Source organism: Strongylocentrotus purpuratus, unplaced genomic scaffold (assembly GCF_000002235.5).
Source record: "Strongylocentrotus purpuratus isolate Spur 01 unplaced genomic scaffold, Spur_5.0 spur5_scaffold_12, whole genome shotgun sequence".
Lineage (NCBI taxonomy): Eukaryota > Metazoa > Echinodermata > Echinoidea > Camarodonta > Strongylocentrotidae > Strongylocentrotus > Strongylocentrotus purpuratus.
Genome location: NW_022145597.1, coordinates 30,001,297 through 30,289,654, shown reverse-complemented (window position 1 = coordinate 30,289,654; position 288,358 = coordinate 30,001,297). Strand labels below are relative to the sequence as shown.

Genomic DNA, 288,358 nt, shown 5'->3' with positions numbered 1-288,358 from the left:
GCTTTTCGCAGGTTTTTCCTGCCTTGGAGACCCCCCTAAATACGGAAAAATGCTCAATGTACCCCCCTAAATTCGGAATAATTTCTCAGGAGTCCAAAGAGAGAAAAAATGAAAAACACCCCATTTTTAAAGAAATCTCCGGGTGAAAAGTCAAATACAACCCTTTTTTTTACAATTCTCGGGCCGGACTTTGTCGCACGAAAAGTACCCCTTTACCGGACATTTTGGTAACACGCATGCGGTCATTCCGACCCCGGAGTGGGGGGGGGGGGGTTCCTACCCCTCTTCATCTTCACTTCTTCTTCGTATCTTCCCTTCGTCGTCTGCTTCATCTTTTTCTTCTTCTTCTTCTTCTTTTTCTTCTTCTTCTTCTTCTTCTTCTTCTTCTTCTTCTTCTTCTTCCCCTCCTCCTCCTCCCCCTCTTCCGTTTTTTTTTCGCCACCTGTTTTTCTTTCTTCTTATACAGTTTTTTTTTACTTTGTATTGTGCTCTCTCTTCTATGCCCTATCATTTTTTAATATTTTTTCTATTCCTTCTCTTGTTCTTCTCCTTTTTTCTTTTATCATTTATGAATATTATGATAAATCTTTTAAGATATCTATCATTCCTCTTTTTATAATACCTTATTTCCAAATTGTCAATTATTTTCAGCATCACTCGCCACGTTCAATGCATCCAGGATCCAGGACACGAAACATGTCGACCCTAAACAGATTCGGCCCCCGCGACTTTCGGCTCGCCAACGGTTCTAATCCTAGGGTGATCACACTGCCTGTGCACACAGTCTGCCCCATGCACACACAACAACACAACAGCAGTCAGTTGGTAGAAATAGCCATTTTCGTAAATTTATTTAAAAGAAACTGAACAATATTTTAATTTTTTTTTATTTCATATATCTTTCAAGCATACCTTTAACTACAATTCTGTGTAGTTTCATTGTTATAGGCATGTGGGAAATATGTTAAATTATTAATTTAATTTTTATCGTGGGAGATTCCGAAGCAAAAGACGAGAGAGAAAACATTCAGGAAGAGGCCCGAATACATAGAGACAAGCGCGTAGGCAGGGGGTAGGGGGGGGGTTTAAACCCCCCCTCAGTTTTTTTGTTATGTGTATGTTTTATGTATGTTTTTTTGGAACCCCCCCCCCCCCCCCCTTTTGAGATTTTTTTTTATAATTAAAAAAAAAAAAAAAAAAAAAAAAAAAAAGGCCAATGACTGACCTAAAAAAGGTGACCTTACCCCCCCCCCCCCAACGGGACAAAATGTCAAAGTTTCGAGACCCCCCCCAAAATGTCCTCTTAACCCCCCCCCCCCCCCCCCCCCCCCCCCCCCGCGCATTCAACGGCTGGCTGAGTCGATGCGATATTTTTTTTGGACTCTAGAAAAAGAAAAAGAAAATGTGTACGCTTACCCCCCCCCCCCGCTTATTCAGCGGCCGGCTGAGTCGTTGCGAATTTTTGGGCCCGATTTTAACCCCCCCCCCCCCCTTGAAAAAAATCCTGTGTACGCCACTGCATAGAGATATCCTGAAGGTGGGCTTCCACGATAGTTATTACAATCTTACCGTCAAACTCGTCATGGGATTTAAATGGGCCTTGCAATTTTGCAATAACAGTGGATTCTTGATGTCAATGGATGACGATGTCATGGTTGATATTGTGACCCTGCATGGTCAACGACCTCGACGCTTGACCCCCGAACGATCACTCTCAATTCGTGCTGGGAGCTAAGGGAGAGGGGTTCAGTCCACATCGTAACTTAAAGAAGCACAGAGCCTAGCAGTCTTTAAGAGAGCTCTAAAAGAAAATCTCACATGATACGGTGTTCTTCTGCATGGTTGATTTTTATCATTATCTATAATGATTCAGTTTTTATCATGTTACTTGACTCCATTTTACAATGCTTACAATTATCATTAATTAACTGTTGTTCTTTTGTGCAATATTATATTCAGTTAATATATTCCTATATTTTGGTTTAATTTATTTTCATAGTTGATTTTATCATTATCTCTTCAGTTTTTGAAATGTTACTTTACTCCATTACCATACAATCCTTACAATTATCATTAATGAACTGTTGTTCTTTTGTGTAATATTATATTCAGTTAATGTATTCCCATGTTTTTGTTTAACTTATTTTCATAGTTGATTTTATCATTATTTATAATGATTCAGTTTTTGTCATGTTGCTTGACTTCATTACCATACAATGCTTACAATTATCATCAATGAACAGTTGTTCTTTGTGTAATACTATATTCAGTTAATGTATTTACATGTTTTTGTTTAACTTATTTTCATAGTTGATTCCATCATTATCTATTATGATTCAGTTTTGTCATGTTACTTGACTCCATTATCATACAATGCCTATATAATAGATCGGGCACATTCAATGATGATACTGAAAACCGTATACATGTTCTGTTCATTTCATGACACATAGGAGATACAGAAGATTTGATCTTCCTTTTTTAAAATTTGGATTTGAAGTTATAATAGTGCAGCTACTGTGTTGTAATATAGGCCAGTAATTCAGTTTCCAGATTATTGTGTATGGATGTATTACAAAAACATACATAGGAAGCTTGTAAACATCAGCCTGCTTATGTGGAAAAAATTAACTGATGCTAGACACTACACAAAGAGAGTGGCTTCAAATGTACCTATTATTACCATAAATTTTACACCTGTCCTCAATTATTGTTTTAGGTGGTGGTCCAACTCTCCTGAATTTCAGGTGTTATGTGTTTGTTTTTAAAACCACTTGTACTATTTCTACAGGTTTGGAGAAATAATATTTCCAGGTGATGGTATTTTTATTCATATTTAGCATGAGCAGGTGTCCATGAGGACTTATTTCTCCACAAAAAAGAACCTGTTAAATAAAGTTTTAAAATCCGAATTTCAATGGTCAAGTTTCATCATTTCACGGCAAATTGTAATGCACAGGCGCGGATCCAGAGGGGGGGCCGAGCGGGCTTTGCCCCACCCCCCCCCCCCCGCAAAAAAAAGGAGAGAGAGAGAAGGCAAAGAAGGGAAAGGGAAAGAGGAGAGAAGGGGAAAAAAGAAGAGGAAGAAGAAAAGAAAAGAGGGAAGAAGGAGATCGGGGGGGGGGGGCAAAAGGACTTGCCTCCCAGGCTGTTGCCTCTCCCCCCCCCCCAATCAAAAAATAAGAGAGAAGGAAGGAAAGGGAAAGAAAAAAGGAAAAGAGGAAGAAAAGAAAAGAAGGGGGTAATCAGTTGCAATTTTCCCGCCATCAAGTTGTGGATCGGGGGGGGGGGGGTAAAAGGCCCTCGCCTCCCCCCCCCCCCGTCCCCGCTAAAAAAAAAGAGAGAGAAGGAAGAAAAGAAGGGGAGATCAGTTGCGGTTAATCCCGCCATCAATGTGTGGAGCGGGGTGGGGCCAAAATGACCATGCCCCCCCCCAACCCCCAGCAAACCTAAAAGAGAAAGAGAAGGAAGGGAAGAGAAAGGAAAAGAGGAGAGAAACGAAAAGGAAAAAAGAGAATGAAGAAAGGTAAGGGATATGAGTTGCAATTTTCCCGCCAACAAGGTGTAGATCGGGGGGGGGGGAGCACTGGCGTACTGATAGGGGAGGGGGGGGGGGCTTTGGGGAATTCAAATTTAAACGTGGCTTATTTCTAATTGTATAACGGTGGTTTACAAATAATGCTGAAATGACATCATTTTCCGAGATGTTTCCTCACTTTTAAGTAAATTATTCTTTTTTATGCGTTTGTTGGAAAATGACAAATTCCTAAATTTACAGCCAGGCAAGAAAGTGCTTCTTGATATACCTACATTTCAGGGCCCGCAGAACGGCGGGGATCGGGATCCTCGAGCCCCCCACTTTAAAAAAAAAAAGTATATTACATTATAATGAGGTATCAAAATATGCTCATCTGCAATGATTATATGCCTAAAACCCCGAGGGCTCTGCCCTCTGGATTCCACCTAGGGCCCTAAGGCGGGCCCTTAGTGCTCATATGACGGTAATTTAATGCCTAAAACCCTTGAGCTTTCGGGGGCTCCGCCCCCTGAACCCCACGCCAATTAGTGACCTGCCAGTGTCACAATTAGGTAGTGAGCGGTGGGGTGGTCCCCCAAAAAACGCCGACCAAAAAAAGAGAGGAGTGAAAAGGAAGAGGACGTAGGAAGAATAGGGAGTAGACGAAGAACATTTTTGAAATTCAGACAAGGATTAAGAGTCGAGAACGGTACAACAAATCGTCTCCTTTCTCTAATAATTTAATAAAACGTCAAAGCTTCCGCGCTTCGCGCAGGAGGGGGTGGAACTGAATTCAGACAAGGATTAAGAGTCGAGAACGGTACAACGAATAGTCTTCTTTTTCTAATGATTTAATGAAACGTAAAAGCTTCCGCGCTTTGCGCGGAAGGGGGGAAACTGAATTAAGACGAGGATTAAAAGTCATCACGGTACAACGAATCGTCTTCTTTCGCTAATGATTTAATGAAACGTAAAAGCTTTCGCGCAGGAGTGGGGAGGGTGGAACTGAATTCAGACGCGGATTTAAAGTCATAACGGTACAACGAATCTTCTTCTTTCTCTAATGATTTAATGAAACGTAAAAGCTACCGCGCTTGGCGCGGGAGGGGGAAACTAAATTCAGACGAGGATTATTTTCGAGAGCAGTACAACGAATGATAATGATAATGATTATGATAATAAGTTAGAATAAACTACAATATCTATACATTTAATCGTTTTAATGAATTATGAGGAGAAATGCAATGTATTTGGTATCTTCCATCTACATGTAGGCTATATTCAAATGTGTGTACCATTGTAAGGTGATTACAGAATTAGTTTTAAACTAGAAATTTGATTTGTCATGGGGACGAATTAGGTGGTCTGTGTTCACTTATGATAGATTTCAGAATGGGAGAAGTTATATAGACATGTAAACAATGAAGATCATGATAGTAAAGGTGATGATGATGATGATAACGATAATGTTAATGATGATGATGATAATGATCATGATCATGATCATGTTGATGGTGATCATGATCATGATGATGTTGATGATGATCATCATCAGACCATGAAGAGTATTTTCATTTCCATCTCAATTTTGTCGACGCTTCCATTTAGGTCGCAGTAATGGCCCTAGAGTTGATTCTCAAAAGTCGTTGGGATAATTTTTGAGGTAAAATTATATGATATGCAGTATAGAATTACATGTACGAACACGATTCCTTGAAAATGAACCATGAATATTTTATGCGAGAAATATAATATCAGTTATGCTTTACAGCCATTTTTATACCAGGATGTTTATCGATCAGTGACAAAATCTGATACATACTGGGGTACCGGGTACATAAGGCCTAAAACAAAAAGATGTCATGTTGCCCTTTGCGACCAACCCCAAAATCTTGAAATCTACAGTCAGCTTTTTAAAAAAGTTTTTTTTTTACCGTTTTTTAGAGAATAAAAATATTAAAGCATTCAAAACTGAAAAATATCAGCCCAAAGAGGGAGAAGAAGAAAAGTTTTTAAAAAAAATTCTGACAGGCCGTCCCATGTTTTGGCTACGGGACAATATGACAACCTTTTTTTTTAGGCCTTGTGTGTAACATTTTTCTTCTCTTTATGTGTATATTGTGCCCTTTGATATCCTCACAATTTACAAAATCGGATACTTTGGACATAATTTTCAAACCTATCACCAATGTGCCCCCCCCCCCTCTCCCCTCAATCAAACTACTCTGGTGCTGCCCCTGTAAAGCCATTCTCTGTATGTTTGGCTGACAAGGGTTGTGAAGCTTGGCTTAGGTTATTATTTAAATCCATGTATATCAATGAGTGTGCCTTAATACGCAGAAGGATATTAAGAAGGAGGAGGAAGGAGTGTGTTAAACGTATGTAGAAGTAGTAGTGGTGTAATGGTGCTGATGTTGATAATAATAATAGTAGTAAAAGTAATAATTAGAAGCAGAAGAAGAAGAAGAAGAAGAAGAAGAAGAAGAAGAAGAAGAAGAAGGAGGAGGATTAGGAATAGGAGGACGTTTATGATGCCATTGATTCTCTGGGTTCCTTTTCACCCCAGTAGGTTGTTGTTCTCTTATCTACCTGTCCGGTCTGTTCACGATCACGATTTTTACAAATACGGCGCCTCTAATTTTAACGTACGCCGCTTTGCAGTATGCAATCCCTGATTTTAAAGGCAGTATCTGCTAGTGAACAAGGTCATGTAAAATAGAGTATTGAATTAAAAATTTCGATTACATTTTTCCAGCCAGATGTTCTGTGATAGCTTTCCCAAAAGATAATCAAAAAAGTAATGAAATAATAAGTCGATTTGAAAACACCATACGGCCTGCTTTTGCAGTTGATCTTGCCATTGCCCAACCTTCAAAATGTATGAGCGTATAATTGTTTTAATCTATATTGTTACGGAGGTTATTTGTTTGCACGAAAAACAAATTTCTAGTTTTGTGTCAGAAAATAATTTCCTCTTTACATGCAAAAACTAATGGTCTTCAGGGTTACACTAATCAATATTGAGAGAGAAAGAATGGGAGAGGGAGAAGGAACATGAGAGTCAGAAAGAGAGACACAGAGAAAGGTTTGGCGAGAGAGAGAGGGAGGGAGAGGAAGAGAGAGAGACACACACACCAGGCGCGGATCCAGGATTTCTTAGGGGGGGGGGGCCCAAATTTGAAATTATGCGAGCCAAATATTGGTACGTTATGGTGACCAACAGTGACGTAATGCGGGGGGGGGGGGGGCGAGTTCCCCCTCCCAGGCTTTGATGTTTCATTATATTATTAGAGAAAGAAGACGATTCGTTGTACCGTTCTCGAAAATAATTTTCGTCTGAATTTAGTTTTTCTCCTCCCGCGCGAAGCGCGGAAAATTTTACGACTTATTAAATTATTAGAGAAAGAAGACGATTCGTTGGACAGTTCTCGACTCTTAATCCTTGTCTAAATTCAGCCCCCCTCCCCCTCCTGCGCGAAACTTTGACGTTTCATTAAACTATTAAAGAAAGAAGACGATTCGTTGCACCTTTCTCGAAAATAATTTTCGTTTGAATTTAGTTTTTCCCTCCCGCGCGAAGCGCGGAAAATTTTACGATTTATTAAATTATTAGAGAAAGAAGACGATTCGTTGTACTGTTCTCGACTCCTAATCCTTGTCTAAATTCAGGTTCCCCCCCTCCCGCGCAAAGCGCGGAAGCTTTGACGTTTTATTTAACTATTAAAGGAAGAAGACGATTCGTTGTACCTTTCTCGAAAATAATTTTCGTTTGAATTTAGTTTTTCCCTCCCGCGCGAAGCGCGGAAAATTTTACGATTTATTAAATTATTAGAGAAAGAAGACGATTCGTTGTACAGTTCTCGACTCTTAATCCTTGTCTAAATTCAGCCCCCCTCCCCCTCCTGCGCGAAACTTTGACGTTTCATTAAACTATTAAAGAAAGAAGACGATTCGTTGCACCTTTCTCGAAAATAATTTTCGTTTGAATTTAGTTTTTCCCTCCCGCGCGAAGCGCGGAAAATTTTACGATTTATTAAATTATTAGAGAAAGAAGACGATTCGTTGTACTGTTCTCGACTCCTAATCCTTGTCTAAATTCAGCCCCCCCTCCCCTCCTGCGCGAAGCGCGGAAGCTTTGACGTTTTATTTAACTATTAAAGGAAGAAGACGATTCGTTGTACCTTTCTCGAAAATAATTTTCGTTTGAATTTAGTTTTTCCCTCCCGCGCGAAGCGCGGAAAATTTTACGATTTATTAAATTATTAGAGAAAGAAGACGATTCGTTGTACAGTTCTCGACTCTTAATCCTTGTCTAAATTCAGTCCCCCCTCCCCCTCCTGCGCGAAGCGCGGAAGCTTTGACGTTTTATTAAACTATTAAAGGAAGAAGACGATTCGTTGTACCTTTCTCGAAAATAATTCTCGTTTGAATTTAGTTTTTCCCTCCCGCGCGAAGCGCGGAAAATTTTACGATTTATTAAATTATTAGAGAAAGAAGACGATTCGTTGTACTGTTCTCGACTCCTAATCCTTGTCTAAATTCAGGTTCCCCCCCTCCCGCGCAAAGCGCGGAAGCTTTGACGTTTTATTTAACTATTAAAGGAAGAAGACGATTCGTTGTACCTTTCTCGAAAATAATTTTCGTTTGAATTTAGTTTTTCCCTCCCGCGCGAAGCGCGGAAAATTTTACGATTTATTAAATTATTAGAGAAAGAAGACGATTCGTTGTACAGTTCTCGACTCTTAATCCTTGTCTAAATTCAGTCCCCCCTCCCCCTCCTGCGCGAAGCGCGGAAGCTTTGACGTTTTATTAAACTATTAAAGGAAGAAGACGATTCGTTGTACCTTTCTCGAAAATAATTCTCGTTTGAATTTAGTTTTTCCCTCCCGCGCGAAGCGCGGAAAATTTTACGATTTATTAAATTATTAGAGAAAGAAGACGATTCGTTGTACTGTTCTCGACTCCTAATCCTTGTCTAAATTCAGGTTCCCCCCCTCCCGCGCAAAGCGCGGAAGCTTTTAATCTTCATTTAATCATTAGAGAAGAAGACGATTCATTGTACCGTTCTCGAAAATAATCCTCATCGGAATTTAGTTCCCCCTCCATCCCGCGCGAAGCGCATAAGCTTTCACGTTTCATTAAATAATTAAAGATTCGTATTACCGTTCTCGCCTCTGAATCTGAATCCTCGTCTCAATTCAGCCCCCCCCCCCTCTCCCCTCCTGCGCGAGAAAGAAAACGATGCGTTGTACCGTTCTCTATACTCTTAATCCTTGTCTGAATTTCAAAGAGGTGGGGTCGAGGCGACGGAGCCGGCCCCCGGAAGCCCAGCGGTTTAGGCGTTTAATTAAGGTTTATTTTCCAACAAACACATACAAACGTATAATTTACTAAAAAGTGAGGAAAAATTTCGGAAATTATGTCATTTCAGCATTATTTGTAATACACCGTTGTGGAATCAGAAATAAACCACGTTTGAATTTGATTTCCCCCAAGCCCCCCCCCCCCCCTCTATCAGTACGCCAGTATCTCCTCTTTTCCTTTCCCTTTCCTTCCTTCTCTCTTATTTTTTTTTGATTGGGGGGGGGGGGGGGGTTAACAGCCTGGGAGGCAAGGCCCTTTCGGCCCCCCCCCCCCGATTTCCTTCTTCCCCCTTTACTTTTCTTCTTCCTCTTCTTTCTTTCCCTTTTCCCTTTCTCCCTTCTTTTCCTTCTTCTCTCTTTTTTTTTTTTTTTTTTTTTGCGTGGGGGGGAGGGCCAAGGCCCGCTCGGCCCCCCCCTGGATCCGCGCCTGACACACACACACACACACACAGAAGGAGAACCCGAGAGAGAGAGAGCATTATGGAGAGAGAGAGAGAGAGAGAGAGAAAGAAAGAGAGAGAGAGAGAGAAAGAGCCATATGCCTCATCGTTACCTATAACTTGTTTGAAGAGCGGATATCACAATACAATTACAATCCCGCTCGGAGTGTTCAGCCAATTACTTGTATCACATAAAATTATGTCCTAGAGCATAAAGGCCTTAGGTTAGTACCCCAGTCCCAATGATGAGAATAACATCAAACAATGTCACACCGATAGAGGCCTTAGGTCTTCTAGTACCCCAGTCCCACCGATGAGAACAACATCAAACAATATCACACCGATAACATGGAGCATAAAAAGACCTTAGGTCTCCTAGTACCCCAGTCCCACTGATGAGAACAACATCAAACAATATCACACCGATAACATGGAGCATAAAAAGACCTTAGGTCTCCTAGTAATGTTTTAAATGAACTTATACCTCGCTTAGTTATGCGGACATTTGGACCATTTTTTAAAACTCGCGATAGCATCGGAAGGGGTGTGCATGAAAGAAAAGGCGGGATATCCATACTACTACCATGTACTACTACAACATGGGTCAACTTCATCATTGCTTTATACCTTGGTTCCTGGTAGTATATTTCTAAGAATTTTTGCGCTTAATGCTACGGTCACAAAGGTTCGTACGAACGATAAGGGTTAGGGGGTTTAACCCCCCCTTGCAAATGTGATGTGCATAAACGCCATTATGTGTCCAGACTTTGGGGGTCAACCCTCCCCCCCCCCCCCCCCCCCCGTGAACGCAGGCGCGCAATTGACGCTGACGCGTCTGTAAATCACCCCCAGGGGAGGTGGAGCGTTTTCCAAAGTGGAGGGGGGGCACCGACAAAAAGGGAACTTTCTGGAAAAAAGGGGCTTTTACAAAGGGAAATCTCATAGCGAAAACTATATACCATTTTTTAGACATTGGTATATACCCCTACATTGTGATTACATTATCAGGGATGATTCCAATATTTGTTTCTTTGTATGCACCATACATGATATTGCTTAAGCATCCTACTTTACAGTAGGAGGCGAGCTAGGAAAAACATTTAAGATTTGTGCGAAAAGTTACATCTTATTAAGAGGAAAAAATCCAATCCTGATGGGGTTAGAAGCAAATTCTCATGGTTGAAGATTGACAAAAAGCCTTTGATAAATAACCTAATGGTACCATCTATAAATGCGAGCGAGTGTAGCGAGCGAGCTTTTGGGGGGAAATTGTTTAATGATGTGAGGAAATTGGGACACTTATCGAAACGGATAAGACACTTATTAGTAAAGAAAAGAGGCACTCACCAGGGATGGTAAAGGCACTTATGGGAATAGGATGTGAGCATTTGTCGACAGAAAAGGGGCACCCATCAGATTTTGATAGGGAATTTTATAAGAGGTGATAAGGGGCATTTATGGAAAAAGGGATAGTTCCCTTATTAGAAAGGAAAAGGGGTACGTATCATTATTAAAAGGGAAATTATCAGAGGTGAAATGGGGTACTTATCGCACCTGAAAAGGGGCACTAACCAGATATGAAAAAGGGCATATAAGAATGAAAAGAGGCACTTATAATAAAGAAAAATGTGCATTAGTTGAAAGAAAAAGGGGCACCGTTCAGATTTTAATAAGGGCATTTATTGGAGGTATTAAACTAAACAGGGCACTTATCAGAAATGAAAAAGGGTAATTGTGAGAAGGGGGAAGGGGCACTAAAAAGAAAATAGGAACAGTTTTTAGAAAGGAAAAGGGGCACGTGTGAAAATAAGAGGGGCAGTTATTAGAGGTGAAAATGGACAATCATCAGAGATGAAAAAAGCACTTATTAGGAGGGGAAGGTCACTTGTCAAAGGACAACGAGTATCTCTCAGATTTGTATAGGGGCAATTATTGAAGCTGAAGGGGGCTCTTACCTGAAGTGAAAAGGAGTAACTTCAGAGATGAAAAGGGGCATGCAGTTGAGAAGGTGGAAGAGGCTCTTTTTCTTGTTAGGAATTAGGAAAAGAGACACTTATTAGAAAGGAAAAGGGGCACCTGTGAAAATATAAGGTCGATTATCCGACTTTAAAAGGGAGTAGTTATTAAAAGGAGTATGGGGCACTTCTTACAAAGAAAAAGGAGCACTTGTCAAAGTAAAAGAAGCACCTGTCCGATTTTAACAGGGCAATTATTAGAGTACCTGAAAAGGGGCACTTACTAAAGATTAAAAAGGGAACTTGAGAATGGGAAATGGACACTTATTGCAAAGGAAAATACGAACTTGTCGAAGGAAAAGGGGCATGTGTCAAAAGAGGGGGGGGGGGGGGGATTTATCAGAGGTGAAAAGGGAAGGGGCACTTTTACAAATTAATAGGGTCACTTATCGAAATAAATGGGGCACTTTTCCTATGTAGGACAGGGGCACTTTTGGGGTACTTGAAAAAAATGGGGGCACTGTGCCCTACTGGATGGCAGTATATGCAGGGCCGTAGCCAGAGTTTGATGTTTGGGGGGGGGGCACGTACATGTAATCGATCGACGTCCTAGGGAGGGGTCTAAAAAAAATGGGGGGGGGGGGGGGGGCACGTGCCCCCCCCCCTGGCTACGTGCCTGAGTATATGATCTTTCAAATGAAAGGAGGCAATGTTCGGATTAATCCAAATGGAATGTAGTATGTAGTACGACCGACTTCTACTCGATCGGCGAGTCACAAGACTGGAAGGTCCTAAATATTTCGCGATATTTAAGTACAAGTAAATTTGAACACAACACAAGATTCAGAGCAATTGGTTCCGAGAAGATATTGAACACAATAATTATTGGTAATTTTTTTTTGCTCTAGCTTGCAGTTGATTATGAGAGCGGAAATTAGCGCAGCGAACGTGAACATACATACACATACACGACAACCACCACGTATCGACAAACATGTTCAGTACTTTGTCATTATCAGATCACTACATAATTATAGACCAGTTTTGGGAACGCCCCCACATCTAAAAGCTATTTTTTTTTGCCTTCCTTGAAAGATAATACTGATTTAGAACTTCCCTAAAAAAAAAAGGGAGGGAGGGGGGGCTTGACCACGTCTTTAAGTGGGAAAATAACGACTATTAATTGTTGAATCGACTTAAGTGCTACCAAGTCAGTAAGTAGGCCTAATAGTCTGAATTCCAGACCATTGTACCAAATGGTTGTACGTTTTGTACTGCGCAAAGATTCAATCAGTTTAATTTTGGCCATTACAAGAAGTGGGTTATTGATGTAGACAAAATGCTCATGTACCCTTTACAGCTCTTTTTATGTATGTTATTACCAAAGAAGGAAAACAAAAAGCCAGTCAGTCACTCAATAGTGTCTGACAGTGAAGTCTAGCAAGTAAATAGGTTTCCTTGTATAATTTGAATATTAGGACACTGCTAACTTTTAAAATTATAGGACATACAAAAGTCATGACATATTCATAATTCCTGCAAAGTTCTACAGAATTTGATGTTGGCTGCAAAAGGGACATCAGGGGCAGATCTAGCTTTTTGCTAAGGGGGGGGGGGGTTGACCCAGTGGCGGATCCAGGATTTTCCAAAAATCGCGCCGTTTTACTGTTTTACTTTTTTTTTTTCTTTTTTACTTTCTTCTTTTCCTCCCTTTTTCCCACTTGGCCGCCCAAGGAGGGGGGGGGGGGGCGTTTAAACCGCCGAACCCCCCTCCCCTAGATTCGACATTAGACATAGTATCTTTAAGGTTTAAAATTCAGTCTATACTCTTTGCACGCGGTTTTATTGTATTAGTTGTGAAATTCTACGGAAGCGTTAAAGTGCCATTCTACTTGACGACATGACGAGATATTTCATCTTGTCAAGTCGACTTAATATCCATATCATGTCGACATGTAAAGATATTTAACCTACCATGTCGACTTATCAACTTTTATTAGTCGACATGGCGAAATAAATTATCTTGCCAAGTCGACTTCACAAAAAGTTCATGTCGTCATGGCGACATAAGTTATCTTACCAAGTCGACTTCTAAAAAAAAAAAAGTCGTCATGGCGACATATATTATCTTACCAAGTCGACTACCCAAAAAGTAATGTCGACATGGCGAAATAAATTATCTTGCCAAGTCGACTTCACAAAAACTTCATGTCGTCATGGCGACATGTATTATCTTGCCAAGTCGACTTCACAAAAAAGTTCATCTCGTAATAGCGACATAAATTATCTCACCAAGTCGACTTCCCAAAAAGTATATGTCGTCATGGCGAGGTATGTAGTGTGACGACTATTTCATGCAGCGCGCGTATATGGCAAGCCCTTTGTGTAAAAACCAGATAAACTCTGTTTTTCTCAGATAAACTCAGTTCATCAATGATAAACTCAGTTTATCAACAGATAAACAGAGTTTATCAATGATAAACTCAGTTTATCAACTGATAAACTGAGTTTTTCTGATAAACTCAGTTTATCAACTGATAAACTCTGTTTATCTGTTGATAAACTGAGTTTATCATTGATAAACACAGTTTTTCTGATAAACTGAGTTTCTCTGAGAAACATGCCTGAATGCGACGCTAAAGTCAGCTGCTATCTTCGCATCGCAAATATCTATTTCAGAAAAGGAAAAGATGCTCTGCAGCACCAGGAATACAAGAGCTGCCAAGGGTACGTTATATGTGTTAAAGGTACCATTGGTACCATTTGCTCAGTGGCCAAAATAAAACAAAAGGTTAAATTCCAACGGCATTTGGAAGACAACACTAACTTAGAACTTCCCTCAAAACGAAAGGGCTTGAAAATCGCTTTTAGTGGGAAAATAACGACCATTAGTTGTCGAATCGACTAAGTGATTGCAATCACCTAAGTAATAGTCTTATTTTCGGACCCTTTTACCGAATGGTCGTACGTTCTGTGCTGCACAGAGATTCAATCAGTTTAATTTTGGCCATTACAAGTAGTGAGTTATTGATGTAGACAAAAGCTCATGTACCTGTTACAGCTCTTTTTATGTTTGTTTTTACCAAAGAAAAAAGTTGTCAGTCAGTCACTCAATAGTGTCTGAGAGTGAAGTCTAGAAGGTAAACGGGTTTCCTTGCATAATTTGAATACTAGGACACTGCTTATGTTTACATTTCTCACATACATGACATATTCATAATTCCTGCAAAGTTCTACAGTATTTGATGTTGGCTGCAAAAGGGCCCTGGTCTACAAATAGCACACAATATTGCTACAGAAATTGCTTCAGGTTTACTTTTTGAAAGGCTCCTCAGACTTCCAGCGTATAAAGGAAAGTTTTGCTTTGCACTCATTTATTATTTGTTAATATTGTATCTCTAGATACATGGATGAATGTAGTACTACTCTGAATGAAGCAAAGCAAAGATGTACAGGTGCGGATTCAAGCTTCAAAGTAAATGTCACTGACCTGGAGAAAGACGTCCAGTACCAAAAAGATGTCGTCTAGAAATGTTTATCAAAGGCCAAAAAACACTGTTTTTCTCAGATAAACTCAGTTCATCAATGATAAACTCAGTTTATCAACAGATAAACAGAGTTTATCAATGATAAACTCAGTCTTTCAACTGATAAACTCTGTTTATCTGATAAACTCTGTTTATCTGTTGATAAACTGAGTTTCTCTGAGAAAAACAGAGTTTATCTGGTTTTTACACAAAGGGCTTGCCATATACGCGCGCTGCATGAAATAGTCGTCACACTTCATATCTCGCCATGACGACATATACTTTTTGGGAAGTCGACTTGGTGAGATAATTTATGTCGCTATTACGAGATGAACTTTTTTGTGAAGTCGACTTGGCAAGATAATACATGTCGCCATGACGACATGAAGTTTTTGTGAAGTCGACTTGGCAAGATAATTTATTTCGCCATGTCGACATTACTTTTTGGGTAGTCGACTTGGTAAGATAATATATGTCGCCATGACGACATGTATTTTTTTAGAAGTCGACATGGTAAGATAACTTATGTCGCCATGACGACATGAACTTTTTGTGAAGTCGACTTGGCAAGATAATTTATTTCGCCATGTCGACTAATAAAAGTTGATAAGTCGACATGGTAGGTTAAATATCTTTACATGTCGACATGATATGGATATTAAGTCGACTTGACAAGATGAAATATCTCGTCATGTCGTCAAGTAGAATGGCACTTTAACGCTTCCGTAAAATTCCATATACGCTTGCGTGTAAATTAAAAAATACGCCGCCCGTTCTGCTCGTTTGAGAAGTTTGACCAATAAGCGTTCTCATCCAAAGCGCGCGACGACACACCTTCTGTGAAGTACCGCATTAAACCATCTGCGATCAAAAGGTTTCGTACGCTCTCCCCAAACAGACGTCATGCATTCTCTCCACGGTTTATCCCCTAGCGCTCCAGCCTACATCAACAAGGCTTTCGTTCTGGTGATCGTCGCCGCGTCTCTTGTTGTAAACTCCTCCGGTGTTCTGTTGCCGTCGGATCTCGGTGACGGCACGACGCCCAACTTGAAAGCAATCTTTCTCGGTCGTTGTTATGATTGCGAATATTGCTCTGAAGAACAGGCAGGGTGAGTGCATTATATTCCAATCGATGGAACTTTCAATTTTGAATATAACGATTATACTAAAGCTACCGAACTGGTATGTTTTTTGTAAAATTTCATTTTACATATTGATTGATTAAAAAATTGGCTGATTGATTGATTGATTGCTTGATTGATTGCTTGATTGATTGATTGGTAGGTTACTTGATTCATTGATTGGATTGAGTGTAAGGTGGTTGATTGCATTGACTGACCGATTAACTGATTGACTGATTATATTCGCCAAGTATATAATGTACATGAAAATCTCGAAAAAAAATGTCAGAAGTATCCATTGTCGTATACTTTTGGATGACCCTAGCCTCTTGTCGATGGCCCTGGCGTTGTTGGAGTTTCTCTGGCTCGCTTCGCTCGCCAGAGAAACCGGCGCCTTTTCTCTGGCATGCTTCGCTCGCCAGAATTTACGGACTCCAACAGCGCCAGGGCAATCGACAAGAGGCTAAGATGACCCTGATAGCTAGTAAATAGATTATTTCCAATAGGGTCCAAATCTTAATTTCATCTAGTCATTTTTATTACTGCATCCTTAAGCTTCGTTACACATGGTGTAAAAATCAATGTTTTCTTTCTTGTGTTCATGTCTAATCAATAGATTATTCACTCTCTTTTTTTGGACGATATATTCTTTATTTAATAGTTGAGGTAAAAAATACTAAGTTCACTGACACGTTTCAATGAGAAAATAAGGAATCGTTACAGTTACTAACGTATCACGGTTACTTTGCATTCGACCACTGCTCTTCATCGTATATATAAATGATTTAGTAAAATGTATAAAAACCTGTAAGTTCAGTTGTATGCTGATGATACTGTTTTATATTTCTCACATCCTTCTATAGATAGAATTGAATTATCTTTGAACTCAGACCTAGAAAATATGTATTACTGGATGTGCCAAAACAAATTAAGTGTCAACTGTCAAAAAACAGTTTGTATGCTCATTGGAAGCAACCACTTGATATCTAAAAAGAATGTCCTCCGAGTTTCATTGAATGACATCTCCATAGATCAAGTTCATCATGTCAAGTACCTTGGCGTCTTAGTTGATGAAAAGTTAAACTGGAATTTACATATAGACAATATGTTGAAGAAAATTGGTCAAAGGGTAGGCTTTCTAGGAAGACTAAGGCGATTTCTAAGTGAATCGGTACTGAAATTAATATATAGCTCACTGATCCTTCCGTATTTTGATGATGGTGATGTTATTTACAGTGCAGCTTTCAGGCAATATACAGATCGCCTTCAACAATTGCAAAATAGGGCAGGCCGTATTATACTTCAAATAAAACCCGAATCTTATGTCTCTGTTTTGGAAATGCATAACGCTCTTAATTGGAAACTCTTGGATAAAAGAAGAAATCATCATTCCCTTGTTCTTATGTATAAAATTATGAATAATCTAACCCCCGAGTATTTAAGAAATGAATTTGAGTTGAGAACCCATTCCTACCCTTCCCGAATTGGAGCTCAAATAAAATTACCCAAACCGAGAACAAATTACCTCAAAAGATCATTCAAGTATAGAAACGCAAAGGCCTACAACACACTTCCTCCTCATATCAAATCGTCCCCTCATAAAGTTGGAATATTTTTTGTTTTACCCCAATTTATGGAATTATTTAAAAAATGATTTAAAAATAATAGATCTAGATAATAGTATACATTCTCAGATTTTATTGAATAATAATTAGCCAATGTGTGTTTTGCGTGACTGCTAAAGCATGTGAATGCTACTATGCTTATCAACCAGGGGACCTACACCCTTAAATCATAAATGACAGTAATGAGGATTAATGCCCAACAAAAGGGCAATAGCACATCGACACGGTTTTGATCCTGGGGCCTCACAGTTACGAGGCCATTCACTATGAAGATGATAGACAAAGAAAGCGGACAAAATATACAGTTCCTCATGTAGACAAAGGAACTTCCCTTCACTGCTATCATGTAAAAATGTGTAGAACAGATGATTATGCATGTGACACCTGTTCTACACAGTTTTACATAATAGCAGTGAAGGGATGTCCCTTTGTCTACCTGAGGAACTGTATATTTTATCCGCTTTCATTGTCTGTCATGTTCATAGTGTAAACGGAGCTATATGGAGATAAATTAATAACGATTAAAAAAAACTTGCTGTAGTTCGGGGCCAATCATAATCATATGGGGGGGGGGGGGTCGCCGGGGATAGAGGGGAAATTGCTCCTCAGTAATGTTATTGAATTATTAACTTTTTACCCCATGGGGCATGAAACTACGATGCCGCCCCCTACCCCCCCCCCCTGACGATGCGATGGACCAAAGCACGTGATAGGTCGAAGACATTCCAGGAGAAGGACAATTTACATGAACAACACAATCATTTATTAAGGAATGCAAAGTTCCAAAAATACCGAAATACAAAATACACAAGACAAAGAAGATGAAAATAAACAAGATCAAGGATTATAGCAAATCATGACGAAATAAGGGAGTTTACAGATATCACATGGTACAAATGACCCCAAATATCCACAGATCTTTCACACATGAAGAAGTTCCACTTTGAGCATCTTAGAATAATAACTGCCAAAGTCCTAGATGTGCTTCATGAATACCTTTTGTTTGACCTCTTGAAAAGAATACTTCCACCTGCGTATCATAGAATGTACCGTTGGAGCATAAATGAATAATGTTACATAACTTTCATGAGCGCATATCCTGTATTCATCTATGTTTTACCATTTTGGTACAAATGACCTTCATCTGCCCATGCGCAGATTGTATCTGTGAACTGGCTTGTATAGATAGGACAGAAAGGGTTTTTTTTAAAGAAAAAAAGAATGGCAACGAAAAGGAGAGAAGCAAAACAAATAAATCATGGAGAATAAAAAGATTTAAATTACGTCGCTCATAATCTTCTGAGCCCTAAAACTATAAGTTAACAAGAGGCCCACGAGATTTCGATCTCCCTGGCCGTCAGTTTCATGAACCCTCAGAAAAGGTGACCGAAGGGAAAATATTGTCGGTCTCGTGGGATATAAATATCCAAATTCAAAATTGTTCGAGTTTTTGAGACACCTTCAGCTGGAGTTTTTTTTACAAAGATCCTCGTAACAGCCTGTCAGAGGACTATATAAGGGACTTTTAGATTTGCACGACGACGGATCGTGGACTGCCACGTGTGACATCCTTTTAAAGGGACTTGGTAACATTGTTCAGATGAGAGATAGTGGTTCTAAGGTAGTGAGTTCAATGCTAGATGTACAATTAAAGATAACCTGAAAATTCGAGTGAAAACGGACCATTATTCATGGTACAAATTGGGAAAAACTGATCTGATCGATTCCTTAAAGGTAATACAAAGTTTTGGGAAATTTTGAAAATTGGGTGGATAGTGATTCTTTACAATTTTGATATGGATGCCCCTGTGGATGTAATATAAGCACTCTTTGTGGCCAATGTCTCTTTGTGGCCAAGCCTTGAACCATAATGCATGGCCCTACAGAGGAATTTTTCCTGTTAGGGGCCTGGGGGAAATGCAATGAATTTTTGACAATTTATTGCATTTTCTTCGTTTTGGGGGGTTTGTGGGGGCGGCCGCGTACCCTAGCAACCACTGCGTACAGTCATGATTCAGGGGCTTAGCAATAGCCTCGTTACTGTGAGGCCCCAGGATAAAAATCGTGTTGATCAGCTATATTAGTGCCCTTTTGTGAGGCATTAATCCTCATTACTGTCAATTATGACTTAAGGACGTAGGTTCCCTAGCTGATTAGCATAGTAGCATACATATGATTTAGCAGTCACGCAAAACAAACACTCGTAAATAAATATTCAATAAAATCTGAGAATGTATGCCATTATCTAGATCTATTAGAAATAAATAAATTTTTAAAATCCTTCCCTAAACTGGGGTAAAAATAATTATTCCACCATTATCGTCCCTATTTTCACGAATACAATTTGCGTGCAGATTTTCCTCACTACCGTCACTTCGTGAAAACAGGAACGTTATGACCAACAGTGTATATTATTACAATTTAATTACATTTTAGGTGAATGGAATTCGTCACAAAGCAATAAAATGGCTCTACATTCCATTCTAGACATTTAAGTGTTGACAGATTTTGTATAGCCTGTTTTATGTCTTCTTTTCATGGAAAAACGGTTTGGAAAATTCAAAAATGGTTGGGAGAATTTACTGTTAATCACTGTTAGAGGGTGTCATACATCGGCTTCTTCAAAGGAAACCATAGATATCTTCGTGGTTTGAGAATTTTTTTGTTTGAGATTTTTTGCATGTCAAAGGGTTAGTACATTAGAAGGAATATTATAGTAAGTAACATTTTATACAAAAATTAAGCAATTTTTTCATCAACCTTCAACAATGTTACCAAGTCACTAAGGCAATGTGACGTCCTTTTAAGGCACTGGCAGTGCCCGGCAGTTCCTTAAAAAGACGTAACATTGCCTTAAAAGGATGTCACACGTGGTAGTCTCGTCGTGCAAATCTAAAAGTCCCTATTAGAGGAACCTGTCTATAAAGACCACCTTGTGCTTCATTTGAGTGAACTTAATGAGCAGGTTGAGATTCGCATTTTAAGCAATGTCTTTCAAATTTAATGTTCTATATTCCCGCACAGGTTGTACAACTGTTCGGGTCTGTGGGACGCCTTTAGTTCGAGTTTTTCCTACCAGGAGCCTTGTAACAGCGTGCCAGAGGACTTCGATGACTTTGTCAGCATGGCCTTCGTCCCTCTCGCCGATAACCAGGTTCGTCCTCCACATGTCATAGTTACCATGGTATCAGCATGTCCTTTACCCATACCCCAACCTCGCCTATCCATCTCTCTCTCTCTTTCACTTCTTTGCTACCCCTACCCCATCTCTCTCTCTCTCTCTCTCTCTCTCTCTCTCTCTCTTTCTCTCTCTCCTCTCTCTCTTTCTCTCTCTCTCTCTCTCTCTCTTTCTCTTTCTCTCTCTCTCTCTCTCTCCCTCTCTCTCTCTCTCTCTCTCTCGCTCTATCTACCTCCGTGCCCCTCTCTAGTACAGCTCTTTTTCTTTTTCTTTACCTTTCTTTTCATTTCTCTTTCCCATTTCGATGAGGTGTACCTGACTCCCCCGGAACAACGTCGTCTATGATAATGATTCAAATAAATGCAAAAGAAAAGAAAGACGAAGAGAACAAAAAACGGGAACAATATTGTATCAACTATGAATTTCAAACGAAATAAAAGTAGCCGGCAATATTAATCCGTCTCTGACCAAAGATAACAACAGACATTTTGAAGAAGAAAAAAAGAAATTTATCATTCTCATGATTTGTATTCTATTTGTTTCAGACACTATTCTATTCAGGAATGTATAGCATTGCAATGGCCATCGGCAGGCAGTCCTCCGATTTCACCAACATCGAACTCACGATGCTTGGTGGGCTTGTGGACGGGATGACCTTCTGCGGCATGGTCGACGCTCCGGGGATAAATTACGACGCTTGTCCGACGTTCGGCAGTTGTGAAAACGATGTAGATGCATTGTGGAAAGAGTCGTCACAATATGTAAGCATAATAAAAATGACTCTATTGCGCACGTTAAATTTGTGCATCCCAAGGGATGTGCAGGGTGCCTACAAAGAAACATTACTATACCCTAATATAACCAAGCTGACCCTACCGGGTAACCATTTTCTACACCTTGGTGAAGAGTGGCAAACTTTTGTTTCAGCAAAGGACGTTGTGCTGCAGCTGGGGCTAGCTCGAGCTGCATAATTATCACAGTTATGATCCACATTACTATGTTGATCCACTAGAACACGACAACATTTTTATCACTATATCCTCTTTATTTTTGAAGATCTTACAAAACAATAAGCATTCTTTGAGCCTGGTATTGCTAATACAATTAAGATATATTTCAAAACTTATCCTACATGCAACTGAGTGATTCACAGCGCAACTAGATGCGTATCCGGGATTATCAGGGGCATGGGCGTATACAGTGCGTCCCCCCAAAAAAACTATACACTTTTGAAATGGCTGCCAAATAAAAAAATATATAGTTCAGAGGGAAAAGTTTTATATGTACGGAAAGCTCATAAACGTAACTTTCATATGACACCAAAAAGTCTGAAAATAATTCATGCTTGGGTGAGCACCGCTCACTTTTGTAAAGGGTATGACAATTAGGTTGCGCAGGAAATTAGCCTTCCAATTTGTGAGAGGCAATTCCTTTGGAGCTTACAAAATTGAGGGTGATATGATACATTCATGATGTTTGTTTGTTTGAAACATGGAAATTACAACATGTACCATCACCTACCCTGACTCCAATAAACACACCACTGAATCTACCAGGGAAAGTTACGATCCGGGTAGTACAATACAAAATGCAATTCCCGTTCACTCATGCATAAAAGTGTGGCTTAATAAACCATGAAATTCACTCAGCAAATCATGAATGTATCATATCACCCTCAATTTTGTAAGCTCCAAAGGATTTACCTCTCAAAAATTGGAAGGCTAATTCCCCTGCGCAACCTAATTTTCATACCCTTTACAAAAGTGAGCAGTGCTCACCCAAGCATGAATTATTTTCGGACCTTTTGGTGTCATATGAAAGTTACGTTTATGAGCTTTCCGTACAATTATAAAACTTTTCCCTCAGAATCATATATCTTTTTATTTGGCAGCCATTTCAAAAGTGCATAGTTTTTTTGGGGACGCACTGTATAGGAGGTGGTTTCGGGAGTGAAGTCTGCAGCTCCCGTGAATTTGTAATTTAAAAAATCTCACTTTAATTTTGATTACATCCCAACTTGATTTTATGTTTCAGTTTGCTGGCCAAGCGAGTGGTGAGGTCACTGTTATACTGGATGGGAGCAGAGCAGACGGGGCGTATCGACCAAAAAGGTAAAGATGGTGAATAGCGACAAGGTCAAAAGGTCACATCCAATCAAGTCACAAATTAGATCTTAATGCCCGCCCCCCCCCCCCACTCAGTGTTATTTAGGGTACGCATATGCTTGTTCCCTCTTTTTGAAAACACCCCCTATCTGAGGACTGCCAACGTTTCCGAACCCCCCTTTCGCGGGCTTTTCACGGGCTTTTCCTGCCTTGGAGACCCCCCTAAATCATGACAAATGCTCAATGTACCCCCCTAAATTCGGAATAATTTCTCAGGAGTCCAAAGAGATGAGAGAAAAAAAGAAAAAACACCCCCTTTTTAAAGAAATCTCCGGGTGAAAACTTAATACACCCCTTTTTATTTTACAATTCTCGGGCCGGACTTTGTCGCGCGAAGAGTACCCCTTTACCGGACATTTTGGTAACACGCATGGGGTCCGTCCGTTCTCGGAGTGGGGGTGTGGGGGGGGGGGGGCGGTTCTAAATGAGCTAGTTTCGGATCTGGCGAAACATTCGTTTTTTACATTCTCTCTGAGAATAATGTTCAAAGCATATTTCCTGATCATTTTCCTATTAGACCTACGGAGTTTCTGTATATAAAACGTGATGCCTAATTTAAACCTTTTTATAGAACGCTTATGTATAACGGTGACATAGCAAATTAGAAACATCTTATCCATGCTTTTAATTCATGATGTTCAAGAAAGAAATATTAACTATTTTAACATGACTCTCTTTTGTTTATTATCATGATTATTTAAGTATTAGTTTCTTACTTTGGAAAAAGACCAGCAAAAAAAAGTATAATAAATCAAATAACCTTATTTTTCAGCTTCTTTCGGCCCCAGGAGGTGGCCAATCTTGACCCAGCTAAAGTGACGTCACTGACGGCTTACGTTGTCCATAGCCTTAACGGAGACGTGACGTAAGGATACATAGGTCACATGACTTATTTTTAGACTTCACTGTTGCTCATAACTGATTTAGATGATTTTCTTTTGTTGCTTCTTCTCACCTCTTTTCATGTAATGATTATGTTGTGTATCAACCTGATTAAAGCTGAGCTGTTTGGAAGAACTCCATTTAGGAGTAGGGTGTTACATAAACCCCACCTTTTTAGTGGAAGTAATAGTCAAAATAGGCTGAAGCAAATTTTGGATAACGACTTGTCCTCATTTTCTGAATTTTATTTGTTGTTTTGAACCACTTATACATTTCATTGTTTTTAATCCTGTATATGCCATTGTTTTACAAATTTTCATGGTCTAATTTTGAATGTTGGATATGCCTGATTTAAAATATATTTTGTAAAAAAAAAAAACGATATCCTGGACTATTATTCTCCATTTTCATGCGATTCCGGAACGCCTAATTTACATCAATTTGGTGTTAAAAGATGAATGAACCTTGCAAAAAAGTAATGAAAACTTCAGAGCGGGATTTTTGTTTATTGCGAAATAATCCGGAAATTTCCAGGGGGTGTATGATCCCGAAGTATTTTAACTCTCACTTAATACAAAACGATTTGGATAGTCTCTGTAGTCTTATTAAATTTCTTTTCTTCTCTATTCACAGAGAAAAGTGTGTGACAGGTTCATTGTTGCAATTACAAGAAGACGTAGCGACAAAGGGAATTAAATTTGAATGCATTGACGATCCAAGGTAAGCTGGTTCTCTTCCTCTTTGTCTGTCTACTCTGCCCCCCTCTCTCCCGGCCCTCTCTCTCTCTATTTCTGTCCATCTCTCTCTATAATTTATATATCTTTTATTTTCTCCTTTTCTATCTTTCAATCTTACTTTCGAATGTAATCTTCTATTCATTTTTATATATATATGTTTTCCCCTTACAAAGGTAAAACTTAAAAAACATGATAAACCTTGGATCACCCGTGGTATTTTAAAATCTTTTCAGAGAAAGCAAAAGTTATATTGTCGTTATATGAAGAAGGGTTACACTCGTACGCGAAAAAAATACGTTGAATATAAGAACATATTCACAAGTATCATTCGCCGAAGCAAAAAGATTTATTATGAAAACCTATTTAAAAAATTGAGAGGTGATATGAAAAAAACCTGGTCTCAAATAAACAATTTATTTGGTAAAAGAAACAAAACATTACCTTCTTACATGTATTACAATCAGGATAAGATACTTAGTAAAGCATCTATTGTTGAAGCATTTAATAGGTATTTTGTTAATATTGGAAAGATTACACAAGAAAAGATACCAACTTCTTCCTCTCACTTTCTGGATTATTTATCAAACCGTGTACCAAGTTCACTGTTCTTTAATCCGACTTCCAATACTGAAATAATCAATGTTCTCTCATCCATGAAAACATCTGCTGCACCAGGTTCGGACTCTATTGCTGCACGTGTCATTAAGGAATGCATTCATACAATTGTTGATCCTCTTTGTTATATCTTCAATGAATCAATGTCACAAGGTATTGTCCCTGATAATCTCAAGACCGCTAAGGTAATTCCAATATACAAAAAGGGTGACAAACATGACATTGTTAATTACAGACCAATTGCTCTATTACCTTTTTTTTCAAAAATGTTAGAAAGGATAATCTACGACAGCCTGTATAATTTTTTTGCACTAAACAATATTTTGATACCCCAACAATTTGGATTTCGAAAGAATTTTTCTACTGATCTTGGCGTACTGAACTTGGTTAATACTATATCACATGAAATAGATGTTGGTAATTATTTCCTTAGTGTATTTATGGACCTGTCAAAAGCATTTGACACCATTGATCACCACATCTTGTTAAAAAAATTAGAATTTTATGGAATTAGAGGGGTTCCACTTCAGTGGTTCGTCAGTTACTTGTTACATAGAAATCAATATGTGGTGATCGATGGTGTCAAAATTTCAACAAATGGATGTATCCTGTGGAATTCCTCAGGGATCTGTGTTAGGGCCCCTCCTTTTTCTCGTCTACATAAATGATATAGTTAAATGTTCTTCAATTCTAAACTTCTCTTTGTTTGCTGATGATACCACTGTTTCATTATCACATAAAGAAATTGACAATCTTATATCATCAGCAAACAATGAACTAGACAAATTAAATAAATGGTATGCTTGCAATAATTGTTTTTAAATTTTGACAAAACTAGGTATATTATTTTTCGTGCGAGAGGAAGGAGGGTTCCGTCAAATCTGTCAAACCTCATTATTGGTGGAAATGTCATAGAAAAGGTCGATAATATGCAGTTTTTAGGTGTAATTTTGAATGAATATCTTTCTTGGAAGCCACATCTTAGCTCAATTTGTACAAAAATATCAAGATCTATTGGTGTTCTTTCTAAATTAAGACTTTTTGTGCCCCAGTCTATTCTGACGACTCTTTACAATAGCATTATACTCCCTCATTTCAATTACTGTAATACTGTCTGGGGTCACACCTTTAAAACCCATTTAGATAAATTATGCATTTTACAAAAGAAAGCAATACGAATTATCTTTAATGCTCCCTTCAATAGTCATACAAAACCCTTATTTTCACAATCAAATATATTACCGTTAAAGGACCTGATAACCTTGAATTCTCTTGTGTTTATGTATAAACTTCAAAATCTTGCCTCCTCTCCTTAGCGATATCTTTGTTTTGAATTCCTCAATTCATTCTTACCGAACTCACCAAAGTAATTTAATACACTTACCTCAGGTTCGTTCTTCCGTCGCCGAAAATTCATTTATAATTTATTTTCCTAAGTTATGGAACAAACTCCCCAACAATATCAAAAACAGCTCGACTCTTTCCAGATTAAAAAAGCTAAGCAGGGAAATCTTACCTTCTTTATATGTTCGCTTTCATTTGTACTGCCCTCTTGTAGTCATGTAGATACAGTTTTTTGCTGCTGCTGCAGAAGTGTACTTCTCTTTTTTTTCCTTGTTTATATTAATGCCGTTCGATGTTGATATTTTTTGGTATAATTAATGTTTATCTTTTTATGTATTGGTGGCCCCTTTTTATAAGCTCTGCTTTCTCCGGGGTTACCAAACCATCATTGCGTTATTCTAATTCTTGATGTAACTTATTTTGATTGTATATATATTTTGATGGTTGAACAATAAATGAAATTGAAATTGAAATTGAATTGAATTGAAAATTGAATTGAATATATTTCTTTTTTTTATTCTACTCCATGAGTCAAATATCTCTATATCTTTTCTCGATCCTTTCCATTCTTCCTACCCCCCCCCCCCCCCCCACTCAGTGTTATTTAGGGAACGCGTATGCTCGTTCCCTCTTTTTGAAAGCACCCCCTATCTGAGGACTGCCAATATGTCCGAACCCCCCTTTCACGGGCTTTTCGCAGGTTTTTCCTGCCTTGGAGACCCCCCTAAATACGGAAAAATGCTCAATGTACCCCCCTAAATTCGGAATAATTTCTCAGGAGTCCAAAGAGAGAAAAAATGAAAAACACCCCATTTTTAAAGAAATCTCCGGGTGAAAAGTCAAATACAACCCTTTTTTTTTACAATTCTCGGGCCGGACTTTGTCGCACGAAAAGTACCCCTTTACCGGACATTTTGGTAACACGCATGCGGTCATTCCGACCCCGGAGTGGGGGGGGGGGGGGTTCCTACCCCTCTTCATCTTCACTTCTTCTTCGTATCTTCCCTTCGTCGTCTGCTTCATCTTTTTCTTCTTCTTCTTCTTCTTTTTCTTTTTCTTCTTCTTCTTCTTCTTCTTCTTCTTCTTCTTCCCCTCCTCCTCCTCCCCCTCTTCCGTTTTTTTTTTCGCCACCTGTTTTTCTTTCTTCTTATACAGTTTTTTTTACTTTGTATTGTGCTCTCTCTTCTATGCCCTATCATTTTTTAATATTTTTTCTATTCCTTCTTTTGTTCTTCTCCTTTTTTCTTTTATCATTTATGAATATTATGATAAATCTTTTAAGATATCTATCATTCCTCTTTTTATAATACCTTATTTCCAAATTGTCAATTATTTTCAGCATCACTCGCCACGTTCAATGCATCCAGGATCCAGGACACGAAACATGTCGACCCTAAACAGATTCGGCCCCCGCGACTTTCGGCTCGCCAACGGTTCTAATCCTAGGGTGATCACACTGCCTGTGCACACAGTCTGCCCCATGCACACACAACAACACAACAGCAGTCAGTTGGTAGAAATAGCAATTTTCGTAAATTTATTTAAAAGAAACTGAACAATATTTTAATTTTTTTTTATTTCATATATCTTTCAAGCATACCTTTAACTACAATTCTGTGTAGTTTCATTGTTATAGGCATGTGGGAAATATGTTAAATTATTAATTTAATTTTTATCGTGGGAGATTCCGAAGCAAAAGACGAGAGAGAAAACATTCAGGAAGAGACCCGAATACATAGAGACAAGCGCGTAGGCAGGGGGTAGGGGGGGGGGGTTGGGTTTAAAACCCCCCCCCTCAGTTTTTTTGTTATGTGTATGTTTTATGTATGTTTTTTTGAACCCCCCCCCCCCCCCCTTTTGAGATTTTTTTTTTATAATTTAAAAAAAAAAAAAAAAAAAAAAAAAAAAAAAGGCCAATGACTGACCTAAAAAGGTGACCTTACCCCCCCCAACGGGACAAAATGTCAAAGTTTCGAGACCCCCAAAAAAATGTCCTCTTAACCCCCCCCCCCCCCCCCCCCCCCCCCCCCCCCCCCCCGCGCATTCAACGGCTGGCTGAGTCGATGCGATATTTTTTTTGGACTCAAGAAAAAGAAAATGTGTACGCTTACCCCCCCCCCCCCCCGCTTATTCAGCGGCCGGCTGAGTCGTTGCGAATTTTTGGGCCCGATTTTAACCCCCCCCCCCCCCCCTTGAAAAAAATCCTGTGTACGCCACTGCATAGAGATATCCTGAAGGTGGGCTTCCACGATAGTTATTACAATCTTACCGTCAAACTCGTCATGGGATTTAAATGGGCCTTGCAATTTTGCAATAACAGTGGATTCTTGATGTCAATGGATGACGATGTCATGGTTGATATTGTGACCCTGCATGGTCAACGACCTCGACGCTTGACCCCCTAACGATCACTCTCAATTCGTGCTGGGAGCTAAGGGAGAGGGGTTCAGTCCACATCGTAACTTAAAGAAGCACAGAGCCTAGCAGTCTTTAAGAGAGCTCTAAAAGAAAATCTCACATGATACGGTGTTCTTCTGCATGGTTGATTTTTATCATTATCTATAATGATTCAGTTTTTATCATGTTACTTGACTCCATTTTACAATGCTTACAATTATCATTAATTAACTGTTGTTCTTTTGTGCAATATTATATTCAGTTAATATATTCCTATATTTTGGTTTAATTTATTTTCATAGTTGATTTTATCATTATCTCTTAAGTTTTTGAAATGTTACTTTACTCCATTACCATACAATGCTTACAATTATCATTCATGAACTGTTGTTCTTTTGTGTAATATTATATTCAGTTAATGTATTCCCATGTTTTTGTTTAACTTATTTTCATAGTTGATTTTATCATTATTTATTATGATTCAGTTTTTGTCATGTTGCTTGACTTCATTACCATACAATGCTTACAATTATCATCAATGAACAGTTGTTCTTTGTGTAATACTATATTCAGTTAATGTATTTACATGTTTTTGTTTAACTTATTTTCATAGTTGATTCCATCATTATCTATTATGATTCAGTTTTGTCATGTTACTTGACTCCATTATCATACAATGCCTATATAATAGATCGGGCACATTCAATGATGATACTGAAAACCGTATACATGTTCTGTTCATTTCATGACACATAGGAGATACAGAAGATTTGATCTTCCTTTTTTTAAATTTGGATTTGAAGTTATAATAGTGCAGCTACTGTGTTGCAATATAGGCCAGTAATTCAGTTTCCAGATTATTGTGTATGGATGTATTACAAAAACATACATAGGAAGCTTGTAAACATCAGCCTGCTTATGTGGAAAAAATTAACTGATGCTAGACACTACACAAAGAGAGTGGCTTCAAATGTACCTATTATTACCATAAATTTTACACCTGTCCTCAATTATTGTTTTAGGTGGTGGTCCAACTCTCCTGAATTTCAGGTGTTATGTGTTTGTTTTTAAAACCACTTGTACTATTTCTACAGGTTTGGAGAAATAATATTACCAGGTGATGGTATTTTTATTCATATTTAGCATGAGCAGGTGTCCATGAGGACTTATTTCTCCACAAAAAAGAACCTGTTAAATAAAGTTTTAAAATCCGAATTTCAATGGCCAAGTTTCATCATTTCACGGCAAATTGTAATGCACAGGCGCGGATCCAGAGGGGGGGCCGAGCGGGCTTTGCCCCACCCCCCCCCCCCGCAAAAAAAAGGAGAGAGAGAGAAGGCAAAGAAGGGAAAGGGAAAGAGGAGAGAAGGGGAAAAAAGAAGAGGAAGAAGAAAAGAAAAGAGGGAAGAAGGAGATCGGGGGGGGGGGGCAAAAGGACTTGCCTCCCAGGCTGTTGCCTCTCCCCCCCCCCCAATCAAAAAATAAGAGAGAAGGAAGGAAAGGGAAAGAAAAAGGAAAAGAGGAAGAAAAGAAAAGAAGGGGGTAATCAGTTGCAATTTTCCCGCCATCAAGTTGTGGATCAGGGGGGGGGGGTAAAAGGCCCTCGCCTCCCCCCCCCCCCCCCCCCCGTCCCCGCTAAAAAAAAAGAGAGAGAAGGAAGAAAAGAAGGGGAGATCAGTTGCGGTTAATCCCGCCATCAATGTGTGGAGCGGGGTGGGGGCCAAAATGACCATGCCCCCCCCCCCAACCCCCAGCAAACCTAAAAGAGAAAGAGAAGGAAGGGAAGGGAAAGGAAAAGAGGAGAGAAACGAAAAGGAAAAAAGAGAATGAAGAAAGGTAAGGGATATGAGTTGCAATTTTCCCGCCAACAAGGTGTAGATCGGGGGGGGGAGCACTGGCGTACTGATAGGGGAGGGGGGGGGGGGCTTTGGGGAATTCAAATTTAAACGTGGCTTATTTCTAATTGCATAACGGTGGTTTACAAATAATGCTGAAATGACATCATTTTCCGAGATTTTTCCTCACTTTTAAGTAAATTATTCTTTTTTATGCGTTTGTTGGAAAATGACAAATTCCTAAATTTACAGCCAGGCAAGAAAGTGCTTCTTGATATACCTACATTTCAGGGCCCGCAGAACGGCGGGGATCGGGATCCTCGAGCCCCCCACTTTAAAAAAAAAAAGTATATTACATTATAATGAGGTATCAAAATATGCTCATCTGCAATGATTATATGCCTAAAACCCCGAGGGCTCTGCCCTCTGGATTCCACCTAGGGCCCTAAGGCGGGCCCTTAGTGCTCATATGACGGTAATTTAATGCCTAAAACCCTTGAGCTTTCGGGGGCTCCGCCCCCTGAACCCCACGCCAATTAGTGACCTGCCAGTGTCACAATTAGGTAGTGAGCGGTGGGGTGGTCCCCCAAAAAACGCCGACCAAAAAAAGAGAGGAGTAAAAAGGAAGAGGACGTAGGAAGAATAGGGAGTAGACGAAGAACATTTTTGAAATTCAGACAAGGATTAAGAGTCGAGAACGGTACAACAAATCGTCTCCTTTCTCTAATAATTTAATAAAACGTCAAAGCTTCCGCGCTTCGCGCAGGAGGGGGTGGAACTGAATTCAGACAAGGATTAAGAGTCGAGAACGGTACAACGAATAGTCTTCTTTTTCTAATGATTTAATGAAACGTAAAAGCTTCCGCGCTTTGCGCGGAAGGGGGAAACTGAATTAAGACGAGGATTAAAAGTCATCACGGTACAACGAATCGTCTTCTTTCGCTAATGATTTAATGAAACGTAAAAGCTTTCGCGCAGGAGTGGGGAGGGTGGAACTGAATTCAGACCCGGATTTAAAGTCATAACGGTACAACGAATCTTCTTCTTTCTCTAATGATTTAATGAAACGTAAAAGCTACCGCGCTTGGCGCGGGAGGGGGAAACTAAATTCAGACGAGGATTATTTTCGAGAGCAGTACAACGAATGATAATGATAATGATTATGATAATAAGTTAGAATAAACTACAATATCTATGCATTTAATCGTTTTAATGAACTATGAGGAGAAATGCAATGTATTTGTTATCTTCCATCTAGGCTATATTCAAATGTGTGTACCATTGTAAGGTGATTACAGAATTAGTTTTAAACTAGAAATTTGATTTGTCATGGGGACGAATTAGGTGGTCTGTGTTCACTTATGATATATTTTACCCGTATCTTGAAATGGCTAAAATACAATGGACTGTTTTTAAATGCAAATAAAACCAAAACAATACTATTTGGTTCCAAAAGAAAAATTCAAAATAATAATATTTGTATTCGTTACAGTGACAATGAACTCGACTCAGTCGAAAGTATGAAATATCTAGGTGTAACACTAGACAAAAGCTTAACATGGTCGTTACATGTAAAAGAAGTTGTTAAGAAAGTATCGGGTACGATTGCCTGCATTAGACGTATACGCAATTATATTTCCCGTAAGAATCTTATTACATTATACTATTCTCTTATCCTACCGCATTTAAACTACTGTAATTCAGTATGGGGAAATACTTCGAAACAAAATCTAACAAAGTTGCAAAAATTACAAAATAGATATGCACGATTAGTTCTTCGTGCCGAATATTTTACACCCCAAAATGTTTTAATGAGTAAATTGAAATGGCGGTCATTAGAGGAAAGAATTAAATATCAGAAATGCATCTTGATTTTTAAAATCATAAACGACCTATCACCACCATATCTTAATCCATGTATAAGTAAAAGACCGATATTATATTCTACTCGTTATGCTTTAAACAGTCCACTATTTATTCCAAAGTGTAAAACAAATTTTAAAACGAAAACCTTAGCGGTTTCAGGAGCTAAAATATACAATAAATTACCCTATCATATTAAAAATTGTAAGTCGCTGCAAAGTTTTAAAAAGAATGTCAAAACCTTTCAGTTTCCCTTGTAAACATATTTTCACGTTAATTTGACCTTTATTTATTACATTTCATTCATCTAGTTTTTTCAATTTGATAGTTGTATTTTTTTCTTCTTATAATTTATTGTTAATGCGTGTTTTTCGTTACCCATGTTTAATTATTGTATATACCATGTATATTTTACCTTTGTATGTATGTTTTGAATTCATGTTATTATTGTACATGTTTTTTATGTGAATACAGGGCTCTCTGGGAGAGCAGGCTCAGAAATGAACTTGAATGAGACCACCCTGTTAAAATAAAACTATAATAAAAAAAAAAATAAAAAATAAATTTCAGAATGGGAGAAGTTATATAGACATGTAAACAATGATGATCATGATAGTAAAGGTGATGATGATGATGATAACGATAATGTTAATGATGATGATGATAATGATCATGATCATGATCATGTTGATGGTGATCATGATCATGATGATGTTGATGATGATCATCATCAGACCATGAAGAGTATTTTCATTTCCATCTCAATTTTGTCGACGCTTCCATTTAGGTCGCAGTAATGGCCCTAGAGTTGATTCTCAAAAGTCGTTGGGATAATTTTTGAGGTAAAATTATATGATATGCAGTATAGAATTACATGTACGAACACGATTCCTTGAAAATGAACCATGAATATTTTATGCGAGAAATATAATATCAGTTATGCTTTACAGCCATTTTTATACCAGGATGTTTATCGATCAGTGACAAAATCTGATACATACTGGGGTACCGGGTACATAAGGCCTAAAACAAAAAGATGTCATGTTGCCCTTTGCGACCAACCCCAAAATCTTGAAATCTACAGTCAGCTTTTTAAAAAGTTTTTTTTTTACCGTTTTTTAGAGAATAAAAATATTAAAGCATTCAAAACTGAAAAATATCAGCCCAAAGAGGGAGAAGAAGAAAAGTTTAAAAAAAAATTCTGACAGGCCGTCCCATGTTTTGGCTACGGGACAATATGACAACCTTTTTTTTTAGGCCTTGTGTGTAACATTTTTCTTCTCTTTATGTGTATATTGTGCCCTTTGATATCCTCACAATTTACAAAATCGGATACTTTGGACATAATTTTCAAACCTATCACCAATGTGCCCCCCCCCTCTCCCCTCAATCAAACTACTCTGGTGCTGCCCCTGTAAAGCCATTCTCTGTATGTTTGGCTGACAAGGGTTGTGAAGCTTGGCTTAGGTTATTATTTAAATCCATGTATATCAATGAGTGTGCCTTAATACGCAGAAGGATATTAAGAAGGAGGAGGAAGGAGTGTGTTAAACGTATGTAGAAGTAGTAGTGGTGTAATGGTGCTGATGTTGATAATAATAATAGTAGTAAAAGTAATAATTAGAAGCAGAAGAAGAAGAAGAAGAAGAAGAAGAAGAAGACTAGAAATGCAATCGTGTCACAACGATGTGCGTGCAATGACGCCATGTTTCTACATGTCAAACGAAGGAGCTACTCTCGGACTATCCAGAGCAATATGTAAGAAGTCTGTAGCTTCTGTGATAGTGGAGATAGTTAGGGCGAAAGAAAGGTCACCAAAACGGCCCGAAACTGAAAAAATGGTGCCTGGACGGTCACGCATGAGGGTTTCCGGAGAACGAAGAATTCAGTGACCTTGAAGGAATGCTAAAGACTACGCCTACGAATTTTGAAGGGAATTGGAGTAGAATAAAGGATCTAGAAAGGGCTCGCAAGCACTGCGTGCAAAACCAATAGGACTTGGTGCATGATGAACATGTTGCGACGCGTGCTTTGGCACGAACGGCCGCCCATACTAACACAACCAAATAACAGTCTTAAAAAATGACGTCATGGCCGAAACGTGTTATAATAGGGCGGAAACTCGGCGGAATTCGTATAGTGACCCTTGTTCAAATGCGATTTACTCACAATTTTCTGCGTGAACATATACCATACTTAGTATCATTCGAAAGGGCACTTCAGTGCGGTCAGTTTGAAACCATTGACATCTGCGCAAAACGTACTGCAGGCATCAAACGCGCTATTACGTAAAGCATAGTAAATTCATCATTTTTGGCGATAACTTGGCGAAGAGGGCATTACAATTGACTAAACTTAACAGACAGTTGTCACGTATATGGATACATGTGTCTGCCAAGTTTCATTGATGTAGGTATAAAGATCGCCGGTTTAGAGCAAGTTGAAGTTATTTCTCAATTTTCTTGAAAATGGCGAATTTGGAGGGCAATTTTCTCAAATTTGGTCACTAATAGGGTACATGATTTTGTATATGGCTGGAAAGGGCATATCTTCAAGTATCTAAATCCAAAAAAGGGTACGGGTTTGCCAAGCCATTATGGAGATACGGCCACAGAGAGAAAGCCAATTCCCAGAACTTTAGAGGGCGCTATTTATGTTGTGCAAAGCAATTGGAGCGTGAAATTTGGCATGGCTATGTGCAATTATGAGATAAAGATACTGTGAGATTTAAATACAAAACGAAATTTATATGAGAAAGTTATGGCAGTTTTAGATTATTAAGGGGTCAATTTTTCAAGAATTTGAGAGACTTTTGACGGAGTCGGTTTCAGATTTGAATTTTGGGTACGAAGATGGCATTTTGAAGGGCAGGTTATACATCGCAGATGAAAGAACATCTCTTAGACTATTTAGAGGAATTTGTTAAAAGTTTGTAAGATCTAGGATAGTGGAGATAGGAAGGAAGAAAGAAAGGCCTTAAAATGGACCAGAAACGGACAAAATGGCGCCTGGACGGTTATGCATGAGTGATTTCGAAAATCGAAGAATGTAGTGACCTTGAAGAGATGTTAGAGACTATGCCTATGAAATTTGAATGGAAAAGGACATGAGGAAAGCACCTAACTAGGAATAACAAGCACTACGTGCAAAACGAATGGGATTTTTGGACGATAAGGAAAACAAGGAAAAGGAGGAGAATATTAATGGGGCAGAATGTGAACGAAAACAAGGCAATGACGAAGGTCGTCATTGCAATTAATAACGTGAACGAAAACAAGGCAATGACGAAGGGTCGTCATTGCAACTAGAAATGCAATCGTGTCACAACGATGTGCGTGCAATGACGCCATGTTTCTACGTATCACACGAAAGAGCTTCTCTCGGACTATCCAGAGCAATTTGTTCGAAGTCTGTAGCTTCTGTGATATGGGAGATAGGTAGGGCGAAAGAAAGGCCTCAAGAGTGACCTTGATGGCATGGTAATGACTACGCCTACGAAGTTTGTAAGAAATTGGGATAGGGGAAAAAACCTAGAAAGAGTTACTAAACACTGCGTGCAAAAACCAAGGGGATTTAATTGGTGCATGTTCGTCATTGCAATAAACATCGTTCTGGGGGCCAAAAGCGTGAACCCGATATGCCCCATAGACAATGCGTGTAATGAATGGGCGGAAAACGTACAGGATCTGTATTATGACCGGAGTTAAATTGTTTTTTCTCTTTCTCTTAATGTCTCTTTATAGGCCGTATTTGGTATCATTAGAAAGAGAATTTCATGGTTGTTATTGTAAACTACTCTCTTTTTATCTATGATAATCCTACCAAAACATGTGATGTAAAATAGATTTATAGAACAAAATGGCGTCTTGAATGGCCCCCATGACCAATTTCAAAAATCCGGCCAAGAGGTGCCCTGCGTATTGGAACTCGGCATGCCACTGCAAATTTTCAAGGAAAAAAAAGGACATTTAGGGGGCGAAAAGCAGTCTGAAAAAAAGACGTCTTAGCCGATACGTGTTAGATTCGGGCGGAATTCGTGTAGTGACCTTTGTTAAAATGCGATTTACTCACAATTTTCTGTGTGAACATATACTGTACTTGGTATCATGCGAAAGGGCACTTCATTGCGGTCAGTTTGACACTATTGTTATCTCCGCCAAATGTATTGCACGCATTTAACGCGCTATAACGTATTGCATAGTAAATTCATCATTTTTGGCGATAACTTTGCGACAAGAGCATTACAACTTATTAAACTTGACAGACAGTTGTCACGTATATGGATACATATGTGTGCCAAGTTTCATTGATGTAGGTATAAAGATCGTCATTTTAGAGCAAGTTTGAGTTATTTTGGAATTTTCTTGAAAATAGCGAAATTGGAGGGCATTTTTCTCAAAGTCGGTCAGTGTTAGGATATATAATTTTGTATATGGCTGGAAAGGGCATATCTTCAAGTATCTAAATCCAAAAAAGGGTACGGATTTGCCAAGCCATAATGGAGATACGGCCACAGAAAGAAAGCCAATTACCAGAACTTTAGAGGGCGCTATTTATGTTTTGCATAGCCATTGGAGCGTGAAATTTGGCATGGCTATGTGCAATTATGAGATAAAGATACTGTGAGATTTAAATACAAAACAGAATTCATATGAGAAAGTTATGGCAGTTTTAGATTATTTAGGGGTCAATTTTTCAAGAACTTGAGAGATTTTTGACGGAGTCGGTTTCAGATTTCAATTTTGAGTACGAAGATGGCATTTTGAAGGTCAAGTTATACGTCGCAGATAAAAGAAAATCTCTTAGACTATCTAGAGGAATTTGTTAGAAGTTTGTAGGATCTAGGATAGTGGAGATGGGAAGGAAGAAAGAAAGGCCTTAAAATGGACCAGAAACGGACAAAATGGCGCCTGGACGGTTATGCATGAGTGATTTCGAAAATCGAAGAAAGTAGTGACCTGGATGAGATGCTAGAGATGATGCCTACGAAATTTGAAAGGAAATGGACATGGGGAAAGCACCTAACTAGGAATAACAAGCACTACGTGCAAAACGAATGCGATTTCCTGACGATACTAAGAAGAATATTTATGGGGCAGAATGTGAACGAAAACAAGGCAATGACGAAGGTCGTCATTGCAACTAGAAATGCAATCGTGTCACAACGATGTGCGTGCAATGACGCCATGTTTCTACGTGTGAAACGAAAGAGCCCTATCCAGAGCAATTTGTACGAAGTCTGTTCTGTGATATTGGAGATAGGTAGGGCGAAAGAAAGGCCTCAACAGTGACCTTGATGGGATGGTATTGACTATGCCTACGAAGTTTGAAAGAAATTGGGATAGGGGAAAGGACGTAGAAAGGGCTCGCAAGCACTGCGTGCAAAAACCAAGGGGATTTGGTGCATGTTCGTCATTGCAATCAAGATCGTTCTGGGGGTCAAAAGCGTGAACCCGATATGCCCCATAGACAATGCGTGTAATGCATGAGCGGAAAACGTACAGGATCTGTATTATGACCGGAGTTAAATTGTTTTTTCTCTCTCTCTTTATGTCATTTTATGGGCCGTATTTGGTATTATTAGAAAGAGAATTTCATGATTGTTATTGTAAACCACTCTCTTTTTTTCTATGATAATCCTATCGAAACACGTGATGTAAAATAGATTTATAGGACAAAATGGCGTCTTAAATGGCCCCATTGACCAATTTTAAAAATCCGGCCATGAGGTGCCCTGGGTATTGCAACTCGGCATGTCACTGCAAATTTTCAAGGAAAAAAAAGGACGTTTAAGGGGCAAAAAGCAGTCTGAAAAAATGACGTCATAGCCGATACGTGTTAGATTCGGGCGGAAACTCGGCGGAATTCGTGTAGTGACCTTTGTTCAAATGCGATTTATTCACAATTTTCTGTGTGAACATATACTATACTTGGTATCATTCGAAAGGGCATTTCATTGCGGTCAGTTTGACACCATTGTTATCTTCGCGCAATGTATTGCACACATTAAACGCGCTATTACGTAATGCATAGTAAATTCATCATTTTTGGCGATAATTTTGCGCTGACATTTTCGAAATTTACTAAACTTGACAGACAGTTGTCACGTATATGGATACATATGTCTGCCAAGTTTCATTGATGTAGGTATAACGATCGCCATTTTAGAGCAAGTTGAAGTTATTTCTCAATTTTCTTGAAAATGGCGAATTTGGAGGGCATTTTTCGCAAAGTCGGTCAGTGTTAGGGTATATAATTTTGTATATGGCTGGAAAGGGCATATCTTCAAGTATCTAAATCCAAAAAAGGGTACGGATTTGCCAAGCCATAATGGAGATACGGCCACAGAGAGAAAGCCAATTCCCAGAACTTTAGAGGGCGCTATTTATGTTTTGCAAAGCCATTGGGGCGTGAAATTTGGCAGGGCTATGTGCAATTATGAAATTAAGATACTGTAAGATTTAAATGCAAAACGGAATTTATATGAGAAAGTTATGGCAGTTTTAGATTATTTAGGGGTCAATTTCTCAAGAATTTGAGAGATTTTTGACGGAGTCGGTTTCAGATTTGAATTATGAGTACGAAGATGGCATTTTGAAGGTCAGGTTATCCGTCGCAGATTAAAGAACACCTCTTAGACTATCTAGAGGAATTTGTTAGAAGTTTGTAGGATCTAGGATAGTGGAGATAGGAAGGAAGATAGAAAGGCCTTAAAATGGACCAGAAACGGACAAAATGGCGCTTGGACGGTTATGCATGAGTGATTTCGAGAATCGAAGAATGTAGTGACCTTGATGACATGTAAGAGGCTATGCCTATGAAATTTGAAAGGAAAAGGACATGAGAAAAGCACCTAACTAGGAATAACAAGCACTACGTGCAAAACGAATGGGATTCCGGACGACAAGAAGAAGAAGAGGAAGAGGAAGAGGAAGAAGAAGTAAGAATATTAATAAGAAGAATGTGAACGAAAACAAGGCAATGACGAAGGTCGTCATTGCAAAGAAGAAGAAGAAGAAGGAGGAGGATTAGGAATAGGAGGACGTTTATGATGACATTGATTCTCTGGGTTCCTTTTCACCCCAGTAGGTTGTTGTTCTCTTATCTACCTGTCCGGTCTGTTCACGATCACGATTTTTACAAATACGGCGCCTCTAATTTTAACGTACGCCGCTTTGCAGTATGCAATCCCTGATTTTAAAGGCAGTATCTGCTAGTGAACAAGATCATGTAAAATAGAGTATTGAATTAAAAATTTCGATTACATTTTTCCAGCCAGATGTTCTGTGATAGCTTTCCCAAAAGATAATCAAAAAAGTAAAGAAAGAATAAGTCGATTTGAAAACACCATACGGCCTGCTTTTGCAGTTGATCTTGCCATTGCCCTTGATCTTGCCATTACCCGACCTTCAAAATGTATGAGCGTATAATACAAATTTCTAGTTTTGTGTCAGAAAATAATTTCCTCTTTTCATGCAAAAAGTAATGGTCTTCAGGGTTACACTAATCAATATGGAGAGAGAAAGAGTGGGAGATGGAGAAGGAACATGAGAGTCAGAAAGAGAGACACAGAGAAAGGTTTGGCGAGAGAGAGAGGGAGAGAGAGGAAGAGAGAGAGACACACACACACACAGAAGGAGAACCCGAGAGAGAGAAGGAGAGAGAGAGAGAGAGAGGGGGGGGGGGGGGGAAACTGCGATTACGATGAGCGTTTCAAATCGCTCATTCTGCCTTCAAAATTAAGCATAAACTTACCCGAAGAGAGACATGCCTACATGGTACACCGGACCAAACAATCTGTCGTGAGTCTCATGACAATTCCCTACATTTATCTGTCAAGACATTGTGAGACCGAATGACCACATGCTGGTAGTATCCATAGGCGTAGCCAGGAGGTGGAAGGGGGCCTGCCCCCTTCCCCTGTTTATCCGTTTGAGAACAAATTAACTCGATCATTCACGACAATAGCACATAATTTCTGCTATTCAATGTTGATGTTACAAGGTGTATAACTGGCACTGTTACTTTACTACATTGCGAAAATTGATAAGATTAGAGATATTAAATTTACATCAAGGACAATGGTTACTTTATTTTTTCTTGGAACACAAATATATTTGAGATACAAATGCAACGTCAAGAAAGAGACAAAACCGGGAAAAGGTAAGGAACATTTTGCCAAACATATAGAGAAGGAGATGAAGAAAGACATACAAAAGGAAAACAAAGCAAAACAGGAAACCAATAAAGAAAGGTAAATAAAGACATGCACAAAGCTTTGTGATCAGAGGCGGCGCTCCAGGGGCACAATTCCCCAAAAGTGCCCCTTTTTACATTTGAAAAGTGCACCATTTTCACTTTGACAAGTACCCTTTTCCTTTGTAAGAAGTGCCCCTTTTTTCCTCTGATAATTATGTGCCCCTTTTTAAAAGAGCCCCTTTTCTTTATCTTAAATTTCCCTTTGGCCTCTGATTAGAGCCCCTTTTATTTTGATTCGTGTTTCCTTTAACTTTTTAATGATTACTCCCTTTCCCTTTTATTTCAGCCCATTCACCTTTTCATGAATAGTCCTTTTCACGTCTGATAAATGCCTCTATCAAAATCTGGCCCTTTTTCAATCTCATCAGTGCCTTTTCTTTCATTTTAGGTAAGTGCCCCTTTTCAGCTTCGGGGTTTACTTTGACAAGCGCTCCTTTTCTTTTCTAATAATTGCCTCTTTTCCCTTCTGAAAATTACCCCTTTTCCTTTCCCCAGAACATACGCCCCTACAGAGCGACTGAGAGCGATGTTTTCATTATACTCCCCCCCCCCCCCCCAGCTCGCTTGCATTTATAATTGGTATAATAATGTTACTTATAAAACTAAGTTTCAGTCTTTCATGATAAGATTGTGCTTGAATTAAAACCCATCAGGATTTTTTTCTTTCTCATACATTATTTCGCAAAGCTACGTCCCAATTTTCCCCTTATAGCCCGTCTGTACTAGTTTGACCAGGAGGGAATAGACCACCCAGCAAGGTCACTGACAGGTGGCTATCTCATCAACTCAGCTCTCCATTAACAAAAGAAAATAGGATCAGTATGGGGGACCAGTGGTCACCGATTGGGCATCGTTTGCTATGTAGAGGGAGCAAGTAGCTACAAGTATACTACAGTGGGGCTCTAATATTCAGACCATCACAACCAACTGGAAAGGATGATGCTTTATTAAGCAGTATCATGGACCATGTAAAACTGAGAAACAATATGAAATCATCCCTGATAACGTAATCACAATTATTACAATAGGGGTATAAACCAAATGTCTTAAAACTGTGTATATCCGTTTTGATCAGTGTTTCCCTTTGTAGGTGCCACTTATAGTCCAGGAAGTGCCCTTTATTTTTGGTGCCCCTTCCCCACTTAAGAAGACGCTCCGCAACCCCTGTTTGTGCTTATTAATAAAAAGAAAAAAGCAGACATAAAGGAGAGTTGACCAGATGCATGGACGCGTTTGGAAGATAAAGAAATCTCTTACAAAATAAACAGAGACGGCAGTATATCCGGGGGTGGGGGAAGATTGGGTTTTTCCCCCAATATTTGACCAGGGGGGGGGGGGTGGCCTATGTAATCAGAGGTCTATTCGCTTTTCATAAGGACCGCTATTCATAAGGTAGAACCTGCAGGTCCGCTATTCATGATGGGAGAAGAGGGTCACTATTCATAAAGAAATAAGGACCGTTAATCATAAGGACCGCTATTCATAATACGAAATCGGGGTCGCTATTTATACAACGAGAAGAGGGTCGCTATTTATAATTAAAATTTGTGGTCACTACTCGTAAGTACCGCTATTCATAATACGAAATGAGGGTCGCTATTTATACAACGAGAAGAGGGTCGCTATTTATAATTAAAATTTTGGGTCAATACTCATAAGTACCGCTATTCATAATACGAAATGAGGGTCTCTATTCATAATAGGAGTAGAGAGTCGCTATTCATATTGTATTGGTATTAGTTGTGAAATTCCATAATGCGCTTGCGTGTAAATTAAAAACAAGACGCCGCCCGTCCTGCTCGTTTGAGAAGCTTGACCACTAAGCGTTCTCATTTAATGCGCGCGACGAATCACCTTCTGTGAAGTACATTAAACCATCTGCGATCAAAAGGTTTCGTACGCTCTCCCCAAACAGACGTCATGCATTCCCTCTACGGTTTATCCCCTAGCGCTCCAGCCTACATCAACAAGGCTTTCGTTCTGGTGATCGTCGCCGCGTCTCTTGTTGTAAACTCCTCTGGTCGTCTGTTGCCTTTCGGCGATACGGACGATGATGATGCTGGTAGTCGCGTTCGGCGAGCGGACGGAAACAACATGACCACGGAATTGCCGTTGAATCTCGGTGACGGCACGACGGCCAACTTGAAAGCAATCTTTCTCGGTCGTTGTTATGATTGCGAATATTGCTCTGAAGAACAGGCAGGGTGAGTGCATCATATTCCAATCGATGGAAGTTTCAATTTTGAAGAAAACGATTTTACTAAAGCTACCGAACTGTAGAATTTTTTGTAGAATTTCATTTTACATAGTGATTGATACAAAAATTGGCTGATTGATTTGTAGGTTACTTGATTCATTGATTAGATTGAGTGTTAGGTGGTTGGAGGCGCGTACGCAGGGGGTGTGTTTGGGGGGTGAACCCCCCCCCCCTTAGGTATTTTTCATGTGTATAAACCCCCCTAAAAAACCAAACCCCCCCCCCCCCCCCTTTTTGGTTTTTTTTTTTTTTTTTTTTTTTTTTTTTTTAAATAATAAAAAAATAATAATAATAATAATAAAAAATTATTCCCATGGCTGACCTAAAAAAGGTGACCTTAACCTCCCCCCCAACGGAGCAAAATGTCAAATTTTCAAATTTCGAGACAAAAAAAAAAAAAAAGTGTCCTCGAAAAATGTCAAAAGTATCCACTATCGAATATATACGACAGTGGATACTTTTGACATGGATGACCCTAGCCTCTTGTCGATGGCCCTGGCGTTGTTGGAGTTTCTGAAAAACCGACGCCTTTTCTCTGGCTTGCTTCGCTCGCCAGAATTTACGGACTCCAACAACGCCAGGGCCATCGACAAGAGGCTAAGATGACCCCTGATAGCTAGTAAATAGATTATTTCCAATAGGGTCCAAATCTTGATTTCATTTAGTCATTTTTATTACTGCATCCTTAAGCTTCGTTACACATGGTGTAAAAATCAATGTTGTCTTTCTTGTGTTCATGTCTAATCAATAGATTATTCACTCTTTTTTTGGACAATATATTCTTTATTTAATAGTTGAGCTAAAAGATACTTAGTTCACTGACACGTTTCAATGAGAAAATAAGGAATCGTTAATCGTTACAGTTACTAACGTATCATGGTTATTTTACATTCGACCATTCAAGTCAATTAGAATACGTTCGCAAATCCAGAAAAAAAGATCTCTATAAGGAATACAAAAGACTATGTTAATTATCATTTTAGGTCGATTTGTTTTAAGTCCTTACCATGGTGTTTAAGTAGCTCGACTCTAACCTAAATTAATTAATCACACGCTTAACCTTCTCTGTCATCCATAAAGTCATATTTTTTATGATCACCTTACAAACAACATTACTTTATAGTTTACGACTTTTAGGGGAAGAGAAAAAACCCGATCTACTGGTAGTTGAGGTGGTGAAGAATTACTAGTCCAGTTTATCCATAGAACATGGATATGATGATGGTGGTGAAAAGATAGCGTAGGGTGGTGGAGAATTGATATTCAATTTATCCGTTGAGAATGTACATTGCGCTGAGGAGGTGGAAAGTTAGCGTAGGGTGTTGAAAATTAATATTCCAGTTTATACATATAGAATGTAAATGCTGCTGGGGTGGTGACAACACTGTTAACAAAGTTGGGCAGATGTTACTGGGTAAATCGATGTTGGGCAAATTTTGTCCAACAATTGGGTTATTTTCTCCCAACCATTTACTATATGAAGTTACCTCATGAAACGCAAAAAAAAAAGTTGGGCAGATGTTACTGGGTAAATCGATGTTGGGCAATTGTCGTCCAACAATTGGGTTATTTTCTCCCAACCATTTACTACATGTATTTACCCAATTACATGTTCAATATAAGTTGGGCAGATGTAACTGGGCAAACGTAAGTCGGGCAACATTATTAATCAACACTAGGGTTATATTATTAGAGGTGTCATGGTCGAGTTGATATGTCACACGACTGTGGATCATAAGGTCCGTGGTTCGAGTCCCGTCAAAGTTCGGTACTCTTATTTTTCGATCTTTTGTCTGTCTGGTGTTGGTCTTGATCGTTGGTTTAAGTGGGGTATAGCGATCGTTGTTCCGCTTTGAGACTTGAATTGCTAAATTAACATAAGTATTCAAGTAAGGACATTGCTTCACTTAATGCTGGCTGCTGGGACAACAGCACCACAGCGCCTAGAAACAATGTATTAGGCGCGTTAATGTGATCTATTATTATTATTATTATTATTATTATAAAAAGAGCAATATGTAGTTTGATAATCGCAACTGTTTTTCCAAAACAAAAAATCTAGCCAGGGTCAATTTCAATAAGCCCACCATCGTTCTTCCTGCTGTAAGACTTGAATTGCTTAACACCATTACACAAGTATCAAACATAGTGAGATAAGTATGTGAATGAGGTATCTCAAGGAAACCGGACAAAACATACAAATGGATCTAAAGTTCTGATTTTAAAAAAAAAAATCAATTATGGCCTTCGAATAGGGGATCGCCAGAAAGCGAAACTAATACTGAATTCCTAGCAAAGAAAAGGCGATACGGAATATTAAGAATGTGATGAAATTTAAGCCCTAAATATATTTTCTTTTAAAAGAGTCTTCGGAAAACTTCTTCCCCCCCCCCCTCTCTCTCTCTCTCTTCTTCCACCTTTTTTTTATCACTACTAATGTTCAAAGCCTAAGAAACGCTTGTTCTATGCTCATTGCACTACTCATTGCATTATGCAATGAGCATTATGTAAAACTTCTCAAGAGAAATTTTTGGATAATATCACACGAAACCCTTGCTCTGAAAAAGCTTCTTTCTCCCCCAATGTGAGTAGAGACGATTTAGAAAAAGAAAGTTCAAACAAATTTAGTGACACTGGCACAAACGAGAAGGATCATTCTCTTCATTAATTTGCCTATTGGAATATGAAATTAGAGTTTATTTTCTTTTATTTGTGCTAAGTTCATTATCATTGCCTTCAAATAAACTATTTGCGTTTAGGATGAATGAGCGGTGTCTAAGATAGAGAGGTTTTCCAAAAAATTATGTGCTATAGACGAGAAGGTTCATTCCTTCATTTTTACATTCAAAATTTTAAGTTTAATTTTTCCTGATTCATGCTAGGTATAAAGTTTATTCGAACAATATTGCCTCCAAATTAAATATTTACTTATAAGCTGTTCGATGGTTTGTCTGGTAACCTTTTCCCCGTTTCTAGCAAACAAATCGAAGACAAGGTCACTAAAGTCTTAAGGGACAATCCAAAATGGGGGGGGGGCGGAGCCATGGTGTATGTAACATAATGTAATAATAATAAACAACAAATGCTCCTTTTTGATAATAACAGGAGTTTTCTGCCTTGAGAATAAAGAGAAGTGCTCATTCTTGAAAAGACCAGACCAGTCCAATGTCTCATTCAAGCAGGAAATACGCATACCAAACCTTTATCCGGATGATCAGGGAAGATCAATTCGGTCATATATTTTTTTATTTCACTTTCTCAGGAAATTGATAATGAATTGGTATATCTGTGATTCATTTTTGTTTGCTGCAATTAAACTGTTTACCTATGTAGTCACTATAGTTACAGAGAGTCTGTGAGAGGATAGTTATTACGTTTGATCATGTGCGACATATAGGGTTGGCCGGGTCAACCATAGCAACGTAATGTTCGATTTTGTTGCGCGTCATTTCTTCGTTGTCAGCCGATCATCGTCATCGTCATCAAAATTATCCGGTCCAGTGGTGTACCTACCGGATGGTCACATGCGCATGCCACCCGCTCTCCCATCGAATGGCGAAAAAATAACTTAAGAAAGGGATAAGTGAGAGGGAGGGTAGGAAAAGTGATTCGACTCCCTTCCTAAACTGCCGTTGTTCATTCGCATTTCATTCATCGAGTACGACCGGTGCCTCCGCCCCCACCCCCCTTAACCCGCGTTACTCATAATCCCACAGAACTGTTATTATTTATGGTTTTAGATATCCTTCAATCTCTATTAGATTCAAATAATTTTTGTTTATTAGCCAACTAAACTCAAAACAACAATTTCCCTCTGCTATTGTCCTACATGATATAAGCAATAAACAAATCACACAAGAAAGAAAAAAAATAGTAAATGTATATCTTAACATTGTTATATTCCATATTATCGTGACTTCACGCCCGGTAAAATACAATATTTGTTCATTTTTCTCACAATTGCGTGCGAATAAGTCACACCTTTAAGCGTGGGAGGTTCGAGTTATTCCAAACAAACGTGCTTAATCAAACATCACGTTTACCAAGCACTACAGGGTAGACCAAGAACAATGGGACTCAATATGTAAATTTACATTTTATGATATGATTTCAAAATATATGCAATACGTTGTTTAATTCATGTCAACACAAACTGGCATTTTTTCTTTTATTGAAAATCATGGATAGGAGTGTTTATATAACAATGATGTAGTTAGGATCTGACCATACTATTTCTTTCTTCCCTTAGTTATTTTGGGGTAATTACAAGAGGGGCAAATGCCCCTTGTGCTTCACCCGCCCCTTTCTACGCCATTGTAATATTTTGTTCTGTTTCTTTATGCAAGCTTGCTGCACAATGTCTACATGCAGTTTTTGTTTGAAGGAGGCCTAGTTGACTAAATTCTTTTTCTCTCTCTCTCTCTCTCTCTCTCTCTCTCTCTCTCTCTCCCTCCTCTCTCTCTCTCTCTCTCTCTCTCTCTCTTTCTCCCCTCCCTCTTCCCCATTTTTTTGTTTACTATGCCATATTTTATTTTTCCTGTTTGTGTGTCTCCGTTTGTTTCTTTCCCCGGCTCTTCCCTCGCTTCCCGAGTCTTGCTTTTGATGACATCATAATTTGGATTCGGGATGTAATGACAATTACTTCGTTGAATTGAATTGGTTTTAAGTTTTATTCTTTCTCATTGATGGTAAACAATAAGCAAACAGAACTGTACAGTACATACATTCAAATACCAGAAGGACGCGAAAACCCGGAAGCAAATGCTTGTGCTTGGAATTCCCATTACACTTAAAGACAAGTTACTGTCAAACCTGAGAAGATGCGTTTGAATATATTGCGTGAGCCTTCTGTTTACGATGATACCACCACAGACTTAAGATTTCATTGTACTAAACTACAATCTTAATTTACAAAAACACTATAGGTAGCATATATATATATATATTAGAATTTGCTGACAAAACTGGAATATATCTAATCAAACTACATGAAAAGTATACTGATATTATACAAAACAGGGTTTGTTATTGTTTGCAAAATGGTTTTATTATACCCTCATAATCAAGTCTTTGAGGCTGGATGTCTTGTTATTGCGTTTTTGTTTTTTGTTTTTTTTGTTTAACACAATCGCAATTGCTTATGAGAAATCAACCTAAGGCATTATCAGTAGCCTTGTACGTCACATTTTAAAATGTGTGAACATCACAATGAGTTACATAATACGAACACGATATCCATTAGCGCGTATTGGAATTACCCGTAAGTTGATTATTTCTCGGAAATTTGTATTTGTTCGTTTTTGTTAAAACATGGGATGTCATGGCATAGTATTTCAGGTCACCCTGCGGCTGGTATGTATTTCTTATCTTTTTGATATAGTTTTAGTACGTTATGACACACTTGCATAACACAGCACAGAATTGATGTATCATTACCTTTGCGATATGTCAGCAATAATGAACATGCAAACAAAAAGTAGGCCTATATGTGAAACCTTGTAACTTGTAATACTATACACTAACCTAGAAACAGTACATCATTATCAGGTATTGTTTTACAATGCGAGATTCAATTCGCAATAAAACTGAAGATCTACCAGCAGAATTTCCCTTAAAAAAATAAGGTCGTTGCGACTCTCTATTGCTTGAAGTAAAACTTAATACAAGATAAACACAATGATAAATATTAATTTGACGAGCTCTTAGTATCGACAAAATCACAGTAGCATTATTACATTACAATGTAAGAAACGAAGTCATTTATTCCTTTGATGACTGCATTGTATTTGATTTCCATACTGCCTTATTCAATGCCCGAAACGTATCCATATCATGATGTTATTAACTTGTCTTGAATTTCTTATTGGTATTCCCATGGACTAGGTCCATGGGAATACCAACCCCAAAAGTCTTGCTTTAGTGGTTTTCGCCTCGTTCTATTTTCTGATTTGTTTATTGTACAAATCTACGTGTTTTTACCATATTGTACAGAATAATGGGAAGGAAATAAATGTGAGTTTCAATCAATATGTCCCGCCTTTATTCGATGTTAGCATTTGTTTTTGTGAGTGACTTCTGAATTGCCAATTTTTTATTGTTTTAAATGGACTTGTTTTTTGTCATGAAACATTTCTCTTTTCCTTACTACCGGCATCCATTGTACCATTAATCTGATAAACAAAACTATCCAATTTAATTAAACATGATAATGACTGTTTGACATCATGTTTTTAATGCATATAGTCACGTTCATATTTTTAGTTATAGAACTACTATAATGTACAATTATTTATAACCTTATTTCATGTTTTCTTGTATTTTACTGTAGATATGACAATAGTAAAGTCTATACACGGACTTTTGCCATGTTATTTTTTTTAAACGATAAAGCCGAAATTGAATTTGTAATAATTGTTTAAGAATTCTATCGAGTAGGCTACCCACTTAACGCATTGGTAGTAAGTGGCAAATGTTTTTTTTTTTTTTTTTTTTTTTTTTAAAGAAATACGAATGGAAACGAAAAGGAGAGAAGAAAAACAAATAAATCATGGAGAATAAAAGACTTAAATGACGTCGCTCATAATCTTGTGAGCCCTAAAACTAAGTTAACAGGAGGCCCACGAGATTTCGATCTCCCTGGCCGTCAGTTTCATGAACCCTCAGAAAAGGTGACCGAAGGGAAAATTTTCGGTCTCGTGGGTTATATAAATATCCAAATTAAAAGATTGTTCGAGTTTTTGAGACACGTTCAGATGGATGTTTTTCTTACCAAAATCGTCTTAACACCCTGTCAGAGGACTATAAATATTAAGGACTTTTAGATCTGCACCACGAGAGCGTGGACTGCCACGTGTGACATCTTTTTAAGGCAATGTGACGTCCTTTTAAGGCACTGGCAGTGTCCGGCAGTTCCTTAAAAGGACGTCACATTGCCTTAAAAGGATGTCACACGTGGCAGTCCACGTTCTCGTCGTGTAAATCTAAAAGTCCCTATTGGAGGAACCTGTCTATACATAAAGACCACTTTGTGCTTCATTTGAGTGAACTTAATAAGCAGGTTGAGATTTGCATTTTAAGCTATGTCTTTCAAATTTAAAGAGAAGGTTAAGTTCTGGGAAGAGGTGAAAAATAATTTGTGAGCGTTATCATTCTATGCAAGTGTGAAAGAACATCAGATAAGACATGTTCCATGAAAAGCATGGCTCTTCAAATGCCTTCATATTCTAAATATGTCATGTAACATCGTAAAACTCCGGGGTACGATGTTTACGCCACGTGTTCGTGTAGTCCCATACATCTTTCTGTGTACAGTGCTTGTAACTTTGCCAAGACTTGGCCAAATTTCTGGAATCATTTTCATGATTCCAGAACCTTGCAATACACACAAATTCTTATATGCTAGATGATCAACCGTTTCTGGTCGATTCCACACCGTTTCTTTCACAATGCAATCGCATGACCAGAACTCAACTTCATCTTTAATGTTCTATTCCCGCACAGGTTGTACAACTGTTCGGGTCTGTGGGACGCCTTTAGTTCGAGTTTTTCCTACCAGAAGCCTTGTAACAGCGTGCCAGAGGACTTCGATGACTATGCTAACATGGCCTTCGTTCCCCTCACCAATGACCAGGTTCGTCCTCCACGTGTCATTAGGGACTTTTAGATTTACACGACGAGAGCGTGGACTGCCGCGTGTGACATTGTGTTAAGGCACTGTGCCGTGCCCAGCAGTGCCTTAAAAGGATGTCACACGTGGCGGTCCACGTTCTCGTCGTGTAAATCTAAAAGTCCCTATAGTTACCATGGTATCTGCATGTCCTTTACCCATACCCCAACCTCGCCTATCGATCTCTCTTTCTCTTTCACTTCTTTGCTATCTTTATCTCTGTCTCTGTCTCTATATGTCTTTCTCTGTCTGTTTACCCCCCTACCCCCTTTCTCTCTCTCTCTCTCTCTCTCGCTCTCTCTCTCTCTCTCTCTCTCCCTCCCCTCTCTCTCTATACCTCTCTCTCTCTCCCTCTCCCCTCTCTCTCTCTCTCTCTCGCCCTATCTATCACCGTGCCCCTCTCTATCACAGCTCTTTACCTTTTTTTCATTTCTCTTTCCCATTTCCCTGACTCTCAAAATAGTGAGATTGCAACGGGTTCAAAACACCTGTGCAAGGCTGATTTGTGGTTGTTCTAAATTCACACGGATCACCCCAATTTTAGGAAATCTACATTGGTTACCAGTACGCCAGAGAATAACATTCAAAATCTTGCTGATTGTATATAAAGCACTTCTTGGTCAAGTTCCCACTTATATCAAAGAACTGTTGAATTTCAAACCTAATCAACACAATCGCAACTAGCGCAGTTCCCGAAATACTTTGTTGCTACAGATCCAATCTATCAAATCAAAAATAACGCTAGGTGATCGAGCATTTGCTTGTGCAGCCCCAAAACTCTGGAATAACTTGCCATTTGAAGTCAGGAAATCACCATCTGTAAACGTCTTTAAGTAAAAACTGAAAACACATCTTTTTAATCAACTGTACCGTAAATCTAAGCATATCAGGAGCTCTTGTAGCGCAGTAGAATATATACCTAATGTTGGATAGTTTCTGCGCTCTATAAATGTACTATTATTATTTCGATGAGGTGTACCTGACGCCTCCGTAACTACGTCGTCTATGATAATGATTCAAATCAATGCAAAAGAAAAGAAAGACGAAGAGAAGAAAAAAAAACGGGAACAATATTTTTGTACCAACCATGAATTTCAAATGAAATAAAAGTAGCCGGCAATATTAATCCGCCTCTGACAAAAGATAACAACAGACATTTTGAAGAGAAAAAAAAATATTTATCATTCTCATGATTTGTATTCTATTTGTTTCAGACACTATTCTATTCAGGAATGTATAGCATGGCAATGGCGATCGGAAGACAGTCCTCCGATTTCACCAACATCGAACTCACGATGCTTGGCGGGCTTGTAAACGGCATTACCTTCTGCGGCATGGTCGACGCTCCGGGGATAAATTACGACGCTTGTCCGATGTTCGGCAGTTGTGAAAACGATACGCAAGATGCATTTTGGAAAAAGTCGTCACAACGTGTAAGCCGTAATAAAAATGACTCTATTGCGCACGTTAAATTTGTGCATCCCCAGTGATGTTCAGTGTGCCTACAAAGAAACATTACTATACCCTAATATAACCAAGCTGACCCTACCGGGTAACCATTTTCTTCACCTTGGTGAAGAGTGGCAAACTTTTGTTTCAGCAAAGGACGTTGTGCTGCAGCTGGGGCTAGCTCGAGCTGCATAATTATCTCAGTTATGATCCACATTACTATGTCGATCCACTAGAACACGACAACATTTTTATCATTAAACCCTCTTTTTATTTAAAGATCTTAAAAAACAATAAGCCTTCTTTGAGCCTGGTATTGCTAATACAATAAAATATTGATATATATTTCACAACTTATCCTACATGCAACTGTGTGAGTCGAACACAGCTAGATGCGTATCCAGGATTATCAGGGGCATGGGCGTATATAGGAGGTGGTTTCGGGAGTGAAGTCTGCAGCTCCCGTGAATTTGTAATTTAAAAAATCTCACTTCAATTTTGATCACATCCCAACTTGATTTTATGTTTCAGTTTGCTGGCCAAGCGAGTGGTGACGTCACTGTTATACTGGATGGGAGCAGAGCAGACGGGGCGTATCGACCAACAAGGTAAAGATGGTGAATAGCGACAAGGTCAATAGGTCATATCCAATCAACTCACAAATTACATCTAAATGAGCTAGTTTCGGATCTGGCGAAATACTAATGATCGTTTTTTTACATTCTATCTGAGAATAATGTTCAAAGAATATTTCCTGATCATTTTCCTATTAGACCTACGGAGTTTCTGCATATTAAACGTGATGCCTAATTTAAACCTTTTTTTTTAATTTTTATAGAAGGCTTATTTCTTTTTTTTCTTTTGAAAATATCTGTTCAAAATTGCATTCATATTGACCCGAAGTTAAGGTCAATACAATTACACAGGGAATAGACCATTTTCGTAATATAATCAAGTTTGATGCTCATGATCTTTGTTAAAAGCCTCGCTACAAATAATTTTATTCGCATTCTTAATATTGGAATACAATTATTTATAAAAGGTGAATGAAATAATTTGTACCATGCAACACACTAAAGATTTATGCATTTGATTTGATTACTTGTCGAGCAATTTCTATTGACTGAATCTCTATAATGGAATACAAGAATAAAAGGGCACTCAAGAGTACAGTTTGGAATCTGGACGATTAAATGTTGATCTCCACCACATTAACGCAATGCGACACCCCCTGCTTACTCGCTGCCAGTGCCAGCCAAACATGGCTTGAACAAATTATCGCATCACGTTCTGTCACTATGACTGACAAGAAAGCGGACACAATATACAGTTCCTTAGGTAGACAAAGGAACACCCCCTTTACTGCTATTATGTAAAAATGTGTAGAACAGGTGTCACTTGCATATTCACCTTTTTACATAATAGCAGTGAATAGATAGATGTTCCTTTGTCTACCTGAGGAACTGTATATTTTGTCCGCTTTCTTTGTCTGTCATGGACATAGTGGGTGTGCGGTACGTATTATGAATATTTATGACTAGCGCATGACGTGTACGTTTCTTTTGAGACAATCACAATATTAATGTGGCGCTTGGATGGCTGGTCTACGTATGAGTTCGTTGAAAACGCCAGCTTCAGTGGCTTGAATCAAGTGTATGGAATATAAAAAAACGGCCAGATTCTGGAAAAAGTACCTTGCTAAACGCCCGCCCCCCCCCCCCACACCGAGAACGGACGGACCCCATGCGTGTTACCAAAATGTCCGGTAAAGGGGTACTTTTCGTGCGACAAAGTCCGGCCCGAGAATTGTAAAAAAAGGGGTGTATTAACTTTTCACCCGGAGATTTCTTTAAAAAGGGGGTGTTTTTTCTTTTTTTTCTCTCATCTCTTTGGACTCCTGAGAAATTATTCCGAATTTAGGGGGGTACATTGAGCATTTTTCATGATTTAGGGGGGGGGGGTCTCCGAGGCAGGAAAAGCCCGCGAAAGGGGGGTTCGAAAATGTTGGCAGTCCTCAGATAGGGGGTGCTTTCAAAAAGAGGGAACAAGCATAATTATGCGTAACCTAAATAACACTGAGTGGGGGGAGGGGGGGGGGGGGCGGGGCCAAACGTTGGACATGAACATTTCTTTTTATCCCCATGCCATTGGAATTTAACCTTTTCATTTTTTGGCCTGCAAATGGGACATATTACTTTTAGAGGCGCATCACAGCATAATGTTTCGATTTATTAAACTTTACAGATTAGCCCCTTACATCGTCAATGGAATGGCAACATTAATGATAATAATGATAATAATAATGATAATTTAGGTTACGCATAAGGGAGAACGCATAATTATGCTTGTTCACTCTTTTTGAAAGCACCCCCTATCTGAGGACTGCCAACATTTCCGAACCCCCCTTTCGCGGACAATAATAACATTAATGATAACAATACTGATAATAGTAATGATAATAATAATGATAATGGCAATAATGCTAATAATAATGATAATGGTAAGAGATAATAATGCATCAGTCACTAGCACTGTAGTGAGAGTGCCATCATTCAAAAATAAGGAATGTATATAAGGAGTTCACATATTTTGTTTGGCAATAAGGGCGTACGATCTAATTACCATCACAGAGCCAATGTGAGTAGGTACCGCAACTGAAATGACTACTCAGGTGTAACGATCACATAGCGAATTAGAAACAGCTTATCCGTGCATTTAATTCATGATGTTCAAGAAAGAAATATTAACTGTTTTAACATGACTCTCTTTTGTTGTTTTTTGCCCCAAAACAGTATCTCCTTAAGGAGTATGATGACTCTGGACGCAAATGAAATATTACATTTTTCTTCTCTCTCTCCCCCCCCCCCCCCTCTCTCTCTCTCTCTCTCCCTCTCTCGTTTCCTTCTACCTTCTACTTAATTCTCTTTATCGTTGATGATGTATTAATTTGTTTATTATCATGATTATTTAAGTATTAGTATGTTACTTTGGAAAAAGACCACCAAGAAAACTAAAATAAATCAAATTACATTATTTTTTTTTAGCTTCTTTCGGCTCCAGGAGGTGGCCAATCTTGACCCAGCTAAAGTGACGTCACTGACGGCTTACGTTGTCCATAACCTTAACGGAGACGTGACGTAAGGATACATAGGTCACATGACTTATTTTTTAGACTTCACTGTTGCTCATAACTGATTTAGATGATTTTCTTTTGTTGCTTCTTCTCACCTCTTTTCATGTAATGATTATGTTGTGTATCAACCTTATTTAAGCTGAGCTGTTTGGAAGAACTCCATTTAGGAGTAGGGTGTTACATAAACCCCACCTTTTTAGTGGAATTAATAGTAGTCAAAATAGGCTGCAGCAAATTTTGGATAAAGACTTGTCCTCATTTTCTGAATTTTATTTGTTGTTTTTAACCTCTTATACATTTCATTGTTTTTAATCCTGTATATGCCATTGTTTTACAAATTTTCATGTTCTAATTTTGAATGTTGGATATGCCTGATTCAAAGACATATTTAAAACACATTTTGTAAACGACATCCTGGACTATTATTCTCCATTTTCATGCGATTCCGGAACGCCTAATTTACATCAATTTGGTGTTAAAAGATGAATGAACCTTGCAAAAAAGTAATGAAAACTTCAGAGCGGGATTTTTGTTTATTGCGAAATAATCCGGAGATATTTTAACTCTCACTTAATACAAAACGGTTTGGATAGTCTCTGTAGTCTTATTACATTTCTTTTGTTCTCTATTCACAGAGAAAAATGTGTTACAGGTTCATTGTTGGAATTACAAGAAGACATAACGGCAAAGAGAATTACATTTGAATGCATTGACGATCCAAGGTAAGCTGGTTCTCTTCCTCTTTGTCTGTTTACTCTGCATGCCCCCTTCTCTCCCGGCCCTCTCCTCTCTATTTCTGTCCATCTCTCTCTATAATTTATATATCTTTTATTTTCTCCTTTTCTATCTTTCAATCTTACTTTCGAATGTAATCTTCTATTCATTGTTTTGTATATATTTATTTTTCATGCTACTCCATGAGTCAAATATCTATATATCTTTTAGAGGGTAGGGTACATACATGTATTTCTCGACCCTTTCCATTCTTCCTATCCCTCTTCATCTTCACTTCTTCTTCGTATCTTCTCCTCCCAAGCGGGTAGCCAAGATTTTATTTTAGTAGGGGCGGTAGTGAACACGCAAAGCGTGCGAATCATACAGAGCGCGCATAGCGCGCTCCCTAGGGGAGTGGGTGCAGGGAGGGGGGGGGGGGGAGTTTCATTAGATTACTAGAGAAAGAAGGCGATTCGTTGTACCGTCCTCGACTCTTAATCCTTGTCTAAATTCAGTTTCTATTGACGTTTCATTAAATTATTAGAAGACGATTCATTGTACCGTTCTCGACTCGTAATCCTTGTTTGAATCAAGTTCCCCTTCCTCCGCGCGTAGCGCGAAAGCTCTGAAGTTTCGTTAAACTATTAAAGAAAGAAGACGATTCGTTGTACCATTCTCGACTCTTAATCCTTATCTGAATTCAGTTTTTCCCCGCCCCTCACGCGCGAAGCGCGGAAGCCTTGACGTTTCATTAAATTATTAGAGAAAGAAGTCGATTCGTTGTACCGTTCTCGACTCTTAATCCTTTTTCTACCTACGTCCTCTTCCTTTCTTCTTTCTCTCTCTCTTTTTTTTTTTAGCCGGCGTTTTTTGGGGGGCGACCGCCCCCATCGCCCCCTGGCTACGCGCCTGTCCCCTCCTCGTCTTCTTCTTCTTCTTCTTCTTCTTCTTCTTCTTCTTCTTCTCCTTCTTCTTCTTCCCCTCCTCCTCCTCCTCCCCCTCTTCCGTTTTTTTCGCCACCTGTTTTTCTGTCTACTTATATAGTCTTATTTACTTTGTATTGTGCTCTCTCTTCTATGTCCTATCATTTTTTAATATTTTTTCTCTTCCTTCTTTTGTTCTCCTTTTTTTCTGTTATCATTTATGAATATTATGATAAATCTTTTCAAATCTTTATCATTCCTCTTTTTATAATACCTTATTCCCAAATTGTCAATTAATTTCAGCATCACTCGCCACGTTCAATGCATCCAGGATCCAGGACACGATACATGTCGACCCTACACAGACTCGGCCCCCGCGACTTTCGGCTCGCCAACGGTTATAATCCTAACTTTTCAACTTATATCATTCCTTTCTGTTAATTGATAAGTGAAAATAGGGGAGGGGTGAATGATAATTTAGAGTGTTTTTAGGGCTGAATCTAGAAAATTAGACTGTATTTTGAATTTGTGTAGTCTATTTTATTGATTGATTGATTCAAATTTTATTCCATTTATTGTTTGTACAACAAAGAACATAGTTGACAAAGTAAGTTCAAAATTATGAAATAAAACAGGAACCTGTATTGGAAAGCACAGCTTGTTTTTGTAGGTTCCCAAGAATAGATATAATATGAATATTATTGTCATTAATCATTTTTAAAGTGTCTTAATAATCATAGTAAAATAGATATAATGTATAATAACATAATTTCATTCGAAAACTTCATTCACATGCTACATAAATATTTTGTTTTACAAAACATAAGCATAACAATTATTACAAATATGGAGAAGAAAATAATTGAAAGATACAATGGAAGCAATATATGCATTACTCACTACTTCAAATAAGATTGCATTCATTTTCTAAATTTGTATCGTTCTTTGAATGATTAAGTCTTCATTGGAAAAGTCTCCTTTTTTCCTTCTTCTCCTTTTCTTCTCTTTCTTCTTCTTAATTATCCTCCTCCTCCCCTATACTTTTCTTTTCTGATATTCAGTTCAGTTGCTCCCAAACATAACATTTTCGATGAAGGCAAATGAAAACTCTTTCTCTTCTGTTAATAATTCTTTTATTACACGCTCCAGTTCCTATTACAAACTATGATGCCATATCAATATGCCTATATGCTAAATCAGCGTTGAAACTAAATTTATAATAAATTATCAACAAAGTGCAAATAAAAAGTATTTATCGATTAGCACCTTCGCTTGATGTCTTCCGAAAATGTCTAAAAACTCTCCTTTTTGACCATGATCAACAATAGATTCTTTGATAACTTTTATATAAAGCGCTGTGAAACAACAGTTAGTTTGTAAGAGCGCTGTAGAAATGACTTTATTGTATTGTATTGTATTGTATCTTTCTTTAATAATCAGAATATTCTCAGGATTCTAGATGTAGAATAAGAAACAAATTATGCATGGAAATAAGCCTTTCTTACGATGCAATCATCAATATGCCAAATCAGTGACGAGAATATATTTCTACTTCAAAGAGAGGTTTATCAAATAATAGGCTGGTGCATTACCTCCGACTGATGATAACAAAACTGAAAAGAGCAGGAAATGGCTTTGCAGATATGAAGTCGATGTAATGCATTTACAATATTCATGTATAAAGTTTATAAAGTAAATTATTTTGGTTAAATGTTTTATACGGTAGAATGATCTTTCTACTTCATGTTATGTGTTCGAGTTTGTCGTGAAGATTAGATTCAATCTATATGTTTACTTTAATTGTATCGTATTTTGATATTGTGTTTTGCCGAACAACTTGGCAAAGATCGAATTTGCATAATAGTAACGCTTTAGCCAATGTCTTCCTTCTAATGTTTGATTTGATTCAATAATGTTATATAATGTAATTCAACTTTCACCTTTGATAAACATGGTGTCTTTAGGGGCAGGCCCCTTCCCTATATTTCCCTATTGGCCAGCAAAATATGATGGAGGGACATAATTATATACCCTCCTTACCGAGTTCGGTATATTCTTCGCTTGGCATAAATAGCACACAGTCGGATGCATTTTCAGAATAGTGCCTAATACAAATTTGATATTTCACTATATTTTCCCACAACAAACTGCCTTTATTGAAATAATATTGCGGTGTCGTTATTCAAACCAACATTTGAGAACACACAATCTAACCTTTCTGTAATTCTTTCAAATTGAATATGTTTAAGCAAATTATATATCACGATGTATACGATGAGTGAGTGTTTTCACGTTTGTCGTACCAGTTTCTGTCTACATAAAGTATCTAAAACCATATAGGAAGCAAAATTTCAAGGTGTACGATATTCTAATTAGATTACCCGAAACTATACGGTATGGTATGGTATTTTTTCTCTAAATCAAGCAATACATCAACATGGAAAAGTACATATAAAATCAAAGAATATTGTGAATGGCTGGATGGCCAACTCAGCTTTGTTAATAAGACAAAACTGTTCTTCTTTGGGGTCCAGAAATTTAAATGAAAGTGAACTTACAATAAAAACAAAATAAAGCAATTCTACTTATAGTCGTAAACTGTTGAAGACATCCAGAAAACACATCTAAAATTGTGATTAACCCACCCCACCTCCCAGGCGCGGATCCAGGATTTCTTAGGGGAGGGGGGCCCATTTTTTTTTTTTTTTTTTTTTTGCTCCCGAAAATGTGAAAAACGCGCCGGCCAAAAATTCGCTCAGGGGGGGGGGTAGTGAGCACTTTTTTTTTTTTATCCTCAAAAAAAAATTTCAATTTGCACCCCCCCCCCCCCTTGAGCGCCAGGGGGGGGGGGGCAACCCCCAAAAAGGTAAAAATCACGTGATTTTACATGATTTTTTTTCTCAAGGGGGGGGGCGGGCCCCCCGGCCCCCCCCCCCCCTGGATCCGCCACTGCCACCTCATTTCCAACTACACTGTTGGTCATAATGGTGGAATAATTATTTTTGCGCCAGTTTAGGGAAGAATTTATTTTTTTAAATATTTCTTATAGATCTAGATAATGGCATACATTCTCAGATTTTATTGAATATTAATTTGCGAGTGTTTGTTTTGCGTGACTGCTAAATCATATGTGTGCTACTATGCTAATCAGCTAGGGAATCTACGTCCTTAAATCATAATTGACAGTAATGAGGATTAATGCCTCACAAAAGGGCACTAATATAGCTGATCGACACGAGTTTTATCATGGGGCCTCACAGTAACGAGGTCATTGCTAAGCCCCAGAATCATGACTGTACGCAGTGTTTGCTAGGGTACGCGGCCCCTTCCACAAATCCCCCAAAACGAAGAAAATGCAATAAATTGTCAAAAATTCATTGCATTTTCCCCCGGCAAAGCAAACTTGAGTTCTTATATTCAGATGTTAGCAAAACAAAATTAAGTTATTTGACAATTTAATATCTAAAGGTAGGTCATTGTATTGACACAGTCCTTGGTATAAAGAAGACGGATATCTATCAATATACCCTGATCTGTTAAATAATGGATTGAAACGTAATATAGGTCAAGCCAAGCCATATTATGTATAAATAAGAAATAGTTTATAAGAGGGTAAAATATTGTTTAACTGTTCAACTATGACAAATTTTGAATGTGGGAGACGAGTTCGGTCAAAAAAAATGTCGACAAGGAAGGTACCTTTATCTTTTCAAAATAAATTGTGGACAAGGGTAATAAAGAAAGGTTCTCAACTTCTTTATTCCCATGCACAAACTTCTTAGTGAAGACCCCTTGCATTACATTTTTTTTTATAGCTTTGATGAGCTTTTAATTTGTATAGATGACTCGATTTTTAATCAATAAACATTCCAAAGGACATTTTGCAATTACGAGTCAGACCCCCCCCCCCCCCCCCCCCCCCCCTCGATGCCGGTATTTACAAAGGCCGTTCTTCAGCATGGCCGTGCAAATAAAAAGCAATCACAATTTTACAAAGAAATGAAATGAAATACATAGGCTAAATTGTAAATTTAACATAATGAAAGTGATATTTATGATTGATAAAATGACATCTGATGAATTGGATGGATTAGGAACAATATAGGTGTTGTAAATGGAATTTATGTTGTAAATTAAATAGGAATTATGTGGTGCAAAGATGCCCCCTTGCTTCTTCAGTCAATGAAAAATTGTTTCCCCTCTAGAGGGATTCCCATTGTATTGTTTCCCCTCTAGAGGGATTCCCATTGTACTGTTTCCCGCCTTTTTTGGGGGTATCTCTATTGAATTCTTTGCATGAGTGGATTTCTTTTGTGTGATTGCTAGCATTGGTGCATGCTATAGCAGGCAGGCAGCCATTCTAAGCTATGTTATAGGACTGCAAGCACTTGTACATTTGGCCTGCTGTAGGAGGAAATGTGATCAGACTTTGTTTAAAGTCTGCTGTATTTCTACGAGCTGTGGATATGATACATGGTAGCATGCATACGGTCACTGTTGTTTAGCGTTTTGGCTAGTATTGGCCGAGGCTGTTTAACGAAGAGAAACAATAAAGTACAGACTCTACTTCACTGACTCCGGATGCATTATTTGGTCGTCATGATCTCGAACCCTTTCATATATGCTTCCTATAGGAATATTGGTCGTCAGAACAAAATCCTCGCCGAAATGGTTTCAGACTTTCAAGGAGGATGTAATGGAGAGAGAGAGAGAGAGGGTGGGGGTGGAGTGTAGGGGTGGAGGAATGATGAACGGAGAGAAACTAAGAACAGGAGCGGGGAGAGAGGGAGAGCGAGAGAGAGGAGATATCAGTGTAGGGGGTAGCCTATCTGATATGCGTCGGGCTTTATGGCAATATACTAATCGCGTTATGGAGACTGACATAGCCGCGCCGATGTCAGTCTCTGTTCGTCGATGGTCTGATCAAGAAGCTCAGAGACAGTCAGCTAGGATGCATGATGAATGGCCGCTACTCCGGTGTCATTGTGTTTGCAGACGATGTCGCCTTGATCAGCAACACACCATCACAGCTGCAAGAGATGATCACAGCAACCCAAGCTTACACAAGAAAGTGGTGCTACAAAATCAATCCCGCCAAGAGTGCAGTTGTGGTGATGAATGCTCGTAAGTCGGACAATGGACAATGAGTGACCTCACTATATCCCGTAAAGACTCTCACGTTCATCTTGGGATCACAAAGTCATCATCTCAGACTGATTCGACTGATTGCATCATCTCAAAGGGTCTTAATGCCTTTTACGCCCTCTGCGGTGCAGGGGCCCATACGCTAGGTCTTGTCCCTCTCCTCTCAGTACGCCTTTGGAACATCTACTGCATCTCCAAAATGCTCTACGGAACATCTATCTTACACCTCAATAAGTCGATGTTATCCAAATTAAACCGTACACAGACCCATCTATTCAAGCGTATCCTAGGCATTCTTGTCACAGCTGCTGATGAGAGTGTATCCCTCTTAACAGCCTCATACCAATCAGCCAACTAATTGGCCAAGAAAAGCTACTGCTGCTTGGTCAACTACTGGACCTCGACTCAACCAGATTCTAATGGCGGACCTTTCTTCATGCCCTCAGCATCGGCACTCCCTCAGTAAAAGGCCTGAAAGGTATCCTGGCTATGTACAAGCTCCTAACCATTCAGGACCTAATTACAAACCCATTCCCTACGTCTCCTGGATACGCAGAGTTAAGAACTTAATCTCTGTTGCATTCGAGGAAGCTATACAGGAAGGAGCTGCCACCAAGTCGTCCCTCGCATTATGGAATGGAAACTCCATCAACCCAAGGAACCTCTACCCCAAAGACCCACCATCAACAATAATCAGACAGGCACTGACCATAAGAGCACAGCTCCTCACTTCAACCTACCGAACCCGAACCCGTCTCACCAAGATTAAGAAAGCAACCAACACAAAGTGCCCTCTCTGCAATCTTGAGGAGGATACCGTAGTTCAGGATGTGGCTGCCTGCTCGACTACTGTCAAGCTACTGGAAGACCTTATCGACAGAGCCAGTAGAGTCCTGCATAATGTCCTCGACTCTGTACCAAATAAACCATTGCTCAACCGCCAGGAACCCTCCCATCTGACTTGCGCATTCTCTTGCCATTATGATCCTTCCCTCCACTGTCAATGATTCAGTTTTAAAGATGACACTTCACTATCTTTACAAAATGCATGCCCATCGTCTGCACTCCATACCCTCCAAGTTGGGAGGATGCCCTCATAATAGACTTTGAAAGTAACTTCTGGTCAAGAAAGGTGAAAGAGTCCATTATGGATTAAGCCATCACTAAACAGGGGTTCTGGGTACCTATACAGTACCGAAGCTGTGACATCATAATTTTTTTTAATTTTTTTTTTAGAATTTCTCAAGTTTTACTTCATTTTCCGAAAGAGCATCAAAAATAATGTACATCTGTCACTAAACAGGGACTCTGGGTACATATTGTCACCGATCTTCGGTCCAGTGATCGCAGGACACGCAGTGCAGCGAAGAAAACGTGTGACTCAGATTGATCACTTAGCTTGAGAAAGTCCACAGGAGTGGATGAAAGCTTGCATGTTTGTAAGCCTATAACATAGGCCATCTACTGTCTGAGAGGCGAGCAATAAATTCAACTCATCGTTGTTGTTTTTTTGTTGTAATGGCAATCAGCCAAGAACTGAATATTATCACCAACGCCTTTCTTTTAATATTAATATCTTTCTTTCTCCTTGTTCTCTCTTGTTTAAATAGCGTGGCAGCAGCGACCGAATTTAATGGAGGTGGATCGTATCTTCGTCTGTAAAAAGGCTTTAGGAGGGAGGACACTTTTTATAATTTGAGTGGCTGATTTGGAATATCGACAGTATTTCAATTTTTCACCATTTGATGTCATTGTGATCAACGTAGGCCTACTACCAAATGAAACCAATTTAACAACAGTGATAGACCAACAGAGGACGCAGAACAGATATGCAAGATTAGTCCTTAATGCAAACTATCTAACCCCAAAAGACATCCTTTTAAGCACTCTTCAATGGCAAAGTGTTGAAAATAGAATCAACTTCCACTATTGCATTTTCGTCTACAAAATACTCAATAATCTAGCCCCATATTATTTAGAACCTTTTGCTTGTAAACGTCCAGTTTACTGTGTTACTCGTCATTCTACCTCAAATCCCTTATTTATCCCGAAACCCAAGACTGAATTTAAAAAACGATCTTTAAAAAACGATATTATACTGATTATAATTAGTTTTGTTTGTTTTGTTTGTTTGTAGTTGTAGTAGTTTTATTTCTTACCTTTTATACTTTTGATTTTATGTCTGTTCTTTATGGCATGTGTATTTGTATTTGTATTTTGTATTGTATTAATAATATCTTAAATGTTTAATATTTCAGGCCTTATGTTCGTTTTGATCTAGTTTTTAAGTAGTTTTAGTTCTCTTATGGTATGTTGTTTATATAATGACTTTGTTTTCTACAATGTATTCTATTTTTTGTAAATCTTTGTATGTACAGGGCTCTTTTGTAAATCAGGCCTCTGGCACTGAAAAGACTACCTTGTTTTTAAATAAAACTGAATAAAAAATAAATAAATAACACGTTAACGCATGGCTGGTTTATGATACATGGACGGGATCTCTCTGAAAATACGATTGTCAATTAGCCAGCATACTAATGGACCCTTCTCTTCGATTATCAGTGGAATTAACCAGTCAACACGATGAGATATATAAAGAGACAGCTTATTATTTATGTGTTCTGCATTGCTGCTACTACTACCATCTACCATTACATATGCTCTAAGTCTTATCGAGTAGAAAAAGTCACCAAAGGTAGATTACCATCAAGAGCTGGTTTTTCAAATGGGAAAAACAGAAATGTCAACACTGTTGGATATAATGTCACGGCACAAAATATGAAACCCGGACATGAACAAAATCCGGCTCCATTGCGCGGATGGATGAAAAATGTACACTGGGAACCAGGAGCCGAAATGGATATATATAAATTTTTAATCAATCCTGTCGATAAGTGCAATGCTGGAAAAGATAATATCACATTACTTGTCTTAGTCAAATCAGCACCAGGTCATACTGAACGCAGGAATGCCACCAGACAGACGTACATCGGTGGGGCCACAAAAAATAATGTGTCCACGAGGTTGCTTTTTATCGTGGGAGATTCCGAAGCACAAGACGAGAGAGAAAACATTCAGGAAGAGGCCCGAAGACATAGAGATATCCTGAAGGTGGGCTTCCACGATAGTTATTACAAACTTACCGTCAAGCTCGTCATGGGATTTAAATGGGCCTTGCAATTTTGCAATAACAGTGAATTTTTTATGTCAATGGATGACGATGTCATGGTTGATATTGTGACCCTGGTCAACGACCTCGACGCTTTACCCCCGAACGATCACTCTCAATTCGTGCTTGGAGCTAAGGGAGAGGGGTTCAGTCCACATCGTAACGTAAATAGTAAATAGTATAGCATCAGTTAATTCTTTCCACATAAGCAGGCTGATGTTTACAAGCTTCCTATGTATGTTTTTGTAATACATCCATACACAATAATCTGGTAACTGAATTACTGGCCTATATTACAACACGGTAGCTGCACTATTATAACTTCAAATCCAAATTTTAAAAAATGAAACATCAACTCTTCTATATCTCCTATGAGTCATGAAATAAACCAAACATGTACGTTTCCCGTATCATCATTGTTTGTGTCCGATCTATTACAAAACCCAAGGATTCAAACTTCATAGAACTAAATTTACTCATTAAATCATCAGTAAACATCAAGTATAATACACTGATCAACATGTTTATGCAAAAACACTGTAGGTGAATAATTCAACATATTACATTTGTTTTTCAAGATATCTGGGAAACGATACATGTAATTCATAAAATTGTAATAAACACATTGAATGAAACTAAGATGAAAGATAAACAATACATTACAAGTTTTCCTCATAAGTCATTAACAACGCAAAATGTGTAGATAGTTATATCTTTAATCTAATTTATCAATTTAAATCGGGCATTTAAATTTGCTTTCTCTTTCCGGGGAGCCATCTTTTGCACTCAGAATATTGCAGTGGCAGATTACATTATATTGATTACATTGTTTCATTGTTATATTCCTTGAAAGTGCCGAATAAATAATAAATAAATAAACAAATATTTCTGAACTTTAATTTGAAGAAGAAAAAAGTTGTTACATCAACCATCAGAGACTATACATATTCTGATATAATCTGCTTTTTAGTCTATTTTATAGTCTATTCTTTATTTTCATCTTGTATTTTACCTTAAGGTTCTATTTTTTTCCTATTTGATATTCTACTCAATTTTGTACTTTATTTTTCTTTATATTTTACTTTATATTTTAAAATCTATATTCTAACGATATCAATGGCAGCGAGACGTACTGCAAACTTGGGACTGATTCGGATCAATTGCTACTCTGTATAGCATGTACGTCCATGGTATAAGACGGGGCCAAGAATTCTATTTTTCAAAGTCTCCTTCAAACATTTTCCAAGCTTCCTCCATTTGCTGCGCTGATAGCTCAATCTCTAAATAATCCTGCTCTGTTTTTGCGGGTGGCGATCTTTAAACCATATAGGTCGGTGAACAATTCTGATGCTTAACTTGTCCAAGAGTATACCACAATAAACATCTTCTAATGATATTCTCGCTGGGTATCTTCTGGATATCAGATATAGTTTTTCGACTACTTGATGTGACATAACATACCCATGCCCGAATGGAAATGGAGGCCATGTCTTACCAGGGTAGAAGTCCTCTGGTATGCACTACACAAAGAGAGTGGCTTCAAGTGTACCTATTATTACCATACATGTTGCACCCGTCCTCAATAATGTTTCAGGTGGTGGTCCAACTCTCCTGAATTTCAGGTGTTATGTGTTTAACAAAAAGAACTTGTTAAATAAAGTTTTAAAATCCGAATTCCAATGGCCAAGTTTCATCATTTCACGGCAAATTGTAATGCATGATAATGCTTGCTTGGGGATCACATTATATTTTAAACGATAATGATAATGATTATGATAATAAGTTAGAATAAACTACAATATCTGTGCATTTAATCGTTTTAGTGAATAATGAGGAGAAATGCAATGTATTTGGTATCTTCCATTATAGGCTATATTCAAATGTGTGTACCATTGTAAGGTGATTACAGAATTAGTTTTAAATAATAATGAACGTTATTTGTATAGCGCATATCACTAACACAAAGAAAATCCCTATGTGCTTAGAAAAGAAGGGAATAGAGATAGGGCGGAATATAAATGAACATCTATGCCTGCAACATGAAAATAATTAATTACAAACAACAATAATGATAAGCAATTCCTATATAGCTATTGTAATAGATAGATACATACATACATAATACACTGCAAAATGAGCACCTAAGTTTATTCCTCAGCACTACATCCTAACTTATGGATCCTGCTGAGTATCGTCATAGAAGTAGAAGTAGAAGTGTACATTCAGGTAATACAAAGTTTTTAATAAAAATTCAATGAAAATTCAATTAAATATGTACGTGACACAATAACCAAAGAAGTCAAAACACAAAGTAGGTTGGTCCATCCCAAAAACATAATCACAAGAGAGGAAAAGACAGATATTGTGTACAAGATTACGTGCACAGATTGTAATGATTCATAATGTTGGGGAAACTGGCAGAACTCTCAATGAGCGTCTAAAAGAACACAAAAGAGCCCTCAGATTGAGCAACCCATCCCATTCAGCATTAGCTGAACCAGGCGCGGATCCAGGGGGGCCGAGCTGGCAGTCCTTTTTATATACATATCATTTTCATATCTTTCTTATTCAAATTATATCGTAAAATGTCTGGAAAAAAATCTAATCATGTCAATCCAATATCTGAATAATGGTTTCCATCTACAGGTTTGTTCATCCAATAATTTGCTTATCCAAGACGAATACAAAGAATTTATTTTCGATTCAATGTCTATCATAATTTTCAAGACCACCATCTAACTGTTTATTTATACAGACATTTCTTTTCACTCTTTCTCTTTTTGAACTCCAAAGAAAAGCATAATTTACTACTTTTATTCAATGATTTAATAACAAAAATAGGAGCAGGTATAGTTGCCGTATAGACAATTTGTGAAACGATTAAGGCTTTAATAACAACCTTTTCACCATAAAACGTTAATATCCTCTGTTTCTAAGCTTTCAATATATTTTGAATTTTTTCGATTTTGTCATCCCAAATTAAACGTTCATTTTCCCTTTTATTTTTCCCAACATATATTCCTAAATATTCTGTATTGATCTTCATTATTTTAGTCTTATCCCAATTTACTTGAGGACCTGCCACTGTTCCAAAATTTCTGACCTCTTCCATAACCTTATTTAATGATTTTGAACTATTTACAAAAATGGTTGTGTCATCTGCGAATTGAGACACTTTTACTTCGGACAATACATAAATCAATTCCTTTTATATCTTCGTTTTGTCGGATCTTACACGCTAGAAATTCTGCTACAATAACGAAAAGTAAAGAAGACAATGGACATCCCTGTGCTGCACGCGATTAAATATAATCTGTTCACTTGGCTTTCCATAGTCAGAAACAATGGCGCTCCTTTTGAGCGAACTATCCTATTTTCTCAAGCCACAAGTTTCGTAAAGTTTCTTAAAGTATGGTTATTATATCATGTTTAAACTGGTTCTTGAAGGTTTAGGATCGAGGTCTACTGCCTGATGATTTCGTGTAAGTTCAATGCTCTTATTTTTATCATAATCAATAGTCTGGACAGAATTCGATACGTTTTGTGTGCAAATGGTCATAAGCGTGATTGAGTAGTTCTGACAGCTACAGCATACACTGTACGGTACACTATGTCTACATAAATTACAGCATGTTTTGTATTCTGGGAAACATCGTCAGATATTTGGAAGTTTAGCTATTATAGTCAAAATTACCTTTGCTAGTTAAAGTTTGTGTTATAGTATTGAATGAATATTCTTATATTGTTGTGTCAGTCAATTAGAGGGCTTTTCTAACAGTTCCGGTTCTAATGATTGAAAGGATTATTTAATTTTGCTGAAACCTGAAGTTATGAGCACAGCTTTTCCATTATCTGTTTCTAGTGGTGATGCCTATATCTATTTGCAATCTATCAAATTATGTTTGCAGTTATAGGAGACAAGCGACAGAGATTCATGGGTTACAATCCGATTACGTCAGATAGATAGCTTGGAAGTGCACAAGTCTGTAAGTTCATTTTGTTGAATAGACATGTAAGGACAGGATAAGTCTACATAATTTTAGACTGGGAAACTGCCTTTGTAAGAATGTTGTATGATATACAATGCTTTGTTCCTAAGTATGGCAAGCCGTTTGCAGACCTCTAAAATGGTCAGGTTTTGTATAGGTACAGTCATTACTAAATATTGTTGCAGTAATTCTCATTATAACTTGAGCATTATTCCATAAATCTTGAAACTGAGAATCTATTGTTTGTTGTGATTTTAAGGTGCATCTGGTAGAAACTTTGAACATAAAGGGATTCACCTATTAAAGTAAATGTACGTTAGTATTTTATGTACTTACCTGTTTGGATTATGATTGATTCATAAGTCTGAATCTGCCTAGTTGGACTGTTGAGAACATAGTTTGTTCTATTATGATCTTTTACATGTATAATTGATGCGATGTTATCATTCATTGTATTTTACAGTTTTACCACATTCAAGACGTTATGCCGAAGTAAGGCTTGAATAAAGACTAGAGTACAACCTTTCAACTCAATCGTCTTCAAGATTACTTTATTCCGTTGTGAGGTTAGCTACTGGATAGGAGTGTGTGTTAGAGCACCCCGAGGACAGCATAGTAAAAAGACTTAAACGACTTCAACCAGACTACGCAAGGACCCATCATGTCAACGACATCGGAACATCCGCTTCAAGAAAAGGACTCTAGCGAGACGCCTTCACCCTCTACCCAAAGTGCCAATTACGAGACCAAAAGCGTGGCTTCGCGACGGTCTCAATCTAGTAAACATTCTTCTGTTGTCTCAGAGGCACTGCGTGCCCGTGCCAACGCTGAGGCAAGTAAGGTAAGGTTAGAGTTCGCACGTAAAGAAGCCGAACTACAGAAACAAAGGGCTGCTCAGGATGCCGAGCTTTTTGTATTGGGAGCAGAAAGAGATGCTGCTATGGCCGAAGTACAAGTCTCGGTTTTTGAAGAAGGACTTGAAGACTTCGGGGAGTCTGTGAAGAGTGTGGATTTAGTTCTTCCACAAAAGGACTCTAGGGAACGTGTGGAAGAATTTTTGTTATCTTGTGATGCAATTAAGAATGTAGATGGTAATGTTCAAGCAAATATTAACAAAATCTCCCACAAGACACACCCTATTTCCTCCCAACATCCCGAAGAAATGGTAATGGATCAAGAAGGTGAAATGCAAACAGAATGTAATACATCCCCTAATGTTGTTCCTACTTGCTCCCCTCTGCCTCTTGAAATGGAAAATGGTCAAAAGGGATCAAAGGTTGTAGATAATGCCTCTAATGTAGTTCTTACTACTCCTTCACATGTAGAAACTGTAGTTGGAATTTCTGATTTAAGTAACATGTTGCTGAAGAAAGAATTGATAACTAGTGGCTTGAGAAAATTTAATGATCATGCATTTAGTTACAGGTCTTGGAAAGCCTCTCTCAAACAAGTAACCACAGAGCTTAAGTTGAAGCCCTTTCAAGAGATGGATTTGATAATTAGGTGGTTGGGCAAGGAGTCTTCCCAGTTGGTCTCAGCTATCTATGACATACATGTTGATAAGCCAAAGATTGGTCTTGATAGAATGTGGGAACTCTTAGACAGGAAGTATGGGTCCCCAGAGGCAATTGAACAGGATCTTCATCAAAGGATTGAAGACTTTCCCAAACTAACACAAAAGGACTATGAAAAGCTAGAGCAGTATGGTCATTTGCTCTTAGAGATTGAGTATGCCAAAGATAATGGAAATTTCCCAGGGTTGTTGCATTTGGACTCGGCAAGAGGGTTACATGGATTGGTCCAGAAGCTGCCACATAGCCTCCAAGAGAGATGGGTAATGGAGGGCTCTCGGTACAAGGAGAGGAACCATGTGACCTTCCCGCCTTTCAAGGTCTTCAGCGAGTTTGTCCGCTATCAGGCAAAGATTCGGAATGACCCTAGCTTCATAATGCCTCGTGACACAAAGCAACAGGATGTTACAAGAAGAATGGTCAGTGTCAGAGCTACGGATGTAAAGACTGTTAGTTCTACAGCATCAAAGGTCTTTTGCCCCATTCACAAGAAGAATCACTCAATCTTAGAGTGCAAGGCATTTCTTGCGAAAACAGTTCCTGACAAGAAGACTGTCCTCAAACAATACCAACTTTGTTATAGGTGCTGTTTTCCAGGACACGCAGCACGAGAGTGTAAAGCTGAGGTTAAATGCGACTCGTGTGGTAGCCAACGCCACCAAACAATTCTACACTATGAGTATCGCAATGACTCACCAAAGAGTTCGCAGAAAGCTGTAGACACCCCTCCATCCCAAATTACCAATGCATGCTCCAAAGTGCAGGGTACAAGATGCATCGGTAGCAGATCTTGTGCGAAGATTGTTCCTGTCTTCGTCAGGTCAAAGAGGGATCAGAAGGTTGTCAAGACGTACGCCATCATAGATGATCAAAGCAACAAGACCATAGCTACATCGCAACTTTTAGACAAGTTTGATATTGACTATGGTAGGGTAAGTTACACTCTACGCACTTGCAGTGGAGAAGTGTCAGCTCAAGGAAGGTATGCTGATGAATTTGTGGTAGAGGATCTAAATGGCACTGTCTGTTTGAGTTTGCCAACGGTCACTGAGTGTGCTTACATCCCTGATTTCAAAGATGATATTCCAACACCTGAGATAGTTCAAGCATATGATCATCTAAAAGGCATTGAGATTCCAGAGATTGATCATGAATGCACAGCAACTCTTTTGATAGGAAGGGACGTGATGGAAGCACACCATGTCCTAGATCAAAGGATTGGGCCTCCTAACTCGCCGTTCGCACAAAGGCTGAAGCTTGGCTGGGTTATCATTGGTGACGTATGCCTTCAAGGGATTCATCGGAGTGACAAGCACTCGAATAGGATTTCCCTGTTGCGTACTCAGGTGCTCTCTACAGGACGGCCTACATACCTGGAACCCTGTCCAAATGAGTTCCAAATGAAACACTTGTTTGACAATGAGGACGATACCATGAGTCTGGCTATAGAGGAGCAACGGTTTGTAGATCTTATGGTGGAAGAGGCAGGCCTAAAGAATGGAAAATGGACAGCTCCGTTGCCCTTCAAGCAGCCGAGAGATCGTCTGCCTAACAATCGTCAACAAGCTTTCAAAAGAGCGCAGATTCTCAAAGCGAGCATGGAAAAGAATCACCTCAAAAGAGAGCACATGACCACATTCATGGCAAAGGTCTTATCTGAAGGCCACGCGGAGGTGGCTCCCTCTCTGCAAGAAAACGAAGAGTGCTGGTACCTGCCAATGTTTGGGGTGTATCACCCAAGAAAGAAAGACAAAATCAGAGGCGTCTTTGATTCTTCGGCGGAGTTCATGGGACACTCTTTGAACAAGGTTCTGTTGAAAGGTCCAGACCTTACCAACGATTTGGTTGGGGTGTTGATGAGGTTTCGGCAAGGACCGGTTGCAGTCTGCGGGGACATTGAGTCGATGTTCTACTGTTTTTCAGTATCCGAAGAACACAGGAATTTTCTCAGATTCTTCTGGCACGAAGACAATGATTTTGCCAAACCCCTCACGGAGTATCGTATGCTGAAGCATGTGTTTGGCAACACTCCATCTCCAGCTGTAGCGAATTATGGTCTGAGGGACCTAACCAGTGACGCTGAACCAGACGTTAGGGACTTTGTTCACAACAATTTCTATGTGGATGATGGACTCGCTGCATGTGATGACAGCAACACAGCTGTTTCACTCATGGAACGAACACGAGCCAAGCTAAAGGAGAAAGCTGGTATTCGCCTGCACAAAATTGCATCCAACTCTCAAGTAGTACTCGATGCCTTTGAGCCAGAGGAGGTTCAGAAGGATATTAGGAACCTCACGCTGAGTGATGGGGCCCCTACACAAAGGAGTTTGGGTGTTCAGTGGAATTTGAAGGACGACACCTTCATTTTCCAAATCGAGTTAGCGGCAAGACCCTACACAAAACGAGGAGTTCTGTCTATGATCAATGGCGTGTTTGATCCTCTGGGTTTCCTTGCCCCGGTCATGGTACAAGCAAGAGTCCTGTTCAGAGAAATGACTACTCACCAGGTGGATTGGGATGACAAGCTCCCTGAAATGTACAAGTCCGTCTGGGAGTCTTGGACCTCTGGGCTATCTGAGCTGCAATCAGTGTCAGTTCCTCGCAACTACCCCATCTGCCTAGAGAATGGTGTCTTGAATGTCTATTGTGATGCATCCGAAGTCGCGGTTGCTGCCGTCGCATACTTGATAGATGTGGACCAAGAGAAACCCAGTGCGAGTTTTGTCTTTGGAAAGTCGAAGCTAGCTCCAAGATTAGGTCACACCATACCAAGACTGGAGCTCTGCGCTGCAGTCTTAGGAACAGAAATAGCCAGAATTGTGTGTAGAGAGTTGAATATTCAGGCTTCGACTGTGGTTTTTCACTCCGACAGTAGGATTGTTCTTGGGTATTTGAATAACACAGTCAGAAGATTCCATACCTATATAGCGAACCGGGTTCACAAGGTTCTTAGTTTCTCCCAACCCTCACAATGGAGGTATGTGCCTACATCCAATAACCCTGCTGACTTTGGTACCCGTCCGGTTTCAGCTCGGTCTCTGAAAGACTCTCCATGGCTTATTGGTCCGCAGAAGCCAGCTACTCAAGAAGTAGAGGATCCTGTATCGGAATTCCCACTGGTAGATCCCGACCGAGATGAAGAAATAAGACATGATGTGAAAATCCAGGTCACAAAAACCAATTTGGAGTTGCGAAGACTTGTTTCACGGTTTGAAAAGTTCTCAACATGGAACAGCCTAGTTAGAGCTTTCGGTCTACTTGTACACATTGCTTGTTCGTTCAGCTCTAGGAGCGGCAACGGTCGGTGCCATGGCTGGCACGTTTGTGGTGCTACAGACGTAGAGCTCGTACGTCGTGTCAAGACAATGATAGTGAAGGAAGTACAGGAGCAGTTCTTTCACGAAGAATATGAATGTCTCAGAGAGGGTGTGCCTCTACCCTCTAACTCCACTATCCGGGACTTATCACCCATCCTGAATCAAGACGGTTTGATATGCGTTGGTGGGCGCTTGAGGAAGTCCTCGCTTCCAGTGGTGATGAAGCATCCGGTGCTGATACCAGGAAAGAGTCACATTGCCAAACTTCTTGTACTACACTATCACAATAATGGGCATTCTGGCAGACAGTTGACAGAAGGTGCTTTGCGGGACGCGGGCTTTTGGATAACTGGGGGCAAGAGAGTTATATCGTCTGTTATCCATCGTTGTGTGAACTGCCGTAAACTCAGAGGTAAGACCGCGCTCCAACGCATGGCTGATCTTCCCCAGGAGCGTCTGAAGGCTGGACCTCCTTTTTCACAGGTTGGCGTAGACTGTTTCGGGCCTTGGGAAGTGGTCACCAGAAAGACCAGAGGAGGTGCTGCTCAAAGCAAGAGGTGGGGAATGATATTCTCCTGTCTCACTTCTAGGGCTATTCATATCGAAGTTCTTGAGGAAATGAGCACTTCGTCATGCATCAACGCACTTCGACGATTTATGGCTGTACGAGGCAAGGTTGAGACTTTTTGGTCCGATAGAGGATCAAACTTTGTGGGAGTGTTGAACGACAAGGTGTTTCATACTTATCTGGAGAGGAACGACACCGAATGGAAGCTAAATCCTCCCCATGCCCCTCACATGGGAGGAGTCTGGGAGAGAATGATTGGTTTGTTCAAGGGAATTCTTAATGGTATCTTACTCGAGGCAAAACAGAGGGACCTTACACACGAGACTTTGGCCACCTTCATGATGGAAGCTATGGCTATTGTCAATGCTCGACCTCTCGTCCCATTGAGCTCTGATCCAGAAGACACTTCCTTCCTCTCACCATCTATGCTTTTGACTCAGAAGCATGGGAGCATAGAAGAGGTACTTGTCGAAGATTGCACCCGTAACATGTACAAGGCTCAATGGAAAAGAGTGCAAATTCTAGCCGACCGGTTTTGGAAACAGTGGAGACTGCGCTACCTGCAAAGTCTTCAGCAGAGGCGCAAATGGATAAGCACGGAAAGGAATGTCAAGAAAGGTGACATAGTGTTGTTGAGAGACAAGGAGGTCAAAAGAAACCTTTGGCCTTTGGGCATCATTGAGAGTGTTAGTCCTGGAGATGATGGTTTGGTTCGTCAAGTGCAAGTTCGTCTGCCCTCGACTGGAAAAACCTTTTGCAGACCGATTCATGAGTTGATTTTGTTGGTCGAGGCGGAATAGATACCTGTTCTCACTCCAATCTTGGCATGCTTGGACTTAAGTTATTTGTGGAAAATCTTGTACAATTTTACAGTTTATGGGCGGTGATATTTTAGCAATTATTGCTCTGTCAGTTTTAACGTCTATTGGACGTTGGGGGGAGTGTGCTGCACGCGATTAAATATAATCTGTTCACTTGGCTTTCCATAGTCAGAAACAATGGCGCTCCTTTTGAGCGAACTATCCTATTTTCTCAAGCCACAAGTTTCGTAAAGTTTCTTAAAGTATGGTTATTATATCATGTTTAAACTGGTTCTTGAAGGTTTAGGATCGAGGTCTACTGCCTGATGATTTCGTGTAAGTTCAATGCTCTTATTTTTATCATAATCAATAGTCTGGACAGAATTCGATACGTTTTGTGTGCAAATGGTCATAAGCGTGATTGAGTAGTTCTGACAGCTACAGCATACACTGTACGGTACACTATGTCTACATAAATTACAGCATGTTTTGTATTCTGGGAAACATCGTCAGATATTTGGAAGTTTAGCTATTATAGTCAAAATTACCTTTGCTAGTTAAAGTTTGTGTTATAGTATTGAATGAATATTCTTATATTGTTGTGTCAGTCAATTAGAGGGCTTTTCTAACAGTTCCGGTTCTAATGATTGAAAGGATTATTTAATTTTGCTGAAACCTGAAGTTATGAGCACAGCTTTTCCATTATCTGTTTCTAGTGGTGATGCCTATATCTATTTGCAATCTATCAAATTATGTTTGCAGTTATAGGAGACAAGCGACAGAGATTCATGGGTTACAATCCGATTACGTCAGATAGATAGCTTGGAAGTGCACAAGTCTGTAAGTTCATTTTGTTGAATAGACATGTAAGGACAGGATATAAGTCTACATAATTTTAGACTGGGAAACTGCCTTTGTAAGAATGTTGTATGATATACAATGCTTTGTTCCTAAGTATGGCAAGCCGTTTGCAGACCTCTAAAATGGTCAGGTTTTGTATAGGTACAGTCATTACTAAATATTGTTGCAGTAATTCTCATTATAACTTGAGCATTATTCCATAAATCTTGAAACTGAGAATCTATTGTTTGTTGTGATTTTAAGGTGCATCTGGTAGAAACTTTGAACATAAAGGGATTCACCTATTAAAGTAAATGTACGTTAGTATTTTATGTACTTACCTGTTTGGATTATGATTGATTCATAAGTCTGAATCTGCCTAGTTGGACTGTTGAGAACATAGTTTGTTCTATTATGATCTTTTACATGTATAATTGATGCGATGTTATCATTCATTGTATTTTACAGTTTTACCACATTCACGACGTTATGCCGAAGTAAGGCTTGAATAAAGACTAGAGTACAACCTTTCAACTCAATCGTCTTCAAGATTACTTTATTCCGTTGTGAGGTTAGCTACTGGATAGGAGTGTGTGTTAGAGCACCCCGAGGACAGCATAATCCCTGTCTTACCCCTTATTCAATAGAGAAAGACTTTGACATCCATCCGTAATTCATCACCTTTCCCTTTGCATTACTATACAAAGTTTGAACCCATTTGATAAAACCTTCCTTAAATTGAAACTTCTTTAAAGCGCGTAGTAAAAATGAGTGGCTAACATTATCGTATGCTTTTTTGAAATCTAGAAACATAATAATACAAGGCAACATCTTATCTAAACAATAATCAATAACATCCTGACATTTGCTGTTGCTGACCTTTTTTTTTAATAAAGCCAGTTTGATCTGTGAAAATGATACCACCTAATAACATTTTGTAATCGTTTTGATAAAAACATAATGCACATGAATTTAGTCTACGTTTAAGAGGGATATAAGTCTCCAATTATCTAAAATTCTTTTATTTCCCTTTTTAAACAACAATGTTAAAACAGCTTGCCTTTGAATTGGTGACAAACACTGTTTATCGTACCCGTATTTCAAACAATCTATTATTAAATATTTTACCTCTGACCAAAAACATTTGTAGAACTCTACACTCAAGCCGTCGCTTCCAGGTGCTTTGTTATTATGCATAGAAGACAGTGCCTCAGCACATTCCTTTTCCGTAAGGTCACCTTCACAGCTTAGTGCATGCCTCATTTTCTTTTAAAGTTGTCAACTGAACATTACGAACAAAATTGTCAATATATTCTTCTTTTTCGGTATTAACTTTTTTACTATACAAATCTTTGTAATAATGATAAATTTCGAATAATATCTTCTCCTGTTTAACAAGTTTCTTTCCTGACTTTTCTATACAATCAATTTTCTTTTTTATACCATTTCTTTTTTCAAGCTGCAAGAAATAACGGGTTGATTTTTCCCGTTCTTCTAACCATTTTCTCCTGGAAAGGATGGAGGCTCCTTTACATTTTTCAATTAAAAAATTATCAACCTGATTTTGAACATCTTTCAACTCTTGCATATTTTCTTCAGTGGAATTCCTATATTCTTCCTTTTGCAATGAACGGTATTTCTTTTCTAAATCGTCATTAATCACTTTTTTCTTTTTACTAATTTCTTTTGAATATTTCATTGAAAATTATTTAATTTTCACTTTTAGTTCTATATATGCCGGTGTTGTAATCCTCGGTGATTTGAATCGCATGGACATTTCCCAAATCCTCAGTGGATGTCACATGAAACAAGTTGTCCGAACCCCGACAAGAGGTAACGCGATCTTGGACCAAATCATAAGCAATCTCGATCTCTTTTACCAAGAACCATCTTTGTTATCCCCCATTGGCCTTGCCGACCACAACATTGTAATCTGGCTACCCAAAGAAGTCAATAATAGACCATGCAATAAGGCTAAAAAACGGATTGTCCGACCAATGAAAGACTCGGACATAAGAGCTTTTGGTGAGTGGATAACTCACAACGACTGGCGAGATGTTCTTGCCGAGTCTCAGCCGCAAGCCATGTGCGATCACTTCTACCAAACGCTGCAATCAAAGGTGGATGTGCACTTCCCAACAATGTCAATTAAACTCCATCCGACTGACAAGCCTTGGATAACGCCCCGTACGAAAGAGCTTATTAACCAAAGACAAATAGTATTCAGCAACAACTCTCAAGGAGCTTGGAAATCTCTATACGCAATCAAGTCCTTCGCGAAATCTCTAGAGCAAAACGCTTTTTCTATCGTGATCGTATCCAAAATCTTAAAGGAAACCGAACCCCAAGTAATAACTTTACTTATTCTGAGAGATTTTTTATATTATTGCCCATACATCAACAAGATTCCCCACCAAAGGTTATGCGAGAGGAATAAAGCCAAAATAAAGTACAGTTTCTCAACACGACATGGGTATCGCCATTTTCTTGATAATGTGACGTACTATGCGAAGTCGTTTATCAAGTAATGTATTCAAATTTATGGATGCTTCTTTCCCAGACGTGTGTGGTGATGAAGCATTTCGTTCACCTGCTATTATCCTTTGTACTATAATTGCCAGAACGCAAATTGCATAAATAAGTTAGTTCTCTTCTGGGGTGAAGGTTTCTCACAAATGAAATAGATTTGTCAACTGCTATAGTGTAGTATTTATAAATGAATTTTGTTACAATTGTGCCCCTATTATTTATTTTCACCTAATTTAATTTCTATCATCTCAGTAATTTTTTTTTTATTGAAAAGTAAAGGTTTCGTTATTGATTTAAAAATTCTTTCCAACTAAAGCTTGGTGCATGATACATGTACAACTTCAACAGGTACGTCACATTTTCAAGAAAATGGCTGCGCCCATATCATGCTGAAAGGCATCACATCATGCCAGGAATATCTTCATTATATATATCTTGTACATTTTCGTAAGGAATATTGTACATCAAAGGGCAGGAATACATCTCATTTTTCAGAATACCTACACTTATTCTTTGGGTTTAGGTTTCCTTTAAGAGCGATAACCCCTTATCTTGGTACAAGAACATTAAAGTCATGTCTGGTCATTCAAATTCGCAAGCAGACATAATCCGAGTTCCGACTGTTGAAGACAATGACCCAGTGAAAATAGCTACCGCCATTAATGAATTCTTTGCAAATGTTAACGCTGATATCCCCGAACTACATTTGAGAGACCTACCATCGTACCTGCCAGCCCAAACACCGCCCCCACATGTTCAACCGTGGGAAGTCATGAGTGAATTGAAGAAGATCAAGCCTGGCAAGTCAAGCGGCCCTGACGGCATTCCTGGACGCCTCGTTCGGGAATTTGCTTGCGAACTCTCAATTCCCCTGTCAGGGATACTAAATGCATCCTATCAACATAACAAGGTCCCAACCCAATGGAAACAGGCAATAATTGTCCCCATCCCTAAAGGTCCTACATCTGCAACTTTGGATAAACTGATCGAGGCCTATATCCCTCACCGACCACTTTTCCATTAAAATTGCTGAGTTGTTTATAACCAAGCTTCTGTTACGCGACATTAACCCTCATTTGGACAAACACCAATATGGAAGCAGACCGAGCCTCTCAACTACCATTTGCATCGTCGACCTAATCAACTACCTTGCTAAATCAGCTGAGGCACCAAGAACTGCCACTACCGTAGTATGCACCGACTTCAGCAAGGCATTCGATCGGGTCAACCACACTATCGCGATTAAGAAGCTTATTGATCTTGGTGCCCGCCATTCGATTCTTCCTTGGATCTGCGATTTTCTGACCGACCGCCAAACCTGTGTTCGTTACCATGGTTCACTTTCGCCCTGGAAGAAGATTCATGCTGGCGTCCCACAAGGCACACGCCTAGGTCCTGTTGTATTCTTGGCCCTTATTGATGATGTAATGCGTGATTCTTCATCAACGAGTCACTGGAAGTACGTCGACGACATGACTTGTCCATTGCCGCCTCGCACGATGCACGCAACCAGCCACGTGATATCTCCCGTTCACTATCCACTCTTTCAGACTAGAAGATTGGTGCCAGAACAATTACGTTAAACCCAACACCAAGAAGTGTTCAATCATGCGATTGTCCTTCAGTAAAGTCCAACTACCCCCACTAGGAGTACTTATTGATAATGTCCCCCTGAACGAGGTTAGCAGTGTGAAAATCCTTGGAGTAACCATTGAAGACACCTTGAAGTGGAATGTACAGGTTTCGGATACGGTTTCTCGTGCTAACCGCCGCATTTTCATGTTAAGATCCCTGAAAGCCTTCTATCCCCCCACCAACGACCTCGTTACAGTTTACATAGGATTTGTAAGACCACTCCTCGAATATGCCTGCCCTGCCTGGAACGGAGCATTGACTATCGCCCAGTCCAACAAGATCGAAAATGTTCAAAAACGGGCATTAAGAATTATACTAGGTAGATATTACATATCCTATTCAAATGCCCTATCAATGACCAAGCTTCAAACTCTCCATGCTCGCCGAGAAGAGCTATGTCTCAAGTTTGCCCTGAAAGCACTAAAATCCGACCAATCAGACTGGTTTAAACTGAACGCCAGCACCAGAAACACACGGAAATCACGTATCTGTATAGAACCTAAGTCCAAAACAGAACGTTACAGGAAAAGCCCAGTCCCATATCTCACCATGCAGGTTACTCAACAACGCATAAATTCCCCTGATTCCTGCCCGATTCCACACCTCTTATTCAAATCGTATGCCTTTTGTTGCTTTTAATACTGCTCAACTTTATACCCATCAACTCATAAAGATTAGTGCATGTAATCCACATTGTAATGAATGGATACACTTGTGTTTTTAACTGTCAAACTGATTAATTAGTGAATATATTTTTTATAGTTACGCACGTTCCCATGTACATTCTATGTCTTTACATATTTAAAGTTTTTACGCATATATTATATTATTGTCTTAGTAATGCATGATTGGTAAATTGTACTCTTTTTCTCTGTAAGGGAAACTTTGTATTTTACTTTGTAATTTCTTTCTAATCGCCTTTTCCTTGTCTTACTTTCATCATCATTCCGCTTCTCCATGTCTTCACAGTTCCAACTGTTCCATTCTTCTCAGATTCCACTCCCTCCCTATCTCCCTCTCCCTCTCCCATCTTCCGCATGTCTTCCTGTTTTTCTTTCTAACTTAACTCTCTCTCTCTACATCGTTCTCTCCCTAACCTTTTCTCTCCCTTTCGGTAATTGTTTAATCATGTTTCTATGATAAATCCTTATATGTTGTGTAGCTTTATAGACATTCAATGTGCATTACGGTTCGAAGTTAAACAAATCGTCAGTACTTACTTGTTATAACTCCATTAATCAGCCTCAATTTATATTTAAAATATGAATATTCCTCACTTAACAATGATTACAGAAAAAAAGTAACGCCGAATCTATTTTATTTGTTTCATCAATTTGTTTGTAAGTAGGGAATATGTAATTAGTTATGATCTAACCGACTGTGTATTATGTGTACTTGTCCATATTATCTAAGTTTGTTGAAATGATTTTTAATACATGTAAAACTTGCAATGTAATTTAGCTTTCGGGCTACCATTTTGAAGTTGTCTAATAAAAAACCATTCTACTACTATACGATATGATTTCTCTCATGATTTTTTCTCGCTTTGTCAGTATTCTTGTAACTATAACGAATGCACGTCTTAGTTCACTTACTTCTTCCGAGCTTTCGTTGTTGCTTTCTGTTTTCTTTTTTGCACATTTCTGTTGTTTTTCTGTCGTGTTTTTGTTTTGGGTGGGGTTGGGTTTTCAGCTGACATGGCTGAATACTCACTGTCGTCATAGCTCGAGGCATCGAAGATGGTACAAAGGGAATGAGGTAGCTTATGACTCCATCTCTTAAAACTCCTTGTATTGGTATGATTAGTTAATTATTGAGCGTTCTGTGCATGCTGCGCTGGCGCGCATCCGGTATATTGATCGATATCGATCGATATCGAGTAATAATATCCCGATCCGCGTGAACGTTAAATAAGTTTGCAGATGGTCTTTTGTACCTTAACAAAAATCTTGTTTTCAGTTAGATTTCACCAGTCGACACTGCGTTTTACAGTTTGTTATTGTATGAAAGATACTCGTATGTAAGACGGATACTCTGCTTGACAGAAGCAAATATGATTTAGGCCTCCAGCGGATGAAAGTAGAGACGCCTGCTGTGATCCTGCCCACGTCACCAGTCATTTTGTATCTTGATCTTGTGAATGTGTGAGTGAGATAATTAGGCTAATTGTGATTAGCCATTAGGCCTACTCTAGTCTAGATAGTGTAACAGTAGAAATAGACCTAGGGCCTATATTATAAGGAGAAATTTATTTGCCGTTCATTAAATCATGGTGTTAATGGGCATAGTTTTGAATTAAGAATAAACTAAAAACTAAAAACTTATTCATAATAATCTCGTGAGTAAAATGTAGATTAGACCCAGTTTACTGTATCGGTTTCCTGTGCTGCGCTACTTGTCTAGTCTTGTTTCGCTAGCGCTGCACTACTAGCACTAGCACATATGCGCTCTGCAAATTCGTACGTATGCTTGTCGTGCGCGCGAACGCGCGGCTTGAGAATTTATTTTCGACTAAGACTAGATCTATAAGATAAGAAGACATTTTTTTCTTCTTTTTGACTTTGTCCCAAAATTTGAAAATTTGACCGATCGACATTTCATTTCGTTGGGGAGGGGGGGGGGGTGGGGGTAAGGTCACCTTCTTTAGGTCACCCATTATATCTAGGATTATCTAGATCTAGATCTAAGTTAGACTCTAGATCTATTTTTTTTTTTTTTTTTTAATTAAAACACACACAAAAAAAAAATTAAGGGGGTCGACCCCGTCGACCCCAAAGCCGGCAAAGGTCGACCCCAACTCCCCCCCCCCCCCCCCCCCCCTGCGTACGCGCCTGAACAGGGTTAGAAATCTATAGGGTCTAGATATAGTCTAGTCTAGGTCTAGATCTAGTCCCTACTCTTGTTTCTGTTTGTCTTTCCTCCACTGGCTTCGGAGAACGGCGGTACTACTAGATCTAGTACTAACTAGACCCTAGACTAGGAGCCTAGATCTAACTTTAGATCTATAGTTGGATCTAGACCCTCTCTACTACCGGGCTCTACCGCTGTAAACAAACGTAAGGGTCTGGTCAGATCATTAGAATTGGTAAAGTGGTAGTGAGAGTGAACTGATACTAGTATTAGACTAATATGGAATATGAAGTTGGTGTTTGATTCAATATCAAGCCAGATGAACACAATCGTATTTGAGAAATGCATGTTATTGTTGTCGCGCACACGAGTTGTTTGACAGTTTCTCCAACATAAACACTGGCAAATTGTTATTTAATAAAATCTGAGAATGTATACTAGACTCTAGTATTATCTAGATCTATTAGGAATAAATCATTGTCAAAATAATTCCATAAATTGGGGTAAAAAAGAAATAGATCTATTCCAACTATATGAGCGACAGTGTAGGCCTAGACTAGTTAACATTAAAAAAACAAAAATATAATTTCAAAATCTAGCAGACCTTATAATAACATTATAATTTGATAATAGTCTCCGTCTGAAAACAAATGTCTGATGATTGCACATAATGATATATGATATTTAAACATTATCTACCACTGACTACCAGATATATTTAGACCGCTACTTATTTTATTTAACTTCCTCGGTAAATTAAGATAAATATCTTAAGTCTACATTAGGTAAATATTGGTTTTGGTAGATCTAGATTCCTATTGCCTTATTGGTTTTGCCTTTAAATTCCAGACAGCAGAATAAACAATGGACCAATTGAAAGGTGAAATGCTCAATGCGTCTACATTACATGATATCTGTACCAAGGGTATTGGGAGTCTAACTCGTACCGACCAAGCCCAAGCCCAAGGCGAACTAAGTATGTGAAAGTCATTTAATTCTCTTTTTCTACATTGCCTAGATCTCTATCACTTTCATTGCCGATTGTATTTTGTCGTTTCTTTCTCTGACACAAAAATGAAAATAATAAGTTATTTAATGACATGTAGAGTCTACATGTACGACACATTCACATTTGTTTTCTTCTTCATTTCTATATCTACTTAAAAAGAAAGCTATTATTACCCTAAAACATTTACCAAATTAAACGTTGGTGTGGATTTTATATCATGCGTTAATACATTTTTTTTCTTAAGGGGATCGAATAATTTTCAAGCAAAAGGGGATATCCGTAGAGATTCAACTTGTTTCAACACATGCGCTGTTGCCAATACAGTTAGAATAATTTGTACTCACACCTTTTCATGAAATAATAATCGTGAGAATCTGGTTTATATCTTCTCAGAACTGAATTAAACAGTCTCTATAGTCTATGACTGCTACGAATGACCAATGAAATTTTGATAATATTAAAACTTTATCTCTCAATAATAAATCATATTCTCTCATTCAATTTATGAACAGAGGTAATGAAATATAATTCCAACTTTATAGGCAACAGTGAACATGAATAAGCCTTTACACAAAAACAGACACGCTATATATGTATATAGTCAAGAAAAGCATTTGAAAAAGAAAAATACAGTTAAAGGATTACTTGTTTTTATAATAATTTATCTTGGGTTTGTTTTATTTGTTTGAATAGTCGACTATACAGGATCTACTCCCAGCAATGTTCTAGTAAGAGAAGGCAGTGAGGAAGGACTTCATGATGCCGCTATGGAAGAAGTGATGATACAGAATAGCAGACAGTCTGCAACTACATTTTCGTGGTACGATTATAATTGGCTCGACTCAGATAGATTAATAATAATAATAATAATAATAATAATAATAATAATAATATTGGGTTCTTGTATATTGCGCTTACATCTGTCAGACTTGACACTCCTGGCGCTCCACAATTATTGTTTTCCTGGCTTTAGCATGGCTGCCATTACGGTACCTATTTATATCACCTTGGTTGAGTGTGGCAAATATAGATCAAAGGACATTAGTGCCGCGTCGGGACTCGGAACCTCGGACTTTATGATCCACATTCCGGTGACGTATCAACTTTACCACGGCACCTCTACAAAAAAGAAAGGGTTGGGGAGATTAAGCTTATAAATAAATTCACTTTGGCACGAAAGTCAAGTGAATTTTCGCTCAGCTTAAGGGTATAACTATTCCACCCCTGTATATACATCTGTGTGCTACTCTCAGTACATCTTGGGGTTTTTTGGAAATAAACACAATTTCTGGTGATCAAAAGTACATAAATTCTTGTTTTAAACATTCGTAACAAAGGTTAGGAGGCTACTGCTTTCATGTTTGATGAAATCTGCTTTGTAAGGTATTACTATGATGACATCGTATAGAATCAATGTCAAAGTTTGGGGGAAAATTTCGAAAATTGGATTGAAAGTAATTCTTTACAATTTTGATATATTTGGATGCCCCTGTGGATGTATTATAAGCAATAGAAAAATTAGCCGCTAAAACTCTTCTGCATTCTAGAAATTGAATAATCAAAAATTTACCGGTGCTCCCGGCCAGTTCTAATATATAATTTCCAAACGGTAATAGTAAATCGGTCAATCTTAATTAGTAAACATTGTTTTAGAGCTGAAGTAATGTCAGTCTTCTCTTGAGAGGGCGCTATACAACATAAAGAGTTTATTATCTACGATTTCATCACTTTAGACTCGGTTTCAACCTCGACAACGATCATTGAATATTGTATAATCGCATATGCTTCCAATATGTTCATTTGAACCAAATTCATGACCCCATACCAAAACTTTGTAATACCTTTTATTTAAGTTGATTACGATACATCAATCTCAATCTCAGCCGAAACTTAAACTGAAATTCAAGTTCAACTCAATTCACATTCAACTGAGTCCCTACTCAAACTCAACTCAAATACATTAAATGAAAACCCAACTAAATTCATCCTCCTCTTTTCAGGTTGATGCAGAATTATGAGGCATCTCAGGGCTATTCCCTTCCACGCTGTCTCATCTATGAGCATTACCTGGACTTCTGTCAGAGAAATGTTCTACAGCCAGTAAATGCAGCTAGCTTTGGAAAGGTACATAACAAAGGGTGGTCCTGCCTTTGAAACCAGAGAACTTTGTGAAATAAGAAAATTTAGAAAACATATTTGCTACATATTTGGAGGGTAACAGACAAATGAAAGCTAAAATAACTAAATCTATATATGCGAATCTCACGTTGGTGATTGGTCAGTCAGTTGAATATACCGCATTGACGTTATGACATGAACTGACAACCCCTATTTAATGTTCACTAAAATGTAACCAATTTTCTATATTTTTTCCCCGAACTCCATTTACCTCGGGGTCGTCAGCTAATGAATTTTGGAAGGCCTGTTCTTAAAGGTCCTCCAAAATATATAACCAAAGAAAATAAACCGAAAATTACATTTCTACAAATTGACATTTTAGTATTTTTTGTTGTTGTTGTTGTATGGGAGAGATGAAACATATCGAATGATGAATAAATCATTAAATAATTTCTTTGTTTGGGTCATTTGCAGACCATACGTCAAGTCTTCCCAGACATCCGAACGCGGCGCCTTGGGACCCGCGGCCAGTCTAAATACCACTATTACGGCATCAAAGTCCGCTGTGACTCGCCCTATTACTCCACCCTCGTCGCCTCTCAGCGGATGTCCCTCCCGTGCCCTACCAGTGGTCAATGGCTGGCCAAGACCTTCAGTTCGATGACGCCTTCGCCCACGCATTCAATAACGCCTACGACATCGTCGAAGATATCTGCCGACATCGTTGGTCAAAGTCAGAAGTCGATGTGTACAGGTGGAACTTTGGGAAGTACTGGGAAAAGTGAAGGAGGGAGTGGAGAGTGTGGAGAAGGAGAAGCGAGTACTGTTGGTAGCAGTATGGGCAACAGAGGAAAGAGCGTCTCGTCCGCCACTTTGCAGAAAGTCATAGGACAGAAGACACCTGATAAGGGCTTTACCGCAAACGCAAACGTATGAAAGTTTGTATTTGTATTCTTATTTGTCTTCATGAATTTAGATAAAAAGGCTATGAAGATATATTTACCATTCTATTTATTACAGATTATAACATTCTAGAAGTCACTTTACATACATTACATAAATAAACTCTTCGGCCCAAGGAGGTTTGTCGACAAAACCTAGGTTTATGTGCGTCATTATGACGCACATAAACCTAGGTTTGTCGAAAAACTCCATTGTGGATTCGTGCCAATAGGTTTGAGCTCGAAGCCAGCAAATTAATCACTTTGTAAACGATGTCTCCGTTATATGTTTTGTTTTAATCTATAGGATACTTTATTCCAATATATCCACCATCTTGTATTCTTTTCTCACACGTGTTTCTATCATCTACCTCCTTTATGATCCTTTGTGTGTTAGCGTGAACCCACCCTACCGATTACACCATTGATGCAGTCAGCAAGCAGTTCACTGCTGCCATCCTTCCCCACGTCTCATCAACTCATTCATCTCCCACACGACGTTGACCATCATCAAGTACGTAACTATGTTACTTCCTTTTCATTCTTTAGTCTTTTTTCTTTCCATTAAAGTGTTTGTTTGTCTTCAATATTCACCAACTCTTGTTTCAAACCAATGCACACGGAATAGAAAGGAAGAAAGAAATAATCATCTGATTTTCATATATGTTCTAAACTTCTAATCATGGACTGCCTACACCTGCGTAGTGGCATTTGAGTTGAATGACGACTAACTTATACTTAAAATGATTTGATCTTTTGGGAGAGGGGGTGGGGGGGGGGTCAGGGATCAAAGATCACAGGTTATAAAGAGAAGATAAAATGTTCGAGGTTCCATGAAGATGGCGAGATTGGTAATTGGTGATCAGAAGACTAATTTAGTTGAGTCGTTATAAAGAGCCCTTTTGATATCTCGGTTGACCTGAGCTGAAAAGCGTTTCACATAGATGTACGTATTCGTGTATCTAATTCTTCTACTTCTGGTCAAATTTTCAAGGTGGATGAGTTTCTAAAAGACTACAGGGTTCACTGTGCTATCATTCTGGAGGTCATTATGAGAGGAGGACTCGATGAGGTATGAAAAAAGAAAGAAAAAAAGACTGATATGTATCCAGTCATGAACATGTTGACATCTACTGTAGATTGTTTATAATCACTACCTTGACTCGACTCAATCAGTGGGTCCATACACAGATGTGAAGTCAGAGAAAGAGATATGATATAGAGAGATCAAAGGAAAGAAAACTATTAGTGCTACCATATCAATGTATGAGTTAACAAGTTACTATCTACTGCAGATCATACTGTATGGCCTTTCGGGCCTTAAATTTCAATATTTTTAGGGCAAGGCCACTTTTTTTGTAGGGCACATTCATATATTACAGCACCAATAGGAAGAATTGGAAAGGGCACACAAAATCTCCAAGGCCAATGAGAGGGGCATTGAAGCCAATCAAAAGGGCATCCACGGCCATGGCCTTGGTGGCCTTGGATTAATGTAAGCCCAGACCTTTCTATGAAATACCCAGTGGCATTGTGTTTTTACATGCAGATTGACATAGAACGTTCAATCTTGAATCCCTTTTTTCCCTCTTTAAATATAGGCCTTATAATCATGTCTATAAGCCTAGTATGCGTACAATCTTATAAAACTTAGTTTAGAAGAATGTGGAGAATAGATTGCATGTGATATCACGCACATATTTGACTGTACAGGTAATAGCATAAAAACTGCACAATTAGGCCACAATAAATCAATGAATCATGTTTAGTTGTAATTGACACAGTAAATAATTTACGTTTGACTTACACATATACCAGTACTTAGATAATTATGTAGGAGAAGATATTGTTCTGCGACGGAGGAGATTTAAAAAGAGACTCAAAACAAAATTAAAAACGTAATGGTGGAACAAATTTTCTCTCTTCAGGCTGTGATATCGTAGCTACCAACCATTTTTTTTTCTTCAAGCTTTTCGTTTGAACCCGGGATTCCTCTATTTTTTAATGAAATATTCTGTGTGAAAAAAATTCAAAATAGTAGGATGCGAAAGCTAATGTGCTTAGATTAGCAATTGTGCGCTTGTAAAAATGACGCCTGGCTGGAATGCTCCCAAGAGAGTGGAGAATGTGCATACATTGTGTGCGGGAAAGCCTGAATCCGATGACCGGGGTAATAATATGATTGCAGGGTCCTCAGGGAGAACAGTATAAATACTGATGAGGCTACCCTGGGTAAACAAGACATATTATTTATTTATTTATGTTTTTGTTTTTTTACTTTGCCATGAGAGACTCCTAATTTTTGCTGTGAAAGGTTATTTGATACGTATATGTATTTGTTATTCCCAAACAGGTTGTTTACTATTGCCAAACATACTGGGACAACTTGCCAATTGGGCAGCGACGTCTGCTTGATATCCCGTCCATGTGCGACGCTTTGGCTGTCTGTGATACCTACCTCTACCACACCATTGTGTCCGTGCTCATTCCTGGCACTCTTAACACTGTCCCACAAAGGTACGCATCCGGACCTGGTTGCACAAAAATGTACGATTGTCCCAAGTGCCCCTAGCCCACGACTGATCGATCGTATGTTCTAAATTTGTTGCAAGCGGTGGTATGGTGTGTTGCAGTCAATGTGATCAGGGTCATAAAATCGTTTATCTTTATCCGTGACACCCAAAATTGAAATTTAAGATGTGGCGAGGATATACATACTCTGTTTTTGTTTTTTTGATATCCGGCATTATTTAGCTCAAGTTAGCTCAAGTTATGTTTTTATTATCAGTTTATTATTATCACTATTATTGTTATCAATATTATTATTATAACCTCTGATTAACATACCGATACGATCACAAACTTAAAAAATACCCATTAATTGTACATCAAGGAAAATTTATAAAATGTTTTCTCTTGTAACACAATGTTTATTCATTAAAACGACAAAATTATCTATCTAAACTTGTCATTCTTCAAACATTACATTCTTTTGATTAAGTAAGTCATATGGTGCTCTCTCATAGCTGCCAACCATTCCTATTTGGGAGGAATGATTCCTATTTTTGGTCTCGAGAAACTGTTTTGAACTCTAGACTCGTTTCTTTTTCTGAAATGTTCTGTGTGAAAAGTATACAAAATAGACTATTCTTAATTTTGCCTGCAGAGATTTTTCATTTTTGCTGTGAATGGTAAGCAGGTATACTCTCTAACACTTATTTGATTGTTTGTTTGATGGATGTATGGATTAGGGGCAGAGAGATAGTCAGGCTTCAATCAACTTGATAAACTTGTTGAGCGGAGAGAGAAAAAAAAATAGCGCTGTCGTGTTTCTCTTGTATTCCAGCTTGTTGCAAGGTATTCGACATTTCTCTCACGAAGTTCCTCAAATAAAGCAAAGTGTTCTCAAATCTTTCCCAGATCAACTGTTGCACAGCAAAATGCCAGGTAAGGTGTTAAACAAAAAAGATTCATCGACCCGGGTCCCGTCTTACAAAGATTTGCGATCGATGCAAATCAATCGCAAGTCCTCCAATCAATCGCAAGTTTAAAGTATCCTATCTCTTTGTACCTAGTTGCGATTGATATCAACTCTTTGTAAGACGGGGCCCAGATCTACATAGCACCATGCGAAATTCTAATGTTTATTTCAAGAACATTTGACTAGCATACACATGCAAAAAATACATTGCATCATAATAGTTGTGGCAAGTAAAATGTAATGCTACAATGCTCATATCACATTTCCTAAGTTTACACTGTATAGAGGAATCTCCTCAGATATAAACTAACTTGTTTTGCTTGACGGCGAGACCGAGGGTATATCTGTGCATGTTTGGGCGCCATACGTCTAGGCCCCGTCTTATAAAGAGTTGCCATTGATCAGAATCAATCAGAAGTTTGCAGTCTCCTATCTCGTATGTACATACTGTAGAAATTGCGATTCATTATACATGTAATCGCAAATAAATTGCGATTACTATCTCTTTATAAACCAGGCACAGAAGTGGTAAACCTTACCACTATGTTTTTGACGGTTGACATAGATCATCATCTACCGGTTATCTGAATGACTCTTGTTGTTTTCTTGCTTACATATTCATAGCTATGAAGCGATTTTCACGCCTTTTGAAGAGGAAAACATCCCTTGCACATCTAGCACAGGTAAATATTATTTCCTTTAAACGAAACGTTTTCCTATATCACGTTTTTCCCTCTTTAGTATATTATCTCTCTTATACTTTCAAATTTCTTTTATCTCTATAACTTTGTTTAATGTAATTTAACGTATGTTAATGTACGGTATTTAGTTTATGCCATGTTCAAAATTGAAAAGAAAACTCCTCTACATGTATTTCATATTTTCCTGGTAATGTATGGTTAACATTGTCTGTACAAAAATCAGTGACAAATCTGTTTATAACCAATCAGAAGCAAGGATTTAATCAGTAGCTTATAACAAAGACTGTGATTTGTCATTGATAACAAGTTTTGTGAAACGGTTTCCAGGACTTCATTACTCCGGAAACGAAGTAAGGTTCATACAAGTAATTCCGCACTTTTGGTGCCTTACTCCAAAGGTTTTTTCTTCTTCTCTTCTAAGGTTACCCCCCCCCCCCCCTTAGTCATTGTTAATATTGGCGCTCCTGGAGCGTTACTGTTTAACAGACATGTGCGCTGTATAAGAAGCCACTATTATTATTTTTTCTCCAAATGCTTGGAACCAATATTTCTTTCGGAAATAGGAATCATCAGAATAATGAGCCTTGTCCTCTTTCCAAGCTGTCACTAGGGCGCTTTAGCAACGCGACGGAAACACAGACGACGGGAGAAATCACTCAACCGAGATCGTCCTGTACTATGCTCCCGTCTTCATTTGTAACCTGTATATAGAGCGCTTCCGCAAACACGACGGAAGTCAAAGACGAGGGTAACCGAACAACATAATCTGCGCATGTGCGAACCAGAATTTTCTCTGTCTTGTTGATTTTCACGACCGTTCTCAGCCATAATAGCGTTCGTTCCCTAAACTCGACGGAAGAGTTGTATTACCGTACAATAGACGATCTTCGTAATGTATCCAAATTTAATGCATAAGTCTTTGTGAAGTGCCTCAATACAAATTATTTCATTCACCTGATAAGAATAATAGTATTTCAATAGACAGATTCCGAACTGCATACATTATTTGATCTCGGTCGAGTGAATTCTCCCGTCCTCTTTGCCTTCCGTCGCGTTGCTAAAGCGTCCTACTTTCTTTCTTGCCACCCTTTCAACCACTCCTCTTTCTCACCTCCTGGCCCATCTCCCGGCCCACAGGCAAGCCGAAGTGCCCTAGCAGTGGATATCACTATCACACAGATGCGTCTGGATTGGGAAAGGCGTACAGAACATGATACGGCCTGTTCTCAACTCATATGGACCATGCCTGAGATGAAAGGACTCATTCATGGGGATATCCGTGCTCGTTAGTATTACACCCCCCCCCCCCCCCCCCCCACTCAGTGTTATTTGGGGTACGCATATGCATGTTCCCTCCTTTTGAAAACACCCCCCTAAGTCCGGTGTGTAAAGTCAATACGGGCCGGATTTTTGTGTACTACGAACCGGACTTTGGCGCCTGAAAAGTACCCCTTTACCGGACATTTTGGGAACACGCATGGTATCCCTCCGTTCACGGATTGGGGGAGGGGGGATTACACATGCATGAGGCGCCATTAAATTATTACAGAACCAAAACCAACACCCTCTGAAAGAGACTCGTTATTCAATGGAGATAAATGTAAATGTTATCGAAGATAAGAATGATCTACAGTAGATATTAACCGAACGATCTCCAACTGTATATTGGAGTCGTTACACCATCGGTCTCTCAACCTCTGCTTTTTCCTGGTTCTGGTATATCATATATAAGATTAGCATGATTATGTTCACAAACATTCTTTTGTTTATGAGCACTTTTTTTTTTCTTTTCTTTTCTTTTTTTTTTTAAATGTAAGAAACTAATACACTGCAAGAACTATCGTTTTTTATTTGAGAATTCCTGCCTTGCTGGAAAGGTTTCTTTGTCTAACTGATCTATATAAGTTAACAACTTCAATCCTTGACATTTTTATGCGTTTTATGTTTTCTTCATAACTTAAGAATAAAGGTAGACTAGATGAATTAGGGCGTTTGTTAAATACTTTTAGATATAAGCTTTAATATATAGAATTCTCACTGAACATAAATCGAGACAAATCAATTTTCAATAAATTCTTTTTAAAAAATACTAAACTTTTTAAAGCCCGTCTGCACTCGTTCGGCTAGGGGGGAATAAGCTCAAGGGGACAAGGTCTTTTCTCCCTGCAAGGTCCCTGACAGGTGGTTATCTCATCAAATCAGCTTTCAATTAACATAAGAAAAGAGGATCATGGGGGACCAACAGGCACCGATTAGGCATTGTTTGCTATATAGAAGGCGCAAGTAGTTATAAGTAGTGTAGTGGGGGCTTTAAGGGTTTTAATAAATTAGTTGTTAACTGTAAATCGTTTGAGAAACAACTATGGCTGATTTCTTTTCCTTGACAACCATATAGATATGGACTCGTTCAAAAAGTTACTGGAATCTCGTGCTACCGTCGAAGATCACATCAAGTGGGTTGAAGAGGTCCGCTCATTCTACGTAGAGAAGGTGTGTACATGAATAGATGCCTAACCTTAGCCATAGTAACACCTGTAATTACCTGACTGGTATATATGAGATTGCATGGCACTCTCCATGCAGCAACAAATGCTCCGTGGTCCATATTCTACACTAAAAGAATTATTACCTGAAAATCCTGGATCAAAAACAATACCTAACGGTAACCCTAAACCTTAACTCAACTAAAACCCATTTCATGTGTAACCTAACTGACTCGAACAACTTAACTCTAACAAGCAAATCTCAATTGTTTTGGACTGTGTGGGATCGAGTCGTATTTCTTTTAATATGTATATAATCATTTTAACCGTTTCCCTTTCCTCTTTAATTCTCTCCTTCCCCATGTTTGTGTTTACTGGCCCCACGATTCCCTTTCCGTAGAGTATGTCACTGTCTTCCCCATGTTTGTGTTCACTGGCCTCATGGTTCCCTTTCCGTAGATATGTCACTGTCTTCCCCATTACTGGCCCCACGATTCCCTTTCCGTAGATATGTCACTGTCTTCCCCATGTTTGTTTACTGGCCCCACGATTCCCATTCCGTAGATATGTCACTGTCTTCCCCTGTTTGTTCACTGACCCCACGATTCCCTTTCCGTAGATATGTCACTGTCTTTCCCATGTTTGTGTTCGCTGGCCCCACGATTCACTTTCCGTAGCTATGTCACTGTGTTCCCCATGTTTGTGTTCGCTGGCCCCACGATTCACTTTCCGTAGCTATGTCACTGTGTTCCCCATGTTTGTGTTCACTTGCCCCACGATTCCCTTTCCTTTCCGTAGCTATGTCACTGTCTTTCCTTGTGTCACTTTCCTTTTTTGGCTACAGGGATACCCTCGCGGTAGCGCGCATTATGAGAAAGCTGAGCGGGCGTTCTTCATGGGCTGGAGTTATGTCTGTAGTCTTATCATCAGGGATCAGACACTTAGAAGCGCCACCAGCTTTGGTAAATAGGGGGCTGGATAGGGAGAGGAGGAGAAAGAGTATAGCAAGAGAGAGAGAGAGAGAGGGGGGGGGGGGGGTAAGGGATCAGACACTTCGAAGTGCCAACAGCTTTGGTAAATAGGGGGCTGGATAGGGAGAAGAGGAGAAGGAGTATAGCGAGAGAGAGGAGAGAGAGAGAGAGAGGGAGAGAGGGGGGATAAGTAATTATCAATTAGTTTTGACAGAAAATGATCTGTGTAACTTTGCCTTTTTTCCATTGCGATCTAGCAAATCTACACAAGTTCTTATAATACACTCACCTGTCCTTGTTTTCATTAGTGATCAAATATCTAGAGGTGTGAATCAAAAGATATAATTTAAGAATATCTTGGAGAGATTGGGATTAACCAATGTTCCAGGAACCGTCATGCATGTCATACTCGTGCCGGCGGGGGTCTATTTGAAATATTAAAATTGTTAATGACAAAGTTACATTTTCACCCCCAAAATGCCAATTTGTTGCTCGCTCATTTGTAAGATTTATAGATCAAAGTTTATATGCAAGAGTCGTCAACCCCCTTCCAAAGTGCCCCTTCATCTATGTTGATACTGGTAATGATGGTACTTTATTTGTCTAGGTTCGTTCCATCTTCTGAACCTTCTGTATGAAGAATATCTTCTCTACGTGATAGAGGTGCATCGATACCAGCGAGAAGAAGTAGCACTCTGGAACCACGTCATGGATGTAAACATGCCGAGTATGTATTTCATGACGTCATACTGCTAATATCCAAAATCATGAATAACACGTTAACAACCTTCTTCTATAAATCTACCTAAGGCAATTACAAAGTACGGTTTAGGCGTACTGTGACGAATTGCACTGGAAATAGTTATTATGATAACGGTTATTTATAAACCGCCCACATCCGTCATAATTATAGTGACATTATTATCCTGGATTTAGCCGAGCCATCAAATTAATTATTGCTCAAGCATATCGGGTACCAATTTACACCTGGGTGGAGAGTAGCAAAGGTAGATGAACATCTTGACTAAGGACGCTATTGTGAGTCTTCACTTCAGGCTACTTGACTATTTGTATTATTTGTTACAGTGGCCGAGGGATATCTCCTAGCTGACGTCGATCTCGATTTGGACGACTGCGGCGACATCCTTGAAATGTCCTCCAGCTCGATGATGTCTATAGGAGCAGGTGACGATATTTTCGATGATGATGCAATACTTCCCGCTTCCCGCGCCGTCAATGCCGTTCCCCTGACTGTTCCTGACAAACTGGTAACTATACCTTGATGACTTCATGTTGGAAATGCATTGGCTGCAGGCACATGAGGCGTTTGGCCAAATAAAAACAAAACATGTTTAGCGTCCTGCCTTTTTGAAAAATAGGAAGGAGGAGGCCTTTTTTTTCTTCTTCAAAATGGCCGCTCGGTACATTTTCCCTGACAATCCGGCTATTTTTCAAGATGGCCGCCGGCATTTTGTTTTTGTTTGTTTTTTTAGTCAGAAAAATTTAGCAGTGTTTTTTTTCTTTAAAAAAAAAAGGAGGCGGCACCCAAAAAGGAAGCGGGCGGGGACGCAAAACATGTATATTTTTTTACATGGTCTTAATCCTCTGCGTCAATTAGTTCAGTCCATTCAAAGTCCGATGCATAAGGAGGCGTCAACTGCCTGACGTAGGACTGCGTCTGCATTGACTGGTGGGATCTTTGATGCATCATGTGCACGTGACGTCATTAAGATATTGTTGGAAAAGTTGAAATAAACACCGCTTCATTTGAGTGAGCTCCAGTATTGCTTAGCGTAGGTAACGACGCAATCGAAATGACACCTCATGTGGATTATGTGTAAGCTGTTAATGTTTTTTTTTTAATAATCAACCAAACCCATTTTATTATAAAATTGCAGTTGCCAATTCTAATATTCATTTTTGTATCTACTTAAACAAAAGGCATCGACTCAAATGATTGACTCTACCGTAGAAAGCTCTAGATCAGGCGTTGAAGACTGTGACGTCACCAAGCATGTGAAAGCAGTATTACCCACACTCGATATCATCTCAATGGCATATGCCGCATCATTTCGACCTGGTGGAAATGAGAGTCCTGTACCAGGAGGTATGACTGAATTAGGTCCGAGTCTCACCCGGCTCGCTGAGTCGTCAAAGAAACCTATCAGTATGGACGTTGAGTCGCCAAGCAATGGTAATACTCGCTATAGCTCCCATCAACGTCTTCTTGTTGAACGTCACTATATGTAAATAGTTGTAACTCTTACGAGCATTGTGCAGAATTGATATCCGATATAATACATTTCATGCTTGCACCAAAGTTATTGTTAAACGTCCATAAACAAGAAATACCTTTATGATATATCAGGCCTGATAATTACCCGATTTAAATCGGTTTCCCGATTATTATTATTTGTTTGATTTTTTTTTTTCACCAATTCTTTTTTTTTTCTCCCGATTTTACCCCTTTTTCCGTATTTTTCCTATTTCCCCCAATTTTCTTACTGAAAAGGGGGAAATCTTGTAAGATGCCACCCCCCCCCCCCCCCCCGAATCCTTTATTTTTCTCAGGGGGGGGGGGGGGGTTGAGGAACAACAAAAAAACTTTTTTAGTCAAAAAATATAGTGTTTGGTCTATTTTTCTCTTCAGTTTCCTTCAGTTTTGAGTTATCATATTAGCCAAATCTGCAATGCTCACCTTCTGAGTGGTTGTCTTTTAATTTTATCCTATAAAAGCAACCACGGAGAAGAAAATCACCACACTCAAAGAAACATCCACGTTTGTGACAACCAAATTGATCCGCGCTACCCTCCTACCACAAAGCGATCAGAAACCACTTACACCATCAGGCTCAGCGTCCGCCAATACGAAAAAAGGAGGAGAGGGCCTAAAGGAGACCCCTGCGGCACCTCCAGTCCTCACACTCAACGTTCCCATGCTCCCAGGTCTAGATCTTCACAAGGGGCAGGTACGTTTTGAGAAAGATTCACAGCGCATTAATAAGCTATTACAGACAACAACCAACTAAGGATTCATTGTTTGTGAGATTTATGTAATCATTATGATTTAGTTTATGTTTCGATAATAATAATAATTAGAGTGCTTATATAGCGCCTAACACTTACTTTGTCAGAAGTCTCTAAGCGCTCTACAATAATGCAGCGTAATTACCCTGGCTTTAGCAGTGCAGCCTTTCCTTGTTTTACATTGAAAGCAAAGTATATTCATGACGCACTTATGAATGTGAATTTAAGTTCAAATATAAATAAACAATTGCATACATACATATATTAAATTGATACGTACATATGTTTCTAACCACTGCTTTAATGTAATTTGTTTCATCATGTTATTATTTCCCCTAGTTCTTGACCGCGGGTGACGGTAATAAGTACATAATCAACGACGTTCAGACAGTGTTACAACCGGCGAAAAACACCACGGATTAAACGCCTAGAAACAAAAGATTCTACACCAGCGCTTGAAAAGATCTAATTGCTTGGTTACGTGATCATAGGGGTAATCGTTTTTCCTGCGCTTGTTACAAAAAAAAAAACGGACACAATTTTCCTTTATACCGCAGTTTCATTGACGCGATCGACACCAAACCGAAAAGAAGCCGAACCAATTTGACATTACCATGGATGGTCAAGCGTGAAGAGTTGGTTGGTTCGGAGTCGGTCTGAATTCTGTTTTGCATGACATGTTACTCTAATTGACCGAGGCGTTTAGTTAAGCAGTTGACGGATGTATCAGTTTGTTATTACCAAAATGTCAGTTATTCCAATGCTTGCATTGTTTGATTCTGAGAATATCATACTGATATATTCTGCAATATTTAATTTCCGCTTGATAAGATTTTCTCATTTTATGCAACATGTATCATACATTATTCTTCAACTTTACTCTTGCCAATCGTTAGCATTTACATTCCATTTTTTTTACGATCGTCTGATTTATAAATCAGAAATACATTTTCAAACTGGCATATTTTTGCAACATAATCTGTTTAAAAAGATAAATGTTCTCTTTTTATGCAGTATTTTTCATATATTGATCTTTAAATTGACTCTTGCCGATCGGTCGCTGTCATTTAAACTTTCTGTGTGACCATCTTAACTATTGATTTCCAAGTATATCAATTTTAAACAATGTTTCTTTGAGTAGCATACATTAAATGATTTATACATTTTAATGAATCTGGACGAAATATATTGTTCTTCACCTTTCTACTAAAGATTTTGTGTAACATCACTTGAAGACGTTGAAGATAATTTAAGTTTGTTTGTGATGACAATGCCTTGAAGTATTTACAGTGAGAATTTTCAATGCTCTTGAAATTTTCCGATGATGTGTATATAAGTTGTTTTAAACTTTGATGTTAAGCCATCAAAGATCATAAAATACACAGTTATATGTTCGTCTTTTTTGGATATGATTAAAAGATGTAAAAAACAGTTATTATAAAGGCTTTAATTGTCGCCATTTCTCCTACCCTGTATGTGTATTCTCTGTCTCTGTTAATATATTTCTTACTCCCCCCTTTTTTTTCCCCTCCCTCTCTCTTTCTCTCTCTCTCGTACCCCACCCCCCCCCCCCTCCCCGCTTCCCCTCCGACGACATTTGTCTCTCCCTTCCACTAATTTTTCTTTCTTTGACAAAAATTGTCACCCTCTCCCCTTCTCTCGTTCTCTACCTCCCCCCCCCCCCCCCCCCCCTCTCTCTCTCTCTCCATCTCTTTAACATTTCTTTGTATCTCTTATGCACACTGAGTCTCTCTCAACAGCGCGCGTGCACTCACTTACCCCCCCCCCCCCCCCCCCCCCCCACTCACGGCAGTGCATCGCTCACTCAAAATCAACCCTCCAAAGAGGATACCTCTGTATACTCTGCGTCATCTTATCAAATGAAGAATTGCTGTCAATATCCGATCGGGCTGGCTCCTCAAGCTTCATCGCTGTCTGTTCTGCTGTCGGATCAAGAGTGTATTATTCTCTAACCAACTCGGCTCCAAAACACTGCATCTGTAGAAGTCGCCCAAGAGCGCCACAACTCGTTTTTCTTGGAATAAACACAAAGTCTAAGCTGATCGTGACGGCGTTGAATATTTGTGAAAGGAGCGTTGAAGATAATTAATACAGCTTGCTTTACAGGATTACGTTCGTTTGACTTTGACTTTGATTTTGACATTTCAAGATGGCTACACTTTGAATATGAAACCTAGCGATGCAAGAACGATTTTTTTTTTTTGTCGCCAAATCAATTTTGAGTAACATCGTCATACTTTGATAACTTTTTAAACAATATGCATTCTAATCTACCATCTCAACCTTATAAAGTGCATAACATGACCCTCAACGGAAAGCCTTTTCGGTGTAGCGAATGCACGTATGCAACCCGACGTGGAACGAACCTGAAGCGGCACATCGAGACGATGCACAGCCGAGCGAGGCCCGAGGGACGTTTTGAATGTTGCGATCAAATCTTCCCTACCAAGTCTTCGTTCCGCATCCACGTGAGAAACGCGCATCTTTTCGGTTACACGTGCACGAAATGTAAGCGCGTCTTTTGTCGGAGAGCTTTACTTAAACGACATTCAAACGTTCATGCGCAACAAAAGGAATTCGTCTGCGCGTATTGCCCCTACGCAACAAGTTATAAAAGCAATCTTGGACGTCACATGCGCATCCATTTGAGAAAAAAAATGACCAATCTTGGAGAAGATGGCGATAAGGAAAGCCAAGATGATAAATCATCGTCATCGATGTCTATCTCCCCATCGTTATCATTATCGTCATCATCGTCGTATTCGACCGGAGATATGACGCATATTGTAACACCTAAGGCAGAACGTAAAATAGCGACGGCATTCAAAGGAAAATCAATGCCTCAAACATTACTCACTTTCGAACATCATGTTGCAACCTCCATTGCACCTCTTCCCGCTCCTCATCCCGCTCCTAATCCCGCTACTCTTTCTGCTCCTCTTTTGAAGTTTCATGATCGCTATTCGTCGTCGTCGCCGCCGGAGCCGTTTTCAAACTTATTATATACCCTGAATTTGAAACAAGGTCCGATGTCCATGTTTTCCATCTCAAGCCCCTCATTTGTCCAAACACATGCAGAATCAGTGTCTGTGGTTTCTCTACCAGAAAGATATGCAACTATCGAATGCCCGCAAGATCAAAGAAAGATAAATTTGTCTTCATTTTCGCTTTCTTCATATCTGCCTACAAATTACTTATCACCTTTATTGACATTAAATTCATCATCATTATTTAGATTAAATTCGTCGTCATCTCCTTCATCGTCGTCTTTTCCAATTTCATATGCATCGTCATCTTCAACATTGTTGTCTTCAGTGTTCAAATCATCCTCATCGCCATCATCCTCGTCGTCCTCATCATATCCATCGTCATCATCTTTGTCATCGGCTGAATCGACATCGTCTTCGGAGTCGTTTTCTGGTGATGACTGCAAGCTCCCTGCCAAGAAGCGGATGTCGACGACGCCCTTTCGATGCCTGACATGTCGCATGAGATGGTACACCAAGCACGACATGATAATCCATGTCTGTTGTCAGAATTAATGGCTCACCTTTTCTTTGTTACTTGTTCTTTTTTTTATCAGAAGAGGGTCCAAGATTTTGAGTACATTTTGTTAATAATTAATTGGTAAAATTATTCGTAAATAATTATACATGTAACTTAATAATAGCTCACATTTAAAATGCGCCTAATACTTTGTTTCTAGGCGCATCACATGTTATTACCCCGGTCATCGGATTCAGGCTCACCCGCAACACAATGTATGCACATTTTCCACTCCCTGGGGAGCATTCCAGGCAGTCGCTATTTTACAAGCGCCAATTGCTTAAGGTTTAAAGCCCTCTAAAAATGGTTTAGTGGGTTGAATGAGTACTGCGCCTCCAGTCTATTCGTGTGTTAATTTGTTTAAATTTCGGGGAAATATGATAACGCAAAAGTCACCAGAGAGTCTAATTTGTTGGGATAATTCCAAACACTTTTTATGAATACTATCATCATATTTACAAAATTAGTATGCACCATCTCTCTTATACGACATACGTGATTATAATAGGTTGTGGCGAGTACGTACAATGTGCCTCCTACGAGTTGTATGACGTATGACTCTTTATCTCTCGTTTTCACATCTAGAAATGAAAATTCTGTCGATATGAAAATTGACCAATAACAATGATACAAGAAAGAATCATTAGTCAATCGTCAAAGGCAATTTCATTTTGGGATAAAGAAAATAAATCAAAGACGATGCCTTAAGGAACTCGTTAGATAACATGGAACTGCCCATGTGTAACATGTATGAAATGGTTATCTAAGACATCAATAATTAATGTAACTTGTGTGCAAATGTTGAGAATGCAGTCTAAATCAGTATGCGTGATGAGATATGAAATCACTTTTATCAGAATTAATGATAAAGTTACAAATTGATAGTGTTTTATGAAGTGTCAGTAGAAGGGAGAAATGTCGCTCTGTGTGAGATGTCATTTTCAAGTGATCTCTATTGCTTACAGTTTGCTCGCTCTCTTTCTACATCCATTTTTTTTTAGATGTTTGTCTGTCCAGGCATCTCTGTCCCATTCTCCCCCCCCCCTCCCATCTTCTCTTTCTCACTCGCCCCTTTTTTTTCCTCTTTCTCTATTTCTCTCTCTCTCTTTTTCTCTTTCTCTCTCTCTTTCTTCCTATTTGTCTTTCTCTGGGTCCACCTCTTGCTATGTTCTTCTATATCTCTATATCTCTTCCCTTTTCTCTCAATACTATTGTCTTGAATATCTTTTTTCCTCACTCCAAACTCTCTCTCTCTCTCCCTATGTCTTTCCCCGTGTCCTATCTCTTGTTGTCTTCCTCTCTGTCTCTTCCTTCTCCTCTATCAATAGCTTCTTCCTTCTCTCTCACTCTCTCTCATTCTCTCTCTCCCTCTCACACAATCATCATGTCACAGACTATTCTCACCCTCTATAGTTGCCCCTGGTTGTCCCCTTTTTCGTCATCTGCTCATAATGAAACCGTCTCGCGCTCTGTTCAAACGCAAAGACAGTGACCTACATACTAATGGCGGTATCTTTTGATACATTAGCTCGCGAAATCAGCCCAAACACTTCTCATAAATGACACAATTCAGGCCTAACGAAATCTATTTACAACCTCATTCTTTATGGTTGAGTATGGTGAGCAATATGTGTCACGGAGAGTTTTTTATATTTCAACTATTTTTTCGACTCCACCAGTGTTGCATTCGAATTTAGATCACTTGATTTCGGCCAGAGTCATTTGAAAAAAAGTATCTATAATGATAATACAGTTGAAGTATTCTAGTACATGCAGTTTAATTCAATAAGAGTAATACATATTTTTTTCCTAATTCATGAGAAAATTCTTTTTTTTTTTGACCGGGGGGGGGGGGGGGGGTGGTGGGGCAGGTCCGTCGGCCCCGGTGATCCGCGCCTGTCTACAGTGACCCCTTTACCCGTTTTGGGGAGGCCTCAATAAAAACAGGTTTGACTGTCCAATTAAGGACAATATATGCCAGTAAGATGATCTTTTTCTTTCAGCCTAATTTGATTACACCACAATCAACTTGTTATTATACGATTGCCGGCATTACAGCAATGCCAATGGCGGATCAAAGACACCGCTTCTTTAGATTACCAATGAGCAACTGAGCAGGGAAAGGCTTGTTAAAATAAAGATATATCCAATTTGATCTTCGTGTTAGAATTTGAAATGAAGATCTCACTTGAAACGTGTAAAGTTCGATTTCTGTGAAAGACTAGTATGATAATACGTGCAAGCAGGAGTAGCAATTTAGCGTCTTTTCCCACTAGCTATATAAGCTTGGAGATTGCGTCAGTGTTGGAGTTAAAATGGACAATGATTTTTGAAATGTAGTGCTTGCATGGTCATACTACATGACTTGTGAATGAATCGGAATAAATGTAACTTATTCATAACTTCAAACGAATGAACCCTGTAATAATCATGTTATGTTTAAAAAGTGGGTTTGCGGTTAAAGGTATAAACTTTTGGTATAACGTCATGAATGTGGTTCAAATGAACATATTGGAAGCACATGCGATTTTACAATTTTCAATGATCGTTGTTGCGGTTGAAATCGAGTCTAAAGTGATGAAATTGTGAATGATAAACTATTTAATATGCTGTATAGCTCCCTCTCAAGACTGATATTACTTTAGCTTTCAAACCATGTTTCCTTACTACAATTGACAATCCCATTTGGAAATTATATATCGGAACTACATGGGAGCTCCGGTAATTTTGTATTATTCAATTTCTCGAAAGCAGAATTGTATTTTTGGGGCAAAATTTTCTAGTGCTTATAAAACATCCACAGGGACATCCCAATGTATCACAATTTTAAAGAATTACTATCCATCCAATTTTCAAAATTTTCCCAAAGTTTGCACTACCTTTAATATCATTTTTGAAGTATTTCTTTAAAAGGATAATTTTAACAAAGGTGTTTTTTCATTTTTAAAGAAATTTTGTATCAAGTCAAAGAGACCGCATGCTGTTTTGTTGTAAAAAAAAAAAAAGAATATACATGAAGTTAATACCTACATAAATTTTGAAGCGATCACGATTTTTCCTTCTTAGGTTTGCTTCATAAAACCCAATAAAGTATTATTTACAACAATTCTTTCTCTCCCCCCCCCCCCCCCTCTTCTTTTTCTTCTTTTCCTCCTTCTTCTCCTCCTCCTCTTTTTTATCCTTCTCGTCGTCCTCCTGTACTACCTCCCAAAAGGTAGATTCACATGGCAGAAGAAAGCTCCCTAGAGATCAAATCTCTCTCCAACTCCCCCCTCTCCCATATTATAACAATCCTTCATTCACATACCCTTTCATCAACATCCAAATGAACTCATATTCTGTATTTCTCACTATGAAATTCATAACACTTTTTATCTGAACATTCGCGCAGCATTATTGACTACCATTTCAAAACAATGCAACAGTGATTTAATATCTTAAGCTATCATTTATTCCTCATTGAAACTTGCTCTTTCCAGATGAAACAAACAAAAAAGAAAAAAAACAGCACTTAGTGTCACAATATATCTCATAAGCCAACAATTGTGAAGCAAAAATGGCTCAGAATTCATTCTTACATCATTCTCTCTTTACATAATATGATTAAATGTAAACACAGAGCAAGCCTATAAAAGCTTTGAGAATCATATTACTTTACATGCCTAAGAAATCCACAATATAATGGACCGAGGGCTCATTCTTATTTATCTACGTAATATTTAAAGACATACAGTGATAGTACATGTTAAGTACATACATACATACATACATACATCCTTTCAGTCTGCTTAAATCCTTATATTCATTTGTGACTATCTAAAACACAATAGAAACCTAATCAGTGCAAAATATCTTCCATCAATTTTACAATGTCGCTTCCATAAATTTTACAGTGTCTCTTCCATTTTTTTTTCATAGCAAAAACACACTCCATTATCAAATAAGTCCTCCCATTCACATCGAAATATAACGACTTTTAAATATATGAACGGTAGTTTTACATGCGCTGGGTACATAGAAATCCATTGAGGAAAAAAACACATAAAAAAACACGATACTTCTTGGAATAGATGAATTTAAATAATATAAACAGAATCAAACATAGTATTTATAGTTTATATGCATTTCTAACATTGAGGGGAATTTCCATTCAATGACATATTTCTTTGTGAGAATGTGCACTGTCAAACGCTGTGAATACAATTTCACAAACAACCTACCTCTCACAATTAATTAAGACAAATATTTACGAGTATACCTATTTCATATCATATTATGGCTTCAATATTATTTCTTTTTACATTAACAATAACAGACACAGATTTAGCTCACACATAGCTCAATTTTTTCTTGATTTAAAAAAAATGGGGTGAAATGTAATAGGACAAACCCTTTTCCTCCTTCTTAAATGTAGTAGTTTTAGTAAAAAAATAAAACATCTGTATTGGGAATTATGTTATAATAACAGTCTTTGTTGACCTTCCCCAAGTACACCGTATGCGGAGTAGTAGAAAGTTGAGATCTTTCATTTACTCCTGTAAGACTAAATTTATTTATTTCCTGTTTGACTTTTAGACTGACTTGAATGTTAATGATTGGAAAAGTATTTTCCCAGCACAGGCTCGGAATGACTAAATAGTGAGGGAAAAATTGTCCATAAAATTACCAACATCAGTGTAGATGACTCTTAAAAACTAGTCTTTGGGGGAAAAGGGAAACAAAAATAAAAAATCTGTCATCACTTCTTAGGCCTGTACACATAACCGTTTAAGAAGGATACATTAAATCAATATAAATAAACATATGATGTATTAAATGTTTATACATCCTTCATTGAAATTGTATCAACTTAAATAACTTGAATCAAATGGCATCAACTACAAGAACTGCAAATGTGATTGTTTGATGGCAAAAAAGATAGGGGAGAGAAAAAGTGTGTGTGTATGTGAGAGAGAGAAAGAAAGAAAGAGAGAGGGGGGAGGTGAAGGAGGAGAGGGAGATAGGAAGGAAAGGAGAGACAGAGAATGGAGAAAACAGAGTCATATAATCAGAGAAGTGAGACACTTAAGATGTGAGAACATGCAATGAGACAAAGAGACAGGCAGAGAGAGTGAGCGAGAGAGAGACAGAGAGAGACAAACACTGAGAGAGAGAGTGAGAGACATACAGGCAGATAGAAATAGAGGAGGGGAGAAAGACAGAAACAGATATCTATTTAAATCCATTCTGTTCTCTATCAAAGATAATTGCATATTTACAAACAAATAAACAGCTAAAGATCAAATCTATATAAAAACAAAACAAGTCTCATTGCATATCAACCAACACAATAAAAAATAACACACACAAAAAAACTTATTATCCGTCAGTCATATGGATGAACTTAAAACGGCACAAAATCCCCAACTTGTTTCAAGAGAGAGAGGTGCTATATTTCTTAACACAGCTCAACAGTGCACGACTACCCACAAACTTTGGACACATTCTATGACAAGCTTTAGAGCGATACATGACGTCATTTCATAAGGGCACAAACAGACACATGGTGCTTTAAGGTTAAATAGATGCTCTCGCGATAACTATTGCCCATGCAAGTTATCTAAGCATTTACATTCTTGAAAGATATGTTGCCAATTTAAAACTCGTGTTACATTGCATTCTTGTAACCTCCATCACATCTAGACAGAATTTACTATATGAAAGTTACTGCTTCATTAATGTAACAAACCCATAGTTTTCATGTACACTGTAATCAATCACATCATATACAAATTGAATCATAGTTAGAATAAAAAACATCTCCCTGAATATTGCAGAGAAATGCTATATTCATTCCCAGAATTTCCTCTTTCTACATTTCCCTCAATTCGAACATGCAAGATGCTGTAATGTATTAATTGAAGAGTCTTGCAAAGTGATATATCTCCTGTACTTATACCATAGCATGTATGTACACTGGTTTGCAAAACTAGGAACGATTAGTTTGAATGTAATGGGTAACATGTTACATTGTGCTTGCATGCTTCTCTGTACAGATTGAATCCCAAACAAACTCATGCACACAACTTGTGAGATATTGAAAGTGGAGTCCAAGGTTGATTGAAAAGGTGATTGGCGTTATCTTATTTTTTGTCTTATAGGCAGATTTGTCAAAGGAAAGTAGAAGTTGTTATTCAATAAGACTTTCATGAAATGGGGCACCGATGGGATGGTCTTCAAGAAATCCATTAATAATGAATAGTCTCAATGACTGATGACAAGTTTTGAAAATGAACAGGGTAAGCCCCTAACAGAATCAGGGGAAGCCCCTAAACAGTATCAAGCTGCACATTAAACCAGCTGCTTAATCCATTCTCCTGTCTATGGGTTATCTTACACACATACGCATCCACCTTTACCAAGCAAACACATTTTAAAGTTCATCAATATGCATTCCTATTAGGCATCATCCATAGTTACCTCCTAGCCAGATATTTAACATTTTCCCCAAAAATTTCAGTGTAGAAAGATAATTTTGGTCTATTAAGAGGCAGTAAACTACAACTTAAACATCCCATCAGTAAAATGAAATTGCCAGAATGGCATTTAACTCCCTTTTTAAAGAGAGTCAACAGCCTTCTGGCTCTCAACAGACCTTACCATACACAATATGCACCACTGTTGTCTATATCATACAGATACTAATACCGGTATGTATAACATACAGATTAGTGAGTATAGGCAGGGTAAGACATTACCCCAACAAAATAACCCTTCCATATGGACAAGGTGCAGATAATATAGATATGAAGTGATTTTCATTTGATCACATATTTTGTGAGGTGTTTAACTGCTTTGTGCTGAAACAAGCCTTACCTTTCAAGAAAAGCTTTGCAATATTACAGGAAATATCCTTATTTCTACATGCTTGCATGTCTGACTCCTCTCCTTTCCTTTATAACGACTATTGTATAATTTACCCTACTAGCGAAAAGTATGTAGGAGCTACACATTGGTTCAGAAACAAACAGCTAGGGTGCTGTTTAACAAAACAAAAATCAGTTCTCCTCTATTGATAAAACTTGAACAGAACTGTCGCTATCTCCAAACACTTAGCCTTTGACGATCCTCAGCATCGCAATGTATCCAAGCAAAGAGAACAATGCGATCAGGAATTTCCTTCTTGGTGAAGAGTTCAGCTGGAATAGAACAATATCCACTAACCGCTCTTTAGAACATGGCTACATCTTTGTTAGTTCCTCTAGAAGATATGCAGGCGCCATGCAAAGGAAACATCCTCACTTATTCCTCAACCAAGGATACAATATCCACAAAATGCTCTTTAGAACATTGATAAATCATGAAGTTCCTCTTGGGGATTTGTAGACGCCATGCAAACGAAGCATCCTTGCCCCTTGGTCTTTGACCAAAGAAAAGTGTTCCTCAAAGGATACACCAATATCCACTAAGTGCTCTGTAGTGCTCTGTGAATCAATGCCAAACCATCAAAGGTGCCTCCAAGGGATGTGTAGATGCCATATAACAGAAGCATCCTTACTTGATCCTTGACTATCTTCCACTAAGTCCTCAAGGGATTTTGCTGCCATTGCTGTCTGTCTAAAAGCAGCACCCTCTTTGGGCGGCCCACAAACTAAGTCTCCTTGTTGTTACCACCTTCTATCTTCTCATCTAGTTGCTCCTCCGGTGGGCTGGTTGGCGGGTTAGGTGCAGGGGTAGTGGTAGTGGTGGTGGTGGTAGGGCTGGTAGTGCCCCCCTGCTCTGGGCTATGCAGAGTGTTGTTGATGGTGTTAGGGTGCTTGTGGAGGCTACCCACCTGGCCTGAGGTTGGGGGAGTGTCGTGGGCTGGTTGCTGGTTGTTGGGCACTTGTGGCTGCATCTGACTGTTCTGAAGACAGAAAGAATTCACACCCAGATAGAAAAAGTATTACCTACCTAAATCAAATTATCATGAAATGTAATCTACCCCTATGGAAATATATATTCCATATCAGTCATTTGTTTTACGATATATTTTTTGTAAGACAAAAATATGAATAAAGAAAGCAAATAAACCACTTATCTAGTTTTAAATGGGATAGCAGTCGGGCTTGTGTGCCCATCAGAAAGATGATAGCTGAGGAATGCCAAACTGTTTAGTTTGTGAGTTATTCTGAAAATCTAAATTCTGCTCACATGCATCCATCATCTATGTATATATTTCTCTTATCACTGTTCTATGTTGCTTATTTAAATCCCACTTCAAATTTCCATAAATAAATGAAATGAATGAAAAAGAAATGATACACCATGCAAAAGCTTCTTTCAACGAAACATAACAAATGCTGGACTTTCAATCCATGACTTACTTGTGCGGTGACAGGCGGCTGCTGCTGTGACTGTTGCTGCGATGACGATGTCGATGAGGATGATGAAGGTGGTGGACTAGATTGCTGCTGTTGCTGATTGTTGGGTGGAGCTGTCTGTAGGTGTGGTAGTGATTGTGGATAGGTTGAAGGGACAGGGGCTTCGTCCTGGGGGTCAGAACCTTCATGTTCATCCATCATCTCAGGTTCATCAGGTTCCTAGGGTCACATTATAAACAAGGTTGAGTGTTGGTAAAGATGAAATAGAATTCTTGAGTTTCTGCGTGCTTTACCTTCCTGACTAGAAGAACATCATCGTAATAATATCACATGAAAATGACTTCTCTAGAAATGGCTTAATTTTACAAATAAAACTAGAATTAGTTAAAAACTAAAAACCAAACTGTGATGCCACATGATGTCCAGTCCCACAAATAACATCTGTGTATAGTGCTTTACAATCTTTAAAGATAAAGACCAGTTCTAGTCATGCGATTGTATTGTGAAAGAAACGTTGTGGAATGGATCAGAAAAGGTTGATCATCTAGCATATAAGTATTGGTGTGTACTGCAAGGTTCTGAAAATTTGGCCCAGTCTTGGAAAAGTTACAAGCACTGTACATAGCAAGATGTATATGGGACTACGCGACATGTGCGCGATATCTATCCGGTCCAGATAGATATAATAATTTACCAAATATATAGATTAGTAGGCGGTTTCTCAGCAAAATTTGTATCATCATGTATTAGTCAAAACATATTTTTTCACATGATGGGTAATAAGAGCTTCCATTTCATTATTTGAGAGGGGGGCACGATGTGGAAGATGTTATTTACAACATTTTTCATTGACAGAGCCCTTAGGTTGTAAGATCCATGCTATGGCGATAATTGTCCTGCCGTCAATATCCTTCACTAACCCAACGCTTAATTTCAAACATGGACCAAACACTTAAAGGGATCCGGTAACTTGTCTCAGATTCTGAAACAAAATCATGGATTTAGCTCATGCTGCAATCATAATTATAAACCTTTAGGTCAGTCAGGAACTCCATGACTTTTACAAGCCGATCGCCTGTCTCATTATCAAGATATTCATGATTGGAAATCGAAACACAATTTTGCATTTGCCAAACGGTTTTCATAACACTATAGTCAATTGGGGGATGCGAGTATGGTAAAACCGGTCACTCACAGATTTTTTACTTTTTTGAGGCACTTCTTGATCATTTTGAAGCTTGATTTTTTTTTAGGGCTTCAATATTACACCATAACACAGACACTGGTAGCACGTACGGCCGTGCATCTCAGACTTAACATTGTTAAACTATGCCTTGAACCTTACACAAGCCCTAAACCTAAAATAAAATGCAGTTCCTTTGCAATCTGACCCCTATATAAAGCCTGAACTAATGGTCACCAGAGAATATGTGGTCACCCCAGCCTTGGTCTGATCCTGTCCTTCACTCACCTCCTCAGGGCATAGTTGGCAAGCCTTCTCTAACGTGATACGAGCACTGTGAGATCTCTCGAGGAAGTAACCATTGGAGATCTCATTGCTCTGTGCAGGCGGAGACCAGCTGTTGTATGTATACTGCGTGTTGCCAGAGTAGGGTCTCTGTAGACAGTCAAAGACAAAATACACGAATGAAGAATGATATGAAATACAATTTGATCAAAATAGGGAATTTGAGAGAGATCAATGACTTATACTGGATTCAACACCGTCTAGTCAGAGCTGACTTTTTTATGCCTCCGCCACCAAAGGTGGTGCCGGAGGCATCATGTTTTCGGGTTGTCCGTCCGTACGTCCGTCCGTCCGTACGTCCGTCCGTCCGTCCGTACGTCCGTCCGTACGTCCCGTTTGACCGTTATCACAATATCTCAAGAACCATTTAAGATTTAAACTTAAGACTCGGGAATAGTATTTATCACCATAGGAAGACGATCTGATTAGATTTTGGAGTACGTAGGTCAAAGGTCACAGGTCACAGAGGTCAACTTATGAAATTCCTTGTATTGAGTTTGTTAGCGCGATATCTCAAGAACCATTTGAGATTTAAACTTCAAACTTAAGGATAGTATGTATCACCATAGGAAGACGATCTGATTAGATTTTGGAGCACGTATGTCAAAGGTCAAGGGTCACAGAGGTCAACTTATGAAATTCCATACATTGAGATTGTTATCATGATATCTCAAGAACCACTGGAGATTTAAACTTCAAACTTAGTGATAGTGTGTATCACTATAGGAAAACAATCTGATTACATTTTGGAGCACGTAGGTCAAAGGTCAAGGGTCATAGAGGTCAACTTATGAAATTCCATACATTGAGATTGTTATCATGATATCTCAAGAACCACTGGAGATGTAAAAACTTCAAACTTAAGGATAGTATGTATCACCATAGGAAGACGATCTGATTAGATTTTGGAGCACGTAGGTCAAAGGTCAAGGGTCACAGAGGTCAACTTATGAAATTCCATACATTGAGATTGTTATCATAATATCTCAAGAACCACTGGAGATTTAAACTTCAAACTTAATGATAGTGTGTATCACCATAGGAAGACAATCTGATTAGATTTTGGAGCACGTAGGTCAAAGGTCAAGGGTCACAGAGGTCAACTTATGAAATTCCATACATTGAGATCGTTATCGCGATATCTCAAGAACCACTGGAGAATTTTCACTTCAAACTTAATGATAGTATGTATCACCATATCATAATATCTCAAGAACCACTGGAGATTTAAACTTCAAACTTAATGATAGTGTGTATCACCATAGGAAGACAATCTGATTAGATTTTGGAGCACGTAGGTCAAAGGTCAAGGGTCACAGAGGTCAACTTATGAAATTCCATACATTGAGATTGTTATCATGATATCTCAAGAACCACTGGAGATTTAAACTCCAAACTTGTTTAAATTGCTCTATGGCGGAGGCATCATTTTCGACTGCGCGCAGTCAAAATTCCATCTAGTTTTCTTATTCTTTTGATTTGATTTGATTTGATTTAATTTATTTATTTCTGTTTGATTTTCTTTTTCTTTTGCATTTTTACAAATATATAACAAACAAACCATTGCAAATTTTACACATTTCAAAAGAATATAATGTCGAATAAAGTAAGGCTGGCTGTAACTAATCGAAAACATCAAACAGGAGGGTTGACAAAGTAAGCAAAGCTTGATAGCATGACTACCCTCAATGGATACATAATAATATGAATACGGTATGGAGGCACAAATATTGGTAAAAGGGGGAAAGAGAGAGAGAGAGAGAAAAAAGATAAAAAAAGAGGGGGTGTACACCAAGATTCATAGATGTATGTGGTACAATGTAGTTACATTTCAATTTGATATATGAAGATAAAAAAGAAGATGCACATTTGAGTATAGAGTGGCAAACTTTGGATATATTATAGAATGAAGAAGACTCGCAAGGTTTGTGGACAATATGAATGTGAATGTGAGATCAACGAGCTGGTTTATATAGACTGTAAACCTTTGTTTGTATACAAGACAGTGTTTACGCAGTATCCTGCCTGCCTAACAATTACAAGTGCTGAAAAATGTATTTTATGGACTAACAAAAATTACCTTCTTCTTCCAAAAACAATACCTCATGATCTTTACATCCATTCTTGGTAATTCATTTATGAACCAGAAGGAGTTGAATATACCTTGTTGCTACCATGCCCTTGATAAACCTATAAAAAGCTTAGAAGCTTTTGAACTAAACACTACAGAAATGTAATTTATTAAAATTCCTTTACTCCTGACTTACCCTGTCTAGTTCATCTCCTAGCCATTCCACAGCCCAGTTCCACTTTCGCTTGAGATCACCGTGCGACTGGAGCAGTCTGTGTGCCGCCTCACAGTTACTGAAGAGTGCAACCATGCACTTGATGCATTGGTACGCTCGCTTCTGGTAGTGCGTCTTGGACCGCTGGATCGTGTCAAAAAGACCGTCCCGATCATCTGGGATTCCTGATATGAAAACAGAGAAACACATTGATCATTAAGCACATGCTCCTGACCTCCTGTCACAATTTCTCACTGCCAATTATTTCTACAATCAAAATTCCTAACTTCAACCCTGGATAAACGCTTACCCTAACCCTTCTACTGACCCTAAACCCAGAGCTGCCAACCTTGTTCAACCCAAACAAAGAACCATGATGGAAAAAAAAAGAATTTCTAGCAAAAACAAGGTTTCATTAAAACGAAACTTACAACCACGCGCGACACACCAATGCAGAAATGTCCATTCCACAGGCTGTTATTTCCATATTATAGTTTATCATACCTGCCAACATTTGAAAATAAGAATTAGAAATTTCTAGCACGGTATGCCTTCGAAAATAAGAAATCTGTACCCTTTACGGGCGTTCAGACATGCAGCGGCAGTGTAACTGGCAATACGCGGTAAATATTTACAAACTAGATGGAACTTCGAATGCGTGCAGCCAAAAATAATGCCTCCGCCATAGAGCGATTTCACAAACCAAATCAGAAGCAATTTTTCAAATTCAAGTTTAATTGCAATCCAATAACAGGTTCTCGGAATATTGTGATTACAAGCTATTTTTCATATACATGAATGACCCTTTTATCTTTGGCCTCATGACCCTAAACTCTAATCAGTTCATTGGCTCAGCAAGATACATACATGTCCTGCGTTTGGCAGGAATCCATCAATCGTTCTTGAGATAACGCGATCACGAGAAGTACAGACGTACATACGGACAGGCGGACAACCCGAAAACATAATGCCTCCGGCTACTTCGTTACAGAGGCATAAAAAGCAAATATGAATTTGCTGCTCCATCACGCAGCCATAACCCTTTGATGAAATCAAGGTTAGAGCCCAGAAAGCTCACAATGCCCTATAATATTAAATATTCAAATACATAACATTATTCACGACCTCAGTTAGTAAGATTAAGCTCATTCTAATTTCTATATCTATCTGAAATATACAAAATGTCATCTTTTAGGGGGGGGGGGGTTCACTTTGTAATTTTCATTTATAAAGGAATGTAAGAGTAAAATATGTTAATGATTGATGCCATTTTGAGGGCACAAAGCTGATTCATTTAGACCTTTGGGTCTGGGATACTCTGACCCTCCATGGGCTTTGCGGAAATAAGAAAGAAAGCAGATGACTGACTCCTGACCTACCTTTGAGGGCGTTGAGGATGCGATGGTTCTGCCAGGAGTCTTGTAGTAGTAGGATCTGTAGTAGAAGATCCATGTAAGGTCTGAGCTCATAGGTGTAGGAGTAGGCCACCTGCCACAGCAGTTCACCTAGGACCACCAAGGTGAAGTTCGGGTTCTCCCAGCTGCAGAACTACGTAGGCACAGAACAAGGAAGGAAGGAAACACATTACGAACCAGAGCAATATCAATGAGTTCCTATAGGACTAGGACTCTATTTATTCAGATGGTCATATCTCAGCCAATACTTTACACATTCAATTGGTTTTAAACATTCAGATTTTATGTTTGATGCTCTTTCGGAAAATGAAGAAAAATTTGAGAAATTCTAAAAATAGATTTTTATGATGTCACAGCTTCGGTACTCTATTACCCTCTCATACTTACTTTGAGAAGCTTGGGCGTCTCCTCTGAGTTATTGCAGTCCTCGATGAGTTTCTTGATGTACGCCCCTCGAGAGAAGAGAAGGTCTGCTACCTGTGCCTGGATGGGCATGATAGGCTTGGAGCACATGTGATCACCATGAGGGTTAGGTAGAGGATTCACACCCTGGATAGATAGATAAGCAGACAGGAATCATAACATTTTTTTTCTCAAGAAAAAGCAAAATAATGACATGGGGGTGTTTCACAAAGATTAAGATTGACTTTAAGTTGGACTTAATAATGGCAGGACAACCAACGGCGAAAACACCCGACACAGATCAACCCCAGAACCTTTCATGTGAGGGTTGAAGAGCGTTCACTAAACTATCACCAGCCAGGGCTCTGCTTCCTTCTTTCTTGGCACATAAATTTTGCAGTGAATTAGAATTTAATCCTACCAGATAGCCACTGACATTGCAGGGTCATTGTAGGGTCACTTGGAACACTTCTGTTGAGAAGATGATGCACTTACCGCCATTGATGACTTTGTCCTAGAGGTGACATCACAGCATCTGATGAGAAGGGAGACCACAGAGTAGAGCTTGCTCAGCTCAGCGTACTGATACTTGATAGGTGGACCAGGACCCTCATCTAGGGCCACCAGCATGAACGTGGCAGGAACGTTCAACTTTAGAAGTTGTGTTCTCTGCAATAAGGCGAACAAAGTATTAAAAAATATATATATATATATATATATACAAATTTTAAATATTTATCAATATGGCAACTTTACACATAGTCATTCAACACAACAAATTTTAGGCATGCTTTTGTTCCTACAAACAGATGTCTCAAAGAAAATCACAAACAATTGTAAGCATCCATGGACATTTTGGGCTACTTTGGAAATATCTTTCTGTAACCCTTTGCAATGACTCACCCTTGACTGCAATTGATAAATGATTAGTATGTTTTAATAGCTCTGGCCACAATAACCCGATGGTCAATATCCAACACTAACTGAATTCTTCACATCAATCACGAACTCAAGATTACATGGCCTAATCTTAACCCTAACCTTAAACCGGACCTAAAACCCAATTGCAATCCTAACCCTAACCCTACAAATTTGACACAATAAGGTTAGTAACAATTGCCACCAGAGTGAAGGATCACTATGTGCACTTACCTCAACGACTCCCAGATTGGCATACATCTGGAACAGTTGAAAGTACTGCGTCAGGTGTCTACCGTGTTCCGACACCTCCTTCTTCAGTAGATCTAATACCGCCCTCAAGAGGTGATTGCTTAGCGTCGTGGAGCTATCTGGTGATGTGGATCCTGTAATTGCAAGAAAGAAATGTTTACTTCTTGAATCTGTGGGATATCAACGGTGTTTATTGCATTGAATGGTCTGGTAGTGCCAGCATCTTTGATTATTTCTTATACAGAAATACGGTGCCTTATAAATACTGTGTATCATTATCATTTCTCATGTCCTATCAATATGCCTTTTGAATCATTCATTTGAAATCAGGGTTCCTGCATTTCCTACATTCAAATCACTTTTCCATTTTATGATAACATACATTATAAAATGGGTTCAAGTATGTAGCCAATGAGAAGCGTCAAAATGGATCACATAACTGTGCATTATTTTTTACTATATGCACAGTAACATCTGCATGGGATGCAAATCTTGGTGATAACAACCGTGGATGAAGGTTGCAAGGGGAAATCTTATGACCTTGCTTAGTAAGATTGTCGACCCATTTTATAAAACAAATAATACACAGGTTTTCGTTCGTGAAGTTATGGCAATGCACTCACACCTGTGTATTATTTGTATAACAATATATTACCTCTTTCCTAATCAACATCTTATGCACAGTTATTAGTGCCATTTTAAAAGACATCCCTATTTTATTGAAAATAGTACTGCTGACGGTTTTTCCCAAGTTACCTTGCAAGGATGATTGGAATGCTCCGTCTTGCTGTGAGAAGTGAGCTAGGATGACAATCACTTTGGCAAATGCGTTCCTCACCTGAAGAAGGGAAGAAAGAGGAGGGAAAGACGAAAAGAATGATTTCACTTTCATATCAACAAGATCATGAAGACTTTCAAGAAATCAACCTGAAGTCATTTTAAGTGCTTTATTGCATTGGGGTCTTGTCTTGAACTCAGGTCAGAGCTGGGAGATAGAGAGGGAAAGAGAGAGAGAGAGAGAAAGAGAGAGGGGAGAGAGAGAGAGGGAAAGAGGGAGGGAGAGAGAGAGAGAGAGAGAGAGGGGAAGAGGGAGGGAGGGAGAGGGAGAGAGAGAGAGAGAGAGAGGGAAAGAGGGAGGGAGAGAGAGAGAGAGAGAGAGAGAGGGGAAGAGGGAGGGAGGGAGAGGGAGAGAGAGAGAGAGAGAGAGGGAAAGAGGGAGAGAGGATGATGGAAGGGGAGAAGAGAAAGAGAGAGCAAAGTAATGAAACCAGGTGGAGATGTGAGAGAAGAAGAGACAGAAATTCAAGAAAACAAAAAAAGAGAAAAGGGGGAAGGAGGAGCAGGTTGAACTCACCTCTGAGCTGGGACAGTCTAGAAGATACTCTGAGAACCTGGCAGGTTCTGAGAAGAGCATGTTCTGAGCAAACCATCTTCGTACCATCTTACTAACCCTCAACAGAATGTAGAGGGCATCATACCAGTCGTTGGCTGGACCTCTGTAAAAGATCATTCAAAAATGTTGGTCAATGCAACAACAACAACAAGAAAACAAATCATCAGATTCATTTTTAGTTGATAATAAGCAAAATACCACTAAACTTAACTGCTGAGGATTTTCATTTTTTCCTCAAGTACAATATCAAACAAATGAGCAATAGAGACAATATATTTGCATGACCCAACATTTCAATTACAATGATGACATCATGCAACAGACATGTGGAAACCTGTAGTAGGCTGCATGTCAATAATGGTGTATAGATCCCTGATCTTACTGAGCAGAGACCAGGGGCGGATCTAGCTTTTTGCTAAGGGGGGGGGTTGACCAATAATGACGATGCGGAGCATCGTCCACGAGCCGCGAAGCGGCAAGCCGATTTTTTTTTGGGGGTGTTTATTTGAACCCCGTAAATGATGTTTTCCTGGCATCTATTAACACAATGGAGACCATAAAAAGCAGTGCATGATAACGTCTTTTTAAATCAAGTAACAGTTACATACACAGTTATATCCAGAGTTATCATGTGTTTGGTTAAGTTACCAGATGAGTTGAATATCTTCTCACAATATTTGCACTTGAAAGGGTTTCTCTCCAGCGTGCGTTCTTTTTTCTATCTTTTTTTTCTTTTTTTCCCTCTTTTTTTCCCCCTTTTTTGTTTGTTTGTTTTTTGGGCCGCCCAAGGGGGGGGGGTTAAACCCCCCCCCCCCCCCCCCCCCCCCCGTAGATCCGCGCCTGTTTAATCTTGTGGTTATCTTGTGGTTTCCAAACCACAAGATAACCACAAAATACTTGTAAGATTTTCTTTTTTTTTACCGTCTGAATTGGCTTTCACCGTGTGAATGCGGCTAATAACAATAAACACAATTACAATAATGATGAGGATTATTATTATCATCATCATAATTATTATTATTAATATTATAATTGTTATCATTATTATTATTACTATTATTATCATCATTATGACTTATTAATTAAGCAAATATCATTCCCCAAAACCTGGGGGGATGATTGTACATGCCACCCCCCCCCCCCCCCCACACCTTGTGAGGTGGGGGGATGCATCCCCCTCATCCCCCCGTTGTCTACGCCCGTGGCTATGGCCTCCAGAAACACTTTCTAAAAACAAAGTCAATGGACATCGTAAATAGTGGTGCATTTAGGCGTGCGAATGACATGTTTGTTGCAGTCCTTCATAAGCTGAAAGCTGAGGGAAAGGGTGCAATAACACACAAGGAACCTATAAGCAAGGAAGACTTTGGCAAAATTTTGTCTTCTCCAGCGTTGGACCGTTCTACTCCTAAAGGTCTCCAGAACGCTGTTTTCATAAACTTAATGTTACATCTGTGTAACAGAGGCAGAGAAAATGTTAAAGATCTACAGGTAGATGATTTTGACATTGCTACAGATTCAAGTGACAGGAGGTACGTTTATCTTGCAAAGGACAAGTTGACTAAAAATCACAGAGGAGACAACAACGATGACACAAGGAGCCAGTATGGTCGCATGTATGAGACAAAGGATGTAAATTGCCCTGTGAAGTCGTTTTGCGATTACATTTCACATTTGAACCCTGGCTTTCCCTTTTTTTGGCAACGGCCAAAATCAATAGCTCCTGAAGATGTCGTCAATGCTGGAGACGGGTCACAACAACAAAGTGTGCCGTGGTATGATCATCAGGTTGTTGGCAAAAACACTTTGGGATCCAAATTGAAGACCATTAGCATTGCAGCTAACACGTCTAGAATCTACACGAACCACTGCCTTCGAGCTACAACTATCACTACATTAGATGAGCACGGTTCTGAAGCGTGCGTTGCCAGGTTAAATCTTCACAAAATCCCCACCCAAACGACACTTAAAATATCCCCAAAGTTGCCAAATTTTGACAGAAAATCCCCAAATTCGTTTTTCATAAAACTCAATATTATTTTCATTCCCAAATATTTATTTTTCATCCCCAAAGACTTCAACAATCCCCCAATTTTTTTTTTTTTTTTTAATGTGGGGATTTTGGGGATGAGAATCGGCAACGCTGGCCTAGCTTGTCACTTCGGCGGTGGCCCGTGTCCTCAAAAAAGCTGATGGGGGGGGGGGGGGCAAGGGACTCTGTGACATTTGTTCGCCCAACCCCCCCCCCCCCCCTCCCCCCAAAAAGAAATAATAATAATAATAATAATAATAATAATAATAATAATAATAATTATAATAATAATAATAAATGAAATAAATACATAGAAATAGAATAAAATAAAATTACAAGTTTAAAAAAAAAAGATAAGATTTAAAAAAATGGTCCCCGGATTTTTTTTGGGGGGGGGTTGCAACCCCCCCAACCCCCCCTCTAGATCCGCTTCTGGAGACAGTGGGCGAAGGAGGGTTGTAGATCTGCTGATCCTTTCCAGATATTTACAAAACTTCAACAGAAATCATGAACAAATATCTCTTACATGTACATGTATCTTTTGATACAGGCAGAACAATGAGACAAAATAAAACAAGTTCCATTCCCATTTTTCAATTCCACTACTGTTCATTATCTTTCACGATTAGGATGAAAACTAGAACAATTTCCGGTGCATTTTCTAAGTAAAAATAGAAGGGATTAGGGAATTACACATTGTTATAATCATTGTAAGAGTGGGTGTGACCGGTCCTTTATGAATACAAACCTAAGCGTCTTCTTGGTATGAAGTCCAACAGTGAAGAGGAACCTTGAAGCCAGCTGAATACTAAGCATGGCTAGTTCTTCCGACTCGGTCGTCTGCAAAAGTAAACAAGCACAAAGGATAAAATCAATATCTTCACTTAATGAGGGCATTACGCAACTCGATATTATGAAAAATTGAGGTTTGGACATTATTTATAGGCAGGGTGGCCCATTAGCAGGCCCCAAAATATGAAATTCTCTGAATATAATCAGCATTTTGAAGTGAATATTGACTTAAGAGTCGTCAGAAGAATTATTTACTATTATTGTACCAAGATTGACAACTTTCATGAAATATGAAGAAACATCATGCCACATCATAGTCTAAGTTTGTTGGCCTGAAATAACCTTTGACCTTGACTTTGTGACCTGAAATTCTCCTCACATGATCGGGAATACTTGATAACCCTTTAGTCCAAGTTTCATTTAACAAGAACTTATACTTTCAAAATTAGATTAAAAATTCAAAACTTAACCTTGGTTAAGTTTTTGATTGACGCTGTTAATCCCAACCTTGCTGACCCTAGGGCCTAATCCTATCTTAATCCTAATCTTGGTCCTGACTTAAAGCCTTCTGCATTTAAAGAGAAGCTTGAGTTCTGGGAAGAGGTGAACAACAATTTGTGAGCGTTATCATCAAGTGTGGAAGAACATTTGATATAAAATGCTGCATAAAAAAGCATGGCTCTCCAAATGCCTTAATATTCTAAATATGGCATGTAACATCATAAAATTTGGGACAGATTTTTATGCCACATGTTTGTGTAGTCCCATACACATCTTTCTGTGTACAGTGCTTGTAACTTTATCAAGACTGGGCTAAATTTCTCATCATTTTGACGATTCCAGAACCTTGCAGTACACACCAATACTTATATGCTAGATAATCAACCTTCCCTGATCGATTCCACAACGTTTCTTTCACAATGCAATCGCATGACCAGAACTAAACTTTATCTTTAAGCTGGAATGTTTGGATTCATGGACTGCTATATAGTGATAAGCAACAAAGGAATCTACAGCTGTACATCCTCTCCGAGGGACTTACCAGCTGCAGTTCCTGACCCTGTGGGGGACTGAAGAGACCTGCGTTACAGGTGACCAGCTTCCGGACGAACTGGAAGTACTCTGGACTATACTGCATGCGACTATGCATGAACTGGATGTTCTGCTTGCGGACACTGCGCTGGATGGCCGGAGGCATCTTGTACAGCATCTTGGGTGCTGAAGAAATAAAGAGTAAATAGGCGACCAACAAAATAAGAATAATTTCAAATGCATTGCTTCTTTTCAAAGGAATATATGCCATTGTAAGCCCCTCCCCCCCCCCCAAAAAAAAAAAAAATCTTTGGCTTCCGTTTGCAACAAGATCTTAACAATTCTAAGCTTCTAAGCTGCCGTAAATTTTTTCCTCTTTATTAGGAATATCAAATAAATGAGGTAAAAATAATTTGCAAGGAAACTCAGCATGCAAAGTCCCATGTTCCATAGCCCTGTGTAACATAAAGTATACAATTGCAGAAAGTCTACTAAATGCAATGAGAGCCGATAATGGCTAAAAGAGGTTAAGCAATAATATCCCACCCCTTCGGAAATGCAGAGGATGTTATATCCTAACCTACAATGTGCTGTGCAAAAATAATAGATTATTATTGCTTTACCTATTGTGATTCCTTCAAACTCTTTGTCCAGCTCTTTCTTGTTGTTGTCCATCCTCTCATAGAGTAAGATGTAGGCATTCCACCATCTCTTCTGTCTTCTGTACGACATTCTATATGATCAGCAGAGAGAGAGAGAGGGAGGGAGAGAGAGAGAGAAAGAGAGAGAGAGAGAGGGAGAGGCAAAACATTATACAGGTGATACCAAGTCTAATCTCTCCATCTGGTACCTAGAAACACTGTATTAGGTTGTATAAATGTGTTTCATTATCTTTAATGTAATCTCTTCAATATCTTGTTTCTTAAATGTAATGTCCATCCTGTGATATGGTATTCCACCATCTGGGGGGGGGGGGGGGGGGGGGTTTCACAAAACTTGTCATCAGTGACAAATGACAATTTTTGTGTTATAAGCTACTGAAATCCTTGCTTCTGATTGGTTATCAGCAGATTTGTCACTGATTTCTATTATTTGTCATTGAAAAAAGGCTTTGTGAAACACCTCCCTGTTCTTTCCCTTGTTCTGCATCTTACATGATCAGCAGAATGAGAGAGAATGAGAGAGATAAACAAAACACTTTACAAGTTATAATGAGTCTCAATCGACATTTTCCCATATGCATAGTACACAATGTAAAATTGTCAAAATTTGAACATATGAATACTCAAGTAGCACTCATACAAACACCGTTCAAGAGATAGATATGAAACTTCATTGGCTCATTCACTTCAAGATGCCCTTTCAATATGCAAAGTTTCATAACTTTTTTTTTTACTCCATGACCAAGTTCCCAGTTGAGAAAGCCCCAAAATAAACCTAATCTTTTTAGGGTTAAACAAATGCTTTTAAATAAGAAGTACAGTTCCATGAAACTGTCAAGGATTTGACAAGGTTGAGTACTATTCATGAAAGATGTACAAGTAAGAAGAACACTCTGCAACACACAATGTTCAACCGACAACGCCTTTAATAAATGTAATGCTTCCTGGGAGAAATGTCAATTATTTAAACATATTTGTGGCTTACACCCAGTAAATAATTGATTGATCGATCTGTATTGAAAAACAAGTCAGAAAAAATCTTGGAACCAGTGGGACTTGAACCTGCATCTACTGCTTAAAGGTCGATCAATCGATCTTATTTACTGGGTGTAAGCCACAAATATGTTTAAATAATTGAGAACACCTTGCTCCATGGAAAATAGAGAAGGAATGTACTTCTTATGACAGTAGAAGTACCAGGAGGTCACATGATACTACTGGGAGGTCACATGATATTTACCTCTTGAGCATGTGATCAAAGACCTCACCCATGAACTCTCCACCAAAACACTGGTTCTTCATCTCCTGTAGGGAGAAGAAATCATTACAATTTTCACCGTAACATAGGCTACAACATCATGAACGGCTCATTCACATACAACAGGAGGATATATCATGATATCTAATCCCAAGTTAACATCTGTTTGGAGCCAGAAGGGTGTTAACTCATGTACTTCAATAAATATATCATTAAACACGTGTTTTTACACACAACTTCTCTGAGAAAACTTAATATCTTTATCATCAGCCATGAAAAGGGGGAAATATCTGAAATTTTCTGTACAAAGGAAATGGGAGAGGTGCTCGAAGGTGCATCAGAGTTGATAGTTAGTATTTGCATTTCTTGCTCTCTATAGCCTCAAACATTTACTTATCCGTTTCTCTCATTCATCTGTTTTTAACACTATATTATTTTGGAGGAAGACTTCTCTTCAACTGACCTCATCGTCTTCCATCCGACACTCCGTCACTTCTCCATCATCAAACTTGTACCATTTACCCTGCTGGTTGCCATCACCACCATTCCTGAAAGGCAAATCAAACAAAGAGAGAGAGATTAAACAACCTTATCAAATAATCTTTTGAGGAGGCGCGATAGCTCAGTCGGTAGAGCAGTGGTCTCGTAATCCGGTGACCTGGGTTCGAAAGCAAGGCGATGCGCTAGTGCCCTTTGGTAAGGCATTAATCCTCATTACCAGGTCCCTCAGAGATGACCTAAAGCCGTCGGCCGTCTGGTTGCTTACTTACAAGCATTTATGCTTTCTTAGCAGTCAGGTAGAATAACCACCGCCACTACCACATACCGGTATTAAAGTTCACTGCACGATTCATCTCAAGTCGTATTTGAAAAGAAAGTTTGGACACACAAGCTGACTTGAAGCCTAACTGCAGCAGAAACGTGACACAGCCCGCTATGAATATTCTCACTCATGCAAATATAACGCAACTTAAATTGGCTTTGGTCAATCGAGCACAAAACTAATTCACCTCCTGACACCTTTCAGGCTAGGGTTTGACCTGGACATTTTCATACCTATGTAGAATGTATGAGTAGTAGTGTCCTCCACTGGCCTGCCCGCTATGTACAAGCACTCCTACTAGTCTAAATTTGGTGCTCCTGGAGGCTATAGTAAGACCTTTAAAAGATTGTCTTGTAGACATAATTTTCTTACCTATGTAGAATGTATGAGTAGAAGTGACCTCCACTGGCCTGCCCGCTATGTACAACCACTCCTACTAGTCTATATTTGGTGCTCCTGGAGGCTATAGTAAGACCTTTTAACGATTGTCTTAGAGATATAATTTTCTTACCTATGTAGAATGTATGAGTAGTAGTGACCTCCACTGGCCTGCCCGCTATGTACAACCACTCCTACTAGTCTATACTTAGTGCTTCTGGAGCTTCCTTCTTCTTCCTCCTCGCTGTTCTCCCTCTCATCATCCGCGATGATCTCGCCTGAAGCCAAGAAAGATAAAAGCACAAATGTTTGATTTCATGGAAATATAAGAGGAAGGGTTAGGTGTTACATTACATCCCTTTACGATGTCAGGACAAACTGTCATGGACCATGGAACAGGGCGCATAAGCTGTTTTCAACCTATTTTCCAATTTCCCATTACAGAAAAAAGTCAGTTGTTTTCTTTTAAATTGGTAACAATGATACTCAAGCGTCGAGTAACGCCTGGCTGGAATGATCCCCAGGGAGTGGAGATTGTGCACACAGTGTGTGCGGGCAAGGACTGAATCCAATGACCGGGGTAATAGTATATTTGTAAAGCGCTAAGAGACATTGTATTAAGCGCTATATAAAAGCTTAATATTATAAATATTATTACTCATAAATTGAGGCTTTCCTTAAAATGTGGTAGCCTTAGAAATAAGGCTGTTGATAGGTTCTTTTATTAAAACCTGCTCATATGGTTTCTATCTATGTTTGCCACACTCAACCCAGGTGAAGTAAATAGTGACCTGGTAGGAATAAATTCCTTGAAATGCTAGAGTGCCATAATGGTAGCCATGCTAAAGCTGGGGTAATGATTGTGGTGCACCAGGAGTGTCGTATTTGAGAGACATGAGCAACTATACAAAAACCCACTATTATTATTATTATCATTATTATTTGGAGGAATTTAATTAATTAAAGTAAAAGATAAGAAAAGAAAGGGAAAGAGATATTGATGGAATGAAATAAAATCAAATTTAACACTCACGAAAGACTACTGTTTGTTATTTTTTACACCAAGAATTAGAAGAAATGGAAAGAGAAAAGAAAGGAATGAGTGATCAAGACTGAGAAAGTTCTTCAGAGAAGTTGAAGAGTGTAGTTCTGAAAGGAACTCATCATAATTCCTCTAGAGAGTAGTCCTGCAAGAGATTTGTCAATTGTTTGCACCTTGGAATAGAAGATTTTAATAGATGACACCTTACAAATTTGTATTATCATTAATCATTAGTAACAACTGCACTTGTGTCTATCAAGCTATATCTCTAGCACTCTTGAGCTACAGTGATTAAGATTGTTTAAAGGGATAGTTGAGTTCTGTTGCAGAGGGCGCTACACAAAATAATTTTTTTGTGAGATAATGAAAAACTGAGTGTCAAATTTGAAAGAACATACAATTTAAATGACAAAATCATCTTTGTTTGCACAACTGCCCATGTTAAGTGGAGCTGATTGGTATGATCGTATTGGCTAAATTTCACATATTTTGGGGTCCTAAAAGGGCACTACAAATGTCAGATAAGAATAAGAGCAATAACCATGCATTTTGAAGGCATTTGCGGTCTAAAAACAGAACTCAACTATCCCTTTAAGTTTCCCTTCCATCAGCAAGGTGACTCACCTTCTATTTTTGCTAGCCCTTCTACCGTGTAAGGATCCATGTCAAATTCTTTGGGAAACTCAAAATAGTCATTGAACTTTATTGCACATTCCCTGGAGAGATAAAAGAAAAGAAAAGAGAAGGGTTTGTCAATACATGTACAGTCAAACCTGTCTACAGCGACCGCCCAAGGGAAGCACAAAAAGTGGTCTTTGTAGACATGTTCCTTTAGTACATGTTTCAATGATAAACCATTTTCAAGGGAAACAAAAAAATGTGGTCTTTGTAGACAGGTGGTCACTAAAGCAGGTTTGACTGTAGCTAAGATTCAGACAAATGGCAGATTGCAGCATTGGTACTGTCAAAGAACAATTTCAAACGGCACAAAAACTGTTGTTTCCATGCCGACCTCACCCTTCTTCCTGGTGTGCTGGAATTCAAATTCACTTAATTTGCAGAAAGCAGAACATACAGATACTGGCAAAAAATACTTTCATGACCCAATCTTTAAACCTTCAGCACAGGAGAAAGGCAGGGGTGTGCGACCAAAAAAGGAACCATAATGGCAAAAAAGAGTACATTTCTACAAGGTATTTAAGTGGACATATTATTATAATAAATTCAATATCAACAGTGTACATGACAGAGCATATCGATCGATGCAATTTAGATGTGGTTATTAAGACTTACCGTTCCCAGTCATAGTCAAATCTCTTGAGCTGAATTGCAAGGACCTTTGGTAGCCTCTTGATGCACATGCGTTTGACAGTGTCCACCTTCATCAGAGATAAGAAACAAATTGATAACCCTTACACACTTCCCTGATACCCTTTATGTGAACAGGAGGGTGTTTCACAAAGATTTTAAGTTGAACTTATCTCTAAATTGGACTTAAAAACTATGGAAAGCTGTTAGCATCTATGAAAATATTTTGTAAAAGTTATTATAAAAGGCATAACATGTTGATTCAAATCATTAATATTTTCTATTATCATGGGAAAATTCTTGAGTTTTTGCTTTTGAATATATTATATTTTAAGGCTACAAATGGCTCTCCATAACTTTGACTAAGTTTGACTTACATGTAGGATCTTTGTGAAACACCTTCCAGGTATATGAGAAAGGCACTTACTTATAAAGACAGATGAAATTCAACTTTTATTTTATGGAGCATCAAATGTAAAGCTCTTTATAATGAACATACTGCACACATAATTATGATTTTACGACAAAATTCATATCAAAATAGATACAATCATTACATGAAAACAAAATATGTGTCAGGGTAAGGGTGTACACCGAGGCTACCTTTATGAATACAAGGCATTGAAATATTTGTGCCAGATAACTGTATTCAAGAATTTGAAGAAATGTACAAATCAGGAAAATAACAGATGGTGGGTCACATGGCAGAGTATGGGTGAACGATAGAACAGGGACAGACTTCCTCTGTAGAATATCAGAGACCACATCCTAATGCTAACACATAAATACCTTTTTGTTGCACTTTTCACATCGATATGCGTTGTCCCCTTCGAGTAAATCTCCCTTGACAAACTGCTCCAGGGAGTCTAGCAGGTTCTGATTGTTGCGAATGTCCACGTTCAACGTCGTAAACATTGATTCTCTAGAATACCTGTAACAAAATATTTAATATGGTGTTTTTTTTATCGATATGGATCTCCACATTATACATAGTCAATATCGATTTCTGTTGTTGATTATCTAGAATACCTAAATAAGATTTTTTTTTCTTTCTTCTCTTTTGGTAAACAGAGCAATACATCTAGGTATGCATAATTCAGACACTATCACTCATCACTGAAAAGGCTTAGGAACTTTTCAAACCAATAATCAAGAAAAAGAAATAATCTTGGGAGCTGTCAGTAATATTTTAACCATGGGTTAAAATAAACCACTTTCATGAATTCTGGCCACGCAACGAGGATGACTTACCTATGAGGACAATCTTTGCATATCATTTGATCTGCATAAGAGCCACCCAGTACTTTGGCGAAGACTGCGTTGGCTCCATGAGCTTTGAGCGCTTCGTCTAGGCTGTCTACCAGACTGTTGAAGAACTCTAAAGCATCATGCTGTTCTCGAAGGTTCACAGGCTCACCGCCTAATCTGAGAGGGTATGGAAAACAAGGTAAGGCAAGGGTTAGGACCAGGTATCCAATTTTTGTTGGAAACGAATGTTATGAGGCAAGCAGAAAGGTATTTACAGACAGAGCATTATGCTTGTCTTTTAGGTTTAGACTTGCCAGCCAATCTGACTGGAACACAAATCAGATAAGACTATGGCAGTAGACAGGGTCAACTATACACTTTTTGTTTGAAATAAAATTGTATTTTAATTTTAATTTTAATTGTGTAAGTAGGAGAATCCCTAATAATACACTAAATAGATCAATTGCTAATGCCTTTTTGCCCTTTTTTCAAAGCACAAAATCTAATAACCAATTTCACAGTCAAGGAGGGACTACCACAATTCAACATTCATTACCTGGTCCATTCAAAAATAAGAATGAAATAAGTATTTTATATCACCAGCATAAACATTACATTACATTACATTACTCAATCTCAAGATTTGAGCGTTTTGGGGGATAAGTCTTATATGTCAAAAATTGTGTTGATCTGTAATACATTACAAAGAACACAAACTTTTACACATAACTCAAAATTCTGCAAGTGATACTGTTCCTCTTACACCTGTTTCATGAGTCAAGTTTCATAATGGCAATTTAAAATAAAAGACTTTGGTAGTCTTTAGAGCTATGCAGAACACCTGACAGGCTCAGTGACTTACTTGAAGTGCTTCCAGAATCCCCTAGGTACATAGTACTGGAGTTTGCTCTCTGCTAAGTGACCAAAGATGGCTTGGACATGCTTCAAGACACCAAGGTTGTACTCCTTTGTCTCCTCCTGTTTGCTCATGGGAGGGCCTTCCTCTATCACAGAGCTACCAACCTCCGATTCTACAATGTCTATGTTACTCTGTCCAAGGAAAAAAATTCACAAAATTGTATATAAATCCAAGTACTTGCCTAATATTTTCATACTCTAGTGCCTCCCATCTTGATTATCTTCAACAACAAAAAACTTGCACCACTTGCACATGCCACTTGAGAAATCACACTTGGATAATTTATCTTCTACAAAAATTACTTCATTCAATTTCAGAGAAGCATTTACTTTCAAATATTGAAATAATAATAATACAATTCTCATTAAACTATTTTGATAAGGATAGGTTCATGGACTAGTAACCCAATGGAGGGCACAATTGTTTTCATGCAAAAATGACAAACTAATGGCTGGCTTCAATATGAAACGACATCTATTTGAAATACAATGATGATCCCCCTATTGTCCATAAAAATGAATTTGGGAAATTACACAAATTTCAAATCTAACAGAATACCTCGTTATCTTGTTTCTCGTCATTGTAGAAGTCATCCTCGGTATCTATGATAGCGCCCTCTGCTGACAGGACTGCTCGCCTTATCTCAGGAACCATGTATATCTAAGGGGGGAGTATCAATACATCAATCAACAAATTATTTATTTTTGTTAATACAAATTTATGTATATCTACAATTTTGTAAGATATATGAGGTACAGCATGAAATTTAAAATGATGTAAGCCATGAGAGTAAATCTCAATGTCCAAGCTAACATTTGCACATATTTATAGTAGAGACAGTGAGCACACAGCAACATATTGTGCAAAGAATTATTGTACTTGAGAAAGTTTATCGGAGTAGACGAAAAGATCACCCACCAAGTTTAAAGGTATAGACCAGTATTGGAAACCCCCTCTCTCAAAAAATGAAATGGAAGCTCTTATTACCAATCATGTGAAAGAATATGTTTTGAGTAATACATGATGATACAAATTTTGCCGGGAAACCACCTACTAATTGATATATTTGGTAGATTATTATATCTATCCGGACCGGATAAATATCGCGCATGTGCCGCGTAGTCCCATATACATCTTTCTGTGTACAGTGCTTGTAAATTTACCAAGACTGGGCCAAATTTCTGATCATTTTGATGAATCCAGAACCTTACAGTACACACCAATACTTATATGTTAGATGACAACCTTTTTTGATCGATTCCACAACATTTCTTTCACAATGCAATCGCATGACCAGAACTGGTCTTTACTTTTAAGGTTAGTAGAAGTTTAAAGTATGATTAAGTCTGTGTTGACTCACCTGTTGTAAGACTGAGTTCATGTAGCAAGTTGCTCCAGCGTTCTTCAGTCCCACAAAGCCTTTGTTAGGTCTTGGACCAACAGGAGGGAGATATTCCCATTCCGTCAAGGGTGCATCATTACCTGCTGGATACAAAAAGGAAATAAACCCTTTATTCTCGAAAGCTGCCCAACTATAAACCTGGATAGGTAAATCAAGGCATAAATAGGACAGGAGTTAGTCTCTTAGAAAACTTCAAGTAAGTCCTCTCGTTAGAAGAATTAGATGAATTACCAGTGTGTTGGCTAAGTCAGTAGAGCGTCCGCCTCACAACATGGAGGTCGTGGGTTCGAACCCGGCCGCGTCATAACAAAAGACGTTAAAAGACGGGAGTTGCTGCTACCTTGTTTGCCGTTCAACAATAAGGGATAGAGCAACGTCGATCTGGCGCTGCTCAGAGGCTGCCGGGCTCACGATCAATGGGGCAAAAAGAATTTCCATTTTTGGTTTAACTTAATAAAATTTGGAGTGGACTTTAAGAGATTATTATTATTATTATTAGTTAGTCAATTAATTTAGTGGGAAAAATTCAACTCTTCTTCATATACATAATACCACAATTCTGTGAACTAAAGGAAAATACAAAGGATTGTCTCAATAAATTCATTTTCTCATTTTGTTCTAAGAACAAAGTAATTAAGTTCATCTATTTCATTACATATTTACAGTAATCTGTTTGTGAATCTCATAGATAACAGACAAAATGCTTTGCAACAATGAATTGAGATTAGAATATACTTTTTTTGGTGGACAGTTGCTAAAATCGATTTTTGATTTATCATTATTGATTTACCAATAGAAGCCATTGGAGGTAATATCATCCCCAAACATTATACCTTACTTTTACTCTAGAACTCCATTAAATAAAATTGCAGTGCTAACCCTAACCCAAATGTATTTGAGGAAATAAAGGTTGGAGCAAATGTCACCGGAGCAAATTTCGGATCACCATGAAAGTCCAGACAAGACTAACCTGACAAGACTATTCTAGCCATTATCCTAGTATAACCAGCTGGCTTAAGCCTAATTTACAGTTACTTTAGACAGCCAATCAGTGCTTGTTATATTCGTGCCTTGTTCATTTTAGATTCCATTTATATTGATCGATTTCGGCCTTCTGTTTCATTCTTGCGTTTTACTCTGATAAGTGCAAGTCGAAAAGCTTTAGTTATGGCTCTTTTCAACGCTATTCTCCGATTTTGTAGTACCAATCATCTTTTCACTAACCTGAATAGTACATGTCAGTCAGTGTATCTGTGACAAGCTTGAGGTTCGGCACACAGTTCATGCAGAGCGCCACCAGGAGGTCGAAAGCAGCGTTGATCGTGGGTGGGGTCGTGCACACTGGAATGACGGGATCTAGAGGTGTCTCTGCTCCATTCTTTAACGTCTGAACGACGATCTTTGATGCGGGGAACAAGAAGTCATCCAATAACTCCTGAAGAGAGATGATGGGGAACAAACATTGTCTTTCATGATTCATCACTGGTTTCAGGAACTCATGTATGTGCCTAGGTTTTAACAATGCACTAGTGTCAATTTGTTAAACTGTATCACCTCCCAATCAAAACACAACAATTGTGCTCCTTTATCCCATGTTTTAAGGTTCTATCATCATCAGATTTCAGGATCATACACAATAGTCTGAATTCTCAAAGAAGGCCTGCAAAAATACATTACAGCCCCCCCCCCCCCCATTAAAGCTTCGGTCACATAGGTTCGTTCCCATTGTCTTCCCGAATTTCCATTGTCTGAAAATCGTTCGTACGGCGTTCGTAATAGCATTCGTGACCGAGGCTTCACTAATCTCTTGACAGATCAATGGATAAATATTGGAACAAAAATTGGAAACATTAGCTGACCTTGATGAGCTGGCAGCCATCTTTCTTGGATCCAACCTGGAACTTCTTCTCACTCGTCATGAAAGCCAGGAGTTCTCTAGTAATACCTTGGTGACCCTCCAATAGAGTCTCCTCACACAGACACTCTCCTGTTGTCAATACTCCATCCTGTAATCGTAAATATCATCAATGATTGTACAATAATGATGACAAGCATGATACAATAACAATAATAAGACAATCATATTACAGAGCGTCCATTTTTCCTGCAGGTCACGAAACCCATGAGTTCTGTAGTAATACTTCAGACTACCCTCAGAAAATTTCTTCACAGACATTCTCCTCTTGTCAATACTCCATCCTATAATAGTAATATCAATGAATATAATAGGTGTAATATCATTTTATTTACCCAGAGGTACCTTGATCAGTATTAATACTGCTCTTCCCCAGAGGCCTTTAAATATCATTAGCACAGTATTGCCAGGTACCCAGTACAAGTACAGGTCAAGAGGGATGGACATGTGAGGGTATAACAAATTGTCCAAGGTTGTAAGCATCAAGAAAGGATTGAACCCAGGAATTGGCAGGACATCCCACTGATTATGGCACCTCCTACGCAAACGATTGTTTCCGGCTTTATTAAACTTCATCCAATATATAGCTGGAGCAAGAGTAGTATATTAGTTTTGCTATCTTAATCATACTCACCCTAACTTTCTTAAGCCAGTCGATTTCATTGTTGAGGAGAGCCTCTGCATTGGGCATGGAGCTGTTGGACACGTAGCCATAGTTGAGTAACCGACATAGCAACAGGAAGTATTCACTACAGGAACCTGGGTGCTCTTTTGTCTTGTTCTGAAATACAAAGAAAATTTTAAGAGGGTCGTTTGTTTTCATTTCATCCGTTACATATACTATGGTGTCTGAACAATAGAGTAAAGAATCACCTTACAAAGAGTTAACAACATGAAATTCATTTTCTCTTTTTTGTTAATTTTCTTTTATTTAAAAAAAAATGTGGTCAAATTCTTGATATCAACAGGGTTTATGAAGACAAATTCCTGATGGCATTTGAAATTCCAAAATCATTATCCAACCTATTTCCTGTTGAAAATGCTTTCATAGTTAATCATCCTTGTGGTACACTGTTTGGAGATAAAATATTGGACAACGATCACTGAGTATTGTAGGATCACGTATGTGTCCAATATGTTCTTTTGAACCAAAGTCATGACCCCGTACCAAAACTTTGTATTATGTTTAAGAGAACTTACCTGAAGGACTGAGAAACAGAGGGTGATGAAGAAGATGAGGGGGCGATTCCCTGATGAACACTTGGTAGCTATTAGCTGAAACTGCTCCATAGCGGATACACGTACAGACCTGTTGACATTGAAACAGAAAATAATAGAGTTATATCAAGATTACAGAGGGATTAGAATACTTAAAGTGTGTATTTTAATCTCCCATTTACCTGTCACGTTTTATACCTACTTTTTTACACCGCCCTTGTTTTAAAGATGAAGTTGAGTAATGGTCAAAAGGTTGCCAAAAACCTGTCTACAGATTATGGGGAAGGGTTAATTATGTAATTTGAGTATTGCAAGGTTTCCACATCATCAAAGTGTTAACAAATTTAGTAAAAAATTTGTTGACAATCACTTACAATGAAAAGGACTGCATACAAATATGGGTTCAAGGGACTACAAACACATCTGACATAAAATTTTAGTCCACAGTTTAAAGTATGATTTTATTATATTTGGGATACAAGGGCATTGCAAGAGGAATTATAGTCATGTTACATAGCTACTATATCTTTCTACTTAGGAATTGATAAAAAGGACCAAAAGCACACAAAATATCCATCACCTTGACTAGGACTCCAACTTCTCTGTCATACTGAGCTTGTTTCAGCTAGAAGTAGCAGATCCTTCATACAACATTGCTAGGCCTTGTCCTTACTGAGTGTAAATAATGCCTGCATGAAACCTGCATAGAATAACTACCTATCTATAAAAGACATTCACTACCGTAAGAGGAATCGACTATTATAATACTGACCTTGTCTTAGCTAGAAGTAAAAGATCTATGATGCAACATTGCCAGGCCTTGTCCTTGTTGAGAGCGTCCAATGCTTGAGGGCAGAGAGCCAGACATACCGTCAACACCTCCAGTGCTTCCCTACACAACGCTGCGTCATCTCCATCTGCTTCACCACTATCAGCCTGCACAGCACACATAGCAAATATTGATTTATATAGAATATATTTATTTACTTGCTACAATTCATAATTGTAATTCTCAGGGGTGATAGTGAGCACTAAAAAAAAAAAAAAAAAAAAAAAAAAAATTTAATTCTTCCTCAACCACCCCCCCCCCAAAAAAAATGGAATCAGGAAGAAAAAAAAATCCAACATCCCCCCCCCCCCTGCAAGTAAGAAAATAGGGAAGGAATTAAAAAAAAAACTAGATGGAACTTCAACTGCGCGCAGTCGAAATGATGCCTCCGTCATAGAGCAATTTTACAAACAAAAACAGAAGAAATTTTTCAAATTCAAGTTCAATTGTAATCCATTAACAGTTTCTCAGAATATCGTGATTACAAGCAATTTCTCATATACATATATGACCCTTTGATCTTTGACCTCATGACCCTAACATCTACTCAGTTCATTGGCTCTACAAGATGTCCCGAGTTAAATAGTAATCCATTTGTCAGTTCTAATGAGAATGCGTTCACGAGCTATTTTTGCATACATAATGAGCCGCATGACCTTTGACCTTGACCTTATGACCCCAAAATCTAATCAGTTCATCGGCTCTGCAAGTAACATACATGACCTAATTTTGGCAGGAATCCATCAATCGGTTCTTCAGATAACGCGATCACGAGCTGTTTTTGCATACATAATGAGCCCTGTGACCTTTGACCTTTGAACTCGTGACCCCAAAATCTAATCAGTTCATCGGCTCTGCAAGATACATACATGACCAAAGTTTGGCAGGAATCCATCAATCGGTTCTTCAGATAACGCGATCACGAGCTGTTTTTGCATACATAATGAGCCCTGTGACCTTTGACCTTTGAACTCGTGACCCCAAAATCTAATCAGTTCATCGGCTCTGCAAGATACATACATGACCAAAGTTTGGCAGGAATCCATCAATCGGTTCTTCAGATAACGCGATCACGAGCTGTTTTTGCATACATAATGAGCCCTGTGACCTTTGACCTTTGAACTCGTGACCCCAAAATCTAATCAGTTCATCGGCTCTGCAAGATACATACATGACCAAAGTTTGGCAGGAATCCATCAATCGGTTCTTCAGATAACGCGATCACGAGAACGGGACGTACGGACGGACGGACGTACGGACGTACGGACGTACGGACGTACGGACGGACGGACGGACGGACGGACAACCCGAAAACATAATGCCTCCGGCTACTTCGTAACGGAGGCATAAAAAAATCTGGATATTCGGGGAAACCGATTTTAATCAGGTAATTATCAAGCCTGAATTCTCTTGGAAGAATATCTCCCCTCATATCAATCATAAGTGTCTCTTTCATTCTCCTCCCTCCGTTTAAATGTCTCTTGTTCTCACTCTCTCTCTCTCTCTCTCTCTCTCTCTTGCTCTCACTCTCCCCCTCTCCTCCTCTCCCATTGTATTGTTATGACTTTTATTTCATCCATCCACCATAAGTTCAATCCTAAACTTTCTTCCACAAGCAAAGTTTGATATCAGACCCAGTGCCCTTGAATGTGAAATGAACATAACTGCAAAGAGGGATGAATGGAACCACAAGTTAAAGCTACTCTAAATCTTAACACAGTACAGTGAGAAAAAAATACAAGGGGGCTCAGGGCGAAAGAGCCCCCAAAATGCCCAAAAGAGCCCCCGAAAATATGCATAGAGTTCAATGCAATGCAAATTTTAGAATGATATTTTCATGCAGGCAAGGTTGAAAAGTAGCCCCCGAAGATAAATATTACTTTTTTCCCTGACACAGTATTAATGCCCTTCTTGCTCTCAGCTCACAGAGCTGTTGCTTGTAATGCCAATGGACTTAAGGACAGCAAAAATGAATCTTGAATAAAATGTTTATTTACTAACCTTTTCGAACGATTTGTGAACCTCTTCGTTTGAGCCATGCAGTAGGTGAGAGCATCCGCAGCCTGCCGACCAGGCAATCTTCTTGATAGCTTTCACAACACTTAGGTCTAGGGTATCACTCTTTGACTGCAAAATAGGAAATTAATGTCTGTTTAAAGCAAGGGAAAGTGAAAAATAGACACACCTTTTTTTTTACACAATATCCCCTCCCCATCTCTTCAAGCACAGCTTGTATAAAATGTGCAATTTAAATGTATAAAATGGTTGATGGTGATTCCCCTCAATCCCCCCCCCCCCCCCCCCTTTGAGTAAAAAAAAAAAGGACTCAGGCAAGAAAACAAAATAGCATTTAACAACATTCCCACCTTTGGATTAAGAAAATTGGGAAAAATAGGGAAAATAGGGAAAATCAGGGTAAAATCTGGAAGGAAAAAAAAAAAATATCTGGAAAAAAAATAATAATAATCAGGAAATCGATTTAAATGGGGTAATTATCAGGCCTGATATAGTACTCAGCTCCGAAAGCCGAACTATGGATAGCTTGACAGTAGCTGCCTACATATATATTGATAAAGAAACGCCAAATCACCTCTTCAGCTGCCTGCCTGCCCAGCCTTACAGCGACATTCCTCAGCACACACTCAGCATTAGGGTTAGGGATGTGTTGCATGGCCTGCTGGAGGACTACTGCCTGAGTATGGGTGGTCTGGGAGACGGATGACTGGCTGGGACCACCGGCTGGGTCCGTCTGGCAGGCCTCCGCTACCGCCGTGATGCGGGCATAGGCCAGCGTGGTGAACATGAGCTTACCCACCTTGAGCACCATCAGCAGAGCAGATCTAATGGACGGATGCATGGGCGGACGGGGAAGATGAAAAAAGGATGGCAAGTTATAATATAAAAATGTAGACAAATTTGAAAATGAAGAAGAAATTTTAAAATTGAGAAGGAAATTATTATTCATGAAAGCAAAGGAAAGAGGAAGAAAAAGAAAGAAAAAAAGGGAAAGATAAAGAATGGAGAAATAAAATAAAATGATTAGAGGAAATCAGAAGAAAAAAAGATGGAAAGAAGTAAAGATGAAAATGGAGTAGGAAAGAAAACCATGAAGAAAGTAAGCGGAAAAAGACAGGGAAGAACAAAGAAAAAAGAAAGGAAGAAGAAAAGATAATAAGAATTGAAGAAAAAGAAAAAAAAGCATTTAATTTGTGTTACAAACTATTCTGAGGAACTAATCAACAGACTCTACAAAAAATACTTGTAGTCTCATTCAACAATTGTTTCATTCAATGCTTTCTTTTATACTGTGTAATATTTAAAGGTGTCCAGACCCACTCACCTCCTTGTCTCCATATCAGCATTAGGCAAGAAATTATTCTTTGTCAGCATGTTCATCACCCCAGACACTCCACCGCTCTTCAAGAAATTGTACTAAAAAGAGACGAGGTAGAGATAATAGAATTTAGCCATCAAATATTGGCATGTGTCTCTCAGGGATGCCAGTTAGAATTGATCAGAGGGCCCGAAAATCACCAAGAATGAGCTATTTTGTACACAAAAAAGGCTAAACTATGGTCTGAAATTAACTTGCCAGGGCCTGAATTAAGGCTATTGCCTGAAAACTGGCATCTCTGGTCTCTATATTTACAACTATAAAACCAGAGAATTTTGTGGGAATAAACACAAGTGGTTCAAATTCGAACAAATTTCAGGCCACAAAATTCCTGATTTTTAGTTCATTTTTTCAGTTGATAAAAACTTATTAATACACAAACTCTATTAAAAAAACCCACTACCTGGACTAGGAATATGATTTCAGTGAGACTTTCTTTTAGTTGTGTACCGATAATGCTCTTACAAAGCTATCACTTTTATCAGTCCTCTGTAGGTAACAGCATGTATCATCATCAAGGTATTAAACACCAAAATAAAAAAGATTGCTTTCATTTTGTTTACAAGAAACAGTTATTGACAGCTTATTTTGGGGGTCACAGCTAAAACTATATTCCCTTGGTTATCTCTAGACTTCACTGGACCCCTAACCCTCTTCATTGGATACAGCACAGTACCAAGATTCTTTCAGGGCAATAGTTTTGACTATTTCCCCTGAAGCAGACAATAGTTTTATACTAATGTACCTGGAAATCAAACGCTGGTTCACTGTGCGGCTGTCTGGCTGGCATTAGTAATGAGTACACAACCTGGGAATCGAATTGGACAGGGAGACAGAAAAAAACAAAGTCACAATTAACTTAAATGCAGTGTTAAATGCAGATTGTTTACACATGACATTAACAAAGCGGATTCTTTTTCTTTGTCTAATTATAAACACATAACTTACTAGACGTAAGACCTTTGTTGCGTGCAGATATTTTTTTCAAATCATCACTTGCCATTTAATTACATGTAAAAGATAACAAAATGCTGCGATTTCCGTCATAATACCTGAACATGCATTTCAGAGTAAAAAATAAAGAGAGATAATGATTTACCTCAAGGTGATAGAGAACCTGAGATGACGACGACCCAAAGAAGAGAGATTCAAGGGAAGGAGAAGCCGACTGATCTCCAAGCTTGGCATTGTTCCTGCAAATCTCTATCAGTTTGTCAACTATAGTCACATCTACAAGAGGACAAAATGGAAGAGAATTAGTAAATTAATCATTATGACGGGTCAACAGACGTCAAATTTGATGAAGTTGACTTATATAGATGTGGCGATGAGCCGTGCTTAATTAATGCAAAGTCATTGTGAATATGCATACTCCACATAAGATGTGTCGATAGCGTCGGTAGCCACTTTTTAGGTCGACAACTTCTGATTTTCAAAGCTTTAGATATAGAGTTTTCAGAGAGCTGATACTCCTCTGATAGACTCTAACATGGCATATAATTGATATTATTGTAATCTATGGCTTATAAGCTTTCCGTTGATATATAATTCATCTATTTCATTTATAACTTCGGTTAGGATCTTTAATTCAAAGAGATAAACTGGAAAGAACTTGAGTACCTGCTGGCATGATTTTGAGTAACGCTCTAGCCCCGTTCCTTAGAGGACTTATGTTGAGATTACAGCCCAAGTCAGACAGATGGAACAGGAACTCTACATAGGTGTGTTGCAAAGACATCAGCTGAAAGAGAACATAAACAGGTTAAAATATACCTCAGCCACACCGCCAAACAGACTTCAGAAATACTCCAAACCTACAGATTCTTGGTCATAGACGTAGTGTCATATTTTTGTTCGGTATGTTGCGCGTTTGTTGTCGATATGACTAAGGTATCAACCTTGACCAACAATCATGCATAAGTTATGTGAGTTCAATTTTATGTTTAAGATATCAATTATTTCTTTAAAAGCAGCAAGGTATAATACTAAAAGAAAACACTCCACCCTTGAGATGGGACATTACATAGATTCCTTACATAGGAAACCATACCTGTAGACTGCATACACATTAGGAAAATTGTGTTATATTGGCCACCTACAAGCCATTTTGATCCATACAGTACCAACCGCATTTTGATGTTAGTTCATCTGACGATTGTATCAATTTGCAGGCCTTTCTAGAGCTCAAATCAGACCAATGATCAAGTGAATTTAAGGTAATTTGTTCTCAATATCCAAACATTTGATAACCTACGGTACAACACATGACCTAATGACTTGGAACTGTCTCGTACAACTGTATCCCTATCAGATACATGAAAACAATGAGGAGCCGCTCAAATGGAACAGTGATAAAGCTGAATATTCCCTCTCAAATAAATCAGGAAATTTCCCAAAAATTATATAAAAACATGAAAATTCCACGTAAGGGGGAGGATTGGGAGAAAAGAGAGAGAGGGAGGAATCCATCAATCATTTCTTGAGATAACGCGATCACGAGAACGGGACGGCAACTCACCACTCCTGGAAGACACTTCTCTGCTTCCACGTTGGGTCCATCATAAGGATGATGCGGTGATCCACCTGAAGAGTCCGATGAACTATCAGGTGACGATGGCATATTGGACCCCATCTGACACAGCTTAGCTGTTATGAGCTGCAAGGAGATAAGACACGTAAGATAGTAAGTATTATTTCATTGCATCTAAAATCATTAGACCTTGGAAATGATGGGGACTACAATAAGATGCAGAGCTTCATCTGAGGAGTCTGATTAACAATCAGGTAACAACAGCATGTTGGGCCTCAGTTTGACAAAGATTAGCTACTAAAGCTGCAAGGAGATAGACATAAAAGATTATTCAATATTTCATTTGCATCTACTGTCATTAGGACCTAGGCCAGGTGCCTGTTTCTCAAAGCCTTTTGTCAATGACAAATGACAAAAATCAGTGACAAATCTGCTGATAACCAATCAGAAGCAAGGATTTCAGTAGCTTATAACAAAACCTCTCATTTGTCACTGATGACAAGTTCTGTGAAATGCCCCCTCCCCCCCCCCCCCCTGGAATGACGAGGTCTACAGTTAGATACAACACCATGAATTACAATCACTAAATTAACTACGACACTCTTCCTCTACATTACACTTCTCCTTCCTGCCTATAACCAGACCTGCCAACCTCTGGAGTTCAAAAACTGTATTCTTTATTCCCAAAAGTTGTATTTTACTGACAAAAGTTGAATTCTCAAAAATAAACACGGACTGTTTCGCGGATCAATGCCTCCTACAGTTCCTACATACAGGAAGAATTTTTGTTATGGATTATTGGATAAATATGCATGATTTCGTCACGACTGTTGAGTTCGATGAACCAATGAACATCCCTAAATTTTAGTTTTTTTGAAAATCGTATTTTATTGAGGGAAATCGTACTGTCGTATTTGCTTCTAAAAATTGTACGAAAATACGACTAAATCGTACTGGTTGGCAGGGTCTGTATAACTAATTTTGTCCATCACTCACTGTTCTGTCTCTGAGAGGAATGTCTCCAACCAGTCGCCTATCTTCAGCAGGGTCTAGAAGCTCCCCATTGATGTACAGGTCTAACCGCGTTGTCGCTAAATTAGCTTTTGCTCTGTGAAATTGACATTAAAAAATAACATATTGTGATGAAACCTGTACATATTATATCTAAAAGCTCCCCATTGATAACAAACCACCTTGTAACGAGATTTGCTTTCGCTCAAAACTCAAGGTAAAAGACACAAAACTATTACAGTAAAACCAGTATATACTATATAAAGACTGTCCAAAGGAGTCAGGGAAAAGTGATCTTCCTAAGCAGGTAGATCTTTAGATAAAGGTTTGTTTAGTACAAGTTTGAAAAAAATGCTGTTCAAAGGAAAAGAAATGTGGTCTTTGTGGGCAGATCAACTTTCTATATAGGAGTTTGCTAAAGCTGTGACTATACTTATATTCGCTCTTTAGGACTGGCATACTGTAGAATAAGCTTGAATCCTTCACGAAATGTAGAGCCCTAAATACTAATGTAAAATCATCTCTTGATTAAATCGTTCAGTGTCATGGGAGGCGAATCCTGTCCAAGAATTTGAACATTGGATATTGTGTTTCGACCATGAATCGCTCAATTTCTCTTCCTGAATCACAAACAGGTACCTTGATAGGACAATTTATTTCAATGGAAAATACTTCATACTGAGTTTAACAATGAAAAAAAGTACTATAAGTAGAATTAATTGTGCATTATATAACAGTTGTTGAAGAACTTGGGGCAACAGAGTAAATATGATTAAATTCCTCCAATACACTGCCCAGCAGTACTCGTGCTAATAATAATAATAATGTTCAGCTTTTATATAGCGCTTAATACATCTCGGACGTCTCTAAGCGCTTTGCAGATATACTATAACCCCGGTCATTGGATTCAGTGCTTGCCCACACACACTGTGTGCACAATCTCCACTCCTTGGGGAGCATTCCAGCTAGGTGTTACTTGACGCTCAAAAACTGTTTGACCAACAATGACGGTCGCATCCTACCGGGTACCCATTTTAACACCTGGGAGGAGAGTAGCAAGTGTAGGCTAATATCTTGCTAAAGGATATTAGTGCCATGTCGGGGTTCGTACCCTCAACCTTCGCATCTCTAGGCAAGCGCCTTCAACCACTCAACCACGACACTCCCACATGTTGAGGGTGCTTACCTGAGAAGGATCTGTCTCCTGACTGAAGCTAAGGATTCATTGGTGTGAGACCAGATATCAATGTCATCAACCTGCCTGCCCTGGTTTGGAAACCTCACATTGAGGGTCACGTGCTTGCCCCTGTGAGCTCTGAATAAACAACAAACAAATAATAATAATAATAATATTCTGGATTTATATAATGCTGAATACATATACGATAAAGCTCGCTACAGATGTATTATTATTACCCAAGTCATCAGATTCAGTCATCTTCAGTACTGAATATTCCCTACTCTTGTGTATTCAAACCATTACAAGCATTTATCACAATAAAGTTGCTCTGTGAATGCTAACTTTTAAATATGTCAGCTAAGGTCACAACTGGCCATGCTCTTCTCTGCAACAAGTCCACAGCTGGGCCCTGTTTCATGAAACTTGATATTAATAACAAGTTACAAGCTACTGATATAAGCTACTGAAATCAAGGCATCTGATTGGCGGAGAGCAAATTTGTCATAGAAATTTAGCATTTGTTATAGATAACAAGTTTTATGAAACAGGTCCCAGTTGTGACCTTGGTTTTAATTACTTCATTACAGAGATATTAATTTTTGAGGTGGACTTTACTTTATAACTTTTGAGATGCCTTGCCGAAGGACTGACTCACCTTGCCATTGGTAGAATGGTTCTCTCTTCTGTGAAGTCCAGGTCATATTCACTAATATACTCCTTCAAGATTGTCAGAATTCTTGTCATTCTAGTTGCTTCATGCTGCACCTGATGTCAAGATTTATTGTAAAGGAAGGATCAGTATACAGCTACTTATTTCAGTGGAAACAAACATGTTGGAGAGAAATGTATATGTTGAAAATATCAAGTTCAAGTTCAAGTTCAAATTATCGATACTTGTAATATGTCATATATATGTGTATCGCAATACCATGTTACACAATGAATGACCGTTGTTGATAATAATAATAATAATAAGACTATATAGCAATGATAATAATGCAATACATTATCACCACTTACAATATTCACAAATGTATCATGGACATGAATGTGTCCTGTTTTTCAGTATTCATGTACATATCTATAAACCCGAGATGATAATTGCCTTTATGAAGAAGTCTGGGGCTAAAACAGATTTCATTATAGTATGGTCACCCCTCATCAACAAACCTGTCAATATTGTAACCAAAAACAGATGAAAATTATTTCATAGTGAAATTAATATTACTACAGCTTATTGACTGACCTTATCTGCACATTCCTTGTCTGTCTCCAGTATTCTGAGTGTGTCATACATAGCTTTCAGTCTGTCCATACAAGACTGGATAAAATCTTCATGTATATCACTCTGAAAGATAACAAAGATCAAGATTTGAGTACATTGTCCAGAGTCAAGGGTGATATAATATATGATTGAAAAATGCACAGCGAATATAGATATATTGAACCGCAAAGTATCACAAGTTAATCCAAATGCTATGAATTACATATAAAACCCAAGCAGAAAGAGCAACCAAAATCCAAGAAATGTTTCTGTTGTAGTACACTGTGCAGTTCATTAATAAAAACATTTTAATTGAAAATTAGCAATGAAGTCTCTAAATTGACAATACAGGATGGAATCTATAATCACTAGTTTGATGTACAAATTGGCAATTTTTATTAATTTGTTGCATTTTTGTAAATTCCATTCACAGTTTTCAATTCAATTTACATTTTGGTTGGTTTTAAAGAATGTAAGATGAGAATAATTGGTGCCAATAATGCAAAGTTGAGTCATTTAGACCTTTAAAAAATGATGCACCACTAGCTAGACAAAGTAAAAAAAAATATTGAGATCTTGGGAAATACCTGACTGGCCTGCAGTTTTGGTCCAAGATTGGTGTAGGTCTCCTTGAGTAGTTCTATGGCTTTGAGCGCTATCTCATCCCCTGAACAGAGGACCACCCTCCATAAGTAGTCCAGACCTATGAGCTCCAGATCATCCATGAGGAAGGCTCGTCTCTTAGGGACCAGCTTGCCCTCCTTGGAGTTCACCGCTTTGAAGAAGCGGTCAAAGCATCTAAAAGAGCGGAGAGTGAACAAAAACAAGTTTATAAGGGGACATCTTAAAGGATGTATTGAAAGGAAGAGTGGAAGAAGGTAGACCGAGAGGGAGACCCAGAATTAACTGGGAAGAAAATTTCAAGAACTGGAGAGGACTAAAACTGCAAGAGTGCACCAGAATGGCAGAAGATAGAGTGAAATGGAGAGATGTTGCAATCAACCTCCGAACCAGGAGAAGATACTTAGAAAGCTAGAAGGGAACACATCACCTTAATCTGGCAAGACATAGGTGAACAGTGAAGGATTATTAATCCCCCCCCCCTCCCCTCCTAAATGATGAAAATAATACAGAAACATTTAGAGGATTTGATGACAACGTGAAATCCATGACACCAGTATATTTTCAATCAAAATTTCTTTATATCCAAGAGGGATTAGCATATGAATATATGAGATATCTCCATGCTACTTCTTTCTCAATTTTTATAACTAGTAATGTTAGAGGTAGTTTGAGTGAAGAGAATTTGACTTACTTGATACCGTTCTCTGTTAGCAGTGCAGGGTCGAGTTGAAGGATGTTGTCTTCAAAGAAATCACGGTTTATCTCAGGATCAAGGTCAGGCTCTTCACCCATCAACTGAATAATAAACACAAAATCAAACAACAAAGTACACATAAAAACAAACAAAATTCATAAATAAATGTTCACATAACAGGGCATAAACTTAGAAGTAGTGCATTATGCCTTTAACTTCCAGGTTATCAGACACACTGAAGGACCGGGGCAATGCTATCTGGAAAGCGAGGTTATTTCAAATTAAGCGCTATAAAATCAAGATTACTATTATCATTATTGAAAGTGTTCTTGTGATAAGCAGTATAATGGTGGGATGATGGAGACATGCAAGTCACATGGAACCTTGAAATTTAGATACATTCTACATCGTCTATTTAGAGCCAGAAGGTTGTTACTTCATATCATTTTACACAAAGAGTTAACAATTAAATTACTCACCTTTGAAAACCACTTGAAGCATGCCTCTCTGTCACTCACATACACAGAGTTCTCTGCTAAACAATGCCAGATCTGAAATGAAAATGATCAAAAACATGGAATCATTCAATGGTTGCTCCAACATAAGTTGTTGTTGTTGTTATTGTTAGGGGTCATCGAGTCGTTCCCGATTCCTGGTGACCCCATGCACCACTGTCTGGATGACTTGTCTCTTTCTTTCTTTCTGACATAGGACCCACAGCAGTTGCACTGAGCTTTATTTTGTCTAAAATACAGAGTTACGGAGTGGGTCGCAAATGGGTTTTAGTTTAGGGTTAGGGTTAGGATAAGGTATAGTGTTTGTCCTAAGGCCAAAGTTAATTATTTTGTTTGAGTAGGATATTGACCATTGAGCATTTGTCACCAGATTATGTGCTTTTCAACCATATATCATGTGCTGTATAACAATATATCAATTTTTGAAAAATATACGTCTCTGTCAATTAAGAAAAGCCTTTTCATCAGTCACAAGAAATAGCTGAACAACAAAATGATGCTGAAAGCTGCAAGGAGATTCCTTCAACATTGTATTTTGTAAATAATTGGATGAAGTTTGCTTGCTAGCCATCTAAAAACTAAAGTCAACTGGATACCTAGGTAGGCTAAATATTTCATCTAAACCGAAACTGAGAAAAATACATGTATTTTTAGATGAGTATTGGTTTCTTTTTTACTTACTTCTTTGGCTTGGGGTGCACATAACCACAGTTGCCCATCTTTTAACAGGAATCTGTAAAAAATATCGACAGTAAATAGAAAATGAAATCAAAGCTAAAATCAAATCAAAGTTTCATTCTTTCATACAAAAGCAATTTTAAACAATTTAGATTTAAATGACCCAATGTCAGCAATACAACCATGGAAAAAACGTATTAAACCAAGAGAGATTACTGATAATCTTATTCACATGGTACAAAGGAAATAACGTACCATAATAGCAACGTGCAATTCCCTTCATATATGTTATTTCATCAATCAAAACCAAACATTTTTTTTTTAAAATCAGTTCCATGCATAATACATTATACACTATAAAAAAAGCCTGGTGTGATGATTTTTTTTTCTAGGGCTATGTATAAATAAATGGGGGTAATAAAAGGAAAAACTGCCAAGTTAGAATCTTATACTTTATTTCAAATATCTTTTTAAAAATTGAGCAGAGAAAACTAACCTCAAGAAGTTGAGCCTCTCCTGGACTTGTTGTACATGGCTATACCTGCTATCTGGGGGTATGTTTTGGGGATCTGGGTTTTCTGCATCAAACATAAAGAGAGAAAAGCAAAGAAGGGTTCATTTATTACCAAACCAATCCACAAAGTAGATGGTATAGTACCCTTTCCTTTCAGTTATAACGCACTTCACAATTTGCTCCATAACATTGTATCTAATTAATATGAGAGAGTAAAGTCAAATAGGCATTATGGCATGCGCCTGTAATCCAGCTAACAGTTGAAGTTACAAACTGATTCAAGCGAGAACGCAGGTTCGAAACTGAGTCACGTCTATCATATGGTGACGTTTAAAGGTCGGTCCCCAGACGTAAATAATCATATCTGATTGATACACGTCTGTAAAAACCCAATACACACACAAACACAACAATGAGCATTGGGAGGTTATTAACAAATTGAACTTGAACTTTATTAATACTTGTAAATCAATATATTTTCATTTTTATTTTATTTTACTATGGTAGGAAGAAAGCAAATTTATGTTTTTTTAAATGAGCTCCACACGAAATACAGTATTTTCGTCCCATTAAAAAAACTGCACGATTGAGAACAAATTCCTTACTCAAGAACACAAGTGCCCTCAGCTATGTTAAACTCAGATTAAAGAGAAGATTGAATTCTGACAAAGTAGAGATATTTTTTTTAATAAAAGATTGGATGACTGCTCAGAATTCAACTTATCTGTAATCCTTATCCAAGACCATTACTCTTTCAACTGAAGCTACATAATTATCAAATTACAGGATAGAGGATACTAAAGTATAATAGATTTAAGTCACTACGCGCTCATAAAAAAGAAAAGAAGGGATAATAGCAGACATGAGGGAAGAAAAGAGAAAGTATATTCCTACCCTTGGCAGACTGCCTTGCATGGTTCATGTAACTGGAGAGATTCTCGGCCACCAAAGTCACCAGTGAATGTTTGGTTTGCAGCGAGTTGATGACATCATGCCGATATTGCACATGGGAGGAGCGCTGGGCAGTAGGGTAGTTTTGCGGTGCCTGGAGATATTCAAAAGAAAAGGAATATATAACTCGAACATTCAAGGGAGAGAGAGAGAGAGAGACAATTTACATATTCAAGAGAGAAATTTTACAATTAAAATATAAGAGAGATAGAGTGAGAAGGAAAGAGGGAGCGAGTATAATTTAAATAGAAAAGAATTTGAGAGAAAGAAAGAAGACGAATGCATCACAGTCAATGTACACTGTTTGCAAGTACAACAACAAAATTGTTAGAAATCTCCAATTGAAGTAGATAAATGGAAAGGTATACCCAATTTCAACACCCTGATATGCAGAAATTTGGATTAATCCCAACTGCTAACAAATCATTTTAAAGTTAAAAGATGCAAGGCTTAAAGGGATCTGGTAACTTTGTCTTAGACCCTTTAAAATAATCCTTGATTTAGCTCTTGCTGCAATGATAATTATAAACCTTTGGGTCAGTCAGGAACTGCATGGCTTTTACAAGCCGACCGCCTGTCTGATTATCAAGATATTTATGATTGAAAATCGAAATCAAATTTTGCATTTGCCAAACGGTTTTCATAACACTAGAGTCTATTGGGGAAAACGAGTATGGTAAAACCGGGCACTTAAAGGTTTTTACTTTTTTGAGGCACTTCTTGATCATTTTTAAATGCAATTTTTTTAGAGCTTCAATATAACACCATATCACAGACACTGACAACACGTAGGGCCATGCATCTCAGATTTAACATTGTTAAACGATGACTTTAAAGGATGCAAAGCTTAATGGTAGACTCACCTCAGCAAACAGACTGCATATTTCTTTGATCTGCTTGAGAGCTGGAATGACCCAGTTATCTTTCCTGAGCTCCTCCACAAACTTGTCTATCCAGTGCAGCTTCTGGGAGTCTCGGTCCTGTAAACATATATAGAATTAATTTCATAAATGATGATTGCTTGTGTGCTTCAAAGAAAAAACAAAGAGAACCACCGTTACCTTCAAGTATCTCTTATATGGTGATTCAACTTTTTCTCACGTGATAATTGCTCCAGTCTTTCTCTCAACGATAAAGGTTAGGGTTGCTTACTTAGATACACTTAAACTAGACTTTACAAAATTTAGTGGATTTCCAAGATTTGTTGGATGACAACTAGCTATGAGCCTGTTTTGAGCTCACCTGTGAGCAACTATAGTCCAGGATCTTGGTGTGGGCATGCAGGGCCTGGTCCATGATGTCTGTAGGGACATCCTGCTGGTGGGCTAGGGTCCAGAGTAGGGACAGGACCTTGTGGGCCATGAGACCATCCTTGTCGTCCTCGGCTAGCCTACGGATCAATTCTAGGAGCTTCTCTCGCTGCTTGGTGCTGGCAGTGGCCCAACTCTCCTGCAAAGACAGACAAGGACCATTATTTATTTTTTGATGACGATAATTATGACGACCATAACAAGATACTATAAAATGGTTTATGAAAATACAGTGTATGTTATTATATTATATCTATATTACTGTGATTATTAAGACACTTTAAAATGATTTATGAAAATAATGTTCATATTATAATTATTCTTGGGAGCCTACAAAAACAAACTATGCTTTCCAGTTTATTGTGCAAACAATTGTTATATGAAATAGAATAAAATCATTTTGTCAATCAACAACACCAATAACAACAATGACATGGTCCTGTAAGATACATCTATTACAGAAGTGTTGAAAAAAGAAGAAGAGAATTTACCTGGAAGCAATCAAAAAGATGATCCAGCTGTTCAGGGGAGAAGTCCCAGGCAAGCTTGGCTAGTAGATCATGGACATTCTTCACAATAGCTTCATGCTTTCCAACCTAGATAAGTACATAAGTAGAAGTATGCATATGTCAGTGATACTTAGCAAGGTGGCAAGCAACATGCTTCATAGCCATATTTGGCACTAATAACTGACATTTAGGTTCTGTATTATCATGGTTTCTTGGAAGCTAATACTGCAGAGGTATGGAATAAATTACTTAGTCATCTTAAGCAGGTTGATACAGTAGAAAATTTCAAGAGTCTCTTGAAGACACATTTGTTCGTTTGTTAAATTAGTACAATGTTATGACAAAGCAGTTATTCTTTCATTTCTCTTCCCTCATGTCTGCTATTATCCCTTCTTTTCTTTTTTTCTGAGCGCATAGGGAATTAAATTTATTTGTGTGATATGCGCTACATAAGAATGGTTTTTTATTATTATTGATACATCAAATCGAGTTTAACCTTATTCAACTGAATTAAAATTATTTGAATTTAGCCTCTCATCAATGGTCTAAAATTGATCATCTAATATCCCTTTAACATTTAAATTTAGAATATTAGTAAAGAAACTACAACTGCTTAGTTATAATACATGTTTGCATGTGCATTGCCAGCTTTTTCTTCTTCTTTTTTGTGCTTTTTTGAATTCTCTCCCAGCCAAAATTCATGAAAGTTGCAAAAAATAAAACCCTCATGAATGTAAGAGCTTATTTAGCAACTGAAGTTGACTGGTTACTTACCTGAGCAGCCCAAATGTTGTCCAAGTCTTCCATCGTGAGGGCTTTTTCTTTGATCACAAATCTTAGGATCTTCTCCAGTTTCTCAACATACTAACAAGTAACAGAAATAAAACAATGAAAGCATATGAATATTGGTACACAACTCTCAAAGTCTACAACATATAACAATTTCCTACTTGATCAAAATCTCAGAACCTTCTCCACATACTACAAGAAAATGAAAATAACTAATTAAAAGCAAAGTATATGATTACCTAACACACCTCAAAAAGTCTTTAAACTAAAATTTAACTTTCCTTTTTTCTCTTTGATCACAAATCTTAAGATTTCTTTAGCTCCTCCACAAAATAAGACCCCCCCAAAAAGCAATGAAAGCCAATTAATATGATAACATAAACAAACTTCTAGAAGTCTTACAGCTACTATTCAACACTTTTTCTCTTTGATCACAGATCTTAGAATCGTTTAAAAGTTTCTCCAAACTATGAGGAAATAAACATAAACAATGAAAATCACTTCATAAAACAAAATGCTAAAAGTTTACACGAACAACAGAAATGTTTTCTCTAAAATCAAGATAAACTAATTCCCAAAATACTACCTCACGCCTTCTATGTATTTCTTACTAAAGTTAAATTGTACATGTATAATTGATGCCAAAAGTGAATGTCAGCTTTATCTTTGAATCTCAAGATGTCTATTTACCTGAGGTTGATGAAGACTGTCTCTGAGAACAATACTCAGCACCTTATTCTCCTGGATCCATTCCTACAACAAAAGACCAATCGGAAGAACATAACATCAATGCATTGAAACAACATGCAAGTGTCCCATCGAAGGCAACACTGGGCATGGACAATGGGAGAGAAAAAAAGACTAAATCGTAGCATATTTTTCTTGCAAAAAAGTACAAAAACACCCAATCACTCTTATTTTATCACTGCATTTTGAACCTACCATTTTAAATTTCAGAATAAAGATGTGCATCAAACGTTTTTAAAAATCTGTTTGCAGTCATAGGATCTCCTCCTCGGTTACTCGCTCTTTTGCGTGAATCCATGATAATATTCGGGAAGAAAACACCTCAAATCCACAGTCAAAACTCGTATCCCAAGCTGAACATATGTAATTTTTCGATGATTTGTGATAAGTGTTTAGGATTATCAAAGTTGGCTTGACGCCTAATCCTCCCTCAAATCTCTTAATGCTACAAGTAATTTTAAAAAAATAAATTAAAAAATATAATGAAAATGGGAGACTTACAGCCATTCTCTCTGCTGTGAGGTACTCCTCTTCATCCACGCCTGTCTGTTTGTGTGTGTAGTATGTCACGTTAGCTATCACCTTGTTGACTTCGTTCAGTGCGTTCATCTTTCCATTGAAAGACGAGATTTGAAGTAACCTCAAGATCATCTTGAGTCTGAACATCTCTAAGTTCTTGATTTTTTCCTCCTGATTGGGAACCTTGGAAACAAGATTCCGTAGAGCCTGAAAGAGGAGATAAAAAGAAATCATATACATATGATAAATAAATAATGAAATCACTCCTGACTCCTGACGACGGATAGTCAACCTGTTCGAAACGTCGAGCCACTCCCGCCACTCATCCTCTCCAAGCGCTATAGTTCTCCTTAGAACTATAAGCTAAGAAAGATAACCAACAGTCTTTTTCAAGACTACACAAACAGTCCTTTTCAGGACTACACCTACACACCCTCAAGAAAGATTACAGAGAGTCCTTTTCAAGACTCCTCAATCCTCTCTCTCTCTCTCTCTCTCTCACACATAGTGCACCCGCAAGCCTACTCTATAATAATGAACTCGTAACAAAATTAATTAAATAAACTGGCCACTGCCTCTGCCTGTTTTGCAAAATTTTACGTTTCCATAAATCTGTGAATACAATAAGTTGTCACATATGTTCTTTAATTAGGATGAATTTCTCTTGCATAGAGATTTTTTTGTTTCAATTTTTGATTTCCTATTTTAAACTTTCAATTTGTATTTTCAGTTCAATTTTTGATGGTTTACACAAAAACAAGCATTATGATACAAGCCTACCAATACAAACATGAGGACTATTTCATTAGCTGTAAAAGAAAGTAATGATGCCTTAATATATACTCTGAGCAGTCATGTGGTTTTTTAACATGGGGTCATTAGGGATTTCTAAACAAATAAGCATTCAGATCACGGTTACCTTGATGATAGATGAGAGTGCATCGTTCCTGGCTTCATTCTTAGATTCCTTCTTTAGTTCATCATCTGAAAGACCGTCCAGGTAGGCTACCACCCGATCCTAACAACACGATTGACAGAACAAACAATTGCATGAGGATTACGTTTGCATACACCTCCTATTCTGGTGAGCCTTCATGAGTATTTGGTGCTTGCACCAGATCTGCCAACCTCTGGAGTTCAAAAACTGTATTCTTTAATCCCAAAAGTTGCATTTTACTGACAATGTTGTATTCCTAAAAATAAACACAGACTGTTTCACGGATCAATGCCTCTTACAGTTCCTAAATACAGGAAGAATTTTTGGGGGGGATCATTGGTTGAATATGCATTGATTTCGTCATGACTGTGCATCGATGAACCAATGAACATCCCCAAACTGCCGATGTGAGATGCTTGCAGGATACTTTTTTAATCATATTTTATTGAGGAAAATCGTACTGTCGTATTTGCTTCTAAAAATCGTACTGCTTGACAGGTCTGTTGCACATCATAGTTTGGGTAGGCTCTAATAGTGGGAACATCAAAATATTATGCACATGCAAATCAGCATGGCACAAATGGTATGTAACATAATCTACACCATCCTCGTCAAGACAAAATTGTATGACTTTTAATCACTTCTCCAGCCCTGCAGACAATGGTAATGCACATCAAGCTAAAACTACCCTACTGCCCTCCCCCCCCCCCCCTCAAAAAAACCCACATTATTGCTACCTTATGGTATGGTGCACATGCACAACTGCGGGAGTAGTGTCAACAAGGACATTAAAACTGAAAGTCCTGTGTTTGAGCTCTATGATTAAATGTACTTGCTATGAGCCTGGTGGATTTCATGACTAACTTACAGTGAATTGTTTAAAACAAATAGATACTGAAATGTCCATAATGCGATATTTTCATTTTTTGGTTTATATGATCTTCGAAATATTTACTTACATATACAGCAATTTCATGAGTACATCAATATTTTGTTCTAGATCTCAAGCTTGGGCACTCAAAAAAAATTCTGAAAATATTGAACGATTGGAATCCCAGCTACATCCTAAAATTGTGTTAATGTCGCTGGAGTCGGTTTGGGGGGGGGGGGGGGGGAGGGGGGCGGAGGATCTTCTCTGTATAGGGTTTTATTTGATTTGTTATCATTTCACCTGATATTTTCAGGTGCCTTCTGTTGAACAAGCTTTGTGATTTTTGTGAAAGTATCCTTTCATCTATTATTTTTAATTAATAATAATAATGATATAATATTGGATATTTATATAATGCAAGGTGCTCAAAGCGCTCCAATATTACCCCGGCTCTGCTCTGCTACCGATTTCGGTGCTCCCAGCATTCAAGGAATTCCTTCCTACCGGTCCCCATTTACTTGACTGTTTACATGTGTTTTTACATTGTCGGATGATAAATAAACACAAATTCATTGAAATGTGGCTATCTTGAATGATTGTATCAACAACTTACCACAATAGGCATGAAGTGTGTCTGTACAGTATGCTGGGTGATGAGTTCATAGCACTGACCCCAAGGCCTGGAGAAAAACAATAACAGAAATAGAATATCAGAAACATCTTATTGATTCCTTCAATCTATCAGCAAACAGATCACTGTTCCATGAAAAGTTCAATAATAATAGTACAGTCAAACCTGCTTTAGTCACCACCTGTCTATAAAGACCACCTGTTGCAGAGAGCACATTTTTTGTTTCCCTTGAAAATGGTTCCACATTGAAACATGTACTAAAGGAACCTGTATATAAAGACCACCTGCCTATAAAGACCAATTTTCTTGTCTCTCTTGGGAGGTCATTATAGACAGGTTTCACTGTACTAATAACAAGTTCTTCTATAGTGCATTTCAGGACCGTCGGCGCTTAACAAAGTGCAATTTACAATAAATAAAAACACTTATCAAAAAGATGAGTTTTAAGGGCTTTTTTTGAAGACCTCAATTAATGATTACTCTGTGAAAGAAAAGATTAAGAAGGGCTTTTAGAAAATTTTAATTCAATTATAGATTTCATAATAAAATGCCATATTTCACATAGAATTTTACACCCTGACGATATTAGGAAAGAACCTTAATCAAATCGAGACAGAATAACAGTAGCGGAATGTTATATAAATATTGACTGCTCATGAGGATGATGGTGGGAATTATCACTCCCAAGGTGGTGTTCATACCGGCTGGAGGGCATTTGAAATCTTGTACGCTCTGTGTGTGCAAAAGTCGCAGAGGGGTTAGGAGTACTATCACAGGGTTTTGGAGTACTATCACAGGGTTTTGGAGTACTATCACAGGGTTTAGGAGTACTATCACAGGGTTTTGGAGTACTATCACAGGGTTTTGGAGTATTATCACAGGGTTTTGGAGTACTATCATAAGGTTTTGGAGTACCATCACAGGGTTTGATAGAACGACGCAATGATAGATTGAGATGCTCCTCGTCATGTGATATAGTTTTGACAAATCAGTGAATGACAATCTATGTATGAGGTATATAAAACAAAAATAGCCTCACTTATTCATTATTCATTGCTAAACCTTTGCACCATGCAGTATTACTATAAATGTATAATGATTGTAACTGCCTTTTTTAAGTCTACTGCTTAAATTGTTTGTTTAATCTCACGTTGATCATACCATGTAATGTGATGAACCATGCAGAAATGAATAAATGAATAAATGAATAAATATATCAAAATCTTACCTGAGTAAAGCATGGATGATAGGAACATTGAGAGACTGACTCTCATCCAAGAACCTCTCCTGTAGGATATCAAATCCACCTAGGGCTCCAAAACGATTCAACAGGTCTACTAACCAACCCTAGTGATGGTAAAATAACCAAATATAAATACAAACAAGAATTAAGTTTTGTGGTACCTGAGAAATAAACATGGTCATTGATTTCAGATTACGTACAACTCTACTTCGATCTGAATATATAACATATATATACATAAAATTGTGAACAAAAAATTTCAATTATTTCAACAGTTAGGATACTGACAAAAATCATAGCATAACATCAATAGCCTGGCAACTCTTGAAGGTCAAGATGGCAGTGCAACAAATACTCTTTTGTTTGAGAAAGTTCTTTGTTACTGAAAATGTGAGATTTCTTATAAAAAGGCACAAAAACAATATCATCAACATGAACTCACCTTTGGGTTTCTGATGTCTGGAGGTCTAGCAAAGATGTCATTGTTGTTCAGCTGTTGGAGAAAGAAAATAAACAGTTCCTTTACCTTTTCTTAAAGAATCATGAGTTCTAAAATCATTTTCATATCACTGCGCTCTCTCTCTCTCTCTCTCTCTCTCTCTCTCTCTCTCTCTTTCTTTCTCCACTTTCACTCACTTCACCCCCATTCTCTCTCTCTCTCTCTCTGTATTGGTCTCTCTCTCTCCCTCTCTCTCTTGTCACTCTCTAATTCACTCTCACTCACCCTACATCATTCACTCACTTCACCCCTCCTCTCCCTCTCTCTGTCTCTGTCTGTCTGTCTCTCTGTCTCTGTCTCTCTCTGTCTCTCTCTCTCTCTTGTCACTCTTTAATTCACTCTCACTCACTCTACATCATTCACTCACTTCACCCTGATTCCCTCCCTCCCTCCCTGTCCGTCTGTCTCTCTCTCTCTAATTCACTCTGCTTCATTCACTCCACCCCCCCCCCCCCTCCTCTCACTCTCTCTCTCTCGTCACTCTCTAATTCACTCTCGCTCACTCCATCCCCCCTCTCTCTCTCCCTCTCTCAGCAATCAGCACCATCACAAACATGATGCCATTCAACATACCTGAGAACCCATTGGAACCGTTTCTGACTGCCTCGAACCATTAAACACATGGAACCTAATAAAAGGGGCAAAATGGCATGACAATTAGTTCATCCAACTAACAGGTACATTGCTAAACAAATAATACACAACATAGTAAGAACTACCCACACAAGGTACCTTAGGAACAGTCTAACATACCAAAGGCGATAGCCGAATGTGTTTGGACTGTTTTGAAGGTACCGAGTGTGGGTAATTTTACACATGCTCGAAACAAAATGATGTGTATTGTGTTTTTTTTAATAAGATTATGTTTTATCTGTTTTATAAAATGATGTTTTTTGACATGATTTTGATAACCAGTCATTATCATTGGATAATGACCGGTCATTATCCAAATTACATGTTAAGCAAACTAGATGCCTGGTCACGTGTCCGCTCTCAACCAATCATTTGATTAGGATCCACGTCATCATCTTATAACACTGAATAACCTCAGTAGACATATTTGAAACTGTTTTCTAACATGAACAAGGAATAGTAACATCAATATTGACAGTACTAGTGAGAGCAATACAGGTGTTGGGTAATAGTAATGAAAATGTAGAATTGCTGGTGGTCTAATAAATGAGTCTCCAGACTGTGAACCACAGTGTACAGGATTTTCATCCCTGCCACAGCACAAACGTCCTTGGCAAGACATTTATCTTTGTTTGCCTCAACCGATCGAGGTGATATATATATGGCAGAGCTGCCAACCTCAACTGAATAAAAATCCTATTATTTTCCCCAAAAAATCCTATTTTTGATCGATAAGTACTTTCTCACTGCAAATTATTAATTTTTTATTGTGTGTGTGTGTGGGGGGGGGGGGGGGGGAGGGGTTCCAATTTGTATAAGTTCCTACATACAGGAAGAAATTTTTTGATGGACCAATGGTTGAATATGCATGATTTCGTCATGACTGATGTGTTCGATGAACCAATGAACATCCCCAAATTGCCGATGAGAGATGCAGGATACTTTACAGGAGAGAATGGGCTATTTGCCATTGAAAATGGCACACAAACACACACACACATTACAAATTTTTTTTTTTTTTTTTTTTGAAAATCATATTTTTTGGAGGAAAAATTGTACTATCGTATTTACTTCTAAAAATCGTACCTAGAAATACGATAAAAGCATACTGGTTTGCAGCTCTGATATGGGTACCTGGCGGGAATTATTTCCTTAAATGCCAGATCACTGAAATAGCAGCCATGCTAAAGCCAGGGTGATCAATGTGAAGCACTAGGAGTGTCGAGTCCGACAAACTCTTACTATTATTATCAATAGTATTATCATCATCATCACATGAAAATGCACAGGTACAGTATATGATAATGTCATTATTACCCTTGTATTTGGCCCTCACACATGTACCCTTCAAACCCAAATCCTAATCTCTTCAGGGCCCTGTCTTACAAAGAGTTGATATCAATCGCAACTATGTACATAAGAGATATGAGACTGCAAGCTTGCGATTGATTGGAGGACTTACGATTGATTTGGATCTATCGTAACTCTTTATAAGACAGGGCCCTAGGCACATGGAAATACTTTCTGAAAGGAGTATTTGACTTACTTGCAGAGAGGATTAAGCGCCATGGCTAGAAGTTCTAGAAGGGGAAACCAATCCTGAGATAGCTTGCTCACACACAGCTCTATCAGTTTCTCTGTGTTCTTCATGATACAGCGCTGAAAGGGATGAAACACAATTGCAATTTCACTAAAACAAAAAACTAAATATTAAAGACACTCAGTAGTTAGCTCTCATGGGGAATTCAACACTGTTCAAGTGTTTACCCAATAAGAGGTACTGTCAATCACCAGAATTAGCCTTCAGTTTTATGACCAGCAGGCCTTATGTAAGGTACTGCATTTTCCACCAATTCCCCCACATGGTAAAGTCATTATCTCACTTTTCCCACACCCGGAGATCTCCGAGAGACGAGGGGGTATTTCTCGATTGGCCTACAGGTTTGCTATGTGCAGACATAATTCCTGTACACACGTTAATGATTTTTATCCACCAAGTCTGGTGTCAGCGAATTGTGGCCTTCTGCACATGGAAACTGACGAGTGACTCCCTTTAAGAACTGGAGACGAATATCAATTTCTTTCTTTTTTCATGATATAATGCTGCTAGGATGAATATTTCAATACTTTAAAAAATCAGGAAAATATGAATACAAAAACATATTTGTAACTTCCAATGAATAATGTGTTCATATTTATTTTAAATGGTTTATTTCATTAAAAAACATTCGCGGCCCGAGAGCCGAATTGCAGTTTCTTTTACAAGGTATACATCAGTGACAAAGTAAAATTACACGTAAAACATTATGCATGGTGGCAATATGGTAGTAAAATTGGAATTCTTTTGCACATATGATATATAATTGTGCTTCAACGACTTTGGCAATTTGATTGGTACATATACAGAAATTCAATTGTATTACCATATTTGCAATAAAATTATATATTAAACTTATACAATATATGAATAGCAATTCATAAACATGTTTGTCTATTAATTTATGTGTTGTCCATGATACAAAAGTGTCACATTTCAACAACAACAAATCTAAAATCTTTTTGTCATATCAACTACAAATAATTTTAGACAACAGTGATTTTTCACAGCCAGCGAGCAACTTTCACATCCGCAAAAAATTGAGTATTGCGTCGGTTGTGATTTAATTATTTTAGGACATGAAAGTTCCAAAAACTGAACAACTTGCCAAATTTGGGAATGTTCCATGCACATGGAATTTCGGTTTGTACATTTAAAAGAAGGATGACTTACATGGATTTCAAACTTCCATCCACTGACAGCTTCGTCTGTGAGGATTTTGGTGAAGGAGATTGTTAGCCCATCTCTGAAGAACCTCTGGCATGATTCACTGCGTATATCCAGATCTGGAAGTAAAAGAGAAGTGGTGACATTCCAATGATTTACTTACATGTAATAAGGATTCAATATTATTGTAATATGACTTATAAAATACTGTAGTAACATTTAGGCCTGTCAAATGTTAACAAAACATTAAAAACTTGGCAAAAAGCACATACCCTGAGGCCTGAACATGGGACAGCATGTAGATAGGCAACATATGAGGCCTGGATATAGCCCTGACGTTTCATGGAGTGCATTGTTTATCTTGATTATTACTGAGCAATGAGACAAATATTTGGCAGGCACTCTTCAGTTATAAATATGAAATATGCAGTGCAAATTCTTTTAGAGTCTGTCATAATAATAATCTAAATAATGAGTGAGCAATAATTTCGAAACTGTTTAAGATACAAATATGAAACTTGACAAGATGCATTAGGTACAAGCAATGTTTCAGATAATTTTGCTATTTATTGTCGAGATCTGGTGAGGGATGGTGTCAGCCCCATCCCCCCCCCCTTCCTTTCTGTGAGAGAGCACCAAAATAATCTGGCCTTTTGGTGGTTAAAGATAAAGTTGAGTTCTGGTCATGCGATTGCATTGTGAAAGAAACGGTGTGGAATCGACCAGAAAAGGTTGATCATTTAGCATATACGTATTGGTGTGTACTGCAAGGTTCTGGAGTCATCAAAATCATAATAAATTTGGCCCAGTCTTGGTAAAGTAACAAGCACTGTACACAGAAAGATGTAAATGGTACTACACAAATGGTGTCGGGTTACCTACCTTGATTTCCTTATCTTTCTATATGCTCAATACTCAGCCAGTATACATTTTCTACCAAAATTGTTTGGCAAATGACATTTATTTGTAATCTTGAACATTCAGTGTAAGTTTCATTTGATTCTGAGAGAAATCATTTTTCTTTTTTTACCAGAACTCAAGTTCATCTTTAAGATTGAGGATAAACTGACTACTCACTTTTCTTGCTGAGCTCGATGGCAGCCTCTAGAAGAACTTCCAATTCTCCCTTGGGCAGGACAGGGATAACCCATCTTGGTTTGTTGATCATCTCATCCAGCCGATTCAACGATTCAGCAGGGAATGGAGGCTCCTCCATATCTGTGTTCTCATCACCCCCGTCGCTACCTCCTTCTGTCGGCTCAGGTGGCTGCTTGCGGTAGAAAAAGGTCAAGAAGATGGGTCATTATTATTACATGCTTCAAACTATATTTTGCCTTGATAACCAATATTATAGCTCATTTTATAGTAATAATACTAATAACAATAATAACAATAATATTCAGTTTTTATATAGCGCTACCCCAGCTTTAGCTGTGCAGCCATTACAGCGCTCTAGCATTTCAAAGAATTAATTCCTGCCAGGTACCCACTTACAGCACCTGGGTTGAGTGTGGCAAATGTAAATCAATGTCTTGTCAAAGGACATTAGTGCCGTGGCGGGTCTCGAACCGCGGACCTTGTGATTGACAGTCCGGCGACTTAACCACTCGACCATGACACCTCTATGATGATTTCATTTATCCCAAAACTTCTAGGAAAGCAAGTACATAAACAGAAGCAGGCTTATAGCCAGGAGGACATCTGGGTACCCATGAGACATGCATTTGCTATGGAAGACACCCTATAACCCAAGAGAGTGAGAAAGAAAAATAAAGAGCAATGTTTTCATTCGGACTTACCTGGCTGCCTGCTTGCTGTGGTGGTGATGGCTGTGGCGGAACAACGGGTGTGGCCTCGGGTGCGGTGTCCCCTGCCCCAGTGGGTGTGCCTTTCATCCCCAGAGTCATGATGCTCTGCGGCGGGCGTTCTCAGGGGATTGTCTTGGCAAAGTTTTCTGGCTGTGTTCTGTGGTTATGTCCAATGAGATATGATGCCTGTTGTAGTGCCAATAGGAAAGACTGCACCCGGTGTCACCATCTCAGTAGTGAGCTCTGAATGAATTAGATAGGATGAGTGGAATAAGAATGATAATACTGACAATAATTTTATGTCCAAATATAAATCAAATAACGGCCGATTGTGGAGATTTCGATGGATTCTGCGCTACGATATCCTAGTGTTTCGCACTAAGAAAAATTGCGGAACGATAATGATCTGCGCATGCGCGAGCGGGTTCTCATACTCGAACGAGAATTATGAAGTAAAATAATAATGACAATATACAAGTAATAATAATAATGATAATAATAATAGATTAATAATGATAATATTAATAATGATAATAATAATAATAAAATATTAAGGCAATAACAAATTAATAAAAACAACAATAGCAGAAGTTGTAATAATGATCATGATATAAATAATACATTAAAATACATTTATATTGGTGGGTAATGTGCATGAACCAGGTTTCTTATTAAATAAATGTATTTGTATCAAATCAAATCAAATCACAAGAGCATGTACAGGATGCAAAATTCTGCAGGCTTACCCATCCCTGTATACATAAATGGTGGTAATGTTCATGAACCAAAGATGCACACATTTGTATCGCACACACTGTTCAGTACATGTACATGTACAATGTATATAAGAGCATGTACAAGATGCAACAATCTGCAGACTCATGCCTATCCCAATATATTAAATGTACACAATATGTTACATAGCTGCAGTACTACATGTAATTTAGTTCCCCAACACGACGATACAACTTCACTTCACAAATAAATGCAGAGGGAGGAAGTATACCTAATGCATTAGGCCTACATGTAAATGTTCTTTCATTGCCTAACCAATAGAATATTGTAAATGCCAATAATGCTACTCCAGGAATTCAACGTTATCACATGTGAATGTACAGGCATGCATTACATATTTTAGATGATATTGCAATAACCACACAATGTGCTCTTAAATCGTGTGTGCTTACAAGTTACAGTATCATACATGTGTATGTATTTCCTTAAGCTGTGTATTGTGCAATTTCCTCCTAACTGATTCTATCATTTATGACGTGCAGTTCTACCCATATGTCATAAAAGCATTTCGAAGAAGAGACAAATTGTTATGAAATTGTATTACTAAAGGCAAGTTTTACATATCAACAAGATAATTAAGATTTTTTTCTTCTTCACACAGTACATGAAAAACGTGTGTCATTTTACCTGGGAGCAAGTAACATAAAAGGTGATATTTGACTTTACTTGCTTTGTTGGTTTAAGGTACTATGTCCCATTTGCAGGCCCAAAAAATGAAAAGGTTAAATTCCAACGGCATTTGAAAGATAATACTAATTTAGAACTTCCCTAAAAAAGGGGGGGATTGAAAATGTCTTTAAGTGGGAAAATAACGACTATTAGTTGTCGAATCGACTTAAGAGCTATAGAGCCAGTAAGTAATAGTCTGGATTATCAGACCATTGTACCGAATGTTTGCAAATTTTATGCTACGCAAAGATTCAATCAGCTTAATTTTGGCCATTACAAGAAATGGGTTATTGATGTAGACAAATGCTCATGTACCCTTTACAACTCATTTTATGTATGTTATTACTAAAGAAGAAAAAAAGCCAGTCAGTCACTCTATAGTGTCTGACAGTGAAGTCTACCAAGTAAACATGTTTCCTTGCATAATTTGAATATTAGGACACTGCTAACGTTTAAATTTCACAGATTGGACATACATGACATATTCATAATTCCCACAAGTTCTACATAATTTGATGTTCGCTGCAAAAGGGACATAGTATCTTTAATGACGGAAGAAGAGAAGGGAGAGGAGCAAAAGCAAACAAACAAAATCAAACATACTGAAACATAATGAAACTGTGTTCATGCCAGTCATCAACATTTTCAGGGTTTCAGAGTCCAGTTTGTTTTAAGCCTCAGTCACAAATGCCATTACAAACTGCTACTAGCGCCGTACGAACGATTTTCATACCATGGAAATTTGGGAAGACCCTGGAAAAACAGGGAGATTTGTATGAACACATCGTTCGTGCGAACCTTTGTGACCGTAGCTTTAAATAAGAAAGAAAAAGAAAATCTGCAATTGTAATTTTGCTTCATTTTCATCTCCAATGTGAGACCAGTCACATACAGTGTTGAAAATCATACTTCCAAATGCAACAGAGCCCTGTCTTATAAAGAGTTGATATCAATCGCAAATTATTGGCAATTGATATCAATCACAACTATGTACATAAGCAAACTTGCGATTGATTGGAAGACTTGCGATTGATTGGGATACTTGCGAAGTTGTTACTTTGAAGTCTGATCCAAATCAATCGCAACTCTTTATAAGACGGGGCTAAGGATGTACATGTACTTTGCAGTCCAATGTTGTCAACAACAAAAATATAAGGCTCCTAAATCTAATCCATCCTATTCTATTCTATACCTACAATATTCTCCATCAAAAGGAAAATGCTAATTTCCCATGCAATACACATCTTCTTGCATCATAGGCAGCCATAGCTTGCCAATTTCCTTGCCACTTACCCCATCCAGACCGTGCAGTCTAGGAAAGGCACTAGAGACACAAACTGCGGCCAAATAAAGGTCATACCTAATTTTACAAAAAAAGGCCTTTTTGGCATTTTCACTCATTCCCTGAACTACCCCTTTGAGAGGTTTAGTTGTCAGCTTTTCTTCTTAAAATTGGCAACACTTTTTCTTTTATTTTCTTTTGGTGTAAAAAAAAAGATTCTAATGAAAATTCATGTGTCTGAGTCTGACAATTTACATAAAATATAGAGAAGAGATACAATGTACCGGTAAACCATTTTCAAATTTGTAATGAAAATCTGTGAAATCCATGAGTGCTCAATGCAAGGAAATTTTAAAGGGAAAATCTAAAAGTCCTCAATTTGGCAACATGTTGAAAACTTCCAATATTAACAGATTTTCATTACATATTTAAAACTTCTTTAAACTTGATCTCTTTTATATATTTTCTATCCGTGCAAATTAGCTCGCCATTTCTCAAATAGCTGGATATTTGGAAAAAAGACCCAAGATTTCTCAGAAAATTTTCTTGATCAATTAGCCCGTTAATTGCAACTGCAGGCTGATCAAGACGCAAATTAACTGGGTAATTTGCGATCAGGATAGTTAAAATAGCTGGTTATTTGGCAAACTCTGATGAGCTTATGAAGACAGGCCTACAGTATATGGGCAGTTGTCCCGAATGTACATGTACATGTAGTCTCAAACATCACAATCTATGATGCAATAGACAGATATATTTATGGAATGTCAGGCCGTCTGAACACACACACACGTGAAACTGTAAGATATATATACTGGTGGGCCATTTAAAAACAAAAAAGGTTTAAAAACTTGCCTTTTTGACAAATGGGAAGGAGGAGGACCTTTTTTCTTTCTTCAAAATGGCTGCTCGGTACATTTTCCGCTTCAGCCAGTCAGGCTATTTTTCAAGATGGCCGCCAGCATTTAATATTTTAATCAGAAAATGATCATTTCAGATGTTTTTCATGTTTTTATTAAAAAAGCAGGCAGCCTCAAAAAAAGGAAGCGGACAGGGACGCTAAACATGATTTTTTTTTTTTTTTTTTTTAAATGGCCAAACGGTTTTACTCCCTGGCTATTACTTATAATTAATTGCGTATTGTGGCACAGTCAATTCCAAAACCACTTAAACCAACATGTAGTCCTACATGGTTGACATGAACCATAAAAATGGGCCGTTTTTGGTTTTCAGTTGTACAAATTTTACAAACAGCATGACAATGAAGGCCAATGTACACTATATTAATATGCAAACAACATGCAACTGATCCACTCACATCACGGTTGTTGCAAAATGCTTCCCGGTTGATACTGCTTTTAGATATTTCATAAATTAAGAGTGAAGGGCAAAGAAATTGATGGAGTGCACAATGGAAGAGCTTTTTAGCTGGATGCTAAAATTGATTGACGTGCAATACAGAGCACATGTACGTACTGAAACTCTTTCTGTGTCATGCGAACTGACACACTAATGTGCTAGCTGTATTGTGCAGATCCATGTTAATGTAGATGTACATCGCATCCACATTCACTCATATAATTGTGCAAGGAGATGAGTGAACACTGATCCCACGCATACTCTGACAACATTGGCTATGTACAAGCTTTATTTTGTCAAAGATATGGTGTAATGTACAGGGTTTGGAGGAGATTAGGGGTTTGGATTACATGCAGGTTTAAGGTCAGTGTTAGGTTGTTCTTGTTGTTGTTGGTAATAGTTTAATGGCCTTCATTCAGTATTGAATAAATACGCCATATCTTCAGTTTTATAAGAAAATCTGTTATCCATAAAGAAAACTGAGAATACAAATTTGTAATGATATAATTAATTAGTCAGTAACGCAATTTATTAGGAGTCTCTGGATGGTTTGCAACTTCGTATTTCAGTGTTAGGTACAATGTACATGTACTTATTGGGAGTGATGTTATTAGGAATTTGACTATGGTTACACAGAGCAATGTTTCACTACACACTTGTACAGTGTATGTTAAATGCATGACTTTACCTCAAGGGTTCTTGCTGAATGTGATATCTCTACAGTTTGTCAGAGACTTGACTGACATAGCAACTAAGGCAGGGAAAGATAATCATGTCTAGCATCCCCTCTTGCTTCCTTTTTTTGAGGCCCCTCCTATTTTTTTAAAAGAAAAAACATGAAGAACCTACTGCTAAAATGATCTTTTTCAGAAAAAAATAAAATATAAAAGCTGGCAGCCTGCTTGAAAAAAATCGCCCAACCTTAGAGAAAAAAAGGAAGGACGCTAAACATGTTTTGTTTTTTATTTGGCCTAATGGTGTACATACTTGCATTCTTTCAACTGACATACAATGTCTCATAAGATTTCATATACATGTATACGGGCTGTCATGAGTTGTTAGAAGATTAATGTCAGCGTCCACTTTATCCACTCTTAGTCTTAGTTTCAATTTCATCTCTCAAAAGCCCTTCTTTATAAATGTTTATATTTTTTTTAAATGAAGTACAAGAGGCCTACATGTACACACACACACACGATAATAATAACGAGGCAAAACGGAACACAATACATTGACTGATTCTTGAGTGCCTTACAGGAAATTTAGCACTTGCTCAAATTGATATGAAATGTTTGCTTCCTGAATCCCATATTACTGGAAAATTAATGGTAAGTTTACTTGTTTTAATTGCGTAATACCACAAGCACAGGCAACAGAGCAAGAGATACCTTTCCCAATACACTGAATAGTACTGTTGAATACAAGTACGTGAACATGTATGACACAGTGTAAAATAAAAAGTGTGCCTCAATGTTTCTCACTTAAAGAGAAAGTTGAGTTCTAAAGAGAGGTGAAAAATGTGAGCGTTTTCATAATTATTAAGCAAGTGTAAAAGAACATCAGAGAAAAAAATGTTCTAATATTGGGCCAAATTTCTTATGATTTTGATGATTCCAGAACCTTACAGTACATGTCAATACTTACATGCTGTCATGCTACATGATCAACTTTTTCTGATCGATTCCACATCGTTTTATTCACAATGCAGTCGCATGACCAGTACTCAATTTTATCTTTAATGTCCTCCAGGTAACCCGCAGCTAGACTGTACACATGGAAGCAGTCATCAGCGTAGACGAGGGATGTGCGATGATGATAATAACTATGATTCATGGTTCAGACCACTCCATGAACTTCAGAGTGAGCGAGCGCGGAGGGACACACTCTTTCTAATTTCTATCACATTACACACATTGCCTACACCACAAGGAGTTGGGATGGATGCTCTACATGTATAATTTATACAATGTATGTACCTCAATGCCCAAAGGGGAAGGGGGTATTGTTGGCAGATAATACACCCACCACTAAAACAACACATACACATATGAGAATGTTTTTTTTAGTCACTGATCATTGTACCATATAAAACTGATAAAAGATCAATTTCATTATGAAAGACTTTGATACAACCTGTACATGCAGGCAGGAAATGTTATGCAGGAATGGGCACTTGAAAAGTAGATTGTATGATCCTCTCAGCATCCCTCTATCAATACAATGCACTCATTCTACAACTGTATCTATTACAAATAAAACAAGGGCCAACCTGAGCATTCCCCCCCCCCCTCCCACCTACCCACCTCCTCCTCCACCTCCCCCTCCCCTGAATCCCTTAAAGAGATAGCTGAGTTCTGTTTTCAGACCGCAACTGCCTTCAAAGTGCATGGTTGTTGCTCTTATTCTTATCTATGACATTTCTAGTGCCCTTTTAGAACCTAAAAATTGCCATGGAGGTAATTTTAGACCCCAAAATGTGTGAAATTTAACCAATACGATCATACCAATTCAGCTCCATTTAAAAAAATAAATAAGGTGACCATTAATTAAATATTTTATTAAAAATTAACAATACATGGGCCGGCTGGTGCAATCTGAGCATTATTTTGGAGCATTTTACATGTGTATTTATTTGAATAATTCCCACTTTTCTTTTAAATAACATACACATTGTACAAAATGCATGATGAATTCCTCTTTCAGACTTCTTACCCTTACTTGATACTGTATTCGGTCTTATACTTCTTAGACCATTTCTTGGTCTTCTTTTGCTGATTTTCCGCCATTCGAAGCTTGTGTCAATATCCACGCATTGGTTACGCCGAACCATATGATGAACCAATCTTTCCCTGCTCTTAATTCGACTTTTACATAGAATTCGGTAGCAGCAAACATAGTGGAATTACTACATGCTTAAGTCCGTAGTATATATATCTTATTCAATTCGCAGATGTATATACTGATCAGCGCAAAAAAAAATCATAATTTTAAAAAAAGGGGGAAGAAAAAAATTGGGAGGATAAGGATGGTGATTGAAAGGTCGGGAGTTGGGGTAAATAATCTGGAGGGTTGACATCTCTGAAAATGGAGGGATGTTGCAATCAACCTCCGCGAACCAGGAGAAGATACTTAGATAGATAATTAAGCCACACTCGAACCAGAGGAAGAAAGTGGGTACCTGGTAGGATTCATTCCTTGAAAGCACCGAGCACAGCTGGGGTAATAATAATATCCAAAGTCCTTTGAAAGCGCATAGGGACGTTTGATCAGAATGTGATATGCGCTATTATACAAATAATGCACTGTTGCAAGTGTGTTACTAGGGTAGGGCCAGTGCACAAAGTTCAGTCAGTGTCCATAGTGATAATGCACGCGCCTACAAGCCAAGTGTACCGGGTATGTTAAATTGTTTACATTCTTATCAAGGTCCATCTCAATAATAATTGTGCTTTGCACTATTAAAGTTGTATTGTTTTTTTACATTGGGTAAATAATTCAGAGCAAAAGAATATCATTGTGCATTCACCACTATAACAAAATTCATAAATGTCAGTCATCTGTGATTGTGATTACATGTACGCCAACAGAACACACCTATACACATACCCAGTAGATATATAGTAAACACATGAACATAAAGGTGTAGCACCAGTAATACATACACCTAGAAAAAAAAGAAAAAAAATTGGGGGGGGGGGGGCTACTTTTCAAGCTTGCTTGCACGAAAATAACACTCTTTAATTTGTTTTGCATTGAACTCTATGCAAATTTTGGGGGCTCTTTTTTTACCTCCGGGGGCTCTTTTGGGCATTTTGGGGGCTAATTCGCCCCGAGCCCCGTGTATTTTTTTTCTCTGTACATGTATACAATGGAGATGTACATGTAACATTACAGGTATTTCCTGAATAGATCTTGTTCTGAGGCAAATACATTGTGTTTAAATCTTATGAACACTGACCTTTGCTACTGGGAATTTCCCATGACATATTGAGCAATAACCACATTTATTGTGGACACCATACATGTACCAACTGTAGGTTCACAAATACATGTACAGTGTACATACAGTATATTCACTCCAGCTATGTTAATGCATCATCGCCCAGTTAAACTAGCAATCTACCCAAAATTAATTGCACGAGAATTCATCGCATTGCAGTGCACCGAGTCTTAAGAATAATCCTCTCAACAACATTCTAAAAGTTGTAGAAAGTAGTCAAATTTGCATAATATGCAAAATTTTACTATTGTCATTCTAGAAAATTCACATCCTATTTTTCCTGTAAATTTGGATTCAAGTATTAAATTTAAAGCCCCACTGTCCTACTTGTAGCTACTTGCTCTCTCTATACAGAAAACAATGCCTAATCGGTGACCATTGGTCCCCATGATCCTCTTTTTCTTATGTTAATTGAGAGCCAAGTTGATGAGATAGCCACCTGTCATTGACTACGCTGTGTGGTCTAATCCCTCCCGGCCAAACTAGTACACCCAGCCTTTAAAGGGTTTTATTGCTTACACTGACTGATATTTTTAATGTCAGTGAATATAATGACGTTTTCAGCTGAACATAATGATACAATTTGCATAATTAAATATGCAAATTATCCTCAAGGAAAGGAAATTCCCTTTTTTCCCTCATAATTTTGCATAGTTACACAATTGAGAAACAAAATATGAAAGTATTTGAGAACAATTCAAATACATCTACGATAAGCGAGTTATAAAGTTTTCAGTATGATTTTCATTCGACGCTGCTCCTTTTGTTTTGTAAAACAGACCAATAAGAGAAGAAGTTATGATTAATCAAATTTTCCCCCATACTAGCTATAACTCCTGTTGTATCTCAATCAATCGTAACTGTACGATAAATACTAATACCATATTTGCTAGCGTAAAGGCCGCAGTATTTTCGGAAGAGAAAATATGAAAAAGTCTGGGTGCGGCCTTTGCACAACAACAGTAACAAAAATTGGCGGTCAAAACAGCACGTACAGGTGTATTAGTACATATGGGACTACAATGACTATACAAGTTAATGTACAATGGTACAGGACATTTTGAGAATAACCCCACACATCTTACCAACAATTTTTTGTTGCATTGTTAATATGAGAACAAAAATAAACTTCATAAGTCATTTTTTAAACAAAATCTACCTGTAGATCTAGATCTAAGTTTGTGCCATTGCATCACATAAAAAAAGGGACCGTTACGGAGCTACTGTGCATCCGGACAAAGTCTGCACCAAGACTATTTTCTTGGTATCCGTTTCAGGCAATTACGCATTACATTGTGGTAGGGGACTAGGGGTACAGTATATAGGAAACCAAATCTGCCTGCGATACAGTACTAGCTTGAAAATCGATGAAGATTTGCTAAATTACATTTTTGAGGAAAACTTAGTAGCACTTTGTAGAAAAAATAGTGTTCTACAAGAAAATTATAATTATTTTGTTTGGTCCGTTTGGTTTTTTCCCCTTTCATTTGTTTTTTCTTCTTTTTTTTCCTCTACTACATGTAAGTGTCAAAGCTTGGGGTGCGTCTTGGGTTTGAGGAAATGCAGCGAAAAGGTTTCACTCTAGCACTGCGGCCTAATCGCCTGCAAATATGGTAATAACTTACAGGTAATCTTATGTTACATGTACGAGTAATTACACGTATAATTAACGTCATCAAGAAATCTGAGTAACACCAATTTTACAACTGATTGTAAGTCTTTTTTTCTTTTTTTTCACTTTCTTTAAAGAAACTGTCTCATTAAATAAAGTGTCCCACAGATGCAGTGCATATTCCCTGGGGGAGGGGGGGGGGTGTTTCACAAAACTTGTCATCAGTGACAAAAGACTTTTTTTTTATAAGCTACTGAAATCCTTGCTTCTGATTGGTTATCAGCAGATTTGTCATTGATTTTTGTCATTTGTCATTGAAAAAAGGCTTTGTGAAGCGGGTCCCTGGACAGTGGATGCATGCATCCCAAACCAAAATTCATAACAACCAAGAAGATGGATATTCTGTGTAAGAGCCTCTAAAATTCTACAAATTCAAATGTGCAACCAATGTACACATAAAAGTAATTTATTTTAATCCCTAAACCAACTTAGTGAACTGAGTTTTCATACTATGGTGACTTTGAAGGCTCTCTTTGAAGAAGAAATACTGAAAAATTGATATTTTTTAGCATATTTGCTATTTTACAACATTTATGTTGCTGCACATGAAATTAGTGAGAAGACTGTGATCTAATTGTCCTAATTCTATGAATCAAAGGTCTAGGTCATCATCTACATATAAGTAGCGGCTAGGGCGGAGGCGAGTTGGCTCAGTCAGTAAAGCGTCTGCCTGTTGAACCAAAGACCTAGGGACACTGGTTTTCTGCATCAAAAATAGCCTTTTTCGTTTCAGAAAATCTGGAATTCCGTTTCAGATGAGCTGAAAAACGGAAATTCCATTTTGCCATAGACTATGAACACATGAAAAAACTAAAATTCTGTTTACATAAGATTTTCATTAAAACTTGAACTTGTAGGGTACAAATGTTCTGTTAAAGCCGCTACCTTTGACAAGCCACTGATAACTACTCAAAAACATATGGACGGGATTGGAAAAACTTGATGCAAAATACTAGTGAAAATAAAGACCCCTAGGGTCTAGACTAGACCTACGAAAAATTATCAAATGTTTAGATTTACCAACTTCAAATTCGAACTTAGACAAGCAGAATAAAGTTAGCGGAATGTGTCAGAGCATGATACAGTACTACCAACATTGACAAAAACATTTCAGTCTTGGCTGTCATGTCAGCGATCGATCAATTTTAGGCGCACATGCCAGCGTGTGTACAATATGTACAATATCGCTGCACTTAGCGCCCGCTGCTGGCATGTATATGCCTAGTATTACGTCTACGTAATACTGCCCCTAACGATCTCTATTGGTCCAGCGAAACAAAATGGCAGCACCCTGTCTCCTAAGAATCTTACGAATATTGCTAAATTTTCGGAATTATTAACCATGATTTTAGGCCTGATATTTTTTCACTGCATAACAAGTCACAAAAATAGTGTAAGTTTTACAATTTTCTTCTTGAAAAATGAAAAGTTTTGAGGTAAAAGGGGTTTTTCCGTGATTTTCCGTTCGAAATTGCATTTTCCGTTTCAAATGGTCATTTCCGTGAATTCCGTCCATTTTCCGTGATCGCAGAAAAATCAATGTCCCTAAAGATTCCAAGTTCGAATCAAACCCAGGCGGATGACTGAAGCCTGCCCCTCCCATTGTTTCATATACACAGGCTATGTTAAGTGGAAAACACTCCGTCCCTCGGATAGGACGTTAAATGGAGGCTCCGTGTGGAGAAGAGTCACTACCTTTGCACGTCAAGAACCCATTGCACTATTTGTATAAGAGTAGGGGGCAACCCCGGTGTAGTGGTCCACCTGCACACCCCAGTATCAGGGAAAAAATTAATATTTATTTTTCGGGGACTACTTTTCAAGCTTGCCTGCATAAAAGTCACACTCTAAAATTTGTTTTGCATTGAACTCTATGCAAATTTACGGGGGCTCTTTTCTGATTTTCGGGGCTCTTTTGGACATTTAGGGGGCAAAATCGCCCTGAGCCCCCGTGTTTTTCACTGCCCAGTATAGTATTACAATACTCTGTAAAGAGGTATGTACTCTAATTGGAAGAAGAAGAGGGCACTACCCATTTTGAACAACAAATAATCTTGTTCACATGAGGATCATTTTCTCTCAGTTGTTAGCATGTTTTTTTTTTTTTTAGTTCACTACCACTTTTACAACTAACAATTATCAACTAGTAAAGGTGTCTTGGTCGAGTGGATGCATCACTAGACTGTGGATCACAAGGTCCATGGTTCAAGTCCCACCGCAGCACCAATTTTCTTTGCCAAGACATTAATCAAGATTTGCCACACTCGACCCAGGTGATGTAAATTGGTACCTGGCAGGAATTGATTTCTTGAATTGCTAGAGCGCCGTAATGGCAGCCATGCAAAAGCTGTGTAATAATTGCGGAGCGGCATGAGTGTCAAGTCTGACAGACACGAGCGCTATACAAGAACCCAGTGTTATTAAAATTGCGAGCAGTGAATCTCTGAAGGTGCGTTGGGTTTGTTGGCAACTCCCAGCCCCGTAACTCCCCACCAAGGAGTGTGTGAGCGAGGTATGATTTTGGTTACGTACCCGTGCGCTGTCTAAGGACATTTTTACAAGTACGATTTCTAGTACGAGTATCTGGTCAGTTTTCTTCTTATTTCTTTGGTTGCACAACGATTAAAAGATAACTTCTTCAAATTTGCTGCTGACGTGGTTCACACTAGATCTTGTCCGATGTGTTTTCAAGTCAATTTTGTTAATATATTTTTTGTATGAAGTTGCCTACAAATAATGGACATGCTGTTTTGACTTGCGATTTTTACTCTTTCGGCGTAAAGGCTGCACCCCAACTTTTTGATATTTTCTCTTCCAAAAATACTGCGGCCTTTACGCCGGCAAATACGGTAGTTTCAGCGAACGATCGATTTAAACAAAATCAACAGCAATTTTGCTCAGTAAAGTGCCAATATTAAGTGAATTCTGGTGAGTTTTGTACAGTGGTGTTTGAAAATGTTGAGAATCAATAGAGGTCATCTGAAAAGTTTTCCTACAAACATTATACCAATGCTTCCTTGAGTGGAAAAGAGTAGTGTTTGGGGGAGGGGGGGGGGGGATAGGCAAATCATGCTTGCTGTTGCCTTTCTACACATGTACATATGGGGGTTGGTCTGGCTCGGCCTGAAGGCAGACTCTGCACAAGAGCCCTTCAAGACTCTAGGTTATAATCTCTCTCTTTAAAAAGAATAGCATCCTCTGACGATTCAGGGCTCCACACGCAAAAATAATTGCAAGGGGCTCCAGAATTAACTGTTTTAGAGTCTGTATGCATGAGCCCTATGCTAATATATTGACATTTCAGGGGTTTGGACAAATTTGGGTGGCTACGTCTCCCAGGCACCTGTTAGTATTGAGCCCTGTATGACAACCCTACTCCCCCCCCCCCCCCCCCATCTCCCAACAACAACAAAAAGAATGAAGCTGATTAATGTCTGCACAATATTACCCTGTACCATGCCCAACATTGTTTCCCTTTCTTATCACAGACCCCTGGTTTGAGCCAATTTTCCATGAAATTCAGAGTGAAAATTAGGATCTAATTTTTCTATCAATAGGTAAAAATCAATTGTCTGGTATGTCTGATAATATTTCCATATATTATCACAGTAAGGCTCAAGCAATACTAACACAAACAATTTTTCTCTTCATGAATGTCCATCATTTTGCAGAAGCCAGAGATGCAGTAGGGCCTAGAGGCAAACAGCAAATACGGAAGAATCTCCCAACATCCCAAGAAGAAATTTTATTTGTTTACATTTGCTGAAATGGAATTACCTCAGCTCAACTTGAAATAAGGAGATTCCTTATGAAAAATTGCACTTGATGTCCATCAACTATATTTAAATTCACTGTTCACTTCGTCTGTTCGTCTGTCATTTTATATTTACAACAACAATAAATATCATGAAATAGACTAGTACTCATTCAACACTGACACTGACAAAATCAGGATGAAGCACTGTGTGGATATAATATTATTGGGGGATTAGATCTAATCATAATCATTTCCAATTTCACATTCATTCATTCAAAGCCAAGCTTAGCTAGGCCGTGCCAGAATGTAGGAAAGACAGCAACAAATAGCTGCACAATCCAGTACAACAATATTCCTTTCAATTTAGCACTAGCCATGGCCATGCACTGCAGTCTAACTGAAAACTCAAGTCAAAGACAATTGATTGAAATTTAAACAATCAGAATTCAGCAGTTCCACTCGCTCTCAAAAAAATAATTGTTCATCGACTTTAACGACAAAAATCTTAGCTACTACAGCTTATGCACATACTATCAATACTTATGCAGAGCTTTTATTTCATTACAACTGTATTACACTCCTCCAAATTTCTCAATTAAAACTTGATACAAAGAAAATGTCACCACCAACTCATCAAAATCCCTATTGAAAATACACACAACATCAAAATGGCGACTTTCACTACACATCATATGCTTAATATAGACCGTTTTAAATCATGAACGATGTACAACACAGACTATCTTGATACCTCTCATTCACGGTTAATATTTTAAACATCTCTCTGAAATATTTCCAATATCATAATTTACCTTCGAATGCCCTGAACTGAGTGCTAGATATTGATAAACATCGGCTGTCAGAGGTTTCGTCGGGGCTCCTTTCGGGACCTGCGAGCGAATTATCTATATGACGTCATATTTTTTGTTTCGCGGAGTTCGAGTGAGGGCGCTAGAGTGAAACCTTTTCAATGCATTTCCTCAAAGCCAAGACGATCATATCCGGGTACAATATAGTTTGTAAAATGTAAAAGATTGGAAAGAAAATATATTTAACTTGATATGGATTTATGTTATTTTTTCTACCGTGACAACGATCAATGAATATTGTAGGATCGCATATGCTTTCAATATGTTCATTTGAACCAAATTCATGACCCCATACCAAAACTTTGTATTACCTTTAACGGTTGTTAAATGCTTTTACATGTAATTGTTCTTCGTTTTACTTGTTATTATAGCTTAATTTTTTATATTTGATTAATTGGTCAGCCGCATATAAGGACCACCTCCTTTCTGGTTGCTACCAGCATTAGCAATTTCCTTTGTATTATTCATGTTTGTAAATTGCTTCTGTGTATTTCTGTGTTTACCTATGTTAGTAATTGTAATTGTGTGAAACTTTGTATACTGCTTTTGTTTTACCCTGTATGTTTTTTTTATTGCTTGGCAAAATAAATTGAATTGAATTGAATTGAATTGTATGAAGTTTGTAATGAAAATTCTGTTTCCTTTACTTATCCATTATTTTTCTTAAATCGCTTACAGGCATTTTGAAATTTGCGGTAAAGAAATGTCTAAATATCAATATTACTCTAATTCTTAATTCACATTTTCTACAACTAAATAATTTATAATGCACGAGTCCCCTCATTTTGTTGTTTTTAATATTATTTATTTTGCTTCCATTCAACAAATTCATAGAAAACATTATTGCATGTTATAGATTTTTTTTTTTTAAGCTCATACGTTTCGAATAATATGAATGCCAGAATGGAAACAATATAACATGAAATACCTCAAACTCCCTCTCCCCTAAAATAAATAAAAGATAAAAAATTCCCACTCCCTAACGTCTGGGCCATGCAATAGTGAACATGACCCACACTCATCTCTTCCTCCTTCTCTTTCCCCTCACTCTCTCTCTTCCCGCCCCCTTCTCTCTCTCTCTCTCTCTCTCTCTCTCTCTTACCCTCCCCCTCTGTACCTCTCTTTCTCCCTCTCACTCACCTCCTTTCTGCCTCTCTCTCTCCCTCTTTATCTCGTTCTCTTTCTCTTCCCCAAGCTCACTTACCTACTCACTTCTCATCCTCCTATCTCTATCCATTCATTTCTCACCTCCCTCCTCCTTATATATATATATATAATTATATACATATATATCTCCCCTCTGTACCTCTCTTTCTCCCTCTCACTCACTCCCTCTCTCTCTATATATATATATATATCTCTCTCTCTCTCTCTCTCTCTCTTTCCTCTTTATCTCGTTCTCTTTCCCAAGCTCACTTACCCACTCACTTCTTGTCCTCCTTCTATCTCTATCCATTCATTTCTCACACCCCCCCCCCCCCCCTCCTCCTTATATATATCTTCCTCTCTGTACCTCTGTCTCCCTCTCCCTCTCTGCCTGTCTCTCTCTCTCTCTCTCTCTCTCTTTCCTCTTTATCTCGTTCTCTTTCCCAAGCTCACTTACCCACTCACTTCTTGTCCTCCTTCTATCTCTATCCATTCATTTCTCACCACCCCCCCCTCCTCCTTATATATATCTTCCTCTCTGTACCTCTGTCTCCCTCTCCCTCACTCCCTCTCTGCCTGTCTCTCTCTCTCTCTCTCTTTCCTCTTTATCTCGTTCTCAGTCCCAAGCTCACTTACCTACTCACCAATCTTATCCTACCTTTATCCATTCATTTCTCGCCACCCCCCCCCCCCCCCCCCTCCTCCTCATATATATTCTCCATCTTCCTCCTTCCGGGCTGTTTCTCAATCCTTCATTGGTTCTTTCTCTGTGAATATTCATTTCCTCTCACCTATACTTTGCTATACGATCTGGATAGGCTTTATGATTAACCCTCTTACCGTTCTCCATCTTGTCCAGATGTAGAAGTGAGAAATTCCACTCCAACTTTTCCACTTTTTCCTCTCTTCATCCTGCTCCCCCCTCCCCTCTCAATTAATCTCCCCTTCCCTTCATCCCTTAAAATTACTCAAAAAATATGATTGTTCACAATATTTAAGTCAAGTCAATACACTGTAGCATCAGATGTAACTTTTGTCGAGATATTTTATCACACTCATCAACACCACCACCATCATCACCCTACCCATCATCATAAAGATCTCATCTTCCTCATCATCATAACTTCTTTCATCGTCATCTTAATCCGCCTCTTCCTCCTCATAATCATCATAATTTCATGTGCTCGTAACTGAACTATTTTGGAGTAAACGTCCCAAGAAACTGTGACCTTCCTTTATAGCTTGACAAGAACTTTTGCACTCATTTTTTTCTTCACTGACCCAACATCGGCTCTCACTCAAATACATTCAATCGCTGTGACAAAAAACATATACTGCATACATTCAAATATACACAAACTATCATATTTTGAAAAATATTCACAAGTGTATTTTCACCAATACAATATACATCATAATTCAAGATAAATTTCAAAATGCATCTTTAACAAGTTTTTCACATTATAGCATTTAAGTTTTTCTTCCTCATCAAGAAAAGACACTCTTCATATGATATCATCAGAAACAAATGACATACTTTGGGGATTCATAAATAAATTCCTCATGAGACAGGAGTACACATTAGTTAGGTCAACGGACTGATACTTCACCAAGGCAGGGTACTTCTTTTATTTGAGATATTGAAATGGATGGTAGATGGAAACGACAAATCAAAATATAAAGAGAGAAAAAGAGAGAGAAGGGGTAAGAAAGAGAGAGAGAGAGAGGGAGTGGGAAGAATAAAGAATGACCATGTGTATCAACATCACTGACCTTACGTATTTTGACTCGAAGACAAACTCAGCTGAAATTCATCAAGCATAACAAAACACAGACATTGACAGAGAAATTCACAATTATAGCAGCTGCAAATTGAAACAGAAATGTCTCACACGGGGAACTCTTTAATGAAAATGATTACATGTAAACCTTCCCCATACATATGCAAAGGCAGTTAGTAGAGCCAAACGTAGACTCAATAGTACAATGTCAATACAGCAGACTCAAGCTTTCTGTCTACTGCAAGGTTGGTCATGTACACAGTCAAACCTGCTTTAGCAACCACCTGTATAGAAAGTCCACTTGCCTATTAAAGGGATTGGGTATCTTTGTCTCAGATTCTAAATGAAATCCTGGATTTAGCTCATGCTGTAATCATAATTATAAACCTTTACGTCAGTCAGGAATCCCATGACTTTTACAAGCTGATCACCTGTCTGATTATCAAGATATTTATGATTGGATTTAGAAATATCACAAACTGTTTGCCACACAGTTTGTTTTTAACATTTGTTATAACAGTCTATTGGGGAAAATGATTATGGTAAAACCGGTCACTCAAAGATTTTTACTTTTTTGAAGCGCAATTTTTTAAGGGATTCAATATTACACCATATCATAGACACTGATAACACATAGGGCCATGTATCTCAGATTTGTAAAACTGGAAACATTGTTAAACAATGCCTTTAAAGCATCTTACTTTGATACTGATTTACACTAAACCATGTCCTAGAGAAACCTGTATATAAAGACCACCTGCCTTTAAAGAAACAAATATGACCCTTTTCTGTGGGAGGGGGGAGTCTTCCTTGAGTGGTCTTTATATAAACAGGTTTCAACGACTTACATTTGCGTACATTTCACTTTTGACCCCCCCCCCCCCCCCCCCCCCCCCACACACACACACACTTAATCAAGGGTTAGGAACTTGATTTGATCAGGCAGCAGAATGCATGGGATACTGCAAAGCCAGCATTTTCTTGAGGGTGTCTTTGTCATGAATGTACCTGTAGATCAGGGACAAAACTGCACTCACAATGCATGTGGAACTTATATTGAAAGTGGCCTGTGTAGATGATCATGTCTCTATCCCTATTATTGAGAAAATCTAAGCTCACTAAAATATTGGTTTATACAGTTGACCAACAATCTAGTAGCGACACTAATTTGTAAATTGATGTCAACAGTAGATTTCCGTGACACGAGCATGTGTTGTAAGCACTTGCAATTTGAGAAATTCTGGGTACTTCATGTTCAAAATCAATGGTGTAATTCCAATAGATCACATGCAATTAATCAAAATCAGTAGATAGTGTAGACAAATGTATGCTCCTTTACCCTGCGGCTAATCCATTATGACCAGAGTTCTGTAAGAAGAGTTGTCACTCAAGGCAGGATGGATACACATTCTGACTGAGTGATGATTCCCAGTATGATGAAATAGAAAAGGCTGAATCACGAGTCTGTTTGATCACTTAATGCTACGGTCACAAAGGTTCGTACAAACGATAATTTTGTACGAATCTCCCTGTTTTTCCATTGTCTGAAAATCCTTCGTACAGCGTTTGTAGCAGTTTTTCGTAATGGCATTTGTGACCGAGGCTTATATAATGTTCCAAATGCAAGAAGTCTCAACGTCCATAAGAGGATTCCTGCACAACATAATCAGACAAAGGAATGCCTGGAGCATCTCTTTCTCTTGCTCTCAGTGTCAGTGCTTGCTTTTCTTTTTGTGAGAACTTGACCTCCTATGCGGTGACCTTGACCTTGACCTCTGTGATTTTCTACTACTTGGTGAAGGTGACCTTCTCCTTCTTGGTGACCTTGATCGAGACCGGGACCTGCGGGATTTCTTAGGTGACCTTGTTCTGTGGCTAGGCGTCAATCTTACGGGAGGAGAGCGGGACCCTGAACGATGTGAACGACTTGATGGAGAGTCAGAGTATTCTCGTAGAACCGAGAGGGAATCTGGTGAAACTTTACGGCTGTTGCTACGCCTACTCGACGGGGACCGCGAGAAGTTCTGTTTCCCTGGACTGCTTGACCTGCTTCGTGACCTGCGGCGTTTTCGATCACGATCTCGTCTGGAGGATGAGACGACAGGCATCACTTCTTCCTCTCCGGAGCTTCCATCAAGCTCCTTGGAGAATCTCTCACGCTCCTTTTCACGGGCTCTTTCAAACTCCTTGAGTCGATCTCTTTCCCTGTCCTTGTTCTTGGATCTCTGCCTCTCAGCTTCCTTGTCTTTCTCCTGTAAGGATAAACAACAGGTCGTTTACTAACCATTAGGATACAGTGAAATTGATTGTCTTTAGTTGTATGCTAAGATGTATTGTACACACAGGTTAACAGTACTTTGAAAATAAGAGTGACACAACATCAAGATATTTATGATTGAAAATCGAAATCGAATTGTGCATTTGCCAAACAGTTTTCATAACACTACAGTCTATCGGGGAAAAGTATGGTAAAACTGGTCACTCAAAGGTTTTTCACTTTTTTGAGGCACTTCTTGATCATTTTGAAGCGCAATTTTTTAGGGCTTCAATACAACACCATATCACAGACACTGTTAACACGTAGGGCCGTGCATCTCAGATTTAACATTGTTAAACGATCCCTTTAAACCCTGAGCATATGTCTCTATAGCAAATGTCAGATCAACACAATAGAAGAGATATTGTTCTTACCTTCTGCATGAGTTTGTGTCTATACCTCTCCACCTGCTCCAGCATAGTCATATCCTTCTTCCTGCTCCTCCTACCTGACTCAACATCATCTTGGAACTTCATCACCTTCAACTAGGCAACAGACAAAAGCAAGGAAACACCATCAGGAACATCATTTCATTTTCTTTTTCGACAACTGGCGCTTACTTTCAAGCTTCTTTCTCTATTTTTGTCTTCATTTTCTTGTTATCAGTTTACTTTAATATATTTTATCTCATGCCTATGCTGGTTTAAAGTATAAATTGAACTGTTTTTATTCATGTTATGTATATATACATCCACATATTTTTTACAAATTTTTTTAATTGAATTGAATTGAAATGATTCTTCTCAATTAGCATGGAAACCGGAAGTCAAGTATCATCAATACCCATGTACAGTTTAGTAATGCCACCACCCCCCCCCCCCCATTTTGTTTATATTTCAGTTAACCTGTTGACAAGTGGATTCTTGCATTCACATAGGCAATGGGTTAATATATAGCAGGACACATGGCAGGTGCTGGTGTGAAGTCTTTTATTTTCATCCCGAACATTCAACAAATGAGAGGTGACAAATAATTGACATGCATGACCATGTACGTCTTTCCCTTGTGATCGCCCAGTGACAAACAAACTGACATAGACAGCTCGAGAGCAGGGAGTCTATGAATCCCAGTGTGGGAGCTTCTAGTGTATTCCAGGCAGACAGCAGATTGCTTTGCGGCCTCAGTTTCATATGATATTTGCAGTAAAATTCATCCATTATCATGGAAGGAACATCTAAATATCTTGAGCAGGCTTGACAACAGGCAACCAGAGCCCCATCTTATAAAGAGTTGCGATCGATTTTGATCAATCGCAAGTTTGCAGTCCCTGTTCTCTTACGTACATAGTTACGTTCGATATAAATCAAAAATAAGTTGCGATTTATATCAATTTTTTTATAAGACGGGGCACAAGTATGAGAACTTGGAGAAGAATTACCTCTATTTCCCTGAGTTTTGCTCTCTTCATTTTGACCATTTCATTTGACTTGTAGAAGTCTGTGGCCAAAGATTGTACATTGTCCTCTCCATCTTCATCATTCTCCTCTCTGTCTTCCAGCTCATCTCTGGAAATTAAGGATAAAGGAGAAAGTGATATGTCATAATAATTGGTTTGTAAAGAATGCATCATTCTGTATAGCATACATCATTAATAATAATCTGGATTTACATAGCACTTAATACCAAATACCATCTCTAAGCGCTTTACAGATATTATTACCCCAGTCATCGGATTCATTCACAAACAATATGCACCATCTCCACTCCTTGGGGAGCATTCCTACCATACAGTCATATGTCAATTACTTATCCTACCAGGTCCCCATTTCTCTCCTGGGTGGCAAATCGAGTGGCAAATGTAGTTTAATGCCTTGCCAAAAGACATAAGTGGGAGTGATCTAGGGTTATAACCAAGCTGCTCGAGAATAGCATACATCGATCATCAAACAATATCTCTGAGGAAATTTGAATTCATCATTTGTATGCATGATTGACAAAGTCTTAAAAAGCGAATTTCGATTTCTCAATCTGTTTTATATGTTTGTATGTTTTTATTTATTTATTCATCTATCCGCTTATCTATCTATCTATCTGTCTATCTAACACTCTATATGTATGCAGTCATTCTTTTTTTTTATCTTTCCCTCCAAAGATTATCCGTTTATCTTGATTTGTCTTTACTCACTCTTCATTCTGTTCTTCCTGCTCTTGTTCTTCTTCTTCATCTTCTGCCAGTGTTTCCCATTTTGATGTGGTCATGGCTTGAGCTTCCAGCAGAGAGGAATCAACTGTTTCCCATTTGGAAGGTGCAACCTGTAGAAAACAATGACACAGAAACCTTGGGTAATGATGATGATAATAAGGATAATAATGATAACAATGATTATGATGGTGATGGTGAGGATGGTGATGATAACAATGATAATGATGGTGGTGATGATAACAATGATAACAATGATGGTGATGATGATGATGATAACAATGATTATGATGGTGATAATGATAACAATGATGATGATGATGATGATGATGATGATAACAATGATGATAATAATTTTGATGATGGTGATGAGGATAACAATGATGATGATGATGATAACAATGATGATAATAATGATGATGATGGTGATGAGGATAACAATGATGATGATGATGATAACAATGGTGATGATGGTGATGATGATCATGATGGTTATGACAACAATGATGATGGTGATAATAATGATGCTAATAATGATAACAATAATGATGATGGTGATGATGATGATGATTACAAGAATGATGATGATGATAACAATGGTGATGATAAAGATGATGATAACAATGATGATGATGATGATGATAACAATGATGATGATGATAACAATGATGATGATGATGATGATGATAACAATGATGATAATAATGATGATGATGGTGATGAGGATAACAATGATGATGATGATGATAACAATGGTGATGATGATGATGGTTATGATAACAATGATGATGGTGATAATAATGATGCTAATAATGATAACAATAATGATGATGGTGATGATGATGATGATTACAATAATGATGATGATGATAACAATGGTGATGATAAAGATGATGATAACAATGATGATGATAACAATGATGATGATGGTAATAATGATGATGGTAATAATGATGATGGTGATGATGATGACAATGATGATGGTGGTAATGATGATGGTGATGATGGTGATGATGGTGATGATGGTGATGATGGTGATGATGGTGATGATGGTGATGATGATGACGATAATGATGGTGATACTCTCAATTTTTATTATAAATTTGGTTGGCAGTCAGAGAATACAGAATACAGTTCAGTTTAATTCACAAGTTTACTAACCTTAAATTCTTTGTCATCTAATTTCAGTCCACCGCTGCTTGTGAATGACTGCTGGTCATCATGGTCATCCTGCATTGGAGCACCGTCAATGGGGTCTCCATCAATAGGGGCACCATCAAGTTCTTCAGCAGCCTCGACGAGTACTGTTCAAATAATTTCAATAATGATATTGATAATTAATAAAGAAACTAGATGGAATTTTGACTGCGCGCAGTCGAAAATGATGCCTCCGCAATAGAGCAATTTAAACAAGTTTGGAGTTTAAATCTCCAGTGGTTCTTGAGATATCATGATAACAATCTCAATGTATGGAATTTCGTAAGTTGACCTCTGTGACCCTTGACCTTTGACCTACATGCTCCAAAATCTAATCAGATTGTCTTCCTATGGTGATACACACTATCATTAAGTTTGAAGTTTAAATCTCTAGTGGTTCTTGAGATATTATGATAACAATCTCAATGTATGGAATTTCATAAGTTGACCTCTGTGACCCTTGACCTTTGACCTACGTGCTCCAAAATCTAATCAGATTGTTTTCCTATAGTGATACACACTATCACTAAGTTTGAAGTTTAAATCTCCAGTGGTTCTTGAGATATCATGATAACAATCTCAATGTATGGAATTTCATAAGTTGACCTCTGTGACCCTTGACCTTTGACATACGTGCTCCAAAATCTAATCAGATTGTTTTCCTATAGTGATACACACTATCACTAAGTTTGAAGTTTAAATCTCCAGTGGTTCTTGAGATATCATGATAACAATCTCAATGTATGGAATTTCATAAGTTGACCTCTGTGACCCTTGACCTTTGACATACGTGCTCCAAAATCTAATCAGATCGTCTTCCTATGGTGATACATACTATCCTTAAGTTTGAAGTTTAAATCTCAAATGGTTCTTGAGATATCGCGCTAACAAACTCAATACAAGGAATTTCATAAGTTGACCTCTGTGACCTGTGACCTTTGACCTACGTACTCCAAAATCTAATCAGATCGTCTTCCTATGGTGATAAATACTATTCCTGAGTCTTAAGTTTAAATCTTAAATGGTTCTTGAGATACTGTGATAACGGTCAAACGGGACGGACGGACGGACGTACGGACGGACGGACGGACGTACGGACGGACGTACGGACGTACGGACGGACAACCCGAAAACATGATGCCTCCGGCACCACCTTCGGTGGCGGAGGCATAAAAATGATAACGAGAACACAAACAACAACAACAACAATTATTAGCAGCCGCAGCAGCAGAGCAAAGGAATAGCTTTAGGACACCTCCAAAATGGATATTTGTTAATTCAGGGGAATATAATCTCCAGAAAGTGGAAATGATATGGGGTCTCTTTAATGAAAGGTAGAAAAGAGTGTAATCATAGCTTTTATTCAAGAGGTTCCTATAGAACACTATACCCATGGCTGGAATACCAGGGTAGGGAAAAGTGTGAGGGCAAGCTTAGATCCAATGAACGGGACAATAGTACATCTTTAAAACGATTAAAGTGTCATTAATGCATTAAGCAATATATAAATCCAGGTTGTTACTATAATTCAACAACGTCGTTTCGAACAACTCGATAAAGACTTACATGGGGCACCATCAAGGTCCAATTCGTCCTCCATCGGGACACCATCAAAGTCGACAGCATCGACCTTCTCCTTTTTAACTTCATCCACAGGTACACCATCCAGATCAACCTCAGGTTGGGCAAGGGCCTGGTGGATGGATAGGAGAGGCAGAATTCAAGTCAATTCAATTTGATTTCATTCAGTTCAACAAATAAACATTACATATAACCATCAGATATATTGCATAAAATACACATTTAAAACATATTGGACCAGGCCTTAAAAAATAAACTGTATAGGCTGCAACATGAATGGAAACATAATCCTTATATAAAGGTTGACTTATGTTTGATAATAAACTAGATGGAATTCGACTGCGCGCAGTCGAAAATGATGCCTCCGTCATAGAGCAATTTTACAAACCAAAACAGAAGAAATTTTTCGAATTCAAGTTCAATTGTAATCCATTGACAGGTTCTCAGAAAATCGTGATTACAAGCAATTTCTCATATACATATATGACCCTTTGATCTTTGACCTCATGACCCTAAAATCTACTCAGTTCATTGGCTCTGCAAGATGTCCTGAGTTAAATAGTAATCCATCTGTCAGTTCTAATGAGAATGCGTTCACAAGCTATTTTTGCATACATAATGAGCCCATGACCTTTGACCTTTGACCTTATGAACCAAGAATCTACTCAGTTCATTGGCTCTGCAAGTAACATACATAACCTAATTTTGGCAGGAATCCATCAATCGCTTCTTGAGATAACGCGGTCACGAGCTGTTTTTGCATACATAATGTGCGCTTTGGCCTTTGACCTTTGACCTCATGACCCCTAAATCTAATCAGTTCATCGGCTCTGCAAGTAACATACATGACCTAAGTTTGGCAGCAATCCATCAATCGATTCTTGAGATAACGCGATCACGAGCTGTTTTCGCATACATAATGAGCCCTGTGACCTTTGACCTTTAACCTCGTGACCCCCAAATCTAATCAGTTCATTGGCTTTGCAAGAGACATACATGACCAAAGTTTGGCAGGAATCCATCAACCGGTTCTTCAGATAACGCGATCACGAGCTGTTTTTGCATACCTAATGAGCCCTGTGACCTTTGACCTTTGACCTCGTGACCCCAAAATCTAATCAGTTCATCGGCTCTGCAAGATACATACATTACCAAAGTTTGGCAGGAATCCATCAATCGGTTCTTTAGATAACGCGATCACAAGAACGGGACGTACGTACAGACGTACGTACAGACGTACGGACGTACGGACGGACGGACGGACGGACAACCCGAAAACATAATGCCTCCGGCTACTTCGTAACGGAGGCATAAAAAGTATGAAATAAATTTGTTACTGAACATTATACAAGAAACAAATCAAAATAGTTGTTATAAATCCCTGAATCTGAAAAACATACATCTGAACACACCTGGTCAAGTAAAATGAGTCGGACTGGGTGTGCACATTAAATGATACTATTGAAAAAGCTGTTGCGCATTTTATTTTCATATCAGGTACAATGCGCCTCAAAATGTTATAATCACATCTGATTGTTGTTATTCTCATATCCCGTTATACTGTACCAAAGTAAAAACAAGATGCTACAAAATGTCATGATCCAATCTGGTAACAATCATGTGCCAAACAGACGATCAGATATTTCTGTTTTAAAAACCAGAGAAGTGTGTGTGGAAAATACTAACCTCTGGGTCTTTTATTTGGAACTCTTCTTTAACAGTGTCATGGTCTAGGAACCCAAGAAAGATGTTCTGAAGACGGACCAGGAACTCGTTGGGATACACTGCCCAGTCTTCCCAACTCCTGAAGCAAGCCATCACCCTTTGCTGTATATTACAAAGGTCAAAGGTCAAAGGTCAAAGGTCAAAATAAGGGGGACAAGTAGTTTTTGTAGCATCATTGCAAAATAGTTCATAAAATGAGTCGCATCGTATAATATAAATATGCTAATTTAATAATAATTTCTGTTTCTAATAAGTGCTTTACCACTAACTGACCAATGTGCTTACAGCATTATCATTACCCCAGTCACAAGATTCAATTAATATTCATCCACATTCTCTACTCCCTAGGGAGCATTCCAGCTAGTCTTCTTTCTATAAAAGGCATAAAATGTTGATACAAATCATTCATATTTTCTATTATCAAGGAATATGTAAAAAGTCTAAAATATTTGAATTTTCGCTTTTGAATATATTTTATTTTAACGCTACAAATGGCTTTCCAGAATTTTTAAGTCCTACTTCTAGTTAAATTCGACTTAAAATCTTTGTGAAACATGCCCCTGTGGCGAGGTTCTTTGAATCACTAGATTTTGCATAGAGATGTTACCTTGAACTGCTCAGCCTTGAGTCTTTGTTGAATGCCGCTGTATGTCTCTCTAACGTCTTGCATGATGACGGGGAGGTGATTCTCAAAGAACTTACGGAAGAAGGATGCGTTGGATACCTTGGAGCTGGAGTTGAAGAGAATATCTGAGACGAGGAACAGTCGGCCCATCTGAAGATACCGAGAGAAAAGCGGTAAGTAAGCAGCTGAAAAGCAATTCTAGACGGCAATAATTGTCATAAGTTGTCCTGACCTAACGGAACACGAAAAACTTTGCATGCAGAATATGTTCATGAATTTGACAAGTGGTACAGATTTGCCAAAGTTTTATGCTGCGAAATACTTGAATCACACTAAACTTAGGTAATTTGTTAAACTTTCTTGCTGTGATTGAACATGGCTATTTTCTAAAACATTCACAGAACAGAAAACACAGAAAATGTTTATATTACACTACATGAATTTGTGTAGGTACGTGCATGTGTGTGTGTGCAGCAAACGCCTTCAATACAAACACAAATGAGGTGCCCTCATGGTATGACCGTCCAAAGTTTTGGGGCCAAAAATAAAAATACAATAGGGCTTAAAAATGATTGTATCATCTTGAAGGAAGCATTGAAGGTATTACCTTTTTTGGGAGTGGTGTTTCCGGGAGGGCCAAAGATTCTGCGATGCATTCCACTATCTCCTCTGCTGATTCAGCATGGTCTAGGCAGTACATCATAGCTTCTCCTATCTTATATCTATCCATGGTGATTGCTCTTAACATGTCCTCAAGCTTATCTCTTTGACTGAAAGAGAAAGAAAAGAGTCAAACCATGGAGATATGATCACACTAGACAGAAAGAGTCAAACCATGGAGATATGATCACACTAGACAGAAAGAGTCAAACCATGGAGATATGATCACACTAGACAGAAAGAGTCAAACCATATAGATATGATCACACTAGACAGAAAGAGTCAAACCATATAGATATGATCACACTAGACAGAAAGAGTCAAACCATATAGATATCACTAGACAGAAAGAGTCAAACCATATAGATATCACTAGACAGAAAGAGTCAAACCATATAGATATGATCACACTAGACAGAAAGAGTCAAACCATATAGATATGATCACACTAGACAGAAAGAGTCAAACCATATAGATATGATCACACTAGACAGAAAGAAGTGACAGAAATCTAAATCTGCAAATTTCAACTTTAGCTTATGCAATTAAAAGGATTTGAGAATCCCATTTAGCTCTTCATATTAAAGTCACTCGTAAAGTCATGCGTAACTTTCCGCACAGCTTTATGAAACAGCCCCAAGTTCTATAACAGAATACTGGACCGGCCAGCAATGGACTTACTGATTTGTGAGAATCTTCTTCTTTGGTAGTTGTTCTGGTTCTGGCTGAAGAGCTTTGGTGATGGCGTGTTTTGGAGCCAATGCATCTGGCATACCTTGCTGGTATGGATTGATAGGGGGTGGTCTCCACACAGAACCGTCCTTGAACATGCTGAACTCATCAGTTGACCACTTGGTTATGGAATCCCCCTGATATAAAGACAGAGAAAAATATAGAAAGGCTACTAGTATTTTACTTTTTTCATAATCCCCCTTCCCTCAAATGTAATGTACGTGTATATCTCCTTCAACCTGTCAAAAATATTGAGCATGTGTAGTCGATCTTTCTGACATGACATGGTTTCAAAAGACAGTGCATGCACTATATACGCATTAGTTGGTAAAATTCACGGGGTTTGGGGCGAATTAGCCCCCAAAATGGTAAAAAGAGCCCCCAAAAATTTGCACAGAGTTCAATGCAAAACAAATTACAGAGTGTGATTTTCATGCAAGCAAGCTTGAAAAGTAGCCCCCCAATTTTTTAAAGTATTGTTTCCCCTGGTACAAGGGGTGAATCAATGGAGTTTATAGTTTATACCTTTGAGAAGAACATTTGTACATAATGTAATAGCTCAACAAATGTTATGCAATGCTCAATGGTGCCCTTTTCTAGTAGGAGAATCATTTACTGAAATGTAGATAGACACAAGAAAATCAATTCATATTATTATTTTTCATGTTTAAAATGTTTTTTACCTGGAGAATGGAGAAGAGTTTCCACCTGTAGTAAACATGAGCTGGTGTCTGGTTGTCAAACAGAAATCTAGAACAGAACAGGCATAATTCATAGATTAAATGTGGACTACATAAACTAACAGAGTGTCATTAAATTTTAATTCAAACTCATTCAAATGTTACTACACTTGCTTAAACATCAAAATCTTTCTATGTGACTGTATTTGAAAAACATGTATATAAAAGAGAGTTGAAATCAGATATGTTTTTAAATTCTCAGGTATATGAAATTAAGTAAGTATGACTGACCAGACTTTAAATTAGATTTCAGTAGTGAATTTTTAATGTAAAATTTGTCATATTTGAAATTATCCATGCACATTTTTAGATATGAAATTCAATTAGAATTCTGAATTTTGGAATGTCAACATTTGAAAATGAATTTGAATTATTTAATTAGGATGATTGAAATCTTCATGCTCATTTCTACATTTGAAATTGATTTGAATTCAAACTCATTCAAATGGGGATCATTCTCATCAAGCCAATTTTGGCTTTCATGATTCCCCACTTCCTTTTATCTTGTTTATAATGAACGAACATGTATAAACTTTTGATGTTTTTTAAAAGAGAGTGAAATAAATAAATGAAATGAAATTTTCCACTCCTCTCTCTACCTGAACATAGGATTGTTGATCTCTCTGTTCATGACCATAGCCTCAAACATGGGACCCTCGTTGACGACAAACTCGATCATTCGATGGATGACTTGAAGGAGGGGTCTGCAGGGGAACAGGATCAAAAGAAATACACCCCTTGCTTGTTTAGCACGCACCCCCTAACCATTCTCAATTCTTCATGTGCCACAAGAACTAATCATCGTTTTCACACCGTTTCAATTTAACACTCTCATTCTTGTTTTTGACATTGCTTGGCTAAACATGAAGAAATGGGGTAGCTCTCACAGAATGTTTGTTGAACGAAAACAAGTTGGTCTCTTCACAAATATAAAATACAAGTGGCATTTTAAAAAGTATGAAGAAAGACAATTAACAATAATCTTGATTCTGATATCAAATTACAATGGTAGAATTACATGTATGTACCAATGTCTAACACATAGCTATTTTTATATTCAAGTGCATAACAATGAAATATACCCTATACATTCAAATGGAAAATTCTCATTTAATGTGGATCAAAAAAATAAAGGAATGTAAAGAAACTAAACAGTTGTTGGATTTCAATTATTCTAATAACTGACAAGGATAATATATACAAAATCCCATAGATTTTTAAAGATACTATCAAAATAATTTAGATTAGTTTTTGTTAATTACATTTTGCCTGACACTTAACAGATTAAACAGCTCTGTATATTATACGGGTTGAATAATTACAAAAACACTAGCTTTCAAATGGTCTCACTATCATAACTATGATAAACTGATACTCAAATTATAACACTACAGTAACAGAGTATGTGTGCCATACTAACACCTATATATATATATATATATATATATATATATCTATCTATGATTGTTCCTATTGGGTTCTTTGTCAACTAAGATTCTTATCAAATTGAAGGTCAAAGTTCACTGACTTACAAAGATTGTGATTTTATGCCTATGGTGATCACTCTTAACTAATGATTGCATTAAACATTCCCTAATCATCAAACTACCAGGGGCCAGTTTCTCGAAAACCGTCATAAGTCTAAATTCATAGACATCCCGTAGATACGTGTGTTAATTATACCCACATTTCAATGGGATGTCCAACAAGTTAGACTTATAATGGTTTCGAGAAACAGCCTCCAGGTTATTTCACAATCGATTTGTTGAAAGAGAGAGTACTTTCAGGGTAAACATGAGGATTGCCAAATAATGCTTAGTTTGTGGCTCACATGACAGCTAGTAAAATTAGTTCATTCATTTTCAGAAAACATGATAATACTGTTTACTTCAAAATAATATTCTTTGTGCATTTTGGCCAATATTTAATTGATTCTTTAAAAAGACTGTCCAGTAGAGTCTGAATCTATCTGTTGATAAATATATTGAAGTATTCTGTTAAAATCAACTTCATACTTCTATTCAAAACACTTTCCCTTTAAAAATGTTTTTAAAAATGTTTTCTGAAAATGTTACACCCTAAGAATGACTTACAATTGAATATTTAATTCAACAAGAAACTCCAAAGTTGATTTAAAAATAATAGATCAAAACAAATAAAAATGGGTATTACGCATACATACCTTTTGAAGAAAGTGCATGTCCTAGTCTGACGTTCATATGAAAATCCCTACCTAGTCCCAAGACCACTACCAACTCGATCAAGGGTTTTCATTTTAATTCATGTTCAAGATCATGAAGTTTACAATCTTAGCATTTACATTTTTTGACAGGTTCAAAATGTAAGATGTATTTCTTTATTAAAACACTCTTCAATCACTGATAAAGTCTGCTCAAATAGTAACAGTGAGATGTTCTTCAAAGTGAATGAAATGTGACAAATTGTTATATCAAAGCTATTTCTTTGTTGTTATTTTTTGTTACACTCTTTAAAGAAAAAAAATCACCTAAAGTTGGTTGTGGTCTATCTAACAATTCCCTATCTAAATTTGCTTTAACCCTCGTTAAGAAAATCTATTTGCTCAGTGTGACGAAATAAAGAGAATTAAGCTGAAAGACAATAATAACATGGCAGAGAGAGATAAAAAATCTGCCCACAAAATAATCCAGGCCGTTGCCGATCTGGTTGACTGCAGTACCTTTCGGTCGGGATAACCACTTTTACAACTGCTTCTTTTAAGGTCTGGTACGATGGAGAGACGATCGAGAAAGGAAGGAAACGAACCGAGAGTCGAAACAAGAACAGGAAAAGCGTCAGTAAAATGCACCAACAAAAAAATTGCAATTATCTTTCTTTTTCTTCATTTTTGACCAACACAATGAATGATATTTGTGGTCTGACTATGTTTCTATTTCACGCAATAATAAACAAGAATTATTGTCTTATTACTTTTGATGTGCCATGAAAATACTACCAATTTTGTATTGATGGAGCGAAAAAAATTAAAAACAAAATATGTAGATTTATCTTGCTATATCTATGGTTCTCATTTTCAAAACATAATGTAATAACAATTTACTGTAGTAAATAACTAAAAGACACTATCCCTGAAATTGGCAAAATTTCTATGTCAGTTGAAATATTTTCAATCTATTAGAGATGCCTTCATAAAAACAAGTATGTAAGAAAACCACATGTATGGAGGTGGTGGGCAAATGTGTATCGTGCAAAAATACATGTCGTGTAAAATTGTACAAATGTGATATCAAATGTAACATCCCTTTCAAAGGTAAGACAGACACAATAAGCATTAAAATAAGTTACTAGAAAATAAAATGAATCTTATGTAACTGTGCGAATCGATGTAATAAATCATGATACTACTTCCACACCACACCTCTCCACCTCTACAAGCCGATCAAATACAGATTTGCAGTAGCATGAAGGAATACAAATCATAAAAGCTCATGGGATAGAGCCAGTAAAGAATGTGATAATACAGCACTTATCTTGACTATGTACTAAATACTATGGGTGGTATTCTCGAAAACAGACTAACTTTAGTCCATGGTTTAATCCACCGACTAAATATGAAATGCCAAGTGTCCATACGAATATATTTTTTAATAATTTGATATGTCCCTAAATTACCATGATAACATAACTATATCATAGTTATATTGTTGTTTATTAATTAAGTTATTACATTTTATTATAATTTAGTGACAGATTAAATTATTCAAAACCATATTCATATGGACACTTGGCATTCCATACTTAGTCGGTGGATTAAACCATGGACTAAAGTTAGTCCGCTTTCGAGAATACCACCCTACTTCTTTAACTTTGTACGATGCTCTCTCTCTCTCTCTCTCTCTGACAAGCATCACTCGTATACACATCAGACAAGGGCAAGCTGAATTGCTACATATATGGATCTTAGAGGCAAAAGTGGGTGGGGCGGGGGGAGGGGCGGAGAGAGATATTCAAAGTTAAGTATCACCTCTTCTAGTTCCCCCTCTTCCTCCATGGTGAGTTGGATTCCCGGGGGAGGCAGGTTGGGTATATCTCTCTTGGAGCTCTTCTTGAGTTGGGAGTTGAAGGGTAGGCCGGACGGGGGAGGGGGCATGGTGAGCTCTATCATGGCTTCCGGGATGTAGACTGGGTGGGGAGGGAGGACCACTGCCTTGCCCCAGCCTAGCTTCATCTCATAGTTCATGATTTCTTTGCCTGCAGGGGAAATAAGAGATATTTAATAATAGTACTAATGATGACGATAGCGAAGATGATGATCATCATCGTGAAGGAGAAGGAAGAGGATAAGGAAGAGGATGATAAGGAAAATGGGAGAGGAAGAGAGAGAGAGAGAGAGAGAAGTAGGAGGACAAGGAGCGCATGTCAATAATGCATACTTTGAAGTTAATACTGGTGCTTGTGTACAAATTAAAAGGTCCTTGAGCTATTCTCTCTTTGGTATGACTGATATTAATTAATGATATCTCAAGAAATGAAGAAAATTACTACATATTGTGAAATTATCATTGCTTAGTCTTCTAAAAGTTAGGCATATTGTACATGTCGCATTGTGCTAATTTGAGAGTGCATAAGGTAATAACCTAGCTAATGAGTTGTCAGCTATACATGTAGGTGTGTCTTACCATTCAATGCTCTCATGGCCCGCTCAGCATCCCGGCGGTTCATGAAGGCCACAAAGCCACAGTTCCTATTCCTTTGTCTCTCTGCGTCGGTCCTCGGCCACATGATCTTGACGCTGGCCAGAGGACCGTACTGAACAAACTCCTTACACAGCATCTCCTCATTCATCTATGGGCAGATTAGATTAGATTAGATTAGATTAGATTAGATTAGATTAGAGGGGAGATTGGAAGGATTGAGAGATAGTAGGTGGGGGAAAGAGGAGAGAAAGGTAGAGCCTTACACGGCATCTCCTCATTCATCTATGGGCAGATTAGATTAGATTAGATTAGATTAGATTAGATTAGATTAGATTAGATTAGATTAGATTAGATTAGAGGGAAGATTGGAAGGAGTTAGAGATAGTAGGCGGGGAAGGGGCAAGAGATAGGTAGAGGGGAAGAGATAAAAGGGCCAGGGGCACAATGTACTCCCCCTGGACGCGCGTTTCCGTTTTACACCCTGCCCTAGGCTTTTCGGCAAGAAATTACACGAAACATGCTGTATCCGAAGTCTAAGTTTGTTTATATCGACGTCAAGAATAGCGAAGCCAAAGCTTATGTACAATTTCAATTGGGGTTGCGAGGGTCTTCTTGTTCAAGACGGTTTTCCCGATATATTATTGTTTTGTTATCGCTGGGCTAAATTTTGCGAGCTGATCACGCATCCTCACGCTCTTAGAGTATTGCGTATTAATGGATAAAAATAAATGATACGACTAGGAAGATCAACTAGTTAGTATAGAGAGTTAGCTAGCGCTACGTGACGTTTTCAGAGTTCTGGTGGTGTGCAGAGCGCCGAGGCAAGATGTGGACGACTAGACTCCGAATACCAGTCGGTTTGTAAAATTTTATTGGAGAAAAGCCTAGGGCAGGGTGTAAAACGGAAACGCGCCCCCTGGACGAGTCATGAAATGTTCCAAGGATAATTTGTTTGCATCTGCATCTTTTGATACCAAATTTATCAGATTTCAACCAACAGGTACTGCTTAGCATCCAAAGTGAGAAAACCAAAATAACATGCATACACCAGGGCCCATCTTACAAAGAGTTGCAATTGATCCAAATCAATCACAAGTTTGCAATCTCCTATCTCTTATGTACATAGTTTGGCAAATAAGTTGCGATTGATTTTAAGAAAAAAAGAAGAAAAAAACATAAAGGAAATAAAGGATAATGAGCTTAGTTTTGTCAAATAAAAATACAAAACAATTGAGCTGTGTTCAACATGAAGTAATTTTATTTGGGATATACTTTAAATGAAATGTAGGCATGTCTCATAGCCATCACTCCACCACAGAGGGCAGTGTGAGGTTTGAGCGTAATGAAACATACCATTTATTCTTGCACATCATACAAGCCCCCTACCTATGGTGTCAATCAGGTAGTGGGTCTGCTCTAACAGTGCCATACAATTGGTAGAAATAGCAAAAAATGCAGAAAAGTAATAACTGGAGGGGCTAGGGGCGCACACACTTTCCTAGTCGAAAGGTACCATTATGTCCATGATATACCGTACATATTTTAACTAAATGAATCTCTTTTTACTGGAAACCTGTATAGAAAGACCTCTCAATGCAGACAAGAAATGTGGTCTTTACAAACAGGTTACTTTTGTTCAGATTGCTGCAATGAGAAACACTTTTTGAAAGGAAACAAAATGTGATCTTTATACACAAGGTGGTGTGGTTGCAAAGCCTGTTTTACTCTGAGATCTCCCGCTAAAAAAGAGCAATAGCTTATGAAATCAGAAATAAGATTTAGGAAACATTGCCTCATTTTCAAAAAAAGCGATTTATCCTACTTGAGAATATCAAATGCTACTTGCCTTTGGATTAATGCTTCCCAGGAAGATATTGGTCGTGTTTGGATCCCCATAGTCATGTGACCCATAACTGTATTCCTCAATGCCTGCTGTGATATTAAAAACAGTAAAAAAGACACAAAGTGTTATACAGTAGGCTTGCGGATGCACCATGTCATAGAGAGGGAGGATTAAGGTAATCTTGAGGGTGTGTAGTCTTGCAAAAGACTGTTGGTTATCTTTTTCAGCTTATAGTTCTAAGGAGAACTATAGCGCTTGGAGAGGACGGGTAGTGGGAGTGGCAGAAAGTGTTGTTAAAAAGAAATTGTTGGACCTCTTCAAGCTGAATGTACACTAACAGAGTATTATCATTTCTGAGTGTCTAGTGTTTGTTACTCTGCAAGTTTAGTTTGTCAAATAAAAAACAAAACATCAAGCCATATTCAATATGAAGTAATTTAATTTGGGAAATACTTCAAATGAAATGTGGGCATTTCTCATAGCCATCACTCCACCACAGAGGGCAGTGTGAAGTTTGAGCGTAATGAAACGTACCCTTTACTCTAGCACATCATACAAGCCCCCTACCTATGGTGTCAATCAGGTAATGGGTCTGCTCTAACAGTGCCATACAATTTATAGAAATAAGAACATCATAAACACTACAAGTAGTCATAAGTTTCCTCCAACCTTACATTGCCAAGCAAGTTGCAAAGATAAGAAACAGACCATGAACATCACAAGTACATGTAGTTGAAATTTCAACTCCGCTTAAATTAATTAGGCAAGTGTTTGTCTACTCATGTGGACCATGGTAGAAGCTAAAAGTTAACAAGTCTACAGAAGGCATAACTGCCAACCTTTCATAGCAAAAATTAGGAATCTCTCAAAGGAAAAACTTGTTTCTTTTCAATGATTCCAAACCTCACAATGAACAAGTATTTTTGAGTAAAATATAACATTAAACAAGAAACTATTGCGTAAATGAAATGTTCAGCTTTCTATAGCACGTCAGAAATGCAAAACACCATGCTGCAAAATTGGTAAATCACAGCTGACACAAACATAGTTTTTCTGCTAATTGCAAAAGGTTGTTGTTACAAGCAATACTCTCATAGTGAATGCTTTATGTTGCAGAAGTTTCAGGTTTTAGAGTAATTAACTTTTCCAAATGGAGCCTTTCAAAATAAAACCGCTTGACTTGAGCTTGAACTTATCTATAACTCCCTTGACAGTGAAAAAACAAAAAATCAAACAACAAGTTTATGCAAACTAAAATTTAGCTTATAATTGATTACCATTATACCTTTCATGTCTGTACCTTTCCTATTGTACTTTTGTATATATTCATCATGTATTTCATCTTTTGCACAAGCTGCGCCTTGAGCATTTGACTGTCAAGTGGATTTGGCACCTTATAAATCTTATGTATTATTATTATTATTATAAAGCAATTGTGGTAGTATTGCAAACCTGGTAATCTGATATCAGATGCTGATCCAACGGAGGTGGGTTGAGGTGTAGGCAGAATAGGCTCATCATAATCAGTGTCGCTTCCTCTCGCTTTTCTCTGTTTATGCCGCTCCTCTCTCTCTAACTGAAGCCTGAAAAATAAAGGGTCACCAGAATACAGTACTTTCAAAGAGACAAATTACTTAACTCTAAAAGGGCCAGGGGCAGAATCCATTCCCCCTCGACATGCCATGATACATTCCAGGATGAATTTTCTCGCGCCATGAGCATTCACAACTTTATAACCTAGAGTTTTCTGCCTCTTTTGATATCAAATTTATAACATTTCGTCCAACATGTACCATGCAGGGTACAAAAACTGGAGTGCTGACCGGAGCTCAAATACAAATAGAGACTACAAGTCATTTAGCAATAAATCAAAACTTACTTGAGACATAGATTTGAAACTTCATGGGCTTATTCTTTATGAGATACTCTATCTGTAGGCAAAGTTTCAGAATGTTATTCACTCCATGAAATGTAGGCATGTCTCATAGCCATCACTCCACCACAGAGGGCGGTGTGAGGTTTGAGCGTGATAAAACATACCCTTTAGTCTAGCACATCATACAAGCCCCCTACCTATGGTGTCAATCAGGTAGTGGGTCTGCTCAAACAGTGCCATACAATTTGTAGAGATAAGATCATGAACCCCACAAGTAGTTCTCGGTTTCTACTAACCTTATAGGATTAATTAGAGGGTCTGTTAAAACATTGCCAAGCAAGTTGTGAAGATAAGAAACAAATCATGAAGCTCAAAGTTGACAAAGTCCATAAGAGTTAACCCTATTTTAACTGGGCTATTTCAGACCAGGTTTTTACTGGGGGGGGGGGGGGTCAATTTGACCCCCCCCTAAGATCTCGGCCGTTTCACCGCCGATCGCCGCGAAAATCTGCATGCATGTCAAGTGAAGTGTATAGAATACTACGGTAATTTCAAATTTTTGAAAAATTCACTCATTTGCATATTTATGGTAATTTATGCAAATAAGGTCATAAAATTCACATTTCGGCCCATAAATCATAGATTATTCATATTTAAGTATTCTTTTTCACTACATATATTTATTAGACCATTTGGAATAATAATACAACACAAAAAATTGGAAGAGCCAGGTTATTCCTTATGTTATCTCTTGTTTTTATAATTTCTTATGTATTTCATTGTTTTTTTAACTTATGTATTTTATTGTTTTTGTTGTTTTATTTCATTTATAACTACAATTCAACTATTTTGACCCCAAAACAAACATCTAAACTTTAAACAAGACTAAATAACCAATGTTTTATCTATTTTTAGGAAAAATGACTTTTACATATGTTTTGTACACAAATCACGAAAATGAGCGATTTTCGGGCTGACATGCAAAGACAAAAGGTCACGCGACCTTGTAACCGTAGGTCCGATTTTCAAAAAAATTGTTTTAAAAGATGCGTAACACTCGAAAGTAAAAAGTCATGAGAGGAAAATTTTATATCTGCCGCGGTTTCGGAGTAGTCGCGAAATTTCTACAGGGGGGGGTCAAATTGACCCCCCCCCCAGTTAACGTAGGGTTAAAGGCCCACTGCACTACTTATAGCTACTTGCGCCCTCTATAACAGACAATGCAGAATCTCTGACTGTTGGTCCCCCATGATCCTCTTTTTCTTATGTTATTTGACAGCTGATTTGATGAGATAGCCACCTGTCCAGTGACCTTGCAGTGTGGTCTAATCCCTCCTCTAAACAAGTACTGATGGGCTTTAATAAAAGCCCACCTGCTTAATCTCAAGTTTGGTATGAGGCTTTAAACTCATATCATTATCTAAGTTTTCTGTTTCATCATGAACATCATTTTATACTTACACTCTCAATTCTTCTTTGAACAATTCCAAGTTACTCTTCTTCTGTTTTTCTCTTTCCTTCTCTTTTTTCAACTTAGCTTTCTGTAAGAGAAGAGGGATTAATATAAAGAAATATGAAATATTTTGAATGAAGTGATATGATTTAATCTACACTTCATCTATGCATTAAAACAATTTTAACATGAGATGTGCGACATCAATCGCATTGCAAAACACAGAGAAAAGTGCATAATATAGTGCTGATGTAATAGATTGGTGGTAATTGTAATCCTTCTATTTTAAGCACATGGAATACATGGTTCAGTTCTTACAGTTATATGTTACAAGTTCATGGCTCTCTTGACAGCACCCATCACCTGCCCAATATCCCACTGCAGTTCAAATCAATCTTACCTGAGATATTGCATGACTTTCTGCTCTCGCTCTCTGTGCTTCCTCTATTGCCCTCTGTTGTTTAGCGTACACAGATTCAGCAATCTTTGAAGTGGGTTTGTAGAGCTTACCAGTCTTACCATCAGACCTTTCAACTGTAGATGTATAAGAATATGATAATTATAATTAATACTATTAACAATATCAACATTAACTACATCTCAAAAATTAAAATTATGGGTATCATATAAAGCTCCTACTCGATGAAAGTATAAAACAAGGAACACAATTTTTCAAATAGACTGATTTTAATGCATAAAATAATTCAAAAATATCTAGCAATTTAGCAATATCAAACTATATCCATTTCCAATATGAAGTAATTTAATTTGGGAAATAATTAAAATGAAATGTGGGCATGTCTCATAGCCATCACTCAACCACAGAGGGCAGTGTGAGGTTTGAGCGTAATGAAACGTACCCTTTACTCTAGCACATCATACAAGCCCCCTACCTATGGTGTCAATCAGGTAGTGGGTCTGCTCTAACAGTGCCATGCAATTTATAGAAATAAGAACATCATGTACACTACAAGTAGTCATAAGTTTCCACCAACCTTAGGATTCATTAGAGGGTCTATTAAAACAATGCTAGGCAATTGTGAATATAAGAAACAATTCATGAAAATACATGTAGTTGAAATTTCAACTCTGCTTAAATGAAGTAGGTAAGTGTTTGTCTACTCCTATGGACCCCGATAGAAGGTCAAAGTTGAAAAGTCTACAGGATGCATAACTGCCAACCTTTCACAACAAGAAAATAATAGGAATCTCTCAAGGCAAAATTAGGATACAGTCCATTTGTATGCTTTTTACACAGAATATTTCAGAATGAATGAACACTTACCTCTCGTTTCTGGGTCAATTGTATTTCCTCTGACGAAAGCCTTGGATGTTGATGGCGTTCCTTCAAATGAAGCAACAAACTCCTCAAAAATTTTGGCAGTTTCTTTCTCTTGTTCCTAGGCAATAGAAAGATGAAAAGAAAAAATACAGAGAAAAATTAAAGTGTACTTTTATTGATAGAAGTAAAAAGAAACCTGATATGAAAACCTAAAAAAGTAGAAGCTCTCCTTGAACCACACCCTGTCAATGTTAGTCCTACATGTATATTTAAAACAGGAGTTTAATAAATGCTCTCTGGAACTTCGAGATTCATTTGAATTATTTGATATATATTTAAAAACCTATCAAAATAACTAATTTTTTGACACGCAATACAGAAAAACTCTATGGCGGCATGAAGTTGTCTCCAACAAAATTACAAAAAACAAATAACTGCCTCCCCCCCCCCCAAAAAAAAATAAATAAATAAAAATCAAATCACAATAATGAGAGAAGCATGATAAATCATTGCCTTGCAAATTTGTCTTTCATTCATCAGAATTTAAACGATTTATTACTCTGTTATTCTTCAATGGCTTTTCATAAAATGGATGCAATCTGTTTCTATTATTTGTCTGCTTGTACACAAACCAACTTAATGTCAAGATGAATCTCAAACAAATTTTGAAGTACTGACCTTTTTCTTCAGTTCATCTTCGATTCTTTTGGACTTCTTTTTGGTCAGGTTCATCTGACCAATGCTGAAGGCCTGAAGCTTGGTCTTGGAGATATTCTACATTTGAGGAAAGGAAATGAAAGAATACAAAAAAGGTAATTTCGTTATAAAAAAGGAGAAATTCTTGTTCAAGTAGAAATCAGTGCATTATCTGTATCAATTTTAACCTAATTTCAGTAAAAAGTATTTGGTTCCAGTTTCATAATCGTTATCTTAGGGTTCGAAATTCAAGCTTTGCATACAGCAAATCTGTTGGGAATTGGGAGCTCATCAAATGGTTTTACTCATGCAAAATTTGACTTAGAAAATGTAAATAACACACATGTCTTGCATAGTTTGGTGTTTAAAAAATGATTAGAATTGGGGGGAAAATTCAACCTGCGCAACTTTGAGTTATGCAGAGTTAACCGTAGGACTAGGTCGACTCGTCATACCCTGATGCAGCCCTTGTGTAGCATGGATATGCACTTTGCTGTCCACACCATGTCTCTCATTGCTGTTGAGGATGCGTGGCGCTTGCGCAGCGTATTGTTCATTTTCCCTGATATAGCGCCACTGCAAATGTATTGTTAACATTTAGCGCCACAGTTTCTTAATTTTTAGAAAATTGCGCCATGCATATTTTTGTTGAAAAAGTGCAACCAGAGCCTTCTAAGGTGAGAGAATGTAGCGCACAATTCATCTGTTGCTCTGTGAACAATTCTGCATTTGTGTGTGTACCTGTCATTATAGTGCATCAGCAGAGCTATACTTTAAATGTGGGCATTTCTCATAGCCATCACTCCACCACAGAGGGCAGTGTGAGGTTTGAGCGTAATGAAACATACCCTTCACTCTAGCACATCATACAAGCTCCCTACCTATGGTGTCAATCAGGTAGTGGGTCTGCTCTAACAGTGCCATACAATTTGTAGAGATAAGAACATCATGATCACTACAAGTAGTCATAAGTTTCCACCAACCTTAGGATTAATCAGAGCCTTTAGAGGGTCTGTTAAAACAATGCCAAGCAAATTGTGAAGATAAAAACTAAATCATGAACATCACAAGTACATGTACTTCAAGTTTAAAGTAACCTTAAATGAAGTAAGCAAGTTTTTGTCTACTCCTGTGGACCCTCATAGAAGCTTAAAGTTGACAAGTCTACAGGAGTCATAATTGCCAACCTTTCAACAACCTTTCACAATAAAAAATTAGAAATCTCAGAGTTTTCTTCTGCTTTTAAAGAATTTTAAAACGCAAATTAATCAGAGGTGAGTCGAGTTTCATGATTAAAGGTAAAGACCACTTTTGGAAACGCCCCCTCTCAAAAAATGAGATGGAAGCTCTTATTACCAATCATGTGAAAAAATGTTTTGACTAATACATAATTTTGCCGGGAAACCGCCTACTTATTGATATATTTGGTAAATTAGTTTATCAATTGGGACCTAATAGATAATATGCATGTGTCGCGCACGTGTGCTTAGTCCCATATACATCTTTCTGTGTACAGTGCTTGTAACTTTACAAAGACTGGGCCAAATTTCTTATCATTTTGATGATTCCAGAACCTTGCAGTACACACCAATACTTATATGCTAGATGATCAACCTTTTCTGATTCCACAATGTTTCTTTCACAATGCAATCGCATGATTTTTTCTTTGAAACGTTAATTTGTTACATATTTCATATCATAGTTAAAAGGATGACAAAATCTTGCCATTCTTGACATTAACACAATTGAATTTTATTGCTAGACATGACTTGATTGATCGCTAGTTCGCTCATTCGAAAACTGCACTGTCATCGACTTGTCACTGTCAGCAGTCACTCCAGCACATAGAAATCTAGCTTACCACTAAGCCCGAGTCAAAACATTTAACAGACGGTTGAACGACCGCATTCATCAAAAGTAAAACCGTTTAGCATTTCTCGCTCCGTTTAACCCTTATTTTCGTGCAGTTTGTTACATGTGTTTTGTTTTCGTTTTTGAGACTTCATTGCCGATACGGACAACGAATTCTTGCCAATATTTAATGTTTTTAGATCTTTGTACGGGCAACGAAGTCTTGCCGACGATTATTGTTTTTAGATTTCTGTAGGAGCAACAAAGTCTTGCTGATAATTCTTGTTTTTACTTTAGATCTCCATACGGGCAACAAAGTCTTGCCGATAATTGTTGTTTTTAAATCTCTGTACTTTCACTTCGCCATGTTGAATCAATGATACAACATGGAAGAATCATCAGGTGGGTTGAAGAATCACCCCTTTTTTCCCATCGAAGACTTCTTCAAGTTATAATTTCAAGTGGCCTGCGAAATGCCCAGAGAAGTCGAGCAACCTAGTAAGCCAAAATTGTAATTAGAGTCTAGAGTCTACTCCCTTTGAAAATTTTGAGATAGGTCTAGGTCTAAACTCTAATGTCGCCCAACCCCCGCTGTTTGGATCGTTTCCGTATGTTTTGGAGTCGGAGCTTCCTTGAGGCTTGAGTTGGGTCCGGGCTAACTCCGGGAAGCTCCAACACCGGCGCCGCAGGCGTTGGAGCTTCGGGTGGTTTCCTTGGTTTCTCTTGGAGGCTAGTAAAACAGCCGATTGGGTGATATTATTGTTAAATCTGCAAAGGGAGTACTTACAATTTTTACATCATAGGGTGCACGACTCCTCAGGGCTCAACTCCAATCACTTAAATGTATAATTTGAAGAAGTCTTCGATGGGAAAAAAAGGTTAATTTGGGGTACTACACCAACAATTCTTCCATGTCGCAGCGTTGATTCAAAATAGCGATGAGAAGGTACGCATGCGCGGCAGTGGCGAAGAAAATATGAATATTCAGGCTATCGAGCGCCGATCGCTCGAAATCGCTGAATATGCACGACTCGAACAAACAGAGCCCTTCTCAACCTCGTGCATATTATACATTCAAGTGATTGGAGTTGAGCCCTGAGGAGTCGTGCACTCTATGATGTAAAAATTGTAAGTACTCCCTTTGCAGATTTAACGATAATATCACCCAATCGGCTGTTTTACTAGCCCCCAAGAGAAACCAAGGAAACCACCCGAAGCTCCGACGCCTGCGGCGCCGGTGTTGGAGCCTCCCGGAGTTAGGTCCGGGCTAACTCGGACCAGGGGACAACTCGGCCCAGCTGCAAAAACGGTCATTTTTTGTCATTTTACCCTAACTCTAACCCTAACCCTAAACCTAAACATGCAAAAAATGACCGTTTTTACAGCTGGGCCGAGTTGTCCCCTGGTCCGAGTTAGCCCGACTCCCTAGAGTTCACCCTTTGAAAAAAACTAGACGTAGACTCTAGATCTAGTCTAGACCGAATTTTCCGTCTCTTTCGTTCGTTAGCCTCTTATTGGGGTAGGGTCGGCCGGCTCTCTCTTTAGAGACGGAAACCGTCTATACACATTCCCTTCATAATGCCACGGCCATTTCAGGTCGTAGTGTTTTGCTTCCAAAATCCCCCAAAATGTCATTTTACCTCGTGTATATCAAAATGTAAATTAGGCCTAGGCTATAATACATCGGTTCCACTTACTAACTTGATTGAAATAATCCGTTTAATGGTCCCTTTTAAGGAAATTATGGGTCAAAATCGACATCCATGTTGAAAATCTTGCAAGCCGTGTTAAACTTTCGCTGCCGGAGTCATCTTAATCAATCTCATCCCTTCTAGTCTACGCCGAAGGCAAAATGATTATGAAGGAAAAACTGTGCGCCATCTACACGTTCGTAATGGCATTATCACAGTTTTTCCTTCATAATCATTTAAGTAATCAAGTAAGTAAGTGGAACCGATGTATTATAGCCTAGGCCTAATTTACATTTTGATATAGAGTAAAGGAGCCTGTTTTCGGCCACTTAAGACAAAATCCTATTTTTAGGACTCTTTACTTCCTATTTATTATCATTTCTTGTTCAAATCATGAAGCAAATATTATTATTATTTAAATAAAAAAAGAATCCCAGAAAAAAATCACGAATTGCCATGACAATATTCATTTCAATTTTCACTGTTTTGGAGCCAGTTATCGGCCGAGCGTTTCAGTTTACGGCCGCATGTACAAAGTCAATAGGAAGCGCTCGCGCGCGCCGTGCGTTTCCGCGCTGATGTACAGCACAAGCGGGCGGAGCAGGTATCCCACGCCGGAGCTCCCTGGTGCTCGCCTGGCCGAAGACAGGCACAGCGGTGATCGGAAGTTGGAATCTGAATTAGACAGAGATATCGTGTGTGCGTCGCGGTGTGCGGCTGCATTGATTTAATACATGCGATGAGATACTTTTGAGCTTGCGACCAGCACAAAATCGGGCTCTAAATCTGAAAAATACTTGAAATAAAGCTCATTTTATGGTACCCATATTTCTTACAGACACGCGTAAGATACTCGATTTTTCAGATTTGGGAAGCGGGACCGGCGATTACATCGCTAAAATATGATATTTTAGGATATATTTTCCATTGCAAATGTGGTTCTTCAGTGACACTGGCATGGTATGGTATGTGTGGGATATGTGTTATGCTATTATGCGATATATTTTAGAGTGATTTTACCTTGCATCCAACCAATCGGCCGAAAACCGGAGCTGGCCGATTACCGGCTCCTTTACTCTAGACTACACGAGGTAAAATGACATTTTGGGGGATTTTGGAGGCAAAACGCTACGACCTGAAATGGCCGTGGCGTTATCAAGGGAATGTGTATAGATCTAGACGGTTTCCGTCTCTAAACATGCTAAAGAGAGAGCCGGCCGACCCTACCCCAATAAGAGGCTAACGAACGAAAGAGACGGAAAATTCGGTCTAGATCTAGTCTAGGCTCTATGCCTAGTATTTATATGACATAGGCCTAGGTCTAGGGTCTAAATGAAGTTCTCAGTCTAGTTTTCAGCCTCCCACAATCTCAAAACATTAAGGCCATGTAAAATTGATTACATGTTGATCGTCCGGATTTTTTGAAAAAGAGGAGGAGGGTGTACCATGTTATTTGATATTTGATATTTCAAAATGGCCGCTCAAAATGGCCGCTCGGTACATTTTCCCTGACAGTCGAGGCTATTTTTTTTCAAGATGGCCGCCGACAATTTTTTTTTTTTTTAAATCAGAAATAGAGCCATTTTAGCAGTGTTTTTCATGTTTTTTTTTCTTTCAAAAAAAAAAAAATTTCAAAAAAAATTTCAAAAAAAAAATTCAAAAAAAAAAAATAACAAATAACAAATAACAAAAAATAGGAGGCGGCCCCCAAAAAGGAAGCGGGCGGGGACGATCAACATGAAATCAATTTTACATGGCCTAATACAAGTTACAACATGCACAAATAGCACCCTACAGTCTATAGACTACGGTAGGCCTACATGGTCTACAACTTACAAGTACCGTACACGCACGCGCAATCTGCAAATGCCAAATTGATCTAGATCTGCACACCTGGCGCGCGCGATTACGTTTACAACACACTCCACGCCAACTCTGCTTGTTAGGAACATTTTGCATTCGTTTAACATGTTTAAAAATATAGTATTAATTCAGCACTCTTATGAAGCATTCACAAATATATTTACATCATATCAACATAATCCTAATGATAAAAAAATGATAAATAAAATAAATAAGCTCGTTTAACCTTTGCCGTCGTCCCAGGAGCAAGCCCCGCCATGATGATACAATGACCTTTGACACATACAATACGGGAGTGCGAGCACGTGCGCGTGCACGTCGCGCGTACATACTTCCGACTGCTTAGTTTGCATGGGGCAGGTTTGGGGATAAAGTAGCGCAAAGGCTGGATTTATACATGTACGTCTACGGACAGCGCTCTTGCACAGTTTGGCGAAGCGGCGGGAGGGGGGGAGGGGGGGGGGGGGGGGGGGGGGGGGGGGGGGGGGGGGGGGGGGGGGGGGGGGGGGGGGGGGGGGGGGGGGGTAGGTGCGATGTTTAGGTTAAGTAATCATTCGCTCAGGGGGAACAAATCCTAAAAAATCTCCGACATACGGGGGGGGGGGGGGGGGGGAGCTTAATCCAGGCGCGGATCCAGGGGGGGGGGCGAGCGGGCCTTGCCCCCCCCCCCGCAAAAAAGAGAGAAAAATGGGAAAGAGGAGAGAAAGGGAAAGAAAGAAGAGGAAGAAGAAAAGAAAAGGGGAAGAAGGATTTCGGGGGGGGGGGGAGCAAATTCAAACGTGGTTTATTTCTAATTCCATAATGGTGGATTATATAATAATGCTGAAATGACATAATTTCCGAGATTTTTCCTCACTTTAGAGAAAATTATAATTTTTTTTTATGCGTTTGTTGGAAAATGACAAATTCCTACATTTATAGCCAGGCAAGAAATATGATTCTTGAAATTCCTACATGTCAGGGCCCGAGGAACGGCGGGGATTGGGAGCCTCGAGCCACCCCCCCCCCCCCTCCCCACTTAAAAAAAGAAAGAGAGCAAGAAAGAAAGAATACTGAACTGCCAGTGTCAACAAATAATGAGGCATCAAAATATGCTCATCTGCTCTTAATTAAATGCCTAACACCTTTAAGCTTCCGGGGGCTCTGCCCCCTGAATTCCATCTAGGGCCCTAAGGCGGGCCCTAAGATGCTCATCTGACGGTTATTTAATGCCTGGGTAGTGAACACATTTTTTTTTTGGCCCTCGAGAATTTTAAAATTTGCAGCCCCCCCCCCCCTCCCCCTTGAGCGTCAGGGGGAGGCCCATCCCCCCAAAAGGTAAAAAATCAAGTGTTTTTACACGTTTTTTCCAAGGTTTCCCCCCCCCCCCTGGATCCGCCACTGGGGGGGGGAACTAAGTTCAGACGAGGATCATTTTCGAGAACGGTACAACGAATCGTCTTCTTTCACTAATGATTTAATGCAACGTAAAAGCTTCCGCGCTTCGCGCGGGAGGGGGAAAACTTAATTCAGACGAGGGTCATTTTCGAGAACGGTATAACAAATCATCTTCTTGCTCTAATAATTTAATGAAAGGTCAATGCTTCCGCGCTTCGCGCAAGAGGGAGGAGGAGGGACTGTATTAAGACAAGGCAAAGACGCGCTCATCCCGTGCAGGGCTCCAGTTTCCAGTGGGACGTGTACGGTACAACGAATCGTTTTCTTTCTCTAATGATTTAATGAAACGTAAAAGCGTCTGCGCTTTTCGCGCGGGAGGGGAAAACTGATTCAGTCGAGGATTATTTTCGAGAACGGTACAACGAATCGTCTTCTTTTCCTTATAATTTAATAAAACGTCAAAGCACCCGCGTTTCGCGGAGGAGGAAGGGAGAAACTCACCCCTCCCTGCACCCACCCCCCCCCCCCACCCCCATTACGTCACTGCTGGTCACCATTACGTACCAATATTTGGCTCACATACTTTCAAAATCTTCATCTCTTTACTCTAAATGCAAGCGCAACAAATATATAAAATAGAAAAGAAAGAAAGAAAGAAAGAAAGAAAGAAAGAGAGAAGATGCCACTCAATTATCCTGACCCGCCCCGGCATGCAGGTATATAGACCCCCGGCCAAAGTACCAGCGAGCCTTAACCCGTCCCCGCCCCCCCAATAACCATATCAATAATAATAATAATAACACGATGTTTATAAAGCGTTTTCCAGTTCCACCGACTATACGCGCAATAAATGCAATGATCAACATGATTGCATATCGTGATAGAAAAATGAGAGACTCGACCCCGTCGCGTCACTAATTATTTAGGGGCGTATTTTTTTAGGAAAACTCCGATAAAATGATCTTTTCACCAAGCAAGCTCTGCAAGGGACATTACAATTTCACAATTTAAGCCTACCGATCGAAACAGCTTGATATTTAAACACATAAGGAACTTTTAATACGGAGAGGAAGTGCACAACAGGACCCACCGCTCCCCAGGCGCGGATCGAGAATTTCTTAAGGGGGGGGGGGGGGGGGGGGGTCGAGGCCAAAATTTTAAATCAAATTGAATTTAGTGTGCTAAAATTTGAAAATCATGCCGGCCGATATTTCGCTCAGTGGGGGATGGGGGGGGGGGGGGGGGGTAGTGAGCGCTATTTAAAAATTGTTTTTGCCCCCGGAATAACTTAACACCCCCCCCCCTTGAGCAAAAAAGAAGGGTAAATATCTGGTCTCAATTTTTTTTGGCCAATGGGGGGGGGGGGGGGGGGAGCAAGGATCCGCACCTGGTTAGACCCATTTTTTTAATTTTTTTTTTTATCTCACTCCATATTTATTGATATTCTTTTAATTGATCGAAAGGGGACCCCCCCCCCCCTTTCCCCCACCCCACCTCCTCAACAAAGGAGAAAATAACATTTGATACTCTTTCTTAAACAAGCGACTCTCTGAATTAGTTAGAATACGTCTTTTGCTACATCTACAACAATAAGTATCAATATAAAATAATACATGAAGATTACCAGTGTGACACATTAATCTAGTGGATAGGCAAACGCCAGGCAACTGGAAGGTATCGGGTTCGACTCCCAGTTAGTGCTTTTTTTTTAAATTTTATAAATCTTTAAAAAGGAAAAACTGATGTTAAACCCATTTTTGTCTCACTCAAAGTTTGGTGTGATAAAATAATTATTGTTGATGTTGTTGATGTATGGGAAAGGGTTCCAAATCACAATATGTCAATGGATTCCTCAAAAAAACTTGAAAAAAGGGTCTATGGTGAGGGGGAGCAGCTGAGTGTAGGAAAAAACTGTAAGGGAGTCCCTTTGGGGGGTCTTTTTTTTGGGTGGGGAGATGAACACGTCCCACTGGAAACTGGAGCTGGAGCTGTCGGTCGTCAGCGTAGCCTGCGGCCGGTAGCGTTAGCCCCAAAGTCATGTCCAATTTTTAAACTACATTCAAGAGTCCCTTATTGCCAGGTTAAACAAGTTTTTTACATTTTCAGTACTACTTTCTTCCTTTTATTCACTCTGTACACGCCCATGCTATCCTTTTCCAGTCTGTAAACAACTTTACAACATGAATTCAATGATGGGCAAGGTTTTACTCCCATATGAAAGCGCCCAAACTTCGCGAGGTGAAACAAAGGGTCTTTCAAATTCAAGTCTATTCAAGCCCAATATGGGCTAACTGGCCTGCATGTTGTTGTTGTTGCGAATAATGGCGTTTCCATCGTCATTCGATGATTTCCGCCAGGCAATGTGAGAGGGCGTAGTTACTGGTCCTCTCTTAATACTTTTACTGTTGGATCGACGATAGCCTAGTGGCGTTGTGTTGTGCAATTAACAATGTCAGTAAATTGTTAGTAGTTATTTTCTGTATTGTTATTCGGCTTGTTATTTTAAAGAATTCATTAGGAAAGAAAGGATGAAGTGGTTGAATATTAGTTGCGATCAGTTCATTACGTTAGGACGTTAGTTTAAAACCTCTCTCCGTATAATGAAGCAATTTGTACAATTTATACAATGAAGCAATTTATACCGAGGATAGTACCACTACCACTGTCACTAATACTAATAGATAATGTAGCAAAACGTAACTAATACTCGATTAATACTTAATTAATACGCAATAGGTACAATGAACTGAGCATCACAGTTCATTGTACCTTCCACTGCCTTTTAAAAAAGCTACCACCTTTCCTATGTATTCCTCATTTCCTAGTAATTGACCTAGATTTGGATTTTGAGTTTTTAGTGCTCTATACATTCTCCTTCGTTGCATACCCGAGCAGAATCATTTTATGCTCAACAAAGACACACAGCCTTGGGTAAAGAGGTCCATTATTATTTAGGTAGTTGTTTTAATTGACAATGTGCTATTAGATATCAGGTAATTGGATGCTCTGTTTCAAATACAGTCGAGACTGCCGAGCAATGAATTATCTCCTGCTTCTTGTCCTAAAACCATATCTTACTGTGTTTTTTTAAACGGTATCATTTGAATTTCCATTTCCCAGCTTTATTTTCAACTGTCCCGAAATCGCTTTCCTTTCTTTAAATGAGACTACAGCCCCAGTGCATGACACACGCCCTTAAAACTAAAACAACAACAACAACAAGTCCTCCATGCAGACAAGGAGAAAGAGCCTTTACATAGACTACGCCATTTGATATGAATATTCATTTGTTGTATTTAGATACCATTACGTCATCTTTCATACGCCTCCCCGGCATGCATTTCGAGCAACTTGTAGCCTACTTTCAGGGGCGTCGCCAAAGGGGGGTGTGGGGGGGGGGGTGCGACACCCCCCCCCCACCTGTCAGGATATTGTCGGTAAAATTGCGCTGCCGTCGGGAAAAAGAGAAAAGGGGGAGGGAAAAAAAGAGAGGGAAAAAAAGAGAGGGAAAAAAAGAGAGGGATAAAAAGAGAGGGGAAGGGAAAGAAAAGAAAAAAAGAAAAGGAAAAGAAAAGAAAGAAAGGAAAAGAAAGGAAAGAAAGGAAAAGAAAGGAAAGAAAAGAGAAGAAAGAAAAAGAAAAAGAAAAAGAGGGGGGAGAGGAAAGAAAGGAAAAGAAAGAAAAGAAAGAAAAGGAAAAAAAAAGAAAAAAGAGTGAAAGGGAAACAAAAGAAACGGGGGATGAAAGAGAGGAGAGAGAGTCGAGAACAGTACGACGAATCGTCTTCTTTATTTAAGGAAACGTCAAAGCTTCCGCGCTTCGCTCGAGAGGGGGAAACTGAATTCAGACAAAATTAATAGGGCTCATTTAGAGTCGAAAACGGTACAACGAATCGTCTTCTTTCTCTAATAATTTGAGGAAACATCAAAGCTTTCGCGCTTCGCGCGAGAGGGGTAAACTGAATTCAGATGAATAGGGCTTAATAAGATTCGAAAACGGTACGAGGAATCGTCTTCCTTTCTCTATATTGTGATGAAACGCCAAAAATTCCGCGCTTCGCGCGGAAGGGGAAACTTCATTTAGACGAGTCGAGAACGGAACGACGAATCGTCTTCTTTCTCTAATAATTTAAGGAAACGTCAAAGCTTCCGCGCTTCGCGCGAGAGGGGGAAACTGAATTCAGACAAAATTAATAGGGTTTATTAAAAGTCGTAAACGGTATAACGAATCGTGTTCTTTCTCTAATGATATGAGGAAACGTCAAAGCTTCCGCGCTTCGCGCGAGAGGGGGAAACTGAATTCAGATGAAAAGGGTTTATTAAAAGTCGAAAACGGTACAACGAATCGTCTTCTTTCTCTAATAATTTAATAAAACCAAAACTTCCGCGCTTCGCGCGGGAGGGGGAAGCTTCATTCAGATTAGGATTAAGAGTCGAGAACAGTACACCGAATCGTCTGCTTTTTCTCATAATTTAATGAAACGTCAAAGCTTCCACGCTTCGCGCGGGGGGGGGGGGGAATACTGAATGGAAACCAGTTACGAGAAGTGGTGATTATAGTGATGCAGATTTTGTTCTTCTCTCTCATTGTTAACAGCAAAATGCATGCAGTATACTGATCAAATTTGCAGGGTCACAAGAGGTCATTAAAAGCAAGCAGTACAATTCCATCTTTTTTTTTTACACAAACCAAATAAATCCGATTTTAATGAAAGTAATCTCATTAATTTGTTTTAAATCCCATTCTTCGTTTAAAAAAACTAGCCAATCCTTTTTTTTTTTGTATAAAAAAAGTGTGAACAACGATTTAATTTCAATGTGCAATGTCATGTTATTTTTACCGAAACGATACAATTATATATCAGCAAATTTTGTGCTTTCAAGAGTACTGCTATAATACCATTCAGTGTGTAGATTTGAACATTTTGCTTAGCTGCAAAGATTTTACCAATTACATTATACACTTTCTACAAATCCATCCATCAATATTGCATAATTTGGCAAGGCGAAAAGGAATGCTAGTCTATCTACTTTGCAGTTTGTTTAAAGCATAGACCTACCACTAGGTCTATGGTATAAGTGAACAAAAGCAACAAAACAAAGAATACTTGCTCTTCTACGTCGTATAATTTTGTAAAATATCGGAAATGGGGGCTGGGCCATCGCTTGGCTATACTCATCGATGGCGAGGTACCGGCTCGTATTGGGGCTACAGCATCGACTGATCACGAGGAGTAGTCATATACCACCATTGAAATTTTCTAGTCCTTTGCCCAGTGGCGGATCCAGGGGTGGGCCGAAACGGCCGCGGCCCCCCCTATTGGCGAAGCAAAAAAAAAATGAGAAGGAAAAAAGAGAAAGAAAAAAGAAGGAAAAAAAAGGGGGAAAAAGGAGAAGATAAAAGAAAAGAGAACAAAAAAGTAAAGAAAAGAGAGAGAGTTCAAAAAAGAGGAAAGAAAAAGAAGAGAGGAGCCGGGGAGAAAGAACGACAACGAAATGGCACTAAAAATTAGTGACAGTAACGACGAATAAGGAAAGACAAGGGGAAGGGGGGTGCGTGAAGGCGGATGCATTGAGGGGAGGGGGGGGGGGGAGGGGGGTGACTGGCCGCGCGTATTCTTATTTTTAGGTTATGCGAAACTGAGTCGAAATTATGCTTCTTTTCAAAACAATCTTAGCATGCTTGTTTATGTTAAGCCGGAGTGCATGAAAAGGTTAGTGTAGAAACACTTCTGAAAAGGCCGCGCCCGGCCCCTCCAAAGAACGGCAGAATGGTAATCTATAAATTATGGGGTCATTCTTGATGGCTTTGGAGTCGTTATTAAGGAGGGGGCCGGCCCTACTCAAATGGTAGTGACCGTAACGATGGATAAGGGAATAAGGAGGAAGGGATGCACATGCAGGCGCGTACGCAGGGGGGGGGGGGGGGGGGGGGGGTGGAGGGGGGAGGGGGGGTCGAACCCCCCTCAAATTTTTGTCAAGTTGGTTCTGATGTGTATAATGCGTAGACCAGGGGTTCTCAAACTTTTTCTTTGACGGTCCAGAAGCGATTTCTATGAAAGCTGTAAGGTCCGAAATGACACTTGTATACTGAAGATAATGAGGCTTGTTTTTGGTCTATATCTGATCCAAGGAGAATTGTTACAGTTTAAAAAAACAGAACCGCCAGTGCTTCCACTCGTTTAAATAGAGTTTCCTGAAAAAGAACACCCAATATCCTGGAATTTGAAAGAATTTTCTTTAAAACTCTCAAAATGCCTCTTACTTGGATTTCTTATTTGGATGAATCGCTATGAGCCTATGACGTTTTAATATAATTTATATCAATTATTGAGTGGGCTTATTTTGCTTTCTAATGATCCATACAACATGGCAGAGCTTGAGGGGTCTGGCAGAGCCTTTTCAAGAGAGAAATTGTCTTTAGGAGAAAAAAGAGGTTATTTCTAAAATGAAATGAAAGGGTTATTGACTTTCAAGAGAGAAAATTGTCTATAGAGGAAGAGAGGTTATTTCTAAAATGAAATGAAAGGGCTCTTGTCAAATAGCCCTTTCATTTCATTTTTTCTCTCGAAATAAACTCTCTTTCTCTCTTATAGACGATTTTATGAGATGGAATCTTCAATCTGAAGCCTTTTTGTGCTCTTTGAAAATGGCACACTGAATGGGGGCAGTGCAATTTAAATTTCAAGGGATGGATTAGAGTTTTTATTGAGAGTCAAATAGCACTTTCATTTCATTTTAGAAATAAACTCTAATACATTCCTTGATATTTAAATTGCGCCGCCCCTATTGTGTCCTCTTTTTAAAGAGCACAACAGAGCCCTCAGATTAGGCAGCAAGTAGCAAAACAAACCCGTATCACTGGACACAACATTCAATGGGATGATGCCCATATCATTGAGTTTGAAACGCACTTCTGGTCAAGAATGGTAAAAGAAGCATCTGCATAAAAAGGATGAATCCTTCACTAAATAGGGATTCTTGCTATACACTTTTACCTTTGTGTAAATAATAAAAGGTCCACGGGTGTGGTTGTTAGAAGCTTAAACTACATAAAACTCTCTCCAATTTTGCAGGGGGAGAGCCTATGTCGGGAGTCTTTAATAATAAAAGGGATAAATCCTTCACTGAATAGGGATTCTTGCTATACGTTACCTTTCTTCGCTCCAGTGATCTCGAGGCAGCAGACAGCAAGAAATTGTGTAAATAATTTGCTGTTGCCGGGAGTCTTGCATGGGGCGGAGCCCCAGGAAGTTCTTGAACTTTAACAAAAATTAGGAAATTCCAAATAGTCGTCATGAGCGATAGAAATTGTAATTTCCTCCTCTAGGTAACATGTTGATGTGTTTGTTAAATGTATTACCATGGTGCACCTTCTTGGTTACAAAAAAAATATGTGTATGTATTAACGTAAGTTCGTGCCTTTACATATCACAGTAGAAATCAATGTTTTATATTTGATGCAGAATAATATTAATATTTGGAGATTAGAAACACAAACAGTTTCCATAACCGTTCAAGTGTTTCAAGAAAAAGTTAAGCAAACTTTCTCCTGGATGTAAATTGGAATTTTAAGCGGTTTCATTGGAATTAATCGAGAAATTCCCCTCGCTAGCGTGTAAATAAAAAATACGCCGGCCGGTGTGACCGGGCCGTTTCTCCTACCAGTTTCGTTTGTCCGTCGGACATAATATGCGGGTTTTCTGCTCGCACGGATCGTCCGAGGGACGATCCGTGCATCCGTGCGGATTGCTATCCGCGCAGTCTGTCCCCCCATTGTTTTACGTGTATATTTGATAAAAAGGAAGAAACTCGGCAAATCAATGTATTTAGACTCATTGTAAATCATGTGGTTGGCATTTTTTCTAGAAATTACATAATAATAACTCTTTACAATTTTTTAAAGCAAATGGGCCAGTCCTTTTGAAAGTAGAAGTGAATATTTTCTTTAAAATTACATTTATTCTATGAAGGCATACTCGTGATATTGGCCCCACAATACTGTTGTAATCGACTGTACGTGGCTTCGTACTTACGGTCAGATGAGCATATTTTAATACCATATTCATGACACTGGCAGGTCACTAATTGGCGTATGGTCCAAGGGGCGGAGCCCCCGGAAGCGCAGGGGTTTTAGACATTACAATTAAGGTCAGATTAGCATCCAGGGGCCAGCCTTAGGGCCCAAGATGGGGTCCAGGGGGCAGAGCCTCCGGAATTAGCTCAGGGGTATGGGCATTTAATTACGGTTACATGAGCATACTTTCTTTTCTATTTCTTTCTATTTAATTCTCTTTAATATACTTTTTCAAAAGTGTGGGGGTGGGAGGGGGGGGCTTGAACCCCCCAAGCCCGCCGTTCCGCGGGACCTGACATGTCGGCCTCTAAATAGTAAATAAGCACATTTTTTGCCTGACTGTAAATTGTGATATATGTCATTCTCCAACAAACGCATAAAAAGTATTCAGCAACATCTGTATATCACTGGTATCAAATTAGAAAAAAATAATCACTTTTAAAGTTTATATTGGTGGGGGGGGGGGGGGTAGGAACTGGCTGAATAGTTACACCTATGGTGTCGAGGGGCTCTTTCTTCATTTTTTTATTCGGTAATAAATAAGGTTAGTTGTGTGGGTGTCACTCAGGCGCGGATAAACGGGGGGGGGCGATGGACCCGCCCCCCCCCTCTTTGAAAAAATAAGAAATGAAAGGAAAGAAAAAAGAAAGGAAAGGGAAAAGTAAAGAAAGAAGGGCTAAAAACACGAGTTAGAAGTAGACCCATCAGGGCACTCACTTATCCGTATCAGGAGGAAAAATACACGGGGGCTCGGGGTGAATTAGCCCCCGAAATGCCAAAAAGAGCCCCCGAAAGTCATAAAAGTAACCCCCGAAATGTTTAAAGTATTTTTTCTCTGATCCGTATATAGGAAAAGGCCCTGGGGCAGCTTGCCATACTCCGATATTTGGGTCGTTTTCCGATCAGAACTAGCCCTAACTATCATTCCAGGATTTTTTGTTTCAGAACCTAAAATAAAGTTACCCAATCCCTTTAAGTTTAAAAAATAGACTTCATTGAACTGTAATTAGGCTTAGGAATCGGGGGGGAGGGGGATTGGGGGGCGCAGAAAAAAAAATATTGGGGGGGGGGGGGGGGCTCAGAGATCATTGAGCCCCCCCCCCCCCATATTTTTGGCGGGGCTTAGATATCATTGAGTCCTTAGGGGCTAAGATACCATTGAGCCCCAATATTTTAAGTGGGGCTCAGATATCATTGAGCCGCCCCTAGACTTATTGCGGGGCTCGAATATCATGAACCCCCTCCTCCCCAATGATTATATTCTAGGCATGAAACTCATGTATACCTATAATCTACAGACGTACCATTCAAATATAAACATTTTATAAATATTTATTTAGGGAGGAGAGAGGGGGGGGGGCTCAGACATCGGATCTCGCTTATCATTGACCCCAAAAATATATTTGGTAGATCTCGGATATCATTTAAACCCCCAAATATTTTGGAGGGACTCTGATATCAATGAGCCCCCCCCCCCCATATGTTGGTGGGGCTCAGATATCATAAGCCCCCCCCCCCTCAAGTATTTTTGGTGGGGCTCGGATAAAATCACGGAGCCCCCCGATATTTGTGTGGGGCTCGGATAACATCACGGAGCCCCCCGATATTTTTGAGGGGCCCGGATATCATTGAACCACCCCCCCCCCCCAAAAAAAAAAAAAAAAAAAAAAAATATATATATATATATATATATATATTTCAGCCGGGCTCGGTTATCATGAGCCCCCTCCCCAATATTTTGTTCGTGCTGATGAGTTGAGGGAAGTGTATGCCGGAGATATTGACTTTGTAGCATTAACTCGGCAGCTAACAAGCCTCCAAGACGTGTGCGACGATGAGAGTAAACCTATCAAATATACATTAAAACAATCTGTGAGATTTTCAACAACAGTCCAATCTATCAGAGATCATTCTCAGAGGTGCACATCCTTCTTCTCATTTACCTTACAATCCCGGTTACAACGGCAACATGCGAGAGAACATTCTCTGTCTTGAAACGGATCAAAACTTCTCTGATAAGTACAATGACCATAGGCGCCGGAAGTGGGGGGGGGGGGCAGGGGGGGCAGTTGCCCCCCCAGTCAAAAAAGTGGGGGGGCAAAACGCATTTTTGCCCCCCAAAACGCCCCCCCCCCCCACCCCCTCCAAAAAAAAAAAAAAACAGTAAAGGAGTAAACATGGTTTGTATTTTTAGTCCAAAAGAATGTAACAATAAAAAAAAACCTGAATTAAATCACATATACAATTCCATTCAAAGAAAAAGGAAAGTTCACAGGAATTAAATTTCATAAACATTGCGCATGCCACCTATACGGTATTTTAAATGGAGGTCTCTATAATAGCGATACGCGCATATCGTGGACATATTGTGCGAGAATGGGAGAGCGTGTCCGGTTTTTTGTTATAGGGGTGAGAAGACATGAGCCCCTGAACGCTGGCGTACTGATGGGGGGGGGGGGGGGGGTGATGTATTTCTTATTCGAAACAAGTGATTTACACATGTTGATGTTGTGACATGATTTTCCGGCATTTTTTCTCCATTTTTTGTAAGTCATACCTTTTTATGCGTTTGTTGGAAAAAAAGAAATTCCCAAATTACAGTCAGGTGAAATACGATTATTTAGAAGCCTTTATGTCATGGTCTGCAAAGTGGCTGGGCACGAGCCCCCCCCCCCCCATCCTTTTTTTTAAAAGTATGTTAAAGAGAAAAAGAAAGAAAGACGGAGACAAAAATAAGTGACCTGCCAATGTCACAAATAAGGTATAAAAAATGCTCATCTGACCTTAATTAAATACCTAAAACCCCTGAGCTTACGGGGGCTCTGCCCCCTGGACCCCACCAAGGGCCCTAAGGCGGGCCCTAGGATGCTCATCTGACCGTTATTAAATACCTCAAACCCCTGAGCTTCCGGGGCTTTGCCCCCTGGACCCCACCAAGGGCCTAAGGCGGCCCCCTGGATGCTTATCTGACCTTAATTAAATACCTAAAACCCCTGAGCTTCCGGGGGCTCTGCCCCTGGACCCCACCAAGGGCCCTAAGGCGGGCCCTAGGATGCTCATCTGACCGTTATTAAATACCTCAAACCCCTGAGCTTCCGGGGCTTTGCCCCCTGGACCCCACCAAGGGCCCTAAGGCGGCCCCCTGGATGCTCATCTGACCTTAATTAAATACCTAAAACCCCTGAGCTTCGGGGGCTCTGCCCCCTGGACCCCACCAAGAGCCCTAAGGCGGGCCCCTGGATGCTCATCTGACCGTTATTAAATACCTCAAACCCCTGAGCTTCCGGGGCTTTGCCCCCTGGATGCTCATCTGACCTTAATTAAATACCTAAAACCCCTGAGCTTCCGGGGGCTCTGCCCTCTGGACCCCACCAAGGGCCCTAAGGCGGCCCCTGGATGCTCATCTAACCTGAATTAAATACCTAAAACCCCTGAGCTTCTGGGGGCTCTCCCCCCCTTTGAACACGTCAATTGCCTTACAGAGGGCCCCTGGATGCTCATCTAACCGTAATTAAATACCTAAAACCCCTTAGCTTCCGGGGGCTCAGCCCCTTGACCCCCTGCTGAGGCTCATGCCCTGGACCCCACGCCAATTTACGCTCTACCTGATCGATAATACTCCACTTTGAAAAACATTCCGCGGGACCTGCATGTAACGTGTAAGACTGGTGGTAATGCAGATTTTTCGTCTGCCCCCCCCCCCCCCCTTCCGAACTTTTTTTTCTCATTACGTCACTGCCCCTGGAATGTGAGCCCCCTGGAATGTTTGCCCCCCAATCCCAAACTGCTTCCGGCGCGCCTGACAATGACCCAAAGAAATCTCAACCAAAGCTTAATATTACACGAAATCTCGTAAAGATAAACTGAACTTGAAAACTATTGCCCAAACTTTGTTTTCAGGAATACAAGAAGACAGAACTTCTTTGGCACATTTGTCTGAGGCTGCATGAAAAGAAGAAAAGTCTGAAATTTTTCGCCGCGATGACATAGACGAGGAACAAAGAATTTATTTTCAGGTGCAAATTAAAGACAAAGACAAAGTGCCACATTTCCGTTTTTAAATATGTCCGATTATAGGCATGTGTGACAATAAAAGTTTTGTTTTTCACGTTCCTGGGGTATTATTTTTTCCAAAGGTGTTAAATGTGTGTTTTGTCATACTTAATAAAATAAACTGAATATCTTATAATTCAACGATTTCTTCAAGTAGGCCTACTTTTATTAATTTCTTCAACTGCTTAAAAGTAAGGCTACAAATGCTTTGTTATTGTAGAGCTGTAGTGTGAACAGGCTACTTAGTAATTCACATGTATAGATTGGTGCACATCATTATGCTTGATCATCCTCTCCTATCTGTTTGTTTTCATTCCTCTGTTAGTCATCCTTTATTTGCTACCTATGATATTTGAATATTCATTATTTCCTTTTATTATATAAATGATCATGTAAATCCCTATATATGCAAAATAAACCCTGGAGGTTTAAAGTTGTAAAGCCCATGGCAGTTCAACACACGCAATCATGAAATAAAGGTGTCTTCATCGAAGTGTCTCTGTAAGTTTAGAACCACGCCCTGTGCCTACCCGCTCAGGCCACTCTACATTCAGGGGCGTCGCTAAAGGGGGAGAAACTGAATTCAGACAATTAGGCTTAAGAGTAGAGAACGGTATACAACAAATTGTTTTCTTTCTATAATAATTTAATGAAACGTCTAAGCCTCCGCGCTTCGTGTGGGATGGGGAAACTGAATTCAGACAAGGATTAAGAGTCGAGAACGGTACAACAAATCGTCTTCTTTTCATAATAATTTAATGGAACGTCTAAGCTACTGCGCTTCGCGTGGGATGCCTTTCACCCATCCCCTCCCCCACCTAGGGAGCGCTTTGCGCACTCTTTAAGTGATTCGCTTGCTCAATACCGCCCCTCCCTGAAATAAGATCCTAGCTACGCGCCTGCATTAAAATATATAGCTATGATGCTTACTAAGTTGACGAAATAATTTGTATATTGATGTCGTCGACGACAATGACCATTTGCGCATAACAATTTAGCCTTTGGCCCCGGGTTTATAGGGTTAAATTTGTAGATATTGGAACATTTGATTTTGTCGGTAATTAATTGGTGGCTTGTTTTGTCGGGAATCGTTGACCTCTATTCCCCCCCCCCCCCCCCCCCCCCACTGAAAAAGGACTAGCGACGCCACTGACGACACATCAGGCCTATACTTGCGTTTTGTGAGAGGCTCAAGTATCCGGGCCAGCTATTTATAGTTGAGTAAGTTTTGAAGAAAAACAAAAACGAGTACTCGCTCTCCAATCGTATTGGTTATTGGGGAATTTCGAATGTCATCACATATATGTTTTTTTCCTTTTAACATAATAATTGTTTTGCGACTCAACTCAGGCCTGACTAAATATAAACTTTTTCGTAAGGCAACAGACAAGTAATTTAGTCATATACCTGATGAACATTTGAAGATTTCCTACACTAGTGCCTGGCCGTGCGTGTTCCATATTTGAACACTAAGTTGCACCTGAAATTGCAACATGTGCATTATAAGCTCCAAACGCTTTCTTTCAAACAAATACACCAACAAAAAATCCCCAAAGCTTGAATGCATACTATTTCACAAGATGTAATTAAACAATATGATTTATATTAATGATACACTGACATGTACATGCAAATGCATGATAATTTTTGCGCTTCTTGCTCCCAGCAAGATAGTTTCCTTCTACATTTAATTTTGTTGCTGTTATGAGTTTATGAGTTTATATTCATATTTTGTTATCAAACAAGAATAAATAAATGAATATATAAATACATTTGTACAATGATAATTGTAAATTGATGATAGAAGAACCAATGAAAATCGCAACTGATCTTCCCTAATTCCTTTTCTTTTCTTCCTCTTTGTTTTTTGTCCCTTTCTCTCCTCTTTCCCTTTCACTTCCCTTACTTCTCTCTCTCTCTCTCTCTCTCTCTCTCTCTCTCTCTCTCTCTCTCTCTCTCATTTAAGTTTGCTGAGGGTGGCAGGGGCCCTTCGCCCCCTCCCCCCGATCCACGCGATTTTGGTGGGATTAATCGCAACTGATCTCTGCTTCTTTTCACCCTTTTCTTTTCTTCTTCCTCTTTTGTGTTTCATTTTAGTTCTCCTCTTTCCCTTTCCTTCTTTCTCTCTTTTTTTTTGGCGGGGAGGGGGTGGGGTGGTCGGGGAGGGGAGGGGGCAGAGACAAAGGCCTTTCTCCGCGATCCACATCTTGTTTGCAGAAAAATTGCAACTGATATTCCTTCTTTTCTTTTCCTCTTTTGTTTCTTTCCCTTTCCTTCCTTCTCTCTTGTTTTGCGCGGGGGGGGGGGGGGGGGGGGGGGGGGACAACAGCATGGGCGGCAAGGCCCTTCCGGCCCCCAATCTCTTCTTTTCGCTTTTTCTTTTCTTCTTCTTTTTCTCTTATTTCCCTTTCCCTTCTTTTCCTTCCTTCTCTCTCTCTCTTTGCTAAGGGGGGGGGGAGGGGTATAAATCGGGACAAATTGCAACTGATCTCCCCTACCTTTCTTCTTCCTCTTTTTCCCCCTTTCCCTTCCCTTACTTCTCTCTCTCTCTCTCACACATTTTAGTTTGCTGAGGGAGGCAGGGGCCTTTCGCCCCCTCCCCCCGATCCACACGAATTTGGTGGGATTAATCGCAACTGATCTTTGCTTCTTTTCACCCTTTTCTTTTCTTCTTCCTCTTTTGTGTTCCATTTTAGCTCTCCTCTTTCCCAACTGATATCCCTTCTTTTCTTTTCTTCTTTTGTTTCTTACCCTTTCCTTCCTTCTCTCTTGTTTTGCGGGGGGGGGGTGAGGCAACAGCATGGGCGGCAAGGCCCTTCCGCCCTCCCCCCGATCTCCTTCTTTTCCCCTTTTTCTTTTCTTCTTCCTTTCCTCTTCTCTCTTCTTTCCCTTTCCCTTCTTTTCCTTCCTTCTCTCTCTCTCTCTCTTTGTTTGCCAGGGGAGGGCAGGCGAAGGCCTTTCGCCCCCGATCCACACCGCGTGATGGGAAAAACCACAATTGATCTCCCGTACCTTTCTTTTCTTTCCCTTTCCCTTCTCTTCCTTTCTCTCTCTTTTAAGTATGCTGTAGAAGGGGGGGGGGGGGGGGAACAAGGGCCATTTGCCCTCCCCCCGATCCCCAACTTGTTGGCGGGAAAACTGTAACTGATATCCCTTCTTTTCTTTCTTTCCCTTTATCTCCTCTTTTCCCTTTTTTCTTTCCCTTCTCTTCCTTCTTTCTCTTTTTGCTTGGGGGGGGGGGGGGGGCAACAACCTGGGAAGCAAAGCCCTTTCGGCGGCTCCCCGATCTCCTTCTTTCCCCTTTTCTTTTCTTCTTCCTTTCCCTTTGTCTCTTCTTTCCTTTTCCTTTATTTTTCCTTCCTTCTTTCTCTCTCTTCTCTCTCTCTCTCTCTCTCTCTCTCTCTCTCTCTTTTGCCGAGGGGAGGGGGGAGGGGGTGGCAAAGGCCTTTCGCCCCCGATCTCCTTCTTTTCCCCCTTTTCTTTTCTTCTTCCTCTTCTTCCTTTCCCTTACTCTCCGCTTTACCTTCTCTCTCTCTCTGACTCTCTCTCTCTCTCTCTCTCTCTCTCTTCATTTTTTTGTTGGCGGTTTGGGGTCAAGACCCTCTCGCCCCCCCCCCCCCCCCCTCCCCCATGGACCCGCGCCGGGAAGACCTGTAGTGTAGTCCCTAGCTAGCTGGCAAAGCTGAATATCGGTTATCCAGTCGTTTCATTCATTAAGTATAATTATACTTGTATTAGTGGGGGCTGTTAGGGATATTTTGGTGCAGATTCTTCTAAAAGCACCAAATTTGCCCCAGAGGTAGATTATACCATACTATTACGATTTCTGCCGGACGCCAAGAAGGGCGCTCTCTGGGACTGCCATCTTGGGCAAATCCAAAATGGCCACTATCTGAGTTAAAGGTCAAGCGTAGTTCCAAAAGGAAAAGCGCTTGTATGATTATAGTTTATATATTTATAGGGTTTTGGGGGTCAGAGAATCTGATTTTGATGTTCTTTCATTGATTTGAGGTCTCCTTGGGGCTGCCTTACTCGTCATATTGGTCAAATCCAAAATGGCCGCCATCTGAGTTACAGGTCAAGTATAGTTATGAAAGGAAATGGGCTAGTATGATAAAAGTTGATGAATTCATTGGGTTTTCGGGGTCGGATAATCTGATTATGATGTTCTTTTATCCATTAGCGAGTTCGTAATTGCACACTCCGCATGCGCCAAAATCGGGAACGAACTTTTACAAAGATTACATGGACATAAAGAGAGCTGAGAGAGGAACTGTAATTTGTTTTTGTGTGCTGGCCTTTCCTTTGTGAATGATCACATCTGACACATCAGTCACCGAAAATCATTTCTGAATGTCGGAATTGGTTCTTTATGGTAAACTTTACTTGGAATCTGGTCATCGGTAAAGTATTATCGGCATTATCGTGATCCAAGTCCCCAGGGACTCGACCTTTATGTCTAGACGTTGCATAATGCAATTCTTATTGGTATTTTATTCCATCTCAGAGTGATTATAGACGTTATTTTTAAGGATAATAAAGATAAAGCTGTCTGGGTTTTTAAATTGATATTTAAATTGCACTGCTCCTACTTCGTGCTTTGTTCACACTCTCCCTGTTCTATAAAGGGTGTTTTCTCTATTTGATCATCAACAGAAGCAAAATGCTAGACCACGAACTTTTCGAAGCGTGACCAGATTATAAGTATGATTAAATGGGGTATTGATGTATGTAGAAAAAACAGGATTAAGATCCCATGCAACGCTTCGAAATTTAAAAGAAGAATAAGAAAAATAAAGTTGAGATTTCACCTTTATGTCTAGACGTTGCACAATGCAATTCGTTTTGGTATTTTAATTCCATCTCAGAGTGATTATTTCTTAAATGAAGTGAAAGGACTCTTGAAAATAAAATAGCCCTTTCAGTTTCATTTCGCACCAGAAAGCACGATCACATCACTCCAGTCATCCGCACCCTACATTGGCTCTTAATTCCCCAACGTATCCAATTCAAGATTCTTCTTCTCACGTTCCACATCATCCATCAACACGCACCATCATACCTGATTGAACTGATCTCACCCAAACAGACTACCGGCATGAACCTTAGATCATCATCCAGACCCCAGCTCGCACTTGGTCCTCGCACCCACAACCGCTATGGTAACAGGGCCTTCTCAGTCTGTGCCCCCACTCTTTGGAACATTCTCCCCGCCCATATCCAGGACTCACCCACCATTGACATTTTCAAAAAGAATCTAAAAACTCATCTATTCCAAAAGCAACCCAAATAACTCTAAAATAAGTTCGAATAAATATTACCATGCCTTTATTATGTCTTTTCAAATAATTACTATTACTGATATAATGTGTTAATTTCCAAGGAATTTACATGTTTTGTTAATTTCTTTAGTAATGTTAGTAATGTTTGATCTTCTTGGTAATTTGAGTAATGTCAATTTGTTAAGTTATGATAGAAATATTTGATTTTCTTGTTAATATAAGTAATGATAATTAGTTAAGTTATGTAGGTAATATTTTGTTTTCTTGGTAATTTGAGTAATGTTAATTCCATTAGTAATATCGATTTTGTTTGAAGTAATTTTGATTTGTGTACATGTACAGCGCTTTGAAACTTTTGTCACAAGCGCTATTTAAATTTGTCATATTATTATTATTATTCTTATTTCATTTTAGACATAAACTCTAATCCATCCTTTGATATTTAAACTGCACTACTCCCATTGTGTGCTTTTTCACACTCTCCCTGATCTATAAAGACTGCTTTCTTTATTTGATCATCAACAGAAGCGAAAGGCTAGGCCACGAACTTTTCGAAGCGTGACCAGATTATAAGTATGCTTAAATGGGGTATTGATGTATGTAGAAAAAAACAGGATTAAGATCCCATGCAACGCTTCGAAATTTAAAAGAAGAATAAGAAAAATAAAGTTGAGATTCAACCTTTATGTCTAGACGTTGCATAATGCAATTCGTTTTGGTATTTTATTCCATCTCAGAGTGATTATAGAAGTTATTTTTAAGGATAATAAAGATAAAGCTGTCCGGGTTTTTAAAGATAATGCGTCAAAACAAATCGAACAAGCTGTTTATTTCTTTATTCATGGTCTGTTTCTACTGTTTATCTATTTTCATTGCCAACCCTCGAAAACGAATTTAGTATGCATTTCACAGAGGAAGTTTGCATAGGAGAACTATATATATATATATATTATATACAAATTATTTATTGGGCTTATTTTGCTTTCTAATGGATCCGTACAATATGGCACAGCTTTAGGGGCCTGGAAGAGCCCCTACCAGGGGTTCCAGGGCGGAGCCCTAGGATGCTCTCGAGTTTATTTGACTTTCAAGAGAAAGTGTCTCTAAGATATAAAGAGAGGTTATTTCTTCAATGAAGTGAAAGGACTCATGAAAATAAAATAGCCCTTTCATTTCATTTTAGAAATAAACTCTAATCCATCCCTTGATATTTAAATTGCACTGCTCCTACTTCGTGCTTTGTTCAAACTCCCCTTGATCTATAAAGGGTGCTTTCTCTATTTGATCATCAACAGAAGCAAAATGCTAGGCCACGAACTTTTCGAAGCGTGACCAGATTCAAAGCATGCTTAAATTAAGATTAAGGATTAAGATCCCATGTAACGCTTCGAAATGTAAAGAAGAATGAGAAAACTAAAGTTGAGATTCGACCGTTATGTCTAGACGTTGCTTAATGCATTTCGTATTGGTATTATCTCTCGTCTGACAGTGATTAGAGACGTTATTTATATGGATAATAAAGATAAAGCTGTCCGGCGGGTCTTTGAACATAATGCTTCAAAACAAATCAAACAAGCTGTTTATTTCTTTATTCATGGTCTGTTTTTACTGTTTATCTTTGCCAATCCTCGAAAACGAATGTATTATGCATTTCACAGAGGAAAGTTTGCATATTGATGAAACATATGGGCGCAGGCCAAGATTTAAACCCACTCAAGTGTGAATTTGGCGCATCTTCACTCATCTTCTTCAACTAGGAAATGGACTTCATTGTAGCCTTAGGACAGGATGGTGAAATAAAATTGATAAAAGAACATCATAATCAGATTATCCGACCCCGGAAACCCCATGAATTCATCAACTTTTATCATACTGGTCCTTTTCCTTTTGAAACTACGCTTGACCTTTAACTCGGATGGCGGCCATTTTTTATTTGGCCAATATGGCCAGCATGACAGCCCAAGGAGACCTGCAATAGTGATACAAGCAACATCAAAATCAGATTCTCTGACCCAGAAAACCCCCTTACTATATAATTTTTTTTATCATTTTAGCTCTTTTCCTTTTGGAACTACTATTGATCTGGAACTATCAAATGGCGGCCATTTTGGATTTGACCAATATTACCAGTATGACCCGAGGAGATCTCAAATCGATGAAAGTATATCATAATCAGATTCTCTGACCCCGAAAACCCCATAAATATATAAACTTTTATCATACTAGCCCATTTTCTTTCGTAACTACACTTGACCTGTAGGTGACACGACATTTGCTCCTGCGACAATTGCTCCGGGCTTTATTTCGTCTAAGATGTAGGGTTAGGGTTAGGGTTTCAATAGGGTTTATGTTAGGTTTAGGGTTAGGTTTAGGGTAGGGTATAGTGTTGAATCCAGGGTTGAAGTTAGCCATTCGATTAGTGTATGAAATTTACAGCGGAGCAATTGTCGCCGGAGCAAATGTCATGGAATCGACCTGTAACTATCAGATGGCGGCCATTTTGGATTTGACCAATATGACCAGTATGGCAGCCCCAAGGAGATCTTAAATTGATGAAAGAATATCATAATCAGATTCTCTGACCCCCAAAACCCCATAAATATATAAACTATTATCATACAACCGCTTTTCCTTTTGGAACTACGCTTGACCTTTAACTCAGATGGCGGCCATTTCGAATTTGCCCAATATGGCATACCCAGAGGGTACCCTTCTTGGCGTCCGGAAGAAATCGTAAAAGTATGGTATAATCTACCTCTGGGCCAAATTTGGTGCTTTTAGAAGAATCTGCACCAAACAACCCCTATTTAGCCCTAACAGCCTCCACTATATTGACTATGTATATGTGTGGACTAGAGTACGGACATTCGGTGCGGCAGGCGGACTATTGGTGCGAGACCTCTTCCGCATGGATTGTCCGTCAGACATTTGAGGCGCGCACGGAATGTCCGACACGGACATTCTGCGCGAATAAAATCCGCACCGATCGTCCGCTCTCGATCGATCTCTAATAGTCGGACGATCGGTGCGGATTACATTCTACGCGGTCACACCGGCCATACGTAAATGGCAGTGACGGTAACGACGAATTAGGAGGAAGGGGTGCATACGTGAACTACAAGCGTATTGGGGATGATCATACTATCATTTTAGAGTGTGCAATCTGGGTCAGAATCCAGCATAATATATTTATAAAAAAGAGGTTCACATAAAAGCACTCATGATAAAGCCGCGCCCGGCCCCTACAACATCATTTTGGATTTTCAGATGATGGGGCGGGTGGCAGGGGTAGGGGGCAAAGTTCGCCCCACTCTTCAAGTACCCCCCCCCCCAAAAGGGCCACTTTTACTATGTAAAGAAGTGCCCCTTCCCCTTTTTAACTCGGATAAGCGCACATTTCATCAACACATGTGCCCCCTTTCCTATCTGATAAGGGCTATTTAGAAAAATGAGGCCCTTCATAAATAAAAAGTGTCCCTTTTCATCTCTGGTAAATGACCATTTTCATATATATGAAGTTAATTCGTTTCACTTCAGTGCGCTCTTCACCTCCGATAATTGCCCCTATTCGAATCTGAGAGATGCTCATTTTACCTTGAAAAGTACCCCTTCCCCTCCTGATAAGTACTCTTTTCATCTATGATGGGTGCCCATTTTCACCTTTGCTAACTGCCCTTTAATTTTGAATCGTGCCCCTTTTCCTTTCTATATAGGGACCTATCCCCTTTTCATAAATACCCCTTTTCACCTCTGATAAATCAATTTCTGATGGATGCCCCTTTTCCGTCGACAAATGCCCATTTCCCATACTCATAAGTGCCCTATCTCACTTCTGGTGAGTGCCTCCTTTCAGGTGTAAGAAGTGCCCAGTTTGAACCTTTGATAATTACTCTTTGTACCTTGACACATGCTCCTTTTCTTTTCTAATAAGTGTCTTTAACCCTTTCGATATGTGTCCCCTTAACCTCTCATCATCGGGGGGGGGGGGGGGGGGCACGTGCCCCCCTAACCTGCTCATCATTAGTCTTGCACCAAATTTAAAGCGACTAAGAGTAATTTCCCCTAAAGCTCGCTCGCTCGCTCGCATTTATAGATGATACAATTATATGTCACTTTAAAACAAATGTTTTTTTAGTCTTCCGTGATGCTTATAACCCCATCATGATTTTTTTTTTCTTCCTCTTTATAAGATGTAATTTTTTTACTCTACGACCTCACAGATCTTACATTTTTTCTCGCTCGCTTTGCTCGCTCGCAAATGAATATTCAGACAATCACACTTAGCCGAAAGTGTGATGCTTAAGCAATAACTTGTATGATATATAAAGAAAAACAAATATTGAAATCGTCCCTGATAATGGGATCACAATGAAAGGGTATATACCAATGTCTAAAAAAATGTATATTTTCGCTTTGAGATTTCGCTTTGTAGGTGCCCTTTTTGTTGGTGCTTTCCACTTTGGAAATAGCTCCTCCGCCCCTGCTTACGCATTAGCGCCAGCGTGTGTGTGTGGGGGGGGGGGGGGGGTTCCTCTCTAGCTCTGAAGCTGATTTTTTTTTATACCTAGATTCGTGCGATTCGGTTAATACTTTTAGAGGGAGTCTGATGGGTGATGTGCCCCCCTCTGAAGCTGACATTTTTTTGGATTTTTGAAACTGGATTCGTGCGTTTTGGTTAACAATTTTTTGGGGAGTCTGATTTGATTTCAAAACACCTGCAGTTAATGCGTGATGGTGTTGCAGCCTCTCTTTCCCCGAAAATTTAAAAATTACCAATATGCATTTGTTATATCTTATCTCGTATATTTTTGTGACAATTAACACTTTTCACAACATACATAAGCTCAAATTTCCGCTCACTCGCTTCGCTCACTCGCCAAATTATTAAACCAGGAAATAGATATTGGGGCAAGAGGCTTCAGCCCCCACTGACGGAAATGTCAAAAAAAAATTGCGCGCGAGCATAACTTGAAAACGGGGAATGTTGATATCGGACAAGAGATGTGACGTGAGCATGTCCCCTTTCCAAAATAATTGTGCCCGTTTGTAGGTACCAATACACTATTAAAGTACAGTGCTTCTAATATGACCTTGTCAGTATTGGTAAGTTTATATAACGGTCTGCACGAATTTCGAATTTCCGGCCCCCCCTATTGGAAAATCCTGGATCCGCGCCTGTAAATCCGTACTGATGGTGATATAAAATGTCATGCGTTTCTAGAAAACTGGTCAATCTATTTTTTCTAATACTTTACCCAAAATTGGTAAGACAGAAATGGGTCTATAATTCCCTTTTTTATGTTTAATACCTTTCTTAAACAGTGGACTGACTTTAGCAATTTTCATTTGATCAGGGAAATTTCCTGTTTCCAATGAAAGATTGAAGATATGTCTTAATGGTTCAGCCATAGACGTAATACAATGGACTATCGACGAAGCAGTTTCTTTGATCCTATGAGTTCCACCATTACGTCTATGGTCAGGAGCAGCTACAGTACATGGTCTATGGTAGTCTTATAGTGCAGACTCACTTTTACGACTGACCAGGGTTTGTGCTTGCAGACTAGTAGAGAAGCATCATCCGAGATGAGAGAAGACAAAGTGATAATAATAGATACATATCAACCATAATACATCTGTGAAGCCCCTCCAAAATAGGGCACCCTAACACATTTTGGTATCTACTGTATCTACTACACATTTTCAGTGCATTACTTTTACCCCTCAAGTGTGAATACATCACACCCCCAGTTATAATGTATCAACCCAAAATCCCCCTAGCTCAGTGGTCAGCCCAGGGTGTCATCATTGTTGCTGATGCGCATACACATTGACTGACCATTGTTCTCTCTCTTTTCATTTCAATTTACAGGTAAGAAAAGATACATTTGATCATTATTATTATTATTGTTACTGTTGTAAGCTCATATGCTGTTGATATGATTGTAATATTCTGGAGAAGATTGGAATGTGGTATCTTCTCATATTGATGAGTTTTTTGTATGATAATTAGTCTTCCTAAACTTTTTGACATCTGCATAGGAACTTGTGTATAGTCACAGCCAGTGTTTTAATGTATATAAACACACTTGTGTTGCAGTTTGGCTGGTTGTAATCTATTATGTAAGAGTCATGAACTCTCCAGGCTTGTTGCCATGACCACTAGAACTTCTGTTTGCTTTAGGATTAACTAGGAGGCTGTTCACACCGCAATGAGATAGCGCGGTCTATCGTAGCACCCCCTTTTTTCTAGCGCGCGCTAGCCCGCGCTATCTCTCGTGGACCACCCCCAAGAGGTGCTCCATTGTTGGCTCGCCGTGACTCGCTGTTGGGCGGACCGAAACGACGTTGTACCTTCCAAACCGCGGAGATAGCGCGGTCTAGCGCGCGCTATCTCTGCCGGTGTGAACAGCCTCCATGAGGCAGTAGCATGCTTGAAGAAAGTGTTATCAGTAATGGGAGACAGTGGTTAGTGACTGTGAGAGTGAAAGGTTTAAATTGGAAAGGACCAAGGGACCAGCTCAGAAATGGCAATGAGGTGTATACAGGGATTCTGTGGGATGTTAGTTATGGCTGAAATGTTGAATCTGCATAGAAGTTTCCATAGGATTGAGGGATCATCTCAACAGTTTAAACTCGCGACTGTAGGATCTCTTCTTAGTATTTTGGCCATGTTTCTATACAGTTTAGATTATAGTTTAATGAGGAACAAACAGTTATATTGATTGTGAGTAGAGTTTAGAATTATTGAAGACTTTTGCTGAAGATATATGATTTAAGCCTGTTAGTATATTGACGTTATTTTAGTAGTTAGTTACATATACATGTATTTCTTCAGTTACAGAGTGTGTTAAAAGGACAAGTCAAAATGAGTTATAATAATCATAAGTCGACTATGAGAGGATGAAGTCCATCCATGATTATGTAAATAGTCATTGTAACTTGACGTATTGCCTTGAAACAAACTCTTAAAGGGGAAGTCCACCCTGAAATTAAGTTAGTTTTAATAGGAGTAGAAAAATGAGAGAAACAAGTCAGTGAAAGTTTGAGCAAATTCCGATTAAAAATAAGGAAGTTAGGATTTTTGAAGTTGTGATCAATCAAACACAAATTGGCAACTCTATGACGTATCATGCGAGCTCAACTTCCATTTGCTCAGTACTAAAAAAATCTAAAATTTTCATTTTCCCTCAAGAAAAATTTCAACCATACATGCACCCTAAATATAATAATTGCAAATATGTTTCTATCCTCCCCCTGCAAGGAACAAATATATATTCCGTCATCAATAACGAAGAAAACATGATTTTATGGAATATTATGCACAAAGCAAATGAAGGAGAGCTCGTATAATAAGTCACAGAGTTGCCAATTTGTATTTGATTGATCACAACTTCAATAATTCATAACTTTCTTATTTTCATTCAGAATTTGCTCAAACTTTCACTCACCTGATTTTCTTATTATTCTGCCTCTATCGAAACAAACTTATTTTGGGGGTGGACTTTCCCTTTAATAAATTATCATTGTTGCTGATGCCCATACACATTGACTGACCATTGTTCTCTCTTTTCATTTCAATTGACAGTTTTAACGCCCTCCCATCGAGGGAGCGGTAACGCATCCTATAAACAGACTTTCATTAATCTTATGTTGTGTTCTTCTTAATCTTCATTGCTCAAGAAGTGAAAGGACCACTTACAAAAAAAAAGTAATGAGGGGTCCTGTGTATACCCTACATGTATGATCATTATTATTATTATGTAGTGCTTTGAATGTGCATTAGACATCGTTCTTCTACACACAGGACCTCCTGTAAATAAGGACAAATCCCTTTGTAAACAAAGAAAGGGAAGAACTAGAATGAAATATCCCCTCCACTATTATACACTTGCAACATGAACTTAGTTCCATTTCCTTTTTAGTGAATTAATAGGTGGTCGTTTAATATTTGTGTGCTAAATATCCTGAAAATTTTACCTGCATGGGACTTTCAGCTTCATCTTGCAAATAAAAGAAATGTTGTAATGTCTACTCATCAGTTAACTCCTTCCAGCTCTTCATCAGTTTCAATCTGTTGGAACAAAAAGAAAACAAAATCAATATGACAATCAAGGCGTCCTTTTCTCCTTAACAAATTAAAAATAGATCTAGCATAAAAGCTATTTTTCATGTCATGGTTGGCCTTAATTTTAATATGGTGTGGAAATCAACATTCCAATTTAATGAACCACAGTACAAATTAAAATTAAATGGAAGATTTAACTTGTGCTTCAAAAAGTGCTATATGGCCTATACATATAAAGTGGTCTTAAGTAGAATTGGTTTATTAAGACAAGAAGAAGTGGACTACATAAGTAAACATAATTGTGGACTAGGGGTGTTCTCTTACACAAACAAATAGATTTATCAACATGAACTGCACAATTTGGAGAAGAAAGAATCTTTGTTTTTTCTCTTCACTCATATTCTCTTATGTTATTCTTTGTTTTAATCATTCTATCACTTTCTCTTTCTGTCTTTCCTTATGTTATTCTTTGTTTCTTCCTTTTATTCTTATGTTATCCTTTTTTTTCCCCCTTCTATTACATTCTCTTATGTTATTCTTTGTTTCAATCATTCTATCAATTTCTCTTTCTGTCTATCTATGCTCAAAACAGGAGTCGACAGTCGGCCGTAAACAATTCCAAAAAGCGCGCGCCGAAGTTGACCTATACTTCCTGGGTCAAACTGCGAGTGTGATGCGCAGTGGCTGGGCTCGACATGAGCTAGAATCAGCGTTGATGAAAAATCGCTTGAATGCTAACCGCAGTGACCTTGTTTTTTGTAACAGCGTTTTGATTTGTGATTCATGTTTGTGATTCTAGCTTCGAAAATTTGATTGAACGCACCCTAAGTCACAGAGTGATTGACGACTGGAACTCTTTGCCCAAAGTAGTAGTTCAGGCTCCCACCATAGACGCCTTCAAAACCAGGCTTGATCATTGCTGGAAGGAACAGTGTCATATCTCTCAATACTCGAACTGATTTCTTCAATTTCTTTGCTCCTGGGACATTGTACATGGTACATTGTCCAGTCAAGATGCAACCTCTTGCCCCTCTGCCTCCCTGACTTGTATATAATGAGAATTATTATTAAAGAGTATTAGTACAAGAAGATAGACCAAGAAGATAGACCTGGAAGCTCGACTGCTGTCTCAGCATTCTTCCAGTATTTGCGGTAAAGTAAAGTAAGATCTAGTAGGTCTAGACTCTAGTATAATGACAACTTGACAAGCACGCTGGACCCACACAAAATCTAAATATTAAATAAGCAAATCCTAGTGTTGATGTTTTTTGAATATTTTTTATTAATAAGTTCCAGGTTTAGTCTACATCTAAATGAAATAGGATTTGGAGTTGTTTGATTATCAATGGTCACAGATAATTTTGGTCTAAATAAAGTTGACACGCACCGGGTACCGATGATGCAACTGAGCTGAGCGAACGGATGGCACTGATATTGATAAGTACTAAAGCCATCAGAGTCCACATCTACTAAAGATTTAACAAGAATTAATCCACTTGGATTATCAAAAAAAAATCATGCTTCGTAGATTATTTTAGGGTGTAACGTTAAATCTAGATTTAAATTAAATCGATGGTTGGTGAATTGGATTCATGATGACGATCGAATCTGAAATAAAACTTAATTAGAAAGTTTGATCTTGATGCAGATGAGCTCCGAAATTCCCCGGGGTGGGCGGCCTGCCGGAACCCCGGGGCCCTATAGTACTATAGGGTGAAATGACGGCAAACCGCAGTCAGACTACTTCATGACGATGAAAATCAAAGTGCAATTTCAAGAGCAATATTTTCCTAGTCTTTTCCCTAAAAATCTGTTGAGAACTGTCTCAAAATGTAATGAAATTACCGTAGATCACGAAGACTATTGCATCTTTTTCAAAATTGATGACTAAATTCACTTAATCTACTCATATTTCAATCAATTACTCACCCATTCTTGATGAACTAAATCTTCAAATGATCCAAAAGAGGCGGAGCCTATTCCCGTTCGTGTCATGGTTTCCGCGCATGCTGCTTTCCGTCTAGTAATTATATTTAAACGTCTTTGGAATAAACTATTAATGAAAATAATCACTTAGTTATTACAAAACTAGCTAGATTAGGGAGTGTATGCCGTTCCGAGGACCGTATGTATATTGCTATTTTCAATTCTCTGTTTGTATTTGGCTTCATGGAGTAATTCATCCTTTAAAAAGTGATTCTCTTCATTCCGCAGCAAAGTACATGTACAATGTAGGTACTTACGAACGTACTCGTATACATGTGTATTATGACACACTACGCACGCCGCACGTCTGTGACATAGGGACTAATGAATATTCATGACTCCACTAAAGCTCGTGCCATATATGCTATCTTTTCAGCTGAGCTGAGCCTGAGATCGAAAGGAGCCTGAGATCGAAAGAAGACTGAAGTCGTAAGAACTAAATTTCCTTTGCCAGCTGACAGTTCAAGTTCACGTTCAAGATGACAGACGGCCCTCCAAATCCAGCAGAAAACGGGGGGATTTTGTCTCAAACTTTTTTCTGGTGAGTTAGTTCCCCAACGTACGCACCGGTCACTTTATTACACTGCATTAATTATTATGAATGGGGCGGAGTGGGGCATATCAGCTGAGCCTTTTGAACAACGCGCGCAGCTAGCCTGCTACCTCGGCGCATGCCGACTTTGACTGAGAGTGATAATATGTGTACATGTAGTTGTATGAGTGGAGTGCTAGTACTAGCAGTATGACGCATGATGGGTGGGGGGGGGGTTGTCTTGACACTTAAAGGGAAATTGCTCTTAGTCGCTTGAAATTGGGGGCAAGTTTAATGATGAGAGGAAATGGGGACACTTAAAGGTGTTACAAAGTTTTGATAAATTTTGAAAATTGGCCGGATAGTGATTCTTACAATTTTGATATATCTGGATGCCCCTATGGATATAAGCACTAAAAAAATTAGCCCCTTAAACACTTCTGCTTTCGAGAAAAAATGAAAATTCAAATTTACCGGTGCTCCCAGTAAATTTTGATAAATTTCAAATAGCGCCTACAACCAAACGATGGTAGCTGCGACCATGACAATCTCAGAATATGTAGTTGTGATATTTTCCAAACGGTAATAACAATCCGTTCGATTTTATTCAAAGAACATTGTTTTACAGCTAAATTAATATATTGACCTTGAGAGGCCGCTATACAACATAAGCAGTTTATTATTTACAATTTCATCACTTTAGACTTGATTTCAACCGCGACAACGATCACTGAATATTGTAGGATCGCAATGTATGCTTCAAATATGTTCATTTGAACCAAATTCATGACCCCATACCAAAACTTTGTATTACCTTTAATGACTTATCGAAAAGGATAATCAGAAAAGTAAACGAGCATGTAGTAATGTAGGCCTACGTGTCAAAGTGTACAAAAGTAATTATCAGAGGTGAAAATGGGGCACTTCTTGCACCTAAAAAAGAGGCACTCATCGGGGATGAAAAAAGGCACTTGTGAGAATGGAAAATGGGCATTTTGTTGATGGAAAAGGGGCACCCATCAGATTTTGATAGGGGCATTTATAAGAGGTGAAAAAGGGCATTTATGAAAAGGGAATATGTCCCTTATTAGATTGTACAATATTGTTGTACAATTGTTAAAAGGGAAATTATCAGAGGTGAAAAGGGGCACTGACCAGATATGAAGAGGGGACTTATTATAATGAAAAAGGGGCACTTATATTAAAGGAAAATGTGAATTGTTGAAGAAAAGGGGCACCGATCAGATTTTAATAGGGGCACCTTTAGGAGCTGAAAGCAGGCTTTTTATGAAAAGGGGAGAAGTGGCTCTTATTTTTAAAAAAGAGGCACATGTTAAAATGAATGGGGCACTTATCAGAGATGAAAAAGGGTAAGTATGAGAAGGGGAAGGGTCACTTATATAAGAAGGAAAAAGAGCACGTATTAGATAGGAAAAGGGGCATGTGTCAAAATAAATGGGGCAGTTTATTAGAGTATAAAAGGGACACTCATCAGGGATGAAAAAGGTATGTATCGGGGGAGGAAGGGGCAATTGTAAAAGTAAAACATGTATCTCTCAGATTTGAATAGGGGCAATTATTGTAGGTGAAAGGGGCACTTGTGAGAATGAAAAGGGACAATTTTCATACTGTAGGTCAAAAGGGGGCATTTATTAGAAGGGGAAGGGGCCCTTTCTTTATAAATGGGGGCATTTATCATAAGGAAAAGGGGCACTTATTACAAAGGAAATGGGACACATTTGGAAATATAAGGTGCGCTTATCCGAGTTAAAAATGGGTAGTTATTACAAAGGAAAGGGGGCACTTGTCAAAGTAAAAGGGGCACCTCTCAGACCTCACTGACAATTGGGTTTCTGACACTTCTGCTTCAGACTGCCTGGATTCACAACAGACGAGAACTCTTTAAATAATTATGAACTGGGCATTTTTAGAGCGAAACGGAAATCAATAATTCAATCAATATAACTGTTTTATGCTGACGTTCTCTCTCTTTCTGTCTTTCTCTTTCTCTCTCTGGTATCATTTCATCATACATAGTTGGCTATTGCCATTCTTCAAGTATGGCTACAGAAACACGTTGGAGCAGCCTGATCTCTATCGGATATGCAGCGAAGATGATTCCAATTTCCTCGCTGATAGACTTGAAAGGTAAGAGATTTTGATTTATTGTATTTAACAATTATTTTTTATTTACTAAGTTTATAGATAAATATTCATATTTGACGATGTCCCCTGAAAAGAATTGCTTTTCAAGTTTCTTGATATTAAAAGTACTTGGAAATGAATCCCTTTAAAGAGTAGTTGTTTTCAGGGGACATTGCATCATAATATCTTCTTCCTAACTGACATACATGTATAAATAATGAGAAAGCTCACAAATTATTTTTCATCTTGTCCAGAACTCGACCTTCTCTTTAAAGCTGCCAATTCATGTACATGTAACACGTTTCTTATTATTTCTGAAATTTTCAAATCATTTTGTTTTTGGTACTTGTCCTGAAGTTATTACGCTGATGTCAGTCTACATGTAGATTTTCCCTATAAAGTCTACAAATAATAACACCTAAACACTATAAATGTAAAGAATACTGTTTCATAATTGTTAACCAAGCTTTACATGCATAAAGCTGGTGATTCCTGGTTGTTGTTTTTTCTCTTTTTTTCGTTCTGTTTTCCTTTATTTTGTTTTTCCTTTCTTTCCTTGATTCATTTTTTCTATCTTTCAATCTTTCCTTATTTTTTAATTTCATTCATTCATTCGTTTGTTCTTTCTTTCATTGTTCAGAAACTGGAACAAGGAGCTAAGGGCACATGAGAATCATGAAAAGAAACCCAGCCTCCTCCGAGCTTTAATCAAAACCTTCATACGCCCAGTAGCCTTTTCAGGGGTCATAGTTTTCTTTGAAGTGAGTTGGCTGAAAACAAAACAATAATTTATTCTTGTATAGCGCATCACACATTATGATATAACGTCCCTATGTGCTTCCAGAGAGGTTCAGAAATTATTACCCTAGCTTTAGCTCTGGCAGCTGTTTTCAGCGCACAATGCGATTCAAGGAATCGCCCATTTACGTCACCTGGGTGGAGTGTGGCAAAGGTAGATTAACGTCTTGCCAAAGGACATTAGTGTTGTGGCAGGGATTCGAACCCTGTACGTTGTGGTTCATAGTCTGGAGACTTATCCACTGGACCACAACACCTCTACAAATGCAGAATAACCAAACACACACAGGTTACTTAGCCTGCGTCTATGATATGGGAGGGGCAAGTTCACTAACAAGACTTCAGTCATCCATCTGGGTTGGATTTGAACCGCAATCTTTGGTTCGACAAGCAGATGCCGTATTGAATGAGCCAACACAGCTCTTTCAATCTTCTAAAACTGACTTGAATCTTTTTCTGTTACCCCCTAGGAATTCTTCTTCCAGATGTCCAAGAAAGAGAAAGAAAATGACTTGAATCCTTTTCTGTCGCTCCCTGGGAAGCGTTGTATTCTTCCCGATGTCCAAGAAAGAGAAAGAAATAACTTGAATCCTTTTCTGTCGCTCCCTGGGAAGCCCTGTATTCTTCCCGATGTCCAAGAAAGTGAAAGAAATAATTTGAATCCTTTTCTGTCGCTCCTTGGGAATCCTTACTTCTTCCAGATGTCCAAGAAAGAGAAAGAAAAAACTTGAATCCTTGTTTTTCTCTCTCCCCAGGAATGTGTCTTCAAACTCCTTCAACCCATCATTCTCAGCTTCCTCATCACCTACTTTTCTCCGGAGCCAAAAATCACAACCACTCAGGCTTACCTCTGTGCCGTGGGGATGGTCCTATGCGGAGCCCTTGCTACAAAAATGCACCATCCCTACGTATTTCGGATGGCCAGGGTCGGCATGCAGGTCCGCATCGCAACCAGTGCTCTGGTCTTCAGAAAGGTAAGCTAGCTTTCAAGGGTATTTCCAAACTTTTTCTTATCTCGAACTATTTTGTAGTGCGGGTCTCCATGCTAATTTGACGGAAGGGAGTGGTTCTGCCTGGTTGGTATTGAATAAGGGTCTGCAGGTCTGAGCTCTTAATGTATGTGAACCCATTGCTTACTTAAACCAACTGGCCCTCTTATGCAGCCTAAGGCACTGATAGTCAGTACGGGGGTACGTAATTAGATTTTGCGTATCCTAGAGGTGTTTCTCAAAGATCCTAAGTTGAACTTATCTCTAAGTTGGACTAAACAACTATGGATAGTCGTTAGCATCTATGGAAATATTTTGTAAAAGTTTTTTTTAAAGGCATGAAATGTTGATACAAATCATTCATTAAATATGCGAATCTGGTTTCCATTCGATAACTTTAGTATTGTTTGACGGATTTTAATGAAATTTAATATGAAGGTACATGGTATCAAAATACATGTACAGCCTAAGTTCGATTTCTGAGTATGTAGATCAAAAGTGAAAGGTCATAGCTCATTAAATATGCAAAAAAACACCTACTTAATATATGTGAAAATGTGGTTAACTTCCTTGCCTAGTAATATAATAGTATAGTCCAATGGAGGTAACTTGTTCTGACGTATATAGGCCGTTTGTACCCTGCGAGGGGATGCTACGCTTTGCGTTGACTTGTTGTTAACGTTGTTGTGTTGTTGTTGTTGTCGTCGTCGTCATTGTAAACGGTAAAACCCCTCATGGGAAATTGGCTTTCGGATTAATTAGTGATAGTTACAGAATTCATGGCTTTCATTTTGCCAAAAATTGAGAATCTAATTTAATATTCAGAACTATTGAAAAGACTAGTGGAAGAAATATCAAAGAACTTACTTCCAGTGAAATTGCAGATATGAGTCTGATATAAGTCATAACTTTTGAATTATTAAGAATTTTAAAAATGTCTAATGGTTCTTTTGCCCCCTTGTATTATTTATTTATTTGTTTGTTTGATTTTATTTTCGTACAGTCTTTACGTCTGAGTCATTCAGCTTTTGGACAAACAACAGTCGGGAAGTTGGTCAATATTCTATCCAGTGATGTGAATAGATTTGATATGGTGAGTTAACCCTTTCAGGACAGGATTTTTATTTTCAGGGCTAGATTGATCACAAATTGTTCTTCAAATCGGCAACAATAATATATTTTTTTATTGCTATTTTGTTAGATAAAAGGTGATGTCTCTGAAAATAATATAAGTGGGAGAGAATGTCAAAAATTTGATAAAATGCACAATTTTGATTAACAAAAAATAAGATTTTGAATGCCTCAACATGTTGCCAATTTAAAGATTTTAAAGATATTTTCTGTAACGGGTTAAGTGTGAATTCTATCTTTACATGGTGGGCAAGTTCAAGATATTTGATAATTTTGTGTCCCACACTTTACCAAGTATCTTGGACTTGTGATTATTATCAACGCTCTAAAGTATTATTTTCATTCAGAATCTCAGATCTGTCCGATCCAAGCAAGTCTTTATTTTTTTTTATTATTCATTTATTTACCACGTGAAGGATGGAGCACCCTTATCAGCGTGTGAGCTATTTTTTGTAGGGGTCCACGTGAAGTATATGAACTTATCAGGGGGTGTTTCATAAAGATCCTAAATCAAACTTAACTCTAAGTTGGATTTAAAAATTATGGAGAGCCATTGTAGCCTTCAAATGAAATATATTCAAAAGCAAAAAATCAAGTATTTTAGACTTTTTATAAATTCTACATCAAGAACATGAAATCTTCTTAATATTATAAAATATGAATGATTTGAATCAACATTTTATGCCATTTAAAATTACTTTTGTAAAATATTTTCATAGATGCTAACGGCTTTCCATAATTATTAAGTCCAACTTAGAGATAGTTCAACTTTGGATCTTTGTGAAACACCCCCAGGTATATGAAAATGTTTTGTGTAGTCTGTAATGTGTGGAAAAAATACCATGGAATTAATGCTTGCACAGGCGATACCCCGACAAGTATCAGAAATATTTAGTACTAGGGTCAGGGTTAGGGTTTTAAAAGGTCATTCTCTTAGTCCTTTTGGAATTCTGTATCCTTCTAAAGGGAAATCCAACCTTGATAGCAAACTTCACTAGAAGAAAGTAGAAAAATCAAAGAAGCCTACTGGTGAAAGTTAGTATGAAATCGGACACATTCTTGAAAGTTGCAGTCACTATATAGGTAATGGCTCTTCAAATTGGCTGAATTATTAATGTTCCAACACACACAATTTTTGGAGGCTGGTCCGACTTGTAATAATATACTCTCCATGATATATTTTGAGTAGTGCCTCAAGGGTGAAGGTGCTTGGGAGAAACAAAACAGAAATGATTGAAAATAATATCGCTAGTGACATTCGTTTGTCTCGCAATGTATGGTCAACAAGGAATCTAAAAGATCATGACGTTTCGTGCGCCGCTGCCACACTTTGTCAGGTGATAAAATATATTGTAAGCAAGCGTGTTTTATACTCTACAGGTGAACCGGCGGTCAAATAATTCGATCAATAATTAGAACAATAACGGATAAGGCCTATTGGCCGAAGCACACAGGGGCTCAAACAATCAACTAGCCGCTGGCTCGGTGCGGGCTGGCTGGATGGGGAGTGTCATGGCGGCGTATCCTACGCATCCAAAATTTGGGGATATCGATCCAGTTGTCTCTGTTGAAATTTTCGGGATTGAGACGGATATTGATTACCGGTAGTGATATTTCTGCACATGACAAACAGGAGAATAATCTGTAACACAATCCACTGACAAAATTGACAAATTTCAGATTCATATAGCTGTAGTGATCTCATATTTCAAACATTCATAACTTTCTTAACATTGGTCCGATTTATTTCAAACTTTCATCATTCTGTTTCTCTGATTTGGTCTGCTTTCATTATCTGGCTTGTCAGTATCAAGTCTTGCCTTCTAGATGGCTGCAGACATAGCTACACCTCCATCTATCCAGTTAATATAACAATCTTTCTTTCAGTTGTTGCTTTTCGTGCACGACGTCTGGATTGGTCCTCTGCAGCTGACAGTCGTATTAATCATACTCTTTAAAAACATGGGACCATCCTGTCTGGTAGGATTCGTCATCCTTCTCTGTCTAGCTCCTCTCCAAGGATGGATGGGAAAACTATTCTCCAAGTTCAGGTAATATTTCTTTTATTTTTCTGTATGCAACAAATCCTGCAGTTTACCAGCTTACTCATCTGAATGAGGCTCTTAAGAGTTTACAAGACACTCTCTTAATAGCCAACTCAAGACTGTTTCATTTAATGAATATAGCCACGCACACATGCTACTTTAAAGTGACTCGGTAACATTGCCTCAGATTCCAAAAAAAAATTCTGGATTTACCCTTACAAAAAAAACCTAATGGTAAATGAATGGTGTTTGAATGGTAGCATCAATGGTAAATGGTATTTCAATGGTGTGCCAATGCTGGATTCTGTATGGTGAATGGTGTTTCAATGATAGAGTCTGTATGGGGAATGGTGTTTCAATGGTGGAATTGTATGGTCAATGGTGTTTCAATGGTAGCGTCTGTATGGTGCATGGTGTTTCAATGGAAGAGTCTGTATGGTCAATGGTGTTTCAATGGTAGAGTCTGTATGGTGAATGGTGTTTCAATGGTGGAATTGTATGGTCAATGGTGTTTCAATGGTAGAGTCTGTATGGTCAATGGTGTTTCTATGGTAGAATTGTATGGTCTATGGTGTACCAATGGTGGAATTATGGTCAATGCTGTTCCAATGGTGAGTCTGTATGGTGAATAGTGTTTCAATGGTGGAATTGTATGGTCGATGGTGTTTCAATGGTAGAGTCTGTATGGTGAATGGTGTTTCAATGGTGGAATTGTATGGTCAATGGTGTTTCAATGGTGGCGTGTGTATGGTGAATGGTGTTTTAATGGTGGAATTGTATGGTCAATGGTGTGCCAATGGTGGATTCTGTATTTGTGAATGGTGTTTCAATGGTAGAGTCTGTATTGTAAATGGTGTTTCAATGGTGGCGTCTGTATGGTGAATGGTGTTTCAATGGTAGAGTCTGTATGGTGAATGGTGTTTCAATGGTCGAGTCTGTATGGTGAATGGTGTTTCAATGGTAGAATTATATGGTCAATGGTGTTTCAATGGTAGAGTCTGTATGGTGAATGGTGTTTCAATGGTGGAATTGTATGGTCAATGGTGTTTCACTGGTAGTGACTTTGAGAAAACTAGGTGTCCCTAATACTTTGAACTACAATGTGATTTCGCTTTATTTTGGGGGAATTTTTCTTCATGATCAATGTTTCAAAGCTTTAGTTTTTTCTTCAGTTTGGAGTAATTTTGGATCTGATATGTGTCTCTTTACCGTGAGTAACTGCTGTTTTGTGCCTGTGGTCCCACTCATATGACTATGTGATATACATTATTATACATTTGCTCACATGAACATATGTTATTGTTAATAAAGGCAGCTTATAAATCATTCTATTTTATTACAAAAAATTGAAATATTACCGTATTAGGGGCACACCTTTAGAACTTTTATCAAGTTATTTATCTAATTGTAAACAATTAACAATTATTAATGAAGCTGCCCCTTACAAAAAAATGTTCAATGGTATACCAATGGTATACCATTTGGAAGTACCACTGAAAATACCATACGGATACCATTCACAAACACCATTTAAATACCATTCGGAAGTACCAATGAAAATATCATACAGATACCATTCACAAACACCGTTTAAATACCATTCAGATACCATTGAGATTATGCTTGAATGGGCACCATTCATCTACCAGTGAAATACCATTCAACCTAATAATAATTTTTTGGACGCTCATTTGCATAATCACCAATGGTAGATGAATGGTACTATTTACACCATTGAAATTTGAATATGAAATATGCAAATTTTGTAACATTAATCTACCATTCACCATTGGCATGGTAGGCCAATGGTGGATGTTGAATGGTAGGCCAATGGTGAATGGTAGATTGGCCTACCATTCACCATCCACCATTGGCCTACCAAACATCCACCATTGGCCTACCATGCCAATGGTGAATGGTAGATTAATGTTACAAAATTTGCATATTTCATATTCAAATTTCAATATTGTAAATAGTACCATTCATCTACCATTGGTGATTATGCAAATGAGCGTCCAAAAAATTATAATTAGGTTGAATGGTATTTCACTGGTAGACGAATGGTGCCCATTCAAGCGTAGCGAGCGTAATCTCAGTGGTATCCGAATGGTATTTAAATGTTGTTTGTGAATGGTATCTGTATGGTATTTTCAGTGGTACTTCCGAATGGTATACCATTGGTATACCATTGAACATTTTTTATGTAAGGGTATACAGCTCATGCTGCAATCATAATTATAAACCTGTAGGTCAGTTAGGAGTCCCATGACTTTTACAAGCCGATCGCCTGTCTGATTATCAAGATATTTATGATTGGAAATCGAAATTTCATTTTTATATTCTGGTTGGTTTTTATTACACCACAGTCTATTGTGGAAAATGAGTATGATAAAACTGGCCTCTCAAAGATTTTTACTTTTTTGAGGCACTTCATGATCATTTTGAAGCGCAATTTTTTTTAGGGCTTCAATATTGCACCCTATCACATACAGACACTGATAACACCTAGGGCCATGCATCTCAGATTTAACATTGTTAAATGATGCCTTTAAGGAGCCGCAATAGATGACTGGTAGAGCATTGGCCTTGTAACCTCGAGGTCCCGGGTTCGAATTTCGAAACCAAGTCAATGCGCTCGTGCCCTTTGGTAAGGCTTTAATCCTCATTGCCAAGTCTTTCGGAGAGGACTTAGAGCCGTCGGTCCCCTGGTGGCTTAATTACAACCATACACATGCTTTCTTTTTAGCAGTCAGATAAAACAAACACAAACAAAAAACAATACTGTCATTAATAAATATTTAGGAGGCCGGGATTTGTTGATGTTTTTAGTATGAAGTTATTATGCAGTGTCATTGGTATTCCTGTCTGTTTTTATTCTAATTTTTTAGGGACAAGACAGCCCTATTGACCGATGAGCGTGTGCACATTATGAATGAGATCATCTCGGGAATGCGGATCATCAAGATTCATGCATGGGAATTCCTTTTTTCAGACCTGGTCAGAGAATCAAGAAGGTATTTACAGATATTTGAAATAATCAAATCAAATCGTCACATCAAAATATTTTGGAATAGAGCTATTATTAAATATTCACGAAAGTTTTGCATCACAATCATATCACAGCACATATCATTGTTCATAAAGCAGACATAAACATCCATGATTAAACATTAATTTGGAAGAACAGCATTCTTGTCACTGCTTGAAAACAAACTCTGATTGAATATTCATTTGATTGAAAGGCAGGAAATTCCATATGTCAGGGCCACTATGTATAATTGATTTATGTGCCATAGCAGTTTTCGGATTGGATAGGTGAAATTTATTTGACTGTCTGGTAGAATAAGAATGTAAGCCTTTGTTTTTCTTTAAAAGGTCAGTAATCTACCCATTCTTCTATCCATCCATCCCTTTATCCTTCCATGATTGTTTTCCTTCTATCATTTCATCTACATGTTCATCCATGTACTCTTCCATCCATCCTACCATACATGTACATTCTTTCATTCATCTTTCCATCTGTTCATCTATTCATCTTGATTAATTTATCTTCCATTAATCATCTATCCATTTATTCATCCCTCCATCTATCCATCCATTTATTCATCCATTCATCCATTCTTCCATATATTGCTTTTCATCCTTCTGGATCAGTGACAACTCATGGCTCAGTAACTTGCAATATCCTGTTTGAATCGGATAGGTACTGTAGTATTTATTTATTCAATCAACAACAGATCGTAAAGAGAAAAAGAACATTTACTCCATTGTTTAAACCATTTCCATTTCCATGAACATATGACTAATAAATCAGTTGTTTTGTTTGGAGATGAAATAGTAATATCTATCATCGGAGTATGAAGGTCAAAGGTCATAGTCATGCCCCAAATTGGTTTAGTTTAGTGCTTTAAAAGTACACATTCATGAATCAATTTGACCTGACCTACTTAAATATTATTTATAATAAGTATTATAAATTCACCCTTTCATAGAAACTCAAAAAATTACCCTTGACCTTGTCAATATAAATTAGTATTTTGTACCAACTGTTTAATAGATCATAATCTAGAGTTTGTATTGTCCAAAGTTTGTTGGTTCTCATTCTCATAAACTAACTTTGTGGCAGGACGTTGTGATTTTTCAGTTCGTTATTCTGCATTCACAGACAGTAGAAAATGGGCTGCAAACGTGGCTCAATCCATCTTGCTTGTAGTGCAATAAAATGGAGATGTTGTAGAGTGAAAACAAATTTATGATGCTAAGCGGCTTTTCTAATTCTTGAAGTACATGCATGTCTTGTGCATAAATTACTGCGTCGTCCATTTAACGAAGAACAAGAAAATCAGGAAAATCTTATTACATGAAAATGAAGTCGCCTTCAAACAATCGCTTGGCGAAACATCCTTCCTTTCATCTACCTCTTCATTTTACCTCTTGTCTTGTTATTTACGTGTTCATCCATCCTTCCATCCTGTCCCTTACAAAAATGTCCTGTGGTAATACCACAGGATTACCACAGGACTGTACCACACTACTTTACCACACAACTTTACCACATAATGGTAAATTGGGACATTCCAATTTACCACAGGAATACCACACGCCAGTTACCACATAAAATTACCACACAAATTACCACAGGAATATTTCTGTGGTAATTTGTGTGGTTTTTTTGGACATTACCACTGGACAGTTACGTCCCAATTTACCACAGGAATACCACAGGAATGGATTAACATGTGGTAACAGTTACCACAGAAGGGATTAGTATGTGGTACTAGATACAGTTACCACAGGGACTACCACACAGCAGTTACCACACACATTACCACAGAACTACCACACGCCAGTTACCACAGGATTACCACACACCAGTTACCACAGGAATACCACATGCCAGTTACCACATAAAATTACCACACAAATTACCACAGGAATATTTCTGTGGTAATTTGTGTGGTAATATCAGGTACCACAGGAAATATCAGCTTACCACAGCCAACCGTTGACATTACCACAGGAGTCTAGTGACATTACCACACGAGTTGCTGTGGTACATAATATTCCTGTGGTATTTTGTGTGTTAAAATCAGGTACCACAGGAATTACCACAGAACATATTTGTAAGGTGTCTTTTATCCTTTTTCCCATACATCCATCCGTCTGACGCCTTCAGGAAAGAAATGGCCAAAGTGATGCGCTCTACCTACTTGCGTTCTTTCAACTTCACAGCCTCCACATCTGCCACTGCTATCATCTCCTTCGCCACCCTTACTGTCTACGCCCTCACCGGTCACGTGCTCACGCCCAGCATCGTCTTTCTCGCCATCCCACTCTTCAATGCCGTCCATATCACGATCTTTGTCTGCATACCCTCCTGCATAATGTACGGCAGTGAGGGGCTCATTGCTGTGCGCAGAATACAGGTTAGAAATTTCTTATATTCTTATTTGTGAATTCACAAGCCTCATGCAATCGTGTACTTCATTCTGCAGTCATTAAAACCCTTTTCAGGACAATCTTTCCATATTTTGTGATGTGACTCAATACATTTTTATTCAGAGGCCCCCAAGAATATACCAGGGGGTGTTTCACAAAGATCCTAAGTCGAACTTAACTCTAAGTTGGACTAAAACATTATGGAGAGCCATTTGTGGCATTAAAATAAAATATTTTCAAAAGCAAAAATTCAAAGATTTTGGACTTTTCCAGGCAAAAACTTAAGTTTTTCATTTCGGGGGCTCCATTTCAAATTTTGGGGAAATTTTCGGGTGCTACTTTTTTAACTTTCGGGGGCTCTTTTTTTCCATTTCGTGGGCTCTTTTTTCTGGGGCTACTTTTTCATTAATTCATAAAAGGATAGGCCTACAGTTTGTTAAGATTTGTTTAGTAGGCTAAGGTTTCGGGCTTCCTGCTTCATAATTGCCTATCAAAAAAGAAACCCCTTTTTTCTAGTTCAATAACTAAGTTTTCATGCCTTGATTTGATGCAAGAACTGTAACATAATAGACCCCAGATTGTGATTATTTCTGGCCATGAATTTCGATGATCATTTTTCAAAATAAAATTTTCACAAGAAAATCAGACAGTCGTTTAAAAACGTAGACATTAGTAATACTTTTACTAATTCTAAGCTCAGGTTTCGTACATCTATTCATGAAACTATATTGAAATCGCGGCAATAATGATGCAAACCAACAAATAACAATTTCGAAGTGTCAAATCTCTTCGACTCGAGCTCAGCTAGCGAGCTAACTCCGGGAAGCTCCAACACCGGCGCCGCAGTGGCCCCGCCGGTGTTGGAGCTTCCCGGAGTTACTAGCGAGCTAGCTCAGCTCAGCTCAACTCACGCACCGCACAGCGGCAATGCACTGTATTGTATGCGTGTCAGTCACTGTGATTTTGTCTGATTTTCTTTACTTTGAAGAAATGATTATCAAAATTACGAAAACATGGCGAGAATAATCACAAAATAGGATTTAATTTCATACCTCTATTTATGGAAACTTTATAAAATTGCGGCAGTCGTGAATTCGTGATGGAAATTGATTGCAGTATTAGCGATGTTTAGTGGTCTAGGTTCCGCTAATATTGATCTACCAAAACAAAATCGATCGCCAAAAACTCGACCCCTACGCTCCGTCTCGATCTCTTGCAACTGCGAAAATGTACCTGTTTTGGCGTACTTGCCTGCGACATGGTAAGCCAGGTAAGGTATGGAATATGATTCAAGTTTTTTACGACCGATTTTTGTGTATACAATTTTACACGGAGATACAGTGTGCGGACCAAGAAATGCAAACAATGAATACGAAGCTAGAAGAGAGCGCGCGGCCGCTCGTAATCGTTATGGGGGCGATTTGAGATCATTTCACTTTTTGATGTCGCCCCCGAAATCGGATTTTGAGCCTATTTCGGGGGCTGTTTATGGTGTTTCCGGGGCGAATCCGCCCTCCGCCCCCGTGTATTTTTTTGGCTGGACTTTTCATAAATTCCACATGAAGAATATGAAATCTCCATGACAATAGGAATGAGAATGATTTGAATATTTTGTTTATCCTAATGCAGGAATTTCTTATGATGGAGGAACTGAAGACATTGAAGCATGCAGACTCCCTCTCCTCCATCGCGTCCGATGCTAACCTTCCCATCCCTGAGCAGATCGGAGAACCCCTGGAAGAAACTGAGACGAATGATAGCAGTAAAGATGAGGAGAGGACAGATACCTTCACCAGCAATGACGTTACTGTAGCGTTCCTCCCTAACAACAACAAGGAAAAAGATGGGCTGGTTGCAGATAGTCTAGCCATGAAGCATATAAATGATAACAGAGAGGAAGAGGAGAAAGAAGAAGAGAGGAGAAAAAGCAAAGAAGGATCAAATCGGGATGTTGATGGGGATGATGGGACTCCTGAACGTGGAGAAGATGATAATGACATCATTCTTAGGAACCTAGGAGGATCTTGGGATGCCAAAGTAAGCCAACTCAGCAAAAATGAAAATGATGGGGTGAACTGTATCAAAAATCTGTCCCAATCATACAAAACAGTTTGCAATTTTATGATCCAATTGGCTTGAAGTCCTCAAATCAGTTACAAAGTTACAATGGACTATATTACAGGAAAAGTTCATTGGTTGGAGTAATAGTATGTAGATTAGGCTTCTACCAACCTATTAGTAGGCAAACTTTCGTCTACTCTTATGGACTTTCTCAAGCCAAGTGATTCTTCACACATTTAAGTTGCTGTCTGCTGCCTCAAGATCTCTGGAGCAAAGATATGTGATAGGGAATAACAAGACTCCACAAAGGATTAATCCTTTTGATCCTGATGGAGTCTTTCACAAAGTATATAATTGACCATTTTATGTGAACCAGGTGGGTGTTTCACAAAAACTAAGATCGACTTTGGGTTGGACTTAACTATGGCAGGCTGTTCATGCCACTGGTTGCTCTCACTATTATAGGCACTCAATTATGATCTTTAGATAACACTTTTTACTTCAATAATGAACTATCAAAAAATGTAGATTCGTGACCACTATTTGTACGTCTCTTGAGAAACTAATGCCAGGAATGGAACTAGTGGCATGAAAGACCTGCCATAGTTAAGTTCAACTTAAAGTCGATCTTAGTCTTTGTTAAACACTCCCCAGGAGATGCATTTGATATCTTAAACCCAAGATGATAGTAATTTCATGCCAGTCCTGAGACCCTCAATGTAAGCTTACAGGATAAGATTTTTGAAAGACCTTGACATGTACTTTATAGGTTGGATTATGTGTATATATCTTCCAAAATTTCAGAAGAAAAAAACATGAAGTAGGCTGAGAAAAATAAAGATTTTTATCGTCTATGATTATCCTTGTCCACCACTGTGTGGCATAAGCACACAATAAAGAAAAAAAAAACATATTAAACTTTTCGTAATTTGCTACAAAGTGCAAGTCCTCAAAAAATATATTGAATTTTATATATTCCCTTTTCTCTGTCCTGGTATGATGCAGAGTGGTGATGACAAAGTTGGTTTCACTCTGAAGAACATTGATTTTTCTCTGCGAGCCGGACAGCTTGTAGCCATCATTGGGCCTGTGGGTAGTGGCAAGGTGAGATTTATAATCAGTTTCTTCTTCATCTTCATTTGATCGGTAGAGTTGATATGAACAATTTTTCTGTTTACACAGTCAAATTTAATGTATACCTCGTGGGTCTTTCGCCAACGAATATTGGCAGGCTTCATTAGAAGACTGGTGATGAAGACTAGCTGCAGATTGGGATATAGCAGCCCAACAGCCCAGTCTTTTGATATCAAACAAAAGTACATACAGTAGAGGAAACAACCAAAAAAGCAAACAACACATAAAATATATGAGTTAAAAGTACATATACATGTAATTGATGTGTTAGTGTGCACATTCACAGTGGGGGTCAGTTGGAGTTCAGGCCCATTGTGTTACGCAATTAGTTTAGTTCACACTGGTATATTTGATGATTTAGATATGATTTATACAGGCACACAAGTAACGTCCATCTTGTGGATAATCAGCAAGTCAACAAACCAGGACTTCACAATGGATTACATATTGAACGTATACCGTAAATTTCCGTGTATAAGACACTTTTTTCCTGAATTTGGGGGTTCGTGTTATTGGTAAATCAATAATGATAAATCAAATATCAATTTTAGCAACTGTCCACCAAAAAGGTGGACAGTTAAAGTGTCGACTTATGCCCCCTCCACCTGCACTGTGCCTCGCAGTGTCTCATAGTATTTTTTCATGATTAACATTTATTTGTCAAGCACTACATAGGTTGTGTGCTGTGAATGAGCATATGATACCATTCTTTTTCTTCCACCAGTCTTCCCTTCTCATGGCTATGATGAATGAGCTCCCAACACAGACTGGTGACGTTATTGTCAGTGGTAAAATAGCCTATACAGCACAGCAGCCATGGGTATTCTCTGGCACGCTAAGGGATAACATTCTGTTTGGCAAGAAGTTTGACCCAGACAAGTACAAGGAGGCCCTGAAAGTCTGCGCGCTCAAAACGGTGAGGGTCGCTCTGAAATTTCAAAGTTCATTTTCAAAATTTTCTGTAGCAGACATGCGTTTGTGAGACAAATTGCATCTGTACTTCATGTGATTGCATATTTAGGTTAAAAAAATCACGGAAGCTTGTGATACAAACCGAGATACATTGTAAAAACAAATATAAAAGCACAAAACCTTATGACAATGATCAATCTGCATTATCTGTTTTAAATATACTTCTGAGTTTCATGTACAATAAAGGCTTGTTCAGATATGAAAAAACAGCTGCAAAAAATGCAATATTTTTTCAACGTGTAAATAAATAGCAACGGCACACAACAAAAGTCTTGTGCCTATTCAATGAGCTCTGTGTCATAGAGTGGTGACGTCATCACAAATCTATTTTTTGAATTTCTCAATTTTTCTTCATTTCCTCCTAATGCTTAGGAGCCAGAGCATGTAACACTGAGTTCCCATAGGCAATCTTTTTATTCAGATGGTCATATCTCAGCCAATACTTAACATATTCAATTGGTTTTCGACATTTGGACATTATTTTTGATGCTCTGTCGGAAAATGAAAACAAAATTGAGACATTCTAAAAATAAATTTTTACGACGTCACAGCTTCGGTACTCTATAAGATACAGAAATGTGAAGCACATCACACTTTACTTCATCTCTAAAAAATAAATGCTGCATCATATCTGAATGAGGCTTTAATAAGGACATTTTGTTGATAATTTCAGTTGACCTACGGTAGCTAGCTCTGTGCCTGCACATATTTGATACATAGAATTGATTTTACTTTTAAAAGTGAGCTCTACACTATTCATGTTCACATTATTAAACTGTTTCAAACCTACATGTATCAGCTTGAAATGCTTGCATTTAAAAAGAACCAAAATAACATGTATTAAACATAAATAATAATAATAATATTTAATTTTTATATAGCACTTAATACAAATGTCTCTAAGTGCTTTACAAATATACTATTACCCCGGTCATTGGATTCAGTGCTTGCCCGCACACTATTCGCACAATCTCCACTCCCTGGGGAGCGTTCCAGCCGGGCGTTACTTGACGCTCACAAGCTGTTTGACCAACAATGATGGCCGCATCCTACCGGGTACCCATTTGACACCTGGGTGGAGAGTAGCAAGTGGTTTTATATCTTGCCAAAGGATATTAGTTACTGCTTCACTGTATAGGTGCAGTTTCATTCATATTTTGTATCTGATCTTTGTGGAAATGTACTCTGAGACGATAATTTGATGTCTTCTTTGATGTAGTTTACTTTAGATATATCAATGAATTACATGTATACATAGATACTCAGTGCATGTTTATGTTATTAATGTTGTCAACAAAGTGATAATGTTGTGCTGTCGGAAGAACGTGATCTTACTAAATTTTGAAACATCTCTTCTTCAATTCTTCACATCTATAGGACATTGCACTTTTTCCTGACGGTGACCTCACGCTGGTCGGAGACAGGGGCATCACATTGAGTGGAGGTCAAAGGGCAAGGGTCAGCCTGGCCAGGGCTGTATACCATGAGGCCGATGCATACCTATTGGACGATCCTCTTAGTGCTGTGGATACAGCGGTCGGAAGACACCTGTTTGATAAGTAAGAAATGGTTTCAGGAGCTCTGGCATTCGACTTGGTAACGATTGCACTGGGCTGTATGTCGTTTAATGTGCAGGGTTGGGTGGGGATTGCAGTTTGGTTTCAGTTCAGGTTTAGGGTTTGGTCACTAGGTTTACTGTTTGGTCTGTGGTTGAAGTTTATAATTTAGCTAGTGTAGGATATTGACTGCAGAACTATTGCCATTGTTTGTTTTGAGGTTGATTTTTTTAATGACGATAGATGAATTAATCTCTCTCTGTCTTTCTCTTTCCTCCCAATTTATATTTTCTCTCCTGTCTTTTCTTTCTTTCTCTCTCTATTTCTCCTGTGTGTGTGTGTGTCTTTCTCTCTGTCTCTCTCCTCTATCTCCCTACCTTTATCCCTCTCTTTCTCTCTCTCTCTCTTCTACATTTGTAGATGCATCAAGGGTCATCTAAGAGACAAACCAGTTATTCTAGTCACTCATCAGTTACAGTACCTGGATGCAGCAGACTGTATAGTCGTCCTCAAAGATGTAAATATATTCATTTTATTGTTGTCTTGTAATTGTTGTAATTTTACAGTCCATTAGGCCTACCAAGTTTGAGACTCTGTTAGAATCATTCTCCTTCTTTGATTGAATGTATCTGCCTTCATTATTTGTTCTTGCTGAATTGTATATCCAAGTTTGCAGTTTAGTACGTATCTATTTATCTGCATAAAAGTGATATATTCACACTTTTATCATAATAATTGTATCCCCAGGCAGTATGCCGGTGGGGTACTTTGGATTCAGCAGCGTTACGTGTGCGCTCTAACTGCCACATTCCTTGACGGATTTCTTTCAAATTTTGTATGGAGGTGTATCGTGGTATAATCTCAACACCTCTAACTTTTGGTGATGCTGCCCCCAGTGTTCCGTCTTCTATAGGGTAAAAGGCCATATTTTATTCTTGTGTGTGCTCTAACTGCCACATTTCTTTACAGATTTCTTTCAAATTTTTTATGGAGGTGTATCTTGGTATAATCTACACACCTATAACTTTTGGTGATGCTGCCCCCAGTATTCCCTCTTTTATAGGGTAAAAGGCCATATTTTATTATTGTGTGCGCTCCAACTGCATCATTCCTTGACGATTTCTTTCAAATTTTGTATGGAGGTGTATCTTGGTATAATCTACACACCTACAACTTTTGGTGATGCTGCCCCCAGTGTTCCGTCTTTTATAGGGTAAAAGGCCATATTTTATTCTTGTGTGCGCTCTAACTGCATCATTCCTTGACGATTTCTTTCAAATTTTGTATGGAGGTGTATCTTGGTATAATCTACACACCTACAACTTTTGGTGATGCTGCCCCCAGTGTTCCGTCTTTTATAGGGTAAAAGGCCATATTTTATTCTTGTGTGCGCTCTAACTGCATCATTCCTTGACGATTTCTTTCAAATTTTGTATGGAGGTGATCTTGGTATAATCTACACACCTACAACTTTTGGTGATGCTGCCCCCAGTGTTCCATCTTTTATAGGGTAAAAGGCCATATTTTATTCTTGTGTGCGCTCTAACTGCATCATTCCTTGACGTATTTCTTTCAAATTTTGTATGGAGGTGTATCTTGGTATAATCTACACACCTACAACTTTTGGTGATGCTGCCCCCAGTGTTCCGTCTTTTATAGGGTAAAAGGCCATATTTTATTCTTGTGTGCGCTCTAACTGCATCATTCCTTGACGATTTCTTTCAAATTTTGTATGGAGGTGATCTTGGTATAATCTACACACCTACAACTTTTGGTGATGCTGCCTCCAGTGTTCCGTCTTTTATAGGGTAAAAGGCCATATTTTATTCTTGTGTGCGCTCTAACTGCATCATTCCTTGACGTATTTCTTTCAAATTTTGTATGGAGGTGTATCTTGGTATAATCTACACACCTCTAACTTTTGGTGATGCTGCCCTCAGTGTTCCGTCTTCTATGATTAAAAGGCAATATTTTTTTGAATGGTTTGTGTGTGCTCTATAGGCCACATTTTTCAAGGGATTTTGTTCAAATTTTTAACAAAGATGTATCTTGGTATAATCTACAAGCATATAGATTTTGGTGATGCTGCCTCTAGTGTTCCGTCTTTTACAGGGTCAAAGGTCTTATTTTGATAGATGTATTTGTGGCACTCTAGTTTGCAGTCTAACTGCATCATTCCTTAACAAATTTCTTTCAAATTTTGTGTGAAGGTGTATCTTGGTATAATCTACAGACCTACAACTTTTGGTGATGCTGCCCCCAGTTTTTCGTCTTGTATAGGGTGAAGAGTTCATATTTTGGTGCATGGGTGTCTAGTTTGCGCTCTGCAGATCATATTTCATGATGGATTTCTTTCAAATTTTGTATAGAGAATTAGAAATGTATCTTGTTACCAATCGACACTTTGGGTGAAGCTGCCCTCATTGTTCCGTCTTTTATATGGTCAAAGGTCAAATATGTCTTTAATGCGCTCTAATTACTGCCACATTTCTTGACAGATTTCTTTCAAATGTTGTATGGAGGTGTGTCTTAGTACAATCATCTACACCTTTTTAGTGTTTGTTGATGCTGCCACATGTGTTCCGTCTGTTATAGGGTCAAAGGTCATATTTTGGTGGCTGTCTTTTGTGCGCTCTAACTGCCACATTTCTTGACAGATTTCTTTCAAATTTTCTACAGAGATGCATTATACTCTAATCTACACACATATTGTTTTGGTGATGCTGCTCCTAGTCTTGACAATAGTCTGAGCCACTAGTGGCGATCTCTACGTCATCCTTTTTTGTCAGGGAGGGGAGAGGGGATCTTTATCCCTCCTTCGAACATAAGGATGACACAAAATCGCTGCCACTGCCGGGGGATACATTTGCATTGCGCGGCAATACAGATTGCATTATTTCTAGTTGTTGTGAGATTGTGTTGATGACGATGATGATGATGATGATGATGACGCAGAGATGCCAACCGTTACGGTTTTGCCGTATTTGTTACGGTTTTAATGCTCTTGTTAAGTACATTATAGCGAATGCCACCTTATCACATAGCCTCCGTACACAGCGCTGCATGACGCACGCAATTACTCATAAGTTCACTGAATTTGACTACACAGGATAGGCACTTTCGCGCACATGGTCCGTCTGCCGCCATCTTGTGTAATTCCGAAACAACACGGCCGCCGTCATTACTGTTTTGATACTAGTATACTATGTGCGGTCGTGCATTTTGGGGGGAGCATGGTGGTGGATGATCGTGCGCAATGATTGTGCGCAATACCCGTTCAAAGTATAGTAGTGAAGACTTTGGTGATTCAGCGGGGGCATTGCAAGTGCGCTATACGGTGTGTTGTTGTTCATGAACGCCGGGCCTAACGGCCTGGGCTGGTGTGTCTGTGGTACTGGTGAGTGAAAGTGTGCGTGTGTAGGATACGAGTTCTGCCATTTGACTGTGGATTTGAATTTGCCGTTCCACGTTTGAACGAGGTGTTTTCTTCCTGAATATTATCATGGATTCACTCAAAAGAGCGAGTACCCAAGGAGGAGATCCTTTGACTGCAAACAGATTAAAAAAAACGTTTTTATGTACATCTTTATTTTGGACTTGAAAATGGTAGGTTCAAAATGCAGTAAGAGTGATTGGGTGTTTGTGTATGTTTTTCGCGAAAATTATGCTGCGGTGTCTTGTGTTACGGAAAGACCCCCATTTGTTACGGACAAATGTAAATATTACTGACAGCCATCCTATAGGGTTGGCATGTCTGATATTGACGATGATGAAGAAGATGATGATGATGACGATGATTATATACATGTACATTAGGGGCAAGTTAGGACAACACCTATTCTGAACTGCTCTAATCTGTGGTTTCCTTTGATGATTTTTTTATGACCAGGGTGAAATGGTAGCATGCGGAAGCTTCGAGGAGCTCCAGACCACTGGGATAGATTTCGCTGCTCTCCTCAAGGAGCATGAATCACTCAAGCAAGAAGACGTTGTCTCGAGGACCAGCTCAATTTATTCAATCCCAGGCGCCATAGCAACGGAGATCAATCCTCTTGCTGATGATATCATTCTTGAGGTGGGTTTTCATCTTGCTGTGGCATTCAAAACTTGCTCCCAAAATTCCTTGACAATTCTTGTTATTGTTGCAATCTAGTCATCGATATGATTTTGAGTATCTTTCAACACTGTCACCTTCAGAAAGGTAATGATTATTTTATGCCATTTATATATTTGACAGGCTGATGAGAAAGCAAGCGATAGACAGAAAGAGACCAAGTCTGAAGGCACGGTGGCGTACAAGGTCTATGTAACATTCTTCAGGGCGGGGGCCGGTATTCTTGGGTTCATGGTCCTCATGCTCTTCAATGTTAGCAGTCAGGTGGGTGAAGAAATACAGTGAAACCTGTGTATAAAGACCCCTTTGTTACATTACTTTCGGCTTACATATATATATATATATATATATATATATATATATATATATATATAGGCTGTTATTTAAGGCAGGGTATTCTACTGACACTACTTCAGATACATGTACACTACCATCTACTGCTCACAATATTCTGATGTGTCAACAGCCATGTCCCACAATGCATTACCAACTGCATGACGCGCTTGTGATGATGCTTGGGTACAGGGCCCCAAAATTGCTTGATGTACGCCTTCACAGAAGATGGTGCAATTAAAAATATGTTACAGCAGTGGGAGTGATACAGGTAAAATACCCTGCCTGTAAGTCATTCATTCTTTACTTCACAAAAGGTGAGATGCCAGTTAAATTCAAATTCATATTCAAATTCATGTTCTATTTCAAACTCAAATTAAAACTCATTCTCAATTTCAAGCTCAAACTCAAATTTAAACTCAGACTCAAATCCGTATTCAAATTGGTTAATGAAATGTAATCTTGACATAAATCCCAGCTGAGTTCCAAGCTACCTAAAGTTATATAACTTTGGCCCCATTTCATAAAACTTGTTATACCGGTAAGTACAAAATTCAATAATTGTTATAAACTACTGAAAACATTGAATTTGATAGGCTATGAGCAAATTTGTTACACAAATGTGAAACTTTAGTTGTTATAGATTTTTTTAATTATAGCTAACAGCTAGGCCCCTAGACCTGATATATCTACCCACTGTAGAATTACACAAGGCAATGTATTATTCTTTTCTCTAACCAGGTGTTCATGAACCTCACTGATTGGTGGTTAGCGCAATGGGCTTTCGCTGAGGAGACGGCATGTGCTGAGTTACTCAATCGTTCATGCATAGTCGATACGGTCTCGCCGGTAAGTTGAGGACAAGGAAATATAACAGAGAATGCTGAGTTCTTTCCATGTCAGTGTGGGAACATATCATAATGAGAATGACCCCATAAAAGAGTTGCTCTTCACCTTCCCTCATGTTCGATAGGAAAATAAATAGCTGAAAAGTTTGTACCAAACTTTCATGAAACATAAATGTGTAGTCCCATATACCCATTTCTGTGTGCAGTGCAAGATATTTGTTCACAATGATGTCCCATTTGGAACATGAATATGGGGCCAAGTCAAAAGTGAAATGTTGCAAAATGCATAAAATTGTTATTTTCAATAGCATTTGTTTGATGAATTGTGTTTTCAAAAAAAACAATTGATGCATTTCTCAACATTTCAATTGTGACTTGGCCCTATTTTCAGGCGTACTGCACAGTCCATGTTTACATACGGTAATCGTTACAATTGGGGTATTTTGTAAAAGGGAATAAACAGGCTTTTCAATAATACCAACGTCATATATTAATCATATAGTAACAAGGGAGATATCAATGCTCGAACTTGAATTGCAGAACTTTTTTTGAAGACTTTATTATTTCTTCCATGATCATTTCAGGATAAGACGTTTGTAGATGAGATGGATGTCGACCGGCCATACTATCTTCAAAACCTGTCCATCTTCCTCTGTCTCTTCATCCTCTTCAGCTTCATTCGTAATTATCATTTTTTCATCATCCTCGTCAACGCCGCCACCGTTCTGCACAATAGAATGTTTGAAGCTCTCATCAGGGCCCCGATGCAATTCTTTGATACAAACTCGATTGGTGAGAACAAGAGCGGGTAACCTTGTCCTTAATTGCCATGGGTGGAAAATTCAACAACAACAAAAGTGTGGACAATGGGTGTATAATTTGGACTAGAAATGGCTTCATCTTTCAGAAACTAAAACCTTTCTAGATGGTGGCAACATTGGGGACCACAATAGACAGATGGTCTTTATAGAGAGGTGGCCACTAATACAGGTCTGACTGAACATTCAATTTAAAGTTTAGTTTCGTGGAAAGATATCTTATACCCAATCTGACAATGTTACAAAGCAATACGAGTCAGAAGTACACGTACATTAAAGTAGATATTCATTGATTTTAAATCTAGCTTTATTTTCATTATTGCAAAGTTGAAACTTTGATTCGACAAGGTTATCAAAATTCAATGCTTGGAAACATTCGAAGTAATGATTATTATAAATTACAAAACGCTTAAATACAGCCCCGGCATAGCACCTGAATAGCTCTCCGAACGCTGCTGAGATGTGTGAGATCACAGCAGGGACATGATTTGCACAAGCAGACGATGTACCATGACATCTCACACATTTTCAGTGCCTGTATTTTCATCTTCTTTTGAGTTCTTTCTCTTACTTCACTACCGCCAGGCTAAATGTATAATCTAATGCCTCCCTCTAAACCCCGCGCATGTTTTTTTTTTCATGACAAATGCAGCGATACAAAAATAAAGGAATCTGTCGCTTGTAAACAAAATAAGACGCCATTGTATATTCAGCTGCAGACACCGCGGTATGTTCGGCGTTTTAAGAGGGAACAAATGCCGTCCTTAATATCAATCCGGGGGCTTTTCAGTTTGAAAGGCTGGTTTCTTTGATTGTTAATTAACCCCTATCCTGTGTATTTACAAGCAAAAGATTTTAGTTATCAGAATCGGGTCATGTCCCCTTTTGATCGGTTTGACGTGCCAGTACATTTATATACACTAAACTCATTATAATTTGACAAATAATAGCTTTGCAATTATGTTCATTCTTTATGGGATGTCGTCTGCTTGGGCAGTATTGGTCCCTGTTGTGACGTCATTAAAAAATCGTAATTTTTCTGGCGAATCTCTCGTATATCCCAGCTGCTATGGAGGTGGTTGTATTTTATTTTTTATAAATCACCCGATATGTAGCTGACCTCAAACTTGTACGATGGCCATCTGTTAGCTTACCAGTTTCTAGTGATACATTAGTTGACATATTTGTGATTTTCTTTGAATTTCACCTTTAAGTTATTACAATTTTATGAAACTTAGTGGTGTAGAAGGGCTTAAGGCCCCCCCCCCCCCCATGATCTTGGCCGTCGGATGTTGGATGAACACAAAAATTTGCATATTTGTAGATATTTATGTAAGGAACAAGATGGTATAATTAGTTTTTTTCCTAATATGCAAATTTCTGTTGTTATAGCCTAATTAATTATGCAAAATGCTAATTTTATGCATTTTACAGAAAACATATCAGACTCCACTTTTTGAATGTTGAAACTCATTATTCATATGAAACTTCTTTTCTAACACAAAATATTTGTTTTGATGTAATTAATAATGATAATTTATGCAAATTTGATGCGATTTTCAAATATTTATTTTCTTATGTATTTTATTATTTTTTTATTTCTTATTATATCTATTGTTTTTATTTCTAATGTATTCTTTTGTTCTGGAATACATCAAGTTATTTTGAGAAACATATAAAAGCAATTTGATATCAATTCATACCTCCCACTTAGGAAGAAATACATCTAAAATGCTATTCACATTTCTGCTTGTACATGAATATACATGTATGCAATTGTAGCACTTTTTGATGACATGCGCATACTAATTGTTATGTAACACCTTACGGGTATATCTGATTTTGACGAAAATGGTATCAAAATGTGCGTAAGGCTAGAGGGAAAAAAGTCATGAAACGACAATTCAAAATTCCAAGCAGTTGCGGTGCAATCTTCGAAAATGTCGAGGGGGGGGGGGGGCCTGGGAGGCCCCCTCCTATGATCTCGGCCGTCGAATGTCCAATGAACACGAAAATTTGCATATTTGTAGATATTTACGTAAGGAACAAGATGGTATAATTAATTTTTTCCTAATATGCAAATTTTTGTTGTTATAGCCTAATAAATTATGCAAAATGCTAATTTTATGCATTTTTCAGAAAACTCTACATATTTGTCTGTAGACTTGTGAAGAATCTTAAAAATGTATTGAATAAATGTTTCCTTCATCTCAAATTCATGAGGTTTCATTATTTTTATGATATTTGAAAATGCATAGGTTAATTTGCATAAATTATGAATATGCAAATTACGCATTCATGAATATCAAATCTGGAACTATATTTAGGGAACTAGAATCATTACAAAAATTGTCAGACTCCACTTTTTGAATGTTGAAACTCATTATTCATATGAAACTTCTTTTCTAACACAAAATAATTATTTGATGTAATTAATAATGATAATTTATGCAAATTTGATGCGAAGTTCAACTATTTATTTTCTAAAGTATTTTATTGTTTTTTATTTCTTATTATATCTTTTGTTTTATTTCTAATGTATTCTTTTGTTCTGGAGTATATCAAGTTACTCTGAGAAAGTGGTGACCCCTCGTTTACTTTGAAGCTTGGTTGTACGAATTTATTATTCCCAGATTTTTTGGACTTAGCAATGTTTTATCAAATGTATTCATTCTGGATTTTGTATCGAATGTTTTTTATGCTCTTGCATTTATACGCGTTTATTCGATGCATACCATGTCAATACTCACTGTTCTATTTTTGGCAGCTAAACAGCCGTTCGCATACCATGCTTGTTGTTTACATTTTTTCAACATGCCATGCTTGTACATTTCTTAGGCTGTTGTAAATTACTGCATACACTATATTATACAATACATGCACTTTTACATTTTTATCAGCCATTGATTCTTGTGACATTTTGTACTTTGCTCATTTATATCTTTATCGCCTTTCATCTGTGTATTGCATACACAGCTTCAATTCTGGCAGGGGAGTAATGTAGCGGCTCTTACATAATTCGCCCTACTTACATTCGCCCTACTTTCACCGTACATTCATGTCTCCAGTATTTTTCCATCACGCTACTTATTTATATTCATTATTCGGGCCACGTGTGTATTTCCTTCCAATCGCGCATCGTGGTTCCGCACTGTTCACCCCGCGTATTTTCAACTCCACGAGGTTTTTCTCCACTCCCGCTTTCACCTTGGTCGAGTCAAGACGTCTCCGCAATTTCCTCTCCAGGCTGTATTCTTCTGTGCCTTTCGTCTTTTCTACGGCACGTCAACTCTTTCTCTGCCGTGTTCATTGGGCTGCAGTCTTCCAGTGGAACAGTTAAATTAATATCCGACATGGCGTTTGATTCTTAGGGAATTTAATCACCTAAATAAAAGAAATAGAAATAGATTTCTTTCCTACCTTGTCTCGTAGAAACACCTGTTGAGTACAGATACTTGGAACATATATTATATCACAAGTAGTAGTTCAAATATTGCACAGCACCCGTAGAAAGAATATATAAGACCATGTACAAAGTAATGACGCTTCTTCGCGAATTAAGTAAAGAAGAAGAAACTTATAATCTCTATAAAGTAATAAGGCCTCAGAACCGAGTAGAGAAACAAGCGAAGAAATAGGACAAGAATTAAGATGAAGCTGAATTAGCTTTGCTGTTGATCGATCGACTCTCTAGAATAGGTGTGCTCTATATGAACAGCTCAGGAGAAGAAACTGGCAGCTCCCAGCGGAGAATCAAACGCCATGTCGGATATTGATTTAACTGTTCCACTGGAAGACTGCAGCCCGATGAACACGGCAGAGAAAGAGTTGACGTGCCGTAGAAAAGACGAAAGGCACAGAAGAATACAGCCTGGAGAGGAAATTGCGGAGACGTCTTGACTCGACCAAGGTGAAAGCGGGAGTGGAGAAAAACCTCGTGGAGTTGAAAATACGCGGGGTGAACAGTGCGGAACCACGATGCGCGATTGGAAGGAAATACACACGTGGCCCGAATAATGAATATAAATAAGTAGCGTGATGGAAAAATACTGGAGACATGAGTACGGTGAAAGTAGGGCGAATGTAAGTAGGGCGAATGTAAGAGCCGCTACATTATAAAAGCAATTTGATATCAATTCATATCTTCTCATTTCTACTTGTACATGAATATATGCAATTATAGCACTTTTTTGATGACATGCGAATCCGATTTTGACGAAAATGGTATGAAAATGTCATGAAACAACAATTGCAAAATTCCGAGCGGTTGCGGCGCGATCTCCGAAAATGTCGAGGGGGGGGGGCCTCCCAGGTCCCCCCCCCCCAGTACAGTAAGGGTTAAGAATAGATGTCTGTTTTGGGCCAGAAGGGTGTTTAAAAACGTATGTTCTTTTATTTATGGTCTCAAGTGATAATGGGTATATTAACAGTTTTGTTAAAGTTGTGTAAGAAATTGCATTGGTAAACATGTATACATGTCCCTTTCTAGTGAGATTTAACATATTTTATTCACTCTTCGGTTTGTTTTTCAGGGCGTATATTAAATCGATTCTCAGAAGATATCGGTTCAATGGATGAGCAATTACCTACATCCTTTGCAGACTTCAATATAGTAAGTTCTATTATTCACAGGGAATACTTTCAGTACATCCTACTAGTACATGTAAAGTAGTCATTTATCGTGCAAAAAGATTTGTGTAAAAGTGATCTAAGATTTGTATTCTTAGTTTAGTCAAATGTTGTACCATTTTCGACCTCAGTTTATGTGAAGAATGGCAGTACTTGGTAAAATAGAAGTTGATTTCCGGGAAGGCAAGATGTAAACTTTGTACTTGTACTGTCTTCGGCATTCACAGCATATATATATATTATAAACATGAATATGTAGGCTTCAAGGTGGGATAATCTATCCTTTGCCAGTACAATAGCGGGTTTGAATGTTTAAACCACTCAACCATGACACCTCTGTCATCATGTCCTATGATTTATCTTACAGATATCATTTCAAACTCTAGGAGTGATCATCGTCATCAGCATCTTCAACCCAATCGTCTTAATATTCATGGTGCCGCTGTGTGTAGCATTCACCCTCGTCAGACGGTACTACCTCGCGTCATCAAGAGATATCAAGAGATTAGAAGGGATAAGTGAGTCCATTTTTCTGTCAATCGTTTGGTTAGTGTGTCAGTTTATCTATCAGTCAATCGTAGCATCCACTCTATCCACTCTGCAAGTGTCATTACTTGACTTTTTTTCTCCCTCTCCCAGCTCATACATGTAGCTCCGTCTTTGGTCACCTCTTAAACCTTCCTGCAGGGGTTAGTCACCATCAGAGCCTTCAAGGTCCAAGAGGACTTCACCAAGCTGTTTGACATCCATCAGAACACCTGACTAGGACATGGTTCATTGTCCTCTCCATCTATCTATTCTACACATATTAATTCATTTTGATTGAATGACATTTGTGATTATCTGACTCACTTTAAACTGTCCATAACTCGATCTTCTCTCCCTCTCCCAGCTCGTAGTCCCGTCTTCAGCCACCTCTCGGCCTCTCTGCAGGGGTTAGTCACCATCAGAGCCTTCAAGGTCCAAGAGGACTTCACCAAGCAGTTCGACCTCCATCAGAACACCCACACCAGGACATGGTTCCTTTTCATCTCTTCCACCTGTTGGTTTGGTATCGTGCTAGATTGGATGGCCATCACCTTCCTTGCCATTGTAGCATTTTCGTGCATCATCTTATCTGACAGTAAGTTGATTATTCAAATTCTATGAATACTTGTTGTATTTTTTCCTTTTGTATCATATCCTTTTTTTCCCTGTTCTCAGATGCTCTCTCTTGATTGTCTTCTGCTTTAAACAAGATTTTATTCCTTTACACACAGTGTACACAATTCCGTCTCCATGCTGTATTATGCATATTTTACCCCTCTCACCCCTTTTATCTCACCTATCTTTCCTTTTCCCCTTCTCTTTTTCTTCCCATTGTGGTCTCTTGCATCCTAATCTCCTCTGTGTTTGTTCTTTCTCCTCTTGTACATTATGCTTGTTTTTCCTTCGCTCCTCTTCTCCTGTCCTACATGGATCACTTGTACTTTCAGCTCTTACCCTCTTCAAATTTCTCTGATTACCATTTCTTTGTTCTGTGTTTTCCTAATCTCTACTGCTGTTGTTTTACTTTTACTTCTCTCTATTTCTACATAACTATCTGCTATTGTAAGATTGTAAGATTGTAAGATTGTAAGATTTGATTGACTCTATCGATATAACAATAGTATAACAATGATAAACATGTGATAACATGAAAATTGATAAACATAATAAAATAATATGAACAAAGACAAACATGTGATAATATGAACAATAATAAACATGTGATAATATGAACAATAATAAACATGTGATAATATGAACAATGATAAACGTGATAATATGAACAAATAAACATATTTACAAATCAAGGCGAACTGGGCAATTCACCCTCCTACCGCTACGAGTGTGCCTATAACAACATTGCTTATTTGTGAGCTATCATTTACAGTATTACCATCTACCCTTGACTCTTTTGAAAAATGTGACATAATGATTCTAACAAATTTGGCTAATTTCTTAAGCTGGCAAGCGTGAGCTGTATTAAAAACCTTATCCATGTGCAACGCACTTGTTATCTGGTTTCCCTGTTGGTGTTACGAATGCTACTGGGCTTTGTTGTCTTTACCTGTAGTACTACGTTTCCTATTGACTTTGTAGTGCACATGTTTTGCTTTGTTAAAGCCCGTCTGTACTAGCTTGGCCAGGAGGGATTAGACCACTCAGCATGGTCACTGGCAGGTGGCTATCTCATCAACTCAGCTCTCAATTAACATAAGAAAAAGAGGATCATAGGGGACCAACGGGCACCGCTTAGGCATTATTTTCTATACAGTGCGTCCCAGATAAAACGAAACCGAGAATTATCGATGTTTTATCATAACTTAATCACAATTATAATTGATAAATGACACATATTTGGAAAGCATAGATCCTCCTCTTTCATTTGATGCAACTCATAATAATGCATATTTCACGCATGAGTGATTAAAATCAATTTGAAGAGAGGAAACCGAAAAGTCGTTTGGCGGGCGGTATCTGAATTTCAAAGAGAAAATCACATTTCTAGAAAGTTGAGTTTCTGCCCTTTCATATGACACCTCATTCAGGAAAAATGATCTAGGAATAACAAAGTTCTGTTTGTTTAAAGTAGTGCTTGCATTTCCATAATTTGATTAAACAAATTCGTTTTCACTGGCTGCCTGCCGTATCAACAAACGAAATTAACAAAAGACTTAACTCCGTTTTGTTGACAATCAGCCGTATACGAAAGACTTCATGCATGGCTGATTGTCAACGAAACAGAGTTAAGTCTTTTGTCAATTCTGCTTTTTGCTACGGCAGGCAACAAATTTGTTTGCTAAAATTATGAAAATGTAAGGGATACTTTAAACAAACAGAACTTTGTCATTCCTTGCTCATTTTTCCTGATTGAGGTGTCATATGAAAGGGCAGAAACTCAACTTTCTAGAAATGTGATTTTCTCTTTGAAATTCAGATACTGCCCGCCAAACGACGTTTCGGTTCCCTCTCCTCAAATTGATTTTAATCACTCATGCGTGAAATATGCATCATAATAAGTTGCATCAAATGAAAGAGGAGGATTTCAAATTTCCAAATATGTGTCATTTATTAATTATAAATGTGATTAAGTTATGATAAAACATTGATAATTCTCGGTTTCGTTTTTTCTGGGACGCACTGTATAGAAGGAGCAAGTAGCCATAAGTAGTACAGTGGGGCTTTAAGTTATTTGTCTTCATGTCTTACATATATTTTTATTTTCTCAGGGGGGATTCTTGTATTTTTAGGGAAATAGCCAGAGAATTCTTTTTTATGCCAATTGTATTTTTGTGTGTGTCCATGACTTATAAATTGAATGGAGTGTTTATCATATTGTATAATGCACATATACTAATATATTCTCTTCTTATCTCTTTTGTAGTATTAGAGTTGAACTCATCTCTGGTTGGTTTATCATTGACCTACTCTCTTCAGCTGATGGATGATTTCCAGTGGGGCGTTATACAGAGTGCTGAGGTAGAAAATTCGGTAAGCTTTAAAGCTAGACAAAGACCAGTTATGGTCATGTGATTGCATTGTGAAAGAAACGTTGTGGAATCGATTAGAAAGGTTGATCATCTAGCATATAAGTACCGGTATTGGTGTGTACTGCAAGGTTCTGGAATCATCAAAATGATAAGAAATTTGGCCCAGTCTTGGTAGAGTTACAAGCACTGTACACATAAAGATGTATATGGGACTACACAACACGTGCACGATATCTATCAGGTCCAAATATATCAATCAGTAGGCAGTTTCTCTGCAAAATTTGTATCATCACGTATTAGTCAAAACATATTCTTTCACATGTTTGGTAATAAGAGCTTCCATTTCATTGTTTGAGAGGGGGGCGTTTCCAAAACTAATCTTTACCTTTAAATCTCCTTTCATCTTTAACATCCGTTGGTAACTTTTTGATCTTAATACTCACCTCTTTCTCAACCCTGCCCTTAAATCACAATACATGTAAGTGTAGCATCCTCCCATAGAACATGTACATGTAAGTGGCACGTGTACTCTACCTTAAGATATTAATTGCATCCTTTGTTTTGTGCTTTAGTTTATGTGATGATGATTTATAAAATGAATAGTTCATGTTATGAAGCTCGTGCATGAGCGATAACATGTATGCACTGCACTCAGTTAAGCCACAATGAGCCAGGATATTGAACTTGACAAGTCTAATTGTTTTATTATCCAATTGTGACTTAACCTGCATGCAGTGCATATATTCACAAATGCTTTTGTAAAAGTGACTTACAAATATTTGTATATTATTCATTTTATGCACCCAGTACATTCCATGAATAGACAGGTGGGAGTTTTCTTTTCTAAGGGGGAGTCAAATTCTATGCTACTAAAATTGAAACCCAAAGCTGTACTTAAGATTGGACTATAGTTAGATAATGGAAGAAGGCAGGTTGAAGTTTTCCTTCTGTTTTATATGACTTATACCCCATTCACAGTGGTTTTGAAATTTGTAGCGGCGTTGTAGCGGAGCGGCGACACCGCCATAACACCGCTACAAATGCATTCACAGTAGAAAAGTTATCCCGCTGCAGCAGCGGGATAAATATCATGTACCCATTCACGCTGCAGCGGGTGATTTTTATTACCTCCGTAACAAACACGTGTATGCATGGCTCATGACCCGCGAGTGACCCCGATATGACCGGAAATACTTCAGCGCGGGGTTTTCGATTGCTTGAAATTGCGCGCAAAAGGTAAACATGTCAAGTTGCTTTTTGTATCCTCGATCATATTACTTTTTAAAAAAACTAGCATTTTTATTGCTTCCAGTCAGAATATTTTAATTTTTTGAAGTGTGAAATATTTTTATTTGGATAATTATAATATCTACATAATAATAAAATCAATTTGAATCCACTGGTTACTTTATTTCTATTTCACTTTGTGTTCCCCATTGCTGGAGAAAAGAGGTCAGTGATAGGTAAGTAAACAAATCACACGTGTTTGTCGCGGTGTTATAGCGGAGAGCCTTCACACTGAGTAAACACCGCGACAGCAGCGGGACTGTCCCGCTGCTGTAGCTAGGCGAACCTAGCGATAGTTTGTCGCGGCGTTATCGCGAGGCGGTGTTATCCCGTTTATAACGGGTCCGAGCCTTCACACTGAAGACAACACCGCGACAGCAGCGGGACAGTCCCGCTGCTGTCGCGGTGTTTGAGGCCACTGTGAATGGGGTACTAGTCTCACTTCTGAATTTTATTGAATGACATATGTAGTAGACTATACAAACCCATGTGTCAATGTTTAAATCTCTTTCTCTCAGGTGACCTGAAGAGAGCGGGTCATAGAATATTCCAGCCTGAAGCCTGAAGCCCCTATCGAGAAGAAGAATCTACCGGATTGTCATTATTTTCATAGATCATATTATTCATAGACATATGCTTTCCTTATTTCATCAATGCTTAGTTCTGTCTCTTGCTCAGATGTCCTTGATGGCGGTGTTATAGAACCCTCCTCCTGGCTGAAACCTAATTTCCTCTGGAAAATGAGAAAGAACCAGAATGCCATGATTTTTATAGAATAAATCATTCAGAGACAGAATTTCTTTACTTCAGAGAGGCATTATGTATACATTCAAAGTCTATCATTTATCAATGTTTGACTCTCTGTCCCTCTCTCTCTCTCTCTCAGATGACCTCAACAGAGAGGGTTATAGAATACTCGCAGCTGAAGCCAGAAGCTTCTCTAGAGAAGGAGAACGAACCTGATGCTGATTGGCCGAAGCATGGCATCATCACGTTTGAAGACGTCTCGGTCTCCTACAGCGACGATGGACCTCTAGTCCTCAAGAACCTCAGATGCTCTATACGAGCAGAGGAGAAGGTCAGTAAATCAAAAAACCTTAGAAAGGCCTCGTTCACATTTGATGCTGTAAACCACCTGGATAAACCACAGCAGAAAAATTGAAACCATTTTTGTCAAGTAAATAAATGGCAAGTAATAACAAAGCCCTTGAGTGAACTCACTTGTCTGTGTGATACGGAAATGTGAAGCAATAAACCCTTTGTCTATGTTTATTATCCTTGCTTTACTTTTGGAGTTAGACAGGTATTATCTTAACAACGATGACCATGATTCTGGGTTTAAGATGGTGTTATACGGTAGTGCACATCAAACGCCTAATGACAATTATTCTTGGTGTATATGCGGTGTTAGATTAATATCAATCTTACACCTAATTGTTTATGTTTGGTGTTAGGTTGGTATTGTCGACAGGACGGGAGCAGGTAAAAGTTCTCTCTATAACTATTAATTTTGGTTATGTTGGTATATAAATCAACTGACAACGTAACACCAATGACTATAATTCTTGGTGTACATTTATGTCCAGGGTTATGCTTGTATTTTTCCAACCGTTATTTTGGTGTATATTTGGCAATAGGTTGGTATCGTCGGTAGGACAGGAGCAGGTAAAAGTTCTCTGATGGCTGCCCTCATGAGGTTGACGGAGCCCAGGGGAATCCTAAAGATCGACGGTGTCACCATCACAGAAATCGGTCTCCATGCCTTGAGGAAACGCATATCATTTATACCCCAGGTGAGACTGTGTTGAGAGATTCTCGGTTTAAGAAGGAAAGATCAATATATAGTTGAAATTATGATTCATTAATATGTTGGCTCAGTAAGTAAAGCTTCTGCTTGTTGACTGAAAACCAACCAAGGCAGATGACTGAAGCCTGCGTGATGTTGACGTGCCCCTTCCATGTTTCAAAGATGCAGACTGGGTTACAGTGGTAAACACTCTGTCCCTCAGTTAGGATGTTAAATGGAGGCCTCGTGTAGAGGAGAGTCACCACCTGTGCATGTTAAGAACCCACTGCACTATTTGTGTAAGAGTAGGGGAAACCCCGGTGTAATTGATGGGTCACCTGCACACCCCCAATGAGTTATACTGGGAGGAGAGACCCGAGGGTCACAGTGATTCAGTTCGCTTTTCCCCTCCCAGGCACAGGTGATGCCAAATACTTGATAATAATAACATAATTTAAATTAAAAAAACCAGAGTTGTTGATAATGCATAGCACCTTTGGTGCTAGTTCCAAAGTAAGAGCGTCAAGTACATGTAGCCAAATGCAAATGTTGGTATTAGTTTCTTGTACAGAATGACATTTTCTTTCTTACTTTTTGTACAGTCTATTATACATTCAGTTTTATTTACTCTTTCTTTTAAAAGAGACAAATCATCATTTCATTCAGAGCTACTTAGAATTATTATGTCTACATTACTTTGATATACACATGTACACGTAACAGCACTGGGAATCACTGTATATGTGAAGAAATTTTCAAGGTCATTGCCACGGAAACCATGTCCTCTTAATGTTTCTTAGGATCCTGTGTTATTTAGTGGAACCCTCAGGAAGAACCTAGACCCATTCAACCATCACACAGATGAGGATATGTGGAATGCACTGGAAGAGGTAGGATGAAGAGCTTGCAACATTTTATTATTTCTTTATTTATTGTTACCATACACAAGTTGGTTTTCCAGTACAGATGGATTACAAGGAAACACATGACAATTGTGGATATAAAAAAGTAGCATTTGCACAATAAAAATACATAAGATTTGTGTGGTACATGATTGTATGAGAGCCAATTTCAAATTACAAGTACAGTCAAACTTGTCTATTGAGACCTGCCAAGGAAAACAGAGGAAGTGGTCACTGTAGACAGGTGGCTTTTCTAGACAAGTTCTACAACACACATTTCTCTCTCTCTCTCTCTCTCTCTCTCGGGAGACAAATACATGACTACCGGTACTACATGTTCTCAACATACATGTACATGACTATCATAGAGATTTCCAATGGCCACTGAGATAGGTTTGATGCAGGCCTTAAATTTCAATATTTTTAGGGCACATTCCTGTATTACAGCACAAATAGGAAGAATTGGAAAGGGCACAAAAAATCTCCAAGGCCAATAAGAGGGGCATTGAGGCCAATCAAAAGGGCATCCACGACCATGGTCTTGGTGGCCTTGGATTAATTTAAGCCCTGTTGATGGTATACAAATAGAACAAATAGTTAACTTGTTGGTCATGTGTGATATTGGCAACCCCCCCCCCCCCCCCCCCCCCTCTACTCACTGTGACCAACTGTCCCCTCATAGAGTTATGAGAAGATCACACTCAGTTGGATTAGATGTCCTAAGGGGCTACAATATACATATCGTCGCCTGGCTGACAGAAGGGCATAAGCTTGAATTTCAGGTAAAAAATGAAGCATTAAGCAGAAGGGCGTTAGCCCTAAATTGCCTCAAACTTTTATAAAACTTACTTATTTCCAAAAAAAAAAATGTGGCCGTGTTCTACTATAACATTTCTATTAGTGTTTTAAGTTTTAAACCAATTTTCGGGACGGAAAGTAGTTTAATTATAAAACAAAACTTTAAATGCAAATAATTAACGCCCTTCTGCCAGCCGGCGGACGATATGTTTAGGAGTACTCGTCCTTGAGGGTATTTTTTTTTTAGGGGGGGGGGGAGGGTGGAGGGTTGTCATCATGCAGACCTTAGTGTTGATTTTCCATCCAATTTCCTAATTATTTCATTTTATTCTATCTCAATTATATCATTTTGTTAACCCGGCCTTGTGATGAATTGTCCAGGTCCAGCTCAAGCCTGTCGTGGAAGAAAACTCAGAGAAACTGGAGATGGCAATGTCCGAGGGAGGGACAAACTTCAGCGTCGGACAGAGGCAGCTGGTCTGCCTAGCGAGGGCGGTATTACATCAGAATAAGATCCTCATTGTAGACGAAGCCACGGCTAATGTAGACCCTAGGTGAATATACAATGCAAAGACAATATGTTTTTTCGTGCACATGTAATAATAATAATAACAATAAATATGTCTTTTTTTCCAGGAAGCCTCGTCACAATTTGTTCTCCCTGAGGGCCCTGCAATCTTATTATTACTCCGGCTTTAGCCCTGCTACCATGAGAAAGCAATCAAGCATTCAAGAAATTTCTTCCTGCCAGCTACCCATTTATTACACCTGGGTGGAGTGTGGCAAGCCTTTTAGATTCAGCAGAACAATTTGTTTGGAAAACTTCCCTCACAGGGGGTATTTCTTGAGGTCTTTGGGCGGTAATTGCATTTTGTATGATCTGCGGGTTGTAAAAAACACAATAGGTTTTTGACTGATCTGTATATCACAACTGTAATAGTTTGAATACCTGAATAGTCCCCCTTGGTAACACTGAATTATATGTCTTGAATGTGTTTTCTTTACAGGACTGACCAGTTGGTTCAACTGACCATTAGGAAGAAGTTCAGGCAGTGTACAGTGCTGACCATTGCCCATAGACTCAATACCATCATGGATAGTGACCGTGTCTTGGTGAGTATTGTATTCTGCTCCAGACCAACCCCAGACCGACAACAGACTGACCCCCAAAATTACATTACCCCTTTGGCACAAAATAAGTCGATTCGGAGTCAGTTTGCAACAAAAACACTCCCAGCATTTTTTCATCAGTGGCTTCCATACATGGTCCAAGGTAAAACAGAACTTGAAAACTTAACTTATTGTCTGAACAAAAGGAAATAATACTCTGAAATCCATACCAATCTTACAGCCTTTTCACACAGGGGTAAAATTCATCATATCTAGAGCTGATTAGTTTAAAGTTGTTTAACTAACAGCTTTAACCCTACATTAACTGGGGGGGGGGGGGGGGGGGGGTAAATTTGACCCCCCCCTGTGATATTCCAAATGGTCTAAAAATATATGTAGTGAAAAAGAATGCTTAAATATGAATAATGTATGATTTATTGGCAAAAATGTGAATTTTATTACCTTATTTGCATAAATTACCATAAATATGCAAATGAGTGATTTTTTCAAAAAATTGAAATTGCCATAGTATTCTATACACTTTACTTGACATGTACGCAAATTTTCGCAGCGATCGGCAGTGAAACGGCCAAGATATTAGTAAATATTAGTAAAAACCTGGTCTGAAATAGCCCAGTTAAGATAATGTTAAGGTAAATTTTCCCTTTGTGAACGTCGTTTATACAATGTTCGGACAGATACGAAGCTGCGACCTATTCGCCGGTCAGAGCAGGCTGCAGATACGCAGAGAGAGCAAGATATTTTGTATCTGAACGGATATACGTCCTTAACTGGGCGGAGCTAAGACCGGGCACTGCTCTTAAATGTGCAATGGCCCTACTGAGCGTTTAAAGAGCAGTGAATCTCAAACGACCGCACCGAAATTGTCTGTGTGTAAATGATGTATCTAAAGCTGTTTAGTTTAAAGCTCTTTAATCTAATCAGCTTTAACGAATTTTACACCTGTGTGAAAAGGCTGTTATTTTGAACTGGAGGTACCAGCTACCTCCCCCTCTGCAATCTTCTTTTGCTCCTGAAGATCTTTGTAGGTTGCTGGTTTGGATGCAGATAAAAACAGACAGTAAAGCTTTGTACTGTCTGAACTGAGTGCTTCCACAACTCGTTGAGGTCTCGTCTTTGGCTTTATAATAGAGTCAATTTTCTTCTCTTTAGTTTTCCTTGCTTTTCCTTCTCCAGTTGCATTGATCTGTCTGTTTTCTCTTTGTACCTTGCACAGATTTAGATGAAGATGCTTCCTTGTTGGAATCAACTCTGGATGTCTGTCTGTCTTTCTGTTTTCTCTTTGTACCTTGCACAGATTTAGATGGAGGTCTTTCCCTTCGATGATTTAGAGGGTTAACATGTAGCTGGATTACTTTTCTTTACTGAAACACTGCCCTTGGTGGTACCACTGCTCACTTTTTTCTCAATTCAATTCAATAAGGGTTTATTCAACATGACGTTCTTGCAGCCGTAGCTGAATTGCAGGTCATTTACAAGGTAAAATACATCATGATGATTAAAATACAGCATTATACATGTAAACATCAAATACACGACATATAAGAGGATAAATATACTACATGTACCAGTAGATACATTCATACATACTGGTAATAGGCAGCATCATTAAACATAAAATATACAAAATGCATGAAGCTTACTTTTGCAGCCACAAGTTTTCCAGCTCCTACATGTATCCCTGCTTTCCTTGCACCTTTCACTTTAGACTTATTTGTGGATGCAACTGTCAAGGCTACTACTGGTGGATTCTTCATGAAAAACAATATAGGAGGTTGAGCCGGTTTGCTTTTCATGACAGCAGTTTCCTTGGTAACACAAGATTCAAGATAATTTATTGTCTGATTTAAACAATACAGAAATTTGTCCTCCACTGGTGAGTGACATACATATATACAAGCAACATAAACAATATATACATACATTCAAGGATACAAGAGGGTACAAACAATAATAATAATAACAATAATAGCAAGAACATAACTGTAAATTTGAAAACTGGCATTAAAAATTAAATCTTGAATGCACAGAATGCAGTGTTAACCTTCTTAGAACTAATAAGTGTAGATACTCCTTTCTTTAGGTCTTCCTTCTTGGATGTGATAGAGGATCTGAATGTGGTTGATGCATCTGACAGATAGAGACGTAACTCCTGCATTGTTCTTTTTTCCTGATATGATAGGTTAAGTTGATTTGGCTTTTTTGGGCAGGTGCTGATGATGAAGATGCCCTTCTCTTTCTCTGGATTTTTGTCTGTGCAGTTCCAGATACTTCCTTCTAGAAGAATGCCACCAATGCAGGCCACTGTTGAAGAAGTCGATTGATGCACAAGTCTAAGGAAAGCCACCGTGTGCTATCACATGCTTTATGATGTCTGTACCTCTACATCATGAAAATATTGAAATTCTTTCAATGTTGACTTCCTCTTGCTGCTATTCCTCAAGGTAGAAGTGAACATCCACTAGCAGCTCTTCAATGTCCACTGGCAGTGATTTTGCAGCCTTTTCAGCTGCAATGTTCATCAAATGGCATGCACAACCAACCATGTAGATGTCTTCATGTGCTTGTTTCAGATGATATGCTACATGTAACCCAGACTTTGTACCTTGCATGACATTTGTATTGTCAGCATCAAATGACAAACAGCTCCAGCTGATACCTCTTTTGGATAGTTCCAGATTAGTGCTGTAGCCGAACAGCCAAACCGAATGGAAGTTCGCCGAACATGGCACTTCCAAACCGAACCGAACCGAACCGAACCGAACACAAAGGCCTGGTTCGGATGTTCGGCAGAAAATTTTTAATGTTTTCGCAAGCTAATAAACTTGTCATTTTGTACGTAATCTTCATGTCATGATTGCTCATTTTATATTTACTTTTTTCCCATTTTCCGCCTTTGTGATTTATGCCTATCCAGTTGTGGGAGCGACTTCACTGGCGCCATTTAAATCCCAAATCCTGACCTCTGCTGCGTCGCGATCGCAAGCCATAAACAATATGCGTGATCTAGGCGCTGATCAAAACAAGTTCAGCTCAAACCCATTCAGACAAATTTTACAATATAAATAATGAAATAAATATATATTATAGTATGGTATTTATTTAGGAAAAATAGGGATTTTATATTTTTCCTATTGAAAATAAACACTTATAAAAAACAGTTATCGACGAGCCTGAGTTGCTATTCAAGATGGCAGCTTTCATGACTCTAATATCAGACAACAACCGTCTCGGAAAATCTTTTAAAAATATTATTTATTGACAAATTGAAAACATGATTCTTTTAAAATTGAAAATAAAACACGATTCAAGACGGAAATACAGATGTAAGTAGTACTTTTCTTCACAAATAATTACGTTTAGAGCAGTTTTTCTAATGTGAAAATCATGCTTGTCGGAAGCAGTGTTTTTCATCAGGAGTGGGCAGAAGTCCTACGTGCTGGTCGGGCCCGGCCGGCCGGCCTGCCCAGTGCCGACTGCCGTGGCTATAATGCTGATTGCTATAATATTACCGAACCCCGAACCGAACCAAGTTCGGTTAAAAATTGCCGAACTCTGCCGAACCGAACCGAACATGAACATAGCGTCTGACTTACAGCACTATTCCAGATCCAGATCCAGTCTTTCAAAAATCTTGGCTGCAGTAGACTGTTTAATCTCGACCATAGACATCAATGTGGTATAGACACGCCCGAGGGATTCAGCGAAATATTTCACAACCAGAGGGTACAGTTTGTAGTCTTCAATGTGAGTGCTCCCATCTGTAGCAAGACTGTGGGGATTACTCTTTATCACATCTATGATCCCACCCTCTGCATTTCTGCCTGAAGGTCAAACAAGGGACCTTGTCCTAGTTTGACCACAGCGATAATAATAATAAATAATAATAATAATAACAACAACAACAACAACAACAGCTAGAGGCAAGTTATGCTCTATTAAAAAATCTGTCATGTACTCCGCTTTATTTGTCTTTTTCGATTTTAGGTGCTGGACCAGGGTCGTATCATAGAGTTTGATGAACCCTATGTCCTCCTCAAGGATGAAAAGAGCCTATTTGGATCCATGGTGGTGGAGACAGGAAAGTCTGAGGCTGCCAAGCTCCTTGCAGTGGCCAGGGCAGGGTACTACGAGAGGAACCCCTCCAACCCGTATGACTTTGACATCGACGGTGACCTGAATGAGAGCTCTGCATGAAAGGGTCAAAGGACAGGAGGTCACAAAGTCATCACAAAGGTCATGAGGTCATTAAAGCTTTAAGTATTGGAGAAATGAGATGGGGGTGTCTGATGTCGCACGTGTTTATTGACCTGGAATTGACTGGACGGATATTGACCTTATTCATGATAAATATGAATGAGAAATTACTTTCCGTAATGAAGATATGATCATGAGTTGATTTTTAGAAAATTTCACAAAATGGCGCCTGGATGACATCACGATAATCTGATGAACTTGAAAATGTTTTGGATACGTCTTATAACAAGGACCTATGACTGTGCCAAAATTGAAAGAAATTGACCTTACCGATTTTGAGTAATCATCAGCACAAAAAGTGCGGAGAAATAAAAAAAAGAAAGAAAGAAAGAAAATTCTGACAAAATCAATAGGTAGTCTGTCTATGACAGAGCACCTCATTTTACCTAAAGAGTGCCTTGATGATATATGTTCCCTTTTTCATTTAAATTAAGACAGCTAAAAGTACTTAACTTAATTGAAGAAAAGTTGCAATACCAATAATGGAAGTGAATTTTTACACGTTATATATCGCATTTAATGTACCAATGTTTGTTTTTGTATTTCTGTTCTTGTAAAATATGTCTGAGTGTTATATCTTAATATTATGTTTGCAAAACAACAATGATCCGTGTCAAATGTACGTAAGGCAAATATTATGATTGAAATGTAATGGTGTAATGATGAACAGATTTCGCGTTTGGACAAAGTGTTTGCAAAATTAGATGAATTTGGGTTGAAAGTGAAAGGTAAAAAATGTTTTCTATTTCAAGATAGGATTCATTACTTGGGGCATGTAGTAGATGCTAGTGGCATTCGAGTGGATTAGAGCAAAATTGTCAAAATTCAAAATTGGCCTATCCCTCAAAATGCTGATCAGTTACGTTCATTTTTAGGATTAGCTGGATATTATAGACATTTTGTTAATAATTTTGCTAAGATAGCTGTACCATTGTTTCAGTTAATTCCCCCTTTAGTAAAAGGAAAGAAGGGAAAACTACCTAAGTTTGAGTGGAATGCTCTAATGAACGATTCATGTAATTTGCTCAAAAAAAATTGATTCAGGCACCAGTTTTGAGTTATCCGGATTTTTCAAAAAGTTTTGTTTTAGAAGTTGATGCTTCCCTGAAAGGTTTAGGGGCTTGCTTATCACAAGTAGGGGAGGATGGAAGGCGTCATCCCATAGCATATGCTAGTAGGCAATTAAAAGAAACAGAAAAGAAATACCCAGATTTAAGTTCATTTAAATTAGAGTTGTTAGCATTAAAGTGGGCAGTAGTGGACAAGTTTAGAGATCACTTATTAGGAGTCCCATTTGTAATATTTACGGATAACAATCCGGGGCTACCGAGATACGTTGGGTAGCCCAGTTGGCACCTTTTAATTTTGGATTAAGTTTAGATCAAGTGTTAAGAATAGGTGTGCTGATGCCCTTAGTCGGTACCCAGAGTATCCAATTGTCAATCATGATGATATTACAAAAGAAGTTTTGCATTCATCTATTTTTAGAATTCAGCAGGATCGTGTAGAACCACTCACACCCCCTTCCAACCCTCCTAGTTTATTTCCTTCTCTAGGTAACATTAAGTTAGGGCTAATGCAGAGGGAGGACTCTGTGCTTGGTTGTATTTAGGCGCGTGTGGAGTATCGTTGGAAACCTGGGGAATACTAGGCTCCATCCGCATCCGAATCACCAAGAGTGAAACAACTCCTTAAGCAGTGGTCCTGTATAGACGTAGAAGACAATTTATTAGTTTGACATATCTCAGATCCTATTTTGGGAAAGATTACCCAAATACTATTACCCGATTGTTTGCATGAAGAAGTTCTGGTAAAAGCCCATTCAGTTTGGGGGCATCAAAGAAGAGAGAGAACTTATGCGTTATTACGTCGAAAAGTTTTTTGGTCGGGAATGTCGAGGGATGTAGCTAAACACGTCGCTCGATGTAAACATTGTTGCATCACAAAAGAGAGATAACCCAAATTAAGAACACCCCTTAGACATCTTTTGGCATTTAGTCCATTGGAAGTAGTCGCGATAGATTTTGTTAAAATAGATAAAGGTAAAGGTGGTTTTGAGGATGTTTTAGTTATAACGGATGTGTATTCTAAGTTTACTCAGGCAGTGCCTTGTAAAGATCAGAAGGCCACCACTGCAGCCAAAGTATTACAGGAGCATTGGTTTTTTAAGTTTGGTATCCCAAATAGGATTCATAGTGATCAAGGTAGGAATTTTGAATCTTTGATTATTGCAGAGTTATGCAAGTTGTATGGTATAAGGAAGTCCCATACTACCCCCTATCATCCGCAAGGTAATGCTCAAGCAGAGCGATTTAACTGTACACTTTTCGGGTTAATTAAGTCCTTGAGTGTCCAAGACAGGCACAAATGGCCAGAATTATTGCCACATTTGGTTTTTGTATATAACACCACCCCTCATACTTCTACACGGGCTACTCCATATTCACTAATGTTTGGGAGGCCTGCTAGCATTCCTTTAGATTTTTTATTAGGTAAAAATTTAATTGATTGGGATCAACACTTTGTGGAGACTCAAGCGGAGTTTTATTTCCGAGCTAAGAGCATAGTAGAAGATAATGTTAAGACTGTAGCTAAGCGTAATAAGAAGTGTTATGATAGAGGCATACATGTACCTCCTATTCAACCAAGTGTTGGTTCTGTAGTATACCTTAAGCAATGTGCTTTTCCAGGTCGTCATAAAGTTAAGGATACTTATATGAAAGATCCTTTTGTTGTAGTTTGGATTAATGAACATGAAGATGTATTTAGGATTCGCCCAATGCATGGCGGTCCTGCCAGAATGGTGCATCATACTTTATTAAGGATGTCACCCTTTGGTGATGAACCAGATGTTCATGTTCGTAGTGAGGATACAAGTAGTTCCGAAGAGGAATATGAGGTCAGGTTAAAGTTTCCTAATATACAACAAGCCAGAAGTGGGGTAACTATTACTAGGGACGCTCCTCCTCCTCACTGTTCGGCGCGTGCCACACAAGGCAAACGTTCAAATCCATATGGTCTACCCAAATCGGTTAGATAATGTAATTCAATTTTTTTTTCTGTTATTGGAAAAAAATGTTTGATGTTATAATTCCTTCTTTGACTATACATCTGGTCACTTGTTTTGGATAAGCATTTTTTTTAGAGGCTGGGCGCTCCTAACGATGTTTTTTTTACTATTTTCATGAAATACCTGTTATTTGGTCATAGTTTTGTGAGACGTCTCACAGGTAGAGTGCATGGCACTTTGCGAGTCCCAATAGATCAGGGCATTTGAGGGTCGAGTGTTTTGGCCAGGGAGGATTATCCTTCGACAGGATACATTCCAGACGAGAATATTATCTCAATTACATCCAGTCCTCACTGATGTCCAGATGTACTTATCTTGGACATGGGGACCAATGATTTGTTTTGCTCTGTGGGAGTTCTTGGAGGAGTTGGGTCGCCGGGGGGTAAAGCCCTTGGTGACCGTTATCCTCCCGGTGCTCCCACGGACAAATGTGTTCCGGGGTAGCCGTGTATCCCTGGAGGAGTACAACCAACGAGTTTGTTTATTCAACAAGTTGGGGGAGGGTGAGGTGTTCCGTCGGGACTGTGTCTGGGTGTGGCCTCATAGAGGCCTACAAGCACCCATGCAGATACAGTCTTGACGGAGTGCATCTGAACTCTCTGGGGATGCACGGTTATGCCCGGACGGTCAAACTGGCTTGTAAATTTTTCAATCGACATTTTTGGTGTTAGATACATGTATATTTTGATTTGATTCATGATTCCAATGTTTTCGCTGAAAATATGTTTTTTTTTTAGAAATCAAAATAACTGATATGAATATGTAGTTAGGAATTCAGTATATCAGAGTTCATGTGTAAATATGTTGGTGTGAAACTTATAGATTGGTTTACACGTATTTTATATTGTAAAGATAGAGGGTGACATCATACGGAGTACGTTGTGGAGGTCTTGGGATATCCAGCTCCATTAGTTGTCCTGTATGATGTATTTCCTGATATCATTCATATATTTGCGATGTACCAGATTATTGTTGCCAGATGTTTCGTTTTTTTTTAAAGCCATCCTGTTCCAAGTTGGCACTTACTGTTATTTTTTTGGGGTAACTGTATATAAAAAAATATAAAAAAATAAGCGGTTGGAGTCTACATTACATTTAGTAGACATTAATTATTGCATATATATCATACGTGATGTAATGTAATGTTAGTTACGAGTCGATTCGATTTGATGATTACACACTGCTGGTTGCAGTTGAAGCTGGGGATTTTTAGATCAATATATTATGCAGGGTTATGAGAATAGGTGTTAATTGTAGGTATATCATTGTATGTATATATATATATATAATAAGGCATGTCTTGCATCCAGTGAGATGTTTGGTTCTCATGATGACTCTTTGAGGACAGAGTGGTATTAGGGAATATAATTATGCATGTAGGTTGTTTGTATAGTGGTTACCGGGTGATCTGTAGATTTGTGTATCATATGTCATTGGTTGTGTTAAATTGTTTATTACAATTACCAGTTGACCTTGCGCGATGTCATTGTATTGTCGTTTTTGTTCTGGTTATACCTTTCCATATTTGGGAGCAGTTAAGATCGAGGGATGATGTTTTTGCTTGCCTTTGATTTGGAGGTCTAGGGATATCCAGCTCCAATGAAGAGGAAGGGCATGACATCATCCTGACATTATATTCTGTTGGCTGGGTTGCACTTACGGGGCGCGCAAGACATGGCGTTCGTGGGTCTTCCTGGTCGATTGGTTTAAAACAGATAGATGTTGTTGTTTAATGTAATTATGCATAGGTAATCAGTAATTGACATTGCAAAGAGGATGTTAGCTGTCATTCTTGTGTATTTTTTTTGAATTTTTGTTGTTGTTTTTCTTCTTGTTATTGAAGTGTTTGTTAATGCAGCCCAAATATGCTGTGTAGATGGTATATTGACAAAATTGTGCTTTAAAGCAACAAAGATATGTATTGCTTGGTTAAATGATTCCCAGTTGGTAATCTAATATTTTATCTCAATTTTGTGCGATCTCCAGGTGAAAGATCATTTTAGTAGGGGCGATTTGTGGCTAAAGGGGGCGCTAGAGCCATAGAAGAGCCGGGCTGGGTTGATTAATGGTACGATTATTAGTTTGACTTGGTATACACCTAAAAGTTAAATAGCATTAATTATGTTTCCAATAGTATGCCGGGAACTGGTAAACAACCCCTGGTTTTGAATTCTTGCATTAGATTAAAGTGTTCATTTCGATACGCACGTTGGAAATGAATTCCTGCATCAAGATGTACAGGTGTTCATTTCCAATAACACGTTAGACAATAGACTGTTTTGCCAGTGACGCGACATTCTCGCGAAGAGATAGACTCCTCCCATTTTTGTCGGTGACTAGTTCAAATTACTTGTATCTATGATGCTCTGTCATTGGTTATAATTAATTAAAGGTATAACTCCTCTTTTAATTGGTTGGATGACCTAAGGGTAATTGTATGTATCCCGTCTTGTAATTGGTTGGCTGCGTAAGGGTCCTCCTGGTTGGCTGGGTATATCGCGGGATATCTAAAACTCTTCGGGTGCTGTAGTACTATATGCCATGTGCGGGATTTTGTGGTGAGTTTATTTCATTCCTGTAACATGTTTAGTAGGATGTGCTGCTAGTTACGATCAATAGGGCCGCCCAGCCTCTGAGAGAAGCAGCTTATTTACAATGTTTATATAATAATAATAATACTCTTCGTTTGCAACGATTGGAGCTTCGGCTGACTTATATATTTAATAAAGTGGACTTCAACTGTAATTCCGAGCTTCTTGTGTTTTCATTTATATTCGAACTTGTCTTCTTCAACTCATTAACTGGCCCACCACAATAATAATAAAATAGATGTGTTTTTTTCTACAGCGAGAAAGACATGTACAAAGTTCCTTGGTGAATATATCAATGAAAAACTTGACTGGAATGACCATGTAAAACACCAGTGGGGGATCCAGGGCCCCCCCCGGAAAAAAACGTGTTCAAACACCTTTTACCTTTTTTGGGAGATGAGCCCCCCTCCCCCCTGGCGCTCAAGCCCCCCCCCCTTGTGTGCCAAGGGGGGGGGGGGGCTCATTTTCTATTTTTCTAATTTTAGAGAGCAAAACAAAAAATGTGCTTAATACAACCGAACAGGGGGTAGGGGATTTAATTACTGTCAGATGAACATATTCTTATACCTTTCGACATTGGCAGGACACAAATTGGTGTTGGGTCCAGGGGGCGGAGCCCCCAGAAGCTCAGGGGTTTTATACATTAAATTATCATCAGATGAGCATATTTTGATGCCTCATTATTTGTTGACACTGGCAGTTAATTATTCTTTCTTTTTTTATTTCTCTTTAATATACTTTTTTTTAAGTGGGGGGGGGGGGGGGGGGTCCAGGCTCTCGATCCCCGCCGTAATGGCTGTAAATCTCGGAAATTATGTCATTTCAGCATTAGATGTCCCCAAGCCCCCCTCCTCCCCGTATCAGTACGCCAGTATCTCCTCTTTTCCTTTTTTTCTTTCTCTTTCCTTCCTTCTATCTTATTTTTTTTATTAGGGGGGGGGGGCAACAGCCTTGGAGGCAAGGCCCTTTCGCCCCCCCCCTCCCCCGATCTCCTTCTTCCCCCTTTTCTTTTCTTCTTCTCTTCTTTCTTTCCCTTTCTCTCCTCTTTCCCTTTCTCTTCTTTTCCTTTCTTCTCTCTCTTTTTTTTTTGCAGGGGGGGGGGGGGGGGCAAGGCCCGCTCGGCCCCCTGGATCCGCGCCTGCCAGTGTTTTCCCAGCCATAGCATCAAGGACTTTAAAAGAGTACCTAATTCAAAAAGGGTATTAACTTAAAAGCGGAGCTCGTTCAGCACTTTTTTCAGTAGGATTACTAAGGGGATTAAACGTGAATTCCTGACATGGCAACACTTGGGTGAAATTCTTTCTGTTGGAGGGGGAGGCAGAGAATTTATTGACATTAAGTGCTTTTATCCTCTTTCTCAAACATCAGCCACAATAATAATTATATAATTGCCCAATTTTTAATATCGGGCCCCCGAATCCATTTTAAATTAATTGTAATAATTATGTGGATCGACTTTTTTCTTCATACTACTAACTTTATTTGATATTGGATTCTCTTTACTTGTTCTCTTTCCGCCTCTCTCTCTCTCTCTCTCTCTCTCTCTCTTTATCTCCCCCTCTCTCTCTCCCAGCTCTCTTATTATCTTTCACCCCCCCCCCCCGGCCCGCTCCCTCAGTTCCTCTCCTTTTATTAAAACAATAACATTAACAATGTATACTTCTAGTGAAATGAAAAGGGGTTGAACATCGATTTATATTTGAGAGATTAAAAAAAAAAAATGAAAAAAGAGCACTATATATAGGGCGTAGCCTATGTAGCTGGTCGAGCGCCTATCCGCAAGACATGCTGTGCTTCATTTAAAATCTCTGATTATTTTCTTCATATTAACTTCTAATGTAGATGGTGGAGTCGGAAAGAGATAGATTTAGTAATTGAAGAAAAAAAATTGTTTTGATAACTAATTTTTCTGAAAGACACTTGTTATAAAAACAGATGATATAGATCTATAGGCTATATTTATTTTTTGCCGGGAGGGGGGTCTCGTTCTGAATTTAAAAGATTTTTGGCAAGTCAATAATATCACTGACTAAAAAAGAAAACCCTGAATAGGATAAAGAAGAAGCCGGTGGAAGTCAAATATCTAACAGCTCTAGCTGAATAGGGGTTCTATATAATACACCATAATTCTATGACAAGCAAAAGAGAGGGCCGTGACCCCCCCCCCCTAAGATCCACTAGGTAGAGGTGTACTTGGCAAACATTGACCATAACAGTTGAAGTCCCCCCCCCTGCCCCCCCCCCCCCCCCCCGCGATTTCGGCCGGTGTGACCGCGTAGAATGTAACCCGCACCGATCGTCCGACTATTAGAGATCGATCGAGAGCGGACGATCGGTGCGGATTTTATCCGCGCAGAATGTCCGTGTCGGACATTCCGTGCGCGCCTCAAATGTCTGACGGACAATCTGTGCTGAAGAGGTCTCGCACCAATAGTCCTCCTGCCGCACCGAATGTCCGTACTCTAGTCCACACGTATACATTGTCAAAACAAACAGGGATGTACTCTCATTATCCCTGATACAAGTATAATTATACTTAATGAATGAAACGACTGGATAATCCATATTCAGCTTAACCAGCTAGCTAGGGATGAAACTACAGGCAGTGGCGGATCTAGTAGGGGGGATGGGGGGGGGGGGGGGGGGGGGGGGGTGGTGCAAATTGTTAAAA

At 38.5% G+C, this 288,358-nt stretch overlaps 8 protein-coding genes and 1 long non-coding RNA gene across 15 annotated transcripts in view; 7 read left to right on the top strand and 2 right to left on the bottom strand.

The window, feature by feature from the left end:
• LOC592793 (ADP-ribosyl cyclase/cyclic ADP-ribose hydrolase 2) overlaps positions 1-822 on the top strand; it is a 20,858-nt gene extending 20,036 nt beyond the window's left edge. The window contains exon 7 of the mRNA XM_030982381.1: positions 652-822. Coding sequence (XP_030838241.1) covers positions 652-752 — 101 coding nt within the window. The 3' untranslated portion in view covers positions 753-822. The remainder of the gene's footprint in view (positions 1-651) is intronic.
• Positions 823-15,690: 14,868 nt separating this feature from the next.
• On the top strand, positions 15,691-27,990 carry LOC115922770 (ADP-ribosyl cyclase/cyclic ADP-ribose hydrolase 2-like). Its single transcript, XM_030982380.1, has 7 exons — positions 15,691-15,911; positions 20,573-20,702; positions 21,272-21,487; positions 22,761-22,837; positions 23,664-23,756; positions 24,407-24,493; positions 27,809-27,990. Exons 1-7 carry the CDS (start codon positions 15,706-15,708, stop codon positions 27,864-27,866), a joined length of 867 nt encoding a protein of 288 aa, XP_030838240.1. The 5' UTR covers positions 15,691-15,705; the 3' UTR covers positions 27,867-27,990.
• A 14,753-nt stretch (positions 27,991-42,743) lies between these two features.
• On the top strand, positions 42,744-57,467 carry arc4 (ADP-ribosyl cyclase isoform 4). The gene is given in 7 exon segments (NM_001256076.1): positions 42,744-43,027; positions 50,581-50,710; positions 51,961-52,179; positions 52,727-52,803; positions 55,240-55,332; positions 55,964-56,050; positions 57,269-57,467. Coding segments are annotated over 7 exon segments (1,032 nt in total). The 3' UTR covers positions 57,411-57,467.
• Positions 57,468-64,966: 7,499 nt separating this feature from the next.
• Positions 64,967-65,458, top strand: LOC115922510 (lactosylceramide 1,3-N-acetyl-beta-D-glucosaminyltransferase-like). Its single transcript, XM_030981476.1, has one exon. The coding sequence runs from the start codon at positions 64,967-64,969 to the stop codon at positions 65,456-65,458; it is 492 nt and encodes a 163-aa protein (XP_030837336.1).
• Positions 65,459-69,929: 4,471 nt separating this feature from the next.
• Positions 69,930-76,901, top strand: LOC105436626. The gene is made up of 2 exons (XR_004063461.1): positions 69,930-75,863; positions 76,290-76,901. It is a non-coding gene; the product is annotated as an uncharacterized LOC105436626 (long non-coding RNA).
• A 7,296-nt stretch (positions 76,902-84,197) lies between these two features.
• On the top strand, positions 84,198-99,545 carry LOC100893365 (DNA-binding protein RFX2). Its single transcript, XM_030982379.1, has 17 exons — positions 84,198-84,357; positions 85,084-85,210; positions 86,391-86,514; positions 86,983-87,438; positions 87,847-87,963; positions 88,444-88,521; positions 89,803-89,966; positions 90,796-90,896; positions 91,555-91,613; positions 92,769-92,916; positions 94,027-94,121; positions 94,959-95,076; positions 95,693-95,812; positions 96,172-96,353; positions 97,027-97,279; positions 97,822-98,054; positions 98,452-99,545. Exons 1-17 carry the CDS (start codon positions 84,246-84,248, stop codon positions 98,533-98,535), a joined length of 2,571 nt encoding a protein of 856 aa, XP_030838239.1. The 5' UTR covers positions 84,198-84,245; the 3' UTR covers positions 98,536-99,545.
• Positions 99,546-105,107: 5,562 nt separating this feature from the next.
• On the bottom strand, positions 105,108-176,143 carry LOC586751 (probable ubiquitin carboxyl-terminal hydrolase FAF-X). 4 transcript variants are annotated; one of them, XM_030982374.1, is made up of 61 exons: positions 176,034-176,143; positions 161,679-161,930; positions 160,957-161,149; positions 159,886-159,998; positions 158,662-158,774; positions 157,056-157,110; positions 156,426-156,476; positions 155,969-156,087; positions 154,723-154,789; positions 153,221-153,319; positions 152,284-152,508; positions 151,726-151,788; positions 151,021-151,110; positions 150,229-150,333; positions 149,670-149,876; positions 149,291-149,407; positions 148,371-148,521; positions 147,459-147,540; positions 146,966-147,017; positions 146,249-146,320; positions 145,767-145,870; positions 145,039-145,249; positions 144,434-144,535; positions 143,843-143,952; positions 143,194-143,322; positions 141,993-142,104; positions 140,985-141,122; positions 140,087-140,207; positions 139,566-139,696; positions 139,212-139,274; positions 138,413-138,504; positions 137,663-137,912; positions 137,074-137,199; positions 135,016-135,179; positions 134,226-134,334; positions 133,660-133,806; positions 132,970-133,116; positions 132,335-132,545; positions 131,069-131,193; positions 130,267-130,368; positions 129,652-129,839; positions 128,793-128,966; positions 128,331-128,472; positions 127,527-127,612; positions 126,858-126,949; positions 125,325-125,469; positions 124,454-124,538; positions 123,973-124,037; positions 122,694-122,803; positions 122,081-122,256; positions 120,995-121,086; positions 118,176-118,317; positions 117,578-117,659; positions 116,804-116,955; positions 116,147-116,320; positions 115,637-115,798; positions 115,214-115,382; positions 113,817-114,019; positions 111,493-111,639; positions 110,025-110,240; positions 105,108-109,564 (listed from the first exon to the last, which is right to left on the bottom strand). In XM_030982374.1, exons 2-61 carry the CDS (start codon positions 161,784-161,786, stop codon positions 109,310-109,312), a joined length of 7,833 nt encoding a protein of 2,610 aa, XP_030838234.1. In that variant the 5' UTR covers positions 161,787-161,930; positions 176,034-176,143; the 3' UTR covers positions 105,108-109,309. The 4 variants fall into 4 exon arrangements, with proteins under 4 accessions (XP_030838234.1, XP_030838238.1, XP_030838236.1 ...); XM_030982378.1 differs by having other exon boundaries at positions 131,069-131,190; XM_030982376.1 differs by having other exon boundaries at positions 145,767-145,867.
• Positions 176,144-178,601: 2,458 nt separating this feature from the next.
• LOC589574 (U2 snRNP-associated SURP motif-containing protein) lies at positions 178,602-208,300 on the bottom strand. Its single transcript, XM_030982373.1, has 22 exons — positions 208,192-208,300; positions 202,543-202,638; positions 201,868-201,982; positions 200,983-201,116; positions 200,591-200,670; positions 198,706-198,836; positions 197,257-197,342; positions 195,393-195,558; positions 194,738-194,964; positions 193,433-193,476; positions 191,334-191,438; positions 190,678-190,744; positions 189,944-190,131; positions 189,210-189,372; positions 188,585-188,752; positions 187,939-188,079; positions 186,238-186,364; positions 184,636-184,778; positions 183,460-183,587; positions 182,713-182,839; positions 181,709-181,819; positions 178,602-181,269 (listed from the first exon to the last, which is right to left on the bottom strand). The coding sequence occupies exons 1-22, from the start codon at positions 208,222-208,224 to the stop codon at positions 180,730-180,732; spliced, it is 3,120 nt and encodes a 1,039-aa protein (XP_030838233.1). The 5' UTR covers positions 208,225-208,300; the 3' UTR covers positions 178,602-180,729.
• A 23,636-nt stretch (positions 208,301-231,936) lies between these two features.
• LOC579421 (multidrug resistance-associated protein 4) lies at positions 231,937-285,841 on the top strand. 4 transcript variants are annotated; one of them, XM_030982370.1, is made up of 28 exons: positions 231,937-232,624; positions 237,183-237,347; positions 239,376-239,486; positions 240,124-240,244; positions 241,037-241,255; positions 242,274-242,363; positions 244,289-244,452; positions 247,335-247,460; positions 249,623-249,872; positions 251,515-251,922; positions 252,952-253,050; positions 253,805-253,996; positions 255,430-255,611; positions 256,029-256,125; positions 259,498-259,683; positions 259,846-259,986; positions 260,797-260,904; positions 261,488-261,695; positions 266,254-266,333; positions 266,718-266,868; positions 267,243-267,473; positions 269,760-269,866; positions 272,039-272,230; positions 272,790-272,945; positions 273,739-273,828; positions 275,020-275,192; positions 275,646-275,751; positions 279,757-285,841. In XM_030982370.1, exons 2-28 carry the CDS (start codon positions 237,286-237,288, stop codon positions 279,964-279,966), a joined length of 4,260 nt encoding a protein of 1,419 aa, XP_030838230.1. In that variant the 5' UTR covers positions 231,937-232,624; positions 237,183-237,285; the 3' UTR covers positions 279,967-285,841. The 4 variants fall into 4 exon arrangements, with proteins under 4 accessions (XP_030838230.1, XP_030838231.1, XP_030838229.1 ...); XM_030982369.1 differs by lacking the exon at positions 231,937-232,624 and having other exon boundaries at positions 236,755-237,347; XM_030982371.1 differs by lacking the exons at positions 231,937-232,624; positions 259,498-259,683 and having other exon boundaries at positions 236,748-237,347.
• The last annotated feature ends 2,517 nt before the right edge of the window (positions 285,842-288,358 follow it).

What these genes read in the sequence shown, in the direction of transcription:
- LOC579421 (XM_030982370.1), top strand. Translation starts at nt 237,286, where the DNA reads ATGACAGACGGCCCTCCAAATCCAGCAGAAAACGGGGGGATTTTGTCT. An exon ending in TTGTCTCAAACTTTTTTCTG is followed by an intron (nt 237,348 to 239,375) that starts GTGAGTTAGTTC and finishes CATCATACATAG; the next exon opens with TTGGCTATTGCCATTCTTCA. An exon ending in TGGATAGTGACCGTGTCTTG is followed by an intron (nt 275,752 to 279,756) that starts GTGAGTATTGTA and finishes TTTCGATTTTAG; the next exon opens with GTGCTGGACCAGGGTCGTAT.
- LOC115922770 (XM_030982380.1), top strand. Translation starts at nt 15,706, where the DNA reads ATGCATTCTCTCCACGGTTTATCCCCTAGCGCTCCAGCCTACATCAAC. An exon ending in TGCTCTGAAGAACAGGCAGG is followed by an intron (nt 15,912 to 20,572) that starts GTGAGTGCATTA and finishes ATTCCCGCACAG; the next exon opens with GTTGTACAACTGTTCGGGTC. An exon ending in TCCCTCTCGCCGATAACCAG is followed by an intron (nt 20,703 to 21,271) that starts GTTCGTCCTCCA and finishes TATTTGTTTCAG; the next exon opens with ACACTATTCTATTCAGGAAT.
- LOC586751 (XM_030982374.1), bottom strand. Translation starts at nt 161,786, where the DNA reads ATGACTCTGGGGATGAAAGGCACACCCACTGGGGCAGGGGACACCGCA. An exon ending in CTAACAGAGAACGGTATCAA is followed by an intron (nt 145,250 to 145,766) that starts GTAAGTCAAATT and finishes CCGCTCTTTTAG; the next exon opens with ATGCTTTGACCGCTTCTTCA. An exon ending in ACAAGGAATGTGCAGATAAG is followed by an intron (nt 143,953 to 144,433) that starts GTCAGTCAATAA and finishes TCTTGACATCAG; the next exon opens with GTGCAGCATGAAGCAACTAG.
- LOC589574 (XM_030982373.1), bottom strand. Translation starts at nt 208,224, where the DNA reads ATGGCGGGGCTTGCTCCTGGGACGACGGCAAAG. An exon ending in AACTCTTCTCCATTCTCCAG is followed by an intron (nt 190,132 to 190,677) that starts GTAAAAAACATT and finishes TCTTTATATCAG; the next exon opens with GGGGATTCCATAACCAAGTG. An exon ending in GGACCTTGATGGTGCCCCAT is followed by an intron (nt 184,779 to 186,237) that starts GTAAGTCTTTAT and finishes TTATTTGAACAG; the next exon opens with TACTCGTCGAGGCTGCTGAA.
- LOC100893365 (XM_030982379.1), top strand. Translation starts at nt 84,246, where the DNA reads ATGGACCAATTGAAAGGTGAAATGCTCAATGCGTCTACATTACATGAT. An exon ending in TGAGAGGAGGACTCGATGAG is followed by an intron (nt 88,522 to 89,802) that starts GTATGAAAAAAG and finishes ATTCCCAAACAG; the next exon opens with GTTGTTTACTATTGCCAAAC. An exon ending in TAGAAGCGCCACCAGCTTTG is followed by an intron (nt 95,077 to 95,692) that starts GTAAATAGGGGG and finishes TTATTTGTCTAG; the next exon opens with GTTCGTTCCATCTTCTGAAC.
- LOC115922510 (XM_030981476.1), top strand. Translation starts at nt 64,967, where the DNA reads ATGGATATATATAAATTTTTAATCAATCCTGTCGATAAGTGCAATGCT.